Genomic DNA, 208,716 nt, shown 5'->3' on the forward strand with positions numbered 1-208,716 from the left:
AAAATTAAAATTCGTACGCGCCCAAACTGGGGCGAAAAAAACCCATAACTGATGAATGATGATGTCCATTACCCTGGGGTGGAATAAAATTACACTTGTTCCGGCTGCTTGGCCCAACGAATTTCGAGGATCATTCGGTAGATGTGAATTGTGATATATACAGTGTGCTTTGAGGCCCATTAGCCGTTGAGGAGGGCTTGCCTCCCAGATAAAAAACCAGTTTCTTGCGGTTTGATCTATTAACTAAAAAAATATTCAAAATCGAGAGATTAATGAAAATAAAATGTTGAAAGGACAAAATTGTCAGGAAAAATAATCTCTTTTATAATGCAATAATAAAATAATATTTTAACATTTTTAGTAAAAATTTAATTATATTAAAAAATAAAATACATGTAGGTAGTCTATGTGAGTCTAATAAAAAAACAGATTTATGATATCAGGAGAAATCGCAATGGGTAAATCCTCGCGGGACATTCTCTATATATATTAATATATTAATATATTATCCGTACTTTGTTCTGAAAGTTATTCAATCTCGAACTATGATCAAGAAAAATAAGACAGGCCAATGGATTGATTGATCCCGACGATTCGTATTAAAAATTCAACACCATAAAATTATTAAAATATTGTCATTTTATCTATAAACACACCGAAAAAGTTGTTGTAATAGTTAATAGTTGTCGCGTCGACTTGTTGTTATTATAAATTATAATATAGTACCATTAATTAATAATTGCTACTACTTTTGTCTTTTACTACTTTTTTGGATTTTGGATTTAACATAATATAATTTGTATTAAATTTCTTGGCTCTCTATCATGTCAACGTGGACAATTATATGCACGGAGCGCAATCTATCGGTGAAGCGAGACTAGACTTAGCGCAGTGTAGCCAGAGTCGGGCGACGGCGACGCTCCTGGCGGGAAATTCGACGTGCGACTCGGCGACAGACTTGCCTCAGTTTTGCGGCCATCGCGTCTTCCTTTCTTTTCCACTCTTTTCTTTTCACGATCCGACGGCGTCGTACGGTCGTGTAGTCGGCAGTCGCCTAGTCTAGTTCTCTAGTAGTCTCGTCAGTCGTCACCACCGTCGTTCAACGCAGACTCGAGAACGCGTATTTTTTATTATTACTTTGTTTTTTTGTTATTATTATATTTCTACGTTTCTCTCGTCGAGTGTTGTTCGCGTCCTTTGTGTCCGCCGCCGCCGCCCATGCAGTGTCACTCCTCCGCCATGGCGTCCGATTCGCGTCTGTGATATTCGACGTCATCGGATTTTGCGTTCTCGTTCGTAAAATAATAACCATCTATTATAATTTATTAATAATAAATACACTCTTGCATTTACACTCAAACTCCTATACCCTGTCCATATAATATACTATAGATTAATTATTATTTGTGTTTGATATTATCGTAATATTAAAACCTAACGAGACACAATGGAAGGCAGTAGTAGCAGCAGTAGCAACAACGACGCGGGTGAGCCGAAATCGGGGTGCTGCACCGCCGCGGTGGACAACAACAACGACGTCGTAACCGCCGCGGCCGCGGCTGCAGCGGCCAAAGTGGCGAGAAGAGCGGCCGCTGTTGTGGCGGCTAAACGAGCGGCGAAATCTCGTACCTTAGATATGGAAAACAAGCAGTACCTTGATTTACAGGCCGAGATTGAAAGGCGGAAGACCTGGGGGACGACAGGCGACAACTACCAGCCGGGCCCAAGCGGTACAAGCGAAGACAGCGGCAACTTCGACAAAAACCCCGAAGGAAGGATCTTCGCTGCCGCCGTCCAGGCCGTCATGGCCAATCGTGCAGTAAGGGAGTCTGAGATCACGATCACCGTCTCGCCGACTACCGGCGGCCAGTTCGATCTGGACGTGCTCAAGACCGATTCGGTAGAAAGTCTGAAGAAAATGATCTCCAAACGGTTGAGAGTGCCCAAAGAGCGGATATGCCTGTTGTACCGCGAAAGGTGAGACTAATTTCCATTTATTTTCCTTCGCTCTCTACGCTGCTACCTCTGTGTCCTTCCTTTTAACGGACGGGGCCAACCCCCTGCTCAAATGTGAACACCTGGCCCCGGCCTACGGGGGCTGGTGAGGAGCCACAGATGTATAGACGTAGTCGAGCACATTCTCGGTGCTCCAAAGTACAAACTATGAAGTATCCACCTCCAGGTTGTATATTATACTTCGATAGGCCAGCACTTCCGTCCGATAACGAAGCTTACGCGAGACCCATTATTGTTGTGGTGGGGGAGGGGTCACGACCCTGTATTGTTGTGCGTGCCGACCCGTTTTGACGTGTACCCTAGGAACAGCTGCTTGTTTGAGATAAAAATTGTTGTTGGTTTCTCGAATCCGTACCATTATGGTTTTGGTGGGAGGGGGGGGGGGGGTGACGTTCGGTATAATAATATAATAGCGTCGACGTTGCCGTTCCGTCGCTTCCCGTTCACGCCGTTTCTATCGTGCGGTGTTCCCAAACCGTCTGGAAACGCATGTGGATACCATATTCGTTGCTTATCGCCGTCCCTTTGTTTGACGGGCTAGACACATCGTAGTAAATTTTTTTGTAAACACTAATCTCTTTGCCGTCTCCCGGCTCCCTGTCTTCGAAATGAAACTTTCAAAAACCTCGACACCTCGAATCCATGTCAACAGGATTTGCATGTCCGTGTCGTATTACCGACGGATTTCTATAATTTCGTTGCAGGTTGCGTTCGCCGTAGGTGACCGGCCGGGAGAGCTCGTTCCGGTGCTCGCCCGCCCTCCTTCACCGATGCTATCGACCGGCGATAGCACGGGTATGCTCGTTTCCCGGAAGTCGCATTTTTTACGATTGTGTGTGTAAATTATTTAGTGTGAATAGCAATCAAAACATTCGTTATCTAACGACCGCCTCTGAACTACACCGTCACAACAGCAGCAGATGTCTGTGTGTGACTCTTTCGTACACATTTTTTCGTAGTCGAGAACAAAACAATCAAAGTAGATAATAATTTTGGGTAGGTATGTGAAATAATGTCTGTCTCGCATTTGATCGGTCGTTTTTTGTTGCGAGACGCGTTCAGAAACGATTACGTCGTTTATTCCTTTCCTCTTTCGAACCCCCCGCAGGTAACCAGCAGACAATAAAAGGTTATGGGTGTAATATTCTTTTCTTGTGCGGTTGCTGTTACGCAAGTATCGGCGGCGTCGTATCTTCGCCCGAGCGTGGGATTGAAATCCCAACAGCTGACACCGTCGATGCTCCCCCATCTGAGGCCACCGCCATTACGGATTCGGGGGTGAATAACCCGACGCTGCGAGACGGGACCCTCGTAGTTGGTTGGACAAGTGTAGAACAGCTGCTTCTCTCGCCCTCCTCTCCATTATCAGCCCCGAAGGAACACGTCATCGCCGTTTGTTTAAACGCACCGCCCTGCGTCTCGGACATTATGATGTTCGTCTGGTATTTTTGAAAGAATTCTCCGAAAAGCACCGCATCAAACTCGGCAGCTTTCTCTCGGCCCGGAAAACCAGGGGTCCACAAACTGATTGCATTCATCGTCGTAGCTTCTATTGTTTTCCCCTCCGCGATTTGTATTCTCTTCTCAGGTGTTTATTCCTTACGTTTGTGATCGAATGTCGTGCGCACAAAAAAAAGAAAGAAATATGATAATAATAATAAAAAAAAACCTCATATTACCGCAACGTAGTTTATCCATATGTTACGACAATTTCGCGGTTGATGCAAACAAAATAATAATACCTACACGTAACTCAACGCATTTATGTAACGCGTTTGTAATTATTGTTATTATTATTATTATCGCATTTAAACCTTGAAAATCGCATTGTCGCTCGCAATCGGTTTTTAATACCGTCGTTGCTATTTTCACGGTATGAAAATTGTTGGATATAATTTTTTGAGTTTTCACGGGACAGACAAATAGTTGACTTGGTAAATATTTAACACACGTAAACCAAGATATTTCAATTGGTATCATACAGTTACGGAGCAGACGTTTATTGATTTATGGTCTTTGTTATTTTTTTTGTTTTGTAGGCAACTAAGAGATGGCTCGTTGGACGACAACCAGTTGATGCAAGGAAGCCGCCTCACCCTTTTGCCCAGCGTGGAAACCGGTCTTCTGGTGAGTAAATCTTCGTTTTCGTCTTTTTTTTATCCTGCGCCTCCCACCCTTTACCCCTCAACGATAAACCAGTTTAAAACATAAAGTAATACCCGTATATTGTGTGTCCTTATTGCCACACATCTTGATAATCACGATATATTACATATTATTGTATGTTATATTATACTACTACTATTATATGCATTATACACACCGAACAGCCAATGTGCACGCGCAAGGACATATTATTCTCATCGCAGCTTGAGATTTTAGAATGTCGAAGGAGAGGGAAATAAAGTAGTCCTTGTTCTCCATTTCTCCTTCCACATTTTAGTTTCCCTAAATTTCTATAAGCCCGACGCACTACATGTAAGACCTGAGCCTACAAATAGTGCAATAAAATAGATGGTCAATCAATATAGTAAAAGACTGATCATCTCGTAAAATGAAATGTTAATTTTAATTATTTCTTAAATCACAATTGGATTATTTATAATCAACTTATTTATAGTTCAGGAAAAAAGTTTCACGTCGAACATTCATAAAATAACGTTGTGATTGTATTATTTAAGTTGTGACTTATTTCGTTGTTATGGGCACCATGATACGTTTGTATAATATACACTACGGTCGCCACGGTATTATTGTTATTTTACATTTAAAATTTATATTCATGTGTAATAGACTGCAGTTTACTTTAAAATACTAAATAGTAAATACTCAAAAGTCATATTAAATGTTATATAATTGACACAATATTACGTTACATAATTCTATAATTGTATTTTTTTAGTCAATTAATTTACATTATGTACCCATCTATGTCACAATAATATTGTGATTCATGATGTCGGGTCTGTAAATTTAATTCGGATGTACCTAACTTCTTTCATGTATTGTTTTTTACTATACATTTTACATTACCTGTTAATGCACATAATATTTAAAACATTTATGAACTGTATTAATTTTTGGAACTAGGTGTTATTATTTATTCAGGTTTAAGATGTTTTTTAAAATCTATAACAATATATTTCATACAATTGAATAGTACAAATCTGAATTGGAGCAAATTCATAAAGTGAATCTTAATTCATAGAAACCTTTATCGCACTAATTTAAGCTAACTGTACAAGATAGTAATATTTTAGAGACAATCTAAATTGTGTTCTTTGTAATTTTTAGTTTAATGTTGCACAGTGTATACGCAATTCTTGTGCTGGTGAATGTTTCTTTAGTGTGTCTTGTTCTAACCACAAACGACATGCATATAATGTAAATTGTAATATAATAATAACCATTATCATAATAATAAAACTAAAATATAAATATTATCATGTTAAATATTAATATGGTAACTATAAAATAATCCTTTTTTGATTAACATGATTCCCGCATACTTAACTACCTATTTATTTTTTTAATTTGCATGATATATAAGTAACTGAATATTACTGTGATTGAATTCAATTCATTAGTCACAAGTAAAAAATAATAATATTAAGTACCTACACACTTAGCTCGCTCTACTATCTAAATATTATTAATCATATGGGTTCAAGAATAATAATTTTAAATCGATAACCATTAATGGGCATAGGTATTGACTATTGTATAATGTATGCAATATATTTGTAGTGTTTGTATGTTTTTCACTGTCAATACTTTATTTACAAATAACTGAATACTATATTCATAGTATTCGTGTTATTTAAAAATTGTTTACTCGACTCTAATAGAATAGGTACTATTACGCTATAATGTTACCTTAATTTATTTTGTTTTAAAAGTAATGTTGTTAATTTCATGATTTCATTATGGAGTTTTTCATTTTTTCCAAGTTATTTTAATTGAATTATATGAAACAACTATAGTATACTATTCCCTTGCGAATTTGTCATCAAATATAATCGCCTCGATAAATATTAAATTACTAACTGAAAACAATCGTTTTAACACTATTTTGCGTTTAGGTTTACACGAAAAATCTATGTAACGACAATGCTTTGTGGTTTTTATGTTAATAGGTCTTAATATTATGATTTATATTATTTTATATTTTATTTAGTTCTGTACTGCGTTGACGGTATTATTCTTCCACGTTTCTTCGAAAGAATCGAACAAAAGTTTCTGAAACTTTCAACGTATAATGGCGAATGTTCGTCTAGCACAATTTTATATAGCAGGGGGCGCTTTGAATGCCAAAACCGAGGACCGTTAAGTTATCATTATTATTATTATTTTGTAAAATAACAGATTTTTTCGGGGTACCCTGTAACGGGTCTGTGACTGTGCCCCGGTCCCGTTATGACTACATATTGCTGGCTGTCCCGTTGTCCGGGTAACGGGATCCGGGCAACGGTATACACATCATGTCGGCGGTTCATCGTCATCGTAGACCGTAGTGATTCGAATAATAATATTCTCTATTTCTCTCTCCTCGCGCGGACCAAAACGCCAACGGTCAACACCCGTTATGACCCGATCGTCATCGGGACCAGAGGTGGGTTCACCATAGTTTAATTCCGTCCTTTTAAAACATTTATTGAATTCCTGTTGTCTGCCCAAATTCAAAACGTATTTTCGAATTAACTACCACTTTAACATGTTTCTAGTATACATATCTACTGCTCGAATCGTTAAAAAGGAATGATTAAATAATATGACGTGATGGCGTGCAAGTCGTATAGGTAGATTTAAAAAATAAATAACATTTCTAGTAGAGTCCAAAACTCATTTGATCAAGCCTATTAGTCCATAGATCTTTTTTTATACTTATTACATATTGTATTCACTGCACGTATACAGATTGTGAATATTATCTTTTTTAATAAAAACAAAATTGAATTATTATATATTGATACTTTGTAATAAATTTTTAAGAATACAAATACACAACTTGATTTCTATTTGTTTATTAATTATATCATTAAACATAACACTTATTCGGCATTCATCAATCATATTTATGTTCAAATGTTGAAAAAAGTAAAATTTTGAATAGAATTTACATTTGGTGCAAATGTAGGTATACATATATTATATGATTATGTACTTGGGCACTCGTTGTAATATTTGAAAATATATTATTTTATCCACTGCTGGTTTAATTTTACATAATATGTTTACCTTAAATTTATTATATCTGAATCTGACTTATTATGTTAGAATTTATTCTAAACCTCAAGGTTCCACCTTAGAATTTTTATCTTCACAAGTACACAACAAGCTACGTTATTAAAATAAACACTAGAGCTACAAATATACTGATACGTTATAGACTTGAGCACTCGTGATATTTGTTGTTACATTCTATGTGATTTTAATATTACTTTACATAGGAATCACCTAAATATTTTGGTTATAAGTGAACATTAAATAAATGTGTTAAAATTTAAATACTTATTACTATAAAAAATGCATTTAATGTTAAGATAATGTCTGTGTCACTCGCTTGTGTTGTCTACGTCTCACAAATTTACATCATATTGAAAATTTTCGTTGGTCGATTTAATAGTGAATTAATATATTATCAAACTTAACCCTTTATTTATTCGCGTTACAGAGTATACCGTATTCAGTGACAGCCAGGATTATGAAATGGGGGAAGGGCTAAACACCTTATCCACTTTGACTACTCCACTGGAGGTACATAATATGTATTAATCTGAATAATGATGGTAGAACAATAAATAGATTACAATATTGTACCCTGCACGATAACTGACGTTACAAAAAATCACGTGTCTCACGCGGGTAATAGGTATAAGAACTTAGTTTGTGTTTATATTTAACGATATTTGAATATTTTATATAACTGTACCAGGTTTGAGTTTGTAAAATATCGTAAACGACAGAAGTACAAACACGAATTATTATTCTTAAAAGTTTGATTATAGATTAATTTATTCACTCTAATATTAAAGTTAATAATTAGTTTTATTGAACACAAATTCGCAATGTACTAAAATGGTCACTATACATTATGCGGGTATGACGTACGGGTCTAACTACTACCAAAATATGTAAGTGTAAACATTTTTATTTCACAGTACCTACTGTTTATTATGTACTTACTTAATGTAAGCAATTCAACATTATGCCATGCATCGCATATAGTATTATTTTTATTTTAAAATAATGTATATTATGTTTAAATAATAGATATGAATAGTAAAAATACTTTTTTAATTTAGTAGATTTATATTTTTTGGTAGTTCCTACAAGAGCAAAAGTACAGATATAATATAATAGTTACAAGTTACAATTATTATAGATAGGATTTAAAGTTAATGACTTTAATTAACACTTTTTTAATATAAATATTATAGTAGGTTATTTTGTGTAAAATGTCTAAACACATTTAGGACAAGTCATTGTATTTTCATGTTTTAACTTAATTGATGACATTTAAACTTTGTGATTCACGCTGTATTTCTTAAAGTAAATTCCTAGTCAAATCTGGTAGGTAATATAAAAATTTAAAATGCTGTATGCCTGTCATGAATAAGATCTGTTAATTTATTTATAAGGTATTTTTTTATGGTTTTGAAAGTTGATAGTTAAAAACATTAATTTTGTTCTTAAGTGTGTTTATTACACAATGATTTTTTATTTTTTATTTAAAGGTTTACAGGCTTCAACTGCTATGGTTATTAGACAACGATTTATTTTTGGGTTAATTTATACAATATGTCATTAGTTTTTTATTTGGCCTTTGTAATTCTTAAGTGAATGATAAAAAAATTTCTCACTAACCATTTAACATTAATTTTATCGACGTTATCAATTTTTTTCCAGATGTTTTAAATTAATGAAAATAAATAAAGTTTTAAAATTTACAAGATTGTATTTAACATATTTATACATAGTTAATCGTAATATTCATAATATTTGTATTTTGTTCTCAGTTTTGCGAACCGTAAATATATAAGTTATTACTTTTTATTAGTAAAAAAATAAGTTTACAACAATTAAACATTATAATTATATATAGATATAAATACAATATAATATGTTATAATTATAATATTATCAATATCAATTTCTGAATTAAAATAACTTAAAATACTATTTATTTAAAACTGCTGTTATATTGTTTCATATATTATGTATACAGTATACCTACAACAAAATAAATGTGTTTTTACAGTTACAATATTATTTTAAAAAATAATTCTGTGCTAAAAACTTGTTGTTAATGTTTTGTGTAAAAGTGGATCAGCGTTGTTGCATTATTCCGTTCTAGATATATAGTCGGCAAAGCGAATCGCGTGGTTTACGACTTTACGAGTATGGGAAAAAAACTACTGATATAATATTTGTACCATGTTAACACAGTGTGTTCCAAATGAGTGCTATCGGGTTTGTTACATGGATATTTTTTCGGCCCAAATTAAATCATAAATTTTATTTATACTTGAACACGGAATCCTATATAAGATAAATATAAACGGTATATTTACAAAATTGGGCGGGCCGTCTTCCAAACCGGGCGTTGACCTTATCAGAGGGACCTTGTGAATCCAGGACCACACCCTGCCGATAACATTTTATTAATATTTATCGTGTAATAGTATCTATGCATACAATTTCTTTGTAAACAAGTCATACATTCTTATTGAGTATTGAAAAATGTCTCCATATTTATAGTGTATTATACTGTATTATGTTTATTATAGTCTAATTTTTATTTTTAGGTTCAGAGACCAGAACAAAGTGTGATGCAGGCATTGGAAAGTTTGAACGACTCTCAGGTAATTTCACCATTTAATACATATCTTTTAACTAAAGATGATTAAAGATTCATGGTATTTTATTGTTGACTGTATATAACAATGGTTTTATACACCATTACTTTTAAAATGTGTAAAAATATTTTAAAAGAGACTGACTGTTAAATCGTATATTTTTTATAAGTGATAATTTAAATGCCGTTTAAACATAGTAAAAAATATATTTAATGTAGTACAATATTAATTGAGGTATGTTGAAAATTAACTGATAAATGATAAGTTATTTTCCAGCTATCTTACATACTGTTTTATGCCTATGGATGACGTATGTATTTTAAGTTTTAACAAACAAGTAGGTATTACAAATACTGAATAAATCATATTTAAGGTTCTGAAATTCATTTATTGTCGATGCAATGATAATAATATGTTTATTAAAAAAAATTTAAAAATTGTTTCATTCGTAGTTAATTTTTATTTGTACATTTCAAATTTTTTGTCGTAATTTCTAACTTGATCAACGAAAAACTGACATCTTAGATTAATGTTTTGGAGCTTGAGGAAGATTAATTTTATGCAGGAAATGCCACTTTTAAATTTATATAATAAGATTCATTAAACTATAAATAATATCTAATTTCAAATTTAAGACGACATCTAGTGGTTAAAATACAAACACTGGTCTTACAACATATTATTGCACTATGTATTTACTAAAGGTATATCAGGAAATTAATGTCAAACTTCACATATTTTATTAAAATATGATGTTACTCGTTACACCTGTGCGGGTTGTTTATTGTATAACAAAGTAAATAAATTTGATATACAACTATGATAAAATGTATCATGTATGTATTTGCAATTCACTATGTTTTCTAATTTGTTTTTAATTTGTCGTTGAAAGTTTACAGGCAAATAATGATACGCAAAAGTGTGTCAATTTTTTTTTTCAAATACTCAAGTTAGGCATTGTTAAATATTGTTTTATAAACAATGTTTTAGTCGTATATTTTTATACATTTATATTTAGTACTATAGGGACGTATTTAGGAAAAATAATGGGGGAGACACAAAAGTACACTAAATCTGTAAACAATAAATATACGTAAAAATAAAAAAAAATAATTAGAATTTAAAAATATGTAATATCTTGAGGTATTTTAAAAATAGGTACAATATACATTAAATAGTATAATAAATTATATTATTAGTTATTACCTAACTTTTCAATATATGTCACTATTTTAATAACCCAAAAATAGTTGATAAATATAAAAATGACTCCTATAAATAGTTATATTAAAATTGGATGTTAAAGTCAAAAATCTGTATTATCTCCCCTACGGCCGACACTTATAAGTGCTGGTAAATGATATAAGAAGCAAATATTAAAATTACGCTATTACCTTCCTCATGGTGTTCGGAGAGCTCTCAAGATTGTGTTATCCAATTAATACAATTATTACATGTATAATATGCATATAATAAAATAATCGCGATCAATATAAAATATTATATTAAAGCTAAATGCCTTACCTAACTAGCAGTTAGCTATAGTCTATGTTGTAACAGTATTATGTGAGACTAAGTAATTATGACTTAAAATACTTGAAATATTTAAAGACACTGATTACTGAGATGGCTGGTGCTCATGCAATGGTTAAAAGGGACGATTTGGATGTGCTGACTAGAGTGAGGTAGGTGTCAAAAGGTTTTTTTTTTGTGCATCCTGGAAGTAAATTACTCCTCGGCGGCCAATACCTTTTTCGACAATACCTTTTCTCTGGTGGCATATAAGAAAGTCGCACTCACTACACATTACCGTCGCAAGTAGGTACGCACCGATTCCTTATTTCGTGATCGAGAAGTTCTGCTTATGACAATGTTTTCATTGGGGATGTTCGGTTTCAATACGTTCGACAGTTTAGTCATAATTTAATAATCTTTTACATTATATTTTATTTGTTATAACGATATGTAAATTATAATACTCGTGTATATAATATTATCTAGTTAGTATTTATTATAACTACATATAATTTAAACACATAGGTATCCTCCATATATATGCCACTGTTTGATTGCCATCTTTAATCGGTACGAATAATTTCATAATATCGCAAAACACTATACTGTTTGGTTATGCGTTTAAATTAAAATTAATTTACATCACTATACCCAATATATTGCCTATATTAAATGTCTGCATTTATTGTTATTAGGTCAACGATTTCCTATCGGGAAAAGCACCATTAAATCTCACGATGAGACTTGGCGATCACATGATGCTCATCCAGCTACAACTATCTACTGTATCGTCGTCAGGTTCGTCGAAACGACTCCAGACCGCCGCCTCGACTGTGGCTAGTACCGGTGCAACAGCGTCCACGCTGAACACATCGTCTGTGGCACCCGAACCACCCCAGGCCACCGCGACGGCGGCCACCGCGTGTTCTGCCGGCAACATCATCGGCACCCCTAGACTGATTCCCGGTGTGGACGCTTATCCAATCACTCGCGTCCGTAACGTATCCGACGACAGCGATGAAAACTCGATGGACACGACCGAAGACGTGTCACCTCCTGCCCCGTCACCGATAGTCGCCGCGGCTGCAGCAGCAGCAGCAGCAGCCGCCGCTACAGCTGCAGCCGCCGCAGCCGCAGCCGCAGCAGCAGCAGCAGCCGCAGCCGCAGTACCCACTCCCGCACCAGCGTCGACGCCTTGTTCGTGCGACGCGAGCACGTCGACCGCAACCCCCAATACAGCCACGACTACGACCACGACTACGGGAGACAAACCGCAACTGGACACCCGAGCGCTCGCCGAGGCTTCGAGGAACCTCACCCAGACCTTAAAACAATTGTCTTCGGAAGTCCTCACCACGAAAAGCGGTTCCAAAGAGGTGAGTGGCAAATTATTTTTAACTTATATTTTTCGCAAAACGGCATCACGAAAAAACTAAAATATCCAAACGGTATTAGAATGGGATTTTTTTCGTCGCGGTAGAAAAATTGTCTACAACACGTCGTTTGTCGCGTCTAAAATTAGCGCCGAGTATTAGTGTTATGCCAAACAGCCGATATTTTCTGGGTGATTGATTTAAATTTGTTGTGCCCGGACGTGTGTCTCGTATCGTACTAGCGTAGTATCGATTGTTGCGTGGGCGGCAACGTCGCAATCTGGCAACGCGCGGAGCCCGGGGGTATACTAATTTCGTCTCTGGCGTCCCGAGGGTTATTATGATCAATGTGTGGTCGTGGGCCCGCAGCATCCGCACACGCTGTACGAGCCGGGTAGAAGAGGTGAGTCGTGTCGCCGAGTGTTGTCGACGTTGCCGTTTATTTACACGCGCTGTCACTCGTTCACACACTAACCCACACCACTGCCGTCGCTGCTGTTCCACAGTCATAGTCGTGGTCTTTGTGAGTGGCGTTGCTTGTGCGTACACGGCGTTTACCATTATAATGTACACATCCGTTGACCTCAATTTCAGGTGAAATACGGCCGAGTTTCTTTGCACGACCGAATTAATAAACATTAGACACGAAAAGATAGATAGAGAGACAGACAGTGAGAGGGGCGAGAGAAAGAATTAAAATGAAATGGAATTTTATACATGCGTGCTGCTGCAGCCGTTTTTGTGTGCCTGAAATTTTTTTATTCACACGTACTGTTTTTTTGGTCACTGTATTTATTTGTCTGCATTTATTCATTTATTTTGTATTGTGTACGTATACTGTACATCGATGTGTGTACAAAAATGCCGCGGCGGCAGCCCAGCAGAATCCGGGTATCCCTGTGGGGCGTGGTTAGGCCACCACAGTGAAATCGACGTCATATTGATCACGCGGGAGGTCGCTTATCACAAAGGCCCCGGGTCGGTGCGACCTTTTGTGTTGTGTACTATAGGCGTTGCTATACACACACACGTACCTTGTTTTTCATTGATCGACTCTCTCTCTCTCTCTCTCTCTCTCTTGCACTACTTCAGTTTCCAAATGTGCAAGCCCCCTAGAAATGCCGAAAACAATGAGAAGCGTTGGTGGGTGTGTATACTGTATATGTATTATTTATTTAATATATATAATATACTCTAGGATAACTTAACTTATCCTTTATTTATAATTTAAATAGTTGTCTTGATTTGTTTGTAGTTTCTAAAAAATTTCAACTCTATACAGACATGCAGTCTAAAATGTTTCATGTGTCTTATGTATTCATCAAATTTTCTCCTATCAGTTTGACCTTATTTAAATTGTTTATACAACGGAATCTGTCGAAAACTGAAATAAAACTGCAGAAATCGAGTACTGTAGAATTTTATTTTATTTTCATTTTAAATTCCCGACAGGCGACAAGAATTTCTATTGGTCGTTGAATAAAACGGAAATTCGTGTATTTTTTGTTGTCTTCCATCCCGCATTAAATAGATCATACTGTTCTTCATTTTTATATTTATAGTTAGTGTGTTATATTGTTGTTTTTTGGGCGTTAGGTCCGTGTTAAACATAATATGTTTAACAATTTAGAAATATGGAATATATTTTTTCTGCTCAAAATCTGTTTTTCACGTTACAACGGTTAAACCCGTGTGTCCCCAGTGGACGATTCGTAAAACGTAACCGTAAACGAGATCCGTGTTTTACGGTACTCGGTGTTCCAGTTCGCCGGACAACGGTGTCTGGTAACTGTGTCGATTCCGCCTTGGCTACTTCGGAGACGCGAAAAAAATAAACTCCACGGCAAATAGAGCGGACCGAACCGCCGGTGGCAATCAATAGATAATATACTGAGCCGAGTACTACTTTCCCCTTACTCCCTCTACTATTTACTGAATATCCTATTTATACACATGGCGAAAACACCGACATACTGTATTTTCTATTCATTATTGTATATAACAATTTCGTGCCTATACTACTTAGGAAAACATTTATCAAACATTTCACTATTTTAATGCTGGGACAAGGAATATCGATACGACTTTTTTACGTGTTAATAAATAGTAATAATAATAATTTTTGGGTTACTGTAAACTATTTTATATGCACAAAAAGGTATTGTGAACATGAACTGCTGATTTTATTCTTCTTTAGTCAAGTGTTTTTTTAAATTTTAGTTATTCGTAATCTACTTCTATAAAAAATAAAACTTCATAGTATATTTAAGTATTCATTGTTGTAGCACTGAATTTAAAATAAGCATAAAATAGATCTAAGCACTAAATATTTTATTCATCGTGGGTACGTAATGTGAAGGGGTTGTAAATGGACAATCTGACAATGGTCCAGTGGGCGTCGCCCACCCGATGTTTCTTCTTGTCATCCCCCGCGTGTGACCAACTCCTACGCATACGCCACATCTAACTATTAAAGTGTTCGTTGCTCTATGATGTGAATCGTATATTCATAATGTCATGAATGGTTGTTTTTATTTAATTCTATAATATATACAAATAATAATATATTTTTTTACGTTAAATATAGTTGAATCTCTTTAATTTTATTTTGATGTAGCATAGAAAACATATTATTTTGTTTAATTCGACGTATACATTATCTTATAATTATAAATAATAAGTTATAGAATACTATTATTTAAATTATTATAAACCATGTTGCCAGTTTATAGTAGCCATCACTCGTCATTATACAGTTTATAAACATTAACAGAATAAAAATAATTCAGATCTATATTTTCCTGAAAGTATATTATAATATATACCTATGTTACTTTATTATTTTATTAATAATTATTATGAAGGTTCAAAATTCAAATATAATACAGTTTGTATTAAGAAAAAAACTTGCTTACATTTTTAATTAAAGTATAATGCACTACATGAGTATTACCTACTCATAATTATTATTTCTCTATAATGTATGTTTCTTTTACCATAATTCAAATTTAAATGATTTTAGAACAAAATCTAAACTAGAATTAATTTTTCTTTTAAAAATACTAACATTAAATCAACTATTATATTGTGTGTGTGTGTGTTATGTGCATACATTTGTGTTTTTGTATGTGTATTTCTAATGCATTAATGCAAATATTTGTTTTTATGTAGGTAATTCATTAAGTATGATTAAAAAAAAACGCAATATGTGTTCTTTGTCTCTTGAAATTAATTATGCACATGCACCTGATATTAAATTTCAACATAATAAAATGTATTAAATTTGGATTATTGGTCATTAAAAACAAAAACTATATTACTACGTCGTTAATGTAATTTTTTTTATATCATACAAATTAATACATTTGTGAGTGAACCCACCTTACCAATACAACCAAGCATGAATAAACAACAAGCACCTAATATTTTATTTAAACTATAAACAATATCAATATATAATACGTAATACGTAATACGTAATTAAATATAAATATATCATAATAATGATCGTTCAGTGTTGTCTTATTATTATTATTCTATTTTTCTAATGCCTAAATAATAATATCCATAGTATATAATATATATTCTATAGGTTAGATATAAATTATTATTATTAAATTGAAGATACTATAATTATTTATAAGTTAACGATGTTATTGATTTTGTTCTATTATTTTTTGAATAACAAATATTAACTATTGCTTTTATAAACATAAATAATATTACAAGACAATATATTACTATCATTACAGCTGTTTTTTGTAATACATTTATGTAGCACAATATTGTAATGATCTTATCTTACCGTTACTAATTTAAGTTAATAATAAGTTACCATAATGCATGATAAAAGTTTCAAAGGTTTTTAACAATAAATTCTATCTAATCTTATCCCTGCAAATATTCCAAACTTATACTACGCTTATCTCATTAATCAATTTTAATTAATGTTATTACAGTTCCTTCTCAAAAACTGCACCCTTTCGCATGAATATCTATAAATGTATAATTAATTTACAGATGTTTATTTTCTTTCATAGTAATAACATTTGACGTTTCGACGTTTGTGTTGAAACCAATATACACATTGCCATTGATTTCCAACATATTTTACCTAAAACTGTGTTTCAGATCTTTCAAACGTGTATCTCTTAAATTCTGTATGCAAGCAATACATTTAGTTTATTGATTCTGAAGTATTATTTTGAATTAAATAACTATTAAATATTAGTATCGATTTTCTTTAAATATTTTCTTTATTAAGAAATTAAAATCATATAATATCTATTTTACATGTGTCGACATTCATTACAAATACTATTCAGTCAATGTAATCAGAAGATTTCGTATATATAAACGAATATACCAATGAATTTGATTACATTTTTGTTTGTCGTATCATTCAAATAAATTGAATGATAATATTAACCTGGTAATTATCTATGATTGCATGATAAGTGAAAAATTACGCATAGGTTAAAAATATGGAATGCTGCAGAAAAAGATTCATCTAAAATTAACAGTCGATTTTTTTTCTATTCGATTTATTTCGTCTAATTTGCTATAAATATTTTTATGTATATTAATGATCATTGTACATTTTTTCCTGTAGTCATAATAAAAATATGAATTCGGCATGCTATAATATTTCTAATGGGTCTTGCTGGTATTTGTAAATTATAAATTTAACAAATGGATTATTGAATTTTATATAATAACTAACACAATTTTCAGTTTTTTCAGTGTTGAACAATAAATAATAAAACAAATTAAATGATGTATTTTGTAATAAAATTGGCAGTACAATATACGCATTGTAGTCAGTTTGGTATCACTTTCACTTTGACAATTATTATACGTCTCGTAATCAGCTTATAGTTCCATGTTTTTTTTCTACAACCTAAGGTTACTGCCGTATTTGCAAAAATGTATTTTTAAAACACCCATACTGCTGAATTATACGGCTAAAACGAGTTTTGAAAATAAACATAAAACTAAGGTTAACCTCTTCGGGATACCATCTGGTCCTAGAATGTAACTGACAAACTCGTTGAACATCTTTCAGTAGGTACACTAGATATCTGAATCCGTATTCTATTTATTTCTATTTTATGTGTGATGAGAAAAATAATATTTTTATAACAGTCCGTCACATCTCGAGTGTATTTTTTAGAACATAACTTACTAATTTTTACTTCTTCTCTATAGATCATTAATATAATAGCTATTTACTTTTACTGAAACCTATTTATAAGAATATTTTATAATGTAACTTGTTACGTGCATACATTTTTTAGATTTATGAATTCATCCCCAGACCAATGGTCTGCACGCATATCGTTTTTTATTTTGTTGTCACTGCTGATACGGTGATATTTTAATATCGTGTATTTCGATGTAGTGCACTCGAGTGTGTGTTAGGGAGTCCCCTTCTCAAGGCAGCGTTGGTTTATATTCGTCTGTGTCCCGTTAGCGGTAGCACGATAAAAATTATAAATACGATTTATGATTATTATTTTTCAAACTTCTCCACCGCCCCTGTATCGCGTTGGTATTGAGTCTCCGCGTTACATTTGAATATTATGAATTATTATTATTATTATATATTATACGCATACGCCCGACAACGAATAGGTACAAACTGTTCTCGACCGCTGCTCTTCTCTACCTACCTACCTACCTACATGCACTCGCTCACATTATTATTATGATTATCATCGTTGTAATAATGTATTTCCACCCGTCCCTCGAAGTATAAAACTCGTCACACACACGAAATGTGGGAGCTCGCGACGGACGCCCGCTGTTGGTCGACACCCACGTCCACGACGCATTAATCGTCGCAGGCACACACATCTGTGTGTAATAACTAATAATATTAATATGCATTCCGTCGCCCTCGTGCATTATCGCGGTCGGACGCGGTGCGTTGTTGTTTACCCGGAGACGAGAAACTCGTTGCCAGGGGTGGTCGGGTTGCGTGCCGTGTGGTAACCGACGGAGGAGAGGTTACTCTTTTTTTTCCGTCGAGCGCCGGGCGTCGTTGCCGCCGCACCAATCGATTCGGTCGTCCTGCCCGGCGGAGCTCACAGCCGTCGTCGACACAGCGCCCCCTCAACCGTATATTGATCACGCTGCTCTCTTACTCCTCTATGATTGTTTTCCTGTCTCCTAGCCGAGCGCGAGCTACAAGCTCCCTCCGTGGTCGGTTACTGTGGGGCCCGGACGCCGCCGCAGCAGCCGACGACGACGATGTCCCCTAGGCGCCGCCGCCACCCCGCGCGTTGTGCATCGAACGGACGTAGCCGCCGCACGATGTTGGGTGGCTACCAATTTTGAGGCAGGTCGTTGCTTTTTACCTTTACCCGCACCACCGTCCAACCATCATGTCGCCTATTAGAAAATAAAATTTTAGCATAGCATCTTAACCGGTATTGCGTGGTGTGCGTATATATATTATATACCTATAATAATATTATTATTGTAACTTATAACAATGGGCAAAGAGGTTACGGCCGCCTCCGAGTTTTTCAATGGTAGGCTCTAGGCGGATGGGCAGTAGGTAGTGACAAATTTAGTATTTTCCCCTGTATTTTAATGTTTACTTCGATGGGTGTTAGTAAACATGACAGTAAATGCCATTATCGTGTTTTGTGAGTGGACACTGGTGGAATATTTTGCTAGCCTCTGAAAAATTTCAAGTTCGCCACGTCACTGACGTCTGATCGTAATAACTAATATTACATGTTTTGTGTTAAACTTAATATTTTCTTCGATTTGTGCGTGTTTTCTCGTCATCTCAATATCTCAAATACAAAGCAACTAACCGCTGTTGCCATTTCCTTTAATAATTCTTACACGCTTCGTTGGCGATCACGATTCGACGGTGTCTTTTGGATGGTTACTCCTCCCGAAATGTGGTTTCATGGAAACCGGCGTTTTGCAGCTGTCTTATATTTATATTATTATGTACGATATTATGGCCCCTTTGACCATACTATAGTACATCGATAACCATCTATATGTAGTGTGTATTATGTATACATAGTTTGTCCGGAATTTCATATTCGTTTTGTGATTTAATTGACTCTTCATTTGTTTCTTTGTTTGGACTTTAATATTCGTCTACATTGAAACCAGTATTTATACTAAAAAGCTAAAAAATAGATTAAATGAAACTTATACTATAAAGACATAAAATTACAGTTCATTCCTTTGTGTTTACTCATTCTAAATCATAATATAAACTGTAGGGTATACTTAGGCAATGAGTATAGGCATCAATAATTATTTTTGATCGTATTATAATTAACATTTAGTTTTTGTATGATTGGGTATATAAATACTCATAATTCATGATGTGAAATGTAAAGGTATTATATTTACCATCATTTCAAAGTTGCCGATTCTAAGTATTAAAATTCTGTTCGATTTATTCTTAATTATTTTAAAAAACGTTTTGTGAAAAGATTTTTCTTAAATTGTTTTGAAAAAGTTTATTGTTTGTTCAATGCTATTTTTTTGTTATTTTTCAGATGCACATTGGGTTCAAACGAAGACCAGGTGCTATAATCGAGAGTATGCAACATCACGGCAAAGGAGTTTATTCTGGAACATTTTCTGGTAAATTTTATGTTCATTTTCAAATACTTACTAAGGCTTTATATATATCTTCCATGGTTTCCTGCAGTTAAGTTGGTCTAAGGCTTCTTGGCTGAAAACATAAAACTACATATTTGTCTGTCATTAACTTCATGGGTTGCACCAACAATTTTTGAACTACCTACAATATATATATAAATATATTTTATTTTTTTAAATTGTTTTATTTTTTTTTTTTTGTACAATAAAACTTAACTTTTACTAACTGTTTGTTCCTTGTTATAGGAACCTTAAATCCAGCCTTGCAAGATCGTTTCGGTCGTCCAAAACGTGACATAAGTACAATTATTCATATACTTAATGATTTACTATGCGCTACACCACAGTACAGAGCCGCTGCTAGATCAGGCACACCAGCTGTCTGCACAGCCACTACACTTTCTCCTACTGCTGCAGCTGCTCAAGCTGCTACACCATTTTCTCCCACAAATAGTATGTCTGCTCAAACGTCTGCAAATTCTGATAATACCGGTGAGAAATCTTCGATAAGATGTCCTATAAACATTAAAAAGAATATAAATTAAACATTTAATCAAATTTGTTCTGTAGAGAGCGAGACCAAAGAAAATGCAGCTACTCGTGGAAAAATGGAACGCCTACGTTTGATTATGGAAGAGAAACGTGAAAGACGTAGGGCTGGACGCAACGTGCCTTATGATAAAACTAAAGCAGGAACACAGTGGTCTGCAAAGTCAGAAACACAGAATGTTGCTCCATCAGATCCTCCAGCAGACCCAACATTACCTCCTGAACAAGTTGTTGTTTGAAAAACAACTCTCGAGGACATGAATAAAATGTGATATAATAATTATCCCCACCACTGTTTTAATTTTTTTTAAATATGTATGTTATATATTTATATATAATAACATATAATATATATTTATATATATTAATACATATACATTATGAAAATAGATTTATCAACAAATATGGTCAGTTATATTTTAGGGTGCAATATTAATATTGTTTAATTATACAGATAGAACCTTCTTAAAATATAATAGAATCGTCACTTAATCTGTATCAGACAATTTTTTTTTAACTTATACAAAATTTAAAAAAAAACTATGAACAGTTAATAGACAAATACAAAACCAATCGTCCATAACTTTATTTGTAAAGAAACTGTATAGTCTAATGTTTATATTTATAAATACCTAATTTGTTTTAAGTGATTTTTTGTTCTAGGAAGTTTAAATATCAAATTATAAGAAAAAAATTATTGCGATTTATTACCTCAACTTTCGTGAATATAAAAATTTGTAGATGTTTTTAGAATTTAAAATAGGTACTAAATTTTGTCTCATCAAGTTTTAATGACATATTTTAAATGTGTACATATTATTATAAATCACGCGTGTCTGGTTATTAGTATTCGTACGGTTAATGAGAAATTGATAAAAAAAAAAGAAAAAACTAAAAAAATCTAAAAAAAATGCTTAAAGATTGAATATTTATTAGGGTAATTATGTATGAGGAAAGTAATATTTAAGTTTTGTTTGACCAATAGGGGTTTTTTATTCACATATACATAATAAATTCGTGAAAAAATATTATTATTATTCAAAACAAAATTTTTTTTTCTGTTAATTTGTATTTTAAAAAAGAAAAAAGTTAAACTGACTGTTTTTATATGATATTTAAATAATTTACCTGCTTTTCCTAAAGTTTTAATTTAACTGTGTAATGTGTATCATATTTTGATACGATTAAATAAATGTTCATAGAGTATGTAATTGTGTTATTTATTGGGCATTTCTTTGTTATTGATTTTAGATTACTATATTACGCAATTTTAATAAATTTTTTTTCTTACTTATATTAACATAAATGGTTTATACAGCTACTTAGAGATGTTTTCATAATATTATAAACCTTATGAATATAAATTTATATATTATTATTTTTAACTTATTTGTCAATAATCCTCGATATTTACATAAAAACACTTATATAAATATAAATAACTTAAACTTGCAGTCTTGTGTATGTTCAATAATATTTTTTTTGGTATAAAATTTCAAAGTGTGAAGGAGAGGTAGTTATATGAATGAATGCATAATAAATATATTTATTTAAATTTTGAGTGAATAATATATATTATTATTTATTATTTAAAGCTTAATACCATTGATTAAATAATTTAGTATTATTGAATCAATAATAATACTATGAGTACAAAGTAACATATTACTAGCGTATTAAACCTAAAGTTAAAACTAGCTACTAAAAATTAGTATTTAGTAGCTACAACTCTACTTTAACATTAAGAGATTTGTTTTTCCTAATTTAAAAACATAATTTCAGTTCATGTTTGTAGAAAACAAAAGAAATGTTATGGATTTAAACAATATTATTTTGTCTCCTTAATAGTAGACCTTTTTTTTTCTTAAATAGTTCTAATATTTAGTCATAGATTCAAGGAGAGGTTTGGGGCTCTAGCAGACTGATCTATGTTCCTGATAAATTTATTTAATTATTAAAATACTTATGTAGTAGTCAAATTATTTGTATTTATACACAATGAAACATTATAAATTAAAAAAAATAGTTGAATGGCCTAATTGATGATCTTATTGTTATTGTGATGTTAATTAATATAAATTAATTTTAGAAATTTTTATCGAGAAAAACTAAAACTTTTTTAAAGAGTGCCAATCCATTTTAATTCAATCAAAAAGTTATGTTTTACCAATGATTAAATGTTCTTTCGAAAGAATATTTCCTTCTCTTTAACACATAAAAACATATTTGAGATATTGAAATTTCTTCATTGACCAATTTACGATTTAGATGAAAGCTGATAAGTAAATTACATTGTCGATATACGTAATGCACTCAAATTTAATAAACAATAGTTCTAACTAACAGTGTCTAAATGTATATTGTTAATTTTGGTAATTTATTTTTCTAATAATATTATAAAATATAATAGATCTAAACTAAGATACTAAACTTACAGCAAAATGTATACTATTACTAATATCTTTTCTAGACTCTAACAACTTTAGTATAATATAAAGTTTTTAAGTTAACATATAAGTTTTTGATAACAATGCACTATAATAATAATTTTAAGTTTAATATTTGCATAGTGCTAAGCATCTTGTTAAATCTTTGTTCCATTCAAAATTCTACGGCTTATGACTAGGTATTATGACTTGAAAAGAAAATTATTTTTTTTTAACTGGGTTAAGCTTTTTTTATTTTCTATTCTAATTTTTGGTAACTTAAACTGTAATATAAGGAAATTTTATTGAATTAGCTTTACTTGTCACTGTTAATTATTTTATTAACTTGCCCACCTTTGAATATAATATAGAACTACCAAAATATAGAATACCAAAACTAAAATTATTCAATCAGTAGGCAGTAGCAAATATTTGCTGATAACAAATATGAAAACAGTATGATAGAATAAATCATAAAAAAATTTTTTAAGACATCTGAAATTCACTAAGACTTTGGCTGTTTTGACTCCAAAGGGATAAAAACTTTTTCTTTGAGCTGAAGAATATGCTGTCGCTACTGAGCTGAGGTATGTTTAGTATTTACATTTACTCATATTATTAAGTCGTTTACCATTAAAGTTTTTTAAACTTAAGCGTACAAACATAATATTATTATCATATGACGAATATTAATTACATAACTTTCATTTCTGGGGACTAGGATGAACATAATGCTATTTTTTCATATCCCCAACATATTATTAAATTAATTTTCTGTATTGTATTATTATTTCCAAAATGTTAATTCCTTTTTTCTTATTTTATTATTTATTTTATTTTTTTTTCTATTATTTAATACCATAACTTATAACTTCCATGTTCATAATTTATTTTATTGTTAATGTGTGTTAATAACATCATACGAATATATATATATTATTAAATCACAAATTTTCATGTACCTACCTATTAGCATAGAATTTATCACTCTAAAATATTATTAAAACAAAATATAATGATTCAAAATGCTCATAAGTTGTTATAAAATTAAAATATCAAAAGACATTTTTTTTAAAGCGGTTAAGTCGTGAATGTCGCTCTGATGTACAGTAGGTGAATAGAAGGTTACTGTAATGGATGAAATTAAATTTGAATCCAATGATATTATATCATTGTATACGAAAAACGATTCTGAGCTGATACGGTTTATCTATCTAGGATATATTATAGATTATTTAAAATTTTCAAATCTTAGAATTAAAAAGAAAAATTTCTATGAATTTCTAACATAAAATAATTTGCGAATTTTCGTGATTTTTACGTATGTTTTAAATGCTTGTAAAAAAAAATTGTGACTACCTATATATTTATTTTGTTTTTTAACTGCTATTTTAACAAATAACAACATGTTTAAAGCCTTGTATTAAATTTTCAAACTTTTCTACCCAACAAATACATTTTATGGATAGGTATTTATAGAAAACAAAACGAAAAAAAGTTGAATAATTAAAATGTCAGTAAACAGCTTAAAACAAATCATAATATTTTGAAAATTTTATCAAATATAGAAAATGCCTAAATAAACATTAAGTGAAAATTTCAAGTATCTGCGGTCATTTGTTTTAGAGTTATACAAAAAAAAGAAAATCGCTTAATGAGAATTCTAGTGAATATCCAATGATGTAAAAATTTAAATTTCAAACGCGCATAAAAATTTAATATAAATTTCTGGTGGACATTTGTTTTGTGATAAAGATTGACAGACTTGTAATAGGAATCTTGTATTAAATCTTCAAATCTTAGATTTAAAAAGAAAATTTTTATGAATTTCTAATTTAAAATAATTTGCGAATTCTTGTGATTTGTACGTATTATGTCAAACTTTTAATGCTTATAAAAATTGTGACTATAAATTTATTTTATTTTTCAACATATATTGTAACAATATGTTAGAAGCCTTATTGTATTAAATTTTCAAGCTTTTCTACCTAACTAATAAATTTTTATCGATATTAATTTTAAAAAAACTAAAAATGATCGAAAATTGCATATGCCTATAAATAGTTCAACTTATGTCGAAAATTTTTGAAAATTGCATGGTGGATATTCATACTTACATAAACATTCATTGAAAATTGCATGTATTTATGGTCATTTTTAAAAAGTTACATCAAAAACCAAAATCGATTTTGTCGAAAACTGATTGTGCGTAAAATTTCCCGTTTTCCCCTTAATTTTTAGTTTGTTTATTCCGATTATTTGAAAAATAAATATAACTAGATTCACTTTCTAATCGAACGAGGTACTGAAGTCGAAAATCGAAGCACTATAGTGCCCCAAAACGTGATGACAGACACAAAAAAAAACATATGGTAAAATCAACACGTTCCTCGCTCCGCTCAGAACCTAAAAGTATGGAATTTTTTTTTAAAGTTACATATTACCATTTACCAACAAGCTACCTTCATTGCTAACCCCCCATCTTGAAGATACCTTTGCCTACCATGTCTAACGATTCTAATTGTAATTCCATCATAAAATTAATTGTATATACTATACTACCTAACCTACACTTAAGTTTGTTACGTAATACTACGTTTAGTTACGAAATAGTTAGTATTCACTGCAGAACTCGGCAATCAAATATACCTAATGTGATTTCTTAAATAATAATAATAATAATAATCACGTGATTATTTTTCATTTAAAACAATAAAGAAATATGAAATTTATACCAAAATATTTATACATTATATATATTATACATCAATACATATATCATTTACACAGAAATTCGCGTTTTAATAATATTGGTAAGGCATATAAAACAGAACAGTACCAACTTTACATGTTGAATTGAGTTAAATGTTAAACCCTCCTCATCTATGCAGTCACATTGCCACCGTGTGTAAGTAAAATGTTCAATACAATAAAGGGTCGTTCCCCTCGAAATACGACACTGAGTCATACGTTCCTCGCCCCTTTGACAGCATTAATTTTTTTGTTAAGACGTGCCTCGTCACTAATCGTTAACATTTTGGGATCTCGGATTTTCAGTATCATCATTCATCCAAAATCTGAATATACCTATTCTATTACCTATTGAGTTTCTGCATACATATAGTTGTCATTGAAATACTTTTGTTTATTCGAACTATGGGCTAAACATTTACGTTGCAAAAATTAAAACCTTGGATGCGATTTGAGAAAAAGAAATCGTAATGGAATGTTGAAAGCATTCTCGACTAAATAGGTAGGTACTCATAACAGGTGTTTTCTATGTAACAACCTTGATTGTATTTTACAAATTTTTGTGGTTGAATTATTCTGTGTAAACTATTCTTAACCTGTGTTTACTATTTTTTACAAGTTCATTGACATTTTATAATTCACACGTAAATTGTTTTTAATGAAATGATCCAGTTTTCAAAAGTTTCTGCACCAACTGTTTATCTATACCTATAGTATATTGATTCAACTAAAAATATGTTCAGAATCTATTAAAAATTAAGTTGCATACATTTTATACGACTAAACAACTGTTCCTATATAGGTTTGAGTAATATATTTCGGTAAAAATAAGTTCTGTAGAACTTTGCGATTGCAATATTCAATGTTCAGTCTTAATTATTCACTAACATATTTTGATCTAAAATTAGACATGTTAGCTTAGAGGGCAAATTCTGTATAATAAATGGTATATTTCTGTAGAGATTTAATTGTATCGAAAAAACGATAAAACTTGATAAATGTAGGTATAAACTGTAATAGGTATTAAACTGCAGTGGTGCATTGTATTTCCCGGCCAGTGATGACACCACGGTGGTATAAATTCTGCCGAGGCGACCACTGCTGCACAAAAATATACCAGTTGACAGGATCGTATTTATGAGTTTATTGGTGGGGGGGGGGGATTGACTAAGTGGAATTCAAGCTTTCTCCCGAGAATATCTATAAGAATATTTTTAAAAATTAAGTTTAATATCTAAGTAATAAGTACCTAGATTGGACATTGATATTATTACGCTATGATGAGTGTTTTATTCTTTTGTAACAAACTTCACCTTTAGGAGATGCTTAAGTGCTTCAATTTTAAACTTTATAGGTTGTTTCTAATAAGAAAATTGGAATTAGTTGGTACTATAAGAGGGACTGGCAGGATTAAAATTTGAAATATTTCAAAATTTTCCTAATCCTAATATTTTAACCATCTGAAAATTTTCAATAAATACAACTTTATTAATTATGCACATTTGTATAAAAATAAGCTTGAATTTTCTATAGTACTTATGTTAAATTAAGCAAGTACCTAGGTATCTATATGACGTGGGGTTTATAATGTATATATTATACTACACTGCAGTTGTTTAGTACATAATTCGTTAATTCGTTACTATTATATATTTTGTTGCTGGCAACAAGCGAGCCTCGAGCTTTGACCTAGTTATATTTGATAAAAATAATAATAACAATGAGAAAAAATATATTTGTGGTCCCATACCATATATATTATATAGGCAACTAGAAATAATTAACACAACTGGATTCATGAAAAAGGAAGTTTCAATTTTAAATTATTATAGTATAGGTATCTATACACAAAACTATAAAAAATAACGATCAAGAACGTCGTAGGTATACGTATTTATGAAAATAATCTAATTGGATTAATTTAAAAAACTAATTAAAAAATGCATTCTCATACCATTATTATATGTAAGTGTGTTTGAAATTTTTTTCGTATAAATTATAATTGAATACCAGAAAAAAAAATTATGTATTTTACACACTATATAGGTACCAAGCTATATGAAATGAAAAAATACGTTTTTCATCTTTCACCTCTCAAGGTTAAATTCTTAAATATTTATTATAATGAGCTATTGCCTATTGATATATTCAATACACACATCTAGTATAAACTATAAAGTAGTAAAGTATAAAACATAATATATGCGTAATAAATACATAATTATATACATTATATTATAAATTCTCCGAAAAATGCATAACACTGGTTTTTTCGTCTAAGGTATTTTGAATTGTCCATATGAGCATAGGTAGTGAATAGATTGTGATTTGTGTGTAATGTTTATATTACACACTATTATACTGTATAATATTGTATATATATTATATATAATATTTATGATATACTATTGCTTATTATTATATTTATAAAGGCCACATACAGTGGTTGAATTGGAAAAAAAATAGAAGTGGACTCTAAATGAAGCTGAATAATTAAGTAAATTAATTTAATAGTAACCTTATTCCTTGATGAATATAATAAAGCGTTAGGTACGCTATAATTTGAGGAAAAAAGAAGAATAGCTCAGTCCTTCTGCGTCCTCCCCCAATTTAACCACTGGCTCACATAGTGTTTATGGTTTATAAATATAAATATTTCAATATAACATTATTAATACGAAGTAATCTGTGATTTAAATAATAATAATAATAATAAATGTAGGTACATGTATCATTACAATATATTTTACAATAAATATTAATTTTTGAAAATTGTTCAAAACTAATAATAGGTACATAATATTATTGTGGGATTGTATATAATATTATGTAATATGTCTAGGGTAATTTATTCTAAAGTCTAGTATGCTAAAATGAATGCATTAAATAACAATGAATAATGATACCATCAATAATTACTCATTAGTAATTATATCTACTTTGAGAAGTAAAAATTATTGATATTGATTTTAAGCGTTATTATTCGTGTACAACGGAATTTGTTAATAATTCGTGATACAAATATACAATTACAATACTATTACAACTTGCAGTAGGTACTCGTATATTATTAACCGATTGATACAAATTCGTTGAGTATTTGTTATCATATAAAATTATGCTATTAAGTATTAGTTTATTTAGGTTTGTGTAGTGGTTATTCATATGACTAAAACATCTGATTATAATATATTGCAGGTACATCAAAAGTGTAACTTAATAAGTATAAATAAGTATAAATAACTATTATTACTTTTAGACTTTAATATTAATTATATTATTTATCAGGCTAAGATTAGGTAATACATACATTTTAAATACTTTAAGTTGGTTTTTTTATTATTATATTTGTCGGAACGATTTACGGATGTAACTAATATCATACACAAATGCCTATTAAATATATAATATTAATATAATTATTATTTATTACTATACGCTGTGTAGAGTTTAATTCGGTTGGCCAATTTTAAATTGCCTTGTTATTTCTCGAAATATGCATGATGAATAACAATGCGCAAAATCTACAGCGCATCTCGTTTCTTCTGAATTCGCACATAGTACACGGCAAAAGTTGTTTTACATTACATATTATTAGTACGATGGACATATTTTTGTTTTGGGTATATTTTAATATTGATATAATAATACTTTTATTATTCACCAATATTATATTCTACATAATATACGACGCATGACTTATTGTTTTGATTACCATATCGTTTTGAAATAAATTCTTCGCTAACATTACGTCCGCATAACATTATATGTATCATACAAATGCACTGCATAACTACATGGAGCAGTAGTATTATAGTCGCATTATTATTAGTATCGTAACTATCTGCGCGGTCTTATAAAAATCCATCATTGTGAAATGTTAATAAATTTACCGCCCGCAAATATATGAGCACGCCAACAAATCGTCGTGCGAACTGACTGCGTTCTCTTTAAAATCCGGGTGGCGTATAAGTACGTATAAATGTATAATATACACATTACATATCTACACAATATAAATATATACACACACACGAGTTTCTGAAGAATTTCTAGAACACGCGATCTTTGCGTATATTTCATTGACCCATTCCGTTTACAAACGTAACGTACATGATGATTAGCCGGCCACTTGCTTTGATCTATGACATTATATAATGGATATTAAGTTTTTAAATGATTATAATTATATATTAACCACGAAATCACATTAAAAATATACTATTGCTTGGCCATAAAGATCAGTACCATCACTACCATCAGACATCATTACTGTATATTATTATTATACGTTTCCTCGTACGAGTAGGTATGTTTCCGAATGCGCGTCAATACATATTTTATATTACTATAACGTCTATATTTTTAATGCTAAAGTATAGAGTGGCGTAGTCAGAAATTTTGTATGTGGGGGAGGCCATAGGGTTTTTGTAAAATCATTTTTTTTAAACATAATATTATAATATAGGCTCATAAAAATATGGTAAATTGGGGGGAGGGGGGTATAGACGGTATAGTCCCTTTAATCCTCCTTTGGTTTCACATCTGCGGCTTTGCGTCTGACGGCGTGCTCGTATATTATTATATAAATGTATGATAACCGCATGCGCGCCTAGAGGCACTATATTATACACATGGAATTTTACTTTTTGGATGGATTTATAGTTATTATAAACGTCGTGACAGCTCGAGGGGAATTATCGTATATTATAAAAATATAAACTATAATATTGTACTCGGCTATTGCTCTGGAATTGGAAATGTACCGATGTGTAGCTGCATGTAGGCGAGTGATACTTGTACGAACATCGAAAATAAATCGATCGACTGAAAGATAATCGAGCGAGTTGATTTTGATCGCGTCAGCCTTTTTAAATTCCGGCGAGACAATCCCTGCTCCCGTTTACGAAGACTTCGTCAATGTTTATGGTTTTCCTGGATGCGATTTTCCTCGGAACACTTGTTCCAAAAATCAGTCACTACAAATATATATCGACATGAGCTACATAATATTATTATTATTATGATTATTTATCAATTTATCATTGACATTATGTGCACGGGCTTTTTGTTTTTGTTTTTCGCGTTGGCGACGACGATGACCGACGACCATAATAATATAAAAGCATACGCTCGGTGGACGTTTTCTCTGCGGGCGGCGCGGCGGGCGGGTGAACGGCTGTGACCTCGCCGCGGTCGGCGGTGATGTCGCGCGTGTTTGCCACCAGGCGGCGCACCGGTTGCGATTCCCCGGCCCAACAACACCGCCGTCACGTCGTGCCGGGCGAAAACGCGTTTTTAAAAAACTCAATTCCGATCATTCCTGACATTCCGATCCGCGCTGTCGAAACCGCAGCACGCACACACTCTCTCGCTCACACACGAACACACACATTGACATAAGCGGATATTATACACGCAGCGTAGAGCGCGAGCGCGCGCGCGCGCGCACGTATATGCCGCAGTGACGTTCCCCGGCCCCGCGGGACACCACAACCGAATCCGTTTGAGAACAGGTAAGTCCTCTGGTCGGGATCTCGTACTCTCCGCGGCCGTCCGACACGAATCGTACGTAAAATATATTCATCACAACTTAATTCACTGTCGTCCGGCACATTGTTATAATTAATAATACTGTTGTCGCATTTCGTCTTGCCGGTCGTTTCTTTTCCGCAAGTGTCTCGCAATTATTAACGTATTATTATTATTATTATTATTAATATTTAATATCATAATCGTTTGGTGGTGTCGTACGATAATACGAATAACAACACCACAACACTACCCGAACGTAATAATATTAATAATATTATCATAACCGCCGTCATCGTGTGTTAACATTCGTGCGTCTCTCTACACCGGACGACGACGAATATACGATTGCGACTAGGACGTGCGATATGGAAAGTGAATCGCCGTTGGAAGTGCTGTCCAGGGCGGCCACGATGCTGCACAGGGAAGAGACAGCGGCTGCAGCTGCTGCAGCCGTCGTGGAATCGTCTTTCGCCACCAGTGAGTACTATTGTCTGCCCATCTAACATACGCCTACTCGGACCCTGTTCGGTCTTGCCGCAGATCGCTGTCGATGTTGTATCATAAAGTATTATTGTCATAATTTATTCAAATATCTATGTGCCTGCCCGAATGGTATTGTATATTATATTATGTTACACCGTTAAAAACAAAACATTGCGTCCTGTCGGAAGCAAAACCGTAGAAGAGACAAGTCGACGTGCACGCGTGCCGCAGGTTTCCCCGGTTTCCGACGCCAGAGAAACGTGCGCGCCGCTCACGTATCGAGCGGAGAGGTTTTTATTATTTTTGTGTTCTCTCATATCCAACGAGGACGACGAGCGCTCGCGCCGTTTTCCCCGTCGTTATCGGTCCGGTCGATTTCTCCGTCGGGCCGCTGGTTGAGTTGCCTATGCCGCACGCCCCGACCGACTGGATTCCCCCTACGAGGCCGGAAAATTCCGACCGCCCCCCACCCCCGCCCACCCATATGATTGTTTTTTTTTTTTTGCGACGAGGGTGCGTTCGACTCGTGTCCGACCCTATGTAGTCGAGCTAAGCCATCTCTGACTAGCACAGCTGTACGGAAGGTTCGTTATCGTATTTTGCGTGTGGTCCGCACGGTCTTCAATATATATGTACCGCGATAGATGACGATGTACGCGTTAAATTTTATTATAGTATACCACCTACTATGGGAGTAATCAATAAATGATAAGAGTGAGCATCGCAATAGGAAGTTGAGCAATAGCAGATTAAGAATGTATCGCTGTTACAATGATGTGTGGTTTTTATTTTTGTATCTGTAGTACTTCTGTAGACACTTTTTCTATCTATTAGACAAAATATGGCCATTAGCATCTACTCTGATGGAGGTTTCCGGTAGAAAATTGGGCATGGTTGTTACGCTTAAGTGGTAAAAATTGAAAATTCTCGATTTTTCTAAGTAATTGGGAAAATTAAAATACAGACGTCATAATTGTTAAAATTATACCTAATATTATTATTTAAATAATTGTTTGATAACCATGGTTGATAAAATGATCGACCATCTTTATTTAGAATTGTTTTTCACCTGTACAGTTGAGTCTATTTATTTAACTGAATTTTTAAAATTTTATTTTCGATGCACAAGCATATACGACGGTTTATTTGTATTCAAATTAAATCGATGATGTAATATCTAATACAGTTGTAAATAAAAACAAATACTCCACAACAGGTCATCGATCTTAGTATTAATCAAAAAAACATTACGGGATGCATATTTTTTAGTGTATCTTTACCTACCTATCCTACCTATATTATGAGACTATTTATGATAACTAGATCAAGTTACTCAACATTTTATACTAATGTATAGTATATACCTATTAATATGTTATAATATAACATTGATTGAAATACTGTTTATCATCATTGCCCACTGGTTATACCTATATGTATTGTGTTTACAATATAACATGAAAATAATAAGTACATTTATTTTTCAATTCTTTATGCAAATAAAATATTATAATTTTGTTTTTAAATAACTTTCGGGCTATGAACAAATATGATTATCATTTACTTGTTTTAGTATGGGGATTATCATTTTTAAATCTTTGAACTTTGACATTTTATGTTGTTATTACTCAATAAACAATTAAAAATCTGATTAAAACATTTGAAACTATAACTTATAAGCACTGATGTAGTCAATTTTATTTAATTTTGTACTAACTATTATAAGTGTTGAAGAGATTTTAAATTATAATAATATAATATAGAAAATACGATTCTGATCAAAAATGGTCTATCAGATTATCTATTGATATAATTTTTATTCATTACAGTCTAACAGTTTTTGAGTGTATATAATAATAAATTGTATTATTATTCTATACTAGTCATATGGTTGGTTGAATTAATATAAATCTAGGACATTAGTTGTATTATATTATTAACATATTAATTATTAAGTACTTATATATTATAATATATTATTGTTATTCATTTTTGAATTAATATACCAAAATAATGTCATTGAGTATTGTGAAATACGTAAAAGTATTAGTCCTCAAGAAAATAGAAAACCATGTAGCATAACTAAGTATTTTTAAATTGTATAACAATAAAAACAAGTAATGTAAGATCCTAATACATAAAAAGTTTTTTCACCGTAATAACTAAAGCAACCATTTAAAGAGGTTATAATAGGAGACTTGAATATACTGAACAAATTCTTCTATTGGTGATTTATTACTGAGTTTTTTTCGTCAGTACTTAATAGTGATTATATTTTCTATTCAAATATTTATTACTAATATTATATCCTGCAATACTGTAAAGTGTACGACTGTCATCCAAATGGAATCACGAATAGACAACTTATAGTTGCACTATTAACTACTTAATATTTCAAATTTATTTATGTAGCTATGTATAAAGTTATACATTCAAACATTTCGATTGTATATTTGTTAAAAACAAAATACAGCAGCCATATTTTCAACATTGAGGATCTGTATTTTAGTTCATTAAATGATCATATAGAATCATCACGTTTTAATTACTTTATTTATATACCTTACATACTACATCCTACATACCTTACCTACATCCTATCGAATTATAATTTGATTTATAAATATGTATAATTTTTATTTTTTTTAAACAGCATAATCAAATATTTACCACAGTTTTCGTTACCTACACATACAATAGTTAGATTCGGTAATTTTTGAATTGTACGCCAAATAGTAAATATAGTATACTCTATTTATTTCGAGGTTTGAAATTTGAATATTCAGTTAGATATTTTAATACATTTTATTTGAAAATTTAGCATAGTTACATTATAGCAACATCTATTATTTATCTTGTCTTTCATTTTGTACGGTTAAGTATGGATTATTGGTATATTATATAGTTATAAATATTATTGGCTATTCCAATAAACTATAAAACATAAATTGTCCTACTCGTATTATGCGTTTATATGTAATATCAAACCTTAATTAGGTAATCTTTGAATAACTAACAAGCTAATAATCATATTATAGATATAGTTGTTTTAGCATATTAGCTTGTCTCTTAATAGCACTTGACTAGTGATTATTGTAGTGTCACCTTTACCATTTTAACAACGCTTATGATTAATATTAAATAAATAATAATTAACGCTTGTTTGTTTGTAACTGTAGAAAATAATGTGCTGTTACAATTTCTCAAAACATGCAGTTTTCGAACAATTAAGTTTTAGAATAAAAATTATACATCATGCGTAAAGCCCAAATTGGCTAATTGTAATCTATCTGCACAAAATTAATCAATAGAAATTTAATTAAAGAAAAGAACTTAAATGATCTGCGTAATTGCGCATAGAAGTTTCAGTTTGTTTCTAATTTAATTTAATATCTTAAATGTTAGATACATTTAAGCATTATTGATTATAAACACTTACCCTACGAATACTTGAAATTATAATCAATGGATTAGGTTATTCTTTGGATAATATTTGTTAAAAATAATCAAAAATTACAGTTATTACTGTATTAATCGATTTTATAAAATTTTAACGTACGAATTAATAATATCTCAATTTTAAGTGCATCATTAAATACTTTACGTAATTGTTTTATGTTAAAAAAAACAAGTAGGTAGGTACAGGGGGGGACTATTTTACTGATAAAAATTATAACTTACATATTTATACAACATGTATAAATATTTAGTATGTATAATTTCATCAACTTTGTTTTATTAACTTTTGATTTCCACTATAAACATACGCGTATACACTACATTACAGGTTGTATTCAAATTTAACGTCAACATATTTTTGTTGATAAACATAAATCTTTTACACTGTTTACTTTGATGACATATAGATTGCGTTGTGTTGTTCAACATTGTACTGTTATTGTAGAGAGGGGATAATGAACTTGTGCTAGAGGGGACGGCCCGACGGCGTAGGAGCAATAGGAGCATTAACTGCTGGCGGCAGTAGGCGAAGGACACGTGTTGGTTTCTAAAGTCTGCATCCAGTATTCACTCGTCCGTTGTTCAAAGACATGTGTATTACATTGAACTACTTAGTCATTGTGCATAAATGCATTTTAAAATTATTGATTAAAAACAATTAATGTTCTATTTAAAAAAAAAAAATAATAAATTGTCTTAGATATAAAACTTATTGCACATTAGAGTAGTTTTTAAGTGAGTTATGCTTATTATACGCGCATAACTCACTTAAAAACTGAATTATCTTAAAAATACTTCCAATAAAACATGTATAATATTCTTACCATCAAGTTTTATAATAGGTCTATTCAATCTAATTTTTATACTAACGGAGTAAAAAGTGAACTGCTGTCCTGCTGAGCGTAAATTTGCTTTGTTACGCGACTGAGACAACCAATACGGGTGTTATACGCCCTCTTAAGCCAGTATGTTAATATTATTATGCGTTAAGTCGCGTAAGGTGCAAACAATAATACCATATATTTATATGTATTATTCACTTAATTATAAGCTAAATTAGTTCAAATATAAATAATGCTAGTTGACATAAAATTATATTTTATACTGTTATACTTAAAAGTAATAACTTTTATTCCATATGTTTTAGTCATTTATTAACAGTATTGCATTATTCAATATGTAATTAATAAGTACATGCTATATATACCTATATACTTAATGAAATTGATAATTTAACATTTTAACCATTTATTGGTATAGTTGAAATTTTGTTTTCAAGTATAGACTTATTTGTATAGCAATAACTTATATAACTTTGTAAACAAGTAATTATTGTTTTTAGTTGCATTTAAACGTTATTACTTTATTAGCATACAAAAGAAGTGTTAAAATTATGTTATAGTTGATTCTAATGTCTTGGCGTTTCAATCAAGTGAACATTGAGAATCTTATAAATAATATGAACATAATATTATAATTTATATTCTCATAAAATTAAATACTATCATATTGACCAAAAATCTGAAATAATCAGATATTAAAAAATATCCTGCAGGATTATTCAATACTTCAATAGCCTTATTTATACGAAGATAATTTAAATTTATTAGTAAAAATATAGTATTTTAACGGCAACAAAACGTGGGTAAAAAGTGTGAGAACGCTTGTTGGTTGTTATACCTATAACCTACGTAGTTATTCGTTTTAAGTGATTATTTTTGTATACAGTTGAAGAAATTGACTTTTTTTATAATTTAAAATACTTTGATACGGTGTTATACTTTGCAGACGAATTAAAATAAATATTGGTGATTGTCGATGAGTTTCAATTAGTTCGTTTTTTATTTTCAATTCAGAGTTTAGATGTCGGTAAGTGGTAACTGCCAACTGGTTATACGTTGTGAATTAAATGTATTTAATTGGCTCGATTTATCTGGAAATATAAATATTGTTGTTACTACATGTTGAGTCTTCCAACATCAATTTAACAAAAATATTAAACGTTGATTACAAAACCTATGACATTTTTTTGTGGATTATTATCTTTGTTTGTTTTATTATTATAATAAATAATATTATAATATGCATTATATTATATTTCTACAGTAAATTCACGGTGTAATGTAGACATATACTAATGTTACGTCTATAGGTAATTAATTTTAATTTTAAATACCCATAATTCAGTAGAATAATAAAGTTGTAGGATTCAAATATTTTACATAGTAATATATTATTTAGTATAAATGTATCAGTTTTATCTTACAAATTACATATTGAGTTTATTATGGCTATAATTAATAATTGAAAAATAAATAAATAAATAATAATTAATAACATGGTAAATAACTAATAAATAATTAACTAATTACCTACTAATTAACAATTGTATAATGCATAAAAAGAAAAATGATTTCACATATAACATATTTATACAAAATATTATACTACATTTACATAAATATGACGTATTGTACGCATTTGTATGCATTCTTAATCGTAATTTTATGTAATAATAAATAATTATTTAAAAATATATGAATATGTACTTTGGGCAATCGTATTTATATATATATTACAGCACAGCATATCGTGAGCATATTGCGTCAAAAAATTAAATCATTTTTATATTTATTTTAATTGCGAAAATTGGTCAACTGAAACCATAGAACAGTCTAAATGGGATCAAAAAAGGGATTGTAAGTATATAATAGTGGCGCCATCTATCAAGCAAGATCAAATTGTAATATACAACATTAGTGTCAAGGTATAAAATTTACGAATTTGATATTTGGAATAGTGGTTGAGCTCAATGAGCTCTAATGCAAAATAATCTAAAAGTGCAACAAGTAAGGATTTTTCGATATTTGCATTTTAAAGATAGGACCAAACAGGGATCTCGGGATTCACAAATTGAAACTTTTTTTGTTTCTAAATGGTTGCCATCGGTTACTCGAGTAGATCAGAAACAGACATGCATCAAATTGTCACGCGTATGGCCTCGAATAAAGAAACTATAATATCTTAGAAAGTTATAACCAAATGGTGAAATGTGTGTAGCTTATATACTCAAAAACGACAAAAACTACTGAATTGAATTTTACTAAAATCTTAAAGATTGTTTTTAGAGATGTTAAAAAGTTTAAAGAGTTAAGTAGTTTAAGCCACGTCAAAAATTATAAGAATTGCTAATTTCATTCCGCGACTTAGGATTGCACATCTAGATCGAATTATTTCACAAAGCTAGAAACACTGACGCCGTACCGAGGCGCCTAGAACTGAGACACAGCATGTATAGGTATAGCGTAGTATAAACCATGAATGATTTACCACAAAACAAAACTGCACAAGTGCGAAGTCGGGATATAGATAATCAATAGAAAATCGTGAATATAAATAATACAATAATCAAAATTAATGGATTTTTGAGTCTTTGTGTTTATATTTATAATATTATTGTCGATGTAAAAAAATCTTAATTTTCCTGAGGTCACTTTGCCCGGGCAACACCGGATAGGACAGCTAGTGTATGTAATATGTATATTAAAGAGATTATTATTTATAATTTATAAACAATATATAATAAAAAGCGTATACTGGAATAAACGGGTTTATTATTCTGAAAAATATCTTCGGAAAATATGTCATGCCAATCGTTAGTTACACTCTGATCTCAGTGGATATTTTTCTTTTTTTGTTAGTAGTTGTTTTATTCACATTAATGATTACAATACGGATAATGTATTTCATCCCACAGTTTCCGATCGACTGGCTTTTCCCGGGTGAAAGCGTTAGGACGATATTCCGATGCTGCTTTTTTTTTTTTTTTTAACTCCCGGTAGTTATAACTGTTTTCTCGCCGATTTTCTCGGGGAATATCAATTTAAGTGCGCCCACCGGTATAGATTTTTCGCTGATTAACGATGACTGTAATCTGTGAGCAAGAAAAAAGTGTAAAAAAAAAGAACCCAATAGAACGAAAATTACCGATTTCAAGGTTCCTAATTTATATAAATTCAACCGGCTTATATTGCTAACTCGAATTTTAATCGTTTATAATATTCTATATACTGTGGGTTTGTAGAGTTTGTACAAATTTAAAGCTTTCTAAAGTATGTATGTTTTTTTTTATTTTTACAAAAAGGCCACAGCATTAGTATTCGAAATATTTTGAGGTCAAAGCCTTTCGTAGAGATAATAATATATATATACATTGCATACATAATACAACATAGAATGCCAAATATTTTAGTCTTTCCGTCGTGGACAATTTATGTGTTTAAAGACTATGCCAAACAACTAAGACAATTATGTGTGTAAACGCCTACCCATCAGCACGGTCGCCCAGTTGGTTTTCAAGTTTAAAAGTGCAGCCTACCACCTCCTGTGTACTGCATAGGTAGGTACGTATCCACGCGCGACGATAAAATCCTTTTGGACAAGTTCCAAATCATCGATGAGATATTATAAACAAAATGTTTATATGTTGTAACTTGTATTACAATGCAGACGGTGTTTTACTTAGTCACACGCGAGGCCGTCAGGGAATATAATATTCTTTGTAATATTATCATTAAGCCAACATTGACAACGCTTAATATGCTATTTAATTATTATATAAATGTATCCTGTATATCATGCTCGATGCTCTGTTTTGAATTGTCAATAGAGCTATTATATTACTTCTAGATGTATACAGAATGATTTTCAACCGTTTCTATCCTATTGTTACGCTCTAAGTTGTGCATATATTCAAATTCTGGTTTACGGAATTTTTAAATAAACTTTGAGACGATATTTTTGAATCATTAAATTTTCCGTACCACTAATGGACGATCCTGTAACAACTGACGATACAAACTTCTGTTTTTCATACATGACCCCCCCCCTTCTTTTAATTTTTAAGCTGGTATTTTTTCGTTGAGCATTTTGACGTAGGTACTATTTTTGGTTAAAAATGTATTATAGAATACTGTAATGCCTGACTTATAGAGGAACATTTACAATTTTTCCTAAAATATTTTATTGAAGACTACTTTTGAATTATAAATAAATACTGTTGAAGCATGCAATGCTTCGAGTGTATGTAATTGAAATTTGTGACAACTGAATAAATTATTATAATGTAGGAATAGCACACATGTTTTTTCGCGGACAAGAGATAAGCTACGCATATTTGACATCTCTAATTTTAAATTCAATAGAATTGTTTAATATTATGTTGGCTTAATAAATTATAATATTCTTTTAAAATGATTCACTCATTAGTCATGTCTATTAGCGTTTTCTTCGTATTTATCTATTAACGATACAAACAGCTTAAAATTTAAATTATAATTATTTTCATTACAAGAAGTAATTAAGTCTATTACTGTTATTTTTTTAAATACAAAAATGATTATATTTAATAATATATAATTGGGTAGGTATGAATTATGTTATATGGTCACATTTTAATCCTATAATATTTAAGTTTTTAACCGATTATGAGTAAAAATAGTAATTGGTTAAAAATATTTATTTATTATGATTTATGAAGGTAAAACGCACGCAATTTAAGTCGCTGAATACAATAATTAATAAAGCTAGAATATCCCTGGATATTCTCCCATTGAATATAATTTTTAATTTTCAAATATAAAGTCTTTTAACAGTTCGTGTTTGACTCCCGACCGAGCAACACGTGTGTAGCCTTATCGCAACCGCATTTTTATCTACCGTTAGAAGTGTTCCTACTTTGATCTACGATAAACTGGTAATATGATTTTATTAAGCGCGATTAGCTATCTTCCTAATTAAAATCAATTACGATATTAAATTGCGTTCATTCGCAATCACCACAAACATGCCTACAACATCGGGCAACTTAAATTCAAACCCAAATAAACTATCTCTTAATGATAAATTATTAGCGTCCAAACACTCAACACCTATCCCCTCACCCAAAACCACCACAACTCAAGACAACCTCATCATCAATGATACCAACAACATTCAACCCACTTCAAATCATCCAATAGACAGCTCCCAAGTTAAAAGTTTCGCTGAAACAACAGCCAACTCTCTCATACCAAAAATGAATCAAGCTATCGTTATGAACTCAATCGACGGAATTAAACAAATACAATACATAATTGCGCTCAGTAAAATTACTGACGCAACCAACATTATCTCCGCTTCGCGCATATCTAATAATAGGTTCTGCGTTTTCTTCAAAAACCAACAGATTACTAATGACATCATTAACAAGCACTCGGTCATATTCGTTGATAATATTGAGATACCGATACGCAAGTTAATTAACCCGGCCAAACGCATTATTTTATCGAACGTATATCCCGCTATTCCAAATAAATCTATCATCGAGGCGATAGAGACATTCGGTATTAAAATAACATCTCCAATCACGGCGCTTAAAGCTGGTTTCCCGCTCGATAAATTCGCTCATATCACAAGCTTCCGCAGACAACTGTACATCAGTCCTGAAGATTTCCCAAAACTACCTGGATCGATCGTTATTGTCCTCGACAACACCTCATACCGTATATTCATTACCGATGACATCGTAACCTGCTTTTTATGCAAAAAACCCGGCCATGTATCATCCTCTTGTAAGATGATATACACAACTCCCACTCTGACAGAAAATATGGACACCTCAAATGTACAAACTTCCACAAATACCTCATCCCATCATATCGTCGAAAAAACCAATAGTATGGACGTGACTCCTGATATACCTCTAGAAACCACTAGCGAAATATCCAACACAAACAATACACAAATCACCAAAGACGATAACTACGATGACATATCGGACTCACAACCACTCCAAGCTACTTTCAAAAGGCCAGCCCCTGAATCCACATGCCCGTCAGCGCCTCCCTCCCCCACGTTGACCAACGACATAATTGAGTTAGGTAAGGGTACACCTGCTGTCCAAAACACAAAGTCTAAAAACCAAACCACAAAAAAAATTAAAACCAGATCAAGATCAAACTCCTCAACAAGAACCACCGAAATATTAGATAACCTTCTTGAGCCAGCAACGGCTATCCTGCAGAACAAAGACTCCCCTCTCAATCTAATCTCTTTCAAATATATCCTGGAAAACTTCACAAACAAAAATTTAAACATACATGACCTATGTATTAATGTTGGATCCAATGCCTCTGAAGTCCTTGACATGGCCGAAAAAATATTACCATTAATGGTGGAAAAAAAAATTAAAAACAAAATATCTAAACTATCTACAATGCTATTCCAATCTATACCTCCCTCCGCACTGTCAGCTCCGCAGACTTCCAACTTGAATCAATCTAATCAATAAAACTACTCAAAAATCTACCCCCATTATCTAAACATGAGTTCACTAATTCAATGGAATTGCAACGGATTTTACAAACACAACACTGATATAAACCGTATTAAATACGAACAAAATCCTGACATTATCTGCCTACAAGAAACTAATTTCAAAAACCTACACATAGGAAACATTAACGGATACTCCGGATATAAAAAAAATCGCCCCGACGCACTCAGAGCCAGTGGCGGAGTTGCAACATACATCAAAAACAATATTAACAGCAAGGAAATATATGTCAACTCAAATTTGGAAGTAATAGCAGTTCAGGTCATTCTCAAGACAACAATAACTATATGCAATATTTATATCCCTGACAGCACCCCTCTTTCTCTCCTTGATCTAAATTCAATAATAACACAACTCCCCAAACCTTTCTTAATCCTGGGCGACTTCAACAGCAGAAACATCTTATGGGGATCACCACACACTGACAACCGTGGGAAAACGATAGAAAAATTATTAGAAAATCCTTCACTAATACTTCTAAATAATGGTGACCCAACAAGACACAATTCCACAAACAGTTCTTTATCAGCCATAGATCTAACAATATCCAGCACAAATTTCGCCCCTGAATTAGACTGGAAAGTACTAACTGAATACAACGGAAGCGACCATTGGCCAATTCACCTTAACATTTTCAACCAATCTACACCCGATGAACCAATTAAGCGATGGAAACTTACCAAAGCCAACTGGAATCTCTTCACTGAGCTGGTCGATCACCACTTAGAAAATCAAGACTGGGCCAAAAAGAATGCTGATGAATTAGAAATAGACCAAATCAAAATTGACTCCATAGTGGCTTCCCTCACCGAAATTATTGTAAACGCGGCAAAAATATCCATAGGAAAATCTTCCCGTTCCAAAGCCACCAAAACAGCACCATGGTGGAACCCCGAATGCAAAGAAGCTATTGAAAATTACAAAAAAAAATTAAACCGTTTTAAAAAAACTAAATCTTTGTCAGACCACATAGCACTTAAAAAAGCCAGAGCAGAATCAAGGTTTATTACCAAAAATAGCAAACGCGTAGCCTGGAAAGCATTCGTTTCCACAATCAACCAACAAACGTCTGCTACCACTATGTGGAACAAAATTAAAACTTTTAAAGGAAACAAGTTCAACTCGACACCCAATATCATTAAATACAAAGATGAATTTATCAAAACTAGCCCGGACATCGCCCAAGCCTTCGCCGATCTATTTCAGACAAACAACAGTAACCATAACCATACGAAATCTTTCCTAAAGCACAAAAATGAAGTTGAGAACTCATCTGTCACAGACAGCATACCACAGAATAGTGAAGACTCATACAACTCCACTATCAGTATGGATGAACTCAACCAGGCACTCCTGAAGTGTAAAAGCAAAAGCCCAGGCCCTGACGACATCCCTTACATATTCCTACATCATCTGTCCTCCTTCGCCCTACAAAAACTTCTTCTAGTCTACAATTCAATATGGGAATACGGTTTTTTCCCCAACCAATGGCGCAAAGCAATTATTATCCCAATACCCAAACCAGATAAAAACAAATTTCACGCAGAAAACTACCGTCCCATCTCTCTAATTAGCACACTATGTAAAGTACTCGAAAAAATAATTAACTCAAGACTCATATGGCACTTAGAAGTCTCCGAAAAATTCAATAAAGAGCAATGTGGATTCCGGAAAAATCACTCCACACTCAACACTTTATCCAATATTCACTCCCATATATGTAACGCAGCCAAAGTAAACCAACACACAATCCTAGTAGCGCTTGACTTAACAAAAGCATATGATATGGTTTGGAGACAAAGAGTTATCTTTATCCTACGTGAATGGAACATCTCAGGAAACATGATTACATTTATCACTAACTTCTTACAGGACAGATCATTCCAAACAAAAATTGGTGAAACACTATCAACAACTCATACCACTGAAAATGGTGTCCCCCAGGGCTCAGTCATCAGTGTCACCCTGTTCTTAATCGCAATAAATAATATATTTGACAATATCCTTCCCCCTATAAAGTATACCATCTTTGCGGATGATTGTAACATTCTCTGTAGTGGCGTGAACATAAAAACAACAGTCGAACTCATCCAGCAAGCTCTCGATGAACTCTTCAAGTGGTCAACCACAACAGGCTTCAATTTCTCACCATCCAAAACACAATGTATCATCTTCCACAAAAAACGTAATGAAAACTTATTCCACATCAATTTAAATAACACCATTATATCATATACAGATAAAATAAAAATACTAGGTATGACTTTCGACCACAAATTAAATTGGAACCCACACCTAAAAAACCTCAAAATAAATGCAAACAACAACATGAAAATTATGAAAACCTTATCTCACCACTCCTGGGGCTCTGAAAAAAATAGCCTCATTACTATATATAAAACAATTATACTAGCAAAAATGGAATACGGTGCAGTCATTTATAATACGGCCAGAAGCAAAATTCTCAATACACTAAATCCTGTACACAATCAAGGCATTAGACTAGCCACAGGTGCCTTCCGCACAAGCCCAACTGCAAGTATTATGTGCAACGCTGGAGAACTCCCACTTGAATTTAGAAGGATTAAAGAAACACTAAAATTTGTAACTAAATTCTCAAATAACAAAACTCAAGTTCCAACCAGAAGACCTCTGAATATACATAACAATCCAAACATACCTCTCACTATCGATGACACGTATAAGAACATAGCAGATATAATGAAGTTCAAACCAATTATGTTTAACAGAATTACCTTCCCGTCTTCCCCTCCGTGGATGTGGAATATTAAGTCCAATACCCAACTACTCGAATTTGACAAAAAAATCTCCTCAAACTCAACTATAATAAATAACTTTTCAGAAATAATAGAAGGAAAATACCCTCACCACATAAAAATCTTTACGGACGCCTCAAAATCCCCAAATGGAACCGGTTTCGCATTCATAGAAAATAACAAAACTTCAATGTTCAAATCTCCTCACGAAACCAGCATTTTTTCCGCTGAAAGTCAAGCCATCCAAAATGCAATCTCACACGCGACGACATTAGCGTCTGAAGAAATACTTATAATTAGTGACTCTCTTAGTGCACTCCTAGCCCTCGAAAATCCTTACCCCAAAAACGAAATAATTCAATCCATCCAAGAAAAGTTATCAAACACAAAAAAAAAAATCGAATTTCTATGGGTCCCCTCCCACACTGGCATAAGTGGCAACGAACTAGCTGATAAGGCAGCCAACGAAGCAATAACATCACCCAGCTCGGTACTAATAAATAAAATAACATTTCAAGACGCACTCTCAAACATAAATAATCTAACTAAAAGTCACTGGCAAGGCTCGTGGGAGAAGACTCCAAACACAAATAAATTAAAAGAAATTAAACCGTCAGTCGACCCATGGAAAACTCCCCCATCCTCATCCAGGCACGAAGAAGTAGTTACCACAAGAACCCGGATTGGACACTCTCGCCTAACACACCTACACCTCATAACAAAAGAAGACAGCCCGACCTGCGAACTCTGTGACAAAGCGCTGACAATTAAACACATCACGCTAGAATGCCCAAAGTTCACCAACTCCAGACAAATCCTCGGGAACCCATCAACTATGCAACAAGCACTTGGCGAAGATAACTCCAAAAACATATACGTTTTTTTCAAAAACATAGGATTAGAAAAATTAATTTAGAAAAATAATTGAATGTACATATACTCTACAAAATCCCTCTATTGTCAAACATAATGTGTCCCCATAGTTTTAAGATCATACTCTATAACTACTATTTTGTATTTACTGCAGGCTAATAACCTCAGGAGTTGAAGCCTTATTTAAATAAAAAAAAAAAAAAAAAAAAGTCTTTTAAGTTATTGTCTTCAAAAAATATCAATTCATTTAATCTCTGTATTTTAAAAATGTTGAAATTACCAATTAATAAATTGGTAAAAATATGAATACCCAACTAATCTTAAATAATAGTTATTATTATTAAAGCTGTATTATACTTATACCACACACGCATAATTACTCTCATTATACTTATATAAAACTAATACAGCAAAATGTGCACATGAATTTATTGTTCATATATGCGCTCGGTGTTAATTATTGAAATATGTATCAATTTTGCAGCTTGACCCCGACAATTTTCTATCGATTTAAAAAGTGCTGCATTGTACCGTAATATAGGAATGTATAGAATTTTATCTTATTGTTGGCACTTGCAATTTATTGATGGATTGTATAATATTTATTGGTCGTAGTATTCCATACTTTGGAGTTATTAACTGTCTATCTATAGGTAATAGCCAATAGGTATATATGATGAGTGGTGACCAATTGTTATAAACTTCAACTAACGACTTTGTTGTTGTTTTGTTAAAACTTGGAATTTATGAATGGATTTTACATTTAGATACGTGATTTATTAAAAACGTTAGCCAATTAAAAAACCGTTAATTTCATATTAGGCTAATCGATACATTGCATTTATGAAAAAATTACTTCTAATTATAGGTTTTTAGAACAATAGACATGTGCGACATTACCTGTAGGTATAATATTACACTGCGCACAAAGATAATCTTCTTACATAGGCCTCGCGTGTATAGAACTAGTAAGAAGTATATATAAATATAATAATATTACGTTAATGTCATACCCTATACCCAAAGTAGTTTCTCTTCAGTTTGCTCATTAGTGCGTCGTGTATACCTATATGGGACCTATCCACCCTTATTGCGACTGTGTCGGTGACCACTGATCTGAGTGATCATTATTTAAATATTTCAATATAAATTATAATATATATATATATATATTAATATCGTGTACGCAAAAAGGTTAGCAAGTACCAAGTATACGTCACTACAATTCTCTGGTAATATAGACAAAAAGATTATACATCTGACATCAGAGGTCGATAACGCGCTTATTAAGAACCACTAAAGATTCCGTCGGTTTATCGTAAAGGTTCGTCAAACTTAGTAGGAAATATATGGAAATGTATTCCAATTACCTACTCGGGCGCGTATACATATAATAATATTATGTAGATATTATGTAGTTCACCGGAAGCGTTCACACACTACGATTTTCGATCGCACGTCCGTCGTCTGCGCCGAATGTTATTATTACTATACCACTACTCACTAGGTACCTATAATATATTATTATTATTTCATAATAATTTATCAAATATCGGCCGTCTCTATCGTAAAATCTCCGAGTGCATTGTACAGCACTATGACAGCTATACAGCACACACATAGAAAGCCAAGCACGCGTTTCCGAATTTGGTTCCCACACTGATTTATGATGACGACGCGGACCACCTTATCTTAATCGTCTTTTGCTACCGTCTCCTCCGCGTTTACCCGTACGACTAATAATCGTATATTTATAATAACATGGTACACATCGCGTGTACACGACGGTAGCCCCGGGGGCCCCTGTGGTGCAATTACCGACGGACTCGTCTCGATGATGGTAGTCGGTCCATCGTGCGTCTTGGTTTCCGGAGCACCTCGCTACTGTGGTGAGTGCAATGGTCATCATCAACACACGATTTAATTGTCTTATTCTGTGATATAATATTATACAAGAACAACAATAATAGTAATAAACAATAATAATAATAAACATAGTCGTATATTCGAGCCGCAGCGTGCGTGTCTTTTATTATAATAATATATTGTAATCGCGAGAGCGTTATTATTATTACTGTCGTCGTCGTTTCTGTTGTTGTTGTTGCTGTTGTCGTTCCCGCCCGAGAGGGAAGGAAGACGATTTATAATAATATATAATAACACGGTAGAATATTATAATAATATAACGTTTCTATACGGTCGCGAGCGTGTGTGTCTTATAAACGCGTATGCAAGTACAAGAATGATGTATGTACATAATAAATGGGTACGTTTAGGCCGGAGGCGTTGTAGTTTCCGGTGAACCCTTTTTTTACATTATTTATCGTGCGTGTGTGCGCGCACCTGTGGAGCACGGGTCGGGGTGCCCATTAATGAAAACGGCGGAGGACGCGTTCGCGGTGTACTAGTGCACGTGCGCGCGGGCCCTCCGCGCCCTGCCGGACGCCGCGCGAACGTTTCCTGGCCACGGCGGCGCGCAACCGGTTTCCCGCAGCCGCACCATGAATGAACCGCGGCGGCGCGGACAATCTTTAAAAGCGGCGGCGGCGCGACGACGACGGCGACGACGCCACCGCCGACGAGCCGCAGCCGCCATTCATCGTTCGCGACGCGTACGGTTCTGACACGCACTGCGGTCGACGCCAACAGACTTGTCATTCGTATTATTATTGTTATTACTACAATTATTGTTTCTTTTAATATTTTTCGGTTCGCTGTTTTTTGGTTTTCGCTAAATTTCTCGGTCACGATCCGACAATCGTAAAATATTATTACACGCATCGTATTAAGCGCTAAGGTTATGAGCCTGTGCGTCATGTTCTCGAGATACAAACAACACAATCGGCACCGGGACGGTCGGAACAACAAGGCGGACCGGACCAGGCACCTGTGGCAGCCGTGGGTGGAGAGGGCGGCCGACTACTTTGACGGTGAGAGAAGCGGGATACCGTGATTTCCCGAGGATTTTAATCCCCATGTAATATAATACTGTTAGAAATTATTGTTTGCGATGCGTTAAAGCGAGCAAAACAGCGCGGCTCGAAGTATAACAAGTATATATAGGTACCGTGGAAGTTGAAAAAAATTCAAAGCATTTGACCGAGTGTCAAAGTTTTTAATTAACTGTTGTTATGGGTAGAATATTATACGATGTGCGTGTTATTGTTGTAACGTGTGATATACCCATATTTCGTTGTGCAACACAATTATGTCACATATAATATTGTATTATTGTATACACGCGTTATTGTACTCATTATTATAAAATTTTCGAAATTAAACTATTGCCGGACAATTTCGTTAATAGGGTTCTGCGCAAACTATAACATTTTAATTTATTCGTCGAGACCGTCATGTATTATGCGTCTTTTTCGTACGTCTGATGCTTGTGTTTTCGGTGTCGAAATCGCAATTATTTTCAATACAGTGTCTTATTATATTGTAGCATGGACAATGAATATAATACAAGTAGCTGCTATAGTGATATCTAACAACTAACCTGGTTGCGATACTAATTTTTCGTTGATGGAAAATTAAATTTCTGTCTGTCGAAATATACTCATTAACAACTATCGTGATATGTATGCCACACGAAGGATAATTAATTAATGTAATACCTATGTAAGGATATCAACTTTATGCCAAATACACCTTTGTCCTCGATTTATTGGTTTATTCGCACTTACTAGACGTGAAATCTAAAAATATGAATATCAGATTATCGGCATTATATATTATAGCTACATCGTTATTATAATAGAAAACTGTATTTGTTTCTCACCGAAAATATTATACTATAACTGTTGGAAAAAAATAATAATGTTTCTGTAAAAAAATCGTAAACCCAACGAGTGTGCTAGTACCAACTACCAGCACTGCACGTGGAAGTATCATTTCCAATAAATGTGCATCAAGTTGGCTTTCAACTCAATTTATGCAAATTTTAATTTGTTGTAATTACACACTTAAACGTTTAAGTCTTTACTAATCCAATTAAGCGTAGTTGCAGGCCGTGTTCGGATATTACGCGATGCACATTCCTTGGTATACCCGTACAACTTGTAATAATTACTAAACTAAATATAATATTTCTAACATTTGATTGACATAAAGTGTTCAAATACGTACGTGATTTCGATTAAAATAATATTTCAATGTGTTGTTTTTTTCACTGAAGCCACCAGACAGTGTTAGCTTAAACCGGTAAAACATCAATAAGGGGAGGATTCTGATGCAGTTGTAAACAAAAATCAATTCTCTATCCGCACCCTATTGGGCGTGTACCTGCCTAACCAGTTCAGTTGCACATGAGAGTTTCAATATATTAGACCTCCTAATGTTGCGTGATAATAAGATAATATAATTTTGTTACAATAACGTTTGAATATTTAATTGAACACGCACCGTTCAATAATGCATTCATATCCAAATGACATGATATGCAATGATTTGATTCTTCTACATAATATTATTATTAGCCGTGGGTAGTTAGGAAATAGATGGCATACTTTATGTCTACGAAAACAGAGCAAACAGAAAAGTTAAGCTGTTGCGCATGCACAAAATACAAGTGTTAAGAAAATATGCGAGTTATAGGAATTTATGATACAACAAAATTTAAAAATATGATACTGAATAATATAAGTGACCGAGTTATAAAGTGTTAACAGTTTTTTTAGGACACACGGTGTATCGAAATACAAATAAAATTTTTATTATTTGATGGAAGTATTAACCGTTGAAGGAACTTTCATTCGCTCGAAGATGTAATTCTCATCGATAACTTTTAATTTAGTCCTATAAAGAAATGTTAAAAATATAATCGTTCAAATTTAACGACAAACAATTACGCGGCTATTAATTAGTGTAAACCATCATGAAAACTGAAATAAAATAAATTAGACCTAATATGGAAACCGAAGTACGCCCTAGATGCGTGGAGCTATAATATAATTTGTAGGTATATATACGATTTATATTATATTAATCAATATACAATTTAATTTTCCTCGTTCATTGTAAAGTGGCTTAGTGGTGAGTGCCGTGCGGTTAAGTTTTTTTTTTACGTTTTCATAGGTATCTTTACTCTTTAGGTATAATATTAGTTATTTTATGTATTTTAATAATACGATTCCGACGAATTATTGATGGACGGATAATTTTCTTATACATCATTATATGTATATTATAATCCTCGTGTTTTAAATAAACGTTATCAATCATGTAATATATTGCGATAGTTGCTTGTATTATAATAATTGCGCTGAGCGGCCGACGAATAAAATTGGTCATCCGATTTCAGAGAAATCTATTGTTTATAGCAAATTATTTTATACTGACGTAAAAAAAAAATCAATAAATTTGTTTTTATTTTCAATGATCGGTTTAATGACGGCTGTCGGTTTGTGTACATAAATCGTCATAAGGCTATCACAGACTGCGCGAGTGCCAGGGGGCCATAATACACATAATGTTACTATAATAATTCTGAATAAAATAATAACACACGAGTCCTTCTTATAATATATACTTAGATTCACGCGAGTCATCCCGCGCGTCTGTACAACTCACCACGTCCGAAAAACGATGGCGTATAATAATAATAATAATAACAATATCTAATATTTTTGTAATATATTATTTAATGTTAATCACGAACAGGAAACGTGCACACTTTGTTCGTATGCCAAGTGTGCGTGTGTGTACGGTCGTCGTCGGTCCTTCCGTTGTCCTGCGTCGTCGGCCAGGACGGGAAAACGGAAATAATAATACAACCATAATAATAATAATAATGTAGTGAAGACTACGTGTGCGCCTCTATAACATATACAACACCGGACACACAACTCTCGTGTCATCCGTCGATATATGCGTTAGTATATAAAATATATAGGTAGTGCCCTGCACGTAGTTGTTAATCTCGCATAAAGCAGAGAAAAAAAAAAAGAGGCGTATAAGCTACTCGACACGATAATCATATATATTATAAAGGATTTTATACAAATAATTGTCGCCATATATAAACACTATAATGTCGATAACCTAACCACCACTGTAGTATTTTCGCCGTTGAGCCCGGACGGGTTTTTTTACGTTGCCGTCGTCTAAACAGCTTTTAAATTTATCATAACAGAACTTAATAAAACATTTGGGACACGACTCGTGTAGGTATCTCACTTTAATCAATCGGACACAACTCGTTGACTGCGTTAGATGGTGAACGATGTGAAGTCGCACAGGTGCTGTAACATCATCACGTTCGTCGTAGGAAACTACTCCTCCTGCAGTGTTAAACGCCTCATGTCACGCGATAAATTATTATGATGCGGTGGCGGGGGGAAATTTCGAGAACGCTAGGCATTTGTCGAGAATCCCACAGATGTAGTGGGTATATAATATATACTATATATAATAATAATAGTATATCGCATCATTAGAATATGCGTTTGAGACATTTGTTATATGTACAACCGGTACGCCACATTACAGTGTTTTATGTTTTATGTTACAATTATTATCATTATCAGAACCGGTTGGATTAAAAACGCATACATTTTGTATAATAATATTATGATGGTGATGCCCAACGCGACTGCGGCATGCCACTCGACTGCTGCATGCAGGATCTTGTCCGTAGCTTCGTGTAAATGTGTACCGTTTTTCTAAATGATCTTTTTCCGTCTTTTTCAGATCATTCGAGGGCGCTGTCACTGAGATGTTCGGCGATGGAGGGAACCGTCGGCACCGTCGGGAAATGGAAGAGGGAGAGAAGACACAGGGCCGTCTGCACATCACCCGTTTCGCCAACTCCGCCGCCGTAAGTATATATACCTACTATGCACTCACACCTAACCATATCAACACCTCATACAGTATTCTACCACTATTCTGGTTGTAACCACGGGGTGGCCGAAAGGTTCGATATGTCCTCGATTTTATTATGGCATGGGGCCGGGCGGTAGGGGAAAGAGATGAATGCGGTACTTGGATTTTTTGTTTCAGTGTTTCTAGCTACTATCGTAATATATTTTGTTCTTATGTTTGCAATATAAATGAGATTGGCTAATTGGTTTCTAAAAGTTAAAAATATGATATTATAGTAAGCACTATCGCACAGCAGATACGACTTTTAAAACCTTATGCTCTCAATATTCCATTAAAATTGATGAAAACGCTTAACTTGAAAATCATCTTTATCCCTTGAAAATAATTATTTAATTAGATACCTATATATTTATTCTGTAGGCTGTAATAATACAAGTAATATCTATAATATGTATAATGTATATATTGTATATTATTTTTCGATTTATTTATATTACCGAAACAAATTTACAAATCATTTTAGTTAAAGATAATTCAAATAATTAATAAAATTGAGTTATATTCATTGATAAATGTTTACAGATTTACAGATATAATTTATAAGGCTAGATTAGTTTGAGGTAATATAGCTGAAGCTGCTGCGCAAATGAAAATACAACCAAAGTTACAGGAACTGACTAGGTACATTACTAATTGAAATAGAATTTAGTAATTGTAAACAGGGTTTAGATATTTTGGATATTTGTTTTTTATCATATAAAACTATTTTTTCTCAACAAAAAAACTCGAATAACTCGAGAAATAGACAAATGTGAAGTTTTAAAGAAAATAATGAAATATATTTTTCTGAATTACGAAAAATATAGGCTAAATATTCATAATTATCTCGAAAACATGTTCAAATATGTAGAGTACATTTTTTACTACTAATTCTGTGTATAGTTGAACAAATCATAAACATTTCTAACCTAACCGAAAATCAGCGTAAAGCTAATTATAGCTGTATACGAAAATTTCGAAACTTGCTCGGTATTTTCTGTCTCTGAACATTTATACTATTTAAATAATATATGTAAAAGCAGATAATATGCGCAGCGCGACCCAAGTAAATAATATGATGTCACAAAGATCTTAAAATGTAAAGTATGTAGTTAATAAAAATAATTATAAAATGTATATAGTGAATAGTAGCTAAAAGAGTGAAAAGATAAAATTAAATTCTTGACATTGCGTTACCAAAGCATATAGGTTATGCAGATTATTCACTCAACTCTTTATTTTTCCGCGAACCGACATACACCTAGTGCCATATTCAACAAGTCACTGATGGATGACCTGACTATAAAACTCTCCTCGGCCGTAATTTGGGGGTCTCTGCGGGTTCTAGCATAGTACAAAAAGTAAAATAAAACACCCGACATCCCTGCACTATAGAATTACAGGTCACAGAAATCTTGCATATATGTTATCACCACCGGGTTACCAAAATATTGGTCAGTAACTACCCGCGCATACAGGATTTTCTTCGGCACAAGGGAGTAGAAAAGGAAATGGGCTATTAAATCGTTAATAAAAAGAAGAAGGGGCATTTCGGAGAAATGCATATTTTCGGCGAAGGGAGAAATTTTTTAGGAGGGGTGGGTGGTTTGGGACCATTCTCGTAGTGTGCGCACCACCGAATGCATCTGCAAGTGTTGCATCCACGTCACGGATAGTATACGTATAACGACGGGATATATATCACGTTTAATATATAGTTTCAGAAACTCTCAAGAACCTTTGGACATGACGACGACGGCTGGTTCTAGGGCGCTGCCAAAAGAACGTGCTTCGGTGATCATGGCTTCACCGGCCACCGGCCACAGAGTACAGTCTTCGGCGGCGGCGACGACGACCACAGGTGGCATCAGCGACCCAGTCATCGACGAACATTTCAGACGGTCTTTGGGCAAAGACTACATGAACGTGTTCGCGCCGGCTGTCGCGCAACGACAACAGCAACAGGTCGCCGCCACTGCACCATCGACCGACGGCGACGATGACAACGATGACGACCAAGCGGGATTATCAGGTACATACCTAAACAATTATAATTGTACCTATTGTTTTGGTGTCCTGATCAGTTATACCAATTGAGCTTTTATGATACCTTCAGACATGAAAAATGTGTCTAAACGCGTCACACTTTCATTGAATTTCTATATATATAAATTTATGAATTGTGTGTCTTTTAAAATAATAGAAAACCTATATACGACCCACATTAGCGATATACAATACTGCTGTATATAGGGGACACACACTGTTACTATTGTCAAATAGGCGTTAGGCAGTTTACCAATTGCGCATAAAATTAACTTTCCATATAATATCAATATTGCGCTCAAAACGTTTTTCAACACCCGAGGAACACTTATTAGTTAAGTAGTAATAAATGTATAATCGTTATAATAAATTAATAGACACTGATTTTTTGGGAGTATCAATGTAGGTATATAATATTATAATACAAATAAATGAATAAATAATTTTTTTCTTCTCATTTTTTAAGTTTTGATGTCAATTATTCCAAATCAAGCTGCAATTAAAATTTAACAAAAATCAATGAATACTTTTAAATGTGAAATTGTCATCTTTTTCTTTGAATTTATAATAAAATGTAGTGGGGTAAAGAAAATTTTAAGTGCAATTGATTAATCGACCAATAGTCGATCTTCAGATACGACACCATAGGTGACTTGTATTTAAGGTGAGGGGTAAGGCTTTATCACTATCGTTCGTACTGGATCAAAAGATAAAGATGTGCCGACGCGAAACGTTTCAATTGCATTTCGTCCATTAACTACTGCAGCTATACACGATACTGTATTTGATTAATTTTAAATTGAACGACACGACTAAACTAATAAATAAAATAATTTTCAGCGGTCGACGATCACTTCGCCAAAGCTCTGGGCGACACGTGGGTAAAGCTTCAAAAAGAAGAATACCAGAAAAAAAGAAAAGAGACGGCTGCCGCAGCTGCTGACGGCAGGCAAAAAGTGAACGTATACGCGGCGTGAGGGAGAAAACCGACCGAAAAAAAAAACGGAACGAGAAATGAGATAATTTTAGGGGATTTGTGTTATATTTATATTTTAATTTCAGCAGTAACAGCCGGATGTGAACTCGGCTCCGGGGCGGTGGGCTAAACTGCGTAGACTATTATTTTATGTATATGATTATTCTTTGTACACTTTAAACTTTGTAAATAAAAGAAAACAAGTATTTATGAGAAATCTTCTTAATTAAAAAAAAAAAACATTAAACTTTTTCATTAATTTTTAATAAATACATAAATGTGTCGAGATACACCTCTTAAAATGATCAAATCTTCAATTACTCAACATGAACAAAACATTTTTAATAAAATATAACAAACAGTAAAAAATAAAAAACCGAGAATTATATAATGAATTTATACATAGTAAAAACAACTTGCCGATATGTATATTTCATTCGATGTCCTTCGAACGAATCGCACACTGCGGATACATAATAAGTACATAATTGTCAATAGCGAAAAAAAAATTACAATAAATACCTAAAATAGTTAACTTATGTTTGCAAATCACAATATTTAAAACTATTCTTGGTTTTTTGATTTTAAGCGGTCCCACTTTATAAATCTCAAGACAGGCCCTGTGAGTGTATACAACTGTATGTTATACAATTCCGAGAAATCAATAAATAACAATGTTTATTAATTACTAACTTAAAATCTAATTAATTAATATGAACGAACACGCACTGGAAGACGTTATCGGACGAGTAACAAATTAAAAACGCATCACTCGGGAATTAGCAGTTTGGCGTCAATCAGCGACTGATATGCAATTTCTTCTTTGCTGTTAAACAACTCCACGCCGACGGCGTTGTCCGATTCGCTCTGTAAATCAAACGGTTATGACTTTCGTTAGTTACAATTAGGTAATAATATATATGATTACTACTATTATATTGCTATAATGGATTACGCACACTAACGGGCACGATTATATGAATTTAAAAACGATCATCAATAGAACTCTATACGTACGATTCCGATGATTTTTAAATTGAGGCCCCTCAACGTTTTCGACAGTTTATTAACGACATCTTCGTCATCGGCGTCGTCGCTCGGTTTGACGTTTTCCAGCTGACAGTCGATAGTGAACATCGGTAATTTCAAAAACTCTTCGAGACACGGTCTCAGACTGTCGGAAGCGAAAATCCAACGTCAATATAATAATGATTATTAATAATAATATTGTTCATCCAACAACAGAATGTCGTCGCGAAATATTTAAGACTACAATAAAATATATAGAATGATTTTTGAAGCGTACTCACTCCTATTTTTCCCTTTAATATAGTACACGTTTATTCAAATTTCTGATATTTATCGTACTACTTAAGTATATAGTGTCCTGTGGCAATACAAACTTCAATTTTTCGAATGACCCACCCCCCCCCCTCTTATCAAATGAAAATTATTAAACGGATAATTTTCTTGAAAATGCTGATGTAACTAAACCAAAATTATAATGAGTTGTTTCTGAGTTATTAAAATATTTATACTAAGAATAATACTAAATACTTTATCATTAAAAATGGTTTTATGAAAATATAAGCTATAAATGTGATACTGAAGTAGTATTTATTATTTTTGGATGATTTGATCAAAATAAAAATCAATACTTACATAAATGAATAATTTAATTAAAAAAATAGGATGAGCATCCTTAAAATTCGACCTATATATTAAATTGCGAATAACACGGGCTTACTTTTTTTTTATCAGCTTAATGGATATGCCAAAGTCGACCAAGAGTACCGAGTTTCCACTGTCTTCAATAATACCGCGTCTCCATAGCACGTTGTGATAAACGATGACAGCAGTACCTGGAAAAAAAATCGCAAGATAATTAAAGTTATTATCGATGATACGCGACTATTTATCATCAGCGAATTGTATATGTACAGCTAAAATGTGGACGTTTTCGATGAGGCATATCGGAGGCTTATTTTTAGTGTAATACCTACATATTATAATTTTGTTTTATTAAAATGTTTATACATTACCTACGACATTGCAGAATATTGAAACGCGTTTAAGAGGACGCCACACCCGCATGTGTTGTCTCCGTCATACAAGTGCGTAGCATAGCAAATTTCACGCTCAGCAGATCACGTTTATCTCCGTTAATTTAAAATTTAGAGTGAATTGACCTATTATAAAAATTAAAGGCAAGATTATTACCGAGGGCATCGCATAGGCTTTTTATTATATTTTAATTTTAAACCGAGTTATGAGTATTTTTAGATATAAAAATAATTTTAAATTTTAAAATACTCATTATTCGCTTTAAAATTAAAATATAATAAAAAGCCTATGAGATGCCCTCGGTAATAATCTTGCCTTTAATTTTTATAATAGGTCAATTCACTCTAAATTTTAAATTAAAGGAGATAAACGAGATTCGCTGAGCGTAAAATTTGCTATGCTACGCACTTGTACGACGAAGAAAACACATGCGGGTGTGGCGTCATCTTAATGTCCACACAAAATCTTTAATAAGGACAATCAGAATTAAAGTTGAATAGGACAATGTAACCAAAAAATTAATTATCGATACAAATTTATTCATTATCTGACGATTAAAAACGAATGCAGTATTCAATACGCTACAAGCAAATTTTCGAAATTGAATTCGTTCACAGAAAATAATGGTTACAGAAATACCGAAAATTATAGTTCGGTTACCACACGGTGGGGTAAAATCTACACTTTAAGAGTCATCATAGATTTTTCTGTCGCGACCAATGGTACCTACTTATATAATACTTTTACATATGCACATCATGCACGTTTTTATTTTAAAAACTTAAGACTTTCTTAAAGTAAGATAAAAAACAATCAAATCTACTAAAACATCTGCATGCATATAATAAATGTATTTTGTTATACTCGTACCATTCAAGTAGGTATATGTATAAAATTTTAATAAAATAAATACTGGCTTTAAATATTTTGTCAACGATGTAGGCAAGAAAACTAATTTTTCAAGGTTCTCAAGTACATGACAAGAGATCAACTAGGTATTTGTAATTTTATTATAATCATAAACATTTTTTATTTTTATTTAGACAACCCAGAATATGAAAGAAAAGGGGAAAAAATCTTATCTCATTATGGTACTATGCGATGTGAATATAATATTATGAAGTATCAACCATCGAGGGCATCTTAGCGATCGGCCATAAGTTTTATAGCTTTGAAATTCATATTTTCGTCTTCAGTTTATATATATTATCTGTCCCAGAAATTCGATAACACCATAATAGCCCTCCCGAGTAGTGCGTTTACGGTTCATACCTGGTATGATGTGGTCGAGTGGCGGCAAGGCGCTGCATTTGTCGACCATTGCTTGGTACATCTTGTCTTTGGCGACGCTCAGGTCGACGCCGCCGATTTTCGTGATCATCAGCGTAAGGCTGGTGGGTCCGGTGATGCGGCACATGGAGCCCTCGGCCACTTCGTTGGGTTCCAGACAAAACTTTGAATAACCGGATTCCTCACCGTCATCTGCGTCCAATGTCGCCGGCGCACCAACGCTACTCACCGTGTTTACCGCGTTCGTTGATGCCACCACGTTGTCATAGGTCGACTCGCGCTCGTCGTAGGCCTGTCCGTAGCCGTCGCACGTCTGCCCATAGTTGCCATAGGTCTGTCCGCCGTCGTCGTAGATCGATCCACCATCGACGTAGGCCGTATAGTCATCGTAACCGTTGTTGCTGGGACCGTCATAAATGCTATCGTCAGCCTCGAAACAATTGCTATCGTCGGCCGCATAACAACTGCTGTCTTCAGCTGTGCCATCATTATTTATTTCGTCCGTGTCCACCAGATCAATGATTGACGCCGATACGTACGTGAAGTAGGCAATTCTTCCCGACACCAGATATTGAAATATGTCGAAATTGTTTTCGACTTCTCTTATGGACTTGATCTACAAGTTAACATTGTTATAACACTATTATAAATATTATTAAGTATAGAGATGGAGGAGATGGCGTCGGAGGATGGGATAGATCTTCTGTACCGTTCGACCCACGTTTTATCGAATTCTACTCAGCGTATGACATATATTGATTCATTCGGTTACTGGTGATTAAAATTATAATAAGCGAATTGAGAGATAATTTATTTTTAATTAATTATTAAACATTAAAAATAAATCTTTGCTAATATAACCTTTAGCGAAATTCATTGTCATATCAGTTTTATTTTGTATGTTTATTATTTTTAATGAGTCATGTGACTGAATAATATTAACACATTATACACCACAATAAATATATATTTGATGGCATGGGAGAAACTGCCATTTGTCAAACCTGTGGAACTATGTTAACACTTTAACAGTCAAACACATAATTGCCCACTGTTTATTGTACGCAATCAAGAACGAGTTGAGTACAGGAGATATCATACAACCTGGACTCGACACTCGGTCCCAATCCTAAAAATAACTCAGATTTATTGAATTTTTTAAAACACTTCAAATGGTACAATCATTGAATCATGTATAAAAAAAATTACATACCATTTTATTTATAACTCATCTCTCGTTATTGTTAAATTCTTAAAACATGAATATTGAATCATATACTACATTGATAAGTGCGAAGTCGGTAAATTGCATCCCTCAAAAAAGGTCATATTTATATGGGAGATGGTAAATTCCGCCCGGGATAATATCCAAGCAAAATAAGGTACATGTAAATTCCGCCCGAAAAAATATACAGGTAAAAAATAGTTCCGCCTGGAAAAATAAATATTTTTAATCTAAGCGTTCCGTGAATTTACGACGCGACCGTACTTTTCGCAACGCGGTGCGTGTTATAACTTATAGTATTGGGAAGTCACAACATTTTCGAACACGGAACAATCTTATCTCAAACGATAATCGTCAATCATGTCATATCATATCAGATTTGACTGCAATATTGTGGATCTAAAATTTCAGATAGAAATATTATAAATTGTGTTCAGTACACGTCCTAGAGTCTTATACGCTTATACCTAGTACCTACCTACGCTATAATGGCTCAACTTATCGAATCAGAACGTGGAAATATACTTTTATAATATTATAATTTTATTTTCGGGCGGAATTTACATGTACCTTATTTTACCTGTATTTCATTTTGGGCGGAATTTACCATTTTCGGGCGGAATTTACATGCGCCCATTTATATATTACGTAAATTGCGGCCTGGGATATTCCAATTTTCGGTCGGTTGTACAATTTAAAGATAAGTATTAATCTTTGAATGACCGATGTAGATAATAATAATATGTTCATTAATATAATATATTACTAGCAATCAGTGTGCATTTGATCGAAGACCTTATTAAAATACATTTTTTAACCATATACATTTTTACAGGTACATTATTACTAATTGCTAATAATATATTTTTAAATTAAAAACAAAAAAAAAACAGCAAAACCAATATTTTTAATCATATCAATATTGATACAATTATATTGACAGTCCTAAGTTTGAAAAATGAAAAGGAAAATATTGATTTTTCAAAAAACGCCTTAGACGCAATTATTACTTATAAAAATATTTGGGTAGGTAAAAAAATTATACTCGGGCCGCAATTTACGTATATATAAAATATAGCCAGGCCACAATTTACGTTTGTGCAAAATATGCTCGGTTATAATCAGCAAATGCCCCTATTGCCCCCCCCCCCTACAGGTACACCACTGGTACTAAGGATTTTAGTGCTTATGTCTTTCATCGATCAAAAGGACATCATTTTTAAAATTTAGTCAGAATTCATATTATTTTATCTCTATCGAGGTATATGGTATTGGTATATCGTTACTTAAAGTTTCCTATTTCAACCTTCAGTTATCTGGCTGAAATATTCCGTGATACTATTAAAGTGTAACACACTAGAAACCTCACATAACACCTAAGCATAGTATTTATGTAATAAGAACCCATTATGTAAATATAATTGATTTATGTTAGTAATTTATTACACTATATTATTGTTACTATCTGTACATCAAACAGTTCGCTTCGACTATAGATGAATATCATCTCTAGTATTCTTATTCAAAATTTATCACTTGAAAATCCAAAAAAGAGAAAGTTTGTTTTATTACAGTATACGTATTGAATTGACTTATTTCTTATTTACTATTCTTGTTATCGGGATTAATAACAAAAAATATATTAAATGCATCATGACGTACGGTAATAACACACGATGACTTACCGCATAAATATCTTGAGTCGATAGATCCATGTCGATCGTCATCCTACAAGTTTTATCAACGATCATGTGGTGTATCAAGTCGAGCGAGGGTATCGGCCATTTCCCGTTTTTCGTAATCTAAATAAATTGAATAATTAGTATGACGATTGTTTTGGGCACAATGCCGCGTCGACGAATCGTCCTCGTACCGGTAAAATGACACTGAAGTATCCCTTGTGACACAGTTGGGGCACTTCGGTCATGTACAAAGTCGACCGGAGATCCTCGTGCTTACACGTCTCGATGTTGCCGAAATCGTAAAACTGTACGGTAAACTCCCCTTTTTCATCTATCTGGAACATCAATTTTAACCTTATTTTTTGATGTGATACCATTATAATGTGTTAATCTATGTACCATTTTCCGACAGTGGTCACGTCCCATATTAAATAAATTATGTAACCGGCAATGGTTTAAAACTTTAAACTAATTTAGATTTATAGAAATAGAAAGATAACAATAATACAATATACATGAAATGTTGTAAAAATCATATTTTTTGTTAATACATTTACAACTATGGCTATAAGAAATCACCTAACTTTTACAGTTTAGAAGTCAAAGACAATGTTGAGAATGTAAAAAACATATAATTTAAATTTGGATAGAAATTCAAAATGACGCTCTGCAAAGAACAAAAAAAAGGTCCACTATGTAAGAATTATTAGGAACTGTAGGTTACACTAAATGTATGCATCCGTGTGTTAAAAATATATATATATTTTTTTTTAGGGGAACCCACGGCAACATAAGCCATTGGGTGTGGTACGGTAGGGATTAAAAATATTATATTATATTAGAATATGTATTTCATGGACAACTAATTTTTAATGAATATTGGGTACGATCGACGATTACAATGGCGGCTTGGCCAGGTCAGCGAGACGGCGATCACTAACTGGGCCCCCCTTTCAAATTTATTGAACAAATAAGTTCAAGGGTCAAGACCCTCACGTCTTCCTAAAAGTACCAAAATAGAGGGTCCCTTTTTTACTTAGCAGGCCAAATAATCTATTCCCGGTACGATACTACGACATATTATAAAGTCCGAAAAGTACCTGCCGACTGATAGGAAAAGTCGGTTTTACAACGAGGCCCAATTATAATTCAACAAGCAAATTCAATAAACATTTTTACTAATTATTGCTGAAAAAAATATAGAAATATCATCACCTGTAAAATATTTCTCTATGTTTCATCGTTTGAAAATACCTAATCAATGCATACAGTACCGATAATTTTGAACGGAAATATTAGTAGTTAGTGACTACTGGTTATATTTATTTACGTTAATTCCTTAATTAACACCTTTGACTGTAACATAAGTAACACTGCAACCAAAGACGTACAAAAAGGTATTGGAAATTAAGGGTTCAGTTCAACCTCGAAATATTTACACAGGCGCGTAAGAGACAAATTAATCTCATAAACTGCAATATACATATCATTATGTATTTATAATTTGTGACGTGAGTACTCAACACACTATACATAACTTATTAATGAAAAAACGTTGATTTTTTTACATATGACTTCTACTCTTTCCACACCAAATTTTTCAGTGTATCTATGTGTCCCATATTCACTTAACCTAATTAGAATTAACAATTCAATGCTTTAAACTATACTTAATAGTTATGAATATTTTTAAGTAACTTACTATCTTTCTTATACAACATTATTGCTTGACAATTAAGCTACAGAGAAAAAAAAATATATATATATATATTACACTAATATTGTTACGCATAAAGTTCACGTAGATTTTAAAAACAAAATGAGTATACAAATTACGTTCATATTCATATTTCAAAACTCAATATATATATAAGCTTTGAAATAGTACATGGATTTATAATTGTTTCATTTTACTGTTAAGTAGGTACACTTTGTAGTTTTAATCAAAATTATTTATAATAATTAATGATCCATCTTTTAAAGGTTGACCAACAAAGGATGGATATAGGTTAATTAGATGGTAAATATTGTTTTGAAATATTATTATCAGATTTTATAGTTTCTCTAAAAACCAAACCAAAGTTGGCTATAAAAAATATAATTAAGAAAAAAGAAACATTTTATCTAAGAAAAAGAAAATACAAACTTTTAAGATTATTCCTCGGTACCACTTATTGTCTTGATGGTATTTAACAATAACCGACTGTCCTTGACTCCATTTCATATTTATTGGTTCTGGTTGGCTATTGGAAAATATGTCATATAATTCGTCTGTAATAAGCTTTAATGATTGAGAAGTTTCTGGAATAATAAAAATAATTATATTTATTATAATATTACAAAATTAAAATAAATATTATTTTAATTGTTTTTTGTTTTTCATACCCTCGTCTAAAATTTGAAAGTAGGTATGGCATTTCATATCAACATATGTCACAATTGAAGTAAATTGAGATTCAACCAAACCAGCAGGAGGCATCCAAGAGTTAACAACTATATCATTTTCTTTAGATACATTAGAGTAATTGAGTTCTGATTCTGATTGAGAGGTTGAATATTCACCATCCTGTTGGAAAATATTTTGATGGCAAGCTCTCCACAAAAGTATAAGATAAATAAGAGATACAACTAATACCGGCATGAGGTGAACTGAAGTAGTTTAGGTGTAAGAAAGTAAAATAGTAAGATATAGGGAAAAACTTTTATAATATATAACATTGTTTTTAATGTTGTGTGCACTATAACAAAGATATTGTAATAAAGTGATACATTTTAATATCGAATGAAAATTTAAATAAAAATATATTCATAACAAGCTAAGCATAAAATATATTAAGTTAATTTAATTTCTCATTTTTTAGAGTTACGAGGAGGCAATGTAAAGAAACTCACTCTTAACTCTTTATTCACATATATAGAACATAAGTTTCACATTATTTCTTATACAGTTTTGTTATTAGTAGTATTAGAGTAAAATATGTATTCATCAAAATTAAACATAACATTATCTAATATATTAAATCAGTTTTATTCAATATTTAAAATTAAAAATAACCGATGATGCTATTTTATTTAAATTTATTAAAATGTTAAGGAAAACATGAAACAAAATGTTCGAATTTGTAAGATAAACGAGTGTCTTATGCTCTATAAACACAATTAACCATCTTGAATTATAATACAATATTTAGATTTTGCTTTTATTTTTATTTGAGATAAGGAACTTGAGTTAAAATAAAATACGCAATTTTTTAAGGAATCACAGAATATGTTTTTATGTTAATACATAATTTACATAATAAAACAACATAATTAACTTAAGAAAAAAAATTTTAAGATACAATGTGAACACTTAACTTAACTAGTAGAAAACTTGTGGTATCATTAAAAAATCTTTAATGTTTAATCAATATGAATAGTATTTTTTTATTAACATAAGCCTTATCTGGGTCATTGGCTAACAATTGAGTTTAGTTATAATATATTAAAATTAATAGCTTTTAATAAAAACAAATTTGGTGAAACTATTACTTTGTTTTCTTAACATGCAATTTTTCTGTAAACTTACTCACCATTTTATCTCTGAAAAAAAAAAAAAAAAAATAGAATTAAAATTATATACATAAAATATTATAAAATAATTATTTTTATCATAGAAAAAATGTAATTGGTCACTATAATGTTAACTAGTAACAAAATATTAATACAAATATTTAAAATAAACAATAAGATGATCATTTTTTGGCAAAAAGTTTAAACGCGGTGCAGATAAAAGAGTTTGAAAAAGACTTCTTTCAATACAATGAGCAGTATATGTTTTTTCTGCTAAGTCAAGGAATGATCCCAAATACACAGCGGGTAGAAAAGTGGAAAAATCCAAAATCCATTACAGAATAGTTACTGTACGAATCAGATAAATAAACATGAACGTATAAATAAGTTTTAACTATTATATCTTATGCGCTAGTTGATAGGTTGATTACTAACTTGCTGTTCTACAAGAAAAAAAATTGTTGAAGCTAGATACTAAGAACAACAAAAACAGTTCATTATGGCTCATCATATCTATACAGGCCTTATAAGTGGCAAAAAATGAATTCCTGTCACACGTTAATTTGCAACCCTGCATGCGAGCCGTGTCATCCAAGACTGAAATAGCTCAGTTCTAGTCTTTGCCATCTAATAATTAACTAGATTTTAATGAAATAATATTCAAATATTTTGAAGACTAAATGGAAAGTTGACAAAGACTTTCAATTTGAACTAGTTAAACATTGATCCAAAACATTGTTAGTTTGATACAATCTAAAAATGTATTATTTTAATTATAATATATTTTTTTTTTTTATTTTCCATTATTTTTATCACTTATAACTTTAGGGTTTAGTTTGGGTTAAAATAATGTGTTAATAACTTACTGTTTATTACTTAAAGCAAAACCGTGTTCTATCATATATCTGTTCATATTTCTCCAACGTTCACGTACTGGTTCCAAGGCTCTCGGAGTTTCTATGTCCCTGACCCATATTTCTCCAAATGCAATATCATTTTTCTTAGTCTATAAGTAAAATAATATAACAATGTATTAATACATAATTAATAGTCAATATTAATTAGAGAATTTACTTCATTCGAGAAATATACTGAGGGATATTTGTTTAATTTCTCAATTAGACGATCACAACTAAATTTAGGCCATACTCCATCTGAATCACCTAATGGAACTAAATTGTTCAAACCACAATGTAGAATTCCACATTTTATTTGAGCACATTGGTCTTCAAGTAAATGTAAAGTTTTGAAAGGTATTTTATCAATTGCTTCATTTAAATCATATAAGTAAACCTGGAAAAAAATTTTGTTGATACACTTAATTTATCTAAAATTTTGATTAATTTAAAATATTCTAGTTATAAAATTGGTTATAAGTAACAATTGGTTTATTTTTAAAATTTAAATGAACAAGTCTGAAGAATTAGGTTGGTGGCCCTATGTAAATATAAAACAACTTGCTAACATTATAACATTATTTTTTTTAACTTGAAACTTTATTTTAATAATCTGTAGCAAAAGTTGAACAATAAGTAATAATGGTTTATAATATGAAGCTAAGAATTTGCATATAGTGTTAATTATATTTGTTTTCCATGGCATTTACTGTCTTTATATGAATATTTAAAATACATTAACAATCAACATTGTTGCAGTTGACTTTTTCTGCAATGCACTTAAGCTTATAACTTATAAGACTGTAAAAATAAATTTTAACTTACTGTAACCTTTTGATTTACTATGTCTAAGTAAATAATTTTCCCTCTATACCAATTTCCATACTTTTTAATAAATATTGCACATAAATCATTTATTTTCCAATCTAATCTTTTGTTGTTTTTTTTTTTATCTCCATAAACTTTGTTCATTTTTTCGGTTAATCTGAAATTCAGATAAAAAATATATTTTAAAGACAACTTATAAAAACACCATATGACTGCATACATTAAGGCAATAAGAGCATATTTTTTATATATAATACATTTTTAGGTTAAATTAAGATTAAAAAATATAAGAAGAATGATTCTTTAAGAGGAGTTTCATCTCAGATTCAGAAAATCAAATTGTGAGGATACCATGCATTCTCTTAAATATTGATTTCATCCAATTACTGCCTATTTTAATTTTATTTTGTGTTATTAATTTTAATATTAAAGTGAATTGACTTTTTATCAAACTTGAAGGTAAGTATGGTAATCTAATTAATCTGAGTTGGTTTTGCACGGTATTATAATTTTCAAGCAAATTATGAGCATTTTAATACTTAAATGTTTCATATTCATAACTTGATTAGATAAAATATTGTAAAAAGCTAACAGATTATAGATAGTTTTTTGATCTTGAAGTTTGATCATAGGTTACTTAAATGTTTAAACATTTAAAACTAACAACATAAAATCAAATGCAAATTTGTAAAGATAAGATGGAATCAACATTTAAAAGGACGTCTCACCCACATATGTTGTATCCTTCTTACACGCGTATGACATATAAAATTGTACGCTCAGCAGAACACGTGTAGCTCCGTTAGTTTAAAAATTGGAGTGAATTTACCTCTTATAAAATCTAAAGGTAAGATTGTTATATACACAACCTCATAGGCTTTTTATTATATTTTTATTATAAAGTGAGTTATGAGCATTTTAACATTGTTTATTGTTTGTACATCTTGAAATAGTCATAACTCGCTTTAAAATTAAAATATAACAAAAAGCTTATGATGTTGTCTAAATAATAATCTTACCTATAGATTTTATAAGAGATAAATTCACACTAATTTTTAAACTAACGGAGCTACATGTGTTCTGCTGAGCGTACAATTTGCTATATCGTACGCGTATAAGACGGAGAAAACATACACGTGTACAACGTCCTCTTAAGGAATTTGGTCACATGTTTAATTCTGATGACAACTAAGCTTTGTTATTGATGAATGCTGTATTTGCCAATGACAATAGAATATTCTATGTGTTTTTTTAACAAAAAGGCACAGTGGCAAAGTTAAGACATTAAAATACCATTGTCACTGAGCATCCACAAATATTACTAATAATAATAATAAAAATTATTTTATATTCAAATATAAATGTATTTCTCATTATACTGTTGTATCACTATTCACTTGTATACTTACATCTCAGTATTATGATTCATTTTTTTTAGAATTATTTTATCAGGACTGACAACTTCAATGATTGACATTTGTATACCAGGTATTTTTTTCTTCTTATTTTTCCAACCATGATTTTCATTTTCAGTAACTGATCGCTGCTTAGTAAATGATAAAGTATCATCGTTTGGTATTATTACTTCTTTCTGTAGAATAAGAACATTTTATTAACACTTAAATATGAATTACCATTTTTCACTAGATAATAGAACGATTTTGAGCACTTAAAATTAGCCTAGACAAATGATTAAGCCATAAAATGCTCAAAATACAATCACTATTCCTTAACGTGACCAACATATGAGCCTATGTAAAACTAGATACTGCGAATATAATATAAACTGGTATATACAGGTAGACCTAAGCAGGATATGTTTAATGGAGGAATGCACAGTAGAATTTTTACATAAGAAAATTATATACAGGAATATCAAAATTATAATTTTTATAAAGAAGTTCTACTTGCATTTCTAGAGTTTAGTAATACTGGTTTTTTCATTTGTTTTCTTGTGTTTTTTTTCTTGAATACACATGATTCAGGATCCATTGTAGTGGCATATCCTTGTGATACAAGTTTACTATTCAAGCAAATCTCAGCTCTTGATGAATGATTATATAAAACAATTTTGTGTGTATCACCATCAACTTTGTGTATGAAAGCAATCAGATTATCATCAGCGTAATCAACCTTTGAAAAATTTAAAAATGCAGCACAAGCATTATCACTCCACTTGGTACTTTCTATACCATCTACAGCTGGATTAACATCAGCTAATGATGCCTTTATAGCCTGTAAATATAAATAATAAGGCATAAAAATAAAATGTAAAACACAAATATACATTTGACAACAATTAAAAGTTTATAGTTGGTAAATAATTCTCTATAGTAGATATTTTTTCTATCATGAACCGTTTATTATTTCAAAAACTATTAACGCTTTTGAACATAAATCATAAACTAAAAATACAGTCGCTACCATCTATAATGACGCCGGTCGTAACGACATATGAGGTATAACGACGTTAATTTCAAGTACCCGACAAAATTCCGTTTATTTTAACATACAAAATAACTGGTTGTAACGACATGGACATAACGACAATATCGGCTAATACGAATTAAAAATTGGTCCGCAACACACATTTTAATCGTATATAACGACAGATACGGTATCTACTATCTTCACATAGTTATTTTGTAATGTATTACTATATTAGCTGCTTTCATACGTACATAATATTGAGTAACGAGGACATAGTGAGTACAATATCCAAACCAAATGAAGAAGAAGAAGAAGAGGAGGAAATAACTAATGAAGATAAAGATTATTTAACTGTAGATGAAGCGTATAAATCACTAGAAAATATTGTTAATTTTTCATTACTAAATAATATTGACTTGAATCAAAATTTTAATTCATTAAAACTCACTATACAAAATATGCTATTAAATTATAAATCAAAACAGTTAAAAATCACTGACTTCTTAAAATAATTTTGTAAAATAGAAAATATAAAAAAATATATATAATGTAAACAACATTTTTAATTCTAATAAAATAAAATTTGGATATAACAACATCTGGTTATAACGACGTATATTTTACGGTCCCTTGACCGTCGTTATAGATGATACGGACTGTAAATAAATAAATATGGAGGGGATTTTGTCTTGCTTTGGATAGATTTTATTAAAATACCTATACATTTATGAAAATATGGAATGATTTTTGTCTGCAGAAATTATTTTCTTGGTATGTTGGTTCAAACAAAACTTAGTACTGGTTTGTTATAGCTCAAAACCAGGCGCGTGTACATATTATAGCTCAGCGATTCAATAGGCATTGCATTAATAATCTAATAATTTAAAAGATCTTAGGAAAAACATACAACATATTACCATAAAAGATAGTTATTGTGATTATTTATTTCATATTAATTGTTTGAAAACCAAAAAACAAACCAATATATATCACAATTAAACACCAAATATATCTTATAATCATTAAAATAACTATTAAAGATTTATCAATAAAAATTACGAATACGTATGTTTTTTAAATTAAAAAAAGGGTATTAGTTGATAAGCTGAAAGGTTTTAAATTATCAATAAGTTTTATTTTATATTTTTTACACAATATTCTTGGGTTCATGAACTTACTTCAGTTTCATTTTGCAAACATGAATTAGGTATTAGAAAAAAAAAGTAGTTGATTGGAATAACTACTCATAAAAAGTGTGTGTCTGCAGGGAAGTAATAACAATTAAAAAAGACGTTTTAAATTCAATAAAAAAAAATACATTTAATAATAATATTTACTTTAGTCCTGATCGAATTGCTTGGGAATAAATTTATTTTACTATTTGATTACTTACAAATTGGTCACAAATTACAATTAGTTAAAATAGTTTATTATTCAAATTAATCAAAATAATATTTTTAAGTTAAAAGATATCATTTTAAGCTTCTCAGTCAATAATAATTTCGAGTCATTGTTTTGATGATTCACCCAATTACTAATCATAAGATTATGAAATCATTTGATAATAGTTTGAGAGTTTGACCACATAGTGCTAAGTTATGCTAAGAACTGTCCAGTGTCCAGCATTAGAGCGCACTGCGGCCAACCAAATTCTGGTTTTCTGTGCATCCCCCACTCATGTGGAACTGGTTTTGATACCAGACCACCAGGGAGGCCAGCAGAATCGTCGCATTCCTCACTGGAGGATATATATAATACTTAGGAGATAATATATTATCTAATATCTAGAAATGAAAAATGTTATCAACGATAATACTTATCAGTTAATTTTATCAATTTATCAAAATTAGGTAAAAACGTTTTTAATAAACACCGGTTCATTGATAATCATTTTTAGATTTGTTTGTTTTGTTTCATAATACAGGGGGAGTGTGTAAGTTGGAAAATTTTATCCATTTATTGGTATGTTAATAAGTATAGAACTTGTAAGGTGTTGTAAAAGTCAGCTATGAAATTAAAATAAAGTAACTATAATAAAAATAAAATACATTTTCGCAAAAAAAATTTGTTCACTTTCGCATTTTAAAATACTATGATAAATTCCTGTGCGTTAACAGTAGTGGTACAATATTATTCGATCGAACGTAAAATTTCACAAAATAAAAAATGTCAATTTCGACTAATGCCATTTTACATAAAAACCATCCAATTATTTTGATCGGAAAAGTAATTTACATGAATCTTATTTTTAGGTACTATACATCGTCGGAAACGGATTTTCATGGAGAAAATTTTGTTGGAAATGATTATTGCGTTTAACGGTTGATATACATTTCTGAAGGAATATATTTCCAGCAAAATACGTTTCCAAATATGAAATAATTATGGTTCGAAAAATTACTATTTACACGACATTTTTTTAATGTAAATGGCTACCGACAAAATAATTTCCAAGTAAACACCACGATTATGTGAGAATAATTTTTGATAAATTACATTTCCAAGTTCATACGGTTCCTGAAAAATACTTTCCCACCTAAATATCTGCTCCAAATAAATACAGGGCTAAGAAAATATACTTTGAAAGTAAACATTCGGACAAAATATTTTCCAATACAATATAGCTCCCCTTCTATAATAAGGTAATCGACATAATTAAAAATGTTATTAGGTTACAACTTACATGTATACTTTTCTAGGTAATAATATGATAATATATATAAATTTATTTTTATAAATTTATAAAATTATTTTTTGATTACAAAATATTTTCCATAACAATATGTATAATTATACCATTATAAAATTAAACTTACAAGTGGTGGTATCTTAATGAGGCTTTTATCAAGAACTCTTAATTCATTCCAAGGCAATGTTTCTGAATTGCCAAAATCTATATAAAAAACAGTAACCAAACGCTCTCCAGGAAAACTTGTTATCTTTGCACGATGCCAATGACCATCAATAGAATATCTAGCTGCAACAGCCATACCTGAAAAATAGAAATATTAAATGTATAGTCGTACTATAAATTTTGTTTTAGCCAAGATAGAAATATTTAAGCACCAATTTGTGGTGTATATAATAAATAGTTTTTAAGTGTATTTTCTGCAGTAGGTATGTATATTGTTTTCAGTGCATTCATTACTTCTTCTAATTGGGCAGTATCATCATCCTACAATATCATAAAACATGGTAAATTTATAAGATCGCTGTTTAATACATGTATGCAATATGCATGTTTAATGTATATTGTATATTTACTAATCGCATATAAAACTCTGTCGGAGAAATGAAGTGACATATGATTACTGAGTATCTTTTTTCTTCTTCCAATTTTATATTATCAGACAATGTCAACATATCAACAAGTTGTTTATGCTAAAAAATAATGTTATTTCAAAATTTATAAAAAAAATTAAACAGTTAAAATACTTACCAATTTATCGTTTACATAATACTCATAAGAACCGTAGCCCAAAAAAAACATAGCATCACGTATGGACAGTGGATAACAATAGTGGTCATTCCAAACTATATCAACCTCAATACGTTCACCATTTACTTCCAAAGGATACATTAAATATGAACCTGTCTTTGCTAATATTAAATCATTGAATAATATGTATGCTTCATTTGACCATCCAGTTGTATATTTTGGCTTCAAATCGTATATGGCACAATTATAGGCTAATGGCGGTATTGAGACAACACTTAGTGGTGCGCTTCTAATTCTACAAAGTTAAAAAATATAAATAATTTATATATATAATATAAAAAATTATGCCATATATCCATTTTTGATCATGATAATAATATTATTATTCACCAAAGTTTATACTATTATTTTTAATCTTAACAATTTAAATCAGGTCTAGTAATATTAATCTGAATATTACTTTGTTACATAAATGAAATCAAAAACAATAAAATCATTATATAAAGGGGTTGTTTAATTATTGTCACTGAAGTAAAAAAAAAACATTATTTGTGAAGTTCATTGTATTTGAATAATTATGTTATTGTAATATTTTATAGTATTCAGGTGTATCTTTGATTGAAACAGGTGAAATCAGCTATAACTAGAAGATGAGGGTTAGTTTAAGTAAGACTTACTCACCTCATAAATGTTAGAAAAAATGTATTTTAGACTCAAAATATAGCACAACATTTTTAGTTTAAGACTTCTCGTGAATAATTTTGTAGTTTTATCAATAGATTAATATTACAATAAATTAATTAATAAATTAATAACAATTGAAACAATAATTAATATTAAGAAGTAACTACCTGTTGACTGTTAAAGTCTCCATAAAACCGTAATCAATTAAGTGTACTCTGAATAAATTTGTATTGCCTTCATTGAAGGTGTGGAGTACAACTCCTCGGCACCACTCATTGGCTGATGTTTGTACAGCGTATATAATGCCATCGTCTGAAAATCACAACCAGTGAATTGTTAACAAAACTCAGTCATATATGATTGCATGCAGTGGCATATCCAGCAGTTTTTCCGGGGGGGGGGGGGGGAACCTCATAACCACTCCCTGGATACGCCACTGATTGTATGTATTATATTTAGTAAAGAGTACTTAAAAAGGGGTGATGAATATTTTTTTGTTTGAAGTGAGAATGTTTCAATTATTAGGTAAAAAACTCCAATACAGTTTTGTGTTTACCTGGTAAGTCTATATTTATGTTAAACTGGTAAAACTGGAAAGAAAAACATAGTTATGTTGTTTTCTTGCGCTTTAAATATACAAAATTCAATAACATTCTTAAAAAATTTTTTAAAAGTTGAAAACTGTATACTTTTAATACAATTATAGGTACTATAAAATAGCTTATTTTTTTCCCCATAAAGGTTTTATGACTGAAAGTGTGTGAAAACTTCTTAGACAATAAATAAATATATAAAGGACTACCTATTGATGTTTTGTGTTTAATTCAGAATTTTGTGATTTATTAAAATTATACAAATAAATTTGTTATTACTAAGATTTTAGTTAAATTTTAAGCAACAACTAACCACAAAAATATTTAAAAAATTGAGATACATATTTTAAAGAAGCTTTTTAGGATAATAGAAAAAGGTCTAAGGCAAAAAAAAAAATTTTCCTGAATTATTATTAGACGAGTATATCTTAAGAAATGTCAAAGTAGTTAATTCAGTAAAGTATTACTATTCAATGGAGACAGGGGTTTGAATAAAAATCAACATTTTGATACCATAATAATAATGCTGAAGATCGATGGTTTGCATTATATCACTAATGTTAATCATTGGTTTGGTGATAGAAATTTTTCTTTAAGTTCTGAACATATTAAACAATTATATTTTTTCTATAAGATTAAAAAATACGTATTTGCATCCGTTAGTTATTGATTTTTAAATTTTTTTTGACAATTCAAATTCGTTTATCGTTAGGTTATAATAATGACTAAAATCCAACAATGGTAAGTGTAATTGATAATCTAAGTTATTATTTTAAATAATTTGTTTTCGGGCATTATTATCGTCTACCCCTCGTTTGTACTCCACTACTACAACTAGAATACAACTACAATACTGTCTTTAAAAATCCTGTCATCACTTTTCTCTCCATAAAAAAATATATTCTATAATTAGAACTATTTTAAACTTTTTCTGTATTCAACGACAAAAAGCTCGCGCGCCACCAACAGCATCATCCTTATAGATAAAATGTTTAGCCCAGTGCCAACTCACCTATATCCACGTGATCCACCGGTATAGCACCAAGTTCCGATTTTACATGTCTGTTGAGTTCGTTGTCGACCCTATCTTTGACGGCAGAATTGGCGCAAAGCTGCACATAAAAGTCGGATGGGCTGTTGGCGTGCGACACGACCACGAACTCGACTTTATTTTTCACGACCTCTGTGACGACCTCCAATTGAGGAGGCCCGTAGACGATGGTACCACCGCTAGTCTTGGCTTTATCGAAACCAGCAGCGGCGACGTCACCAGAAAAAGCTGTAGCAACGTCACTAAAGGAAGCGGCGACGTCATTAGAAGAGGTGGTGGCCTCACCAGAAACGGTCGAATAATTGCTGCAGCTGGACATCGTCGACGACAACATGCTTGAGACGGACGACGGCCGTCTTTCGGACAGCGCTGTAACATTTCACAGGACTGTCTATTTAGTAAATTGTAAAACGAATAAAATAAAACCTAATCTAATCTAAGTAGGTAATCAGCGATTAAATTTGAATAACCGAAGTTCACCAAAAAATTGAAAATAATTTTTAAGTTTACTATCAACTATTTAAAATATATTTATATTATTTATGATAAAAAATTTGAAACCGTTGCTCGTCGCCTTGAATTCCACTCGTTGGTCTCGTTGTCATACGCTGAATGCAAACATCTTTAAAACGTCTACACATAAGATGTATCTTATAGGCGAGAGGGTGCCCCTATGATATTGTATAAAATATCTACCCATGAATAATTATGTATAGTGACAACGTTGAATGTCTCTTACCGTTGATATCGTCCGAGTTCAGTCCGATTGTTGCGCTTAGGGTGTATTCGGGCAAAATGTCGGGTGAACATACCAGTACGTAACGGTCGGAAGTGTCAATATTGAAAAACACGGAACTTTGAATGGCGGCGTAGATATTTTGATCGAAAACGATTGACGATATTTTCGTATTGTTCTTCTTCGCCAAATAATAAGTCGTGTCCAGCATGCGCTGAATGTCAGCAATGTGATTCATCATTGCAGTGAACGAATAATGATTTTTTTTCAACGCTATGTCTAAGATGTTCAATTTGGTTTGCAGTTCCTAAAAAAGCAGATTTTCGAATATGAAAATGAAAACGTACAAAAAAAATTAACATTCAATAGATTATTAGAAAAACATATTAATATTATCGAATTACATTTTGATATAGCTAATTAATTAGTTTTATCTAAATGTGTAAATTAATTAATTATTAATCACATAATTCGGATAAAAAATGAAGATGGAAAAACTTAACATATTGGATAAAATGTTCAAGACATTGCAGTATCGCGCAATACATAGATGATACTATATAGTAAATACCTAATTTACGAGACACAATATTATAAAATATTATTCTTACGTCTATGAAACTGTTTAGTTGGCCAACCACTTTGCTCATAGAGTTGGTGGACGATTGTTCAACTTGATCAATCACATAGTATAACTGTTGTTCTAAATCCTGTAAAGCACCAATTACAGAAGATACGTATGATGATATACTTTGTTTATCTTGATCAAACTTTTTTTTCTTATTTAAATTAGAACATCGATGTTTTTGTATCTTTTCATTGAATTTCTAAAATAAAATAAAAATAATTATGGTTAATTATAAAAGTATGTACAGATTGTATAGGTAATATAAATAGTATTATTAATCAACAATACTACATAACTTTGTTGACATTTTTTTTTTTTTTTATAGTTAATAACTATTATATTAAAATAAACATAGGCACTAAGTGAGTTAGGGCTAGTTGTACCATCTCTGATTAAAGTTAACTGGAGTTTAATCGGTCAAATTTGCACGGTTAAATATCTGTTATAAGCTAATTAAGCATAATCGAAGTTTAACCGTAGACGGTACAACTGGCCCTTAAACAGAACATTTTAATTTGTAGTTAAAATTAAGGGCGAGGGAGAAAAATAATCTATATATTTTAGTTGGTGTTCTGGTGAAGCCGGGGATGAACCAGATGAATATTTAATCTAGATATAAGACATGGATGCATTTTTTTCTGTACTTCATTATTTAAATAGCTTTTTTCTGATGGGTCAGCATCATATTTGAATGCCCAAAGATACGTATAATGCCTCTCAATGACAGTAAATAATAGATCAACTACATTTTGGTTGTATAATTGTTTATTTTATACAGATTATAAACACGTAAATTGATTCTTAGTATTATTTTAATAATTTTTTTTTATTATTCATCCATATAATTCACATTCATAGATACATCGATTAAGTTAACCTGCAACTAGTTATAATAGTTTCAATTCGTATGCTAACGTTTTCTACAATATACGTTAAAAGAGTAAGCGCATTATATAACCAAATATATTATTTTGGTTTTTTTTTTTTTTAAATATATGCGTAGGTAACAAAAAATATTTAGTTACAAACCATAACCACTTGTATTTATATTATGTTATTATAATGATATTGATACAATATAGTGTATTATATTATGTTTATAGGGTATCAATACCCTTCCACTCAACTTCCCCTTCCGGATCTTTTCTTATTGCTCTTTCGAGTGACCGAGGCCACGTTAAAGCAGTCTCATGACCGGTCATGGGCCTAGCACGAGTGAGCCGTCAACCGGCTTCCTTGTATGTTCTCGATAGACATGCGTACAATTCTCTTCTCGATGAAATTTAATTGCTACATGTTCATTTAAAGAACAATTATTTAAAACTTAATTTATTAAATTTAACAATCAAATCATGTATTTTTCAAATTTATTTAAAATAATTTTACTATGCTCAGTGCTCTCGATCATCTTCATACCAAATATTGGTAAGTGATACTTTTTTATAACATAAGCTTTGGATAATTAAACAAATTATTGGTTAAAAACAAAGGGTTTCCCATCCCGAGAACTAAATTAAAAATAGATGCCTGCAATAAGGTGTATTTGAGAGATATAGTATTTTTTTATACCATGCTTGAGTAGCTAATTTTAATTTAATTTAAAGCAATCTATAATACTGTATTACTGATGTTCTTATGGTTTGTTCAATAGAGCGCGTAATTAGTAATCATAAAAATTACATTTAAATATTCGATTAATATAAAAAAATTATCTGCCAATTCAAGTATAATAACTATATAAACCATTTGTCATTTACAAATTTTAAATGATTTGAGTAAAAAAATAATACGTATAACGGCAAAAATGATTAGTCCATTTAGAGTATGCATCAAATCTTAGTGTACCTAATCAGTTTGTTTATGAACAATGTGGTAGACATGCGCAGTGTGTTTAGAAAGGGAGAATTTGAATCAGGAGAGTGTCATATAATAAGAACTAAAAACTATAATAATATGTACTTAATATAACTTTTAAGTGCACCATTAGACGCGTTGTTTGTTTCTGAATGAACGACTCACAAAGAAACAGGTTTCCAGTATAAGTTATTATTTGGAATACGGCCAGCCAAAGTGGGGTGGGAGATAACGAAACCTGTTCTTAGGAGATCGAGCACCCTAGATTGTATGCAGGAATAAAAAGGACGAAAATAAATAGACCTTTTTGTCAATACAAATATAATTCGCAAATTTTGGGTACAAGGTCTCGTAGGTGTAGGTGGAGGTAGCTTTTTTCGAAAGGTTTTTGCCACGCCCCCGAGTCACGTATCTGGAACACTCGGTACACACAGCTTCGGGGCAAGCACGACTTCGTTATTAATAACGATTGTGATAAAATAAAGAATAACATAATAAAAACGCCCACCGGGTGCATACGAACAGTGGAAAGTGACGAAAAACGGGAGTCTAAAACTGAGAGTCCCCTAATAATGTTAAGGTCGAAAGTATAAACACCGCGACTATAATATTGTACAACAGCCTAAAGTTTGAACTCTGACAAACAATAAAAACATTTTTATTACATGGGTCGTGAGCGATCGATCGTTTCCTCAAAAGTGATTAGCCTCGCTAACTGCACACAATATGATTATCGCATTAAACACTTAAACTTGAATTATCGTTGACTTCCCGTCATAATATATACGATACACAGCTTCTTTGGATTGGCTACAAGTACAATACGATGATCCCGCGCCCACGCACTCACGCGCGGTTTGGGGATAATAAAATATACAATAATCATATATTATGTAGTCTTATTAATACGCGGACACACGATTATATACGCCCGCAAACTAGGTATCATTCGGGTTGTAATAATAAATATGACCCGTGAGGTCACGTCTGTGTTCGGGCGCACGCCAACGCGTGCCCAAGAATTATTATGAAACGTAGAAAATAATAACGTTACGGAGCCACTTTCAAATGGGTCTATTATTCAATGTTTGACCCAAGTAGCAGTGTCGGTTCGAATTCACAATGTAAATACGCATTAGTAGTATAACACGTATTATTATAATAATATTATTATTATTATTATTATTATTATTATTATAGTACAAAGATTTGATAAATATACCTAATATTTTGTTGTGTTGTCGTGTATAGGAGGTTCGGAAGATGGCAAGAAATCGAAGAGCGCCAGAGCGTTGGAGACGCGAGACTCCGGAGGAGACGACGATACGGACGGTCTGGACCAAAGAGATAGGCTCGAGGACGATGACGAAGAAACAACCAAAGTCCCGCCGGGATTTCTGAGCCCGTCCGTGAGGGAATACTTGGAACTAGGAAGGTCGATTCCAGGTACAGCTGTCACGCTATTTACACGGTTATCGGTTATACCCGAAACCGGGTTAGTAGTGATATGTCATCATCATCATTATTGTGAATATTTAATAGCTGTTATGATATAGTTACGGTGATTAATCTCAGCGAGAGATAAATCGGTACTACTAAAGTATACGGAATAATGAGTAATACTTTAATGTGTCACCGCTACCAAACAATAAAATTGATATGGCAGCCAGCACGCTCGCAAATATTACCTAATAGTGTTTTGTTAACACATTATCCAATGGGATATCATCCGAGAGAAAGCTGAATGAAGATCCTTGATCAGTGGTTCAAAAATTGCGGTTAAATGAAATTTTGGGCTTTTGCATAGTTTTTATAAGAAAACACGGTAAAAAATATAAACGGAGTTTTTATATTATATGATTTTATATAATCCATGCATTTGTTCAATAATCGAAAATCGATACAGGCAAAAAATAACTATATTAACTATTGTATTTAATTTTTGAATCAGACACCTTAAAAAATCTGTTCTAAATGTATAAATTTGTCCTCGTATCTATAAATAATATTTATTTTTAGAAATACAGGTGTATTTAAAACAAATGTTTCAGGCAAATAGACAGAAAAAAAATTCCATTTCAAAAACGAACGCTGTTTTAATTACATTTATAAGGAGAGTTGATTTTAAAATAACAATACCAAGCTTAAGAACTCCTTATACTCTTACAAATATATGACAGCAACAATGACAAAATTGAACGTTGTAACATACGCGTATAGCCGTATAGGTTTATGATTAAGTTACGCAACCAATCGAATGTGACTGAATACGATGCCCATATTTTAATATTAAGCTTCATACGCAATAATATTTAACACGCGCTGAATACTAAAATAAATACAAACATTTTCTAGGAGTTCAATACTGACGATACGAATTCGACAAATTCCGACGAAACGTGAATATAAATTCGTTCGTTTGATCGAGAAAAAACATTTTGTTGACAAAAATGTAACGACATGGCCATTAAAAAAAGATTTGTACCCGTCACCTGCTTAGAAGTTGAGGACATCTGATAATGTATATAAATTGTTTAACGAACGCACGCAAACGTACATCACAATACTAATATTATGCGACGCGATGACAAATATTTTACGCGCTTTAATAACAAGAACAATAGACTTGAGGCGGCGGCATCTTAACGCTGTAATATTGCACTCGATATAGAAACGACCGATTTGTACTTAATTTTTACTTTAGAAAGGACGCATAAGACATAACACGCGAGTTGTACAGGTATATAAGAATGATAAACCAATTTGATATTTCGTGTACATTAACGAATTACAGTCAATGTACAGAATATAATACTATACACTTCTGCAACAGAAGGACACAATTGATGATTTTTGGTACGAATATTTCAAGGTCTGCGTCGGCGTTCGGTCAAAACACATATATAGATTATATATTTTTCACGGCGATACAATATATATATATGAGTAGTGAAATGTATACACATACGTACAATTAATATATACCATAATATGCGTGAAAATTCGTAGGCATTTAATAACTCGTCTCGATCGTCTTGATATAGACCATTATTATTTTTAATAACCTTAGAATGTGATCAACGAGTGAATGTAAATCGAATGCGGCAGCGGAACTGTAATTAACTATAATATCAAAACACCATAACCATGGTATATATTGACATTTTATGTCCTCATCACTCAGACTTCCGAGAATCGACACGTCGAATCAACAATCTCTGATTTATTAGAGTGAATTATTGTTATTATTATAAAAGGTAGATCGATTTGCATATTTAACTTACGAGTTGATTGTTTAGCAACTAGGAAATATAGTATTTTAACGAGTACCTATTATACTCTATACAGTCCTACCTACTAACTAGTAGTTTTGGTCTTACACCAACTCCTACAGTCATTTTAAAACAATAACACATTTTATATGATGTACTAATAAATGTACATAAATATTATTATCTATTATTTTGTATACATTATAATTGAGAGGCCCAACGGTGGTTTCATAATTAAACAAAGAAAAAAGGAATTAACAAATAACAGAGATAAAACAATTTTTTTTATAAAATTAAATGCCAAGTCGTCAAACCAAACACGAAACGTGACCACCATCGCATGCAGTTGAAATCGGAGCGGTATGGATTATTAACATAAATTAAAATACATTATTGCTTTCGATTTGGTGTTTGAAATATTTGCAAAGCCTTGCGGGTATTTAATACTCGCGTACTTTTGCAATACGCGACACGCGTTTAATAATTAACAGCGCAGGTCATATTTATTACACCTGTACAGTTACAAGCGAACATTCTGAAGAATTTTAATTCTATCATATATTTTCAATTTTAAGTCGAATAAATAATACTGTGGACCTAGGACGTAAAAAGTGTATGGGAAATGGCTAGTTTAAAACATATGAAATTAAAATTTTCCGTTTGACTAAACAATGGTTCTTCAATTAATGAAGACGAAGACTAATGTGTACAGAATGTATCATGTATTTTCGGGACAAAGAAAGTAGAATGAATACAGCCGAACAAGAAGTTTTTTTATTTCTTTTTCTTCTGAGAGCATACCTATTTGCACTTAACATTTTTGATCACCACCTGTTTTTTCAATGACACTTTGTCAGATGAGTTTATAGCAGTTATTTTAATATAACCTTTCCTGTTAGAACCGACAGCAGAGGATCTGTTTGCACAATACTACTCCTCTGCTGTCATCGGTTATTGATGAAAACATATTAAATATAACTTAATTTTAAGTTAACTGTATGTTTTTGAATATATTCTATGCGACTAAAGTTTTTTTGATACATATATTTATATATTACTATTAGTAATTTCCGTCATTACCCATATCAATTCTTTTACAAAGTTAATATAATAAATAATTATATTTTAATTTCTCAATATTATGTATGAGTTCAGTACAACAGAATAGTGTTTGGATGTCACTCTGATCTTAAGGACTAGCACTTTATGGATATTATACCTGTACTCAAATCGCGCCTATATGTACGATATGCCACTAATCTGACTTTCAGCAAACAACAAAGAAAAGTGATATTAACATTTTTAGTAAATCATAAATCGCGATAATTATTACACGTAAGACCATTATCATACTAATTGGTAATTGTGTAAAACATATTTAAATACACATCGCCATAATCACACAAAAATTTCCGAAATGTAACATAATATCTGTAATGACTTCTGTATCACACACAGTTAGATAACATACTCTATTTAATATTATATATACTACTTAGGTTATTAACTATGTCGGTTGATATTTTGCAACGTTGAACTCTCACCTCTGCACAGTAATAATTTACTTGGAGGTGACCAACTTTTATTTTGATCGTATACAATATTTCTTGATTTGAATGTATAGTAGACGGTTGGAAATTGGTTATAGGTACATTGTACAATATCTAGAAACTCGAAATAATATATTCGAACGTATGCTAACATTTCGTTCCGGTTGCAGGCAAACCAGGCACGGACTATCCGGTACTGGCCGTGGTCCCATATACAGACTTCTACTGCGACGACCAACCGTACCCGGGATTCTTCGCGGACGTGGACACCAGGTGTCAGGCCTGGCACTATTGTGACATCGACGGCCGGCAGGCGTCTTTCCTGTGCCCGAACGGCACGCAGTTCAGTCAGGCCGTGTTCGTGTGCGACTGGTGGTTTAACGTGCGGTGCGACCTTAGCAAAGATCTGTACCACATCAACGAGCGACTGTACCGGACCACACCTCGACCCGATAGGCCGCACAGAGTGCTCACCAAGGAGTTGCTCGACCAGATATTCCTCTGATCGGACACTACGCGATTTATATATAGATATAATATGATTGTGTTTAACGTCTACATATATATACACACACACACACATATATAAGTACCTATAGGATTTATGATTAATACTTATACGATTTAACAAGACGTTAGCGGCCGTTCGATAGATATATAAATAATAATTATGCCTGGAAGACATTAAGCAAATTTAAATGTTATTTCCTTGAACAATACTGTCAAATTATCTAGATACACCTCTCTCCCACCTTTTGTACATGGTATATCGTACGTAGAGCGACGTCTTCTTTCCATCTCTTTTCAAAAACATTATTTCAATCTCATTTAAATAATGTAGCACTTTTTGTATTATTGTTACATGCATACATAAAATGATGTGAAAATAACTAAAATTAGAAAAGATTGATCGATTTATATAAATAAGCACGAAAACGTTAAATTTGATTTTTGCTCATGCATAAAATTTTGAAATCTATATATATACTATAAATCAAATAAACTTTAGAAAGTGATCATGGCGCCCGCGGCTTATACGGTAACCTGTCAACAAAACGTCCACTGCCACCGCGAACATAATATAATAGTATAATATCGACAAGTCAACAAGACTTTTGTAAATACATATTTTCTAGAATTCCGCGTATACCTACGCCTGCGGCGATATCATTTTTATAGCCCGTGAACGTCACACGACTAAAACCAAATAAAATTTAATTAAACGTGTATAATAATACACATTATTTAATAATTCATTACACACCACGACGAGTGACCCCTACATATATCGTGACGATAACCGCCCACCAATCGTAGGTATATGACTGTTGACATCTCAAGCGGAGGTTCACACCAACCACTATATCGCCTATATACGTATAATATCCAAACATGATACTAAAGTTCAGCTACACGTTCACGAAATATTATCAAACCGCGATCGAGATAAAATATTATTTGGCCATCGAAAGTTGTGTACCTACAGATAAAATATTATACAATATATTATTATATTGGAGCTGTAGTAGTTATATATTACAATTCGTCAATTTCGAGTATTCCGACACTGTATTCTTATACACTACATAAAATACTCTAATGTTTGTAATTATCTTCCCGGCTAGTTAAATATATTAATATAATAGGAAAAAAATTAAAAGTTTGTGCGTTTCATAAAAAATATTATTATGCCCAGTGCCCACGTTAAAGAGAATAATAGTTTTCAACTACAGACAGTATATGGGCACACCACATTATAGTGTTGTATGTAAATCGGATGCAAGCGAACACCGCATCATTTGTTGTATAAGCAAGACGCGTACCGATTTACACGTTTATGATACTATTGTCTTAAGGTCACCGCTTGTAAATGTATTCGTTTTGTTCACTACAGAAACTATACATGAGTAAATTATTGTTTTCATATTTCAAAGCTAATAACTATTTATAAAATGATTGCATTTGAATCTTTACAATATAAATTTATATTATACATACCTACTTACTTAACATATGATATGTATGGACGTTACACACATTATGTGCGCAATTGTTATGCGAATAAAGGTCGATGACTATATTATAATTTAAAACATGTCACAAATACATAAAACTTCTATTATCTAATAGGCAAAATATTTTTCTTTATATAACTTGTTATTTCACATATATATTATACCATATTATATTTATTATTTAAGTATTAATTTAATAATTTAAACGAAGAATCCACCGAACACTATATATTATAATACGAAAAAAAATAAATGTTTTTGTGATTATACATAGGGTATGTTATAAACATAATATTGTATATATTTATTTCATTATACGTTAAACTACAATAATTTATTCATATAAAAAAACAATGTCTAAAAGAATTTGCTTATTTGCTACTAAAAATTAGATATTTAAAAAAATATTAAAGCTGGATAAATGTTAGATAATAAATAAATTATAACCAATAAACAGCTATATTAGATTTAAGGTGGTTTTAGACTTAGCGTTAATTCATATAGCATAATGTATTATAATAACTATAACCTCTGAAACCCGACTACGATATTACATCAAATTTTAGAGCGAGTAAAAATATGTGATTTAATTATCATTATTATATTAAATTAATACATGTTGAAGACAATATGTCATTCGTTATTCAATGCACTAATATAATGTTACACGAACAAACATGATATGAATTATTCAGTTATTTACTTAACATTTTATGTAATAATTACATTGTTACTTTATTTAAAACTGTTGCACACTTTAATCGAATGCACCACGAATTGTATACTATTGTATATGCTCAATTAACAACAACATATTTATTAATTTGTAGTTGTATACTTGTATTAAACACGTACAATTTAGAAAAAAAACTAGAGATAATTATTATAGTTAAATATTTAAGAACTTTGATTGCTAAGTACAAAAAACACGTTTTTTGACTATTTAAAAAAACATTATAGAATACAATTAAAATGCATTTAACATAATTTCTGATTTTTGTTAAAATATAACAGATATATTATATTTTATATACATTTGCTTTTGAAAAACATATGAAGTCTTTTAAGTTATTTTGAAACAAGTACTTAACTTAAATAACTGAAGTATAGAGTATTAATTATTTTATGTTTAAATATTAAAATTCTTTAAAGAAGAATGTCATTTTATACATATTATAATAATGTTTGAAATTCAATAACTCAGTTGTATTTTAATCGGAAATAAATTTCAAACAGAAAAAGTTACTTACCTAGATAATTATTAGTATAATATGTATAGGTAATTTTAAAAACATAACAAACATTTAACTATTAAGTCTATTGAATGATAATATTTTGAAATTTCCATAGTAGATTTTACATTCGAACTTAATTGATTAGGCTTGCATATGTCTAGCCATTTAAGAGTTCGGACGCACATAATAATGTATAATTTAAAGATTGTAAAAGTTAATCAATAAATGTGAGCAGCATCTATTATACCTACTAGTCATTAATGTATTACCTAATATACTTAAACTATAATGATTATTAATAATTAATAACATAATTGGTAAAAAATTTTGGACTTTTACTAACACTGATTGTTTATCCTAAGATTTACCAAATCTCGTTTGTCATAGTCCGAACTATAAAAATCATTCTAGATTTACCGGTAAATCATAGGTTTAACTGGTATTCGTACTTTTACCCTAACATATATATTATATATGTACATTATTAGGTACTGAAGTATATAGTTAAATTAAGTAACGAAAAAATTAATATGGAAAAATTATTTTAGTACCTACTCCATATAGGTATACGCGGATAATAATTATAAAGTGCGGGTTAGTTAAACATAAAAAAAAATAATAATAATAACGTAATAAATCATTACAATAATATACTTAATCAACGATTTGGTTCACATTACTCGTAAAATTTGGTGATTAATCATTTACAGATTATTAAAAACATTAAATGTTTACAAAATTGTATAATTTCGTACAATACTTATACGCGGCTGTATATGCAGTTTACTACGGCCGAGTCATCAATTAATATAGCACATACCATATACTATACGGTACACGCACTTTACGTTTCACACGATCGCGCTCTCGCCGACCATCTGCAGCAGACCACAGACCCATGGCCGGTATAACCTTTGCTGAGGTCACCGATATAAAATAACAATAATTTTCTTGTTTTTACAATCCCGATACAACAGTACTCGATTAATAAATCGATATACTATCGCGGTGCACTCGTAATATAATTATGTTAATCGCCAGTGTGTCTTCGTAGTTCGATTAGTCGTGTGTATCGGCCGGCGGTATCGATTTATCTTATAAATAGGTAAGTAAAAGCGTACACCGAATACACGCGAACCGATTACACTCAGATTACTGTACAAGGCTACGGCTCGAACGTGAAAAAGTAATCGTAGGCAAAGGCTGCGAATCTATATATGAGATATTTGACATATAGATTTTGAAATCACATAATTTATTTTTGAAAACAACAGACGGTTTTAGAAAAAGCATCATTGCCCAAATATAAGCATATTTATCACTTATCGATATTGGCGATCAAAATTTTTCAACGATAATAATATATTTATTCGAACCTACATGGAAAGCTAAACAACATATGAAATACTGTTATGAAACCCCCGAATTATTACATGAACATCACATGTTTTTTTAACGTTAATATTACAGTTCATGAAATTTTTAGCAGAAATAATGTCTTAGCTCTTGGACGATGTCGTGACCGTATGGGATCCGCAGAATCAGTGGGGATTGTGTAAGTAACACGGAACGGCACGAGTTTTAGGTCAAAATTTTTTTTAGCTGTACTTTTAACTACCAATGTTATAATAAATATGTTAATTATTTTAATATTCGATTGGTGCGTAAGTTTTTTTTAAGTGTTGTGTTTAGTTCAAATAATTAAATCTATAGCAATACATTAACCGCAATTTGAGTATGCTTAAAATTTATATGACTAAGACGTCATTAGATATACATTGGACCATATTAATTTATTCTGCCTTCTGCGACGAATTCAAATTTTAACAAAAATGAATTCAATAAATTAATGAACAACAGTCAACAAGTCTTATTTAAGAATAAGGTTTAAAATAAATCCAATTTCTGCAGTAAATATACATATCTATATTCGATTCATAATATTTTATAATTTTAAGTTAGTGGGCTATATCCGGTTCAAAAGTCCCACAGACCCTTCCCACGCTTCCCAGTGCTCCGGGCAAATGCGCCTACTTTGACCGAGTATATATGTCATGTGTTTGTTCAATCTACGTTTGGTTATAGCTGTATATAAATCCATATAGCCCAAGAACAACGATTCAAAAAAGTTTTTTTTTAAGAGTTAAAAAATAGCCAATAACTATCATCCAGCAGTACGACTGCTAGATGCGAGTATATCGAAATTTAAGAAGAAATCAGTGACGAATTTTTATACTTATAGTAGAGAATTTATACGATAATATTATATCGATGAAATAAGCGAGCAATACGTTTTTAATTACACAGGTAAATAAACTCAAAATACAATAACATCTTGAGACATTAGGTATAGGTAATGAATATATTTATTCTGAACCTACTTATTAAATTAACCAATTCTATTCACATTTCATACATGTACAATACATACACTTATCATTATGTGAGTCAGGGTCGGATTCACCAGCCAACAACAACAATTATAATACAAAATTCAAACTGTAATCATTTTACCTTCGTATCATCTATATATGCGTATTACATATACGGCATTAGTTAGGTCTCGATATTACTTTACCAACAATACAAATCACATTAAGACTTTGTAAATTTGTAAAATTTGTATAAACTATATATTATAATAGAAAATTAATTTTCAATGATACTTAATGTAGATACTGATGTATGTTTGTGCGTACACATTTTAAATGCCAAGGTAAAGTTTAAGCAGTTTTTTCAGTACAATTATAACTACAAAGAAATATTACGAAAAGTTTCATCAAGTAACATTCAAATGCAATTAATGGCCATAAATCATATTAAATACATTTGGTCTTGATTTTCCCACAGTAAAATTACAATCAAACAAACATATAGAGCAATAATAAACAAAACATAATATCAATGCAATGAAATCTATCTAAAATATAAATGTATCAGCTTTGTAATTTCGTTTTTTTCTTGACTTACTGTATTGTATTTTAGAATTTAAGAGCTAGGTGACATTCATATTACATAACTATACAGTATATCTAAATTACATAACATGAATAAAAAAGTATAAATATAATAAACGGAGGTATAAATATAAAATTACAATAATTAAAATTGTATATTTAGAACAAGTGTGTCATGCCTCAATGGGCTACGTAAAGATTGTATCTTTTCCATCTGATACAGTAATAATAATATACGTATCACTCAACGAACGATTGACCTTAAACATTTAAAAGTATTTAATTTCCTATGCACGTGCAATGTGCAACGTTTATTCGATCACAGTTTCAAGTCAACTTAACGACATGATATAAAAGCTTTATGAGTTACGCCTTATTATACATGAATGAACAGCATAACATTCCAATTATTTAAGACTTAGCCGTATTTAACAAGCGATACGAAGAACACGGACATAATTCCATGGGTGTATATTGGGTTGTAGGTGTGGTTAATATTTATACGAGTAGTAGGCAACTAATACATGTAACAACGAACATATCATTTAACTACTGTAAATTATTGTATCAATAAAAGTTTAGATGTATAATTATTTTACATTTAAGGTCCACAATTTAGATATACAGGAAAAAATGAAGATAAAGTTTATAATTGGTTATAACCATATTTATTCTATTTCTATATTACACAAAATTATAAGTATTGAGAGGGAAACGAAATTTATACAGCTATAATTATTGTATTATAAAAATATTCATACTTCTCAAAAGTACAGAATAGTTTTCCTTCCCAAATCGGACAAATCTACTGGCGAACTCGTGGGAAGGAATGACTACCCCCTTAAACTGTAACTATAAATTATAATACGTAATATATTACAGCGATAGTTAACAAACTTTAAAACCATATTATCGAGTCTTCTAAGTAACTAAATGTGAGTTTGATCCATGGTATTTGAATGTTTTAATTTTAATAATATGTAATTTTTTAATAACACACGCATATAATACAATTTTCAATTAATTTACTATTTATTTTTTTAAGCTTGAATGGATTGTAAAAAGTAGTACCACTAGAGAATGGAAAAACAGACGCATATGTGGATTACAATTTAGCATATTAATGAGGAAATACCACCGAATGGTGTTATTAACTGATTTGCAAAAATGAATAAGTGAAATGTATATTATTTTGTTCGCATATAAATGTAAAGCTATAGCTACCCTATTTTACATAATTTATACCGGACCGATTATAAGTTTTAGAATTTTATTTTATAAGTAAGAGTAAGTATAAGTTTATTTTCAAATTTGTAAATTCATCGAAACATTCGGAATAAAGTCATGATTAAAAAAAGCAGGTAAGTCGTGTATGTCGCTCTGCTGTACAGTAGGTTACAAGTGGGTTACTGTAATGGATGGAATTAAATTTGAATCCAATGATATTACATCATTGTATACGAAAAACGATTCTGAGCGAAGACGGTTTATCTGTCTAGGATATATTATAGATCATTAAAAATTTTCAAATCTTAGTTTTAAAAAGAAAAATTTTTATGAATTTCTAGTTTGAAATAATTTGCGAATTTTCGTGATTTTTACATATGTTGTCAAAATTCAAACTTTGAATGCTTGTAAAAAAAAATTGTGACTATATATTTCTTTTATTTTTCAATAGCTATTGTACAAATTTATAATGAGCCTTATATTAAATTTTCAAATCTTAGATATAAAAGGAAAATTTTTTATGAATTTCTAGCACAAAATAATTTACGAATTTTCGTGATTTTTACATAATATGTTGTAAAAATTCAAACTTTGAATGCTTATAAAAAAAATTTGTGACTATGTATTTCTTTTATTTTTTAACTTCTATTGTAAAAATATGTTAGGAGCATTGTATTAAATTTTCAAATCTTAGAATTAAAAAAAAAAAACTTTTATGAATTTCTATCTAAGATAATTTGAATATTGCCGTAATTTTTACGTATTTAGTCAAAATTTGAACTTTAAATGCTTATAAAAAAAAATTGTGACTATATATTTCTTTTATTTTTCAATTGCTATTGTAAAAATATATAATGAGCCTTGTATTAAATTTTCCAATCTTAGATATAAAAGGAAAATTTTTTATGAATTTCTAGCATAAAATAATTTACGAATTTTCGTGATTTTTACATAATATATGTTGTAAAAATTTAAACTTTGAATACTTATAAAAAAAAAATTGTGACTATGTATTTCTTTTATTTTTCAACTTCTATTGTAAAAATATGTTAAGAGCCTTGTATTAAATTTTCAAATCTTAGAATTAAAAAGAAAAACTTTTATGAATTTCTATCTAAGATAATTTGAACATTGCCGTAATTTTTACGTATTTAGTCAAAATTTGAACTTTAAATGCTTATAAAAAAAAATTGTGCCTACAAATTTTTAATATTTTTTATCTTCTATTGTTACAATGTGTTAGAAGCCTTGTATTAAATTTTCAAGCTTTTTTACCGAACAAATAAATTTTTATCGATATTTATAGAAAAAAAAACTAATAAAGTTGAAAAATTAAAATGTCAGTAAACAGCTCAAAACAAATCTAAATATTTTGAAAATTTTATAAAATATATAACACGCCTATATAAACATTCAGTCAAAATTTCAAGTATCTGTGGTAATTTGTTTTAGAGTTACACCAAAATAAGGAAATCGCTAAAAGTGAAAATCCAATGTTGTAAAAATTTAAATTTCAAATGCTCATAAAAATTTAATTTGAATTTCAGGTGGAATTTTTATTTGTGATAAAGATTGAAAAACTTGTAAGGAATCTTGTATTAAATTTTTAAATCTTAGATTTAAAAAGAAAATTTTTTATGAATTTCTAGCTTAAAATAATTTGTGAATTTTCGTGATTTTTACGTATTTTGTCAAAATTCAAACTTTGAATGCTTATAAAAAAAAATTGTGACTATGAATTTCTTTTATTTTTCAACTGCTAATGCAACAATATGTTAAGAGCCTTGTATTAAATTTTCAAGCTTTTCTGCCTAACAAATAAATTTTTATCGATATTAATTTAAAAAAAACTAATAATGATCGAAAATTTGAAATGCCTATGAATAGTTCAACTTAAGTCGAAATTTTTTGAAAATTGCATGGTGGATAGAATATACTTATATAAACATTAGGTGAAAATTTCATGTATCTATGGTCATTTGTTTTAAAGTTACATCAAAAACCAAAATCGATTTTGTCGAAAAATGAGTGTGCGTAAAATTTCCCGTTTTTCCCTTAATTTTTAGTTTGTTTTTCTCAATTATTTAGAAAAGTATTAAGAATTTTTTACTTTTGACCCCCCCAAAGTACCAACTAGATTCACTTTCTGATCGAACGAGGTACTGAAATCAAAAATCGAAGCATTTTTACTGCCCCAAAACGTGATGACAGACACAAAAAAAAAAAAAAAAAAAAAACACACATCATGGTAAAATCAATACATTCATCGCTCCGCTCAGAATCTAAAATTAGCCTTAGGTAGTACTACTCGATAACTTACAAAAAAACAATGAATTGTATACTATATAATGTAACAAATAATGTAGCCATGTAGGTACCGTAATGTAATGTTTGTGATGTACTTTAATTGTTGTTAATATTTGAATACATTAGTCATTGATATAAATTACATTTAGTACAGTTTTATTATGGAAATAGAATTATAAAAATGATTCAGAGATGAAAAAATATTTCCCATAAAAATAGCCTTAAGTTAGAATAACATAACAAATTTATATATCACACTGGGAGATTGTAAATTCCGTCCGAAATGAACAGGTAAAAAAAAATGGATTTGAAAATTTCCGCCCGGAAAATAAACACTAAGCGTTCAGTGCGACTGTATGACGAGACTGTACTGTTCGCGACGCAGCGTTTTAATAATATTTGGAAGTTCCAAATTTTCGAACAAGGAACAATCGTATCAAACGACAATCGTCAATCATGGTCTAATCTTAGCAGTTATCACCTTTGAATACAATGTTGTGGACCTAATATTTGGAAATATCAGATAGAAATAATATTACTAATTGTTTGAATCACTTGAGTTTAGTTAAGAATTATGTGGTGTTTAAATGTTCATTGAAAATTGTTCAATACACGTCCTTTAATCTCATACGCATTACATTCCCATAATGGCAGCTCAATTTATGGAATCAGAACGTAGAAATCCTCTTTTAGTGTTACGACAGTTTTAAATTTTCTAGAGTAAATAGGCCTTCAGCTTCTGGGTTAACAAAATGGTGATGTGTAATTAAAACTTGCAATGCTTTTGTAAAAACTTTTGGTGAAACTACAACTATCGCTGAACAACATGTCGATCATAGTCATACTACAAATATAAATAGATAACATACCAAATTTTACGCTCAGCAAATAATGTTTAGCTCCGTTAGTTTAAAATTTAGAGTGAGTTGACTTCTTATAAAAATTAAAGGTAACATTATTATAAAGTGCTTCTCATAGGCTTTTTATTATATTTAATTTTAAAGCAAGTTAAAGTTTTAAGTGAGTATTTTAAGATATACAAACAATTTACAATTTTAAAATACTCATTACTTGCTTTAAAATTAAAATATAATAAAAAGCCTATGAGAAGCCCTTTATAATAATGTTATCTTTAATTTTTATAAGAAGTCAACTCGCTCTAAATTTTAAACTAACAGAGCTAAGCATTATTTGCTGAGCGTGAAATTTGCTATGTTACGTACTTGTAAGACAGAGACAACACATGCGGGTGTAGCGTTCTCTTAATCATTATTCAGATGCTCGGAATATTGGTACGCTCCATAGAATTTATAACAAAAGAAATCAAAAACGCGGAATACTGGTACTCTTCAAAACTTAATTTTCAGGGGTCCTAAAATATTTACAAATGTACAATGTTTGTTCATAGTTTTGATAGATTACCATTACCATCGTAAACAAGTAAAATTTAAATAATACGTTGAAAACAAAAAAATAATGTTAGAAATAAAAATGAACAAAGCACACAAATAAGTTCATACAAAATAGTTGATAATTAAAATAAATATACAATAAATACAATATATAATATAATATGATCAATAATAAATTAATAGTTAATAAATATAAACAACTATTTCGTACACTAAGCTATATTATTTAAAATTTGTCCTATATTAATCTCTTAATTTGTCTTGCAACCTATTTTGTTTTTTTGAACTTTTAGGCATTAAGGTATTATTAGTATTGTGTGTTCTTTCAATCCGCGTTGTCGCTTCATCTTGTTGAATACATTTAACTACTAACCAAAATTACGGATTATTTGTTCTGTTGCCATTATTTAAAGTAATTTCATGCACATTCCAAAAGTTGGGAGAAAATATTGGGCTCCCAGACTTCCCACTAACATGAGTTTCTTCAAAATAATTTAGTTATGGTAACAATTGTACAGGTGTCGTTGTATATAAATAAACCATTCCATCTATTACTTCACTAAGGGGTGAAAATGCTAAGACTTAATCATACATTCATATTTCATACCATAACTTATTCTAAGATCTAAGTTTAGAAAACCTTGACTATTGTAGATCGTACCAGTATTCCGCATTTACAAAGACCGTACCAGTTTTCCGTTTACCCATTATTCAAGCTAAAATAATAAAAACTAAGACAACAGTGGGCTGGGGCCTCCTAAAGACACAAGCTCCGCCAATCAGAACGCTCCCTGATTTCCGTCTTTAATTAACTGCATTGGCGAAATACTATATAATAATAACAATATTATATTGTGCCCCCGCCAGTTATTTACATATCGAAAATAGATGTAACGTCAATGATTTAAGAAGTTCAGTCGATCAATGTCGGTCACCAATGCAGGTCGAACCTACTTTTTTTTATTAGAAACAAGTAACAACGACCTACACTAATCCATTTTCCGAGCAGAAATACGAACTGAGAGACTATATACATAAGGTAAATCCTTCTTAATTACGTTGTATATATCTCATTTTAGAATTCAATGCCTCAGTTTTAGCATAGCGTAATAGATTTTAAAGATTTTAAAAAATTTAGGTAGGTAATGTATGTTTGATATTAATATATTATGTATACTTGCATACAATTATTTTTGTCACTAATTAGGTAACGTTACAATTTTTATTAAAAAGTAATACAGTAGTTTGCTATAGGTAGCATAAATATTTATTTTTTCTTAGATCAGAAGATTACTGTAATGATATGCTCACATATCATAATTGTACATTACTTAGTTATCCAATAAAATAAATAACGGTCAAGATGTCACCCGCAAATAACCATTAAACCCCAATAAATTTATTTAATCACTGATGGAAGGAACTATATCTGTATTGTTTGGTCACGTATGAACCCAGACGTAGTTGCGACAATGTGTCGCCGCACGTTTGATCTATTTTGTGTGCCTGCGTGCCGCCAGAGACAAGGGATGGTCCAATGAAGACCTCTGCTAACAAGGATAACGGTAAATCTTTAGAAACGCAGAGGCCTTTGATGGAGCCACCTGCGACCCTGGCTGGCTTGACCAAGTCGTCTCCTCTTATCAGTGCATGAGCACCACTCTTAAGTGCATGAGCACCATCTTAAGTGCAAGAGCCCCAATCTTAAGTGCATGAGCACCATTCAACACTAAAACAACCTCAAGAGTGCAGAAGCACCTAAAAACTTTTCGACACCAGACATTGCGAGCAACAGCTGGACCGTTTCTTTTTTAAAATCGAAATTTAACAGTGTTGTTTTTCTTTAATCTGAGTGTTTAATAAAAAAACCTTTATTTATCTTATAACGTCAACTGCATATCAAACACAGCTGCGAATAAGGTAAGGTGCTTGCGCATCAATATTCATATACTTATATAATTTTATATATTATATTGTATTTATTAAATTTTTTATAATTTAATAATTAATATTTTATTGTTACGGTGTACTTCATCGTTCTCGAATCACGACCTCGAGAACCCTCCGATGACCAGGAGGAAGGTAATAGCGCAATTTTAATATTTATACCTGGTAGCTTATTCTCCAGCTCTTATAAGAGTAGAGAACAATATACAGATCCTTTAGTGTAACTCAATAATTCAACCAAACACCATTTTATTTCTAATATCTTCCACTAATTAATATAATTATTGGCACGAGCCTTAGTTAAAATTATTAGTCATATTAACTGTATTATTTTAGTTGCATTATTATATATTTTATTTTTGCGTTATTACATTACGATCATTACATTGCAGTTTCATTTTTAATGTTTTCGTACAATGTCACGGTAAAGATTTTTGTGATACTAGGATTGACTTTCATGAATGACTTAATAGTTTGGCATAACATTTGCAGGCATAAGTAACGTATAAAAATTAATACTTGAAAAGTATCGTTAGTTATAACACAAGTCTTAAATACAGAAATTTGTCATTATTATGTATTTAATTAGGTATCGTAAATTATTCTCAAATGAATAGTAACTACAACTGTTGTCTTGTTAAATTTCTACTTTCCATACCCCGATAGCCAACAAATTTACTCATACAACATATACGAAAAGAAACGTCAGGCGATAAAAATTGGTTAAAAAACGTATATATAACATTATAACATAATATCCAAATACACAGACGACACTTCGCTGCTCGGACAATTGAGATTGTATAATAATTTTAACCAGTGTCGCCATTATATGACACAGATGTACACGATAAACAATATCGATGAAAAAAAAAATCAAAATCAAGTAAATTAACAACAATTATAATTTTACTATAGCCGATTTACTTTCACCGTTTAAGCACCTCAAGGGCGCAATTCTAATAAGTGACCAGAAATCAATGTCAAGACTAGTTTTGAGAATAATGGATAAAAAAAAAACAAACTATAATTATTACTATATACAGTATACATAATACGCATATATTACTTTCGCTCTAATTTAATGTCAATTTTTCTTCCTGTATATGATACAACACTAGGAAGTATTTTTATCTAGTTGAAAAACGATAACCCGCGAAGACAGCTAGTAATATGAGTATATCTATATCATTATTATACTAGCAGTCGCATCATTCTTCATTCGTTTATAATGATATATATATAATATAATATGGACATGTTTGTGAATTTTTAAAAACAGTGTTTAGATTGTAATATTTTTGCTTGGACACGATGGACTCGACGCGGTTATGTAAAATAATAACATAAAAATGCGTATTTTAAATTAATTGTGAAAAACGAAAGTAGACGGGCCATTAACTGAGTCTTGGAATTCTGTTCACACACAGCACACAACATATTACACACATCACAGATCATTTTAGTTGGCCATTTTCACGTGAAAGTTAACTCTCGGCTACGTACATATAATGATTTCGTTTAATTATTACAATTCATGATATTCATCAATTTCTGGAATACTCGTAAACAAAACATAAAAAAAAATCAAATGCGAACTTAGGTACTTCGAACATTTTTTTAAATGTATTTTTACGTTTGCGTTCAAGCATCAGTTTTTTACACATGAAGTGTTAATGATTTTACTTCTCATATTCAGTGAGATGACACCCTGAGAGCAATTTTCACGCGACATCTTCTTTCCTGCACACGAGTAATCAGTCAGATCGAATACCGCCGAGAGAAATATATGTGACGCAACGAAACACTCAATACAGCGGGAACCTATTAAACTTTATAATATTTTGCTGCCATATAAAAAAGTCGTCTGAAAACTAGTTTTTGTGTCGGATTTGTTCAGGTAGGTGTACACATCTCTGGTATGATACATAAACCATCTCTCACAGAGATTAATAATATTCATAACCACGTATAACATAATGCATTTAGCATCACTGTGACTTGCTCAGTCTTACTCAATAATCCATTAACGTATGTTATACACACGTTATGACATAATAACATTATATCGGCTAATTCGATTCATCACAATTATTAATAATTTCTCCGAAACGAGAACGGCACACGAGACGACGTCCGGTTAAGGGTTTGGTCGGTCTTTCGCGTGATCGGATCGAGATGTTCAAATAAACGCGGTACACGCACAAGATGATTTCTAGCAATGCGCGATTAACGAAATTATTCATTTAAAAAAAAAAAAAAAACGTCGATCGATCTTACGAAACGAAACGAACAGCTATCGATGTAATAATCGTACAATTATATTTATAATATACAACACGCGCAAACGAAGGCGAATGCAGGCACAGGAGTGCTGATTTATTTGTAACACAAATGGGATTCAGAGCCTAAAGCTCACGACGCGACGAGGCGGCGTTAGGAAAAAAAAACACGGCACGCGAAGGTGAAATAATATAACATAATACGTAAACTCTAACTTTCTATAAGCACTGCTGCAGAATCGGCACTGCGGACGATATCAATATTTTTCAAGAAAAACTGTTTTATATACGATATTATCCTGTAGTCACGACTCGCGGTATAGGTAGTATTCGGTGCCGCGGACGAAATCAATATTTTAAGAAAAACTATTTTCTGTGATATCCAGCAGTCACGACTCACGGTATATTCGTCGTCTGCACGTGCCAAATATCATCGAATCAAGTCTCATACACGTTGTTTTCGACGCGTGACGAAAATGTCATATAATATTATATTGTCATTTGATGATCAGTCGTCGTCGATCATTAATCATTATACACGGTCTCGAATCAATAATATAATATCGCTATTGGATAATTGTCAAAATATAATATGGAGGTACGTTGAACTTTATAACCGTATACATCATATAATAATATCATGGATAGCCGTATAGGCGTGCACTTGAATTAAAGACCACCTGTGTAATGACAATAAATATATTGCATACCTATACAGTTGTTCATACGATACTTCGATCGAACTGGTTTTCGCTCAAATGTTTTGTATTTAATTCGTCCAATACGTGATATGCACAATATTATTGTTAGGGACCATTGGCTTTACCTCGAATGCATATTGTCACAATGCAATATAAAATCTAGTCGTCCTTGTTCTTATTTTTATACAACTCGATCACACGATATACTATAATAGTATAATAATCGTAATAATATTATACTCTTGTAATTTTACAAGGCATTAAGGCACATCGCGCGGTGATCCGTGCATGACGTATAACATCTATTGTTTTCCCCGTGGGTTAACCTTTGCTCCGATGGAGGACAAACGGATGAACATAATATTGTATTCCTATATGGCTTTGTATATATATATATATATTTAATGATCCCTTCAACACGATAATGTTCGACAGACGTTTTATTGTGATTTAAATGCACATAATACCTACATAAAAAAGTACTCGGGTAATGACGTTTTTTTTTTTTTTTTTTATTAGGCGTATAAAAAAAAATTATTTTGAATATTCAAAACATATAAGGTGTTTTAATTTGTAACTTTCCCTCTAAACATTATAGGAGACATGACTTAAGAGTAATGCGACAAAGCTATATATATATTATATATATATATATTGACATTAACGACTTGATGTATTTAATATATTCTTATATAGGTATTCGATATTATGATTTAACTATCAGACCTTTATAATTGACAGTTAAAATAATCTGATACGAGTATAGAAATATTTATGAACCACAAGAGAAAAGACGTGTGTACAAGGAAAAAGTAGTTTTATATATGGATTTTTAAAAGTTCAACTAAACATTAAATATTATATAAACACATTCTAGTTAAGATTCGACAACAGACAAACAGGTTGTTATAAAATAGGGTTTATTATCACGGATTTCAATAATAGATTACACAGACACACAATTAAAGACAAATGTGTAATTTAAGAGGAAGCTAGATTTTTTTAAGAAAAGAGATTTATAGAAAAATAAAAACATATATGTAAATCGCCCAATAGTATTAAATAAGTTCTAAATGAAGCAGATCTATGAAAAACTTGGGCCCTAAACATTCCTCATTTACCATACCATTTCCAAAATATTTGATATCTTTATTTAAAAAATCAAAATAATCATAGGTTACATTAATTATATAACATTTTATGCAAAATAAATTAATTTTATTTATTAACAAATAATAGTTATACTAGAAATGTAATTACAATTTACAACGTTCACTTGTTTTCAGCAAATTTATTTAAACAGTTTCATAGTAAGGATTTCTTTCAATGTGGATAATTGATTACTTTAATAATATTTATTAATAAAAAATAATTTATTTAATTTATTAAAATTGGGTCAATCTTGGCCCATATTGGTATGCATGACGAAGATTTTTAATTATCAAATAAAATTACTACAGGATTTGTGGTACTAAAATTAAAAATTTAAGATGTTAAGCACTCAATGAGAAAGGTCAACAAAAGGGTTATAAGAACCGAAGTACAATTAAAACTGAATTTTTATTTACCATCGTTATATTATACATTTACTTGTATATATAAAATGAATACTTAAATTTTTTTACACTACATATTTAAATCAATTTCTTACTCAGAGAGATGTGTTGCAAATTCAAGTATTAACATAATTATATAAAAAAAGAAAGAAAGAGTTCTTACGTTAATAAAATAATTAATACTTTATTTTATCGATAATACAAAATGTGTTTACGTCCATATACATATATATATGGTAATTTTAATACATTATTTAAGTTTACATATACTTGTTATATATCTATTGAGCTATTCACTGTCAACAACTACTTTCGTTTTATTAACGTAAATATGATTGTGTTTTGTAGAGAAATGGACACTTAGGTATCATAGTGAAATCCTCCAGATCCGACTGTTAATTTATAAAACCGGAACTAATGATAAAACTATCTATTTTTCGTAAAACATTTTTCATACAACAATATTTATCATTTTTTTAACGAAGTACATTAAAATGCATCACGGATTCAAAATATACATTGTACAATAATATAATAACAGCTTCTAAAATATACTAGGTAGAAATCATTACGGATTATCACTAGTTACTGAATTTTATATTTTGAGTTATGATTTAACTATTCAAGTGAAAGCTGTGAATCAATTGATATGATATATTTCAAAAATAAAATAAATCAAGATTTGTGGTCATCATATTATACAAAATATTATTACATATCATGTATATGGTATTATACAAATAAATCGTAGAAAAAAATATGGTACATAATTCATGGTTGTTCTAATAAAAAACGTTAATATTATATTCAATAAAATCAAACAAAACTTTTGAATATTCTGCAATATTTTTAATTTATAACATTGTTTTCATCAAAATTATTCTGTACCTTGGTGAAAGAAGGCCAAGTGTCAAAAAACATCTTTGAGAAATTTAATTTTATAACAAGCAAATTGAATACCTATATATAACATTACGGGATCTACATTAAATTGAGAATTTTAATAGATATTGTAAAAAATATTATTATTTATACTTGATCGATGACATTTATAAAATTAACACTTTTTAATAACTAAAAAACTTAACTTTCTTATTAAAACCTTATAATCATATTTAATTATACATAATTTTAGCAATTTATTATACTATTAAATGTATTGATTGATTTCGAAATTGCCAATGAACGTATTAAGTTGGTAATGTTGCATCAGAGACATTGCCCATATATTACCACAAATAAAATAAGCAAATCTTAATGACACTGCGGCGCACTGGTCAAATGATCTAAAATGCATTCAAATATAACATCAGCTCTTCTTGCATCAAACCACAAGCCACAGCGTTATATTTGTTATAGACAACCATACAATAAAGTTACTATACTTAATTCCTATGACCTATACCATAAAATATCAATTATTATAATATTTAAAACTAATGAGCGCACATTTTTAAATTAATAAAAAATTTTAAAAACATGTTAGAAATTACTTTAAAACTAAAATAATATACCAACGCTATATTATATACAAATATAATTGCATAGATCCATTATTCATTAAATTGCTCAGGTTTTTCATATACTTTTAAAATCTCTACTTGTAAAACATACACACTTGTGATTATAACATAAATAACAAGTGTTTCAATTTATCATTAAAAATTCACAAGATCATTTTTTTTTTAAATAACCACGTTATATTGTTGCATTGATTTACTCAACTTCCTTAACAAAGTAAAAATGTCTAAATAATAATTTTTTTATATAATACTAATCATTTACTGAGAGCTTTATCGGCGCATAAAATATTATTGTTCTGGATAAATACTTAATTTTGAATATTTAAATTTAAAACAACTTATTTTAAATATTAATTTTAATTTATTAAACTAAAATGAAACATTCAGATCGTATGTATAATGCACCAGTTCCTGTAATAATTTTAGGTACGACGAAAATGCTGGTATGAACTATATGTTAAATACTAGTAACCGTATTGAAATAATAAGATTATCAATCAAATTCAACAGCGTAATACACATCTTAACTAGTAATTCGATCAAACCCCGCTGTACGCATAAACTTTTAGTTTTTTTTTCGTTTATTATAGTTTAAAATGTGGCAACATATTACAGGTTATAACAAGTTTATTATTACAATTAAGAATTTATATATTAAATATGGTATGATCAGAAGATAAAACTTATAATCGAAAAGAGGAATACGTATCCATAATAAAACATAAATGCATACGACAAATTTGTATAATTTTAAATTTAAATATACAATTTATGTGAGAGTGTAAAATCATAAAACCGTCGGGGAATCTGCGCATATTTTAAAGAAATAATGTAATCCCGTAATAGTCATACACCAGTGGTCACGATGTCAAGGTGCAGTGTTTGTGCTTTAATATAAAATAAAAATACTTTGGCGAAATATTTTTACGTAATAACCATAATAATATTAATATGTAGGTATACGCGTCAAAATAAAAATATATAAACAAATATTCGATTTACAAAATGTATTAAATAATATTAAATCGCTCATCATATTTTATAAAATATATTCAACAGGTGATTTATTGAACGTTTGGATAGTTGGAAAATTCTATGCCTACGAATCTATATCTATTTAATTGTATTCTAAATTAATACTGAATAACACGACGAGCAATTACATAACAGTGGACATTTCTATAGATTGTTTGTTATTTTAGAATTTGCCATTTCCCGTTCACTATAGCCGCAGCATATACTACAACGAAGCTTCGAGGAGGAGGACCTCTGCTCAGTTCTTGGACAGTGGTTATTCTGATCGAATGCAGCGGCATGTACAGCAGTGTTGTGTGCACAATGGACATGCTTAGTAGTATCACGTTTTACGGTATTCTGTTGTTGAGTTACAACGCAGTGTGCGGTATCGACACAGGTACGTGGAATTTTAATATTTGTTATTATATTATAATTAATACTTAGCGTATGATATAAAATATTTTATTAATTCGATTTTAGACAACAATTAACTAACATGTTGAACAATAATTTGAACAATAATTTGAATAACGTAAGATTCAGATTGTTTTTTAAACGCTTAAAATTATGACATGATATAATATAATGATTAATAATATCAAAATTATACATTTTTGTAAATGCTTTTAATCGTTATAATTTGTAACAATAATATACCTAGTCCTAATCAAAGCTGAGCACTAACTAGATAGATAGTTTAAGTTAAAAAGTAACTTTGTAACTTAACTAGTTAGTTTTAATAATATTAACTTTGTCACTTAACTAGCTAGTTTTAATTCATATTAACTTTGTTAATTAAATAGTTGAATTGAATGGGCACAATAATTTAATCTATTAACTTGTTAAAAACAATAAGACATAACTTGTTATTTTTGTAGTTTGTTTTCTATGTTCTAATGATGATATCAAAATAAGTTTCCAAGAAAAAAGGGTTAATACTTACCTACTTGAAAGGTTAAAATATTTCATCAAATTTTCAGGTATTCAATATAATTTTTCTATTTTCACCAATAATTTGAGTTAGATACAAGACACAGAGTAATTAATTTTGTAATACTTAACATATTTAAATATTTTGAACTACCTTACTGTTGTAACATTTATATTTTAAACTAGAAAAAAACTAACTTCTAATCAAACTTAAGTTACCATTTTCTTGTTGTCTTTGAATTATAAAATTCCAAAAAACTAACTTTTATTCTAATTTTAGCTTTAAAATTAAAATAAATTTAATTAAATTAATTTAAAAAACCTGCTTTGGTTAGGTTAGGTTAAAATAGTTCTAGAAATAGTGAGTTCTGTATAAAAAAAAAAGATTGAATGTTTGCACACACGAAACTAAACTGTTGTAGGTGTATACAATGAAAATCTATAACAAAAATAGAAAACTAAAATTTTAAATAGATATTTAAAAAAAATGTAATTAAAGAATGGTACATTGCAAATCAAAAATTGTATAATATAGTAGTTGAGACAGTTGAGTTTTATTTACGATTAAAGTCATGATCGTGACACATTATCAAAGGACTTAATCTCACGCCGATACCAATTATGCATTACAAACAATGTAAAAAAACGATTAAACCGTATTATATACTTAAAAACCGGTTAATAGTTAAATAATTTTTAGAGCGTAAAAGTATGAGTAAAAGTAGTGACAGATAAAACACAATAGAGACAAAGTTTAATATGGGTACTAGGGTACACTTACATCTCCCGCTGGAATCAAATCGTAATACCAGTGCAACAATTAAAACTAGAAAGTAAATGGATATCAGAGGCAATATGTAATAACAAAGTGATACGCATTTCTCACGCATTTATTTTTAAGTATAAAAATTATCGCAATACATATTTATTAATTATGTTACACGTGAAACTAATCGCATCTAAAAAGTATATATATATATAATATATGTTATACAACATGTTTATTTTACAACGTCGGTCCTTTAAGTCAAATATTGACTTTATTTATTATATTTGCAAATGCAATTTTAAACAAAATATGTTTTAGATCAGCCAAAAACTTTTAAGCAATAAAACTAAATCCTTACTCGAAGATGAATGATTTCAAAGTAGGAACATACAGGCTAATTGACTTACTTGGTGATATATTTAAAGAATAGATCAATACACCATTTAGAATAAGAGGATTATACAGACATTTAGTACATTTTGAATGGTGATCCCAAGGCAAGATATTCTACTAACCTATTATATAGTTTATAGCACAAATAACATGTCATTAAACTGGTTGTTTATTCAATAAATATCTACATTTAAGAATAAGTGAAAAGTATTTCTTCTAAAACCTAAACATAAATCACCAACAACAAAAATTGTTTAAATAATATCATACCACATATTCTATACCATAAATGTATATTTAAGTACCGATCTAATAAAGAACATAAACAATAAAATAATCTTTATCTATAACTTATGTTTAGACATAAATTGGTCACTGAATATTTAAAAAAAAAAAGTAGATATTGTATTACTGGAATTGTTAATAACGTGTAATAAATAAGTACCTAAATTAAACTGTTATTAATTGGATACTACACTAAGATAGTTAAGATAAATAAGAATTATTTTGAGAATATTTTAAAATAAACGAATAAATTTATGCCTACTGCAGACAATTCAATAAAAATTCATTTTACTTTATCTCATAAAGCAGGTAAACAAAAACCATTTTTAAACCAAAAATTAATTTTCATTTAAGTTTCTAAAAAGATAATAAGATTACAATTTATTATTCAATAGGTTCATAAAATCAATAAACATAAGCCTAGCTATAGATTAATAACAACTATACATAAGAAAAACATTTGAATCACATAAACAACTAAACGTTTAGAGGCCCTAAAAGTAAATGTTCTGTTTTCCATAATACATTGCCCATATGTATATTATGATCATTCCTTATCCCACAGTTTTGCTCGTGCCAAAAATCAAATTCGTTTATAAATTGATTATAATAAAAAATATTACATAAACAAACGCGTAGGTATACTTTAAAAAGGAACTTCATTGTATATGTGTATTGGAATGATGAATTATTAAGAATAATGTAAAAAAAAAAATTCAAATAATAATTCGTGAGAAAAAATAATCATATTATTATACTTGTCAATAATTTAAATAAATACGTAGCTCTATAATATATACATAGAATGGATTTACAATAAAACACCGTCTGGAATTTTAAATATAACAGACTATACGAATACATACAATAGCAATTTTATTATAATACATTTTAACATTCACATAATAATTTTAATTCTATCAATAGGTATAAAAACAACGTATACGTGAATCTCTTAATAATAAGATAAATTATAAATTACTCAATGTTTTGTTTGGAGAGTTACACAAGAGGAATAACATGGTGCGAAAATAAGAAAATCACACTGAAAAATAATATTATTGCATTAAAGTGTGTTAGACCTATTCACAAATGTAATTTGCAGTTATGCAAGATCCAATATAGGAAGACACCTATATTTTATTATACACTGCTAGTTATATTTCCAGTTCAGCGTGTATTTTTTTCATTACTTATAAATATCATTCCATAACAAAAAATTGAAGTGTAAGTACATAAAAAGAATGACCAGAAATCATCACTAGTATAAAACACGATAGTCGTGATTAATTACAAATTCAAGACACATATGGACGAATCGACCGCACTTTCTCTGGAAACCGTATTTTGTGATATAATAAAAATATTTGACTATACTTTACAAACATAATAAACTATGGTAATGATAAAAAATATATTTACTTACAGTTTTATAACAAATATAGTTTAAAATTTAAATCAAAACATTATGGAAATCGATGCTAGGCAAAATATAATGTTATAATGTAATAATAATGATAACAATATAGCACTTAATGATGCTAATTATTACAGTTAAATTAAAATAATTTCATAAGATCGATACGGTTCGTTGAAGTTAATTCCATTCGTAATAATAACACCATAAAGTACACACATGATGTGATTTCCCTTTTACATATTGTTAAAAACGTCTCACAAGGTTAATTTTAAGAACATACTATAAGAATACGTTTAAATATTACATGTGTCAGCTGTCGGAATTACAAATACTTGTATTTAAATAATACACATAATATAATATAATATAAGCCTTAAATAGTCATTTACATTTACCGCAGTGGGCAACAGTTGGATAAATATAAGAGATTTTCTAATCACGATTTGTGGACAATTGTGAATAGCGAGTGACTCGAAATTCCTTTCGTGAACCAATTGTGAAATGGTCACCTATAATAATAGTATTAAAAAAATAGGTACCATATTTAGATAGATTAGGAAACTTAAAATTTATTATTTGTTCGTGTAGTGCTTGAAATACAAAAAAAAATATTATTATTTAAGAATGACCAATAGGTAAAAACTACCAATTAAAATGATTACAATGCCAAAATAAAATATTAAATTTTATTTTATTGCAGACACGATAAATCAAAAATTGTTAACCAATAACCAAAATGCAAGTGAAACATCATTGTCAACTGCCGAACGATTCCGACGCCTAATTCCTTATGTGACGTATTATGTGGTCGGTAACAACGACCAAAATGACATGCCATATCAATATCAAAACCCTAATTTAAATTCAAACTCGCCTAGACCTTCACAGACGAATAACTTTTATTTTCAAAATGAGAGAGAACTGCAGCAAAAACAACAGCCCTCTACCCAGCAGCATCAACATAATTATCAGATATCAAATCATCAACAAGTGCGTCAACAACAACAACACGCTACGCCTGCAGGATATCTGAGATTTCCAAGCTCTCCAAAAATTAAAAGGCCTATTGTAATAGCAACGACGACTGCAATGCCGTATGTCATCCACCAGACAGACAACTCGTACAATTATTATTACGATTTAAGTCAAACAAGCCCCAAACCGATTATTCAATCCAGTCCAATTGCTATTAAACACGGCAATCATGCTGGATTTTTACCGACAATACCGCCAACTTCAAATTCATATCCAGAAAAACAAGAACAATTGCGGTTTACAACCAAGACGAAAAAACAGAGAAGGCCAAAGCCGAAAAGACCAACAACACCAGTCACTACAACCACGACGACAGACAAATACAGTGCACTCAACGAACTGTTAGACGGTTACGATTTGGGAAATCGTCTTTCAAACAAAATTACGGCCGACAACATCGGTTCCAGTATACAGACTTTATCGGCTGTGTTACAGTTATTGCAAAACGAAGCAGATGAACAACAGACTAGACCACTGCGACCGAAGAAACCTAAGCCGGAATACCGTCCAGATCCAATTGATGAATATGATGATACTGGTGACGTAGGGAATCCGGGAAGACCTGGTGTAGATTATCCAACACTCTCAGTTATACCCAAGACTAGTTTTGATTGCAAAACTCAAAGATACAAAGGTTTTTTCGGAGATCCAGAAACGCTGTGCCAAGTACTTAACGTTATTTTATATCGATTATATTTTTTCTGCATGTCATCATATATGTAGATTACCAGTGACGTACCAGGGGGTTTGGACATTTACCCCTCCCCCCTTCATTTGAAATATTTGTCCCTAGTTAATGTATTATTTATTTACGAAAACTATAAAAAAACTTATTTTAATTAATACTTAACCCCTTCCTCATTTCATAATCATTGCTCCGCCGCTGTATATTACTACATTGGGCATACTTTAACCCATAGAGTCGTTATTATTAAATACATTTGTATGCAACATATACAACATGTGACCTGTATGTTTTTAACATTTCAAACTTGCTTAGTGAATCAGAATTTAAAAAACACTCGTCCGTTTGCAATAAGGATCTTTCAAAATAAAAAATTAATGGGTAGGTGACAAGATGTCTATGTTAACTTTTTATGTATAATGATAGGTTGTATAACTCATAATCATAATATAGATGATGACCTATTAGAATTATCAGTGCCATAAACAATATATTCTATAATTACCAGAAATTTTCGATATCTATCAGTTGATTATTGAAAACTATTTAGAGAATCAATGACCACAAAGTTGAAAATCTATAACCTCAATATTTACCATAATTATTAATATTTAACTATTTAAAAAATATTGTATCATGCCTAATATGAATATACTTTTATAATTTGTGTCAGTTATTATCAGTAAATTCAAATCGGTCTTGTCAAATTCATGTGTAAGTTATAATTTTCACTTTTTTTTTTTTGGATAAATACTTAAATAATTATCCTTAAAAACTTTTTTTTCGAACTATACTCTAACTACTTAACTTAAATAACAAAGGATTATAGAAAATGTTTATCTCGAACATAAAACACATGTACTAACAAATTATTTTATCAACATCATTGCTATAATAAATAATAATATTTTGTCAATTAAAATATTATGATAAAAGTAAAAATAAAATAAAATATATTATTTCAAATAGCGCATAATTTATATTACTTATATTCTTATAAATGAAAAATTACAATTTCATTGTTTTTTTTTCTAGGTGTGGCATTACTGTGACTTAAATGGTGGTCAAGCATCATTTTTGTGCCCAAATGGGACTATATTTAATCAAGTATCACTGACATGTGACTGGTGGTTTAATGTAAAATGTGATACTACAGCTCAACTCTATGTGCTCAATGAACGCTTATATAAATATATAATACCATCAAAACCAAGTTTTCCAGAAGATTATGAAGGACCTCTAGTAGATAGATATCTAGAAAACAAATTTAAGGAAACCGAAAAAAGTAGAGGTCAACAAAGAGCAACAATGTCACCAGCAATTAATGTAACTACCGTTGAACCAGAATCAGTTAGAACACCATATCAACAATTACTAGATGTAGATATATAAATTTTAATAAGAACTTCTTTGGTCTAGATTTATTGTTTGCAAGGAAAAATTATGGAAAATAGCAGAAATGAAATTAATAATAGGTAGGCAGATGTTAACACAATAATTTTTTTTTTTTAAACTAAATAGGAAATATTATAAAACTAACCAAGTTTTCAAAACTAATGGGCCTGAAAATGTGCCATTTTTAATATAATACAACCATTATAAATTATTTATTCATAATTAGTATGATATTATGTTTTAAAGAGCTCAAATTAAAAATAATTAGTTTGTAAAAATATTTAATTTTTTTATTGGGTATATTTTAATCTTTAATTTTTTTTTATAATTATTAATTTATCCACAAAAAATCAAATAAAAATTACTCATAAAATTGTAAGGCTTAGACACGATTCTAGGGTGAACATTTTTCAACAATAGCATGATTATAAAAACAAAGCAAAAAAATTATAGAATTTTATTTGTCCAGAAATTAACCTCTCGAGATTTTAATATACATAATATATTAGATGATAAATAACAATTATAAATTTAAACAATGGTAATAGCAAGGGTAAAAAATTAATTTTTCTGCTATCAAAATTTTTTTCTGTTCCAAGTTCAAACAACTAGAATAGCTTGTGTATTAAGTATTTTATAGATGTGCATTAAGAGGACGTTACACCCGCATTTGTTGTCTCCGTCTTACAAGTGCGTAACATTGCAAAAACTGTTTCGTGCGGGAAAGAACCGAGAAAGATACAGTTATAACTAAGAAACAAAATTTTCACCACATAAAAAGGAGAATTTTGTCTGTGCAATATCGTTTTTATTTTTTTGATATCACTTATACAAAAAAAATTCTTATTGTTTTATAGTATATTAATTTTGTGTTTTTTAAGCATGAATAACTTTTTTTGTAGTTCTGATATCAAAAAAATAAAAACGATATTGCACAGACAAAATTCTCCTTTTTATGTGGTGAACATTTTGTTTCTTAGTTATAACTGTAGCTTTCTCGGTTCTTTCCCGCGCAAAACAGTTTTTGCAATGTTACGTACTTGTAAGACAGAGACAACACATGCGGGTGAGACGTCCTCTTAAAACAGTCAGAAAATGATCTTCAACTTAATTTAAAAATATATAGAGTTTAATAACAATAAGATAAGCATTTAAAGAAAGTTAATTTAAAAATATACAAATACATACTTATTAAGTTTCAAAAATAAACCCTATTTTCAGATGTAGGTTATCTTTTTTAATAATTATTGGTTTATAATGTGAACAACAAATATTACAATTTCTATAGTTTTTTTTTTATTATTATTAGTTAGATATGAGATAACATATCCAATTATCTGTTAAATGTAATTAAGTACTTAGTAGTGTATGCATTCACCATACCTATGTATTAAAAAAAAACTTTATTTGTGCCAAAATATATATATGTTAGGTATTGATAATAAAATCTGGAATTTATAGAATATAAGATAATATTTTACTTGAAACATGTGCAATAATAGATTATAATTATAATTATAATTAATATGTAAATATGATCATTGATTAAGTGTTAAGTAAAAAATCCTATTATTTATTGTCAAAACGTGTGGTTTATTTATTAATGCTTATTTTTAAGATATCTTATTTGTAAACCAAAGATTAAAATTGTACTGTAATTTATTTTGCAATTTTTTTAATCGTGCAGTCTATTTTTAAAATAAATATTTTCAACTTAGAACATTAAATTTGATATACATTTTTTATGGATGGATATGATTATATAAGTGTTGAAGTATATAAATTTCAACTTTTTTCATTATAAAGAATATACAATACAATAATATGCATAATATAGGTCTAATACTGTAAGACAGAGCAAAACAGTAGTTCTGACTGCTAATGGTGGCTTAACATACACACGCCTTGTATATGGCTGGTTTCATATAAAAATTATGCACATTCTAATCATTGAGCATACTTCTTATTCCATATACTAAAGATCAACGTATTAAATATTAGCATTTTAGATTAATAAAGAGTTTAATACTTGAAAGAGAGACTGAACAGGGGGAGTAGAATATAATATTATTTAATTATATTTTTTTAATACTTTATCTGATAATTCATTCATACATCTAAAATTTACTAATGATAATTGAAAACGCTTGTACTTACATCTCTATAATGTTTCAATTTTTTAAGAAAAATGTCTCCTTTTAATGAATATTCATGTAAGTGTTGTACTTTGCTCAAATTCTAAAAAAAAAAAATTCATTCATTTTATCATAATTAAAAAAATATATTATATATATATAACAGACTGTTTACTCAGTGCAAAATAAGAAAAGTCTGCAGCGGCCAGCTACTGCACATGGGCGTGGCAGTATAACACAGCTGGATATACAGATAGTTGAATGGGTGGGATGATAAACGGGTGTTTCCTGACAGCCGCCCAACGAAAATTGGTCGCCGCTGCAGGCGTTTCTTATTTTGAGCAGAGTATAGATAACTAAAGACAATTATTTGGGAAACCAATTTTTTAAAACCCAAACTTTCAGAAAAATTACATAAACATGCTCTCGACTAGTCGGCGATATAGAAACTGAAGGGTGACCGCAACAATCCTAACGGATTTTTTGAAATAGTCATCATTAAATCATTTGCTGCGCTTTTTCAAAATAATATTTCTTATTCATACATTTTTTTTTATTATTTGTTAATAATGAAAGCGATATTCTACAGTTAATGAAAATAATATTAAGTATTTTTCTTTATTTTTCTTATTATTTTCAACTTAATATACAAAAGTAAACGCAAACTTAACTTAAATTATTAGTAAAATTATATATATATATATATATATATATATATATATATATAAAGATTTAGTCTAAAAAACTAAAATACAAGTATAGACCAATTATTAATAATTAAATACAATTTACTATATAAAGCTATTCAATACACTCTTCATCATTATCGCTTGAGTCCCAATCGCTGTTGTCTGACAATACAGTCAATATAATAGGTTCTAACAAACTGTCTCTTAAAATGTCTTTATCTTAGTCTTGGTCTTGTATTAATTTCACATGTTTCACACATTTTTCCCAATCATGTTAGGTAATCAAATCTAACGCTTTGTGTGTTAGCTTTTCTTTCGGTCATTTTGAATTTATTATTTTTTGTAGCTACCTTATTTTTTACTTGAACCCATATTAGTTCTATAGGATTGTATTGGCAGTGATATGGTGGTAGTCAAATTATCTCATGACCTATTTCCAATGCCAATTCATCTAATTTATATTTTTTTTGCGATCAGAATTAATGATTTGACCCTTTGTTTCAGTTCCGCTAGCATCTCTAATGGAGAAAATGTAATATTTTTTTTTGGTCAGCCAATCCTGAACATCTGATTTTCTGGCATCAAATTTTGGGAAATTATCAACTAATATCGAATTGTATGTTACATTATCCATCTCAATGATAGACGGTTCTTCAAGGTTATTTAACATTGTGATGAATTAAGATTTGAATACATCCCAGTTCGTATGGTTGTGGTAATCTGTGAAGTTAACAGTATTGCTACGGAAAACTAATTTTAAATTCTGTATGAACCTGTATACTTCCTGCATGAACAAAAATAAGTCAACCTCCTTTGACTGTGGGTATTTTAAGACCTTTTGAATTTGTTTCTTTTGCCACAAAATGTCCGTGAGTGGTTTTGATTGACCTATGTTTCGTCCAGGTATACAATGGTTGGGTATCATTGTTCACTTGCAACGAACATTTTTTGTAAGAATTTAAACTTAACGCTATGTCTTACATGAATTCGACATACACAACAAAAAACTAAACAGTTTGTATTTTGTCGCATCGGACGCATTGTATTGCGACAGAACAGCGTGGTCAGAATAGAATTTGTTCGCACAAGTCGCACTCGTCGGATTCATGTAGGACACGGTGTAAGAGAAACTATATCATTGCGCTTCATTAAAAACTTACGGTCAACACTCCATTTTTTATACAACGATTTTAGATTTTTTAGAAGTCTTTGCTTTGATCTAAGACTTCCTGGATAATTGTTTTTCTTCTTGACAGAATTGAGTATAAATTGTGCAGTGGGGTATTCACCCTTGTCATAAAATGTATGTACTGTTCTCCTTACTATATCACCATCAAAATCATCCACTTCCGATATTTTGCTCGTTTGTAAGATTTAAGAAGTGACACAAAAGAAGGACTAGCTGCTTCTAATACCTTAGTTTCTACAGTTTTTCGAGCTTCTAAACAAATACGTTCAATTGACCGCTTTGAAATCTCGCAAGCTTCAGCAGTAACGTCTTGAGTATTGAAAAAAATTAGTGTCTAAATCTTCTTTTTCTGATAACTTTTTTAAAAACGAATAAACACTACTTATATATAATTTTTTTTTACTTTGGCTATGAACATTGCTGTCTTTAAAAGACATGTTAATGTACACAAATAACAAAATTAAAATAACAAATTAATAAAAAATAACTAGGTTTTTAAAAGATTTTAACAAACGTTGGACAACAAACGTGTACACACTAGAAACACAGTACACACAATACTTAACTTTCAGTTCAATAATTTAACGAATTCATTATGATCCAAAAGCGTAAATTATGGGATTACTTTTTTTTTTATTTCCTACACCAAAATTTAATTTTATAACATTATTATATTGGTTTTTTGTTGAATTAAATATGTAACCTCTGGCCTCTAATTAAAATTAATACAAATTATTTTATGTTTACATCAAACGATCAAACTATTCATCATCTTTTATCTTAAAACTTTTAGAAATTTTTAATGGAATTTAAAATTTGTTCCTTACTCTTAATTATTTAATGTTTTATTTACATAATATTATCATATTAAATCTGTAATAAATAAAATGTTCATAGTCCTTACATATTTATCCAAATGATGAACTTCATGATGACGGTGATTTTCAACAGCACAAATTGAACACAACTCCATTTCACATGTGGTACAAATAAAGTCAATTATTTTAAAATGAAGGTCACAATTGGAGGCTTGAAGAAATTCAAGGTGTGTGGTATCTAGTTTGCTTAAATCATGTCGATTCTCCATATGAATCTAAATAATTGATTAAAAAAATTGCTGTATATTCAATTTAAGTGAAAGCTGGAAATAATAACCTTTTGAGAACAATCTTCACAATACACATCATCGCATTGTTGACAAAAGAAAGCTGCATATTTATGACAATTTTGACAATTTTCTATAATGATTATTAAAAAATAAGTACCTAAAATATATTTATGTAAATATCAAATTAATAACTTACCTTTAGGTTTGATTAAAGACAATGAAGAAGGAACTTTTGTCATCCTAATATTAGATATATCTTGATATATTTTACGTTTTTTGTTATATAATGAGTACCATACTTTACCAATTATAAAGTAGTGTATTGGTATGTTTGATATTTCGTCATCACATTTAATCCTGTAAATTACAATATTGTGAACATTTAAAAAATAAATAAGTAAACCATTTATATTTGATAATTTGACATCGAGTAAAACAAAAATGGTTCATACATGGTATTAGTTTGACAAACTTTACAAATAACTCGTTTATTCTTCCTGTACAAGTATTTTATACAATTTCTACACATATCATGTCCACAAGCTAATAACATTGGAATCTTGGGTCCATGTACATCTATAACAAATAATAAATGAATAGTTATTATATTATATAATTTTCGTAAGCCTACTTACCTATAATGTAAATTTCTGAATAAAATAAAAATGAATATACATAATACCAAAATTATAAAATTTAGGGCGCACATGATACTAATACTTAAAATTGAGTAATTATTATCTCACTTAGAGAACCTTATCATAGTATATGATGGTACCAATATTATTATTTATTATAATAAACACAAAAACAATGATAAATTGTGAAATTATAAAAATGATTTTAATCCTTTCACTGCTCTTAACTTACTATACAACCAAAAAATGTACACCATTCACTGGTCCAGACATACCATCACATTCTTTTACATTTGAGGAATATAATTTGTTGGAAAACAAACAATTTCAGGAAATCTTTTAAATAATTTAATCAATTTAGATATCAAATTTAAAATTTAAAAACATTATACAAAAAAATTAACTAAAAATATTTATTTTATGTGGCGTATACAGCTGATTACAAAGTATAAATAGTGTAGCAGTGAAAAGTTTAAGTAGATCTCAGTGAAGATTGTACTATGATATTTTAATGTGCTCTGAAAATATTTTTGTCGTAATAAATATTTTATAAGCACTTATAACTAGAAAAAATATATAACTATATAGGTAATTTTTTTCTGTTACAACTTTATTGGTATACGAATCATACAATCAACAAGTTTTTAAAGAAGAAGTTGGTACCATGAAAATATATTTTTAATATGATAGCGATGTGAGGTGGTAGAGTAGAATTTGCGGAAATATTTTGTCAAATTAACTTTGGAAAGAAAAAATGTAACATGTTTTATCTAATAAGTATAAGTATTGTGTTACACCAGTACTTGATTTTTTTTACATAACTATTTGTTCATATACCTAGTTTAAAATAAAAGTCTGCTTTAATAAGTATGACGTACTATGTATACACAATTATAATTTATAACGCTTCTACAGACCAACTGGGTAATAAACTAATACCTAATAACTAGGTACATTATAATTCTTCTAAAATTATACCTTCTTTCAATTGCAGCACATAAATTATAATATCATAGTAAATTACCTCCAATGTGATAATTATTATTGCAGTGGGAACAGCAAGGAATCTTGTTAGTAGAATTCATGATTTGTGTGATTATAGTCGACTGGAGAATCGTATGAAACTGAAACTGAAATTTTAACCTTCAACATTACCAAGTATAAGTCAAAAAACAATGGATCATATTAATCATCTGAATAAGAGTTACCAGTTTAAAATTAAAACGACATACTGTTACTCAAAAGAAAAAACTATTAACTGTACAAATCTGAAATGATAGAAACTTGAAAATTAAATAACAAAAGATGGATCGACCAAACCGTTGCATTCGTTGTAACACTTGTTATGTAACTGGTTGACCGTTGTTTACAAACTACTGCTAAAGTAGTTCAGTCTACTCTCTACAAGGTAGACGTAGACCGGTAGACCTGTTTTTCAGAAATAATTTATAATGCTCGGAAAAAGTATAAAAATAGAACGATTTCGGAAAAACACCGCTGTCATGATGCCTTGTTGTTGACAACACACCGTCCACAACTGCACATTCGCGCATTATATTGTACCATAAATTTGATTATCAAAACTGAATTTTAAAAAGCGTGAGCCATGTGCGTTGTGCGGCGTTTGACGTCCGGCCATGCATTGTTATCTTGAACTTAACGCTCTGTGATTGGACTAATCTGAATTTATCGGTGATAACAATTTAAATGAACATACAATATGAATAAATAATTAAATCTCACAGAATATGTATAAAATGTGTATTATTATTAGTGTTTTATAAAACTACTAGCCCTCCGTGCTAGTATAAAACTATGATAAATCCACAAATCATGAAGATAGCATAGCCAATAGCCATAATTTTAAATTGTATAGTATAGTCCAACCGATTAAATTAAATTAAAATGAATAATAATACAGCCATGGTCAGTGCCACTCAGTGGTCACTTTAGATCATAATAATATAATATAATATAATATTATATTATGACCTAAGGTGGTCACATAATCCACAGACAGATAACAATTTACTGTTATCTGTTAATTGTTATCTATCAGTCATCACAGTGTGACATGACGTGTGTGTGGTGTGTGAAGGTATAAATCACAAATTCAAAAATATAGACAATGGCAAAATAAACTGTCTTGATACTTGCTGATTTGTACATCTGAAATATTAAGCATATTATAATATAAACTTTTTTTAAACCAGATTTTTATTTACCAGAATATAAGCAAATAGTTTTAATTTCACATTTAGAGCAAAATATTATTTGTATAATTAATGTATACCTATACAAAAAAATTTTCATACCACTAATTAATTAGTTATAAATATTTAAAGCACAGATGAGCAGATTGTAGTATTACAAGGGTACCCCAGCAAGATGTTAGTCCACTACTCCACTCATCTAAAATTTAAATACTTATAACTAATCAAAAATCAAAATTATTCATAATTATTTACTCTTGCATATTTGACTATCATAAATCAAAATACCCCAATTCTGCTTCAAAATATGAAACTAAAAATGTTTGTTGTCATCCCAAAAAGTTAAAAATTAAAAGCGATACAAATAATAAAAAGGCGGGTAAGTCGTGGGTGTCGCTCTGCTGTACTATAGGTTACAAGTGGGTTACTGTAATGGATGGAATTAAATTTGAATCCAATGATCATTTGTATACGAAATACGATTCTGAGCGAAGACGGTTTATCTGTCTAGGATATATTGTAGATTATTTTAAATTTTCAAATCTTAGATATAAAAGGAACATTTTTTATGAATTTCTAGCTTAAAATAATTTGTGAATTTTCCTGATTTTTATTTAATATGTTGTCAAAACTCAAACTTTGAATGCTTTAAAAAAAAATTGTGACTATGTATTCCTTTTAATTTGCAACTGCTATTGTAAAAATATGTTAGGAGCCTTGTATTAAATTTTCAAGCTTTCCTACCGAACAAATAAATTTTTATCGATATTTTTAGAAAAAAAAACTAAAAAAGTTGAAAAATTAAAATGTCAGTAAACACCTCAAAACAAATCTAAATATTTTGAAAATGTTATCAAATATAGAAAATGTCTATATAAACATTTAGAGAAAATTTCAAGTATCTGCGGTCATTTGTTTTAGACTTTTAGAGTTACATCAAAATAAGAAAATCACTAAATGTGAAATCCAGTGGAAATCCAATGTTGTAAAAATTTAAATTTCAGATGCTCATAAAAATTTAATTTAAATTTCCGGTGGACTTTTTATTTGTGATAAAGATTGATAAACTTGTAAGGAATCTTGTATTAAATTTTTATCGATATTTTTAGAAAAAAAAACTAAAAAAGTTGAAAAATTAAAATGTCAGTAAACACCTCAAAACAAATCTAAATATTTTGAAAATTTTATCAAATATATAAAATGCCTATATAAACATTCAGTGAAAATTTCAAGTATCTGCGGTCATTTGTTTTAGAGTTACACCAAAATAAGGAAATCGCTAAAAGTGAAAATCCAATGTTGTAAAAATTTAAATTTCAAATGCTCATAAAAATTTAATTTGAATTTCCGGTGGAATTTTTATTTGTGATAAAGATTTAAAAACTTGTAAGGAATCATGTATTAAATTTTGAAATCTTGTATTTAAAAAGAAAATTTTTTATGCATTTCTAGCTTAAAATAATTTGTGAATTTTCGTGATTTTTACGTATTTTGTCAAAATTCAAACTTTGAATGCTTATAAAAATAAATTCTGACTATGAATTTCTTTTATTTTTCAACTGCTATTGTAACAATATGTTAAGAGCCTTGAATTAAATTTTCAAGCTTTTCTGCCTAACAAATAAATTTTTATCGATATTAATTTTAAAAAAACTAATAACGATCGAAAATTTCAAATGTCTATGAATAGTTCAACTTAAGTCGAAAATTATTTCATATTTTTCATATCAAATTATCAAAATAATTTTTGAAAATTGCATGGTGGATAGAATATACTTATATAAACATTCGGTGAAAATTGCATGTATCTATGGTCATTCATTTTAAAGTTACATCAAAAACCAAAATCGATTTTGTCGAAAAATGAGTGTGCGTAAAATTTCCCGTTTTTCCCTTAATTGTTAGTTTGTTTTTCTCGATTATTTAGAAAAGTATTAAGAATTTTTTACTTTTGACCCCCCCAAAGTACCAACTAGATTCACTTTCTGATCGAACGAGGTACTGAAGTCAAAAATCGAAGCATTTTTACTGCCCCAAAATGTGATGACAGACACAAAAAAAAAATAAAAACACACATCATGGTAAAATCAATACATTCATCGCTCTGCTCAGAATCTAAAATACAGTTTAAAAAAAATGTTATTTTGCAACATGAAATTTTGTAAAATTATTATTTTCAAAAACGTTAATAGTTTTTGAAATATGGAGTTTGTTATGTTAAATGAATTACTGAGTATATAGTATAATAAGTTATTTATATTACCTTCTAATTACTATTACCACAACCATTGAACATTAGTTTGTGTAAATAGTAAGTTACAATTTAAAACATTTAAGTTCTAAATTTCGACAAACTATAAAAATCTTTTTTAAACCAGATAATATTTACTTGAATATGAATAAATAGTTTTATCAGATTAAACTTTATTATATATACCTTTTAAATATTTGTATGTTGTTGTCCCAGAAAAATTTAATTTTTTGATTCCGTTTGTTTCTCTTCCAAAAGCATTATATCTTAATTGTAACTCCTTAGAAATTATTAATGAAATAACTTTGAACCCAAGTCATATTTACCCCCCCCCCCCCAATTTATAAGTGCCCTGCAAACTATTCAAAATTCAATAATTTTGGAATTTGATTAGTGTACTTTTTTTCTAGTATTCATATACCTATATGCATTATATAAAAATTTAAGATTAAAAAGTAATCATAATTAAAATTTAAAATAGGTATTAAAAAATATACGTAATTTGGAGATTATGTAACTTTTCACGCCATGTTTAATAATATTAGGTATAATATGATGTTTTCATGATAAAATATAAATACAATAGGTAACCACATGACATATCTCGCATTAGTGTGGGACTAATATCGATTATTGTTTCCCCAATTCTAATTTTAGAACTCGTTCGTCTACATTGTCTTCGCGATAACAATAATTGCAGTATGTACTATGTAGTACGTACGCTTCGCATCCGTGTGATACTTTGTTGTTTAGACTTATAGTTGTGTATTAGCGAAACTCTAGTATAATTAGTATAATTATTATTACTTTTCTAGTTTTCTACATTATTTTTACTTAAGCCGGACTCAATTTTACCGGCACCTTTAACCATTAAAACTTTTTGTTAAAAATTAAAATATTATATACATATTTAATTGAGTTATCAGTGGTAAAAATAAAAAGGATGGAATTCTTCTATCATTCTTTCATAAAACAAGTAAGAAAAACAATGATATTATTGGCACTGATAAATGATAATTCAAATGTAATACCCGTGAAAACACCAGAAACTTCTATAATTTTGAACGTAGTCAGTACCTGCATTGATAAAATACAAAACCGTCACTAAATAATTTTGCTTTTATATTATATTATTATGTATAGAGATTAGAGAGCATAATATTATTTATTATTGTACAAGTTTATTTTGATAATATTATTATGTTTATATGTATAAAAATAGTTCGGTCGTCTGCGTTTCACCGGTCGCCAATAGTTGATGCCTATACCACAGAATATAACAATACTATATTATAATATTTATTACATGACATGTTTATCGTCGAATATTATTATTATGCATCAAAACTGTAGACGCGATCTATGAAATCATAATAACACTAAAATTACGGTTTTCAAAATCTACATTGAAATGGGCTATCTATTTGTCTTTAATCAATGGTACCTGTTGATAGCATTTTACGTAATAATTCGAAAAAAAATTAATTATAGTATTTATTTATAGATCTCATTTGATGTATTGATATCGGATACAAAAAATATTATTGATGATCTAGGCACCAAAATGTCGGGTACAAAACAGCCACATTTACAAGTATTTCCGTTAACTACGTTTAAGAAACAAAACAGAGCATTTTCATCAATTTATTATAACAAGTATAATTGGATTGAATATAGTGTGAAAGCAATTGCTGTTTTCTGTTTCAACTGTCGACATTTTTCTACTAACACCCAGGGATGTAGTGGGTATGCGTGAGTATGTGGCGCATACCCAATTTTCAATTTTGTAAAAGAGAGCATACTAAAGAAAATAACCTGAGACCGGAAGTATGCGCTGAAAAACATGCGTATTGGGTATACGTATATATATATTTTTTTTTTTCACAACAATTGTTTTAAACTAGCTGACAGAACTATTATTATATTATGTATTAGGTAAATAAATATACTTTATAATAATATTAATTACATTGTTAAAGTTATTATAATTTAAAATCAACTTAATAAAATAATAACTAATTATATGTTATTAATTTATATAAATGAAAGGAGGTGGAGGTGAAGGGGTTGATGCAGGACGTAGCCAGACCAAATAATTTTCTGGTGGGGCAAAGCAAACTTTAGGGGGGATGCGTTATATATAAAACAATATATGTCTAATATTTTTAAGGGGGCAACGCCCTTTCCCACCGTGGCTACGGTGGCCTGGGTTGATGACAAAAGCTGCCACATATGTAGCATACTCACAAATAACTTTAGGACTACATGCCTACACCCTTGATGAAAAATTTGATAATATAAATGGTGTGCAAAACTGGAATAAGGTATTTAAATAAATGATATTTTATTTTAATATTTTATTATCTTCAGTTATTATTATTATTTTTAATAGATTAATAATAAATTGTCTAAACATGAAAAGTCAATATCACATTTAATAAGTACTGCAAAATTGAATGCCTATAAAATTGCATTACAAAGTGAAAATATTCTTACACAAATTTCAACAGCTCATAAAAAACAAATTATAAAAAATAGGAATTATGTGAAGGTATTAACTATTAATTGATTTTACATTATATTTAGCTCGGCAGGGTATAGCTTTTCGAGGTCATGATGAATGCAAAGAATCATTCAACCAAAGTAAATTAAAAAACTAACTTGTAAAACCCAAGTTCACCTAGTGATCAGGATTTTACAGTAAAATACATATTCATATATTTTTTTTAATAGGAAATTTTAAGGAGTTATGTAAAATGTATGCCAAATCAAATCAGGAATTTTTTTAAATGTTTGAAAAAAAAACTAACTATAGCAGCTGGTATATTCAAAATGAAATTTTAAATATAAGTTCCAATATTTTTAGAAAAAACATTATACAATAACTTAAAAATTGTGGAATGTATGCTTTGATTTGTGATGAAGGAAGGCAGGTAGTTAAAACATTTATTTATAACATAAATCATTAATATATAACATTTATTTATATTTAAATTGTTATTATGAACAACATTAATCTCATCAAATAGGACTTATAAGCAAGAACAGATGTCTGTGTGTGTGTTTAATTTGTTGATGGCAATCTGAATATATTTGAACAGTTTATTGTTTTTTTTTTTTTTACGTATCTGGTGGACAAGTGGCTGAACAACTTTCCAATTAAATCATTTTTTTTTTTAAAAGAACTTAATATTCATGAAGTATTGAAGTTCCTATAATAGCACAGTCATATGATGGGGCGAATGTCATGTCTGGTTATTGTCATATCTGGTATTCTTATATACTTATAAATACAAAATACCATTAAAATTTTGTGTTAAATTTTAAGATACTAATAATAGTACCCGCGGATTTTTTCAATGCATAAATAGTCAGGGCTTAAGCCTGGGGAGGGGGGCACCAAATTGAACCAATTTGAGCTTATGATCATTATGTCTTCTTTCATAATAGTTTCCAGTGGCGTAATTAAAGGGATGCACGACGGTGCACTTGCACCCCCTGGTATTATGTATCAGGTGCTGAACTTTATTCCTATTGAAATACAATACCAACTAGATTTCATTGATTTGTTGATTTATTTTTAACTTATTTAAAAATTGTGTTATTACTTTAATTAATTTCATATAAATATTATATTTTTATATGTATAATGTATCATATAGTACAGGCACTGCACATATAGTATTATAAATATATAGAGGTACATACAGATTTTAATATTTGTTTATGTTATATTTTTATCAAATATAAAAAGATACCTGTAGTACACGCGAGTAATGCAATTAGCTTTGAATATAAATAATATGACTTAATTTATCATTACGATTATTGGATCGATAAAATTTTGCACCTGCTGAAATTTAATGGAATTACGCCAATAATGGTTTTTAATAGAAACCATCTTTGACATTGTTGTCTATGTATACCATATTATATCTATGGAAAATTGTATTATAACCCCTTCATGCATAACTTTTTATTTATCCCTGAAAAAAAATGAGGTTATAGTAAAAGACGTCAGGATCACGAGAAAAATAGTTAAAATAATATTTGAGTTAAACTTCCCCTTAAAGTCGATCAAAGTTTAATTTGTGCCAAATATGGCACTATATTCACCAAAAGTTTGTTTGTGCTATATTTGGCCATCATTCATTAAAGTATACAATTTTTATTTTTGCCATTTTTGGCCACCATGCACTAAATATATTATGCTCTATGATACTCATGAATAAGTACAATATTAAGTGTGGTATTTTTTTATTTTTAGAGCTAAAAAAAAATTCAGTTTCTATGTTTTTAATGCATGTTGTGCAAAATATGGCACATACTATGGCACCCGCAGAAATTTTTCTAGGGGGGGCAATGTTAGGATTTGAGGATAAATATTATAATTTTACTAGGTGTTTTAAAATAATAACCTTTTTTATGATACCTACTCGTATACAATATATTTTATTTTATACTTTAAATTTGTTGTATAGTATATAGTAATTTATCTTAAAACATTCAATTAAAAATAATATTTTGAAAAAGCCAGGGGGGGCAAATGCCCCAGCTTGCCCACCCCTGCGGGCGCCTATGGCACATACTAAGTTTTTGTTATATTTCAAAAAGTATTATACTTAGAAATTAGTACTTAATTTAAAATAAAGCTGACAAACTGACAAACACAATGGTATTTTTTTTTAAATTCGGCGGTATACATTTTTTGTTATGATAACATAAAATAAGTGGTAACGACTTTTGGTGACAAACATATTTGGAGCTGATTAAATTTTTCATCTATGTTTCATAATTTTACCGCTAAATAGACGTACCTTACATCAAATTTGTTCGTTTTTTTGTGCCGAATCTGGCCGTATATGCAATATGCTATATATTATATATATATATATATATGCTATATTTTCACAGCAACAAATTACGAAAAACTGATTTATGCCACATATGGCAATGGCACACTAAGCATTAAGGGGATAAAACGGCTACTGTCGTCGTAATATGTTTATTAGTATTTTTGCTACTGTACTATAACCTTTACTGTACATGTACTTCATTATTACGTATATAATTTATTTTTTGCATTTTTATTATGCAGCAATATGCAGCATAATAGTGATTTCGAATCAGGTTATTTTAATCACGACGATCTAGGCCCTAGGGGAATGCAGTCAGATTTATAACAATTTTGTTGGCTTTGATGCTCCTAGTTAAATTTAAGAAATTGGTAAATATGTAAATATAATATAATGGCCAATGAATATCTATTAAATAACAGTGTTTTAAAAAATCAGACTAGGTCGTCAACGTTTACTCGAACCTGAAGTTATGGCATGCATTTACTGGTTTATATTTCATAAATATCATACGAATTATATCCAAAAATTTGGCATGACAAATTAATATTTGATATTTAATGTTCAATAATTATTAAACATTTCAAAAACAATATATGTTGTAATTCAAATGCTCATAAAAATATAATGTAATTTGACTTTTCGGTAAACAGTTTTTAATAGATAAAAGAAGACAAACTCATGAAGAATTTTGAATTGAATTTTTAAATACTAGATTTAAAAAGAAAAAGTTATGTGAATTTTTAACTCAAAACAATAGCACATTTTCGTTATTTTTTTTTGTCAAAATTCGAACTTATAATGGTTATGAAAAAATGTGATCATGTATTTTTAAGATTTTTTAACTACGATTATAAAAATGTATTAGGAGCGTATAGTAGGTATTATAAATGTTGAAGCTTTTCTTACCAAACGAATACAATATTATTGACATTTATAGAAAAAAAAAAAAAAACGAAAAAAATTGAAAATTGAAAATGTCTATGAATAATTTTAAAAGATTTGTAATGTTTTGAAACTTTTACAATTATAGAAAATTCCAATATAAACAGTTAGTGAAAATTTCATATATCTATATGGTCATTTGTTTTAGAATTACACCAATATCCAAAACCGATTTTGTCAAAAAGGATATTTTAAAATGTAATGTTTCCGGTAAAAGTTAATCAACTCTAATATATATGTACAATGTACAAATCGTAAATAAATAACCACGAAAGAATGCTATGGTCTTATAGACCTATATATAGTGTTATACCAATTCACCACAGGAGCTTATCCCTTATCCATCCCGTTCGAATTATTTTGCATAAACCGAGATACACCAACGCCGATTTGTCCATGAACAGAACGTAATCTATACGGATAGGTAATCGTTATACTTAATATTTTAAATATATAATAGGGTATCAATTCAAACATGTGAATATTATGTACTTTTGTCACTATGTAATAATATCTATTATATTATGTGCCTGATTTGTTAACTTTTATTTTTTTTTACTGTACTTAAGTTAAGGTTTATTTTATTGTTAATAATACGATTCATTACACGCCTACTCTATATTTAGAGGGTCTAGCAATGACTCATGTAGTTGTTACTCATTATACACACCACATTATTGAAGGGGCCTAAATATGTTGTGCATTATATTATTGAGTAGAGACCCGCAGGCAGAATTATTATTAATAAGCATATTACCGTGGTTCAAAATTGACAGCCATTGAAAGTAGTAACTACTCATGCATAACCAAAATTAATTAATTAATTATATATGTGGAATGTGCCCAATACGATCAATCCAATTGAATAAAATCAAATTCGTGTAGATTTTATGTACACTATAATTTATGATATACCATACAATATTATATTTTACCATCGCCTTTTTGACTAAACGTATATAGATTGACGATAAGAAATAGGAATAATTGCTTTTTAAAATTTTATGATAGTAAATTGTAATTCTGAATTCATATGCAGGTTATTAACACATTTAACAATAGATTTACCTATTTGACTATTTCCCATGTAGAATTGCAACCTTTTGAATTTTGAAAATGAATAATATAAAGACTCGAATAAATTATTCAAGTCTTTATATTATGGATTCATTTAATTATTAATGATCTACTGTACTAAGTATCTAATAATGAAGCGGTACCCACTATGCGGGCCGCGGGCCACATGCGGCATTTTAACAAATTTAACGCACCCCGAACTAAAAGTAAATTGTACAAATCCAGAGTTCAAGAAAAACAATTGTGTCAATCATGAACTTTTCTTACCTTATTGTCTCATTTTATAACTTTTTTTTTACTATTCTTCACTAAATTCAGTAAATAATTGTACATTTTTATATGGCTAATTATTATAATTAAAAATGTAAGCATGAAGTACTATTATTGAATAGTTTTTCAAGCTATCCAGTATCCAAGCTCTCTTATGCTGTTATCCATCTATTGCGCTTATTATAAAAATATTTTATACAGATCGTACAAATTAAAATTAAAATGAAAAAAAAAAATAGTTATATTTAGTCCTTTCTAAACTCCTCTCCTAGTAAGGACCGCTGGTATAATGTAACTGTGTATACATAATAATTCTTGATTTTTGTGCGGAATACCTACCTAAAAAACAATAAATCAAATAGTACCTATCTTTTTATTATTTTAAAATCGCATTGCAGGTCGGCTAATCAAAATTATTACAAAAAAAAAATGTTTTCTGTCAGTTTGCTTATAATATAAATGAAAAAATTAACGATTTTCGTGGGTGAAAATTAAATTAATAAGTGTTGATTCATCCTATAGCACAACTTATAAGGTTTGAGAAACCAAACAAAGAATATTCCACGACCACGAGTCTCAAAAAAAATATTATTACATGTGTACAAAATCTGGTGCTAATTGGTTCAGTAGTTTCCAATTTTATTTGTTTACTATCATTTTTTTTTCATTTTATAGAAAATTTTTTTCCTGTTAGAAATAATTAATAAGATGGGTTGAACTATTGAAATTAAAATATGTCACTTCGCTCATAATCCAAAACTAGAGACAATATTTAAATAAACTGTACCTGTTAAAATTAGCTATTTTTATTAATCTCGTCTACAAATATCAATCCTTCCAGGCCCACCTTCCATGCATAATAGCTAGGTAGTAGGTACTTATAACTCCTTGGGTTTTTATAATAATGAATAATCTATTATCAAAAATATATATTCAACTATTCAAGTGCGCTTATATACTATTGTTGGCTAATTACTTAATGTCGTACACAAACAAACTCCTAATTCCAAAATTTTAAAGTTTTAAATACTTATCAGTTATCAGTAATTTACTAGGCACAATGTTTATATTATTTTATATTTTATTAGCAATAAGATAGTCAAGCATCTCCGACAGCGTCGTCGATACCACGCAAAAAAAAAATAAAATAATAGAATGTTTGTCACCTATAAACCAAAATTACTGAAATCAGAAAATAATTATTATTCTAATTTCTAAGAGAATTGTTTGTTTAGCTCTATAAATTCTCACCTATACAAATACAATTATGATTGAAAAAAAATTTAAATAACTCATTGTTTTCTTTTATAGTAAAGTAAGTAGGTACCTCATATTAACATATTATTATAGATAGGTACCTAATTATGTTTAATTAGATTATTTATGATATTGCTGTGGATTATTGTATTTTAATTTTATCGAATCTATTGATTTGAATGATAGGTCAGGTGTAAGGTGCCTACATAGATTTAAACCCGCATATAAATACAATTATGACGTGATGTATTAATGCTGTTTTGAAAAATAATGAACACAAATTAATTTTTAAAACAATTATATTTTGTTTTTATTTTTAGTGTAGTAATTACTAATTAGTTATTGATAATATACAAAATATACGTATTATATGATACGAATAACGTCAGAAATCGTATAACGTGTAATTTTATTTTACCACACTGCTAGGGATGAATATTATAGTTAAGACTCATGTGCAGTCATGTCTCATTACGAATATCACGTTTTTAGAATTAAACATATACCTACTTATAAGTAATAAGTAATAACATATTATAAATACAAATATTGAAATATACAATTAAACATATTTAAAAGGTATACATGATGGTTTTTTTAGATATGCTCATCCTATTTTTAATTTTTATGCTTAAATTATGCATATATTCAAATTCTGATTTTTGAAATTTAAAAATATTCTCGAACGACATATTTATTGAATACTTGAGATTTTTTTGATGATTTAAGGATGATTCTGTGACAATACAAACTTCTGTAAAAAGGAACTACGTTTTCATTTTTAATTATAGAAAAGAGCCTATAACCAATTACTTTTGGGTGGCCTATACTCAAGAATATAGATAATGTTTTTGTAAAACAAAATCCACAACTGACAGATAAAAATGTAGCTGTGTGAGAAAAATAACTTTACTTGTATCCCGTTAAAGACAAAGTTTCAATGGCGGTTATACAATGTAATGTTATTCAAGGGGGGGAGTGAGAATAAAGCCAACCCTTCCCCAAAGCATTTTTATGTATAGTATATTATACTAATATAATATAAAATGTTCATAATATGGATTATAGGTATAAGGTATAGTTATGTTTATATACGAGTATTTAACTTTAATATAATAATATTGTGGCACGAACCCTTACTGTCGACCCAGAGCCATCGACCGATCCGGCTACATTTAAATAATTTAATAATTGTGGCGTATACCTTACCACGGCGTATTCAAAACTTATCTCCTAGGCACTGCTCCAATCCACGAAGGAAGAAAGAGGACACTTTACAAATATAATGGAGATTGAATAATAAAAAAAAAGTAAATAAATAACACGAAAATACTGTGTTTTTAGATACGGGCACAAAGCGCCGCCGTACTATTCAAAATAATAAATAATCAAATAATACAATAGAAATAATCAAATTTAAATATATAAATATATATCTGGGCGCCCAATTCAGTAATACAAGAATTGAACTAATTCAATAAATTTACATGAGACCTTGATGGCCTTAACCAAATAATACAATATTTAATATAATTAACGATACAAAGAGTACATACATACGATCTGGCACAATGAATGAATTCTTCGTATAAGAGTGTATAAAAGATCCATAAACGCCGCACAAATAACGGAAGGAAGAAGGATCAAATCCAACGTTGTCGGAACGCCACAACAAACAACGCGTGTCAGTATAAATTGATACGCGGTTGAAATATTACACGCTGCAAATTATAATAAAGAAAGGCCTTTCGATGTGCATTTATTAGCACCTTCACATCGGCGACCACTGTCCGACTACGAATGTCGGGCGACAACTACTATTCATGTCCGACTCGCCGGTGACACCGTCACACCCCGGTAAAGATAATGGACGAGCGGACGAGTGGCGAGTGGGGAGTCTAGAAGGTTCTAGAACGATCTCGACTATCTTAATGACCGGTGATCGATCGATAAAGGCGATATCCGACATCCTCCCCCTAGTAAGACGTGCACGTCTTACTACAAAACAATGCTAGCTCGACGACTTCAGGCTGCTGTAAGTGACTGGGTGACATTGGACCCGTTTTGACCGATGAAATTGGTTTAAAAACCCGGAAGGTTCAACATAAAATAATACAACGAAAGAAAAAATAAATAAATAAATAAAAATAAATAAATAATAATACAAAAAAATTATCGAATTCCAAATATTATACAATTCAAATGCCAGGGCTTATAAATACAATATTTTCAATATGCCCTTAATTTTCTCTGGCATTTATCTATAATACATGTCCACTTTCTCCCGTGAATCATAAGCGAAGTGCCTAGTAAAAAAAAAAAAAAAAAAAAAAAATGTATACTGTGGAGGAGTCAGTGACGGAGGAAAAAAAACCAAAAGGGGTAGATAAAACAAAATATGTATAAATAAATAGAATAATATAACGCGAACCCCAACCAAGGCAAACTAAATAGGCGGTAGTTCCCTAGAGATTGGTGGGAAGTTTGACAACCTTTACCACCGGACGGGTAAGGATACCTGTAGCGGTTCGGAGTCGAACGACTCGGACGACCTGGTCAGCGCCTGGTAATACTTCGATCACGCGGCCCATACGCCATTTTAAAGGCGGTGTTTGAGCGTCCTTTATCACAACCATATCATCCACTTCTATGTTGGGGACGTCATCAAGCCACCGACTCCGCATCTGGAGCGTTTGGAGATATTCATTTCGCCAACGACGCCAAAATGCTTGGACACATTGATTGACCAATTTCCACCGCTGTACCCAGGGACGCGTTTCATTTGGAATTTCCGATTCTGGGACAGCAAGTAATGGTCTGCCGATCAGAAAATGGCCTGGAGTTAAGCATTCGAGTTCGGCGGGATCGGACGAAGCGGGAGTAATTGGCCGAGAATTTAAAATGGCTTCACATCTACACAAAATTGTTCCAAATTCTTCGATTGTGAAGGTGTGCTCCCCCATTATGCGAAGTAACAATGTTTTGGATGAGCGCACTGCGGCCTCCCACAAACCACCGAAATGAGGGGCACCCGGAGGGTTAAAGTGCCACGTACAATGAACACTAGCTGTCAGTTGGTCGCGATACGATGGGTCATTGACCAGAGTGCGAAGTAGATTATTTGCCCCAACAAAATTCGTACCGCAATCGCTGTAAATATCGGTAGGCAGACCCCGGCGAGCCACAAACCGCTGTAATGCTGCTATAAACGCCTCGGTACTCAAATCTGATACATACTCTAGATGTACCGCTCGGACCGTGAAACACACAAAAACGGCAAGATACATTTTGTACTGGCGTGGCTTCCTGAGCCGGTTCTCTTTTACTGAAAAGGGACCTGCGTAATCCACTCCGACCCTCGCAAACGGATGGCATTCTGTCACTCGTGCAGATGGTAAATCCGCCATTATTGGCTGAGGGTTTCTGGCCGTAATGCGTACGCACGTGATACATCGGCTAATGATCGTACGGATCAATGTGCGTACCGATAATATCCAATACTGACGACCAACCAACGAAGAAACGATCTGTGGACCACTGTGACCTGTGATGTCATGCCAATGCCGAATTAATAGGACAGAAAAATGTGAAGTCTTTGACAGCAGCAATGGGTGTTTTTGGTTATCAGACAAATCCGATCTTGATAACCGACCGCCAACTCGTACTAAATTTTCACTATCGAGGAACGGACGCAAACGCGCCAATAGTCGTGCCGAGGGCGCTTGCCCCTGCGACAATTCACGGATCAACATACTGAAATGAAAACGTTGCGACGACCGCGCAATCAGGAGTGCTGCCTGGTCGAGCTCTTTCCGGGATAGATACCCATTATAAACTGGTTGCTTTTTGCATCGCGTGATGAACCGGAGCATACGGGCAGTGGTTCGAACTGCTTGAACATAAGTGGAAAAACGCTCATACCACTCAAATTCTTCTTGTATAACCAACACCTTCGATGATTGAATCCTAAATTCAGGCAATTGATCGGCGGTATTAATCGGTGTATACTGGTTCCATTGTTGAGATGACAGATACAGACATGGTGGACCGTTAAAATAGAGATCATGTTTAATGAAATCTGACGGAGTAAGTCCCCGTGAACAACAATCCGCTGGGTTGAAGGCTGATTCTATATAATGCCACTGGCAATTGGGCACGAGAGAATGAATTTTGTAAATTCGATTAGATACAAATACCTTAAATGAATCATGTGGATACTTTAACCAACTTAAAACCGTCGTGGAGTCCGACCAAGCATGTACGTCAAGGATCTGTAGTTTGAGGCTTAATGTGACGATCAGGCGAGCCATCCATCGAGCGAGCAAAAAGGCGGCACAGAGTTCCAGTCGTGGAATGGTAATTGACTTCACTGGTGCAATTTTAGATCGTGCTCCCAGCAACGAAAGCGTAGAACGACCCGACGAATCCACTGCTCTGAGATACACCACGGCAGCATATCCGATTGACGACGCGTCACAAAACCCACATATTGAACACTGCATGTTTCGGCGTGTGCCTAAGAATCGAGGGATGCGGATACATTTCAGATTGGGCAGGTCAACAACGTACTTGCGCCAAGGCTCCGCAATCTCTGGAGGCAGTTGCTCATCCCACGAAAGCCCGGCTTTCCACACACGTTGGATCAATGTTTTAGCGAAAAAGGTGACAGGCGATAAGAGTCCCAGCGGATCGAACATCCGCGCTATCAATGACAACATACCGCGTTTCGTGGAGACGTGTTGTTCGGGTTGAAGGTTATACACAAATGCATCTTCTTGGTGAGACCATTGTAATCCCAATACTTTCGTCCCGATGCCAGCAGAATCATCTAACGACAATGGTTCGCATGTCCTGTCCTCGAAAGGAACCTTATCAAGTATGGCGGGCGTATTACTGGCCCACTTTTTCAAATCCATACCAGCGCCATTTAGAACCTTAATAAGACCATCTTGAAGGGAAAGGGCGTCATCTTCCGTGTCACCACCTACGCAGATGTCGTCTACGTATGTTTGATATAATAATGCTTCTTTTACAAAAAGAAAATTATTACAGTCTTGCTCTGCAATGGACTGAAGTACCTTGATCGCGAGGTAGGGGGCACAGTTGACTCCATAGGTGACAGTATTAAGCTCATATGCTTGCAACTTTTGTTCAGGCGACGATCTCCACAATATATGTTGATACCGCCGATGTGATGGAAGCACGGACACCTGACGGTACATTTTGCTTATGTCGGTTGTGAAGGCAAAACGGTGGACACGATACAATAACAAAACATCCACAACATCGCGTTGTAATTTCGGTCCCGGGAGCAAGCAATCATTCAAAGAAACACCCGAAAACGACCTCGCGGAAGCATCAAATACTACACGTATTTTCGGATCGATATCATTAGGACGGTAGACGGCATGATGGGGGATAAAGTAGTCACCATCGGAATTGGCTGGGGACATATGTCCCAATGTCAGATACTCGGACATAAACTCACAATATAATCGCCGAAGACAAGAGTCATTGGCCAATTTCTTCTCCAAATGCTCGAAACGCTTCTCAGCCAAGGCACGTGATCCTCGAAATGTGTCACCGGAAATAGAATGACGGAACAAAAGTGGTACACAAAACCGACCCGAACTATCACGAGTACATCCGTCACGGAATATAGATTCGCATTGTCCTTCTTGCGTAAATTCTTCAGGTGCTGCGTCTGGTTCTTCGAGGGCCCAGAACCTCTCCAGCAATGTTTCCACCGATGTAGTCAATGATGCGTGACATGATATTAAAACATTAGGTAGCGATGTTGGGACCGGTCCTATGACAGTCCAGCCAAATACGGTTCCGAAGGCCACCGGAAAAGCATCACCAACCGACACACGCTTTCCGTTTAGAATTTGAGCAAACAGATCCGCACCTAATAAAACATCAATAGTACCAGGATTGATGAACGATGGATCAGCTAAAGCAAGGTGTTTGTATCTTTCTGCAATTGAATGTGGCAATGGATGCCGTGGCATCTCAGCCGTAATTGACGGGAACACCCACGCATCGAAGTTGAAGATTGGATCCGGTGAAAATCTTGGTTGGGCCTGACAATGGACAATTCCCAGAACGTTTTGTACCGAAACACCACCAAGGCCGGACACAGGAGCTGTCCATCTACGCATCTGGAGTCCTAAACGATTTTTACACTCCAAGGTAATTGCACTAATTTGTGAGGCTGAATCGATAAGCGCTCGCACCGTATGCATCACACCGACATTATCAGGCATATGGATGAGCGCTGTCCCAAGAATAACAGAAGGCGACGTATTTTGACCAAGACATGACGATGGGGTGGCAATGTCCGATTGTCCCTCCTTTGAGGAGTTCTCTTCCTTTGAAGGCGCTGTAGATCCGACTGAATGCAATAGCGAATGATGCCATCGTGAACACTGACCACATACATTCGAGGATTTGCACTTGGTTACCCAATGACCGGGGCGCAGGCACCGAAAGCATATCCGCTGATCTCGCGCCCAATCGTTACGCGCCTTTTGCGTCCAACCTTTGAATTTCGGGCATGACGTTAGATCATGAGTACCCTTGCAACATTTGCAAAACTGTGCTGCTTTGGGCGGGTTGTTGCTTGTAATCATAGAAGTGTGCAGCGGCGGCTTCCTCGCATTATATGACGCAGTCTTAGTAACTTTGTGAGAGTTTGATTGTTTCGATGTAGACTCCCGTGGAATGCATTCCAATATGGCCACACGTGATTTTATAAACGTCAATAAATCTTTTACTGTAGGGAAACCGTTGGATAATTGCGCTTCGAATAATTTAATGCTGTAAATAGGTAAGCACCGTGAAGCTATTGAAAATAATATAAAATCGCCTAAATTTGGTATATTCAGGGATTCGAGTAACGACACACCTTCATCAAATACCACCAATAATCTGTTCAACTCGGGTAGGTTTTCTGAGGTAGCTCGTTGTGCACTTAACAATTTTTCAATTAAGGAACATGCAACCAGACGGGGTTTGTGGAATCGTTCCTCAAGAGTGGACCACGCCAACTTGTAATTATGATCTGATACCGGAATTCCGCGGATAGCGTCTCGGGCTGCCCCTTTGCAACATCCCACCAAGTAATAAAACTTATCAATATTTGACAAATGTTCTCGACGATCTACCGATGTAATAAAACGATCGCGAAAAGTTATCCACTCATAAATGTCACCCTCGAACGTGGGCAACGGGATTTCGGGCAGGCGGGCAGGCTTGAAGACTGGAACGCTATCAGATCGGAGAGAACCTGCATTGTTAGATCGTGCTTCACTTGGGTTCACATCCACAACCACATTGTCAGGAACCGCTTGCTCGTCTGATTTTGGAACATTCTGATCGACATTATTCAGCGACGCCTGTGAACCGCCGTGCGTGGACGCAATAGTTTGATCGGGACAATATTGCATAAAGCGATTAGCTGTTGCCTTAGCAAAAGAAACCAAATTGAACATCTCGACGCCCTCCATGTCGGGGTATTCACTGTCCCGGTCCAAATCCATCAAATGATTTAAAAACGCTTCATCTTCAATGGTGAACGACGCTAACAACTGATCTAGTGTTTCTACCATAACTAATAATTGAGGCACTACCGACGTATCTTCCGCACTACGGATAGCCAAATCGTAAACTGACCGAATTTTATTCATGTAACCCTTGCGTTTTACTTCGCATTGACGGACCAACCGCCTGGCTCGTGCTTCATCGCCGCTCGAAGCCATGATGTAGGTTTACACAAAAGGGGGAAAAATAAATAACTAAATGGACGCAAAAAAAAAAAAAAAATCAAATGAATTAATGCAACACAAGTGCGTTTTGCGCAAAATATTAACTAGCGGACTAACAATCGCAAAGAAAATCAAAATAAATTAAACGCGACAAGAGGCACGGTTGACGCGAAATAATAATAAAATTATTAAACGTTGATTAAATAATTGAATACGAATAGTACGATTTTCGCAAATTAATAGCAAAATAGATATTAACGCAAAATAAAAATAATTTAAACGTAAACCGCAATGCGCAAAATAATAATAACAAAAATAAAAAATAAACACGCAAAACCAAAAAATATTACGAGAAAAATAAACGCGTTTTTACGCGAAATATAAATATACCAAATTATTAATCGCGAGATAAATGCACGGAGCGCGACAAATACGCGCGCGGTTTACGCGAAGTAATAATCAAAACACGAAAATAACCGCTTTAAGCCAAATAATAAATAAAATTATTAATCACAGATCAAAATAAATAAGACACGACCAAGCTGAATAAATAATTTAAAAAATATTATTAATCGTAGTATGAATTGTTTAAATACCAACGATACGCGCGTCTTACGCAAAATGATGATAGAATCAACTGATAATCGTAATAATCACAATAGTCGCAAATGAAATACTTATAGTACGACAATACGCGCGTGTACGCGAGATAAAATAAGTTAACAGTCACACAATTAAATAAGTAATACACAAGTTTACTTTATATAGAGCGCTATTTAAACGAATTAATAATTCAGAAATAATCAATCGTGTACAACTAAATAAGTCAGCACGTCGCTCACCCAGTAACGTGTGACCACAAATTAAAATAAATTTTCACCAATATTTACGCTTACCTTAGGACGAGCCCATTGATCATAAAAAATATAATAAACAAGATGTGGACGAAACCACGCTCTGCTACCAGAAATGTGGCACGAACCCTTACTGTCGACCCAGAGCCATCGACCGATCCGGCTACATTTAAATAATTTAATAATTGTGGCGTATACCTTACCACGGCGTATTCAAAACTTATCTCCTAGGCACTGCTCCAATCCACGAAGGAAGAAAGAGGACACTTTACAAATATAATGGAGATTGAATAATAAAAAAAAAGTAAATAAATAACACGCAAATACTGTGTTTTTAGATACGGGCACAAAGCGCCGCCGTACTATTCAAAATAATAAATAATCAAATAATACAATAGAAATAATCAAATTTAAATATATAAATATATATCTGGGCGCCCAATTCAGTAATACAAGAATTGAACTAATTCAATAAATTTACATGAGACCTTGATGGCCTTAACCAAATAATACAATATTTAATATAATTAACGATACAAAGAGTACATACATACGATCTGGCACAATGAATGAATTCTTCGTATAAGAGTGTATAAAAGATCCATAAACGCCGCACAAATAACGGAAGGAAGAAGGATCAAATCCAACGTTGTCGGAACGCCACAACAAACAACGCGTGTCAATATAAATTGATACGCGGTTGAAATATTACACGCTGCAAATTATAATAAAGAAAGGCCTTTCGATGTGCATTTATTAGCACCTTCACATCGGCGACCACTGTCCGACTACGAATGTCGGGCGACAACTACTATTCATGTCCGACTCGCCGGTGACACCGTCACACCCCGGTAAAGATAATGGACGAGCGGACGAGTGGCGAGTGGGGAGTCTAGAAGGTTCTAGAACGATCTCGACTATCTTAATGACCGGTGATCGATCGATAAAGGCGATATCCGACAAATATAAATATAGTATTATATAGTAATATAAATTTAAGTAAGTTTACCTTGTTCAAATACTTAAATAATAATATAAAATGTAATATAGGGAATAAATTAATACATTATTGAATCATTCATTAATTATACTTAAAATCTTGATCCACAAATTATTTTTAAATCGTTAAAATAGCTAAATTATATTATTCATTTTAGCACTTATAAGAATATTGAACAATTTAATTAATATGGTACCAAATTGCTGGCCCAATATTACTAAATATCCAATGTACTAGTTAAAGAAATTTTTTTTTAAATTAATATCTTTGATTCTTCAACCTTCTGTTTTATCATTTCGAGGTTTCAATGTAATAAATATACCACAAATAAGTAATTCTATACAGTGTGATACAGCGTGATATATACCTACCTATACTATATTTAATATTTATCTATTATGTAAATGTAAAATTATGAAGACTAAGAAGTGCGCGATATTATAAAGTCAGTTATTATTATCTTACAATTTTAGATTCTGAACGAAGTGATGAATGTATTGATTTTACAATGATGCGTTTTTTTTTTGTGTCTAGTCGAAATAATGCTTCAATTTTAAACTTTGGGGGTGGTTTCTGATATAAAAGTGAATATCCTTGGTGCATCATAAAGGTCAAAAGTTAACATTTTCCAACAGTTTTAAAAAAAAATCGAGAAAAACAAAAAAAAATGACAGAAAAACGAGAATTTTTACGCAAAACCAGTTTTTGACCAAATCGATTTTTTTATATGGTTGTAATTCAAAAACTAATGACTGTAAATACTTGAAATTTTTACCAAATGTTTATGTTAGGTATATCTATATATAGTTTAATTTTCAAAATTTTTTGACTTTTTTTGAGTTATTTATAGAGCACTGAAATTTTTCTGAAAATTTTTTTTTTGAAGTGCTGGTAAAAAAATGTTGGACGACCAAAAAAATTTGAAAATTTAATACAAAGTTTCTCATAAGTTATTCTTATAGTGATTAAAAAATTATAAAAATACATAGGCACAATTTTTTTTATAAGCATTTAAAATTCAAATTTTGACTAAATACGTAAAAATTACGAAAATTCGCAAATTATTTTAAACTACAAATTCTTAATGTATTTTCCTTTTATATCTAAGATTTGAGAATTTAATACAATGCTCATAATATATTTTTACAATAACAGTTGAAAAATAAAATAAATGCATAGTCACATTTTTTTTTACAAGCATTTAAAGTTCAAATTTTGACTAAATACGTAAAAATTACGGCAATGTTCAAATTATCTTAGATAGAAATTCATAAAAGTTTTTCTTTTTAATTCTAAGATTTAAAAATTTAATACAAGGCTACTAACATATTTTAACAATAGCAGTTGCAAAATAAAAGAAAAACATAGTCACAATTTTTTTTTACATGCATTCGAATTTTAAATTTGACAACATTCGTAAAAATCTCGAAAATTCGTAAATTATTTTATTCTAGAAATTCATAAAAAAATTGCCTTTTATATCTAAGATTTGAAAATTTAATACAAAGCTCCTAAAATATTTTTACAATAGCAGTTAAAAAAATAAAAGAAATGCATAGTCACATTTTTTTTTACAAGCATTTCAATTTTAATTTTGACAACATACGTAAAAATCACGAAAATTCTCAAGTTATTTTAAGCTAGAAATTCATAAAAAATTTTCTTTTTAAATCCAAGATTTGAATATTTTTAATAGTCCATAATATACCCTAGACAAATAAACCATCTCCGTTTAGAATCGTTTTTCGTATACAATCATCTGATCATTATAAACAATTTATTTTTCCTTAAACGTCGAATAAAAAAAAAACCAACGTAAAATAAAGAAAATTGTGTTTTTCACATAATTTTTTAACTTTTGTTGTTTTTTTAGCTCTCCCCTAGTTTTGCGCCTATGCTTGGAAGTTGAAATATTAAAAGCTACAATATAAATAGTTTGTTGTAAATTATGTATTGGTTAAATATTTATCTCATTGACTTAATTATATATAATATTTGGGGAACTAAAATATATTAACAATAATAATAATATATTTATATTTATAGTTAGATTATTAAACAACTCCCAGTCAAGTACCACTAGTGGCCCACTAGTAGTGGATGGCTTCTTATCTCATCTACTCATATTATTTATGGTTCTTGGCAATTTAGCATATATGTTTATTGTGCACCAATTTTACAGATTGTATATATTATTGTGAAAATGAAAAAAATATATAATCTGTATATAATATTTAAAACAATAATTGAAATGAGACATTTTTTATACATTTTTTCAGAAACGTGATAAGTATGTATAAAATACAAATTATATCTTTACATTAGTATAACATAATTTTAAACAAAAAATTATCATTTTATAATGTTTCACATCACACCTGAAAGCTTAAAACCTAGTAAAATAAATACAATTATTACAATAATTAATGAATGCATATATTGTTTATACAGTTGGCTTATGATTTGTAATATTTTACTATTCGTAAGTGTGATAGGTATATATAATATGATATAACGAATTTGATAGTTTTTTTTTTTTTTAACTTTAAGAAAGGAATAATGTGAATAAATGGTCAAATAATTATTCGCAATATAGATGATAGATAGATACTATGCGGCGATTGACTATTTTGTAATTGATATATTTTTAACTTTTATTGCACATCATAAAAATTATAAACCAATATGTATAAGCTATTTCTTTTAAGTTTTAATTATATGAAACCCATAAAGGTTTTTACGAAAAATGTTGAAGAGTCGGAAACGGAAAGCATACCTATAACAGCTATAATAACATAATAACCTAACCAAGGATACCAAACAATTTACTTTATACTTTTATAGTAATATTATAATGTTAACAAAATATGTTCATATATATATATATATATATATTTTTTTTTTAATTTACCATTGATTTTAAAAAGTACTGACAATTTTCCATTTTGACCTTCAAAAGCAACTACTAAATCCAGTTTTCTACAAAAAAAAATCTCCATCGAAGTAGATATTTGGACAATTTTTATACGACAACAAGTGTTTTCGGACACAAAAAGTAATATAAAAACATAATTTAAAAATCAATACATTTATCTCTACGCTCAGAATCAAAAATAAATAGAAGAATTTGGTGTATAATTTTGTTTTTGATTTCTAGAATTTTATTTCAAGAAAAGACAATAGGAAATCATTATGAATCAAATTCATGTTTTGATTGACCTTTTAGCCACATATTTCTGCTGTATTTTATTTTATTAGATTCATCAGCTACTAAGCCATTCATTTTAATTTATATTGTAATTCAGTAATTGCATATATTTTACATTATATTTAGTGCTTATATTAACGCTATACAACCATTTTTTGTCTCCATCTTACTAGTTACAACTGCTTACAAGTGCATAACATAGCAAATTTACGCTCAGTAGATCACGTTTAACTCCGTTAGTTTAAAAGGTAGAGTAAATCGACCTATTATGAAACTTGATGTGAAGAACATTAAGTATCTGTGTTTGTATGTGGGTTTTTACCATAGCTAAGTTTTTAAGTGAGTTATGAGCATTTTAAATTTACGCTTTTTATATACGCATAACTTGTTACAAAATTGAACTATCGTAAAAAATCAACATACAAACACAGATAATATTCTTAACATCAAGTTCCAGAATAGGTCAATTTACTCTAATTTTTAAGGTAACGGAGTAAAACGTGATCTGCCAAGCATAAAGTTGCCATGCTACGCATTTGTAAGACGGAGACAACTATATTATGTGTGTAGCGTCCTCTTAAGTTGTATACCTCTTTTCCCTTTTAGGAAGTTTATGGTATCGATGATATTTGATTTGTGGTCTGTTTGCATGTTTTCTCATAGTAAATTAGGATACCTATATGTTGTTTATTTTTCAAGTTTTCGAACTAATTTATTGTATTATTAATAATGCTATTCCATATAAATCAATAATAATAAATATTATGTTATATTGTTGGAGGTTATTCATCATGATAAATTGTGCTAAAATGAAGAGTTCAGTTTCAATTTAAAGAATTTCACGGTAAAGTATAAAGTATAAAATATTAAAATCACTCGAGTTCCTAAAACCCAAATATTAACGATTAAAAACCATAAAATTTACTATAAAATAATACTTTAAGGAATTAGGTTTAGGTACAATAGGGAAATGTATGTAATTACTTTAATAATGTACATATTAATATGCAAGGTATTAAACTATTAAAGTCTAAAAGGTAACTGTGCGCTAACTATGTGTATGGTTACGGCTCTACTGTTCCCAAACAAGTGGGAGTTTTGTGCCTAAACAAGTTGTCTTTTTGGTATTTGTGCACAAACCAATACCGCCTAGTACGATGGGTTTTCGAATACAAAATTATAGAAGGAACCTTGTCTGGCGCCAACGACCCGAGAAACCGCATCCTCTTTTCCCTTTGGACGTTGGCAGCGGTTTACTTCACGGTTCACCGCACTTAATAATACCTACCACGAATCACGATGACTTCATGACATCGCGGTGTTACGATTCCGTATTATCACTATTAGTTACAATGATTTACTATCACAGCATTAGAAAAATTGTTTTCTCTTCTTTTACGCGTTCATAAACACGTAGATCCGTCGAATCACGGAATAATAATAATAAATATTAGGTAAATGACATTCTCCAATCTCCGCTGATCCAATTGCCATTATCTTAATATACATAAGGTATACTGTCGTTATTTTCCCATTTTATATTCGCCTGCTATAAATCTCAGAATGATTTGTGCACAGTCAGCTATATTATCATTTATATTAAGACCTAAAAAGTTGGATTTTTATCTATTGTTCTATCGTTCGATGTGTCAATTTCATGATTTCCACGTTAGTGTGTTACACTACAATACATAGACATTCATATTTAGAATTGCATAGCCCTCGAGTGACAGATTTAAGCCACTCAATATAAAAAGTTAACAAACACTAGGTATTTATACATTATAGTTTATATTTATTTAATTTAAAAGAACATCTTGACTGTTTGGTTATTGACGAACACATTGCTTAAATTAGGTAGGTATACGTTATTGTTAATTGTTATATTATGAACCTACGTGTTAACAAAAACAAAAATTAATAATACAGCTGATGTTTTTTTATTTACAATAAATCCAGTGGAACATATAATATAAACCGAATTCCGGAAAAAAAAACCAAAATGATAATGTAATCACGGAATATAATTTATTCATAAATCCGAGACGGATTCTCACTCGAATAATAAGCAGCTTTAATTTTAATTTAAACAATAACTTTGGTCACTTTTACCTGTAAGGGTTCAGCTAGATGTTCACAAGACGTCGTAACCACAGGATTGATTTTAAGAAGAAATCAAGTTCTAAGAATAGCAGGAAAATCAAGTGAACTGTTTTTAGTACATCTCCATGTATATTATTGTATTCTGGCATATTTTAAAGTACTCATATAAGATATAACCATTGTGACAAATCTTATCTGAACCCTTATTTGATTTAATAATTTCCATTACAATATATATTAAATCTAGAACTTTGAAAAATACTTTACATGAATCAAGACTCAAGAATGTAATGCAGCAAGGTCACAGTCAGCACAATGACCAATAGTGTATTTCCATAATGATCTTACCTAACATATTCCCTCAACTACCTATATATTCATATATTTTTTTTTTTTTTATTAATTAAAGGCTTCAAATACAAAGGTTTATTAGCCTACAATGGTTTACATGTATTATGTATATTCATATTATATAGCCCTAATTTGCTATATAAATTGGAAAAATAAATAAATATCTTTGTAATAAATTGGACGAAAAAAGTAATATATTGCATTATATTTTGTGATTATATTAATATCTAATTCTCTAATTATATTATAATTTTGGTGTTTTCCGTTGGTTTTTTTTCGTATACCTATAAACCATGTATCTATAAAAGTTCTAAAATAAAAATTGAAATGTATAACTTAATTTAACCCAATTTATATATTTTTTAAACTTCATTGTGAAAATTCCTTATGTACCTACATGACTATTTAATCTAATTGTGAATTAATAACCATGATGTTAAAGCTGTAACAATCTAAAAAAAGAGCCTAAAATCAGGAACGGCGCTGAGATTTGCGGGGCCCCCGGCAAAATAAATAACAGTCACATTACATATTATCCAAACTAACTAATCTCTGAACAATATAAAATATCATTTAAGAACTACGGGGCCTTGATTATAATTATAAAATCGCGGGGCCCGGGGAAACTGCCCCGATTGCCCCCCCCCATGCCTAAAACGATAGTATCAAACTGGGGATCCCATATACGTCCCGTATTCGAATGAAGTGTCCAGGAGTCCCGACATAAGTTTTGTTAATTGTTAAAATAAGTCCCCCCCAAAATTAACACCAATGTAAATTACAAGTATTTGCCTGTATTTTTAAAAATAAATCTGTGACGCGTATTTTTTAATTTTGTTTGACTGTTTGACAGTTAAACAAAATTGTGGAAATCACTAGTTTTTTGAGTTAGGTATAGACAAACATTTTCACAAAAAATTTAAAAACACTAAAATATCAATTTTAAGAATATTTATTTTTTCAAAAAATTAAATAACCTATATATAATATATATATATATATATATATAGAGAGAGAGAGAGAGAGAGTCCTATTTCCAGTGTTTTTCAATTGGTTTGTCGCCGGATAAGTCAAATGAGTCGTGAAGTACTTATTTAATAACATAATACTTTTGATTAACAAATAACAAAATATAAATAGTAATACCGTTGGAGAGAATATGAATACAGATATAAAGACAATTCCTAAACAGGAAAAAAATGTTTCACTTCCTATAAATGCCTCATTGAGTTTTAAAGTGCAATCAGAAAATTCTTCAAAACAATTCAGATGTGTGTCACTGAATATGAAATATTTTAATAGTATATCGCCTATGATATTTTATTGGTTTAAATATAAATATGCAAAAAAAATACTTCGTTTAAGGAAGCGTCCTCTTTTAGTCGGTTTTCATAGGTGCGACAAAACAAAGAGTTTTTTCTATGTTACCTGCCCGAATGATTCATCTGTTCAGCATATATCTGCATATCAAATTGGTAGATGTTTTTAATTTAACTGTCCTAGAAAGTGTTGCAAAAAATGTATTAATTATTATATAGGTAAATTAAAATAATTTTTTTTTTTGTTTATATCGCGATCGTTTTTAGAACTTTCAATAGGAACATAATTTTTCGACAAAAATCTTAAACTTGAGTAGGTAGTTGAGTGGGAGCTTAACTAGATTTTCCGATTTTTTAAAATTGTCGTTATAAACAACACGTTATTACTTATTGACTACCTTAAATAATTTGACTCTGAATTCTGAATTCTGATGACCTGATTACAGACATTACAGTCATATTTTATTATTATAATAAAGTTGATAGTTCACGGGTTCAAGAGCTCACACAATTTCGTGCTAAACATTATTGTTATTTAATATTTATTATCATTCGGAATTTTTTATTGCGAGTATTACGAGCAGACAGATGGCGCTGGGACATCGTACGTTTCGTAGCCGCCCACCGACAGTGAGACGATCATCTGATCGTGATTACTTATCTGACGCAGAATTTCGCCTTTTGTCTGTTGTCGTTTCGCGATAGGTACAAGGTGTTGCTGTGTGCTGTCTTATGATTTTTCTCCGCTGCAAATAAATACACGAACAACGAATAAACAATATAAACAGACAAGATCCTCGTAATTTGGGGTTGTATTATAATTGTTTCCCAGCCATGGATGTTTCGTCGTCTACCCCGAACGTATTGTCAATAAGCTTCACTTCAAAATGCTGGCGTTAGTCCTGCAATTTAAATTTACAGTCATGCAATCATGACGTCCGAGTGAGTAGAAAAAATGTTCTGGTCCCTATTCCGTTGGGCATCGCAATCCAAATTACAATTTGTTTCAACCCGGTAACAGCAGCGTTAGACGTTGTGGTTTTCTTTTTAAGGTCAACCGGTTGTCAAAACAATCGATTAGTTTCAGTCTGATGATCTCTATTGATCTGAAAAGAAATCTGCACAATCTAACAAATTTGCTGGAACTCTTGGTACAATACCTGGTTTTGCATAGCCCTTTACACCTGTTGGCACTTGGCATTGGCTTAGTTTGTAGGGATTCTTTGTTTTTATTGAATTTTGAGACAACTAAACTCAAGGTTATTTCCTGCTTTTAATGTTGCAGGATCCAGTTTGTACGTGGGAAAATTAAATTGCATGTAAGATGTTGAATCATATTATTATTCACTTGAATATACATTTTTTTATCATTTTTAGAGTTTTTTGAGTTTAGTACAATACAATTTTTATGGATGCATTGACGCCTGACATTAGGATATCAAAGTCTAGTCGGAGTTTTTCTCCTTCACAAAATCCAATGCCTAAGATGGCTAATAAACCATGGAATGCTGCTACGTATGTATACAATTAAAAAAGATATATATCTACTTTTTAAATTGATCACAAAATATACAATTTAGTAATTTTATTGCTTGTTGTTGTCATAACCAAATTGATACTAAATATTATTCTAAACACAAACAAACAAAACTTAATTCCTAAAAATTCCAAATTGTTTACTTCTCTTATTGAAAAAAGTTAAACAAGTGATACAATAAAGGCCCTTATAAAAAATAATAGTAAAGGACTTTAGCCAGTCTTAAAATAGTTAAAATTAAAATTATAGATTGCAATTTTATCTAATACAAAACATTGTATAAATCATTTCTGCTGCCTTTTTTTATTAATGAAATAATTTCTTATCTGTTTGTTGTACAATAAAAATTCCATAGGTATGATAACCATTATCCAGTAACTTTGATCCCATGTTATCTTGTGCAATGGTTTTAAGATAACTATTCACATTTCACGTTATTTACCTATAATTGTTCGTCAATTGTAAATGTCTAATGTTATTTCAGTTGCTGAGTTGAATGTGTTTCTTTTGTGAATGAATAGTTCTGCACAAAATAATATATTACCTATAAATTAAAGTATATATGATGATTACAATTTTAAATGAGACTTAAATATTCATTTAATTACCTTGATTAAAATTAATATGTTAATTTAATTTTAGTAGTTAAAAGTCTGCAGAATAATTGAAATACAATATTGGAATTTAATTAATTTAAAATAATTTTTATAAGGTCTAATTTTTCTATGTCAAGTTTACATGATTAATTTGGATGGGCTATGAACCTTACTATTAACAAAAACATAGTTATTTATTATTAAAATATTTTCTTTCATATTATAATATGTACCTTATATTTATATTAAAAATTTTATTCATAATTCATTAAATATTTAAATAATTGAATTTTCAAAATAAATTAAAACCAGTTATTTTAAGTCAAGTTTTGAATTATAAATAATTTGAAAATTTTTTTTATTAAATTTAAAAGTATTGCTATAAAGTACCATTATTTACAATAAAACAATATATTACTGTGATCATTTTATATCTATTTTCATAATACCAGAAAAAAATGTTAGTATATGTTTATAAATGTGACAAAAACTTTTCAATTAGTTTTTCTGCCGATGAAATTGCCATGAGTCGATGTAAATCACCTGTGGGATCATCAGGAAGTATTCGGGTTGTCCGTCATGAACGGGGAGGATCTGCAGACACAGGACTTATTAGACCTGATAATTTATCAAGTTACGCATCCAGCGAAGAACCAAATCAATCTGGCATTAATGAAGATGATGGCGTATGTAAAATAGATGAATACTACTACTGGATATTTACTATGAAATGAGAATAATAATAATTTTATACTTATAGGATTTATTTTATTCATATGGTGGTTACAATGGGGCTGAACTTACTGATGATTCAGATGGTACAAAAACCAGAGCAGCAATAGACCATGTCCGATCTAAAATTGTGCGTACCAAAGATTTGATACGAAGTGAACAAACAGCAAGAGATGGTATAAAATCTATAAAAATGATAAACAATTATTAATTATTTTTGATGAATTTATATTTGAATAGTGTTAGTAAAATAGTAAATCTCTCATTGAAATTCAGATGTTATATTAAAAAAAATTTGTTATATAAATTTACATAATAATTTTGAAAATAATGTATGTGTGTTATATTAATGTTTTAATATGTTTGCTTGTAGATAATGTCAATGAGTATTTAAAATTGGCATCAAATGCAGATAAACAACAACTAGCTCGTATTAAGTCAATATTTGAAAAAAAAAATCAAAAATCTGCTGTTGGTATATCACAATTACAAAAAAAACTTGAAGGCTATAATAAGCGATTAAAAGACTTAGAAACACATGGGCTCACCACATCACATCATTTGAAACAACCAAAAGAGATGTTAAGAGATGTTGGACATGGTCTTAGGTAAATATTTTACATACTGTATATTATGATTATAATTATTTTTTTTTTATTTATTAAGATTAAAATGTCTCAGCATATTTCATGCTATTACAAGTCAGTTTACAAATTACAGTTATAATTATTAAATTTATAGTAACTAATAATTTTTTTTCTAGGCATGTTGGCGGTAATATAAGAGATGGAATTTCTGGTTTATCTGGGTAAATATAAATGTTTTTTTTTAAATTAATTATATCATAATATTTTAGGTTATTTATTCTATGTTTTTATGCTATATTCATAAGATTTGGGTATCCCCCTTATTTTTTTAACCTAGAGAGACTTTTCACATTTAAATAATTACAAAACTATGTTACTAATGAAATTTTTATTTTAAACAAATGTATTGTTATATTATAACAACTAACACAACACTTGGTTTTTAGTTGATATTTAAAAAAATGTAAAAAGAATTGGTTTTAAAATTTTGGATTAGTAATTAATATAGGTAGTATTAAAATATTATATTTGAGATATTCAATTCTTTTGAAATTTGTATGTATTATTTTAACTTATTATCTTAAATTTCTATTTATTCAATGGTATGTTTCTTTAATATAAATTCATTATATTATAGGCAAAGAAATTTGGGATATTGGCAATTATTAAATTTTTCATTTGATTATGAAAAAAAATTGGCAAATAACTATCTGAACACTAATAATAATTACGTTAATAATCTATAATTGATTAAAAACACATATTTTATTATTGACATATAATTATTAATCATCATAACTGATTATTTATTGTTACATGGATTATAATTCAATTAAATTATTATTTTTTTTTTTTTATTAAGGGTTATAGATTAGTAAAACATAATTAAGTACATTGGAACACCAAGATAATTAACATACTTTATGACATTGTATGATTTATTAGTTGAATAAAAATTATCTTTATTGATGGTTCTATAGAATTGAAATTATTCTATAACATAAAAATTTTAGTCAGTGTAATGATTTAGACATAAAAGCAATTCAATTTTCTAAATTAATTTGTTTCGTATTAGACATTTCTTAATATAAGTATTAAGTAATTATTAAATTAAATTTTACAAAGTATGTATATTATATTATACTTTTAATCAATGATTATAATATGTATATTATAAATGATAATCGTTTTCAACATGTAAATTCTTAATTTCTAGTTTTGATTTTAATATTTTGAATGTGTTTTTAGTTTTAAGTTTCAACTGAACATTCGTGAAAATGGTCATCATTGTAAAAATATAATATTTAATTAAATATTACAGACTCTTGCCATGCAGCTAATATTTATAAAAATCATATTTTTGTTTTAAAAGTTTTTTCCATTATCTTACTGTTTTTACTTGAGTCTAAAAGTGTTGATTTAATTTTAGTATCAATATCAATTTTATATATAAAATTAAAATTTGATTAGAAATTACAAGTCTATTTCATACCAAATATTTCTCATAATTACAGTTTTAATATTATGGGTTTTTTTTAAATAAATATAAATTGTTTACTGTACAATTTTAGGCAAAAAGGCAATGTAACATAATAAAATATTTTTGACATAAATTATCTATTTTTGTTTTTAAACAGGCAGTTGGTTATAAATTATTTAACATCTTTACTAATTTCATTTTTGTTTTATTCCTTATTTAGATCAGTGATGTCAAAACCACGAGAATTTGCTCATCTAATTCGTAATAAGTTTGGTAGTGCTGACAATATTAATTCAATATCAAGTAAATATTACATTTATTTTTTGCTTCTAGAATGTTAATTTATAAATTATTTTATTAAGGATCAAGTGAGGCTGATCTAACTGAAGATAATAGTGATAAGCAGAGTGGTCGTAATCATCATGGTAGTGCTACTTTGCCAGGCGGTGTTGGACTTCATGCATCGACTGCCGGTGCAGCTGCATCACGTAGTGAAGACGGTGCTTCAGAATGCAGGTAAAAATTTTTGTTAATGTTCACTCATTTGGATCATAGGTAAATAATGTACAAAGCTTTTGGATATTTGTTTCATTGTAAATGTATAGGCGTAATATTGATCGTTTAGCAAATTATTAGTTATACATGAAGTTAATTACCATCATTTATTATTTTCTAGTTCTGTAACTAGTGAATCAATTCCACCACGAACAGGTCCTGGGGCACCACCACCTCCTGCATCTGCAACTACTTCTTTGGAACCAGTTTGGGCCGAATTAGATCATTTGCGCTCAAAAATGGAACACATTAAACAGTTAGTATCCAAAGATATTGCATCTTTAAACCATACCCTTCAGGAAGAACGCTTTCGTACTGAGCGGCTCGAAGAGCAAATAAATGATCTCACTGAGTTACATCAGAACGAAGTGGAAAATCTTAAACAAACTATCACAGATATGGAAGAAAAAGTGCAGTATCAAAGTGAGGAGAGACTTCGTGATATTCATGAAATGCTTGAAGCGTGTCAAACAAAAATGTCTAAAATGGAACATCAACAGGCTCAGCACCAACAGTATGTCACTTTAGAAGGATTGGACAATTCTAACGCTCGTGCATTAGTGGTCAAATTAATAAATGTGTTACTCACTGTGCTCCAGGTAGTTTTACTCCTAGTTGCCACTTTTGCTGGCATTCTGATGCCATTTTTAAGAACTCGTCTAAGAATAATTACTACAACTGCTGTAGTTGCTGGGTTATTCATCGCAGTAAAACAATGGCCAGACAGTGTCAGCCTAAGTGATTACCTCATTAAACATGGCAAACAAGCCCTGTTATCTGTTAAATAAGTTTCCTTTTTATTTAATTTTTTTTCAAAATTATATACACTAAATACACATCTATGTAAACTGGTGTGATAATTCTTTCAATTTAAGGCCAATTACCATGACAATTTATAATACAATATTGTGACAGTATTAAAGAGAAAAACAATAATGAGCATATCATCTTCATATTATAATATTCTTTATAAACTCATAGACAATATAAATAGTATATAACTTATTCTATCCTTCTCAACCTGCCATGACTATTATTGTTATTAAAACCATATTTTAAATTAATTTAATTGTTTTTTTTTTCATGTATAAAATGTATTATTTAAATTGTTTTATAATTGATTTATATGAGGGTTCAATGACACCCGTGGTGATAGTGGAGACAACGAAATGGTAGCACTGAAATTTATTGTAAGTCATATTGATAATTTTTTACTATAGCATATTTTTTTATTTACTTTTATATGTATTACATGTAATATTATTTTGCTTGATCCTCCTCCCTTTCCCCACGAATTGATGTAGTTTAGAAAGTCTTGTGATTTGTTTTATTTTTAATTTTTGTGTACATAAATGTAATCATGTATAATAATTATTTATCACATTATATAGAAAATGAATGCCTTTTGCGATCCAAATTTTAGTCATTTTTATTGTGTAACAAATAGTATTACACCTAATAAGTAAGTTATAATCTAAACAATTTTTCAAACTAATTAACATTGAAATATTTATGTATATGTTTTAAATATTTAAGTACTCACTACTTTGCTGTATTTAATTTTAAAGTTTTTATTTAACTTTATAATATGTTATAATTTAATGGTCCATTTAAAAAAATTTGTTTTTATTTTTTTATTTTTCAATTTAATTTGTTTTTTCTGTATTTAATGTGTAGTCATATTCTTTGATTTCCATAGCCCAGCTTACATACAGTATAAAAGTTATAAACTATTTTTTAAAAGTAATAATAACATCTACTTTAGAGTCTTAACAATCCAACACTCGGGGACCATTATTACTGCCAGATTATCAAAAGTTTTTAAAAAAAATCAGATAAAAAAAATGAATTTATTTATTTTCATTACAATTGAAAATATAACTGCTGGAAATTTCAATGATACCTAAAATATAAAATTAAAGCTGGCAATCACAACAAATTCTGGTTTTGTGTATTTTGGCTTAATGAGTGCCGTTTTATCATGATTCTACTGTATCTCATATTTATTTCAAACCTTTGAAATTTCTTTTTGTATGTAAAATGTAGTTTCATAGCATAAATGTATGAGATTCAATATATATTTGAAATTAAAAATATAATGAAAAAATATTGGCTGATTTATGTATTTATGTACAATGTGTTATGTGATTATTTCTAAAAATTCAATTTAAGTTGTACAAATCATCGCACATTTAAAGTTACCCTATATTATTGTATTATTTATCTGTTCTATATTATTTGCTCATTTATCATATTATCCCCGTCCAATGCTTTTGTAAGTCTGAGATAGTATGTTTAAGCAACATAAGTTTGTGTAGCCTGGTAATTATCTAGTGTTCTTCTGTATTGACTTTGAATTTATTTATTGTTGGCAAGTTCCTGATTTTTAATTTAAATTATTAACTTCCTGAGTTAACATAATATAATATAATATAAATGTGATAATACCCAATGAATATTCGTTGTTAAACCCATTTAATATTTTTGGTTTAATTTTCAATGTTAATTTTATATGTTCATTAAAAATATGTCAATGTTTATTGATGTTTATTAATTTCAAAAAAATTATTACTGTATGATCTGATTATTAAATGTCTAATTGATGTATATATTAAACATTTTCAGTTTGAAAAATTAATTGTTTGATATTTTTTCCCCTTACATTATAAATCTTTTGAAATAGGCAGGTATCTAATGACTCGCAAATTTTAAGACATAAAATAAATTCTGTGTAAATTGCAATACAGTGCAAGTTTTATATTTATATTTTTCTTAGGTTATTATGCCAAGACAACAATACCAAATAATGGTAATGATTACAATTTGTAGGCTATTATCTCCTATAAGATTAATTTTATAATATGTACACAAATGAACAAACATTTTAGTGGTATCGTTTATTAGGTACTTACCTACTTATTGTTGTTTCTTAAATTTGAGCATGTGTAATTCTGTAATGTTGGACTAGACATATAATAAATATAAATAAAATATTATATTAGGTATAACAGCTAATACAATTCTACTTTAAACATTGCGTGTACAATGTACTAAATTTGTACGTATTATTCCGTCATTATACTAACTCATTTAATCGAATTTATTGGAACATTGGAAGAGATCAAAAACGACCAAAATGTGTAGTTACAACTTCTTATATATACTTGTATTTTAAATAGTAGATAATATTGAATAGGTAAAACAACACCATCTTGAAGTCTTGGACCTATATTAATATACCTAAATACGATAATATATAAATAAATAAATACTCAATAATGATAAAAAAAATAATAATATTAATAATTTATAGATTAAAAATGGACTTAATTAATTTTGCATGTTAGTAACTATATCCTATGAATCAACTCATGCAGTTATGCACAACGCATTAAGTCCACGCGAGGACTTAGTGTGTTCTGCGTATTAAGGAAAATATCGAATGGACTTGGTTAACATTTTGAGTTGTATATTAAACATCTTTAAATAATATTGGGACTTAGTTGAATACAGCATATTGTAGATATTTTTAAACTGAATTTTATATGACAATAAACCGGAAAACCCGATTTTTGGACTTGGCGTGTTTTGCATGAACGGGGACGATATAGCAATCCAATTAGACATTTTGATTAACCTCGCTAGACTTATAGATGGTAAGTATTAGGTAAAGTCGTACAGATAAACTCATCACTATTATGATATGTTGAATAAAATTGATCGATATAATTTATTAGTAGGTAATCGGTTATAAAAAAATACAATTTCCTCAAAAGTTTATTAGTTATTATGTGTATCCACTTATAACTTATAAGGATGGATAATATTCAAATAATATGTATTAAGTGTCGTATAAAAATTTAACGTTTTTATTAGGTAGGTACTCAAAAAAAATAAGTGAACGGAAGTTGACTCGTCAACTGTACCATTAATCATTAAAATATAAAGTGTTGTAAATGTGTATTAGTTATTAAATTATTGTTTTATCTACATATATATTGGCATTATTTAGATTACCTACCTTATTGTAATGTAAAATAGTTGTTAATTGATAATGATGGGTATTGTGGTACACTAATAATCAACATGGTGATGTGGCGTGTTAATTTTAGTGCCTACATAGTTCAATAGTTGAAAAGTTGAATAGTTTACAATAAATTATTTTTTAGATAACGAGTTCTATATTATGAATAAATTATAAGCTACCTATTAATCAATTTTTGCCACTGTCGTTGCAAAGCATTAAATCTTTATATAGATTATAAGTATATGCTATAATTATTCACATGGGCGCAATTTCAATAAAAAAAACTAAGGGTGCTAAACTGCTGAGCTATGCATTTTCTCAGCTTAGTTTTTTTTTTTGTAGGAAGAAGTATTTGTTACATAAACACAGACATTATTTAAGGGTGTCAGTTTTGAAATGAATGGTGCTAATACCCTCTAAGTCCCCGAATTGCGGAAAAAAAATCCCTAACTCACAACGTCTTGAAAATGGTTGAACATATTATATTTTTAAACGTTAATTATTATCTATAATTAGCTCATTATTATATTTAAACTAGTCTTAAGTACACTCGGACATCTTAAAGAACTAAATTTAGAACACCGCCAACGTATAAAATTTGAGCACTCTTTTTGAAAATGATAAATAAATCCGATGTGCGCGGGCTTAGGTTTTTTACCCATTTATTTTAAGATAGAGAGTATCAAAATTATGTTTGTGAACCCATTATAGATAAGATAGGTAGTTGTAACATTTTACCATACCTATGCCTTTTTTACCCTATAATATATACAGAGTGATTCTTTTATCAAACAACACTCATTATTTCAAAAACTATTGACTTTTTTCAAATTTTTTTTTTTCAAAATTTTAGAACCATCTTGTTCTAGAACTACATATTTTTTTAAATATATTCACCCTTATATTTATCAGGTTAACCATTATCAACTTTTGATTTTCAAATGACAACCTATACTTAAAATTTCATAAACTAAAAAGGCTATTTTTTCAATGAATTTTCACGTTTAAATTTTCATTTTTCGTTAATCCATTTACAAGATATAGCCTCCCAAAGTTGGGTGGTTTTGGGTGGTGTTTGTGTGTTATAGGTGTATGTTAGGTGGTATTTACACACAAACGCCATATGTGTTGTTTGATAAAATAATCACCCTGTATTATCAAAGGTAACCGGTAGGTACAAACTATACTGCACACAACAATCATATTAAATAACATTTGAAAATCTTATATCGAATAAATTATCGTCAAAATGTTACAAAAAACTTAATATTTTATTTCGAGGATTTAATTTTTACAGACTTATACCAACATAAAATTAGTTTATAAAATATTCTGCTTTGGAATATGAAATTAAAACTCAATGATGTTGTTGTTCAAAAAAGTAAAAAACTTAAAAAAATATAAGGATACAAAATATTTAAAAATATAATTTTTTAATAAAAACTTTGTTTTTCTAACAACTATATTAATTTATTGAATGATATAATATAATATAATATACGTATTTGTAATTCAATATTAATAATGTGGTAATTATAGATATAATATATTAATGTTTAAAAAATATTTGTGAATGAGGTTGTGAGTAATATTGTAGTCTGGGGATTTTTTTTCCGATTGCCAAGTCCCCCTCCCCTATTTGCGCCTATGATATTATTTGAATCTAGGAAAAAAATCCCCAAAGTTTGATTTGTAGAGTTTGAAAAGTTTACTTATATAATATAATTGTACATATATATCCCAACCCCAAATACTTACATCTTGACTTTGAAAGTGCAGTTATTGAAGCAGCAAAAGAAGTAATTGGTGTTCGCATGTAAATGTATAAGAGGCTCCTTCTATCATTTGTGTCGATCGACGTTCCGGAAAGTACAAGAAATGGGACTTGTCACAATATACAAAAGGGATGAAGAATTTCGGAAACATTGTGGAATGGTTGACGCACTTGCATTACTTCCTTTGCACCTCGTAGAAGTAGGCATGGCGTTTTAAAAAAACAATTTATCCAAAAATCTCACGGATCTATTAGATTATTTTGATACATACTATATATACGTTATAATGGCAAATATCGAAGAATTGGAAATGATGAAAATAATATTAGGTTTCGAAATGAAGGTAACATATACATTAACCATTAGGTAATTTTTTACTGCTGTGAGTGATAATACACGCAAGAGAACTGATTAACTTCTTATTGTATATTATGTATTATTTTTATTTTTTGCGCAATATGATATTTTATATTTTTAATATTGTTCATTATTATCATAATTTATTTTTTATTTTTTGCGTAATCTAACTGACTAACTGTGTGATCAAGATAATATTATATAATATTTATCATTCAAAATTTAAATTTTTTTACTATTATTATTATTATTTTAGACAGCTGTATATAGTATATACAACAGTTAGGTATAGCTTTGAGGATTTTTTCCGGGGTTTTTTTTTCTGAGGTTTTTTATCCAGGGGTTTTTTCCGGGAATTTTTTCCCGATTACCGATTATTATAAGATAAATAATATAATATAGTGTCACTATGACTTTTAGGGACGTCGTGATTATGGAATAAAAGTTATTACCATGCTCACAAATGCATTATATTTATATAGATTATAGACACATAGAAAAAAAAAATATATATAAATGCTCCCCGTATCCACCGATCCATCGTCAATTCTAATCAATTCGTACTTCAGACTTCTGTATTGGTTACTTGAAATGTTATTAATATGTGGTTATAATATGATACATACAGTAGGTACTAGGTATTGTATAATATATGCTTTTTTGAAATATTCAGTATTAAACTAAATAGGCACCTACCTAATTGGGCTAGTTGGATACCTGTTTTATCAGTGTGAGTCTTAAAACGATTCTGCATTCATATTATAGCGAATCAATTTTGAGAACAGTAATTAATTAATTAGAATTATAAATTATAATATTACGTTGCTCTATTAAAATTTGTTTTTAATAAGAGTTTTTCGTTTTCATGAGGGCATGAGGCACGGGACTTCGTAATAAGCAAAGAATTATAGAAGTTTTGTTGTATTCAATCCATCATCATACAACCGCAGTGTCACTGGCAAGTACTATAAATGAGCTAAATAGGTATTTATTTTATTTGACGTAACTATATTTATGTTTGCCAATAGTTTGAGCCGATTGAGGAATGCGCGCACCTCACAGGACGTGTTCCTGGGTTATGTCACGACCTCAGGCAAGGCTGAAGTAAATGACGTCATAATTACATGTAGATCAGGTGGGCGAGCCGTCGTCCAGTCGGGCGCCAATCGCGTGGTGTGCGATTAAACAATTATTGTTGTTAAATTTGTTGTGTATGTGTGTGTTTTTTTATTGAAAAAAAAAAACAACAACGTAATTTATACGATAAATAAAATATAAATAACTAAACCGGTTTTCATTTTAAAAATAATATTTTAATGTCGACCCGATCGAAACATCGAGCGTGTGGAAAAAAGACCGCGCGCGAGAAAGATAGAATAAGACTATAGTAAGAGGGTAATCTTCTCGCTAACCCTAACCTTCTATATAACATAGGTATAGGTAGGTATCTAACAGTTGCAGATTTGCAAATCGGAACTCTGTAAATGGCATTAGAAAAAATAATTATTGTTATTTGTTACACCCGAGTAACACCGATAATAATACCATCAATAATTTCGTTTCGGATCTTAGCATTTATAATTTAATTAATTCGCGGATGAATGATGGCATAAGTTATTTTTAAGCTGCTGTACCTATAAAATAAGATATAGGTAGGTATCTATGCATAACATGAATGTATTTTATGATATATATATATATATATATATATGTTTAATAATATGATATTGTGAGCACATACCTCGGCATTATTGCGTGTAGGTATATCAATATATTATTTAGGTACCTACTGTAAGACGGCCATGAACGTTTTCGTAGCACCCATTACCCATATTATAATATACTCAAGGGCGCCTGCGAAGGTTGGAGGAAGGGTTGGGGTGAGAACCTGTCCCCTTCTTATCATTTTGTAGCACACGTGCGATGCAAAATCATACACAAGGCCAACCTACGAAATGAAACATCCGAAACATCATCAAAATAGAAGTCGAAAATTCGATATAATTTCTAGGGGAGAGAAATGCAAAAGTTCTTCCTTGACCATACCCAGTCAAGGGTTAAGCCTTGTAAAAAAATTAAAATATTTATTTAAAAAACGTTTTGAGATGTAACAATTTTTTGAAAGTAATAAATATGTTGTTTTGTTTATGCATTAGTTTTTTGAATATTAATTTTTTTATAATACCTATTATAAATTAGCCATTATAGGTATGTACAATAATTAAATGCGACCTAATTTATGAATGAAATTAAATACCTAATATATCAGGTAAGCTGGGTCCCATAAGAGTGGGGTCAGAAGAACCCATGGTACTTGGTCCCATAAATATTTGGTGAGAACTTAAGTATCTTTGACTATTCATTTTTTAACTGAAAAAAATTTGATTTTGTTAAAAATATTTTTGATTTTTTTTTCAAAATTTGTTTTCCTTGATTATTTTGAAAAACACTTGGAATTTTTATTTTTGACTCGATCTTTCCAAAGTGAAAATAAGATTTATTCAAATTTGCTACCTTATATAGTAACCTCTCTTGGTGATGAATATCAGATAATTTTTTTATTATGAAATCTTGAGACACAAAAAGAAACTTACCATTGTAAAACCACTCAGCTCATATTCTTAAATATTTTCTATTTTAAATACTTTAGAATTAAGTGCCTACCTACCTATTTAACATATTGTATTAATGCACTCACAAATTTAAATGACAAATTATAAATAATTTATAATCATAGCTGAATTAAAAATAAAACAAATCTATGTAACGTGTATATAAATACGCGTAGGGTATACATTTTTAGCAATTTGACATGTATATTGGTATAATAATTATATGCTCATTTTCGAAAAAATACAATTATAATAATAATATATAATGTAATCACATAAATATATAATGTATATTAGACATATAGTATTTATGACGCTATTATTATATTTAATTCTATATAAACATAATATTGATACTTATTCTAGTTTATGTGCCCTATTAAATTTAGGGTGCAGAGGCGTATTTTAGATTTTTACGATCTATGCCGGTATATGATAATATCCACTGCCGAATCCACCATGTTGTTAACGACCTCAGGGGTTGACAATATCATAAATAAAAAACTTAGAACCGACAAAATTGCTTTTATTAAATAATAACAATATTAATATACAACATATAGATAAACAATGCGGGTACCTATGTAGTATGTAATGTAGATTGTAATATCATCAGTAAAAATAGTTTATTACTTACAATTAAAAAAAAATTACAAAAAAATCATATTTGTATAACTGTGGTAACATGTCATCCCCTAATGGGTAACCTTGGCTGCCAAGTGTCAGTAATGCACCAGCATTAATATTTGCAGTGGTTGGTCAAGCATGTTACGCCTGCTGTGAATTTCTGATTGGTACATTTAACTATTTAAGTAACTTATCTATATTGTACAGTTTCTACGCTCGAAATATTTTTTCTCGATTACTTATTATAGAAGAAAAAAACTTACCGTCACATTATATTTTTATGCATAATAGGTACTTTGTAATATCATCTAATATTTATCCCCTGACTTTCATAAATATCAATAGGTATATATAATGCATGTATAGGTAGTTATATTACAGGGTGCCGCTAATGAGCCACCTTCTCCTTTCCGTCATTCAAACTCATCAAATTTTCCTATTATATAACATTGTAAATACAGGTTGTAAATACAAATTTTGTTTAAAAAAAAAATGTACCTATAGTTATATAAATAATAAAAAGTATTTAAATTTATATTTAATTTATTCACAATTAATCATATTATAAGATATGCATTCCAATATTACATAAGATGAAATACCGTTTGATATTTATACAAGTGCAGATGAAGACCATGATGGGAAGTATCCACCTGCAGTTATTAGGAAGGTACTTAATAGTGTTTAAAAACCTTGTCTTTGAGTATAGCTACAGGAGCTTCAGATATTTTACATAATATAATTGTAGTTTAATGGAATGAGTGATGGTCGTGAAAAACCCACGAATAATTATGAATATACTATAGTTCAATAATATTACAGGTGTGATAATCTCTTATGAACATTTTTTTTAAATTCTATTAAAGCACTAAATATATACTTATTAGCCATTAAATAAGTATTCTGATCTCGTTACCGACCTATCCTGGCTATCCCACGCATACTCATGCACTATAAAAGAGTTTGAACAGGATAGAATTTATAAGCATAACTTGGTCATCCACCAGAAACCGGACGTCCATAACAATGGCTATCACTTATATATTATTGTAAATTGTAATAATATAATATAATGGCTGTTATATTTTATCATCCAAATCGAACATTAACGGTTAATTGAGTGTAATGAACACATTAATAATAAACATAATGGCTAACTACTAGCCTTAGTTTAATGTATTAACACATAATATCATATTAAGTATAATTTTGTAGCTACACCCGAATCAACAATGTTAACTGGTAGTTAACTGTCTCTGTCTACCCTAACCGGCCTAACCTACTCCTTGCACACGATTTTATGGACGTGGCACTTTTATTTATTCATTAATATTACAATGCTATTTACTGGTGATATATACCATGGTATTCTACGTATTATAATATTATGTTATGTTAATAAAATATTGTTGGTACATAACGTACATTTGTCAAAAAAAAATTTTTAATTAAAAAGATTTAACGTACGATCACCCATACACTCCGTTGGCGCACTAAATTCGATTCACACCATTAAACTAACATATTACTGCAAGCAGTAAACTCGGTATCGTTTCGAAGTATGTACTTCCTATATTATATTATTATAATTTATAATACAATTTTTAAATCGATCGCGATTACTCGAGACATGGTTTTTACAGAATAATCACAGACGGGAAAGAAGCGAACGAAAATATTATACAGTCTGTCTTTTGTCTGTTAAATACCTCTATTTGCATATTTTGTTATTGTATATGTATATGACATGTCGCGGAAGTCGACGATTTTCGTACAGGCGTGAGATTAGACGCGGTTAAGTGGTTTCCATGTCCACACACATCATACCGCACCGGTACATTATGTACAGGTAAGCATATATTTACATATGCATAACAAATTATTATCGTGAATAACATTATAATAATAAACCTTGCATGCGCACTTGAACGGTATACGTGGTACATATACCTCGTATATAAATATATGTAAAAGATGCTATAGTCGGTCACGTCCCGCACGTCGCAAGATTCGCATTATACGGTATATATATAATACTGGCATAATATTATGTTATATTATTTTATAATAAATAATGACGTGTATTATAATATACCTTATATGTTCATAATCACACTATCACTCGCATAAAATCAGTGTAATTTTATTTTACAGGTTCCATCAGCCTATGTATATATATCGATGCTTATATTAATATATATAATGTATATTATATCACGACCATAAAATAGCTATATCAAAATCCACCGATGACGGTGAGTGGCCAATTTTTTTCGTCGTCTCGAGAACACGCAAATATAATAGTAAGTATACGATACCACTACGATTGGTATACTATACCCAACGGTTTTTGGCAGACCTACACTGCAGCGTACAAATAAATAAATATTGTTTATCCTTATAGAGTTTTAGTGTTAGGTATGCTGTACGGCTGTAATATGTATATAATGTGATCGACGATCTCCTGCAGGGGAAAAACCGATCGAGCGTGTGAACTTCACCTGTACAGCAGCACGTATATAAACTATAATTGTTATATACGTAGGTGGTAGGTATATATGTTTCCCTAGCTGCCTCCCACCGCCATCACTGAGATTTTTTCCAATTATTTTTGCCCGTAAATATTTAGTTTGAAATTCGTACGATGAAAATCAGAGGTCGTACGAATTTATTTTCAAAACGGAATTCGAACGTATGGTGGGCTACAGTATAGAAACATTTCTCGTGCCCTCTCAAAGAAACAAAAAAAAAAAAGTAAAATGTTTGCGCCGGTTTTTTATATGCAAATAATATTATGTAGTCCGTTATATTTTGTACACATTTTCAGCAGTGTAGTCGTACCGACCACTCGCAGAATTCCTTATTCTAACCGAAAAAAACGTTTATTGAACATATTGCCGGGTATATGGAGTATAATACCTATATATAACGTATATAATATAAAATAATACGTATAAAAGTATAGCGTTTGTGCGTATTATAATATTTATAGATATACTACGCTGGAGCAGGAGCGTCCCGGATTATAATCGTAGCAATTTACCCCCCGGACCGCTCACTCGGTGCAACAGCAGCAGCAGCAGGATATTATATATTCTTCTATTCCTCATCGTCCTAAAGAATTCGGATTTATCACGCGATTTTTCTCCTACAGCTATATATGTATATATAATCTAATATTATGCACATGCACTCCGTTCCGCGAACATCCTCGCAGCTGACCGGCGTCTATTTTTAGCGATCTGCGCCAGTGTGTATATATATAGTGTTGATGCTGCAACAAAGACACCTATACCTATATCGTATATACACACATTATATAATATAATATATATCATACTGTATATATAAATACAAATAAATAAGAACGCGATACCGTCTTCGCGCGGTCGTGCAACATCACCGATGGTTCGCGGGGGTGGTATCGGCGGTGGGTTGAGGGAAGGGTGTGTGCATATAATACGAGATCGTGAGGAGGAGATCGAGATAGGCTATATTATATGTAAGTATAGGCGGAGAGGACGCGTGGCGAGGAAAATGAGAGAAAAATGATTGCAATAACTTAACCGTATATGCGCCAGTGCGCGTGCTCAGGCCGCCGAGGTAGAAGAAATGTTTGAAATTCCCGCGTGTACTCGGGTCCGTTACCCCGGACACCACGCGTATTGCTGTATATATATACACAAGGATATATACATATATATATATATATATATATATATATATATATATATATATATATACAAGGATATATACATATATATACACACACAAGGATATATATATGCGAGTATATGGGCACCTGCAGCAGTGTGTGTGTATATATATACGTTCAGACGGAGTCGTTTACGCGTCTGCGGAGCAGTAGAAGAAAAAAAATTGCAATTATATAAGTAGGTATTTATACATACGCGTACCGGGGGCCGTATAATATACATGCATATGTATATATATATATAGATGAGACGTCCTGCAGATGTGGACGCGATTGTTATCATCGACGTTTGTCGCCTTCAGAGGTATTTGATATTTATTTTTTTCCGTATACATACTGCACCTACCTAATAATTTACTTGGTATATACCGCACCGATGCAGCATCATCACTTGTGTCACCACGATTGACCAACACGCTGGTCCTCATCCGATGCATCCGCGTATGAAACTATGACACTCGTCACAACCCTTCCCCCCTGCGGCTTTGGCGTAGCCAGGAATTTTTTATTGGAAGGGGGGCTATAGGGTTTTTGTAAAATCATATTGTAATATAGCTTATAAATTAAACTAGGTTAATGCCTCCTTCCCTTGCAAATAAAATTTATTTGACTTTCCTTTGTCCCCTATCATGGCTACGTCTCTGCGCTGCAGTGTACTAACTGCATCATATTATATGCAGTTGCAGGGCCCAAACGATATGGGTTGAGAGTCGCAAACGTGATGTTACCCAAAGAAAACATATGCATATATAGTTATAGTTTGTCCATCGAATTCAGTTCACGTACGATCACGGGAGTTCTTATTTCGTTTTTAATCTCCCCCCCCCATGTCCGGTGAATGTTTTAACGTCGTTGATTTGGTATTTGTATAGTCACTATATAAGCCAGTATTTTTTAGTTAATACAAAAAATTTCGATACGCATATAATACGTTATTCCTGTTTGAATTTCAAATTAAATGTAAAAGTTGGACACGGCTGATACAATATATTTCAGGACTCGCGTATTATTATATTTGAACGACAAAACGATTCTGAAATATAAGTGATACTTGAACCCATCTATCCCGGTACACGGATTTGGACAGACGAATTTAGTAAAAACGGTCTCTGGAATATAATAATAAAAGCAGGTAAACGTTTGAAAAAATTAAACTTTTACGATTTCCACACGATAGTGACGGCGACGTGGCGGTGCGCAGTTATAGTGACCAGTGCTGGGGTGGTATTCAATAATGCAGACTTGTTTCCCGGAAGAGCATTCCGCACCGGCTATTATATTATAGCATAATAGAATATTATTATCGCCTCATTTAATGCCGCTAGACATCAATTTTTATATTTTATTTTACGATTCTACCTGGCTGTGACTATTTACACACACATTTATCCTAATAGCGCCGCCACACATCGTGTAGGTAGATAAAATCATTATTACTACGGTTATTGTATTCTCGTTTTCGGTCGTGCGCGAAAAAGGGGTGCGTTTCGGCTAAAATATTCCAGAATCGATCATCACACGTCTCGTTAAACCGTATTTCTGCGAAAAATAATGTCGATTAGAGACGCCGCAGCTACGTGCGTATTATATTGTATTATTTCACTAAGTACCCAGCTATATAATGGGTAGGTAGTTTGTATACCTTTTATCAAATTCAGTAGTAGGCATCATAAATATAATATTGTATCGATTGTTCGCATATATTATTATTATTATTATTATTATTATTATTATACCTTCTTTTGTGCGAAATGTCTCTGTAGTCCGACAAATTCACATTAGTAGCAGGAAATTAGTCGATTTGTAATAGTATAACAAAAAACATTATAAAATACGGGTTAATGGGATTAGGAAGTATACGCATTTAACACTTTTTACTTAACGATTTACCATTTTGTCCTTCTCTATAAATAAAATCACTTTGCAAAAAAGAAGTTCATCGAGGCGTGGTCCTTCGTTTCTGCTGTAGTACAACGCGTTATTATCGTTACAAACTTTATCGTGTCGTTCTGACGTATACCTACTGAATCGCAAACGTATACTTATTAATTATTATCTGCGTACGACGGTTACGATTAATTTAAACATTGTTTTTATATTTTTTCATTTTTTTTTTTAGTTACGTGATCTACCGCCCATTATGTACCCGCATATTATTATGTAATTGCTACCAATAGGATTATATCATTTTGTCGTATAAAATATGACTTCAAGACATCTGTATGTGCGTACCTATATATTACCTACCTATTTTGTGTTATGACTTATTATTTGTGTTTTATTTTTCAATCAGAAATCTGAATAGTTGACGTATAAATTTACCACGCGTCGAGGCAGATCCGGGAAAATATTATAATTGAAACGTTCGTACGATCGCTCGGTCAGAGGAATTTATCATTTTCGTATGTTTGTTTTGAGTTGTAATTGATTATCCTACATAATAAATAATAATATTATAATGCGAATACATACACAGAACATGGACGAATAACCTAACGACGATTATATTATATTATTTATATTATTATCTAATAACTACTTGTATATAATATTAATATTATATTATGTATGAATATACCCACATGATTTTCCCGATGAAATAAATCATTTTTTTCAGCGCTCTGATAGATAATCCAATAATTTGCAATCAGGTTTCGCCAGACACTCAGACCAGCCAGACCTATACTTTAGACTGCAGACTAAACGTTTGAAAAAGAACAATTTGAAAAAACCCATCTGTAAACTTATAGAAAAAAAAAATTGATATACATTTATACCAATTTAATATTTATATGTTTAGATTATATACAGTATTCAAATTCTGATTTTAGGAATTTCCATCGGGGTTCTCGTTTAAAAAATATAAAAGTTTGTATCATTGTATCACCACAGGGCATCCTTTAAGTAGTACATACCTAGGTACAAAAAATATCAGAAATTTTAAAATATGATAAGTATACTATGAAATATTGTATAGCTATAATTAATAATCTTAAAAATCCGAATTTGAATAAATATACTATTAAAGGGAAAAATGGGGATCACCATGCTTAAAAAAAATGCTGTAAATATTATAATGTATTAGACGCGTGCGTATATTACAATATATTTATAATAATTGATATTAGGTATTTGAAAATAATTTTATTTAGTAGGTACCCATATAAGTTCATCGATTTAGCTCCCCGTGGCTTCGGGCCTGTTTCTATGTATACAATCACTTATCGTTTAAATTTATTTCTGTTTTGAATAATGAGTTGTTATGTCTTATAAGTTATAATAGTATATGGCGCGAGTTAGCCAAATATGGTTGTAATAATAGGGAAAACGTCTATTTATTTCAATTTGATAAGTGGTGTGTGTTTATAATTTGCTAAATATTTTATTAATGATACTAAAGGTAACTTAAATGAAATGGCAAAATATCAAGAAAAATTCCGCTGTAGACTCATGTTAATTTTATTCAACAACAATATAATATATACCTACCCATTTTTCGGAAAATATTTTTCTAATTGACAGATTTTAATGCTACCTAGTATATGTAATACCTTATTGGTATTATTTCACAATTCTAAAGATTAAAGTTTATTATAGCATAATATTTTTCCTCAATCAATTTTTGTGAGTTTGGCAAAACAACAACTATTATATACATCCTACTTACACGGTACACTGAGTTTAAAGTAGCAACACGTAAGTTATTTAGTCTATATTTTTGGAAAAAAATCTCATTCGAATATATTATGTAATATGAACATTTAACTATATAGAAACTATTTTATATAAAAAAAAATATATATGTAACAATTAACCAGAAACATATATTGTGTTGTAGTGAAATCGTAAATTTATTAAAATAATATACAATACCTATGTATATATATATAAATATATTATAATATTAAAATTTAAAACATCTATATAGGCTATAATTTTATTTATATAACTATAGAATATTTACATATTATACAGACTTATAAGTTATAAGTTATGGTAGTTCCTGAATCGAAGGAGAGCATAGTGGATCGAAGGAGGTGGTCTAACGTATAAAAACAGTCTAACATAATAAACAATTATATGTAATTTTAAAACGAAAACCGAGTTACAAAATGTATATTACATTACGCATAAATTTTTGCGTTGTGTTGTCATCGTCGAAAAAATAGATTTATGAGAGTACTACCAAAAAAAGAAGGCCAAACGATTTACCTACCAAATTTTAAGTACCAGATTAATGGTTACTCTTAAAGGGCTTATATTCGCCGATACCGCACGGGGATGCTTTTAAGTTTTAAGTATACGTATAGTATAATATTATAATAATAAAATTGCAATATTTCATAGTCTGCGGTTGTTTTTTTTTCCATCTGTGGATTTATTAAAAGACGCGTACCTATATTCGAGAATATAATATAATAATAATATATACAACTACATTATAACGCGTTTTGGTGTTTACGTGTATATGTCGGGAATTTATTCGAAAAAGTGTATACAATTGTGTATACATAATATACATATTATATCCACAGACACACACACACAAATATATATATATATATTATATGAGACGTGTGATCCGTAAACCGAGGATTAACAGTTGTACGCGGCATGGATGTCGCGCCGGCGTGTGTGTACAATTTAAAGAAACACGAAAATCATAAATTCACGGTTACATAAAAACAAAAAAAAAAAAAATGCACAGACTCCGGGACATTCCTGCCGAAATATATAATGCGACGCCGTAGGTGCGGGACGGCGGAGACCCACATTGTCGCATTCCTAAATGCGAGATCAAGCACGTTGTACAAATTATATTCGGTATAGGTATTAGAATAATAATAATAATAATAATTATTATTATTATTATTATATTTATCGAGTCTGAGCAAAGTGTGAACACACGAAAAACGCATAATATATAATGTACTTAAACTTGCTGTAGTAATGTGTATATAATATTACGCGCGAGATAGATTTACACGACGTGTGGGTGGAATCGCAAGGTTGTGAGGTTGATGTTTCGGATACGTAGCCTAGAAACCAGCCACCTTCCACGATTCGTTTTCGTTATTAGACTGCCGCAGATTAGGGAAGTCCGCAAAAGCTTGGAGAAAATTTTTTTTTTTTGACATACAATTTGCAGAACATTCCAATAATTTCTGTTTATCTTTTGACATGAATTCAGATGCACCTGACTATATCTATTCGTCGAGTAAAAAACATGTGAATATTTAAATATAACATATTTTTAAGGTATAACTACCGGATATGTATATAGTATATTATAATGATATAGTTTTCAGGTGACGTATCTATAATACTGAGCACGCGTGCATGTGTTTTATTTAATTTTTTTTAAATTTAACGTTCATTATAATATACTGTTGCCAATAAAAAATTGTAAATAAAAGTGATGAGTGTTATGCGAAACACAAACATTGTTGAGAGTTAGGTATAAATCGTTATGGTTATGTATTAAATGGAGGGTGGATTGCATGCAAGGGACCAAGTCCCGAAGGGCGTGTGCATCATAATATTTGTCTTTCAGTATCGAAGGAAGCACCCTCGCTATATTATATTATTATAATATTATCGTCTTGATCAATTATTTGCGTTTATTTTGTATTGAAGTCGCATTATAATATCGCGATTTTTCGCTATATCACTATATACAAAACATCACTAGTCTATACAGTGTATATTGTATAATAGTATATGTCCACACCGAATTTGTGATCATATATGCAGTTTACATTCAAGTCTAAAATTAACAAACGAAATTTCGGATTAACAGCTCATGTTATTTTATCATATATTTTTTTATAGGTACCTACATATAATCTTATAACTATATACTCGTACACATAAAATATTATAATATCTACAATCTAACCAAATATACTTTATTAGATGTATGAATTTATGAATAATTATGATCATCATCATTTCGATTCGTTATTAATTGTTATAAATCGATTGGTCACAATCATAATTTTATACAGGTAATAGACATACAATATATACGTTAGCATGCAGACTTAAGTACTTTTTTTTTGGGGGGGGGGGGGTGGTGGTAGATAAATCAATTTAAATATAAAGACGCGGTAGTATACCTCACGACCCACTATAAGCTAATTTTAGGTTTGGTGAGAAGTTTTATTTTTGAGGATTAAGCTCCCCACCCCTCTCCCCTCAATATACGTCTATGTGCTGAGCGTATACCTATACCCTAGAAAAAAATTACGAATACATCACTGAATACATATACATATTTAGCCTGGGGAAATGAGTAGATAACTAGAACTAGTAAGATGGAACAATCATAGAAACCCCGTGTGATTTTTTTATCTCAAAAGTGACTGAGTAAATGAATTTTTTTCAAACAAATTAATTATTTTATTCACGCCATTAACGAAGATAAGAAAATCATTATAATCCCCGAGCAATATATATTCTGCAACTTTGCTGTAAATTGTAACACACTTGTATAAATTACAGCGAGAATATAGAAATTTAATTATTATACACCCAAGTAAAAAAAACAAACCAAAAAATTCTTTCTTCAACGAGTTAAATGACCTTCGATAAGTCCTAGGATATATTAATATATTTTAACGTAAATATTATCATAGCGAACTACACAGTGTCATAATTTTATTTATACAGGATATTAAGTTTATATTTAAATTATAAAATTATATTATGCATAATGAGATCAATTTTTTGATAAACGTACTTATAGTCATACAGTCAGGTAATTCGAATATGATTATGAAAATGTATCGCTTCTCGATATCGATGTAGAATATTAATATCAATCTACATCATGAATCATGATTGTATGAATTTTAACGTTTTTCGATCTGAACAACTCGCCAGTTTTCGCGTTGCGTATAATATTATAAATATATATAGGTTCAGGATATTGGTAGGTATTTATCTGTATGTACACATCACAGAATCACACGGCGGACGATTTTATTATATTTAACGTCAATTATAATTTTTGTATTTGGCGAATAACTGACGTTAAAATACTATAATTTTCTGTCGTCTTTTAACAGCCGACAACCGTCTACTGTTATTATAAAATATTATGGTGTATTTTAGTGCGTATTTATAGATGTGTACCTAAGTCATACCTGCGTTGATCTATTTAGGTTTAATTATTCTATATATATATATACCTACGTTTTCGCGAGTACCAAGTTGGAAAGTACATATACCTATATATTCTGCAACACTTGATACTTGAACACTATTTCTGTACCTACCCTCATTATATATAGTATTAGGTATATCATGTATACCTATGCGGTGTATTATTATTATCCAGTTTGAAAAAAACTATTTTAAGCGTTTTTTTCGCCTTACCATTTTTAGTATACATAATAATAATAATAATATTGTATCGCTGTCGTTATAAGTAGCCGTTCCCCAGATATCTGACAAATTCGCACTCGACGGCGGTAATTATATACGATCCGGACATGGATCGTTGTTGATTGCATCGGAAAAAAATAAATAAAAAATTCGCTCGATAAATCGCGCATTGGCATAGGTATATTATTAAAGCGTGGCGCAAACACTAAACGATTTAACAACGAACAAAACGACGTTCTCGCAAATAGCCTGCACAGCTGCTGCTGAGAGTGCTGCAGGTATGTGTATTATATATAACACGTCGCGGCCCGCAGGCTTTTCGCTAATAAGAGGAGTAAATTCAATATATACGTATACTCTACGGGTGTATTTTTTATACACTAAATGTAGGTAATATATAGGTACTTTCAGTTTATTCGAGTACGACTTTTTATTAAATAAATGTAAAATCGTGAAAAGGGTACAGGTAAGTATAATAAATCATTATATATTATTGTATATAAACAATTTTTGACTTGCAATTAACATTATGCGTAATCATGATAATATATATCATATGTTTTGTATTATTTTATTAAACGCACTATAATAATAATATAAATTATATGGCCGGTTTACGTCACAATATATATATATATATATGCAATAGACGTATTCGTAATTATATAAGTAAGCGTTAAAAAAGTGTACCGGCGTCAAGGTCGTTGTCGCCGAGTAGGTAAATATTTTCGAAACGAAAAAAAAATTCCTCTCAAGAGGTCAAGATTCGACATAATATTTATGTAGGCACGCTTAATGCGGTCGGCGCGTATCTCGGCTGCACCAGCAATGTCTCCAAAACGGTCGCGGCCAGTTATAAATAATATTATATTATTGTAATAAGATCGGAATTCGCCGACGGCCAATAACGCCGCCGGAACAACGGTTAATAAAATATGCACGCGGACACGTAACACATACTCCGAGTGAGGTCGAGGAGGACGTAGTGGTGGCGATAGTGGTTGTGCAGGGTGGAGGAGGAGGAGGAGGAGGAGGAGGAGGAGGAGTAGAATAACGCGATCGGACGTGTCGGTGCAGATGTCACCGATGAGATCGCCGCCGGAAAACCCAGTCGCCGCGGGAGGCGTCGAGTGATCCGCGGTAGTTGTACCTGGTACGTATGTGTATGCATGTGTGTACCATTATAGTGCATCAGTAGCACAACTGTATATACCGCATCGGTACACGGCTATAACAATGTTATAAATTTATACTTCGTTGGTATATACCGCGGAAGACGGCCCGCGGTGCCGATTCGTAATGTAATATCAAAAATGATGTTCTGGCGTTACAGTATCGCGAGTGTCCGTGACAACTGCAGCAGTGTGCGTATTTATTATGATATATTATACGTGTCATTTCGATCGCTGAGGCGCCAGACCGCGGAATTCCGTCTCTGCATAGACGTAAAACTCTTATACACACATCATGATAAATCTAATTGTTTATATTATAACGCGTTTTTTTTATGAATATTTTTTTTCACCAATAATAATAACATTACGCTAGGCAAAGTCTCACCCCCGCGCCGTCCACTACCGTATCCCGCTCATCAAGGTCTCCGTCTATATTACCTACCATCGCCTCCGGTCGCCACCGACACGATCACTGCCACCACCCATCACCGCCACCGTCACCGGCCGTTCAGCGTCATCGCGATAACGTCCCGTTTTTGTTTTCGTTACTTTTTTTTCTCCCGTTTTCTCGCCCCGCGGCAATCCGGTGGCGGTCCGCGGCGAGCCGTGTACTTATCGCGCGCGCGCGCGCGCGCACGGCCACCACCACCGTCGCCGTAGCCGTCGTCGTCGCGCGCGCCAGCCTCGTCTCGGCCAGTGTAACCCGCGACATCCGACCATGCGCAAACGTCCGGACCACAGCTACAGCCGGCACGTCGCGACGACACCGTGAAGAGACGAGATATGCGCGGCACTGCGCTCTTCGCCACCGTCGCCGTCCTCCTAACCCTCTTGGTCAGTATAAATATAGAACGACTTTGATGCTCGCGTCCTAATTACCCTCGTAATTTAAATTAATATAATATTATGCACCGTAATATCTGGACCGGCAGAGATTTTTTTAGAAATTTTATTTTTTAGAGGTATACTTATCGTCAGTTATCGACAAAAAAAAAAAAAAAAACCGGAGCGCAAACCAAACCTCTTAAGGACACGACTCCGATGATATGAAATTTTTGTAATTTCCTAGTCAATTTTTACATTACCTACCTATAATAATAATATGTACTCACTAACAAAAAAATTACTGAAAATGACATTTTTTATATAATATATAGGTACGTGTATTATATATTATATATTTATTTACTTATATATGCGCCTACGAGATAATTGGAAGCATTTGCGATTTGGAAGACGACGGAAGTTGTGCAGAAACGTTTGCGCGACGACGATAACGGTATTCTCGGCAACTGAAGTCGAGGTTCTGCCGCGAGAGAGACTTTAACAGCGTTAGAAATGTCAAATTATTTTAATAAAATATTACAGAAAAACATCACCAAGTCGGAATCGCCTTGGACCGTTCGATTTTACCGTCTTAACGGAGTTTCCGACTTGACGAGAATCGCATTCATTATATATTTGAATCAAAAAAAATTATCCATATCAGTCACGGGATTTCCGTCTCACAACAGTTCAATGTTACCTGTAATGTTTTTACTACATGTTATTAATTTTCACAAAACTTTCGGTTTTTACATCAACTTTTACGAAAATTCGGTCGAACAGGTGATTTCGATATATTATATCAATCTCTAATTTTCGTACCTATCAATGCTACATATTAATTGAATATTGTTAAAGTTTTCTAATCAGGAAATGCTGTAACCATATTTGGTAACCTCACGCGCTTCTTTCACATCACATATTATAATATTCGACTGCACGACTATACAACTAATAACACACACAATACCATATAATATGATATTATTACAATATAATTTTGTATGTAGGTATCACGCGATATTAAGCTCCTTCGGAATCCGGTTATACGTAGGTGAGTTATATATATATATATCATCGTATTATTGTCTCGCGTTATTTTGTCGTGTAAGACCATAATATAATAAAATAGTATGGTTTAACGTCCCAAACTATATATTATTAACATTTATGATAGTCAAAACAGCCGATCGTATTACCTACATTAAATTGTACATCATAATATTATAAAGCCACATCAAGACCAAGAAATATATTTTTCGGAAATTTAAGCTACTACCGCTCATGACGAAAAAATCGGAAACATTGTCGACGTCAAATTTTTCTTTCGTCTGGACGTGGCTTAATCTATATATTTATTTTTAACGCGTATTATTCGCGCCATTTCACGATATGTATAATATAATCGTCGTTTGAGTATACATGTATTTCATGCTCGAAACAATAAACTATTTCAACGTCCAACTTTTTTTTCGCAACATTTTTAATATAATTTTCATTATAATATTGAAATCGGAAAATCTTATTGCACATTTAATTCGTTGAAGGAATAACTGTTCAAAATTGCAAGTTCGTACGTTTTTTAGTTTTCGAGGAGTAGCGATGTGTGAGTGAGCGGTATTTGTTATTTATATTTCATAGACGTAATGATATTATTATATGAATACATTTTTGTATTATTCGCATTGTTTCGCGTTCTTCATGTATATCATGAACAAAACAACACCTTTTCAATCTTCCGTCTATTTCTGCGTAATATATTTAATATTTAAGTCGTCGCATGATAACAGGTAAATTTGCCAAGTGCTAATAATATAATATATAATAATATAGTCAATAGGAAGAATCGTTTCGTTTATTATATTATGTATAAGTGATGGAGGCGGCACCCAGTTCTCCAAAGGGGGTTTCACAAATTTTGTTTTTTTTGCATTTAATGTGGCTCGAACAATACAATGTATGCTCAGAACGCAGAAGGTCTCGTTGGTGTACACGAATAAGGATATATAATAAACGTAAATCGTAATAACATTATCACAGCTTGTACCTCATTACGCTCGACGACGTTCAAATTCAGTAAGTTTGACTTTAAATATTGTTCTTTCACGACCACAAATTAATAGGTAATCAAAAATTTATACATATATGTTATAAAGTTTAAAAATTAAAACAATAATCAGTTTTAAAAACTAATGGTCCATATTCCATACAAATTCTCAGTAAGTTGTTTTGTTTTTTTAAATAAATAAATACATTTTCAAATAGTTAGGTAAAGTGGTATAATATGGCACAATATACATACTACTAACTATTACTTATAAAATAAAAACATAACATTTTTGTAAAATTAATACGTTTGTATCGTTTAACTTTTACTTTTTGCAATAATGAAGTTTAATTTGCTTTCAATTTTATAGTTTGTAGCAAAATATTTTTCTGAAAATTCGAAAAATATTTTCTTATTTAAGCGTATATTAGATGTACATTTTGAGTTTTGGCTTATTAAAACTCAGTCCTTACTTCCTTAGCTACCAATAAATAACGGTTTTATTATGAAAATTATATGCATAAACTTGGTGCCAAAATACTGATTGTAAAATCAATTTACAGATTATACTTTACCGACTAAATATAATATAATATATAACTATATAAGCAACTTTTCAAGTAGGTTGAACACTACTATTTTTATGGGCTATCTCTACCATTTCGAGTTTTATAAAACAATTAAATGCTTATATAAATATAAATGTATTAAAGTTTAATATTTAATATACAATCCAATATTCTTAAACATTATTTTTTTTCGTAAAGCTAAAAAATATTATATTTTTCGAATAATGTCACGTGTGTTGCGAGTTCTTTTCCAATATGATATCTTATAATACCTATAAAATATCAGTTATAGTACCTACATAAAATCTTCTAAAACTTATTTTAAATGTTAAACTTTTTAAAAACATGAACTTGATATAAATCCTAAAGTCTAAAAACTGTAATTATAAAATACGTCAGACGATTGTTAAACAATATGTGTGCACTTGATTGTATTATATTTTTATATTACACGAAATACACGCTGTCATGTCATAACGAGCGAATATTATGATTTTAGTTGTGAACACATCGAATATAAGACAATAATTCAGTGTGCAGTGTATATTGTATTAAAATATGTTAAAACTGTTAAAAGTATACAATACTTATTATAATAATATAAACACGCATTATAGTATAGTTATATGATATTACCTATGTTATATCTGCGACTCGTATTCGTTAAACATTTTTAATTTATAAAAGTTAAAAAACGAATGTATTTCGATTCATTGATCGTCAGTGTATATTAAATAATAAATACTAATAGTTGATATACAAATAATATTATAATATAGGTATGTGATACGCACGTTTATAACAATAACAATATTATTATTTATTATTATTAGGTAATAGGTATTTATTATAGCAGTGTATTCAATAAATTAACATTGGCCGCAGACGCTTGCGAAGATAGGCGAGTATATTGCGATCGAAACGTATAAAACCATGAGGGTTCGAAGTCAGCGTGTATAGGTATGATAATAGGCACGATGTTTTTTATTATTATAAAACAGTATTTTTCGTCGAGATTACGCTACACCCGCATGTGTTTCCATCTTACAAATCTACCACATACCAAAAACTGTTTTACGTGCTAAAAAACCGAGAAGGCATATTATATATAACTACGAAACGATAATATTTTCACTACATAAAAAGGAGAACTTTGGCTGTGATATCGTTTTACTTTTTCGATATAAAAAAAAAAAGAGTTATTCAATTTTAAAAAACACAAAACGTTATGAATTTTGAAACAATAAGAATTTTTTTCACATAAAGTGATATTAAAAAAAGAAAACGATATTTCATTCAAAATGTTCTCGACTACATTATTGTATATAAATTTGGAATATTAACTATCATTACAGTACGAGCGGTTCTTAGCTAGACATTTTTTTTTATGTTGTACATTTGTAAGATGTCTATCTTATATCTCGCATAAGACATGCGGGGGTGTAGCGTTCTCTTAATTGTTGGAAATTGCGCAATTGCGCTCGTCAATGCATTAGTTCATATAAAGGGTAGGTATTATGACTAATTATTGTGTAGTTTACATCGCATTTAGAAAATGTGATTTTATTTTTGTCTTAAAAAAAATTATATACATATATGATTTTTCCAATCACCCATGATTAAATTTTCAATCTGTCGTTTGTTATCATTATTATCATCTTATTAATTTAAAATAGGTAGGTAAGTTGTAGCTATTCATAGAATTGGTATATTATATAGATTTTTATAACTTTTAATCATTATCATTCAAAATGTACCTAAGTAGGACTAGGAATCTTTACACCCTGTGTGTGGTGGAGGGGAGGGGTGATACACCCAACGGAGATTTTTGATTCAAAAATATGTGCAAATTTAAATTAATTCACAGCATGCAGCCCGCAAGTTATTTTTGAAAATTACTTATATTTGGTCTTTTCCAATATATCCTAGTGATGGAGACCGCTGATATACGTTTATGTTAAAATCGTTATTATATATATAACTTATTGATATTTAAACAATTCTGATAGTCACCGATGGATAAATACCTCTGTCGGTCGTGTTAATATTTTAAAACATTTCACTCGAGTCTTTACGATGTAATATTGAAAACATTTCGATTTCTTGCTAACGTGAATGTCATAATAAAAATAGCTACTTAAAGCAACAGTTTCAGGCGCTTCCGGCTGAGATCACGCGTAATTAAAAATTTGTCCTGCGAAGTGACGTCCGCGAAGAACTCATAGTCGTTTAGTTAACGCCGTTGGGGTACATTGTGCGGTGCTTGACCGCGAAATATTCTAAATATTCCGATAAGTGCGTTGGTTTGTGTGTGAATGTGTGAGCGTGTGCACACGAAAAAGGGCATTCGGCTAATAGCGTTCAAGGCCGTCAACACGTGCAATGTGTAATGTTATTATACAGTGCGAGAACATAATATTATATATAGACGACGGAGTCCTAGACATTGCGACAGTATTATATGTACAACAATCATAAGCGCATTTCGAGCTGTAAACTACAAACGTTTTTTAATTATGGCCCTCGGATCGAGATATATATTTAATATTTATTAACGTATAGTATAGACAGGTGCGGCACGTGCACATTTGAGTCTGCGCATATCATTATATATTACATATGCACCTCTGTTGCCATTAGATGAGTGTGTGTGTGTACTATATACATATACAATACAACTTTATATATATATATATATATTACAATACTCTGCTATTTATTCGCACTACTGTCTGCTATGGCTATTAAAACTAATAAGTCCAAATCGTTGGACGTACCTACCTATGTATTATTATTATTATTATTTATTACTTTATTAGGTATTATATATAGCTCCGGGGCATGCGTCGAGCGCGATCGGCATTCGGCAACCGGTTGTCTATTTTCGAAATAATAATGCCGCGAAACGTACAATGCAGAAGTGTACTCGCCAAGACGCCTATATAATGTGTGTGTGTGTGTGTGTGACCCACGACCTAGTCGAGAACGCATCGACAAGACGTCGATTAACAAATCCAATAATTACATATTAATATTATATACACCGCGGATTTGCGTAATAATTATGTATCTAATAAATAATATTATCATCACAGGTTTTTTTTTGTTTCGATTAAAAGCGCTAATATGAAATTATAATACGCGTCGGAGAACTACTTACTCTATATAATATAATGGTATAGAGTAGCGTTGCGCTATCCGACGGGTTTTCTTTAATTTTTCGTTCCATCTGTCCGATCCGCTGCGTCTAAAGTGTAATTATTTCTATAGTTTTATACGGGCGCGGGGCATTATAATGGGTCCGTCGGGAAAATCGAAAACGTTTCTCGACTCATCTGCGCAGCCGGACGATGACGAATCGGATTTGGAGCGTACCTACATAAGATTTTCGCAGCCCGTCGGATTTAGGGCAAAGAAAGTGTTGAAATCAGTCCACCGAACGAGGATTGCGATTATATATAAAATAATATATATATATATATGGATACGCGGCTCGTATAAAATCAATCGGTGACGACGCCTGCTTTGTATGTATATAAATCACTGCTATTGGAGTCTCGTCGGACCCATCAAATTAAACATTGAACTGTATTGAAGCGGTTATATATTATATAGTAATGTTAAGTAGGTAACTCTATGATGGTTCATTTACAACGGGACGAATCGAAAACGAAACTTTGTTATTAATAATAAGTACATATTGATATTATTATTGTCTATCTGAAACGGATTCGACGATTTTACCATCATTGAACTAGATCACGCAAGTAAGATCATAGCATAAAATAATCGAATGACCTATAATATATACTTATAATAAATATGTCCCTAGTCGGCTTATTTCCAGAACCTATTTGCGCATACGAGTAAAAACAGCTCGGACGTGGTGATAAAGGTATATCGCACTTTTTGAAAATCTCCGCGGTCATTATGACTCGTACGCATTCGAATATGTTTCATCGCCTTTATTATTACTTACTGGACGAATATTACCCTGCAGGGGTACCATGGTAATTTGTTTAAAAAAACAGAATTAAACAAATGACCTGGTTTAGTTTACCAGTTTTACATCTTGAAAAGTTATTAAAAATAAAACAATTTGCTATATTAAGATCCTTTCCTCGTTAATTTAACGAATTATTTGCCTAAAATAATTAGTTGATACAGCTTGTGTGCGCTATATATAGTGTCGATATAATTATGTACCGTGCACTGTATAATTACTTATTACGTTTACATAAAATACGATTAATATAGGTGTGTGATTACAGGATATACTTTCATATCGGTGTAGATCAGCACCGTTGATATTTTTCAAGGTATACCTACACTCAAATATAATATTTTACTTTGATATTCCAATTTATTTTAATTACAATATCATTATTATTTACTACACATTAAAGTGATTCAACCCAATTGTTAATGCACACACTGGACTATGCGTTATTATGATGTTCTATAATTAATTAGACGATATACCTACTTAGTGGTCATTACTTTGCTAAGTTTTTCGTAAATCCGTAAACCAACGAGAGCAGATTACACATAATAATATATAGTATGGGAAACAACACAAAAAACAGTAACTCGTGACGTGTACATAATAAAATATTATAAATATCTCTCTTTTTACATAATTTATGATTGCGAGATTGACGGTGGACTGTTATAATAGTTGATGTAATCGTATGCATATTAGTATAATGAATAAAATCGAAATTGAACAATTTATAGACATTACCTACGCTGTATCGAGTCATCTACAATTTGTTGAGTTGTTTATAATATTTTGATCACATAGTCTTGGTTGACATATTTAGAACCTTAACGTTTCATATTTTAAACATATTTTAGTCCGTGATTTTAAATAACAATTGATCAGTAATAATAGATACAATTATCAATAAACATTCAATCACGGGTAATTGGCTGGTTGAACACTTATTAATTTAGTGGTAATACACGGTAACATGGTGTATATTAAAAGGTAACCACAATATTCAATCAACTAAAACATAACTAAAACATTGAAATTATATCACAACGTGTTAAATCATGGACGACACGATAGAGTCATACTCTAGAGGTGAATTTTCACTATATGCATGTTAACATGTACTAGTTTGACGAACGTTCACGTTCGCCTTGAGTGGATATTTCATATTATTGGTTGATATATTAGTTACTAACGAAATTGTTGAACTAGATCCAATAAACCAGTAACGTGGTTTTAAATAAATTTACTAATTGTATTATATTGCTTTACACAAATTGTAAATTTTCTTTTTTTTTTTTTTGTAAAAAATTACGTCTCAGACATTTGATTGATTGTTCTTTTCGTGTCGCTCCGCAGGTATCGCATTGCGCGGGCCGTCCTTGGCATCAACGGCGGCAGCAACGGCAGAGACCATCAGTGCCACCAACGCGGCCGGCGGCGGCTTCGACGGTCGCTTCGATTTACGTGGAATACGATGATCCATCTGTGGCCGTCAACGGACAACTGCCCTCGTCGGACCAGAGCCTGCAGCAGCAGGAATCGCCCGAAGCGGATTACGGGGATCCGGAGCGGATGTTCGTGGAACCGGAACGGGTGTACGCGGAACCGGAACAGAACTACGAAGTGGATGAGGCTGTGAGCGTGCTAAGCGACGGACGCGTACACGGCGTGCAGCAGCAACCGACGCCAACGACTGCGGTGTCCGGGAGTTATGACGCCAACAGCGTCACCGATAGCGGCATCACCGACATCGCCATCACCGGCTTCACCGCCACTTCGACCACCACCTCGACTACCACGAGCACGACTCAGGCGATGGAAACCCGTAAGAGCGGTTACGTGGTGGACGGAAAACACTACCGGAAGTACAGGGTCGAGGAAGAGACGCCGGACGGGTTCATCGTGGGCGAGTACGGAGTAGTCAGCCACCACGACGGCACCACCAGAGGCGTCCGGTACACGGCCGACAGTAGCATCAACCCGCGGGTCATATACGAAGCACTCGCCAAGTTTTTGGCCCTCAGGCGCCGCCGGTAGACGGCCCGCCGACGGACGATGGCGAACTGCCGCTGAACATACGTCATAATATTATTATAGTATAATAATCGTCGATTATCAATATTATAGTATAGATAAGTTCGCTGTCGTTCGAAACTATCTTTTTTTTTTTTTAAACGAAATTTCTAGTCAGGTTCTATTATGCTTGTCACCGAAGCCGCAGCCATCGACGTCGTCTCCAATCACAGCCGACCTCAAAACGAATAAATAGAAGACCAACAACAAACATCGTACTCAAACATAATATAATAGTAATAATAATAATATATTATAAATATTTGCGCGCGCGTTTTGTCCGAATCGCGTTCAGTGCCATTTTCCGCGAATATATAGTGTGACGGAGCTACATCGTATATATATAAGACACGCTCACTCGGAATATAATATATAATAATATGTTTTTTTACTGTGACTGAATGAAAATTTGGAAAAATGTAAATTTATATAATAATAAATGTTTCGATCGAAATAAACGTGCGTGACATGTACAACAACAACAACAACATATTATTATTATTATTACCTTTGTATCAATAGGATGTTTATTGTTTCTCACGTCATCGTATAGTACGAGAAATTCATCGAAGGTGTTCGTTTTTTTTACTCATTCTTATAGTCTGCATACTGATAATTTAGAAAGATTGACAAAATGATTTGCTTTAACATCACTCTCTGCTCACAAGCGGTAACACCGTACTCAAAGGGTTGTCGAAAGTTAAACTGCAGCGATATTATGAAGAGAGTGACGCATATACAGCGCGATTGAAAGAAATTTATAGGTAGATACATTATGGTTTTAGTAAATTATTTATAATCTCTGTTTACAGATGTCGTCTGACATTGTATATGGGGCACGAGCAAGTTCAGTTGTTAACGATGGCCGTTTTAGACGTTTTAGTCCGTTTATAATATTATATAGATCGTATAGTATAGTATCTACCTGCAAGTTAGGGTTTCTGCGCGAGTTCACTGTAATTCACGGCTTAGCCAACAAAATTACCGTCAAATTACAAAAGTCATAGTCCTTTATTATCTTCACGGCGAGAATGATTCCTTCGTCGATAAATAATAACCATGGCCACTTGTGTGATGCTTTCATATATTTTAGTTTATAGTCATTTTACAAGATATTCAAGATATTCGTTACTAATTATTTTATTATTGGTGATATTTAACATCAACGTTCAAAAAAATTTTTTTGTTCACATGTTTCGGGCGTACAATTTTATACCATCATTATCCTTGATCCTCATAAATTGTAACAAATGAAATCGTGGGTATCTACTACTTAAATGATGATACGGATACGCGATTATGTATCTGCATCGCATCAATGACAACAGTCAACAGTAGTATTTATAGTTATTCTTATACTGCAAACTGTTTTTTCGAAATATTTAATAAATGTATTATATGTTGGTGTATCTATTGCTCTAATGCTCTATATAATGTGTGCTATGTGCTCCAAAGTCATTGCTGGATTTCACAACGAATCAGGTGAAAATATCTATCAGAAATATGTATACATATGTTTGTTATTTTGATTTTACCAGACGCGCGGATCGTAGACCTCGGCCTTATAATTTATTGGCAACTACGCACTCGTTATTTATTTTATTTTGCACATGACATTATCGGATTATAAAAAACTACGCACTATATATATAATTGTAAGTGTGTTACAGGTAAATAGGTATACTAAGTCAGTGCCCAACGACTATATTATACCGCAGAACGCGTGAATCTATCGTTGCAGTATTTTTACACCATAATATGACCGTTTAAATGTATAAATGCGGTTTAATTCCAAAAACTGGAAGTGAAAGATTATAACTTATAATATATCTCTTCCTGCGCCGATCATCAACGTTGTATTATACGTATTTCAATATAAAATATTTTATAAAGTATTAAAAAATGAATAATGCGTCCGGTTGACCTGAATTACAACACTATATATTATAAGTAATTTCGCTCTATATACCTATCTGTACAGTGTACACATACAACCACTTATTATAGGTACATATGTATTCGGTATTCCTACATTTTTTTATTGTTGTTTGTCGTACGTAGGCTTTGAGAGGGGGAGGAGACTGTTTAGGGGGGTTCAGCCCATCACCCAAAAGATTAAAAAACCCCAAAATTATTCAAATATCCACTTCTCATTTTGTAAAGAAAGATTTACCCCCCCTAAAATTCAATCAAATATCCGTATATAATGCAGTAGTCAATCACGAAGATCCGATATTAATGTATTATATCGTTTGATAGCGACGCGTTTTCGGTTAAAATTTCAATTTTTATTATTTTATTTTATTTTTGTCTAACGATATATTATTATATTACGATATGATGCGACAGATTAAGTTTACACGAATACAAGATATTTATAAATATATATTATACATAGATTTGGTACTCGTGTATTATATATTTATATATAAGTATATGTATGAGTATTTCTACAACGTAGTGTAGCATATTCATTTTTTTACAATAACGTTTTTCTCGTCTTTATAATCCGCCGTGGAAATTAAAGTCGATTTCCACGGTATATACGTACTCGTGTGTGTGTGTGTGTGTGTGTAAGTCGGAGAACACTACACATTCGACGATGGTCACAACGACCTCAATGGATGTCATTGCCGTTGGGCTATACCTGTAGTCGGACAAATGAAGCGTGTGTGCAGCAGTTACCACATGCCGGAGGAAACTGCGAATGAATAATTGTAATTTCGTGAATATACCTTCGTTTTTTATTTTTTATTCATAATTTTGATGCGATAATAATAATAATAATAATAATATCGTTTAGATTTGCGTCTGCAGTGTGCGGAATGGTCTATTTAAATTATCCATCAACGTTTAATTAAACGTTCAGTTGCTATGCAGCTTTCGTGCCGCCTTCGACATTATTGGGGGGGGGGGACAACAACAGTGGGTGTCGACTTATAAATTTTATGTGATTTTTGAACTATATATATATATTATATTATAATTTATGCTATCTAGCCGTTTCGAAGCCGCAATAATTCCTAAGGATCATATAACATTACTATCATAAAATACGCACTTAAAATGTATACATATAATTACGTATGTAATGATTTATTATAAGTATAATATCCAGTAATTATTGTCCACTATAGTTTTAAAGGAACCATTTAGCAAAATTACTCATTACTATCCTTATATGATCAACCAAGAAGCAGAATGTAGAATGTATTCGGATGTATTTCGGCGTAATGTTGTCAAATTTAATAAAAAATATCCAGACTATAAAATGTATAGGACTGATTATTACATTTTTAATCAGCCGCACACTTCAATGTGACCAATTTCAATTTAGATATTTTAAATATAATATCATATTACTATGACTCTATAAGAATATTTAAAAATGAAAAACCTTTAAGGTTTGAAAGCTCTAATATTAGCAGGTTCTAATGTGGTTTTTAAAAACTACAGCATGCTCATAAGTCATAGTAGTAGTTTATTTTGTATTCTATAATCTTTAATTTTGTATATTATAATAACTCGCCTATTTAAAAAAAAAATGTAATGCATAGGTATCTGTATTCTGTATATTATCGTATGTTGAAATTATGTATTATGTTGTACTTTCCATTTGACTTTTTCACACTATTGGCCATGCAGTACGAATTGTTATAGTTTGATATTAACTGAAATTCAATATCATAATATACAACGCAAAATAAAAATACGTTACTAATTATAATAATTTAATAATGATTGTGATTTGTGACTTAGTTCATGATCGCTATACTATGAAATAGACAAATCTAATGATTATTATAAATATTTGGTAAATATAATTTTAAAATTAAATTTATTAGGTGATTTGTCAATGATGATATTTCAAAACATACAAGAAAAATATATTTACATCATATATATATGTATTCTGATGAAAATGTAAGAAAAAATTGTAGTTAATGCTTTAGTATTAATAACTTCGTATCAATAAACAGCTGATTGGATAAGTTTCTATAATACAATATAAATTTTCTTTATATATAGACCATACAGATACAATGATTGGATTTTTAAAAACTGCTTACGAAATTATAATTAGTATCTTGCGTTATTATACTAGTATTACACATATAAAATAATTTAAGTATATTACACGATAATAATATATTCATAAAAATGTGTAACTTGTTTATAAGACAATAAATTAAATATTCGAAAACAAGGCGTTGGTATTTACGTTTAAAAATATTAGGTATAATATAGTTACATATATATTATTTTAGTTTTAAATTTTTAATTGGTTTTTCAAGCATGTTTGATTACACTGAAATGACAAATAATAATAATTAAACTTCCATTTGCAGAACATTAAATGGTTTTTTTTATATTTTATAACCAATTGAAATGTTTAATTTTTATAATTTATACTACGTCATTGGTCATTTTTGATAGATTGGGTGGAGGATTCGGTGCAGACGTTTACAGGTTCAATTATATCTTAAAATCAAGTGCAACTGATTCCCAAGGTCGAAAAAGAACATACCAGCTGGATTACTGATACATTTTTTTCGCAATTAATTAAATTGAATCCGTGTAAATATATAACTTGTATATAAGGATAGAATACTTAAAAACATGTTTTGTTTTTTCTTTAACCCACTCCGGTCATTCAACTCCGATGAGTGGTGAAAAATATGATTTCTCAAATGAAATTGAAGGTTATTTTTATAACATTTGCACTGTTCAATGTTTTATATAATAATATGTTTTATAGTAAATTATCAAATGCGGTATAAAATATAAATTCATTGTACATTCGAGTGTACTGATAGAGCACCTGAACATACTTATAAGTATATGCATGGCATTTTTTAAACTTAAACTTATTATTTGCTTATGAATAAATTAAAATGCATTTTAAATTATAAATTCCTAAATTTCATCTGTTAGCGACTTATTATACCGTTAATAAGACAAGTATTATATTATGCTGATGATTCTAAATATAATTTACCTATATTATTTTATTTCGTTCGGTTCTAATTGTAATAGTTAAAATCAATGTAAATATATTAGAAAAACCGTTTTTGACCACAAATTTGTTATTCAGTTTTTGTCACTACGCTGCTCATTCCTCAAGCAGTTGGTACAAAAAACTTCAAGAACTAAAAAAAATGGTCTTTAAGTATATATATTTAAATAATCCAAAAATCAGAAATTGAACAATTTTGTTGTGAAAGAAAAAATGGGAGGGGGGTGGCATGCTTGGTGAATCACACTATGTTTATGTTTATAATATGCATGAACTGGAACTCTGAAAAATGTCGATCGTTTTCCTGCAGCCTTGTCTGGTTCGCAGTGTCTTCTCTAAGTGTTCTTGAATCGTGATTCACGTTGAACTTTTAGGGCATCCTTCACCTCAAATGCTTCAAAAGTTTCTATGTTCTCGCACAATAGCCGGTGAGCATATATTATGAGTTAAGATTTTACGTTTTATTTTATTTTTACAATATTATAATATCATTTATTACTTTTGGTTTTACTACATTGTTGTCTGTTTTATTAATTGTATTAACCTTTAACAAAAAGTTATTACAGCTCAACAATATTAATTTAGTATACATATACTTATACAGAATAATAAATAACAACTAATGTTAACTAGGTATTGTATGTTACAGATACACGCAGTTATATGTTTATCGCTTCGTCACTTTTAAGTTTTAATGTCTTATTACCTATATTGCCTTTTTTGTATATTTCGTACATAAATAGATAAAAAGTATAGGTAGTAAGTAGGTACTCGTAAAAAACATTTCAATTGATCGATAGTGATATGACTCAAGATGAGTATATAATAAACAATAATACCTATTATAATTGAGTATATAATATATATATGGATTAATATGCGTGTATAGTACGAAATAGTTTGACATACCTCCATCGTAAGGGTACTTGTTGATAGTAAATATTTTTAATTTATGTGTTTTATTGATAAAATATTACTAATAATTGTAACAATTTATTATTATAATTTACTTGTATTGAAATAAAATCCCTCTAAAACAACTATTAAGTTTTTATACAGATATACAATTATTGCTTATAGGAACCTCAGTTTCACCGGCTTATTATTAATTTTTATTGGCGATAGGTACTCGTGCCGTTAAAAATCTTTATCAAAGTTTAAATAAGTGTACGTGGGCTTAAAATTTAGGTACAATGTTTCTACACTCAAGGATTTATATTTTATTGTTTCCACTTATATTGCCGACTATCCGTCAGTTTACAATATTATGTTCGTTTGTGTTTTTGTGTATTTATGGTTTTTAAATTATGCAATTCTATAATGATATAAATGAAAATAAAAATATCTAGATAGCGCAATGTCGAATGAATATAGAAATTAACTAATCGTTTGTTAATGTTTTAGATTTTCAATCAAAACAAAAAACAAAAACTCGTTCGATTTCACGTGCTTAACAATATATAATATTATAACGTAATACCTATAGTACTTACACAGCAAGTGTGTACACGGCGTCTTAAATCTATTTTACAAACATTTAATAATTAATAATTAAAATTTGGTCACCTACCTATATATAGTAAAAATATCACAACAGAAGGTAGGTTGTTTCCAAATCAACATTCATCGGTATTATTTCAAGAAAAATATTTGTCCTTCGATATCCAAAATTAACAACACGACGGTATTTTTACATTAAAACAATCTTTACTATTCTTTCGTAAATTTGTCATGAACTATCTTTAATATTTATACCTTAAATGTTTTCACGATTAGTAGGAAAAAATATCTGTTTTAAAATTCTGGGCAGTAATGTGATGAACGCGTAAAATTTAATTAAATATAAATAATTTATAAGAAAAATTTTATGAATTTATAATCACATCGCCTAAATTTAATATAAAAATATTGAAAATAAAATAAATTATTTGTTAATAATTGTAGCATGTTGGTAAATTGCTGAAATTATTGTTGATCATCGTCGAGATATTTGTTTTTTGGGTATTTCTTTACTGGGATTTTTTCAGCAATACGTCATCGTGGCGTAAAATTTAGGTAAATGTGTTCCAATAAAATGAGCTTTTACTATGTTCTATCTGAAAACTATACGATTTTCGGTGAATAAAACGTGAATTTTTTTAGCTATACTTACTAGTATTAAGTAAAGCACCGTCACATTATCATGACTCATATGTCATATAATTACTATTATGACGACCAATACTCGTATTCTATTACTTGCGTATTGTGCGAAACCGGGTTATTTATTTACACTATCGATTGCAAGACATGCATATCTGTAAAATTACCCTTGAATGCAATATGCGCATGATAACTGTATGCATCGGCTGTATACAATAAACGTACATGTGATACGCAGTTCAATTGTAATTTTATCGTTTAATGGCTATTATTTTAGTTATTGCATATTTGCATGTGTCTAACACGATATAATTGAGTAACTGCGACTAGCAAAGTTAAAAGTGGTATTACTTTAAAATTCAGTTGGGGCCTACCTATATGGGTATAGGTCGCAATATACGTCTCAAATACTTTCAGTAAACAGTTTCATTATACATATTTTTTATTCAAATCGCATTTCCCTCACACAGCGGTTGACGACGACTAACTGCGATGTGTGTTAGGTAGGTATAAGCATTTTCGATATTCCTTTTTTTTTCATATCTCCACATTTTGTAATCCGACCCGGCAAATGGCAAAAAGTGAACGGAGTCATATTCACATCATCGTCACGTGTGTTACGCCTACGGGCGCCCCGTCAAGACGCGCATCTCCTTTTGCGTTAGAATTTTTCCCATGGGTCCAATAACAATAGCGCCAGGCAGGAAGTCTTTTTAATCCCTCCTCCCTCCACACACACAACGTTTGTCTTCGAAAGACGAAAGAAAAAAAAAACAATAACACCCTCCTCGAATTCGTCCGCTTTATGTGACAGGTACCAGGTCAGGTCATATATATACATACACATGCAGAAGCAGTACGTTATATTATATACGCAGACAGACAAAAGCTAAGACGAAGAATCAAACAAGTTTGGTTCCACAATTCATAATAATAATATATATCCTATATATGAATAACTGGTGGTAGGTATGCCTGTGTATTATGCCGATGTTTCCGACAGGTAAAAATTCAGAAAGAACTCAAACAATTATATGTTTAAGTTTTCAGACGACGACTAGTCGATATAGTTATACATAACTACGTGAACCGGCTTGGTTATATAATAATAGGTATGACATACGATATCGTTAATTTAAGACGAAATCGGTGCGCTGCGTATATAGGAAACATTATTATTATATAGTCAAACCGCAATAAGTGTATGCGTCATGCGTGTCATCGAAGCTATGTATTATCACTACTATAATATTTTTTTTAATAGATAATAATATTTTGTTAGTTGTTTTTCTAGCAATGCTGCCTTGCAAGTAACTACTATATCAGTATTTTTGTATACTCGTAAAAAATAATAGTGTCAAACGATCTTGGTATTAATGTAATGGCCCTTAATTCTCGGCAAACCATATTTAATATTCAAATATTATACAGCGTGTTTACCATGAAAATTCAAAACTCGTTCCCCTCTACGATCTACATTCTATACATATACCTAGGTATGCTTTTGTTTGACGTTATTATTTCCTAGCACCGAGAAATAATACCACATTGTTTACAGTATACTGTATACAAATTAAGCCGAACTTATACTATCTGCAACCGTTATTGTTGCCCACATTGGTTGCGCACCTATACATATACTCGTTTTAAACGACTGTAGGTACAGCTTCATAGGTATATAAAGTATAATAATATTGTGTGTGCGTATTTTGTTCAGGAATGACTCTCTATATGCTCGCTGTATGTGGACTGCGGACACGTATAATAAATCATAAGGTATAACAAAATATAAATGTTGTTCACTTTGAGATCGATGATATCACGTGCGATCTGACATGAGTTTGGAGAAATTGATTTCTTATCTAAAATATTATGTTTTTGAGCTGGACACAAATTTTTTGTTGTCATGGTTAATGGTTATTTACTAATAAAAATATATTTATGATTTATAATTTTCCTTTTTAGAAAAAAAATGATCGAGTAGTGTGGCAGCGTGCTAGGATATGTCTTTAGATAATCAGAAAAGGAATTGTCCAAGTCATTTATTAAAATATCCTTTTTTGAAAACCCTATCGTTGCGTATTCTTTAAAAGTTTTAGTCATATAAATCCAACTATTCACAGTGAAAAATATTTATAAATAAAGCACCATACAAAAATTAACGAAACGCCCATTGATCATTTATATTATGCAGGTTTATTATAATATATAGAATATTAGTATTAAATTGATTACAAATTTTAGGTTTGTCATACATTTAAATAGTTGCTCAAGTGCTCAAGCGAGAAATACTCAACTCTATTTTAATATCAATATTCTCACTTATAAAACATAATATGTCTTATGCTACAAACTTATGCAAAAGTTTTCAGTTATATGTTATAGATTTATAGATTAGCCAGTAAAAAGACGTTATTTAATTTTTCAACCCTTAGCTACATATTTTTGTTGAATTGATACTGAGATATAATTAAAGTTACGGTACCTAATTCTGTAATATATTCTTTTACAACGGGAAAAAGTGAATTTTCAACATAATAATTGTATATAGGTATTAGGTACTATAATATTTACAGTCATTTGTCATGTATTACAATAAGACGTATAATAACCAATTTATTGTAGCATATTCCTAGGTAAGTACTGAAAAAGTAACTCATTTTTTTTTTATGTTTTCAATTATTGATTAACGGTTTGTTTATTTATGAATTTTACAAAAAAGTATTGTATTTCATATCGAATTCTAACAGTTGTTTGAACATTATTTTATGTTCCAATTTCAGTATATGACGATAAAGGTGTTTGGTAACGGTCACTGTATTGTGTACAATTATAATATTTTAGTCATTCACTATAGTCCAAAACGCGCAGAAGTATAGAAAATATGTTATACCTGATACCTTATATAGGTACATAGATTATTAAAAAATGTGTGAAATTGGATTCGTGCTTTTGAAGTGGTTATTTTTGTAAAGAATTATGACTTTAGATTTTAGGTCATATGCGCAAATATTCAATATCATGCATAGGTACCTACATACAATACGAAAACATGATTCTAAAAATGTATATACCTACGGATGCAATCTACAAGACTACAATACGACATTAATATTAATATTATTTAATATGATCGGTTGTAAAATGTATGTAAGCGATGAGTCTTTAATATTATATGTTACTTACATATATATAGTTCCAGTCGTTGTGTTTAAAATCAGTTTCAATGGCAAAATAACGTCGGAAACCGTTGGAATTGCGTCGGAATTGTGCAACTCGCATAAGATATTATATAGTTGGATTTCAGTAACACGATATTTGGTCACGCCCTGCGAAGTACACATACACGAAACGACACACTACAGGAAGAAGGAGGCGCTCGGACTTCATTCATCCCTTCATAGTAAAATAAAGGACTTATGGATATATAAAGTGATATCTCATCAAAGGATTTTTTAACGTCTTCCCGATGGGAATACCCGCCAAGAAGACGTTGAGATCCGGTTTTATTATTATATTATATATTTTAAAGATGGTTTTTTCTTATTATTATTCAATCTTCGTCACTCTATACAGAATATACAAGAGGCGTTCCTGGCTCGTAGTGACACCGTGGAAATCGGTTGCCAACCGTTGCAGCGACTTGACTACCAATATATGTATATAGTTCTCATATCCTCATCCCGTAAAAATATTAAATGGATGACAGTTATAAGACATTTATTATTTATTTTTTTATTTGGTCTTGAAATATAATTACAACGACAATGGAAATACAATTATTTTCCAGACGTATGTATAATATATTACATGTATCGCATTCATAATTTTTTTTTCGAAATTTATATCGTCAAATATATTTACAAAATGCAGTGTAATGATTAATATCTAACTTTAGGTAATATAAAAGTTGAATGGAACTGACTGCTATATTGTAGATTCATTCACAAATTGTAGTTTTACATTTCTAAAAGAAAATTTTGAAATATATTTAACCTTACACAAACAAACAAAAAGTACTTTTCATTAAAATCTGCAAAATATTTAAATATTGGTGTTTATTAATAACTTAATTAGGATATACATTATATATTCCTCATCTATAAAAAACGTATATCGTAGTATAAGCATTTACAATACATTTTAAAGATTTACTGGACTACAAAATATTCAAATGTTCAGTTAATATAATTATAAGTTGAAAATGTATAAATAAAAAGATACCTAACTAGTTATTAGAAAGTGGTGTGCAATGCTGATGTTTTTATTTATATAATAAGTATAGTAACTATTTTTGAAGAAAAATTTGAAGTGAACGATTAAGGCGTTCAACTTATTTAAGCATGGTAATAGCTAATAGTTATGTAATAATTACTATAATAGCTAAATGAGCAACTTGAATAAAATATGTTTTCTGATTTTTTTAATGGATTATGATAACGACCACGCTGCACTGTGATTACAATACGTCGATGGATTAACTCACCTAAGATCGGTCTGCACATAAATAGGGGCTTCCGCTGTTATTCGAGTACTGGGGCCGGATCAGCAGTACGTCTCTGTAACAAAAAAATAATAAAAATAAAAAACACACCCATCGCATTGATTTTTATAAGAGATCCTTTTGAAAAATATCGTATATAATATTAATTTAGCAAAGTCAATCAAATGGAAAATTGGGCGATGGATACAATGAATGAAAGGAAAAAATCGAATAACATCGTTACTAATCCGTATAGAGAGCTGTGAGAAATCGAAGGCGGCCCCGACCGTATAATAATAACATTTAAGACTTTACTTTACCAATGGAATTCGTAAGCAATGTTGCAGGTTATGAGTTATGACTATTATGTTTCCATTGAATATTACAGTGTTTTTAAAGTATGAATGAAACACAATGCGTTTTGACGGCTTAACACGCTGTAGCGTGTATAGGATATAACAATAGTCAATAACTACCTACCTAATATAAGTTCTTAGTGTAGTTTAAAACGCAAATGAATTTTTTATCGTTTAAAGGTATAAAAAGTTGGTCGTAAGTTTGTCATCATCGTGTCTCGGAAGTTTCATTATGGTTTTTATTATCATTACCAACAGTCTGCTGCGATAATTCAATCCTTTGAAACAACAAAAATATTGATTGTGGAAGACCTCAACTTAGATGTCTATTTTGGTGTTTAAATGAAATCGACGGAGCATATTCTGTTCAAAATCAAGTAAATAAACAAGTTATAATATATCGTTGTAGTTGCATAGTCATCTCCTATTACTGGTTTCAACAATACGGAATAACCGCGAGTCGTGACAGGAAAACAGCAATTGTTTCGTCTCGCAATGACATTGGCTTTAATGTCACTATTAGTAGTTTATTATCGTCATATTGGCCTATATACGTACTCGGTCGTCTGATAAAGAAATTAAATTCCTGTATAAGCCATTTTCACTTATTGTAAAATTTTAAAAATTCCATTACGTTGTACCAATAGATTATTGTTAAACGTTGACATTTCCGTGCTCTTAAAAGTTAACATTGTTTAATTTCTGACTTGATAATAAATTTATTTTGATGTAACAGTGTATTACCTATATAAAAAACTTAATATATGAACATAATATTGTTTGGATAGACATGTTATCATAACAATAATACGCATATATTAAACAAAAAAAGAAGTTCTAATACTATTAATACTAAATGGAGCCATCTTTTTTTTTTTATATAAAATACGTATGAAATATCTTCGTTAAATAAATATAAATCTATATTATCCACTGAAAATTCTATTTTTAATGATTGTGTACAAAGTACTGTATTTTTTGGTACTATCTGACTATATTACCTATAGATTGACTACCTATAGATTAAGCATAATTATACTTAAGTCCATCCATCAATCTATTATAAGTATTTAAAAATATATACTTATACATATAGTTATATTATAAAAGCAACAGTTATACCTTACCTTATTCATAGATTTTTTACTCAAAAACTTAAATACAATTTTAACGATTATTTTGATTGATTTCATTTTTAAATTATATCATATTACGTGTCTACTGACATTGTTGTAATATTATTATTATTATAGATTATTAATAGTAACTAATAAATATAATAGCAATCATCATCGTGACGAAACGCACGCTGCAATTTTTAAATTGATTACCATCAGGTTATTTTTCAATAAATATTTACATTTGGGTTTGTATTTTATTATATAAATTTTGTTTTTTTATTACCAATAGGCAATAGCGAAGATTACACCACAGTATACACTACATAAAATTAAAATGTTAAACCATGTTTTGTACAGTATAATATTTTTTTATGTAATTAGATGATTAAAATAAAATAATTAGACTCAAATAGTTAAATATAGTAATTTAATATTAGTGTGTGAGCAACTTGTAAATCTGCCTTATTTGATATTTTGATAGTGATGTCTTTACTCTTTAATCCTTAGTATGGTTAAGAAGATATCAGCACAGTATTGGTTTTCTCTCTCAAACCTAAGCATAACATAGATAAAACGCCTACTTTTTTTTAGTGTTCATTTTTTATCAAAATTAGAGGATAATATTTTTTAGGGTATGACATATTAGTTTTATAGTTTATTATTATAATATTTTTTTCTTTATTGGTTAAGCATCAACTACAAAGGTGTTATTATTTTTGACTTATTAGTATTCGACTTCCACAATAAAAAAATGTTTGTTCATTTAAACAATGTTTAAATTGTTTTGAGGCAATAATCAGAAAAATCCATGAAAATAGCGAAATGTTATACTCTCAAAAATATTCTATTCTATCGTTTATTTTGCAATGAGTGATTTCACTATAAGATTATTCAAAAATATAAAAAAAGGTTCTATATAATTAGTAATTACATTTGTCTATGATTCACGTGGGCAGAGATATAGAAAACCAATAGTGCGCTGACATTCTCTCGACTAAAATATGTTCTGATAACCATTCGTGATCCATAGAGTAGAAAGTATGAATTGTACAATTCAATACAGCGAAAAGTCTGCAGTGTATAGAATTTCTATATTGTCGAGTAAATAATTATTTTTAGGAAATTTGATGTCGAAAAATATCATCACATCCACGAGATCGGTTGTTGATGGAATATTATAGTATAATATGGTCTATATAGCAGCATCCCTTTATACAAAATAATTCGCGCAAACTGTCCATTACAATATATTATTATACTTGTAAACCAGCCGATACGTTTTGGAAATAATATACAATATATTATAATATACGATATGCTTACAGCCTACATATCGATACACCCATATTATAAATATATATGTGTGTGTGTGTGCGTGTTGTATGTATAATGTAGAACGTATTATAATATTTATAATATCGTTTCCGTTCGCGCGGACGCCTTCGGGGCAAGTTTAACTCTTGTCGCGCATGTTTATTTTTTGGCTTAAAAATCACCGTGCGTGCCCGCCGAAGGAGGATAATAATATTGTATAGTCGTAGGTATATTATTATTATATACTATACACAGTAACCCTACGTACAGTGCAAAATATACATATATAATATATATATATATTATATTTGATGCGTACGTACATAATATGGCATTTAAACTGTGAAATCGGTATCAGCTATACAAACGTTCGAGTCTTCGCCATCCCTTGCCACCATATATTATATAGTATGTATTATACACTACACATACGTATAATATTGTAACGGACAACATAATATACGAAAAGGGCGGCGATCTATATTATATATATTATGTACTGCACGGGACTAATTGCCTTCTGGTTATCCTCGGGCAGGGTTTATCTAATGTATACATCGCCGCTCTAACATTTATTGTGTTTTTATCATCTGCCGCCGCCGTCCCCAACCCCGTATAGTACATTATTCCGTCGGAGATCCCTTTCGGTTCGACGAACACGTCCATCACTGGCGGACCGCGGTGTGTGTGTGTGCATCGCGCTCGTATTTTCTTTCTTTTTTTTCTCCGTCGGCATTATGACTTTTATCACGCTCACAATATACATACATCTCGTCTATATACATTCATATACGTATATACGTATATATATATATATATATATTATATACATCTATATACGTATAGTTATATGTCTGTATATATGTTCATGTATACTACTTTATACACCGTCTCTGTAAAAAAAAAATAATAATAATAGAGAGCGGGCGCTGCACGAACAACATTTTGGAAACCACCCCCGACGGTGGATCCCTGTCCATGCTATATATATTGCGGTCCACACCACCGGTTGTGGCGACGCTCCGACCAATAGCGGCCCCGCTACGGATCCCGAACGACACGCCCAAACCCGCGGGGTGTCCGTGTCGCCGCCGTCACAGGGACGTGTCCGACAACGACGGGATTGAGGAGTTGACATTTTGATCTCGATCGTCACGATCATATACAGTGCGTCCGTCGTCGGCTGCTAGTCGGGCTCTTGTTGATTTACATTATAAAAACATTTCATTTTGTTTGTCTGATTTATAATTTTTGGTTTTTGGTTTTATTTTTTTTTTACTTGTTTTACTCGGGTTTAACATTTATATCATCCTTGTTCTTCAACACGCGCGAAGATCACCATGCAAAACTTAGCGGAACACTCGTCCAACACCATTACCAAACCAACAAACAGTAAGTCTTATACGAGTACCTACAAAAAAATATTATAATTAATGACAATAATATTATCATTATCATAATTAATATTATTTGATTTTCGAACAAAACCGATCAATATCTTATGCTAACTATAGGTAGCTACCGTTAAAGTCTTTTTCGTAATTTTTACCGTTTAGTTTTTGGTCACGCTTAATTAAATGCATTATTATGTACACGTTTAATCGTTCAAAACATTATTATTTCAATATAATGCCGTTAATTAATTAGAACAATATGCACGATTGCAAGAGTAAATCAATCAAAAAATAGCGTATAAACAGATCGGTAGTAAAAGTCTTGATAAATTACTTCCGCGTAGTACTATTGTCTTGTTTATTTGTTACTGACGAATGATGATGATCGAATTTATCAGTTTAAAAACATACGCCAAACTATCTACGCGTGTTATTCAAGTAGGTAGGTTATATGACATAGGTATATACAACATAATTATTGATGAATATGTTTTGGTCATACATTATAGTCATCAATGATGTGTTATGATTTAAAATATTGTGTTGGACTTACTAATGCAAACTAATGTAAATGTTTATTTTGCAATAACATATTATATACTTTATTCCATGAATCCACAAATAACATTATTTTTTGATTAAAAATAATAATAGTGATCTAATTTTCCTCGAAGTTAAAATGAACATCAATTCTAAAGTATCTATAGAGTCAGTTAATTCATTTTTATGGATATTCAGTAGTGAATTAGTTCATTTTTTTGGTTTATCTATCATGATTTGTTATAATTGTTATAAACTATTTCAACAAAGATATATTGTAACATGCATTGTAATATTAGTTCATATTATACACAAAGTCATGCGAAACGAATATCGGAATATAATATAACCAAAATCGTAATTTAATAAATTATAATCGTTTATCATATGAAATGATAATTACAATTGGTTTTTATTTTAATTGTTTAACGTATCGATAGAAATCTGATTAACTGAGTAATCTTAAAATGAACTAGTATGATCCTTGAACAACAACGGTTTAAGTCGTTAGATAATTAAATCGTATCGTACCTAAAACTGCATAGTATTCAATACGCTTTTACAATTTTATTAGAGACCAATATATATTATATTGAATGTTCAATGTGTTAATTGTAATAGTGAAGTACCTACAAAAATATAAATATGTATTGTACAATTTGTACTTTATGTCTTCATTAATTTGACATCTGAGGTCTGACTATCTGAGTGATTAATTTTCCTGTATATAAATATAACTTTTACTATTTTAGATAGGAACTCTATATCTAACAAAAAATATGTCTTATCTATACCTTCCTAGTTCCTAAAACTATAAATGGTAGTATCCGTAATTTTGTAACACTGCGCTTAAGGGATTAGAAAAATATTATCCAGATATCAGAGTGCTTTTGATTTTAATACTTTACTTACACAACTATAACTATTACAGTATTACCTATATAATAATTTTAAAGGTTGGTCACACATTACACGGTTTTATTTATCGGTAAATATCGGCAAACCAATATATTATTTGTACGCGCATGTTTAAAATTTTCTTTTTTGTTGCTCAGCGTTTAACTTATGTCTTATACTTTTATTATATGATCTTGGAATAAAGATCAACCTTATCAGTTTTTAATCCGTATCGATGTACAGTATCAGTTTTTTGAACCGATCTCTGTACTTTCTGTGTAGATTGTTTGAATTGTATTATATCAAATTCAAACTCTGTTATAACTGTTCACAAATAAATAAAACCATAGTGTGTGGCCAGATTAATAGAACGATGTCTTTTCTCTATTTGAGTGAAGTGTATACTTCCCTTATCCCTCATTATGAGATGAAAATCTATTCCCGTCCAATTTCCCCCAAATAAAAGTGCACGGTACTTCACTGCAAGTTGAGGGATATTTTCAATTATATGAGCTCTGTGGCGTTCACTAAACATAAATTATTCACTCGATTGAAAATTTGTGCTAGTAATTGTATTATTTTTTTTCATTAAGAATGTTTTATATTTCCAAAATTAATAGACAATCATTAGGAAACGCAACAATGACCCATACCGTATTATCCTTACCCAATACCCGAGTGTGTGTTATATAGGCCCTAAGTCCCTAGCTTTCAGCCAAGATTCAATGTATTGGGCTGCAGAGTTAGTAGATCAAGAGTTAATTTTACAAAATTAATATGATTATCCGAACAGTGTTAAGGACTGAATAGGGTTGAAATGTTAGATGTTATTAATTTACGTACTTATTATATTATATTATATACAATATATATATTACACAAATATAATACCAAAATTAGTCAAATTGCCTATACTATTTAGTTAATATTGGTATTTTAACTGAATACGTACAGTATTAAAACGAAAATATATTATTATATAATTGTATAATATATGTATAATAACTTAATACATGAAACTTTTGTACAAATAAATAAATACCTACAGGTGACAATTAAATTGTATTTCTTATATTTCTAGAAATGTAAGTGATAAACATCATAAAATATATTCAAATGATGTTATTATTAAAGTCATACAAAATCTGTAGGTAGGTACTCAATTATAACAGAGTTTCATGGTTGATTTTATACTTTAGTCAAAATAATCTTCTGATTCAATTAAAATAGTTAGAGTTAATTAAAAAATTTTGCAGTTATAGGTTTAATCTTCAATAATGTGAACTCAGCAGACCTGAGTGCAAGAGTTGGGAGGGGGGGTTTCGAGTTCAAACCCCCTCACCATGACCGAAAAATTCATGTTATTCATTTTTAATCTATTACCTATATGTAATATTTTATAATCTTATTAGTAACAATGCATAACATAATATGGTACAATACTATAATATTATAATACTGTGTTATTTTCACTATTTGCTAATTATTGATGTATCTGTTTTATAAATTTTTTTTTAAAACACCCCCCATTATGAAATCCTGCGCACGGGTTTGGAACTCAGGTAATACTGTATGGTCGTATACAATCGTATTACTATAATATAGACAATGGCAAACAAACTTAAATGCTGTTTGTGCCGTTATGAGTGTGGTAGAATCAAAAGTTATGTTTGAATACATTATAAATTATAAGTAGTTGCAGGTATGTGCAATTTGCATAATACATATTATTATATGTATGACGATTTGACAATTACCATTAGGTTTTGTATACGAATTTAAAAATTCATATTAATGTATAATAACAATATTTTCTTTATTTTATTGTTATTTCTTTATATTACCTACCTATTTTAATCAACCCAGATATTTTGTTCAAACGATATTATTATCCCAAGATTTTGTTTTTTATATGTTAAAGTATCTTAATAAAGAACTATAATAATGTGCAAATGATATACAAAACGGGCGTAAGAAAAGATAACGAATAAATACATTTTTACGCTAGTTCAATAAATATAATAATTATTTATTTACTCCCTATCCTCCATATACAAACATTATAGTATGTTATCTGTTTATAATATTACTACGATAAATATGCATTTTTAATAAAATCGGCAAGCTCGTTTTGTGCGTGAGAACTTCTATGATATCGTTAGCGAGTTTTTAAGCAATCGTATATGATATAACACATGACATACGTGCACTGTGAAAATACAACATACCGATTGATTTTATTGAACTAGGGGTTAATATATAATGAGTGGATTGACGTCGTAATTAATCATACTAATATAAATGATCTGGGAAAATAAAACCCGGGAGCATTACCGACAGATATGATACATATATATGTATGGCCGCAGCACTTATAATTGTTGGACAGGTATATACATATACTTAAAATATAATTATTCCGGTTCGACCATCATGTGTCCATAAAGCACGTCATCGTCATCGCTCCCCCGCGCCAAACATGAATATACGCACTGCAGGGTATAGTTCTCACACGTATATAATTTAGGTACCTGTTATTATTATTATTATTATTATTGCTATCGTGATGATGCGCATTCGTATAACGATACAATAATATATTGTTTTATGTTTTATATACCTACATCTATCGTGACCTTAAAAAAATTCGTTCCTATAGACAGCAATTATTCGTCCCTATAAACGTGCGGTAAATAGAGCACGTCACTGGTGCAGTGCGGACAGATGACACCGGTGGCGGTGCACTAATTACCGCTCGTTTGCCCCATTGTTTGTTGCGCGTATTAATACAGAGGTACATGCACACGTTTTATTTTATTATTATATTTGTACGTATTATGTATAGAGGGTGTGTTTCAATAACGCACTTGCTCCGGCGATAATTTCACGTGATATATGGGAATGGGGCGGTATATAGGAAGTGGTGGAGGTGGTGGCGGTAGTCACGTAGGAAGGTATACATAAATATAATATGTGTGTATAGGAGGCGTATATATATAGCGCGTGGACTTCCGGGGACCTGTTGTGTGTTTCCTGCAGCGTCTTTCCCGAGCTGGGCGAGCACATGCAAATAGCTGCACGCCGGAACCATCGGATCAAAACGACCGCACAGCAGACTTCCCCCTATAACATGCCTCCCTCCCCTTCCCTTGCAACTATGCATTTCACGGGGGTGAAAATAGCATTTCGGAAGTCGTCAGGTGGATCGCATAGGTGTGTGTGTGTGTATGTTGTTTTATACGGTCCATCTGTCTCGTGAGCGGCGAGTGAATTTATTATTGTTCGTGATGTATAATTAATTTGCCGGTCGTTGTCATCATCATTATGATCATTCGTCATCGATAATTGATAGTTCCCATGATGCGCCGTTATTCCCACGGAAAAATTTGAAGTTTTATTTATTTTGTTTTCAGGTCGGATCCTTTACGATATACCGTGTAAAGTATGCAAGGACTTTTCGTCCGGCAAACATTATGGCATATACGCATGTGACGGATGTGCGGGATTTTTCAAAGTGAGTATCTATACAATCATATATACCTACCTCGTATTCACACGAATCAATAATCAAATAATCAATGATTTGACTTTAAAAAAGTTGAAATTGACAGCAGTAATCTTGAGAATTTTAATAAAATGAAAAAATTCAATATTTTTATAGTACAAAAAAATATATCACAGCAATAAAATAGAATTATATAATATTGTATTAATTCGATTATTATCATTGCTTTTTTAGAGATCTATTCGGCGTAACAGACAATACATTTGCAAATCAAAATCGGAAGGCGCATGTCCGGTTGACAAAACGCACCGGAATCAGTGTAGAGCTTGCAGACTTCGAAAATGTATGCTTTCGGGCATGAATAAAGACGGTAAGTATATAATAGATATAACAAATGATTTTTTTGTGATGTCGAAGGATATAGCTATTAATTTTTATTTCATAATCGTTAAAGCTGTTCAACACGAGCGTGGTCCTAGAACGTCAACAGTGCGTCGACAACTTCAAGGGATCTGCAATTACTCTAAAGATCGATCGGCGAGTAACTCACCGCCTTTGGACTTGACACCCAAGAGGTCTCCCGAATGTTCGACCACTTGTTCGACCCCACCCGGCAGATACATTCCTGATTCGCATTTATATTTATCGGCTTTCCGACCACAGGTAAATCATTACTTTTGGAGTTGAAATCATTATAGATTTATTAATACTATATGATATATAATAGTCATATGATACTTATGCGCTTGTGGTTAATTTTTTAGATGTCAATGATGCCGAGGTTTTTAAACACCATGAGACTCACGCAAGCGGTCTACGAGACGGCCGCTTCGATTTTGGTCACAGTTTCTACGATCAAAAGTTTTCCGGCGCTTATGACTCTACCTTTTGTCGACCAGGTATATAATATATATGATATTGTTTTCAATTAAACTTTTAATTAAATATATATCTTTCGTGCGATGTTTAAACGGGTTTTTATTTATTTGATTATCCAGTTTGAATTGCTCCGGGAGAGCTGGCACGAACTGTTCATATTGACGGCCGCCCAATTTTTTTCGGACACCGATATCTCTCTACTGCACGAAGAACATCGATCAAACTTTGGATCGTCGTTGGAAATCGACGAACAAATCGCTGTGTTCAAGGATACGCTGGCCTCGGTAAAACACCGGCAAATCGATCCGATCGAACAGTATTTGTTGAACGAAATCGTACTACTTAAATCAGGTGAGATTCTTATAATATTATACGTATTATATAACAAGCAACTAGTGAGTCTCGAAAACAGTAGAAATAAAAATGACCGCTTATAATATATTCAGTAGTGTTCAATAATCATTACCCTCCCAATCTCACCACCGAACTACGTAACTGGATTACTTCGTAAAAGTTTGAACGTCGTGAGTGGGTTGACATTCGATTTATGCGCGTATTCTGTAGAAATAATAGATGCAAACAGGTGGTATCTTCGAGGAGTACTTGTATCAATCTTTCAATGAATCGCATATTATACTATAAATTTTGTTTTTTATGATCAACATCTTTCCCATACCTCCTCCGTTAAAAATTGGTAAATATAAAATATTTATGATAACTCGATGGCTATATAATAATTATATAATACTATATAGGTAGGCATGACCTTAAACAATAAAGTAGACTATAAAATAGAAATCACGTGTCATAAAATAAAATTAAAAATATTGTTTGTTGCACAGAGTCGATCAAGGGCCGCGGCTGCAGCAGTTCCGAAGACACGGAAACCATTTTGGACGGGCTGTCCGTAAAGAGCAAAGAGGCACTCAGACGGCACGTGCACCACGTGCACATGGCCCGACCAGACGCGCGATACGACGAGCTGATCGAGATATTACCCGGTATCCGGTCAGTGCCAAAAACCACGGTTGTCGAGCTTTTCTTCCGGCGCACCATTGGACAGACGCCCATCGAACCGTTCGTGTGTGGCACATACACCAACTATCTGCAAACGGCGCCTCACTTGCAGACCATCATCAGCAAATCAAAGATATGCCATTGCTTACAATGACGGACCATACGTTTAACATGTAATATAAAAATCTCTGACGTAGTGTAATATTTACCTATTATACGTCGTAAGTTTTACGCCAATGTATATAAATATATATATGGGTACGTAATAATATTATTGTTAGGGCTGTAATAATAAATTATATCATGTTATATACGATCCATATATAGTGATATTGTACATAAATATTATATATTAATTATAATATATTTTCCATAATTTTAAAATGCAAATCATCATTGATTGTTTCTATATTATATATCATTATTATTATCACACCATTATAATACTTACTCATCGACGCTCCAGGGTTGGACAAATTAAACAAATTATACTTATTATTAAGTTTGCATTATATTATAATTAGAATAAAATAATATATAATTATTGTTTTGAGCACATTTTACGAGGAACATCGTAAAATACTACTACTATTATCATTATTATTTTAATTTGTTAAGCTTTATTTAATGCATATGCATAATATTATTGTAAACTGTGATTGAATTATTTTTCTTGAATAAAATTTATAATTTTGAGAATGGTTGGTTTTGATGGAAAGAAAAAAATTCCGGATGTGTGGGAACGGCGGCAGTCTAGTTAAAATACATTTTTTTTTTTTTTGTTATTGTTTTTTTGAGTGCCTCTACACTCGAAAAACAGAATGCGGGTGATTAACAATCGCGATGTCTCCACGGGATGTCAAGTATTGTTTAAAACAGGAACGTCCCGAGGTCACACAGGAAAACAAGTTGAATCGATGTTTATAAAAATAAAATAAAAAAATAATACATATTATTTAGGTACGCACTCGTTTTATTTATGATAAAGGGATTTTTACATACTCATAATAACTGCAATAAACAACTTAATTCCTTTTATAAACATATAAATATTATACAATCTTATCGACGACTTCAACATTGCAACGGTACCTGCAGGAGGGATTGCTGTCCGTCTCGTTGGCAATCGATCGTCGGACAACAAATTGATAGTCGACGAAGACCTAGGTGCGCGACGGTTGCAAACCCGAGACGCAAGCGGAGACCGGATGTCTTACGTTTTGGGCGTAATGACGGACGTTTCCGTTTGCTTCTCGGATTTGTGGCCGTTGTGCAACAAGTCGAACACACGATGCGGACCAAGGTCTTCGTCGACCATCAACTTATCGTCCAACAGCATCGCGACCAACGTCCTTCGATCGACTGCCGACGAGACGGCCAGCAAGCTCTCCAAGTACCGTTGCAAGTCGTCCGGAAGTCGTCCGTCGACCGTCGTCATGGGCGCGTTCTTCTGCGCTGGCAGCCGTTCCGGTATTCCCAGATCGTACGGTTGGGCGACGGCCAACACGGACCGCAAGAACACATCGATCTCTTCCAGTTCTTCCGACGACATCGCCGCGGAACACCGAACCGCACGCCAACAAGTGCAAGCCAACGTCACGACGATCAACAGAAACGACAACGGTTTAAGTGAGTTCATAATATTATTTATAATATGTATCGTATGTGTGTCGAACGCACCAAACAAGTCTTCAATCGCAGCGTGTTTTGTTCGCCGTTTATCAAACAAGTCAGTACTCGTAGTTATAGGTGCACAAATGTCACGAAACTGTATAATATTATAATTTATCTCAATAAATTGCGTCGGTCAAAAACTAACTCGTAGACGCGTGTATTGTTTATAATATAAACTTTATATATGATAGGTTTGTTTAGAGAGGCGAAAAAACATTCCAAACACTAGAAAAACGTTAGGAACTTACACATTTGTCGCATAGCAACATTATTACCGATATAACTTTTGATTAATATTATCATCTGATTATAGATAATCACGGGAACATAACGTGCGTTGCGCCCATAGACATATAAAACAACTATAGATAGACGACTACGGGATAATATTGAAGTCAGCCGCCATATGCCAACAGGGCAATGTTTACAAAATCGCATGGTTAATAAGAATATTTATTAATGATAACAAAATTAATATAAATATTTATACTGTAGTATATTATGTACTTATTACTAATTTATGTAATTTAATTTGTAGTTGACATTTTGACTATATAGAATATGAAAAGAAATTCGTTTTTTCATTATTTGAATTATTATTTATTATCACTTATTAATATAGGTATCTTATCTATTGAGTTTTTATGTAAACATTGCCCTGTTGGCATATGGCGGCCTGACTTCAACGTTCTTATGGGAATGTAATTCACAGTCGGCTATCTAGTTGTTTTAGGTATATGGTTATGGTTGGGCCTTATAGCAGCACAATGAAAACCGCGATTTAAACCATAATTTATTATTAGGACTAGGATTTCGATGCATAATTTGCATAATATTGCTTTAACGTATTTGCGTTTCATATAGGTATTTTTAAATTAAAATAAGACTTAGAATTTCACAGTCTTGTGATTTGTTTTTTAAATTAAATGAAAAAAATCTTTTTGGTTCAAAACTTGTTTAAAAAAAAAAAAAAAAAATGAAAATCATTTTGAAGGCGTATTATTTTGTATTTTTAGGGCATTAAAGCATTTTTTAGTGCATTACATTTCCAGGCTTCCAGCCTATTCAATCATTATAATCTAATGTA

The 208,716-nt window shown here is 30.9% G+C and overlaps 9 protein-coding genes across 11 annotated transcripts; 7 read left to right on the top strand and 2 right to left on the bottom strand.

Moving 5' to 3' along the window:
* The first annotated feature begins 1,003 nt into the window (after positions 1 to 1,003).
* stx (ubiquitin-like domain-containing protein stuxnet) lies at positions 1,004 to 21,445 on the top strand. The gene is made up of 7 exons (XM_015509858.2): positions 1,004 to 1,977; positions 4,056 to 4,143; positions 9,825 to 9,881; positions 12,086 to 12,766; positions 20,299 to 20,386; positions 20,651 to 20,896; positions 20,975 to 21,445. The coding sequence occupies exons 1-7, from the start codon at positions 1,448 to 1,450 to the stop codon at positions 21,190 to 21,192; spliced, it is 1,908 nt and encodes a 635-aa protein (XP_015365344.2). The 5' UTR covers positions 1,004 to 1,447; the 3' UTR covers positions 21,193 to 21,445.
* A 10,012-nt stretch (positions 21,446 to 31,457) lies between these two features.
* On the top strand, positions 31,458 to 56,735 carry LOC107162796 (Tondu-domain-containing Growth Inhibitor). Of its 2 annotated transcripts, none has more exons than XM_089226009.1 (4): positions 31,458 to 32,142; positions 53,323 to 53,449; positions 55,215 to 55,528; positions 56,383 to 56,735. In XM_089226009.1, exons 1-4 carry the CDS (start codon positions 32,031 to 32,033, stop codon positions 56,517 to 56,519), a joined length of 690 nt encoding a protein of 229 aa, XP_089082135.1. In that variant the 5' UTR covers positions 31,458 to 32,030; the 3' UTR covers positions 56,520 to 56,735. The 2 variants fall into 2 exon arrangements, with proteins under 2 accessions (XP_089082135.1, XP_089082134.1); XM_089226008.1 differs by lacking the exon at positions 31,458 to 32,142 and adding an exon at positions 49,229 to 49,562.
* A 25-nt stretch (positions 56,736 to 56,760) lies between these two features.
* Positions 56,761 to 118,909, bottom strand: qin (tudor domain-containing protein qin). The gene is made up of 29 exons (XM_089226010.1): positions 118,351 to 118,909; positions 118,167 to 118,272; positions 116,957 to 117,080; positions 116,701 to 116,861; positions 116,552 to 116,634; positions 116,301 to 116,489; positions 113,541 to 113,621; positions 77,600 to 77,815; positions 76,992 to 77,295; positions 76,214 to 76,621; positions 74,776 to 74,920; positions 73,925 to 74,219; positions 73,750 to 73,866; positions 73,552 to 73,660; positions 73,302 to 73,477; positions 69,967 to 70,290; positions 69,465 to 69,646; positions 68,053 to 68,212; positions 67,406 to 67,624; positions 67,198 to 67,337; positions 66,352 to 66,361; positions 65,165 to 65,345; positions 64,926 to 65,080; positions 62,971 to 63,114; positions 62,783 to 62,899; positions 59,855 to 60,488; positions 58,266 to 58,380; positions 57,536 to 57,692; positions 56,761 to 57,385 (listed from the first exon to the last, which is right to left on the bottom strand). The coding sequence occupies exons 2-29, from the start codon at positions 118,225 to 118,227 to the stop codon at positions 57,287 to 57,289; spliced, it is 5,106 nt and encodes a 1,701-aa protein (XP_089082136.1). The 5' UTR covers positions 118,228 to 118,272; positions 118,351 to 118,909; the 3' UTR covers positions 56,761 to 57,286.
* Positions 78,807 to 87,788, top strand: LOC107162815 (uncharacterized). Its single transcript, XM_015509857.2, has 3 exons — positions 78,807 to 79,041; positions 80,722 to 80,916; positions 84,463 to 87,788. Exons 1-3 carry the CDS (start codon positions 78,969 to 78,971, stop codon positions 84,795 to 84,797), a joined length of 603 nt encoding a protein of 200 aa, XP_015365343.1. The 5' UTR covers positions 78,807 to 78,968; the 3' UTR covers positions 84,798 to 87,788.
* On the top strand, positions 96,395 to 112,308 carry LOC107162814 (uncharacterized). The gene is made up of 4 exons (XM_015509856.2): positions 96,395 to 96,484; positions 104,657 to 104,868; positions 108,969 to 109,969; positions 111,024 to 112,308. The coding sequence occupies exons 2-4, from the start codon at positions 104,769 to 104,771 to the stop codon at positions 111,378 to 111,380; spliced, it is 1,458 nt and encodes a 485-aa protein (XP_015365342.2). The 5' UTR covers positions 96,395 to 96,484; positions 104,657 to 104,768; the 3' UTR covers positions 111,381 to 112,308.
* Positions 118,910 to 132,476: 13,567 nt separating the features above from the next.
* On the bottom strand, positions 132,477 to 137,771 carry LOC149055878 (uncharacterized). The gene has a single exon (XM_089226966.1). The coding sequence runs from the start codon at positions 137,769 to 137,771 to the stop codon at positions 132,477 to 132,479; it is 5,295 nt and encodes a 1,764-aa protein (XP_089083092.1).
* Positions 137,772 to 147,276: 9,505 nt separating this feature from the next.
* Dmtn (transmembrane and coiled-coil domain 2 protein Dmtn) lies at positions 147,277 to 154,737 on the top strand. Of its 2 annotated transcripts, XM_015509825.2 has the most exons (11): positions 147,277 to 147,554; positions 147,665 to 147,824; positions 147,898 to 147,931; positions 147,990 to 148,127; positions 149,248 to 149,431; positions 149,506 to 149,653; positions 149,851 to 150,085; positions 150,241 to 150,285; positions 151,765 to 151,847; positions 151,907 to 152,060; positions 152,221 to 154,737. In XM_015509825.2, exons 4-11 carry the CDS (start codon positions 148,021 to 148,023, stop codon positions 152,885 to 152,887), a joined length of 1,623 nt encoding a protein of 540 aa, XP_015365311.1. In that variant the 5' UTR covers positions 147,277 to 147,554; positions 147,665 to 147,824; positions 147,898 to 147,931; positions 147,990 to 148,020; the 3' UTR covers positions 152,888 to 154,737. The 2 variants fall into 2 exon arrangements, with proteins under 2 accessions (XP_015365311.1, XP_015365312.1); XM_015509826.2 differs by lacking the exon at positions 147,665 to 147,824.
* Positions 154,738 to 174,411: 19,674 nt separating this feature from the next.
* On the top strand, positions 174,412 to 183,778 carry LOC107162803 (uncharacterized). The gene is made up of 2 exons (XM_015509845.2): positions 174,412 to 174,610; positions 182,574 to 183,778. The coding sequence occupies exons 1-2, from the start codon at positions 174,560 to 174,562 to the stop codon at positions 183,252 to 183,254; spliced, it is 732 nt and encodes a 243-aa protein (XP_015365331.2). The 5' UTR covers positions 174,412 to 174,559; the 3' UTR covers positions 183,255 to 183,778.
* A 15,066-nt stretch (positions 183,779 to 198,844) lies between these two features.
* LOC107162806 (nuclear receptor subfamily 2 group E member 1-like) lies at positions 198,845 to 206,654 on the top strand. Its single transcript, XM_015509849.2, has 7 exons — positions 198,845 to 199,115; positions 203,968 to 204,068; positions 204,294 to 204,429; positions 204,514 to 204,722; positions 204,824 to 204,958; positions 205,058 to 205,289; positions 205,781 to 206,654. The coding sequence occupies exons 1-7, from the start codon at positions 199,064 to 199,066 to the stop codon at positions 206,107 to 206,109; spliced, it is 1,194 nt and encodes a 397-aa protein (XP_015365335.1). The 5' UTR covers positions 198,845 to 199,063; the 3' UTR covers positions 206,110 to 206,654.
* Positions 206,655 to 208,716: the final 2,062 nt, after the last annotated feature.

Source organism: Diuraphis noxia, unplaced genomic scaffold, assembly GCF_037042655.1.
Source record: "Diuraphis noxia isolate RWA-SAM2 unplaced genomic scaffold, SU_Dnox_SAM2 contig0004, whole genome shotgun sequence".
Classification (NCBI taxonomy): Eukaryota; Metazoa; Arthropoda; class Insecta; order Hemiptera; family Aphididae; genus Diuraphis; species Diuraphis noxia.

Coding starts and splice junctions, on each gene's coding strand:
- LOC107162815 (XM_015509857.2), top strand. CDS start 78,969: ATGTATTTTTCAAATTTATTTAAAATAATTTTACTATGCTCAGTGCTC. Junction 79,042..80,721: donor CATCTTCATACCAAATATTG/GTAAGTGATACT, acceptor TGTCGTGTATAG/GAGGTTCGGAAGATGGCAAG. Junction 80,917..84,462: donor ACTAGGAAGGTCGATTCCAG/GTACAGCTGTCA, acceptor TTCCGGTTGCAG/GCAAACCAGGCACGGACTAT.
- LOC107162814 (XM_015509856.2), top strand. CDS start 104,769: ATGTACAGCAGTGTTGTGTGCACAATGGACATGCTTAGTAGTATCACG. Junction 104,869..108,968: donor AGTGTGCGGTATCGACACAG/GTACGTGGAATT, acceptor ATTTTATTGCAG/ACACGATAAATCAAAAATTG. Junction 109,970..111,023: donor ATCCAGAAACGCTGTGCCAA/GTACTTAACGTT, acceptor TTTTTTTTCTAG/GTGTGGCATTACTGTGACTT.
- Dmtn (XM_015509825.2), top strand. CDS start 148,021: ATGGATGCATTGACGCCTGACATTAGGATATCAAAGTCTAGTCGGAGT. Junction 150,086..150,240: donor GATGTTGGACATGGTCTTAG/GTAAATATTTTA, acceptor TTTTTTTTCTAG/GCATGTTGGCGGTAATATAA. Junction 150,286..151,764: donor GGAATTTCTGGTTTATCTGG/GTAAATATAAAT, acceptor TTCCTTATTTAG/ATCAGTGATGTCAAAACCAC.
- qin (XM_089226010.1), bottom strand. CDS start 118,227: ATGAATTCTACTAACAAGATTCCTTGCTGTTCCCACTGCAATAATAAT. Junction 117,081..118,166: donor TAATAATTATCACATTGGAG/GTAATTTACTAT, acceptor TATTTGTTATAG/ATGTACATGGACCCAAGATT. Junction 67,338..67,405: donor CAGTATATTTCTCGAATGAA/GTAAATTCTCTA, acceptor TTTTACTTATAG/ACTAAGAAAAATGATATTGC.
- LOC107162796 (XM_089226008.1), top strand. CDS start 49,433: ATGAGCCTGTGCGTCATGTTCTCGAGATACAAACAACACAATCGGCAC. Junction 53,450..55,214: donor GTTTCGCCAACTCCGCCGCC/GTAAGTATATAT, acceptor TTTAATATATAG/TTTCAGAAACTCTCAAGAAC. Junction 55,529..56,382: donor CGACCAAGCGGGATTATCAG/GTACATACCTAA, acceptor AATAATTTTCAG/CGGTCGACGATCACTTCGCC.
- LOC149055878 (XM_089226966.1), bottom strand. CDS start 137,771: ATGGCTTCGAGCGGCGATGAAGCACGAGCCAGGCGGTTGGTCCGTCAA.
- stx (XM_015509858.2), top strand. CDS start 1,448: ATGGAAGGCAGTAGTAGCAGCAGTAGCAACAACGACGCGGGTGAGCCG. Junction 9,882..12,085: donor AAAGTTTGAACGACTCTCAG/GTAATTTCACCA, acceptor TATTGTTATTAG/GTCAACGATTTCCTATCGGG. Junction 20,387..20,650: donor TTATTCTGGAACATTTTCTG/GTAAATTTTATG, acceptor TCCTTGTTATAG/GAACCTTAAATCCAGCCTTG.
- LOC107162806 (XM_015509849.2), top strand. CDS start 199,064: ATGCAAAACTTAGCGGAACACTCGTCCAACACCATTACCAAACCAACA. Junction 204,723..204,823: donor TATCGGCTTTCCGACCACAG/GTAAATCATTAC, acceptor TTAATTTTTTAG/ATGTCAATGATGCCGAGGTT. Junction 204,959..205,057: donor CTCTACCTTTTGTCGACCAG/GTATATAATATA, acceptor TTGATTATCCAG/TTTGAATTGCTCCGGGAGAG.
- LOC107162803 (XM_015509845.2), top strand. CDS start 174,560: ATGCGCGGCACTGCGCTCTTCGCCACCGTCGCCGTCCTCCTAACCCTC. Junction 174,611..182,573: donor CCGTCCTCCTAACCCTCTTG/GTCAGTATAAAT, acceptor GTCGCTCCGCAG/GTATCGCATTGCGCGGGCCG.